General features: G+C 38.7%; 2 protein-coding genes across 3 annotated transcripts; one reads left to right on the forward strand and one right to left on the reverse strand.

Annotated features, from left to right (window-relative positions):
- Positions 1-70,632: 70,632 nt before the first annotated feature.
- SEMA3C (semaphorin 3C) lies at positions 70,633-194,142 on the forward strand. The gene is made up of 18 exons (XM_068400638.1): positions 70,633-70,961; positions 74,060-74,200; positions 139,916-140,076; positions 142,546-142,608; positions 146,765-146,884; positions 150,994-151,084; positions 154,963-155,082; positions 157,084-157,226; positions 159,278-159,392; positions 160,217-160,286; positions 163,054-163,198; positions 167,950-168,172; positions 177,814-177,902; positions 180,477-180,518; positions 181,768-181,925; positions 184,920-184,987; positions 188,169-188,299; positions 190,238-194,142. The coding sequence occupies exons 2-18, from the start codon at positions 74,098-74,100 to the stop codon at positions 190,649-190,651; spliced, it is 2,256 nt and encodes a 751-aa protein (XP_068256739.1). The 5' UTR covers positions 70,633-70,961; positions 74,060-74,097; the 3' UTR covers positions 190,652-194,142.
- Positions 194,143-217,252: 23,110 nt separating this feature from the next.
- Positions 217,253-249,024, reverse strand: CD36 (CD36 molecule (CD36 blood group)). Of its 2 annotated transcripts, none has more exons than XM_068400404.1 (14): positions 248,821-249,024; positions 244,580-244,813; positions 235,790-235,950; positions 233,580-233,724; positions 230,998-231,177; positions 230,760-230,851; positions 230,278-230,324; positions 227,391-227,460; positions 225,554-225,741; positions 224,648-224,766; positions 223,256-223,329; positions 222,427-222,481; positions 222,067-222,231; positions 217,253-217,494 (listed from the first exon to the last, which is right to left on the reverse strand). In XM_068400404.1, exons 2-13 carry the CDS (start codon positions 244,697-244,699, stop codon positions 222,067-222,069), a joined length of 1,416 nt encoding a protein of 471 aa, XP_068256505.1. In that variant the 5' UTR covers positions 244,700-244,813; positions 248,821-249,024; the 3' UTR covers positions 217,253-217,494. The 2 variants fall into 2 exon arrangements, with proteins under 2 accessions (XP_068256505.1, XP_068256504.1); XM_068400403.1 differs by lacking the exon at positions 217,253-217,494 and adding an exon at positions 218,410-221,343 and having other exon boundaries at positions 248,821-249,023.
- Between the last annotated feature and the right edge of the window lie 39,334 nt (positions 249,025-288,358).

Here is a 288,358-nt window from a genome sequence, read left to right on the forward strand (position 1 = left end):
TAACTGTATTGTATTCTGAGTAACCAGAAAAAATCTTCTGTATAATGTAAACAATGGGCAAGAAATATGCAGGACCACACACATGAATAAAATGAACAGAATATTCCTTGATATTCTATATGGTATACCTTTGTTCTAGGCCACACAGATTGATCACTCATCTTTTTATAGGTGACTCTGATCATCCAAAGCAGCTTGCACCAACTACTTACATGCCTTATTGCAACCAAGGAGGAACGGTGGAAAGAAAGGCATGTAAGGAACGCTGGTCCTGAAATGTCACGTGACTCATTCAGGGTTTGCATATACTCTTACAGCCAAACACAATTCAGGAGTCAAAGCTATAGACTCTATCCAACTGAGCAGCAAGACTGGACTGTGTCTTTCAGCATTTCATTACTTTTTACCAACAGGTGAAAATTGGGAAGCCATGAGAAACCCAGAAAAAAAATACACAAATGCAAAATGAGAATTTAAAACATTAAGAAGGGTTCTTTCATTTTCCTGTATGTAAAATTCTCCAGAAAACAGACTTTTAAAACTGTACTTTAACTAGTAAAAATGTTATGTATCTATTGCATCTATAATTGTTATATTGATGGCTAAAGTTTATCTTACCCTGAGGATAACAAGGTTTTGGGGAAGTTTTGAAAAGTGCAGGACATTCAGTGGATCTCATTGGCCTTACCAAAGATTATGCATATATTTATAGTTCTATTTACATGTCATTGCAGAGCTCTACTATGTCTTCCAAATGTTCAATGACAAAGCAAAAAACTGTATGTACTGCCTTCTTTATACAGACAATTTCTATCAGTATTTTGCAGGCAAATGAGGACAATATATATCTATGAGAAACTATATATATGAGAAAAAAAGTTTTTTCTCATTGGCTGACATATACTGGAGGTTATAATTTGATCCAGAATTAGAAATCATCAGTTCTGTTAAAATCTTTAATTAATTCTTTCTTTATTGGAATTCCTGGCTCTTACCTTAACTAGTTTCCTTTCTGATATATTCTAGCATAAAAAATTAATCTCCTTTCAATTTATAGACTCAGTCTCTACCATGAATAGGTCCATTTTCCTTAAACATTCAGCAGGCTCATAGTTGAGGAAGGAACAAATTACTTTCTGTGCTTTGCTTCTCAACATGGAGGCTGAGAGGGCCATACTCTGACCTCTTACTAAACTATTAGTTAAGAAATGAATGAGCTATTTTCCAGGGCTTTCAGGTCCAAGGTCTTTCTAACATGAAAGGAAGCTGAGTAGGGAGCTGTATTTGGACCATATACTGTGTGTGATCGAGCACAGTCTTAATCTGAAACACTCTAATTTACAGTGGCATTATACATGAATACAACCCAAGAGGCATTTAGCCCTGCATCTCACCTTTACAGCCACTGCACACTAAAGCACAGAGATTACCCTGGCAAACATCTGAAAACGGGCAGAAAATTGTGGGATAGGCATGACTGCAGGTAGAGCATCAGGCCCATTAGAAAAGTTAAACCAGGCTGCACTGAATAAGGAAAGATGTCAGCAAAGTTCATGCACTGACCTTGAAACTGCAGGAGTTCTTTTGCCCCTTTTCCACTAACCATGCTACATTTTTTCCTGGTAAGTAATGATACCTGTTTTAATAAATGCCACAGTCAATTGCCACAACACCAAGAAGATCAATAGGTACATTGTAACTTTCTGTATCTTCTACAGATGTGTTCATAACCACTTGCAATACATTGCTTGCACTGTATCACAGATAATAATCAGCTGTTAACCTTTCATAAACAACGTAGGAAAATAATATAAAGCATGAGGGATTTTTTAATAATAAACATAATCTAAAACAGAATAAGATCAGAATGCAACTGTGGAGATATGGGTTTTTTCCCATTCAGGGTAAGGGTTCAGGGGTATCTCTGAAGTTTTCAGAGAGCCAAGCGCTCCAAAATGAACCACCAACAGAAGCAAACCAAGCACCACTGGTTTAGACGGTTGCTTTGATCCCACCCGTCTCTGTTATTTTACCATCCTGAGATTATCCCTCATCCTGAGCTTCATTTGAAGTAATTGGTTGAGGCTTATTGATTTCTTGATATAAATTCTTTAATTTAGGTACTGCAGATCTCAGCATATCAGTTGTCTGACCCGCTTAGATAAAACTCACACATCGTACTAAATCGGGGGTTGAGACCAGGGTTTGCTTTGGCACAGTGGTTCAGAGTCAGCATTGCCATGCATGTGGTGAACCACAAAGCTGAGCTGTGTTACTCTTGTCTTCTCTTCAATGTTTGATTACACAGTGCAGGACACGTTGTAGGTCTATGTGAGGAAGACTGGCAATGTGGAAAGTATGAAAAAACCCCATCTTTACCCATGGTTCAGGATGTGTTCAGAAACCATTCCTAGGCATAACAGAGTGTAATCCAAAGGGATACTGCTACTATCAAGGAAAAAGAAAGAGCATTTAAAAAGCAGTTAGAATCCCTAAAACCACTGCATTCCAGTCCCTGGACCCCAGTCATGTCAGTTGAGTCCTAGGGACTTTTGGCCTTAGCCCAGGGGGTGAGGCTCCCGGAGTGGTGGTGAAGCACACAGAGTCCTTGCTACCTTTGTAGCCCTGGAGCTCAGATATGACTGTGAGGGAGATGGTCAAGTCTCATACACTGCCTGTTCAAGCCTTTCCTCATGCTTCCTGGCAGTATGATACACTTTCGTGGCAGGGTTAATCACTTTTCTGTCACTCGAACCCAAATCTTATATATGCTCTTAGGCTAACAATCTCCCAGTCATGTAGATCATAGAATCCTAGAATCATGGAATGGTTTGGGTTGGAAAGGACCTTAAAGATCATCTAGTTCTAACCCCCCTGCCACGGGCAGGGACACCTTTCCACTAGATCAGGTTGCTCAGAGCCCCATCCAAACTGGCCTTGAACACTGCCAGGGAGAGGGCAGCCACAGCTTCTCTGGGCAACCTGTGCCAGTGTCTCACCACCCTCACAGTCAAGAATTTCTTCCTAATTAGATTTAGATTTCTAATTAGATTTAGATTTCTTCCTAATTAGATTTAGATTAGATTATGAAATCTCTTTCATTTTAAAACCGCTCCCCCTTGCCCTATATCAACTTGTCCTTGTAAAAAGTCCCTCTCCTGCCTTCCTGTAGGCCCCCTTCAGGTACTGGGAGGCTGCTAGAAGGTCTTCCCGGAGCCTTCTCTTCTCCAGGCTGAACAGCCCCAACTCTCAGCCTGTCTTCATAGGAGAGGTGCTTCAGCCCTCTGATCATCTTCATGGCCTTCCTCTGGACTCGCTCCAACAAATGAGATATATGAGGTCAGAAGTAAAATGGGGATGTAGCTTCCTCCAGCAAAGGCTGTGCAGAAGCTGGTCTCCATATCCAGTTCTTCTGTGTCTATGGCTCCCAGCTGTAACCATCACATGAAGAGTCAAATCGCAAGTGTTGACCAATTTATGGCCTTTTTACTGGGAAAGTAGATAACCTGTGAAGACATGTGTTGTGCCTGAGTTTTCCCAAAACACTGAAACTCAAGAGACAAAAATGCATCTGTCCTCTGGTGACTGCACAACCAGCTGAATATGAGGGTACAGCTTCAGGAGTGATGCCAGCTAGGACCACACACTCCAAAGCATCATAGGCATGGGAGGGAGGGAGAAGCTTTGCAGGAGCTTTGAAGAGGCATCCCCTGAAGGTTTGACCAGAGGGTGAAAGCAGGTCTTTGGAAGCACAGCTCCTGTAAAAAAAAAAAACGCAGATTTGGGGCTGGAGTGTGGAGGGAAAAAAGTCTTCTTGAAGATAGATCTCATTCTGGTTCTGGAAAGCGGTGAATTCTTTAGGCGAGTTACACCTTTAAAGTCTGTATTGGGAGAACAGGCAGAAAAAAAATTTACACTGAGAATGAAAAATTATCTGGAGGAAGAAAAGAACAGACAATCAGTAGTGAAGGAATCCTTATGAAAGGTCATTTATTAGAAAGAGAGGGAAGGGCTGAGATCAGAATCACGATCTTAAAAAAATCCAGTCCAGGGTGGTATTTCTTAATGGAAAACTTCTGACAGATCGCAAGGGGAAACAGCCTGAAAACTCGGCTTCCCAAAGGCCCTCATGTGATTTTGATTTGAGAGCATGAATAGTGCTGAACCCAAATGGCAGGACATCTGCTGACTAAGGCGTAAGAAAGTGCTTTCAATTTCCAGTCATTTCTCAGTTGCAATGAATTTATCCATAGTTTATAATATTTCTGTTAACTGCTTCTCCTCCATAACATACATGTTAATGTAAAGTTTTAGGAAAAAGTTTCCCTTATACAGGTGTCTATTTTTTACTAGATAATTGCAGTTTTTCCACTACCTTGTATCCAGGTTAGCAGTGTTGTGAAGCAATGTCTAGGTCTTGTTAACTTACACACAACATGCTTCACATTTCTGTGACAAAATACGATATTTCCTTAAATTACATACAGCATATAAATATCTGCTGACAGGTGACGAGGCAGTTAAATTCTATTCTGTATTGTGGTTCTGAAAGTGATGAAATGAAGTAGGCTTTCACATTCATTTCAGCATTTAACTTGTGCCTTAGCCCAGGCATATGCATCTGCATACATTATATGCTGATGGGTTTTGTGCTGTAGATGACATATGCATATGTCAAAATTTGTAACAAAATTGTGAAGCATGCTGGCTATATGTGCTAGCAGCATCTATAAGTTACTAGATGCATCTGTTATCAGCAACATGCTCATGTGCAACAGTTTCTGTTGCATAGGATGGTGGTAGTTGTGACTTAAATGAAAGAAATCCAGCATTAATCTTCACTTTTGGTATCTTCTGATGAGCTTAAAACTGAACAACTGCAGCACTCCAGCTCACTGCAAACTTGGGCAGATCTGAGACCTCTACCAACAGGTGGTTTTGCTCTTCAGACCCCTGGTACTTGTACAGACCCCCTCCTCTGTCCCTGTCCTGTCCCTCCCTGCCACTGCACCCCCTGCTTTCATTACTTTGGAACCGGGTGCCTACAGAAATGACATTTCACAAAGGTATCATTTAACAAGAGAAACAACTAGTGTGTGTGAAGCCAACAGATGGGTCTTATTTGCACTGGTGTAAATCAGTGATATGCCACCAGGTGAGTGGAGAAAGTGGGAATACAGGAAGCCACAGGAGAATCCAGCTCAGTGTATCCATGGCTGTGTTTGCTTAACAGCCGACTGGTGACTATCAGGGAATGTAAATTTTCTGAGACAATCTAATTAAGGCCAAGCTTGAATAAGGTCCGTGAAAAAAACAAAACAAAACAAAAAACCCAAACACTCCCCCTCAACCTCCCCACTCAACTTCCCTCCCACCCCCAAACAGGGAAAAGGAAAGGGAATGAAAAAGAATAAGAATTGCTGCCCATCCATCTCTAGGGAAATTCCAGACATGTACAGCTTCACCATCTTCCTGAAACAGAGTTTGGTACAAGGAGTTAAGCACCTTCTGAACTAAACCTTGAGGCTGATTCTGAGTGATAGGAGCCCATCCCATCTTTCCAGAAGGGCAAAAGCAGCTTTTACAGTAGACATTGTGATTTCCTTGCGAAAATTGCAAAAGTGTGTCTGAAAAGAAAAAAAAAAATTTGCAAAAGTAGTCAGATACATATAACACCTGGTAGGAAGGAGTACCCCCAGGATCTGCTTGGTGCCTCAGGGAATTACTGCACATAAATCAAAAAGGGCACTTTTGCCACACGGTTCTTACAAAGACCCACAAAAATGCCTACAGCAGCTATAGTGGGATGGTGTAACTCAGACAAATCTTTTGCACGTTTTCAGTTCATGATTTTTATATGTTGTCAACTTACTTGTAAATATAATATTATATTTTTGCTGCCTAAATATTCCAAACAGAAAAAAAAATACAAGGCTGCATTTATCAGATTTCTTGCATCAACCACAATCAGAGCATTTGGCCTAATTTATTCTAAACCATCAACTTATAAGAAAGCATCTGCTTACCAGCTGGCTCAGTAGCTGCCCAAACTAATCAGAATGACCTCAGCTGGAACAGGCTGACCTCCATCAAGTTGAAGAGTCGATTCCTCCCGTGCATACAGATTCTGCAGTGATTTTGAACTACAGCCTAGAAACCCATCTTCTGCCTTCTGCACCATATTAGTTCCATACATCACTTAGAAATGTTGGTACTTGTCTTTCCTTTTAAACCTGTCTTTTTAGGTACAATAAATTTGGCCAATTTTCTCGTTGGGAAAGTCATGTTCCTCCAACATGTTCGTCTGTGGAGGGGAAAAAAATAACATCTAACCTTATCCTTCACTTAATATTGCCACAGTACATAGATCTTTTAATTATAGTAATAAACACGATACTAGTGGCAAGAGAGAGAGAAGATTTCATAGCATCTGCCTTGGGATTTATAACAGTTGTGTTTTGTTCTAACTGCTTTTTGAGTAGCAGGGGAGGTTTGCATTCCAGGTGCAGGTTATTTCCTCCTTGACAGAGAAATGAATGGTAATGAAAACAGGACAATGTCCACCTTTGTGCTAATGTATAAGTCCTTACTTTCTTACACAGCGATAATAAATAGGAAAGTAGTGACTGGTAAATTTAGAGTTTTAAGTATGCCTAAGACTCTAACTTCAGCTCCTATTCAGGCACCTTCTTCATGGTGGCTGCTTCCGGACACTAATCCAATTACTCACAGTTGTGAAAACTTTCAGTCTTAAAGACGTGTTAGCACAGGGCCCTTTATCCTGAAAATGCTGCCCAAATATTTAATTAGGTTCTGGGGGCTGATCCAGTTATGAGTAACCTCATAACTCCCTCTCTCTCCCCACTGCACATGTTTTGCAATGGTAAATGACCTCAAAAGTCACAGTCACAATTGCCCTTCATACACGTGAAGAGTACATGAGCTTAAAAAAATTGCAGATTTGCCTTCCAGTTTCTTTAGACACTTGTCTCAGTGGAAAAAAATTGCAAAAGTGATTGCAAAAAAAACCCCTGAAAATCAGAATTAGAATATTTCTAACCCATTTTAGACAGGCAAGTCTTATTATACAAGGTGTAAAAGAGAGAAGGGGCCCCCCATGTGCTCATTTCAGTAGCCACCATGATGTGGGAATTGCTGCAATATGTAAGACTGTCATGTGCAGACCACTTGGGTTTGTTTTGTGGTGGTTTTTTTTTATTTTTCTTTTGGGTTTTGTTGGGTTTATATTTTACATGGAAGAGTTAGAAGGGAGGGAGGGAGGGAGGGAGGAAAGAAAGGTGAGAAGGGAGGAAGAGAAGGGAAAGAAAGAAAGGGCGAGGGAGGGAAGGAGAGAGGCAGGGAAGGAGAGAAGGAGAGAAGGAAAGGCAAGACAAAGCTGGTTTCAAGGAATATATCTTGTTTCAAACAATGCCTACTTTTTTTAACTGGAAACACACTGCAACAGTTAAAAGGACCCTGCAATAGGAGATTCAAACAAGATAAGTAACTCAAAATGCAGAAAATTAAAACCAGAAGAAAGTTCAGTATTAAAACCTTTGTTGGCTTTAGCTGGACATGAAGTGATCTCTTATATTTGTTCTTTCAGCTAATCCTGACTCCCCAAAGATTCAGTAGGCTTCGCTGAATAGAGGTTCAGCCACTCAACGACTTAATACTGAATCCTGCAGCATGTTGTCATGGTTAGAAAATCTCCACTAGTGGCAAATGCTTCTAAACAAGGGCAACTCCTTTTTTATTTATTGTTTGAATCTAATCATATGGTTTCCTGCCTTGCACATCTGGTCTTAGATAGTCAGATCTGGAAACGATAGTTTTTTACATTGTTAACTCCACCCTGTACTGTTAGTAAGGACTTGATCCAAATCCCAGTCCGAGTCTTTTCTACTGTTTACAGTGGAACTGGATCAGGCCCCCACTGAATTGCTGCCTCCAGTCAACTGGATATTAAGAAGGAAATATTTGAGGAAAAAATCTGTGCTTTCTTGTGATGGTAAGAAAATGGGCATTCTTTAATGGAGGCACTAGTACTACTTCTGTGTCACAGAAATCTTCATTTGTCCCTTGGTATTCATTAACCTATCTCGATCTACTGAGGTTCTCAGTTGCTGTTGAAATATGATTAATTTAGGATATAAATAACAAAACTGATGCTTTTATTATGTGTCATTCCATCTTTAACATGTTTGTCTCATACACAGATTTATCTTACCAATGTATTGCCCTTTAAAATACTCCCAAGCCTCATCATAGTTAAGTAAAGTGAGTTTCTTGAAAGGAAAAAAAATAAGAACCATATTTCTTGATGCTACTAGTTGTTTAACATGACCCCAATAATGCATTATTAATTCAGGATACATTTAGATTGAAACCCTAAGTGAGTTATGTTCACTCAGAAGAGTGAGAGGTGGAGGGAGTGCTACAGTTTCCATTTGTTCCTCTATCATAACATCACTTTTTAGAAGTAAGTGGTAGTCTGCTTTTAGGAACAAGGAGAGCAGTATGAACAGTGTCCCACTGTGGATAAGGACTCAGGTTTGATTGGGTTTCTGAATAATTTCTTTTCCTAGGACCAGTATTCAGGGTCGAGGAAAGGAACAGGGAGAGCAAGTGCTTCATCCATCTGGAATTTTGCCCATGAAGAACAGATACACGCAATGTCCCTGCGTGAATATAATCATGGGGTATAAGACAACAAACATGAGGTTAGCATTATTCCCCAGTCACCTAAACAAAAAGAAAAAAAGAGGGAAAAAAAGTCCAATTTTCTTGTGCAACAATTTGACCCTGTTTTAAAGAAAAATTCTATGTGTCTATATTACAGAGACCACATATGTCGCATTTGTAAACCATTCAGCATGGCAGTATCTGGTACTATGGAATAAAAATTATTTTCATGTTTACCTGGGCTATGGTTCAAGAATATACAAAATTTGGCTTTGGGGCTCTTTCTATCAGATCCAAAACTCCATGGCCACATGCCACAAAGCACTGATACAGTATAAACCCATTCTGCTGGTTCAGATTTGTTCAAAACATTTTGAAGGATTAACCAGGGGGCTGTGTGCTGGACCAGAGAGCATCTGTTCTCACATAGCCAGTAAAAATCTGCCATAAAAGCACAAAATGCCAGCTAATGCAGTTCTAGCTAGTTTGGTTCACACATGTTCTGGATTACATTTGTGTGTGGAGTGCACTAGAATTGTCCCGCAGTGCAATCAGGGATTGCGGCATTATAATAGTGAACAGGCTTCTCACTATCACAGCATGCTTATCTCTGAACAGCTTTGCTTATGCACCACCACAACCAAGTTATTTTCTTTATTCCCTCCTCAGAAAACACCCCATGCCGACAAAGTGTTTCAGAAGTGGGACAGGCAGTTCATAATGTCATTTGACCAAGCGCTCCTCAAAGCGTTACACAAAGAGCTATAGTGAGGCAAATGACAGCCTTAAGGCTTCTGAGATTTGTGACTTCATGAATTTGCTTACTTTCAACTTTAAGAGTGTCTATCACTTGATCCCAATAACTGAACTATAAATATTTGAAACAATTCATCTACTTCTTTATCCCGGTCCATATTAAAAAAATTTAGTCACATAATTTACCACATATACACCCTCCTGTTATCTCTGGCTTGAATGAAGAGGTACAATTTTCTTCTACATTAAGAAGATCAGAAACACGGGATACTTTCCAAAACTCACTTAAATCATCAAACATCTTCCTGCTGATGTCACTGAGCCTATAGACTTCAGCAGCCAGTGAACAGAGTGGAGAACCAAATGTTTTTCACATACAGATCTCAAATAGAAGGACTGTTAGCAAATGTAACCTCAGCCGACTGTGCCTGTGAGGGTACAGTACAGGGAGAAATGGGTCTAGTTGCATGAGTTTTGTTTGTTTTGCTGAACTTTTTTTTTTCTTCTTTTTTTAAACTCTTCAGCTTGAAACTCCTTCTTGGGAACCCAGAAAGAATGTTCAGCTGTTTTTGCAACTGTACTCAAGACTTCACAGAAACTACTGACTCACATTTATACTAGTAAAATGTTTTTAAATATTTCACCAGGGGCTAAGCAGGAAAAATATGTTGTAGTTCTGGTGATTCAACCTCGGATTTCATAGCTACACATCATTAACACTATAAAATGATCTGTTTCATTTATTTTTTCATTTATATTTCTCTCACGTTTCCTTTGTCAGATCTCCAGAGATTTTTCTTACTATTACCTTGTATTCTTATAGCTGGAAAAAGATTATTTTTGTAATTATTACTTATTCACTTGAATGCAAGTTTTAGTACTTTGAAAAGTGAAAAAGCTTAAGTGAGATTTTTGTCCCTCATGCTTATCTCAGTCTATTCTCTGACAAATTTTTCACAGTTATTTAAAAAAAAAAAATTATGATAATTCCTGTGCTGAAAACAAGGTGACTGCTGTGGAGGAAAACTAACCAATTCGGAAGAAACATAGAAACATCACAAGTAATGCATAAAATAGGTTGAAAATTATAAGGTTTGTGTAACATGCCAAAATTTTATTTCAATACTCAGGTCTTGATATTTTACTGGATTTCCTTTATTCTTACAATTCATATACATATTTACAACATAAAGTGGTGTGTTACAGAGAAAATAATCCAGAAATTATTATGGCAGCTCTCAAACAAGGAGTAATATACACATGACACTGTTTCTATGATAACAAGAGTCATCATTTATTAATTCAAGAAGAGCATTGCTCTCATGTGGTACTACTATTTTGGGAGAAGCTGATACTGTTCTAGGATGCACAGTGTGGTGCTCTTTGCCTTCTGCCCTACTGACTTGATTTGCTTGTGTGTCTCTGGAGCACACTACATGTGTCCACAGCAGAAATTACAAGTTATATTAGCAGGTAAACTGAGGTTCTTCAGTGTGTTTTATCCAGAAAAAAAAAAAACACATGTGGTACACAAAGTCCCCATGTAAACAGTTGCCCTAGATTCTTATTCTCTTTCAAGAGAATAAATTAGTTTTCCACATAATCTTTCCTGTGTAGGTCACACAAGTTCCCATTTCCTCATCTGCTTTCATGTTCTATTACAGTTTTCCCTTTACCATTTCCTTTGTGTTCTTCTCCAAGGAAATTATTGGAAATTGAGTGATTCCAAGTGCTTCCTTTAGGGTCACAGCTCTACTGAAGATGCAGAAGTCTGTACATTGTTGAATATCCGAAGTGCAAAGAAGACCCATGAAACACCACTGTCTGTGCAAACCAAATTTTTTTACTATTCTAATGTTAGATACTATTGTCTCCTCTCTGAATATTTGTCCATTTGAGCATTGATCTTAAGGCAATAAGCACCTCTTGTGTGTAAGTTGCACTATGTAAATAGGAGTTGCAGGACAGTCTTATAACAAAATCACACAGTGTGGTCAAATCTGCTCAAAAGTAATTTCCAAAAGCCTGAACTATAACTTCTTTACAGTTTGGGAACCAGGCACTTTCTTTGAAGAGACTATTGGAGGTCTTGCATACTTAGTTGGAACACGTCTGTCTTGCTCATTTTAGGCAAATAGAGATCCACTTAATAATCTCTGATTATTGTTTCATGATGGCTTTGGAGCTAAAATCAGTGTAAGCCCCTCTCTTTCCCACCTCCAGATGCTTGTTCCCATTTTCATATCATACCCTTCCAGTTGATGCAACCAGTGCAACTCTTTGTATGGCTGTGCTGCAATTGGGATTACTGAAATGATTGAGATTAAAAATAACTTCAGCCTGAATAAAGAACTGTTTTAAACTTGCTTTGCTGCTGAAGCCAAACTATTATGAAAATACATCTTTTGTGAGCAGCAGCTTGACCTCTATGCTTTCCATAGAGGCCACATGAATTCCAGCATGTTTCTGAATGACTTTTTTCTGGTTAAAGAAATATATTAATAACTCACTTTTTCAAGACTCTGAACTTTAATTTCCTCAGAGTTTTGGAATAAAAAAAAAAACAACCTTGTGGAGAAACAATTTGGTTCGCATTGATATCAGTGACCACATCAAAGTCAGGAGAATCAGGAAGAATAAGCATGTATCCATAGTCCACCTTTCTTGAAAGGGTTGCTCATTGACTACAAGCCCTTCATAAATCATGATCAGAAAAAGAACCATTAGTGAGTAGATGGCAAAACAAATATGTAGTGTAGGCTGTCTTTCAATACATGCCAGAGTGAACATGCTCTTTCGGGGGCAGATAGTGCTGAAGCTTCAATCACTGCACATGGTACTGTGAGGCTGGTAACCAGCATCTTAGTAAGCATGGCTGACACTGCACAGGCCAAGAAGGGAGACCACAGACCTGTTACCCAGCACCTGGGATGTTCGAAGCATCATGAGGGATGGTATGCTGTTGTTGTGGCTGTTGAAAAGATTAAAGTTGAAAAAATCAGCGCTAGAAACCTTTGCACTTCTACACTGGCTGCCAAACGGAGAGCAATGGGTCCTGATCACTGTGTTCCTCGAGTCTGCAATCTGCTGCTTGGATCCTACCATATGACTGATTTTGTTCATGTTATATGCAGCACCTGCTGCTCTGTGTAGCAATTTGGAGAAAGTCAAGCAAATTGAATACACATTTTTTCCTTATGACTTCATATTAACTAAAAGCCTGTGACATACAAAACTTAACGTTGTTACTAGTGCTGCTTCTGAGTAATGACCGCTCCCTCTCTCAAGGGAGAATATAAGTTTGAGCTGGAAACCTGGGCTCCAAATATCTCCTAATCTGATTTTTTTTCACAGACCCGTACAGAAAATTATGTCTGTTTGCAATATATCAGAATTGTTACGTAAATGCATGGGGATTTTTTTCATATCAGCAACTGTACGTTGCTCAACACTTAGGGTGGGATCTAGAAATAGTGGCTGGAAATACTCCTCATAGCAGCAAACATTTTGACAGTCCCTAAGTGTTTTGCAGATAATAATTATGTTTAATTTTTATTTTGTTTATACTGACAAAAATTGATAGTAACAGGAAATAGATAAAGTAATAAATCACGCCTTTGTTACATAGACAAGAAAGAACATTATAGTTTTATTATCTGGTGTTTCAAAGACAAGCCTAATACTGTTTGCAATCAGAAACATGTGTCTCATCAGCATCTTTGCAGTCTGATTAGAAAAGTTGTGATACCCAAATTGTAAGGCAACAAATAAGCATGCATAAAAGTTCTAGTGCAAAAAAAACAGCTGCAGTAGTAAAGCCTAAGGAAAAATTATCCTCTTGGAGTCAAAAAGCCTATGTCGACTTTTATTTTTCTTCCTTTTCTTATACGTACATAAAAACTAGTTTTCATGAATAGAGGTTAAACAAATTGTCAGAAGGCTAAGCTGCTACAGTCTCATGGATAAAGAGAAAAAAGATTTTATTCCACTTCTCTGCCTTGCTGGCCTGAGTGTATGGCTACTCCTGCTGATCTCTGCAGCTGTGTACGTATAGTTTTATACACATGATCTCAAGTCTTGAAGTTATGGAGTTTAAAATTAATGTATGGGTGTGATGAGGGAGAAATATAGATGATTAATCATCAAGTCACTACAAGTTCAACGTAAGAACCTGATGTAAGAGCATGCAATAAAACTACTAATTTGGGAACCAGAAAAACACACGGATTTGCCTTTTTGACAAAGAGTAAATGTATTAAGTGACTAATTTATAGTTATGAGAAATGATGAAAGCCCTGTTACCTTTAAACGAGACACAACACAGTAAACAACTTTCTAAACCCATATTGCCAAGAAAATAGGTTCAATAATCCAGCTAGCCTTTTATATAACCTGAAATGACTATGGAAGATCAACTGTATAATATGGAGCCAAAGGTTCATTTAACAAACAGTGGACTCCTATAAGGGTATAAGAAAGGGGCATTCATTTAACAGCACTCCAATACATTGCCATAGACTGTAAATTCATGCTTAATAATAAAAATATCATTGTATACCTAATCATTTTGAACTCATATGTAGTTTTGTGTTCCTCTGCACCTTGCCTGCTAACATTAAACTATGTAATATATAGAAAAGTAGCTCTTATGGATTGCACCTCCGTTTTAGCCTTCATAAATTATGCCAATGACCCAGCTACAGGTTGAGTCCATTTCTCTCATGAAAAGTTTTGCTAAAATGCCCTTCTGTCAGTGAACCTGGAGCATGGCTGGAGCAGGGGCACGATGGGGCTGCTGTCTAGCTAACAGCAGTAGTCCATCCCCTCCCCTCCTTTGGGGCCCGGAGCCTGAGCTCTTCCACTGCCAGAGTCCCAGTAAAGCTGTATCTACTAGATATTGGCAGGTAGGCCACTGACTCTGCCCCAGGCAACCTGCATGCAGCGTCACTGAAATGAGGCAGTACCCCTTCGGTCTGCATTAGTAACGTTATTTCTTCTCACAACAGAATTAGTAAGAAGTCTGAGTCTGGATTAACAGCATGGTACGTCTCATAAATTGCAATACTTGACTCCGAGAGATTACAACCAAATGTATAACAAAATGCAACAGGAGGGTACAACAGATGTTCAGGTATCACTAAGTAGTGCCTCCAGATAACAGATCTAGTGGCCAGAATGTCCTGCCTGGCTGTCAGCTTCTTCTCCCTCTTCTTAAACTCCGCACAGCATTTCTAATTGTACTCCCTTACATCTCTGCATGCACAACAGTCACCATTACAAAGTCAGCGTTTCTCAGCAATGCCACCCAAGAGAATCTGATATATCATCTTGCTGTCTCTGAGAAGGATAAAATTGCTGGATCTCTACACTAAAGTTTTTTTATGGCAGCTACTATAATTTTAGCTCTATCCTTGATGTGGTTTAAAAGGCCTAGTACAGAGAGATATTTTATGTGTTTAACTTATTTTTTAATTTACTAAGTTAATATTAAATATAATTTATAGGAGAGATAAATGAAGTATTGCCTCCAAGAGACTACTAAAATCTATTAATTTGTTTTCCAAATGGCAAAACACCCTTCAATGGAAACAGATGACTGTAGATAAAAATGTGTTTCTGTGCGTAAAGATACCCAGCACCTTCCTTTGGAGTGCTGCTCCACACTGAACTGGCAATGATGCAGGTTCTCTGTGCCTTCCATGAAAATACTTGTCTCATAAAGACTTCACCATACAGTTTCAAGCCTAGGCAGTTTCACTTTTGAAAAGACAGTTCCTCTAACACAAAAGTTTAATGCTTTGGAGTGAACAATCACATCCAAAACTACATTCAAAGCTTATGTCTTGTAAAAGGCTGTGTGAAAAAGTTGGAAATTCAGGCATTATGTGCAAACACAGTTTTCAAAAGTTCCTGTATTTTAACAATAGATTTGGACTTCAAAATATTTAAGGAAGTAATATCTGATTGGAAAACCTTTTCTTTCTAGACCCTCCCGTCCTCCTCTGGTTATACAGTCCACATAAACAAGAAAACAACCTTTTTTAAAAGTTTTTAATACATAGGCTGTGGTTTTGGTTTGCAAGAATAGATAACTTTAAAAATACAGAAGCTGAAACCTGCAAGATATCCTTTGTCCACCTCTGTGTAACAAGCAAGGTTTAGCTCTTAATGTGGTGTCAACATCAGGAGAAGAAAAAAACCCAAGATGGTTATATGAAATCTACACAGAAACCCTACACTTGCATGAAAAGGCCTCACAAATTGGTGTAGATGCCTCAGGATGAAATGATTAATTGCAGAATCACATGCAAAAATAGATTACAGGCAAATATCCTGATGGTTTACCCAAAAAGGCCTGCTCCCCAGGGAAATAATTTTCTCTGTTCATTGTCACTTTATATTACCCATCCATCATTCGGTCGTCAATTTCAGCTATTCACGCGGTGCCAAGTCTATTTTCAAGTTTCCGCATTCCTTCTGTGTCATTGCATCTTCCCTTTCTCCTGCAATGTGCTGGCTCTCCAGGCTGGGTCAAATGTAAAGTGTGTTTGGGGTCTTGAAAAGATGTTTTGGTTTCTTGGGGTTTTTTAACCCATATTTTTTGCCTTTTGTGCTTGCACAGCTGTTCCATTAGTTCACCCAAGAAAAGCTGGTGTTATTGAACAAGAGTGTGGAGAAGAATCTTTGCAGAAGTATCTGTGCAGTCCTTATGGCCCCTTGAGTGGGATGGTACTAACTAACGTTACCTTCCTGGGGTGCTAATTCATCCCCATTTATTTGCTTACAGTATGATACAAGTATTGTTTCTTTTTTCCATTAAAACAGAATAATTTCTGTCTTACAGTTTCTGAGAACCTCTGGCCAAAATTCTGTTCCAGTTTACTGTCATATGAATCTGGAATTTTTCCACCGAGTTAAAACAAAATGTAACTTTCTGCTCTGCTCTCCTTAGGAAGCTCCTTTGCAAAATCCTGTGAAATATTGTTATGGCTGGGGCACCATTTTCTGGGAGAGTAATTTGTGTTGTGTTAATTGCAGTAGTAGCAATGTAAAGTTACTTTTTAAAGGGAGCATCCAGAACGGAGCTTACATCTACTTCCCTGACCAGCTATACCCATTTCACAGAGTTCTTCAAGGGTTTTTTCTTGTGAAATTGGGGAATACACAGCACACTTTCCTTTTACTTAGTGCTGCCTTGACTGTTTCTGTGCTCTTCTTTCCACTTTCTTATGGTTTGGTACTCTAATAAAACAGGTCTAGCCCAACCAAAAATGGCAGTATTAAAAATAATATCAAAAAGTTGTCCCAATCCAGTTGCACTTGAAAAAGAGATTTTCCATAGCTCAGATAAGTGCTAGGGCATGCATCTAAATTTTGCATTCTTACCCCAGCTGAGGCCGCAGTACATATCTTTATAGGTTCAGTCATCACTTTCAATAATCTTGGTTGACAAAAGGTACATAGGTAAATAAAACATAGGTAAATAAAAGACTGCTGGAGGGGAGAAGAGCTTTATTTTGATTGGCTTTATTTGTTTGTTTGAACTCTCGCAAATCCAGCTCCTTATTAGCCTTATTCAGTGTAGTGATCAATCTTTTAAAAACAGAATTATCCCCCGTTAAGTAATGCTCCTTTTAAAGGAACATTATCAAAAGGAACTGAGGCCCAGGGCATAGTAAGTCATTAAGACTGAGTAAGAAAACTGTGGTTGTGCCAGAAAATTAACTGTTAAAAGTTAGAAAAAATAAAATCAATTGGTGCTTTATCACTTCTACACCCATACCCAAGTCATTGTCAGCAGGATGACCTTCAGCCACGAGAAAAGCCATCTTCTCTGCACTGCTCATCTAGGATCCCTATTCTGGTGATTCTCATCACTAAACCAAATGAAAATAAAGATTATTCTGACTTCATTTAGTAGAATTATTTTAGTAAGAAAGCACAGCTCAGTGGTATCATCATCTGTATTACTGAATTATTAGTATTATCCCTGACTTGGTTTCGGCCTGGACCAACTAGCATGATGACTTACACTGTAAGGGCAAGCCTTGGTGATTAATTCATACCAATGACCATGTCCAAAAGGCAGTTTTGATGAAGCCACCATGGCTTTGGTAATAAGATTTTAGCACATAAACGCAGTCTGTGTCATGACAATTGGTCTCAGAGCAAGAACAGACATTCAACCATTTGATTTATTAGTAGAGGAACTGCCAAAACCAACTAGAATTCACCAGAAAATAACCGAGACTGCTCCATTTCTTGCCACAGAATTTGGACATTTTTTCTTCAGACTTTGATTACACAAAGAATATGCCGTATCTTAGGAAAAGTTGTCTCTCAGATGCAGTTGGTGTCCTCCAAAAATTCTGAAAATAAAACCCAAGCTTCAAACTCTTCTGGATACAGAGTCAGGCAGGAGCAGGGAGTGGGCATCAGCAGTGCACATTAGAGAAGTAAATTTATCTGTGTGAATGCATGTAGCACATGTGTATATATATATGTGGTTGGTGGGAGATGGGCAAACTCTTTGATTTCTGGTTAAAACCAATATGACATCACAGTCCTCAGTGTTATTTGCTGGCCCAGAAAGATGTGTCCTTTTGCTTGATCATTGTTTTGCTAACTCATTTCTTCTAATGTCTTAGTTCTTCCATATTATTATATATATTTTATAATATACAGCAAATATTCAATAATAACACTTGAATGTTACTCTTCTAATAATACTATTGATACCTGTGTTTTAGTAAAACAGACTTCTCTCAGGTCTTTTGTACCCAGAAAGAAGAAATCCTTTCAGTTTTAGTTGGCTAACTAGAATTTTTACTGGCTTTGTTCCCTGCAATGCTCCCTATAAACTCTGCTTCCAGATATAAATTCTTACTTCCCTTCTTTTATCTTGGGCAAAAAAATAAATCAGACATAACAAAGAACCCACAAAAGAAACATATACCAGAAGGTCTCACAGAACTGGAAACACTGGAAGGCTTGATTGCTTCCCAGGCAAAGACCAGTCATCTTCACTTCTTAAAAGCTGGATAATTGTCTTCTGGAGGTAGAGTCAATAAGTGAAAAATGCCTGCATTATCTAATTTCACTATATTTATATATAGTGAAAAGATCAGATATATACTGAATACCTCAACAGGGCGGGTCTCTGAAATGGAATGCTGCTTCTTTATCCGTTCAGGGGAAAAATGAATCCACAACTTTTCCTATTTGCCAAGACAGTCTTACACAGATCTTGACAGACATTTTTTTGCTCTGTTCTGCACCAGTTGGGTGGATTTTTTTTTTAAATCACATAGCAATTTATTTCTGAGCCCACTTCCTGCTGGCTTTTTAAAAGATATACACTTGGCAATTGTGTTGTGACATTTTGTTATTATTAGCATTTGGAGGAAAAGAAACAAAATTCATGTACTTCCCTCAATGAAACTTCAGCAATGACAATGTTTTCATTATTGTTTCCACTCATGGCAGTAACATAAAATTTTAACTGTAAGACACAGTCCTGGCTCAGTGTTTCTCACCAGCATCAGTAAAAATGTACTACTGTCCCACAGGATTTTGTTTTAATCCTTATGGCATTAACATTCAATTTTGTGGCTTGGGGAAATGACCAAGAGAAGGTGTTGGCTGCAGTAACAAGCAGCTGAGATCATGCTGCCCGTGTGCCTGGCTAAGCTCAGTGCTTGCCTTTGCCTCTTCCCTTCTGGCCAGAGCTGAAGGGAAGCAATCAAATCTGTTATGATAACATAGTCATAGCTATACAAGCATAGCTCTAGCTTCAGCACTCAGGAGAAATGTGCTGAAAAGAAAACAGATTGCCTGCACTTTACCCACAACTCTTTCCTTATACTTGGGGTAATCCCAGCCTCTTCTCCCAGAAACTAGGGAAACATAAAGCCTTGCTTTTCCCACCTTTACCTGTCTAAGGAACTGCCTGCTTTCTCTCTGCCTGAAGGCTTTCCTGGAAATATATATCTGTTAAGACTATGAATCCATAAAAACATGCAAAAACAACTGGTTTTGGTTTTTGAATTTCCTTAAACTGAAGAAAAGTAACATGGCCTCCTGTTAACTGTGCTGTTGATTTTTTTCCTGTGGCAATTATACTTCTGTCAATAAGTTGCCTTAATTGCTCTGTTACCAGCTTTCACACTCGCCCTTTTGCTTTACAACTTGTCTTCATTTAGACCACAACTGGCTCTAGTCTCCGGGCTATATCCTAAACTAGCTGATTTCAGTAAAAAAAACTTTCTGTTTTCACAAGTAAATAATCAGAAGCAACAAACTAAGAAATCCAGTTGCTTGGGCTCGTTCTCTCAATTCCAGTCCTTGCTACCACCATTTGTTTTTTCCCTTGACTTCTCTGATCCGTGTGTCTTTCTCTATGGGGCGCTTGTTTCCTGACTTTCTTTTTTGTCGTCTTCACTCACCACCTTTTGCCTACTGCCTATTGCTACTTCTATGTTCAGAGCATTGCAACCATTTATTTCAATTTCTAGCGATAATAAAACCTGTCCACCCAAATTAATCTGGATGTTTTTAAACAACTGCAACCCACAATGACAGTTAACATTAATTAAACCATCAAGCTACCCGAGAAACCTACTATCCAAAGAAATTAAGCTGCTATGAACATTGACTTCCACGTCCCTAAATGTCAAAGCAATATTTCTTTTTTTTCCTCTTTTTTAATGAAGAGGATATTAAATACAAAATACACATTTATTTGTCGTGTTCTACATGAGACATTGTACAAAGACATTTCACCTGTTTGATATGTTCCATCCATCATTTGGACAGTGAGGAATAACCGCTCAGCTCCTAAAGTGGTTGCTCCACACAACTGGAATTCACAATGTAGGGTATGTTCATTGTCTCAACTGGCCCTGATCTGGTTTACAATATGTCAACACTTTCTGCTATATTTATCAAGTGCATGTCAGAAGCAATTGATGGTCAACAAGAGGGAAAAGGAATATGCAAGTTTTTACAGCTGATTCATTAAATCATACGATCCAGCAAAAAGAATCAGTCCCAACAGCTGAGTATTACTCAGCCCATGTTGCATATGGGCTGATTCAACCCTCACTGACCTTGGAGGAGAGAGAACTTGTACTCTGTAGTCCCTTTTCCCTAACTGCACTTAATACAACCACACTCCTCAACTGCACTAATTTAGGCAAATGTGAAGTTTAAAGTAGAGCTTTAGTAATGCTCTGTAGCTTGAATAAAACTCATTTTTGTTCTGGCAGTCAAATTAAGAAAGCTGCAGTTCGAGCAGTGAGTTTTCAAGGTTTGTTCTTTCAAATGTCAAGAAACACACACGTCAGGATAGGCTGAATACTAATTTGAAATTTGTGGCCTATATAAATTCAGAGCTGAGCTTATGTCACTTATTTTAATGCCCAAATACAAAGTCAGGTTTGGCAGGAACGAGAGAAAACACCACTAGGGTAAGCTTGATGGAAATGGAGGAGTGACCCAACATTAATTTCAGACTTTACTTTCTATCTTTCATTTTTGTCAGGTATTAATTTTCTTTGTAACTTCTTCATGTGTATCTCCTGAATGCCTTTATTGTCTTCTCCTTCCCATCTCTATTTCTCTAAGATTTGAAGATGAAAGAATCGCATAAAGTGATTTAAATGTATCCTTTTCTTTATTTTTGCCATGCAGGTCCAGAATTCATGTTGTGACCCTAGGAATTTGTGTTGACATTTCACAATCATTTTTTATTCATTTTTTACAAACTGCGAACACAATTTTTCCTCGGATTTCTGGAATAAAAACTGAAAATTATGTATGTAAATATGTCTTTACAAGACAATTTACATTAGAACTATTTTTTGAGACATCCTGGAGAAAAATAATGGAGCAGAGGAGAGTATGTTTTTGAAACATGGACCACTGCATCAGCACAGAGAAGAGTGAGGCAACAGTGAAAGCAGATAGCATACAGTCCACGGGCCAAAATCATGATATGTTAACCTATAATTCAGGAAGAAGACAAAGAAAGGAACTAATTACGTGGTTTATAACTAGCAGTCTACCCAGGTCAAGAGGTAACTGAGTATGTGCTTTTGCAATAAATGTTATATTTACCAATTCTGTGCAGGTAGAAGACTTTTTTCTCCTTTATGTTTTCCCTCCAGCAGGAAAATTGAATAAGCACAAGCAGATCATTGCTAGTGAGTCTATTACCTCTTCTGTATATCTGTAAAGCTGCTATTCTAATCTTCACAGTTGTATTTATTGTCTAGTATAACATGATCCATATGCAGGGAAATATCACTTTTTCATATGTACATCACTGGCAAACCTCATCCACCTAAAGCTGTTTCCAATGTAAATAAGGAAAATATTATATTAGAGATGCATTTGTTTTTAGTTTCATTCAAAAGTATCTGAAGATTAAATTTGAAATCACACTGTTTATTTTCTATTTGTTGGTTTATAACAAATGATATTTTCAAATACTTTTGCAATGAAAAAATCACCCTGGAGATAAGAGATTCTACACGCCACAGCAGAAAGGATAGTGAAATGAATTTTAACTGCAGGCTTAGGAGTGGAACTTTAAAACACCACTTTTTTTTTAAAGTATGTTAATATATCAAAGATGTAATGGCATGCAAATGTATCATATGAATTAGTTCCACTACCTGGGAAAAATGTCAAAAGGCTTATGAGGAAAGCAAATTCATTCCTGGAACAACCCACACCTGGGGGGAAACGGTACTCAGAGATCATCAGCCTAAATACCATCTCTAGTGCTCCTTGAATCCTCTCTGTATAAAGGCATTTTTCTGTGGCATTCATCCACCTCTGAAAAATCAATATTGTAACCAGATCATCTACTACCAAGAGTAAAAATAATGGCTTTTACCTATTTTCTGACTAAATCAGAGAAACTCAGCCAGTCAAGGAGCAAAAATCAATAATCACCTTAACAACAGACCCTTCAAATCAGGCAATAGAAAAGTACTAAAAAGAAGCTCCAAGAAAAGGAACTTTCTATATGCAAAAAGAAATATATAATAAAATCATAGTGAACTGATAAAATTTTCACTGAAGACTGAGCAAATATGTTAATGCCTGTGATGTTCTTTTTGCATTTCCAAGCTCAAAAAATTGAATCTCTATTTCTCTGTTTTATAATTTGCTCTTTTGATGCTTATATTTTTATGTGGCAATGACAATAACAATTCTATGTTTAAGATGACTCAAGATATTTTCCTTGGTGCCTCAATTTTTTGAAATAACTGATTACATTAGGATGACTTCTTCAATTTCATTTCTTAAAAAATCTTTCAATTTTTCCTGATCATGAAAAGCACAGACATATAAAAATAAAATTTAACACTTGTAGATAAATAAAAGTATTTCAGAAGGGTGTTTTGGGTGTTGTTGTTGTTGTTTTGTGCATGTATTTATGGACTAATGGGCCAATCTTATGATTTTAGAAGAGGAACATGATTTTTTTACAAATGAAAATTATAATGCTGGTTAAATTCATAAGCATGAAATTGGGTCAGTCTGTGCGAATCTTATTTCAGGATTATGACCTAGGGTTTGTCTACAGAGAGAAGTTAAAGTAGAATACCCACTCCTTATTAACCCCCTTGTTTAGACACACACTGATTCTGTCATAAAACTTGGACTAGTTTAATCCACTGAGATGGACATTACAAGGAAACCTATAAACAAATCTCTTTTCCAGGACTATGAGATGGAGCTTTCTTGAATCCCTTGCCCTCAGTGGCCATCCAGTTTTCTGGGCATAACATAAGCTAATGGAATTAATTTAGGTTTTGATTATTTGTTTGAATAAATGTTTTTTCTGGCCAGTAAACCATCAAAAGAATTAACAATGACAGTTGTCATTACTTTTACTATTCACTACGGTCATATTGTATATGAAATCTGTTTCTAATTCATTCTTAGGGATCTGGGAGACATACTGAGGAGTGCTTAAGAAAATTATTTATAAATAAGCATTCTCATTCTTCCAAGCAAATTCAGTGGTCATAGAAAAATAAACAAACCAATGCAGCAGGCAACCAAAAGAAAACTGCTGAAACTGGCTTTTTCAAAAATGTTTGGGCTTTGTTGCCTTGAGAATTCTTTGTACAATACTATTGACTAAACATTCAGTAATGTAAATCAATAATATTAAATATTTGAATTTTAAATGCCTATATGAACAAAACTGTACCATCTTTTAACAAAGTCAATGTAAATAATTTAAAAATTACAGGACAAAACCCATATTTCAGCATTTCTCTGCTTTAAATCTAGCATTTAAGCAAGACAGTTTACATACTAAAGCTCTTCTTATTAAGCATATATTTCAGATAATGAAATCAGAAATTTAGTTTTCAAGATTCCAGAATACAGCAAGTATTAACATCTGATTTCTCACTTTTTCTATTAATATTACGCATATTTTGTCACTGAAGAAAACAGGCATTGGTGGGCCTAGGAGCATTACAGCTGTATCATGAGTGTGCCACAGAACAAAAAATGTGAGTCATTCCAAAGACTCTCCCAACATTACCTCCAAATATCAATGGGTCCCTGCTTGAGAAGTCAGAGGAAGCCAGACATGATGCTCTCTTCACCTCAGGAACTAGCCCACTGGTGGAGTTCATCTTGCGTCGCTCCTTGGTCCTTGCTTTGACGGGCTAGAAGCAGACCAAAGATCAGACTGCTACCATCACATAGCTGTTTCATATCCTTCTATTCACTGAGCAAATTTAATTAGCTTATTCCAGATCACAAGCAGGCAGGCAGACTTGCTCTTGAAGATAGTGCTAACCTGTTGTAAAATCATGCAAGAGGAGTTTTGACCTTAGTTCATATGGGTGTCCCCTGCTGAACTGGGTCAGGCTGCACTCGCTGTCCAATGTTCACTTCAAGTACATATTTTGCTTGCTACAGGGTGTATTACATTATAGCTGTTACAGCTGTTCAATGTTTTCCTACTGGTTATTATAACGGAAGAAAATATTTTCACTGAAAATACCTCTTTGCCTTTTAAAAACATTTTAAACAAGGAAACAATGTGGCAGTTTAAAGATAAAAAAACCTTCTCATTTATAGTTCAATTTTCCTTCCTTCATTCCCTCCTTCCTTCCTTCCTATATTTTACTAAGCTTTTTTTTTTTTTTGATATAAAAACCAATTATCACTACAGTCTGTGTAATTTTTCCTTTCCCTAATCAATTAACCTTGGAAGTCCCTATGGAGAAACTGTTACAGGTCCTTTCCCTACTGAACTGCCTTGCTTGCCCCTGCCTTCTGTGCACCTGTGATGCCATAAATTAGTCACAGACACCCTGCTAAAATATAATCACTGCCATTTGTCAGGAAGATGATAGCTGTATCACCTTCTCTTGCTCTGCAGAATCTACTTCTTGACAGGTCAAAATTTCCACATCTCTAAATTCTATTAGAAAAAAAAAAAAAAAAGAAGAAAAAGATCAAAGGGTCAAGCCTAGATAGGACTTCAGCTCCTTGAAATGGAGTAACAGACCTCATACTAGATGCCCAGAATCCCTCTGTGCTGGGTGTAGAGACTATGGTGCTGGACAGTGAGAGCCAAAACAGTGAGCACCATGAGATTTCCAACTTAACACTGTCTTTTAGTTACCCAGAGCAAGATAAAACACAAAAAATGGAGGCAGATGAGTATTTTTTAAATCCTAGAGCCACAATGAAGTGTCTATATCCCTGTACTCTCCCTACTGGACTGGCAGATGTCTTTCCTTTCTCTTTTTTTTTTTCTTTTCACTGAAGTACTGGCCCAGGAACACATCAAGAGAAAAGGATTTCTTTGTCCTTGTAAACATCTATTGGTTATAGCATTTTCCCAGGAAGTCAATAAGATTGGTGGTGTGTTTTCTTTTTTCTTCTCTTGCTAACTTACAGGAGTGTCTCTTTGCTTTTCCAGGAGGCCCTATTTAACTTTCCAGGAAAGGGCCACGAGTAGCCACCTGCCCTCCAAAGTGCTGGTGGGTGCTGCTGTGCTGCCATGTGGGAAACAGCTCAAGACGAAGAGGAGAAAAGGCAGCCTGACTGTACGGCCGGCGGTGGGGATGCTAACCTCAGAGACCCAGCCTTCTGTACCGTTTCCTTTCATTGGCATCACCTTGCCATTCAGACCAGACCATCACTGGCCTCTGGAGCAGGACAGGCAGGAACTGAAACCTGAGACTAGATCTTAAAAAGTCTGAGTGTGAAACAGGCTTCGTCTGTCTGTCCTGAGGCACTGCAAGACTTGTACAAGACCATCAAATAGGATTCCTGGCTACGGTGGTTCTTTGTTCTTGGATCTTCTTGCAGGTGTTCCTGTTTCACAGTAAGCCTATATTTTTTATATCAGCCTAATTTTAATATCAATTTTTAAAGTAGATAAACTATTAAGTTTGGTAGTTTGCTTCTACAGAAAGTGCCATAGTAAAAGAAACATTTTGTAAATAGCAGTTCTCTAAGGGTTTTTTGACCCACTTCAGTAATTTGCATTGGAGAAGAGAAGTAGCAAATGACCTGGTTTTTGAATTAAACTTTAACAGCAGTCAGATGAAGCTTGGAACCAGAAACCAGGCACAGGTCTAGCTGTCAGGAGTGTGACAAATAACTTTTGGGTGCTCACCTTGGAATATTTCCCAGGGAGGAATGTCTGAAAATCTTAAACCTTTAAAATATGAGCCTAGATGCCCTGGTTTTCAGCCTTTCACTGCCAGATCATGCTTGTGCTATTACCTTTGCCTCTCAATACTGAATTTCAAATGCTTTAGAAAAAAAGTTGTGAAAGATTGATGTTATGAACCCAGTCAAATGGACTGCATCCAAATAAACCAGAACTTGACCTGAGACCAGCACAAAATTGACAGAACAAGATTTTGGGACCTGACAATGTCACACTTTGTCCTTATAAAGTTTATAATTAATGTAAAAGAACAGATAGCAGCTGGTGCTTATTTACAGGGCAGCCCGTTCTATGGGTGATACTGTGCGTTACGTAGCTGAAGAACAGTCACTTCATGATTCTCCTACAGTAACCTCTACTGAAACTTTTTTTTTTTTTTCAGGAAAATTTTCATTGATTGAAAATGGTTTCCTTTGCTACAGTTATACTTTGTGCAAACACACACATTTCCCTAAACTAAAGGAAGGAAGCCAGATTCCTACGCACTGTATTAGTGTCCAAACCACCATCAAGTAACAAAATCATTATGTTACATAGTTCTGTGTTCTGCTGAATAATTAAATACTCAATACAAAAAAAAGAAAAATGCCATCAGCTCCACTGCTGTATACACTGTAACATGGTGAATAGAGACCTTCCTGAGAAAACAGAAGTTATCTATCCATGGAAATATTTTCAGACAAATTTAGAAACACTGTGACCATTTTGAAGTCTGACTTACAGAATAAAGGGGATTTTCTTCCTTTCCTAGCCCTTCCTTTCCCTTTTCTCCTTCTCTCCATCTTTTACTATACAAAACTATTTGGAAATGTTAGACTGTGAATAGAGCTGAACTGATTTAAATCATATTTTACAGCAAATCACCTTCAGGGTAATTCACACAACTCTTAAGAATAATCTTGTTGCACTTCAGTTTGTTGGTAACAAATTAAAATTCTGTCCCAGCACATGGATTCAATATCAGTCCAGTGTTGTACTCCTCTTAGATTCTACCTTCATTTTGCATGTAGAAAGATTCTCGTCATTTATTTATATCTCATTGTAGCCTTGTTTTCTTAGTTTATTGGCATGTTCCCGGAGCCACAACTTCAAATAAAATAGTGATGATTCATTTTGATTAGGTTCCAAGTAGGTGAATTTAAATGTCATATTTTTGGTTAACATAAACTAAAGCAGGACAGAGAGAAATCTGAACGTATTTAATCACAGAGCGCTGTCATGCTGCTGAGGAAAGTCATAAACAGTTGATTCCAAGCTGGGAACACTGTGCCAAACATTCGTATCTGGGACAGGACTGTATGTTCCATCAGTGTGCTGCAACAGGGAGAATATTAACATAGGGAGTTCAGTACAAGTAGAAAAACCTTTCAAAAATGAAGGAGGTCAAGGCAGGGGGGTGGAAAGTGCCTGGAGGGTGTTGTGCATCCAGAAAAGAAGAAAGGATTATGACTCCTAATCTGGTACAACACTGCATAAAGTTATTTCCTATAAAATCCATTCAGAAAAAAAGAAAGGCAAAGAATTCCCAAGAGACAATTTTTTTTCCCATCATACTCAAAATAATACATTCTGAGCGACAAACAACTGAATTTGCTACAATTAGCATACATCTTCCACACTGGCAACACGATCACACTGAGGGCTGTATAAGCACTGTATACCTGTCATGTTACTAAAAGTTTTGCTAAGCATAGGAAGGAAATGATACTGCTTTGATGTTACTTTTGGCTTTCAATCCCAGGACTTGACTGAAAAAGGACTGTAATAATATTTTAACGTGCTTATAGGGATTCAAACCCATGTCTCTCAGCAGAGTGCCCTAATCACTCTGTGGTTCAGGGAAGGAAGCACACTCCGCATGCCTACCACTGAAATTGCTCCAGGATTCACTGGTGGAGGGAGAAGAGGTCAGAGAGGCAGACGAGAAACAGATTGTATTCCCGTGGTAAGGCATTAACCTCGGAGAAACACAGTTCCTCTGCTAATGTTTGCGCTATCGCTGGGTGCGGGTGGAATGCACGTCTCCTTCCAGGCTGCAGTCCCAACATCTGGGATCACAGCCCAGATCAGCTCAGTACCATAACCACGAAAATTTTGTACTGAGTTAAACTACCAAGTTCAGCACCTTAAACTCCAAGTACAGATTCACACTTTCTTGTAGGCTGTCTGGCTTTGGCTACATTTTGATCTTTCACTTTCAGCAGGTAGGATGAAGTCTGTTCTAACCATTGCCTTTACCATATAAACTATCAGAGGATTTGGGCCCCTGTGCGCTGAGCAGACAGAGAAGTCTGGATCTGGACCTTCCGAAGATGAAGCAAGAGTGCAAATGCAGCTCTGTGCTAAATACACTTCTACTTAAGTGCAAGTTTTGGGTCATCTCTCTAATATTTCTAATTTTCTCCATGCAGTGACTGAAGAGTCAGTGAGCTTCATGCAGGATTTTGGCTTGTTTTGGGGCCAGGCTGACACTCTTCAGGGCACCGTGCTACCTTACTCATAGATGCCTGCATCGCGCCCTATGCCTTATGCTTTAATTCAGCACAGCACTTTTGTATAATTCCTGATTAAACAGTTCCTGTGTCATGAACTTAATTTTTCTTAGTCTGCAGGTCTTCATGGGTTCATTTGTACTGCAAAAGTTCATCTTATTTCTAGCTCTACAACAGGACTTTCCCTCTCTTGAGCTGCTTCTGCTGCTATTCTGGTCTTTGGCCAACTTTTAGTCAAATATGCTCAAATTTATGCAGGTGGCTTAAAATCTATTTAAATTAGTAGATGAATGAAAAGTAAAGCAAAATCAACAGACACTTCCCATTAGCATACGGTATGTTTTCTGTTACCAGACTGTTTAAATTATAGAATGTCTGGTCTATGTCTTCTTCTATTTCTTGAGCAGCACTTAGGTTCAAGTAAACAGGGGCATTCAGCAAAAAAACTAATCTAAACAGAGCACTCCTTGATTTACTCCAAAACTACAAATTAGAATAAAGACAAGTCTATACTTTCTTAAATCTCTGTTTCGACTGGTAAACAATGACTCTGTGGGCCAAATTCCCCTTCCTTCAATTAAGGCTGCATATTGTTTTTGCATTCAGATGACCACACAAAAATTGGTCTGGTCTAGTGCCCAGATTGTACATAGATTTCTCATAGCAATTCCTTTAAGAAATTTGAGTTCTGCATTTTCTATCTTGCTTCTTATTTGAGAAATTAGCTATGCATTTTTTCTATGTAAACTGCATTTTTCTGCTCCAGACTTCTATGTAAAAAGATCTTTCTTTTGCTTTTGTCTCCCTTAAGGGCTATTTAATATAATCCTATCCTTTCAATGCCTCAGATGAAGGTTTTTGGTTGTTGGATATTTTTTCACCAAAACTCTGTCCTCTTATGAGACCAAACCTCGAGGCAGCTGAAAACCATCATTCATCAACATGAGCAGGAAGAGGAATCCTAAAATTAATGTCAAATCAGGTATCTTTTGTGATTGTTTCAAATTTGCCCAGTCAGAAAACTGCCTGCTAAATACCTGTCAGTACATTCAAAATCCCATTTATTTTAACTTCAGCCAACCTATGTTGTTTTAATTGAAAAGTCTAATAGTTTTGCTTTGGAAAAAATGGCACCATTTCACAGGTAATGTATAGGTCAATGTACAGTAGTATAAGACTTCAGTTTCTGTGTATGTTAACATCTACATATGCTCTAGGACAACACCCTTAATCCTCAGCACTGGTTCTGTTTTGTCCCTGACTGTCTGTATGATGCTGACCTAGACACCCCATGACTTTTAGCCACATTGCTTTGTCTCTGTTTCCTCCTTCTTTGCTTGGTTATTCCCTAGCTGGTTCGGCAGCCAACACAGTTAGAATCTCCATTCTACTTTAGTGCTAATGATAATGTAAATGGTAATTTATCCATCCAAATAAATGAGAAAAAAAAATCCTTACAACTTTTTGGTACATGTTTATAATAAATGTTTACATGTCTTCTTGCTGTTGTTTGATTTTCATCTTGTTAGTTCTGAGAAATCCTGTATCACTCACATATAACTCTAAAAATGGGGGCTGTTGCCTAGGATTTGCAGGGTAAACAGTTCTTAATCTACACAGTGTTTTTCCCTGCTGTACACACCCTGTAACTTAACTATATCCCAAAGATGCTGCAGCCAATTAAAGAACACGTGTCTTGGCTCTCATTCAACAACTTTTTGGGCTTGAAAACTATACTTCTGTAAATCTGAGTTAGAACGATTTTTTACCTATTTTATTAAGACAATAGGGAAGACAGCATAGTGACAATTATCTAACATTACCCTTCCTGACCCCAGCGGAGTCAGTGGGAGTTTTCTCACTGACTTCATGAAGCCAAAATTTTGACCTAGGTTAAGTCCAACCTTTGAAGAGAACAGGGAAAGCAGCAGCTGCAGTCTCTTTTACATGACTGAGTTTATTAGGATACGGGGAAAAGAAGTATTTTTACCCAAAATAAAAGCTCATCTCTGACATCTTTCTTTAGGCATCCTTATGATTCAGCTAGAAAAAGATACTAGAATTATCCCCAAAACAATGGAAGGAACTAGATACAGAAATAGTCATATCAGTCTGGTATGTTTTACTTCATTTCATGTCACTCACAACTGAACCACAATGAGAAATGTCACTCATCTTCCTGTGGAATTATGAGCTCCCAAAACAAAGTGATGCAGAGCACCTTTTCTGCAAGATTTTCTGTGTCTTTCTTTCTTTCTTTCTGAAAGAAGTTACCATGTTGTAGACAAAAAAATGATATAATTGTGCCAATAAAGCCCACTGAAATCGGTGGCTGTGATTTCAGCTCAGTCTCACAGGGTGTAGCACACACTGCTATGAATGGCAGTTAATGACCAAGAACAAATTTTAGAGGAGTACTGAATTTTTAAATATACTTTCTCCTCCCTTGCCCTTTCTCCTCTCTTTCTGTACCACAAGACAAGTCTAATGGCTTTGTTATCTTTCCCTTCTGCTCCACAGGTACCAGCTGCCTTTTTATCCCATTGAATAAAATAATTACATAAAAGCCAGAGCAATCATTCTCAGCCTCCCCCCTCCACAGTGATGACACCTTCTCAAGCAAAAAATTATCTTGGACTGCAAACATTGCCATGCTTAGCAGCATCTTTGTATGTATTCAAAGGCAACTCATTTCACACAAGCATTAGAACTTGACTTTAAGTTTGTAAGTTAGGTAGGTGTTTAAAGATGCAAGTGTTTCTCTCAGTTGCAGTATTTTATTACTGCTCTCTTCTCTGCAAGAAATCTTGGCGTAATAAAAAATTATTTTATACCATTGATGTATTTCAGCTATTGTGAAAGCAATGATCTGCAAATTACTGAAACATCAAGTTGCCTTTCACACAGAATCACACACAGAATGTTAGGGATTGGAAGAGACCTCGAAAGATCATCTAGTCCAATCTTCTTTGTAGTGTTTCACTCTTCTTGTCATGCTAGAATGAGTATGTCCAAAGCAAATCTCCACACGTTCTAACCACTTGACTATGTAACACCATGGTTATTTGCATATGCTAATACAGGATATTTATTGTCTCAGTTCATCAAACTGTTTTAATACAATGACTGAAGGCTACTAAAGTAGCCTGATTTACCTAAAAGGAAAATAATTCATCACCAGATATAGAGTTAAATTCTATAATTTATAGAGTTTAACTGCAGTTATTGGCATAACCTGATAGTTTTGTAAGAAAGGACCTAAAGTGTTTAATTCAACACCTAAGACAGAGTTTCAGTAAAAGGTATGCTTGCTAGCACAGAAGCATCCTGGGCTATGGAGCTCTTGCTTAAAGTCCAGCTGCTGTTCAGGGCCAAGGGAAAGAAATATCCAAATCTGCATGTCCCTGAAGAAATATGGCTCATTATGAATGCCTCCAAATACAGGTTTAAGCACAAACTATTGCCTTCACTTTGTTTCACTGTGACAGTGACCTTCCTCCCACTATTTGCATAATAGCAATGTAGTAAGTAAATTAATTTTAAAAAGTGAGAAATCTGAGTTCAATTCCCTCTCCAACCTGAATCCAAACCCATCCTGATATTTTACGAAAAGTGTTCTAACAGACATGCTTTGAAAATATTTGAGATTTGATGATAATAGAGATTGAAGGTGTATAGAAATTTTGGGAAGAATCCTTTTCTGATTTGTTGGAGCTGGGCCACTACACAACCAGTGATGCAGGAATTAGGGATCCAGAAGAATGACAGCATCGTGACAACTGCCTGCAGGAAAATAACTCTGTGGACCAATACCTGATCTTCAAACTATTTCTATTTTTTTCCTATAGCTTTTTAAAGTGAAATGGACTTCCCATGTAAGACCTGACCTGAATAAATATGTTTAAGCTAAAAGGGGAAGGGGAAGTTCAGAAAAATTTTTGCTCTTAGTACGTCGTGTTGGGTAGCTGAGGATGATGTCTTGCTCAGTAAGTAGCTTTCAGAGATGCCTTAGTCTCAGCCACATTGGTTATTCTTAATTTCCTTCCTGGTTTACAACCTAGGTGCCTAGTTTCAAGTATTGTAGCTATTAGTTTTGCTACTTGGGCAATTACTCTAGACCTTGACCTCAGAGTTTGCCATTGAAATTATTTTAAAAGCCTAGCTTTCAACATTGGGTGATATTTTATAGCTACAGCTCTAGTAAATAGCAAGTGATTTCTAATGCCTTGCATTCCTTTTATAATAAAACAGCCTTTTCTTCTTGCAAGGGGGTGAAGACAGATTGCTCTTCTCTTGTTCTCTTAAATGACACATATGCCTCATTTTAATAATTTGTTTATATCTATCATCTCAGTGATTTGTAGAAAATGGTGGCATTGAAACCTTTACAGACTGAGAGTTTTTCCCAGACAGAGATGGAAGATAGACAATAAGGATTTGCTCTTTTGAAGCTGTTGTATGTGGGACTGCCTCTAGATTTGTTGAGCATATATTTAATAAAAAAGCTGCTTGTACTAGTTAACATGATGTATGTCAGGTACCATAATTATAAACCACTATATCAGATAAAAACTAGTAGTCAAACTGTAGAGCCTTGTTCAGAAATAAACTGAGACATTTGTCAAACTCTTTGGGAGAGAACACATTCCCTTAATAAAATACTCATTAGATTTTACAATTATGACATAAGAAAATGAAGAGCAAGGGAATGCAGCCTTGTGTAAAAAGTTATGGTTCTGATACAAATTGCAGTTTAACTAGTAATTGATGCAAACATTTACCACACACATTAATCAGTAACGTAAAAATTAACAGAATTTATGAAAAACCTATTTGAGAAAAGACATGCTTCAACATATTGCCACTAATAGGTAATTTCAAAGGAATCTAATAGAACTGAATATGCACTAGGACCAAATTTTGGCAGTAATTATATTTATTTGACAATTCCTACAAAATTTCTCATTTAATTAAAGCAGGAATAATAATGTTAATAATAATAACAATAAAAATAAGAAAAACAACAAGTACTACAATAATAATCATAATCATAAACTACTGCCTCAAACTCAGACAATAAAACCTAGCTGCCTACTTGAAAGTTGTGAAATAATGAAAATAAAGCTATTTTTGAATAATTTCCAAACTGGATTGAGCAGCAGTCTTGGAAAGCTCAAGAGAGCCTGTTCTCATAAGATTTGCAGTTCAACTTTTAGATGTAAGTGATTCAAATAAACATGAATATAAGCCATCAAAACCTTTGGTTTTCTGACTTCTCAAGTTGAGAATTACAGTTAAGTCATAAATGTATTGGCCTCGGAAAGTTCATTATCAAATGCTTACTGGTGCTGAAAAAAAGCACTGGGGCTAGTCTGAATCAGTATAGTTATAATACTCGAACTAAAAAAATGTCATGTTGCTGAAGCCAAAATATGAGAATGATAGCAATGTGTTTTAGTTTTAATGCATTCTGGCAAATGCTAAACACATAAGAATTTAGCAACATCAATTTAGCACTACCAAGTTCAAGCACCAAATATTTCAGATCAGTGGGATATTCTATCTATATGTAATTCCTAAGTCAATTATGCTGCTGAACTATGACCAGTTTTTAATAATGTGGATGGATCTGTTTAAAAAATAAATAAAGCCACAAACATTGAAAAATTCTGATATTTCTTAGCTAATTTCAAAATGGCAGTTTGTTCTGATATATACAAGAACAAATTTGAAAAATACCTGCCAGTAAAACTATCATTTACTGCATCTCTTCTCATTGATTAATTCTGATCATTTTATTCTAACTAGAATAATTGTTTGGAACAGCTGTTCTGCCCTCCACCTCTGTCTGAAGTCAGAAGTTTAAAAAATCTCAACCATTTCATCCTTTGTGAAGCTCCAAAAGTAAAGTTGACGACTGAAAATTTTCAAGACTTGTGTCTCTCTAAGAATTACAACATAAACAACAGTTACAGATAAATTCTGAGAAACAGACCAAGGGCATCAAATCCAATCTACTATTACCACTTGCAACCATATCATATAATCTCCTTAGTAATTTTGTCTGATACCATCCTAAAACCACTTATAATACTAATTTTTCTATGTACTGGATGCTCCAAAACATATTTTTAGTGGATAGAAACCTTTTGCTTTATAGACTATTTGAATTCATTTGCAGTTTATAGCCATTTATTTTTGCATCAAGATTGTCCTTGTATTAAAGTAACTTTCATTTACTTCTAGTAACTCAACTTGTTTAGTAATGACATGTCCATTCATGCCCATCTAATGCAACAAAAATATATTGCAATTGATTTTCATCAGTTTCATTGGAACTTCAATGAGACCTTCGTGTCTGCTCTTGTCACTCACAAAGTCAGTGGCAAAAGGGAATCAATAGGAAAAGGACTGGATCTCCAAATAAATAAATAAATAAATGGTAATCCTAAAGAATTAGCTGAGTTACAGCAACCTGTTTTCTCCCAATATAGTAGTTTCATACACTGTGAAATAGATTTCTCAATATGGAAATGAAAAAGAACAGCAAAAACCAGTTTAAATGTGTGTCTGTGCATGCATGTATACATATATAACAATATACTTGTATATGTGTATGTGTGTGTATGTACATACATATATACATGTATACATTCACATACATATATATCTGCACATATATACATACGTGTATATATATATACACATACATATTTGAAATTATTTTTACATATATCTATGCATGTTTATGCAGAAAACTATGCCACTACTGTTGTATAAAACAATATAGAAGTACTCTGTTGTTGATCAGGAAAACTTGTTTTCTGCAAAGGAGAAAACAAAGGCCTGGACACATTGTCTTTCTTCCATTAGCACACATTACATGCAAGTGAATCTGTTTACAAATGCAATTTTGTGGCTTGAACTCAGAATGTCATTGAAAGTTTGACAAACTAGGCAAACTACAGGCTGGAGATGGAATATTGTTTTCTAAGCACACTTCTACAATACCAAGTAATTTCATTTGTTAATTTATTTAAATTCCCCTCTTCAGTGTTAAACACCTTGAGTTATCTGTACTCTGACCTATGAAGCTCTCTATCTTTTAGTTTTGCAGTGTGAATGAGACAGAAGCTCCAAGAACTCACTTGAAATTTCACATTCAAATAACCCATGGTACAAAACCACTTCAACAGTATTGGCAACACTTTATTTCTCCCTTATGTTCTTAAAGACATAGTATGCATGTCCATCACCTAACATCATTAAAAGGAGGCTGTAGCCAACCTTGTCTATATTCTGTCTCTGTGAACCAACCACCTTTCTACTCCCTGGACTTTTACAGCTCTGCTATTGTGGAAAGCATTTCCTCTTCTCTTCACACTTACAGTGTCCATTCTTGTGTTATTTCCACACTTTTCTATACAGGGAAAAACATGAAATATATCATTTGTGTCGGTATTGCAGATTTGTTTCTCAAGTGGACAATGAAACTCTTCACAAAAGGTGTCTGTATGGTTTACAATAATCTACTGTGGATGTGAATTACATTATTCTGCCAAAAAGCATTCTTGCTGTGAAACTGCAGTGTATATACATGGCAGGCTGGAAAAGAGCTGCTGTTTCACTATAACATCCCATATAATCTTGAAAACAATGAACCCTTAAAGTCTGTTCCAGTGATGAGGTCTTCCAGCCTGAGGTCATGATTGAGCAGAGTTTCAAATAGGCTTTCCCTATCACACTGGCATGGATTAAAACCCTGTTACTCTTCTTCAGCTGTAACAAATATTTTTTACTTCACATCCTGGCACTTGGCTATTTGGAGAAATTTTTTATTTCTAATGTCTCTATTGTTTTCTCTCCTCTGAGCATAACATAGAAATTGCATTAGTCTCCCCCTTCACTGCCAAGTCTATAGGCAGCTTCTGCAGTGTTTTACGGACCACTGAACAAAGAATGTGTAGTGTAAAATGATCATTTTCTTCCTGTAATAACTGATTGTTTTACTCCTCTTCACCTTCTTAACTCTGTTATCCCCTGATACATAAATACACATTTTGAGGTCTGGAAATCCCATATCTGTCTCAAACTCTAGTTGCTCAGACAGAATTTGGAAGATCTTTCAGCTGGCATTGAGCCGATAGGCTTCCCAACTGCATTCATATTCAGCTCAGTATGAATACTCTTCTCCTTTAACATATTTTCATGTGTCTTTCATTAATTTTATTGGAAGACTAAAATCTAAGAATTTGGAAGTGAGGTTCACTTTAAAAAATAGAGTTTGGGTTCAGTTTGGTTTTATATCCAAAGTTCTCTGTATTTGAATCTAAACTGAGAATGACAATCTACCACAGCTTTTAGTTATAATAGTAAAATCAGTATATCCATTCAAATGAATTCCTGTATTTAAGGGGGGAAAGGAAAATTAGGTTTTGCTTCCTGAACTCTTTGAATAAAGCAGATGTTCTGTAATTATGCTCAGACCAAAGAAACTGAAAATCTATAACTCAGACTTCAAGGTTTTATTCTTTATTCCACCACTGAAACACAAAACTCATAGTCCTAATCTTTAACTGCTTCAGAGATTTAGGAAGCCCCAGGAGTAAAGTATTTTACATTAGAATCTTCAAGCTGGAGTATGAGACACAGTCTAGCTTGGATTCACTACACCAACTAGTTCTGGGATACTGCTCATCACGTGTCAGGTTTTTCAGGAGACAACCTCACAACTACGTTTTCCATTTTTTGTACCAAGTAAAAGTACTTCAGACTCCTCTTATGTAGGATATTCTCAAGTCTGGATTAAAATTTGGATCTAAACTTGAACTGTATGGGAATCACTGATGCAAGGGAACACAGTTATTATTTTTAAAATCCCAAATACAGTAAATACCTTCAGACAAGTGAAAGTAAAAAATAGTCACTGGAAATCCAACAACATAATAAACAGAGTAATGGAAAATTAATAATTTAAAATTACATTCATCTTATTGGCCAAGCTAACCCCAAACTAAATTTTTAAAAATTAATGTATTTTTTATTTTTTATTTTAACGTATTTTTTATTGCTAGCCAGAAGTTGCAGTACAGTTAACATTTCTAAGTCTGGGAAACTACGTGATACAGTCCTCTCTTGGGAAATTTCTAAGAGGTTTTTGCAGATGCAAAAGGTCCAAAGAGTTCTATAAAGTGCTAAAAGCCATCTTAACTTTGAGATTTTTTTTTAAATTTAAAAAACTTTAAAGTACTTTTTCCTACCACTCATACTGGAAAGAACTGTACCAACTTCAAGGAAACCCTCTTAATCTTCTTGTTTCTTTTAAAGAAGGAAGATGCAATCAGATATTAAATCCTTTCCCTTTTGGCATTGCACTGCCTTTCTTGCAGTCTCCCAGTTATTAAAATTAATGAAGGTTTGCAGCCTTGTGATTTCTAATAACACGTACAGAGAGGTATGTCACTTTGCTGAACTGACACTGCTGTTCTGCAGCCCAGTTCGTTCAGAGTGGTGAAGCATCTAGAAAAAAAAATTAAAGTCCATTTATCAACCATTACCCTTCCTTCTCTATTTCCAAGCCAAACCCACGAAACTTTATAAAAGCTTGGAATGTTCTTAATTTCCTTTAAAATAGATATCATTTTGCCTATTATTTCCACCTCTGAAAGATCCATAAGAAACAAATTGTGAAAACAGCCTGAAGAAAGACATGCTCGAGGTATTTTTTGGCTCAGCTGTAAGCAACAAAGAGCTAAAAATCTCACAGATGCATGGGAACCAAGGACAAGGTCAAGGACAAGGACAGTGATATTCATTCCACGTATCTTTGCAGGTATATCATGGTTTTCTACATCTGATCTAGTCACCGTTTCTACACAGTCAATAGAAATAAACAGGTAGGGTGCAAGTCATCCGACTTACATTAGCTTTTTACTTTACAAGGAGATTAATTGTTCCCTAAATTTCTGTTCTTCAGAGATTACAAACAGACCTTAGTTAACTATCTCGAGTGTTGTGTAGGAAGGTGCAGCTGTTAAGATAAATCCCATTCAGGCTATCTGCATCACTTGCTCAGACACCAACGTATGTGTTGACTTCTGTGTCGCTGTAGCAAGACCGAGCCTACTAACTTAATGACAGCTTTGAAATCTCCACGTTGCTCTGCAATGTATAGTATGTACAAACAATTTCCAAACAAGCTGTATAGTTTAAATCAGCTTCAGTTTGAGTATACTGTCTTTATGCGATGAAACTTGATCCCAATGATATATTTTCTCTGACCTTAGTGAAGTGAGGATGCCACCCATAGCTCTCCTGAGTTTTTTTTTAAGTATATTCCAATTGAACAATAGCTTGCAAATGTAATTAAGAAAAAAATATTAGTAAGTTGCAGCAGACTATGACCAAGTATAAAAATCAATCATCCCAATTTTTAGGTGGGTTAAATCTAAACAGAACAATGTTTATATTTCCACCCTCTCTCAATAAGGTCTTTCCCTTCAGATGGACTGTGCATTTGTTGCTTTTTTCTGTCAGCTGACAAGCCAATCCTCTCCCTCCTTTAAAATTAAGTCTGAAACAGGATTACTTTTGTTTGTTTAAAAGGGGAGAGGGGAAGGGAAAGCTTGGGCTGAAATAAATATTTCACTTGGATCTCCATTACATTTACAAGGGTTACTCAGACTAATTTTTTCTTTTGAGTGTTGAGCTACGTTTCCTACCTTCAAGGAAAGTGCCACAACTGCTAAATCACACGGATTCTGTCATCCAGTGTTATTAATGTCTTCTTCTGACACGTTTTATCTTGTACAAATGATGAAATATTTAGAAAGATAAACCATTCTGAGGGAATGTAGTAATGTTTAAGTCAACAAACAATTCTCCTTGGCTTTGCATTCTATTCAAAATGAAACAGTTGAAACGTGAGAAGCAGAAGAAGAAACAGCTCAAGAAAGTCAGCAGCATAAAGGATCAGGGAATTTTCCTTAAAGACTGAAAATCCCTGTTCAAATTTCTGTAGGAGAGTGGAAATACTTGGGAGTGGTGGATGAATGGCTTGTCCAGACTATAAAAGAGAAAGCATGCAACGAACTGCCTCCATCACCCCACTTCCAAATCTGGTCCTGACTTTTCCCAGAAGAAAACAGTCAGTAAACTCAAGGTCTGAATAGCTTTGGGACTAATGACATTACATTTTTCAAGGAATAAAGTATTTACAGATCCACAGATGTATGTTCACACTTCTACATACTGTTTCCAGCTTTCATTTGACATTCAGTTGCTGAAATGTGCTACTTCTTAGGCAGATGCTTGACATTCAAAGCTTCCCCTGAGACCTATATTTCATAGTACATCAGTTTTTGGTTGGGCCAAATGAGATTTCAGAGATTCAGTTCTTCTGAAGATTAGAGTTCCCTTTCTAAATACAGGTAGCCAGAATGGAGTAACCTGAATTAAAGGTGTTTTTTACAACACCATCTTAAATATTACTGCTGTACTTATTGTGCTAAATGCTTCTGCCAGGCAGCGATCCCTGATTCCCCAAGCCAACTGATGCAGAGTGGCTTGTGAACAAGCTAATACTTTCCTTAAAGCACAGTGGTGAAACCACCCTACAGAGCACTGGAGAGACACTCGCATCTCTGGCTCCATATGTTCCTTCTGTTCTCTTAATACATAGTTACTATTATGTGTGGGTTTTTTCAGTAAAGAGTGTGTGAAGTGACATTAGAGCTGTGTTGCTGGAAGCATGTAGGGATGGAGGTTTGCTGGTGTAGTATGAAAATGCTATATAGCATAAAGGGAGCTGAATCTGGTGCAGTTTGATCTATGTTGCTTATTGGAGCAGGCCTGGAGCATTTCCTCATCAGAATAAAGGAGGAAAAATTAACTGACAGCTTTACAGACTTACCTAATTTTCCTGTCCCAAATCATAACTTTGGGGGAATTACTTTGGTTTTGTCTGGTACTGTGGATCAAGATAGTTCATTCTTTCAACTTAACTTTATTTAGGATGATATATAGCTGATGTACATTTTTATTGGGGTTTTTTATAACACAAAATTACTTCACAAATCTTATACAAATTCACATTCTTCCCTGTATTATGTCTTTGAACAAGATGTCGTCTGACTATTATCTGGCACTCCCAGGCACTATTGATATAATTACAGTACAATTAGTTCCCCTTTCTAACAGTATGTTTTTGTCTGAAATTTATCCTTTAGAAGTTTAGTAATCTCAGAAGGAGAGGAGCTTAATTACAGCATCAGATGCCACAGTGTAGGCACCCACCTAAAGCATAGCTGTTGACAACTGCATTAAATATCTAAACTGCCATATATATCCACAAGACACATCCTGAATAATCTAAAGGAGCTTGATTAAATTTGTCTATTCTAATTTATTATTAATTAAAGACAAAACCAATGCCAAATGAAGTCAAACACAGATAGTTTTCCATTGTTTCAATAAGCACAAATGGTCCTTTATTTCTCTTATAGCTATTTTAGGGCTAGCTTGACCCCTTACCACTTGAAGTTTAAATAGCAAGGAAATAAAAGTATGCATAGGAGTCTTCCCTTAATTTCCATTTTTTTTCCCTTTGTGCAACAGTGGGATAAAGATGTAGACGCAGATTGGAAGTACATCCATACACCCTCTATGGAGATTTTGATTTGGCCAGACCAAACCCTCGTCCAGTCTCTTAAACTATGCAGATGCATGAATGTGTCATTGCACCTCAGCGATAACTGCGGAGTCTCAGCAGAGCTCAGCAGCTTCAGTACAGCGCTGTGCTAACAGAGCCAGCTCACTGACAGATTGGAGCTGGCTCACATCCACCTACCCTGGAGTACAGACAAAACAAGTTCAAGTCTATCTGCACGTGTTCATAAAAGTCAACGCACAGCTGCACGGCCTAAAAGAGGAAGGGAGTGGCGCAGGCTAGAAGCTCACCCCACTTCCTACACATTCACTGCCTAAAAAAGGAAAGGAAGCTGAATATTCTGGAGGGGGGGAAAAAAAAAGAGTTCTGGCTTGGCTTGTTTGATGACACAATACACAGAGAGTTGTGCAAGAAATTTGCCTTTCAGAGAGGTATGGAGCTGCACTTCCCCGTGCAGAGAGCCAGGGTTAAATGGCACAGCTAATCCTTCAGGGTACGATTCCTGCATTAGCCTTTGAGCCTCCATTAGGTCAGCCAGCTGTGAAAAGAAGGAGAAAATACTTGGCAGGAGGGGAAAGAAAAGCAAGGCAATGTGCATATGGGTTTGGCTCCATATTTCTCTCACATGAACGCTACAATTTTATTTCTTTCAGGTAGGAAGGAAAGTCTGTTAACAATTTAGCCTTGTGTCTCTCAACTTTGTGAATTCATTTTCATTCCCTGCAATGGCAGAATTTATAATAAATAGATTATATATATATTTTTAATGAATTCCAGGTCAACTTCTTGGTTTCAGCTTTAAATTTTCCACGCATTTTAAACTAAATTCACAGAAAAAAAATGTTATCAATAATATCAAGCCAAAACCAAAATCATATCTTTGGAAGAAACACATACTAATTTATTCTTGCTTGGCTCGTGTAAAAGCTATGCTAGATTTAGTAAGTGTGAATGCACAGAAATTTTATTAAGATCATCTTCTGAAGGACAGAAAATGACTAGAAGACCCTAATGTTTATCAAAGCATCTAAAAGTTTGTCATACACCTTTGCAGTTAAAAAAATAATCACATAGGAAGATAGAACTATTAGAATAGTAGACAGATGATACGGAGCAAATCTTTATGTTTTCACTCTGATTTTCATATTTAGCATTTCTTACCTTATGTTCTCATAACATTGGTACACAGGAACAGTAATCCCCTCCAAAACTTGCCTGAGCCAAATGCCAAACCCATGCTAGGAACCACATGCTGTTCTAATGGTATAGTAACTCTCTTGAAGTCAGCTGAGATATATGGTACATGTATGGGATAAGAGAAACAAGACTTATCTTACTGGAAAGATTAACGCAAACTGTTTATCATCTAGGCAAATGTATTAAAATGCACATGATGTTATTAGCTGCCCCTTGCCTTACTTATCGTGTTATTTTACAACACTAAAATTATCTTTTTGGAGAATAAAAATTGTATTTAGCAACAGAACTAAGGACTAATTTCTTCTGCATGTGCATTTATAACTTTTCAGTAATAAAATTAGATTTGCATTAGTCTGCTAGATTAAAATTAGTCAAATTTAAAATTACAGGAATTCCTTCTTCCTCAGATTTTTCTTTTAACATAGAAACGTGACCATAGTCAAATCCATTTAATCTGTTTTTAAGTGAAGTATTTTATGGAAAAAATTATCTTGAAACTGATGTGTCATTGTTTCACAAAGACTAAAAAAAAAACCAAAATACCACTAAACATCCTGTAACTGAGAACAGTAGCATGGTCCATAAAATTGTAAGTAAAATCATCTCACCTTTTTTCCAAGTTGAGAACTTAACAAAGCTGTGTGAAAATGCCAGGCCTGGCAAAGTCAGAAGTCACCTGCAGTTGCTCAGAGAAAGCACCTGTTTTCAAAGGTAGGGAGGCTAAATATAAAACTGATGTTTCCCTTCTGCTCTGAATGGTGGAGGCAAGATGAAAAATCTATTCTTGCCTAAAACAGGAATTTAAAACTCTCCTGAATTAAGTAATCAGTTTTCCATTACTTTTTGGAAGTGCCACTGAACAAAAATGCCACATGGGCTGATTGAAAAAGATGGATTCATCTCTGCATTGAGCCAGCAGGTTTGGAAAACATTTGGGAGAGAATTTGCTATTTAGCTCAGAGGCAGATGTAACTTTATCTATTACTTCAAAAAGGTAATAAGGAGGACCCTGGGAACTACCAACCAGTCAGCCTTACCTCAGTGCCTTGCAAGATCATGGAACAGATCCTCCTGGAAGTTATACTGAAGCATATGGAACACAGGGAGGTGATCAGAGGCAGCCAACACGGATTCATAAAAGGCAAATCATGCCTGACTAATCTAGTGGCTTTCTACAATGGTCTGACTGTATCAGTGGACAAGGGAAGAGCAACTGATGTCTGTCTGGACTTCTCTAAGGCTTTTGATATGGTCCCCGCAACATTCTTCTAAACTGGGGAGATATGGGTTTGATGAATGGACTATATTAGATGGATAAGGCATTGGCTGGATGGCCGCATCCAAAGAGTTGCAGTCAATGGCTCTATGTCCAAATGGAGACCAGTAACAAGTGGTGTCCCTCAAGGGTCTGTATTGGGACCAAAACTACTTAATATCTTCATCAGTGACATAGAGATTGGGATCGAGTGCACCTTCAGCAAATTTGCAGATGATGCAGAGATAAGTGATGCAGTTGATATGCTTTAGGGAAGGGATGCCATCCAGAGGGACCTTGACAGGCTGGTGGACTGGGCCCGTGAGAACCTCATGAAGATCAACAAGGCCAAGAGCAAGGTCCTGCACCTGGGTCAGGGCAATCCCCAATATCAGTACAGAATGGGGGATGAAGAGGTTGAGAACAGCACTGCAGGGAAGGACTTGGGGATACTGGTGGATGCAAAAATTGGACATGAGCCGGCAATGTGCACTTGCAGGCCAGAAAGCCAGTTGTATCCTGGGCTGCATAAAAAAAAACATGGCCAGCAATTCAAGTGAGGTGATTCTCCCCCTGTAGTCTGTTCTTATGAGACCCCACCTGCAGTACCGCATCTAGTTCTGGGGTTTCCAGTACAAAAAAGACATGGACCTATTAGAGCAGGTCCAGAGAAGGGACACAAAAAATGATCAGAGGGCTGGAACACCTCTCCTATGAAGAAAGGCTGAGAGAGGTGGGGTTGTTCAGCCTGGAGAAGAGAAGGCCCTGGGGAGACCTTATTGTGGCCTTTCAATATGTAAAGGGGGCTTATAGGAAAGATGGAGAGAGACTTTTTATCAGGGTCTGTGGTGGCAGGACAAGGCACAATGGTTTTAAACTGAAAGAGGGTAGATTTAGACTGGACGTAAGGAAGAAATTTTTTATGATGAGAGCGGTGAGACATTGGCACAGGTTGCCCAGAGAAATTGTGGATGTCCCCTCCCTGGAAGACTTCAAGGTCAGGTTGGATGAGGTTTTGAACAGCCTGATCTGGTGAAAGATGTCCCTGCCCATGGCAGGGGGATTAGACTAGATGATCTTTAATGGTCTCTTTCACCTAAACCTTTGTATGATAAATGTAGCTCATTGGGCTATTGTTCGTCAGTGCAGGTTTTGCTCTCAGGTACAGGCAATTAAAATCAGTGCAAAAGCTGAGTACAAAAGATCTACTGCAAGAATTGGTCATTATACTCTCTCTGTTCTTGCATCAATTAAAAAGGTTATTGTGGGTTCAAAAGTTAGTAATTTGTTTGGTTCATAAGACAATAAAGTTGTTTAATATAGCAGTTTGGTATCAAATAATAAGGGTTCTATTTTCTGATCAAGTTGAAAGGGTTTGAAGTTGTAATACCTTACAAACAACCTTTCCAAATTTTCTAGAAATTATATCAAGATTTATCACTAATAGTTCCAAGCAAAATAGAATTCCGTCCACTTCTGGGCACAATTTATTATCCATAGAGATCTACAAATACTGAAGAAAAATCTTGAAAATAAAAATGTACTTTTTAAACCTCAGGAATTACCACGAGTAGGGCAAAACCAAAAAAAAACAGTGGGATTTAAAATGTTTTATCAACTTTCTTTAGCCATACTTTCTTAAATTGTCCTCTCTCACAGTTTCTGTGAAAAATTATTTTTAACTTTTTTTTCTTTTTTAAATAAACCTGAGATTTTGGACCGTGTTTTATAAGTATGTTGTCTTAGTTATCTTTCAAGATTTGCAAGTACGCATCATTAGAACTATATATACTACACATTGTATAAAGAAACTTTTGTAAAAAGTGGAATCAACACTATTTCTCTTTTGTCACTCCTGGAGTAAAAGCTTAAATATCCATCAAAGGCACAGAGTGTATCTGAAAGACTTCTTTGTCAGAACAGTGACTGTTTCTAATGGCAATTTCTTAAGAAAAAAAAAATAGCAACTCACAACCCTGTGTAAAAGGGTAATGATAAATCTAAAAAGTCATTTTCAAAGATACTGGTTACACAAAGAGTTGCCTGTTATTTCTTTTTATGTCTGTGATCATCAAGGCGGTTTTTGCTTCTTGTTTTTGGTTAAGATTTCAATCAGCTATTTTTTATTGTATATATCTTACACACAATTATAATAAGCTCCAGATTTCTGATTTAGCAATAGTTTTCTAAACAGCACAAACAAAAGACAACACCATTGCAAGACACTTAGTAAGTCTGGAATGATTTAGATCCAGCTACTCTACTGAACTATTATGGGTTGTCTTTATAACCTAGCTGGAGAGTAACTACTCTATTTTCTAACGTGAACTCTTCATAATCAGGAATCCTTGCTTAGACACTTCTGTGCTTTTACACTAGCTGTCCTCTGTAACAGATCCTAACAATAATTCTACATGTTAATGTTCAGAGGCTTTGATTAGTGCTTTTCTTAGAAATTAGGCCAACTTGTACTTCATCTTAATGCTAAAGAAAATCAGCATATCATCGAAAAATCACATTGATGTAAATACTAACAGAAGAATGCTGAAGAGTATTTGCATTGCTGCTAAAAGGTAAAAACCATCCAGGAATCAAATTAAGAAAAGAACTATCAGGTCAAAAAGAAAAGACTTGAACTTTTTGTTTTCATTTTCACAAGTAAGTGTTTTTCCCTTCTGCCAGCGTGCATTAAAACTTGCATACATCTCAGTGCTATATTTTTATTCTTGTTGTGGCTTCCTCCACTTGAATAATAACACACAAAGTCAGCCAGCTAGACTTATGGTTTAATCCTATAAATACTGAGCTTGCTACTGAAGATGTTGGGAGGCAGACACACCTTTTCTAGTATTTATCAACAATGAGCTGAGGGAGGACTTTAGATATTGAACGCCCATGAAAAATCATGGTCCTGGGCATGTCAGTAAAGGTATGGAGAATCTTCAGGATTGAGTCCCAAACTTATATTTTGAAACTGCTTCCTGTAATAAAGCATGAATTGCAGCAGAGGGCTTTTTTTTTTCTTCTTTTTTTTCCTTTCTGTGGTACATTGGTGCCACTAAGTAGCTCAAAGATGCCTAGCAACAGTTAGCACACATTTTATGTGTGACAGAAACACCACATTCCAGTTCTTACCATTTCTGGGATATGGCCATGAGAAAGAAAATATGCCCAGGTCACTGCTGAGTGAATCTGAACTGGCTGCTCACAGCTGGGTATTTCAAAAGAGCCAGAAGAACCTCTGTTGTCTTGTCAGCTGCTTTACAATAAGAGAAAAAATTCTGTATCAACACCCTTTCCTCACCCTTAACCATGTTACCATCATCTTCTATGAAGAAGGCAGCACAGTAATTCAAGCAAACTTTGTAGACTTTAGCATATATTTGCATATGATGAATTAGAAATTGAGAAGATTAAGGATTAGCTTTGATTGGAGCAATCGGTATGGTTGCAGGAACAAAACTGCAAGGGCAAATAAAAAGAAAATTCCTCTACAACAAGAATGGTAGCACTATGGTAGCACTTCCCCAGTAAAGCTGCAGATAGTGGGAAGCATAGCATACCTCCATGGCAGAAGAAGCCCTCGAACCGGCTTTGAGAGGGAAGACGCATTCAAAGTTTCTGAGCACATCCCCAACTAGCAGAACTCTAGGGAGGGGAGGAGGTAGAAGACCATGCCTCTCCTTTTAAGAAGACTCTTTCTCTTTTACAATCTGCTCAGAGGTGGATATATTAGTGTGAAGTAGGTGGAGGGGGTATGTGGGCAGAGAGGCAGGAAGACCTGATCTTTGTTACTTACACTGTAATCACCAGATGTAGGTGCAATTCCTCAGATGCCAGAGCATTTCTTGACTTGGTCCTCTGAAAAATGCCCAGATGAGCTCTTCTGACTACTTCTTGATGAGGTTAAGGTGACTTAACACATTAGCTTTTGGTCTTCCTCTGCTGGAAAGGGCCAGAGGGATCGCTCTTATCACCTTCCCCTATCACTTATCTGGAAAGGGTAAAGCAAAAGGGCAATTAGAGTTGGAAAGAGAAAGAAGATACCTTTATGAGATTTGACATAGACTTGCTAGCAGGCTCAGTAGTCACTAATGACCCAGGAAAAAGCACACGGAGGAAAAATACAGAAATATGAAGAATAAATTAAATAAAAGGTTCCCAAGAGAGAAATTTGATCCAGAGTCCATATGCAATAGTGTATAAATATAATGAGATTAAATACTTACAGTAGTAAGGATCAAAGGCCAGGTTTATAACACATTTTTGGCAGGGTTATGCAGAAACAAATCAATGCCTGGTGGCTGACAGATGCCTAGTAGGATAGACCTATCTACCAGTGAAATCAGGGTAGGTCAGAAACTTCTGAAAATCCCATTAAGTGCCTTAGTGGCAGCTCTGCATGTCTACATATTTTTTGAAAAAATCTAAGTCTCGGCTAAATCATCTATCCAAAAGTAGAAGATACCAGTCGACAAAGAATTACAGTTCTCATCACAGTTTCTGTCTCGCACAGGAAACAGGAAAAAGCAGAAATATGAAACATAAAACACCACAATTTAAAGAGTTTGTAATGATACTAAGAATTTCACATTTGTGTTTTGATTACAAATTGATGCACTATATCCCAAAAGCATATAAAATCCGAAACATTGAAGCACTTCTAATATTTTTACAAGTCTGATTAATATTCGTTAAACTTAGCTGACATGAGACAAAGTTCAACACAGTAACCAACCTATTGTGATCCTATATACTATTACAAAAAGCAGCATGGCGTTTTTCCAGTTTGGATTATCAGTGAAAAGTTCCATCATAGGTGTCACTGGTCTTTCCTATGTGTGTCATGGCCAGTATCCTCATGCGTTTACTGGATACACAGTTTGACGATGTGCTCACTGATTTCCCCTTCAAAATTCCCAGGCCTAACAAAAAGACAACACTTGCATCATAAGCTCAGTGACTCATAACATAAAATCAGGCTTCCTCTTTATTTGGACCTTGAACAACTGGCTTGACCCAAGATGTAACAACTGTTTGCAGAGGAAAAAAAGCAGAAATTTCCCTTAAGCATAAGCAGAGCTGGTAATAACAGACGCCAGCTGAAGCGGGTTAACCAGGTCACGGAACCATTTACGTTCTGTTTGGCGTGTGAGTTTTTGAAGTTCTGTGTAGCTTTTAAACAAATGCAATTATTGTACTAGGAAAGGAGGAGAGACAACCCCAGCAACCTTTAGACAAATAATAGGTCTGCTAGCTAAGAGAGTTCAAAAATATCACTCATTCATGTTGGAAACTGTGTTACTGACTACAAATAAATATCCTGTCAAAAGCATAGGGAGCAAACAATTCAGAATACATTTCAGACATAACAATCAGTACTTTTTAACCTGAGCAGGTACCAATGCTTCAGATATTCAATTTGTTTTTTAATTTCTCTTTTTACTTTAAAGTTCCATTTTCTTTTAACTTGTGAAGGTCTTCATTGTTGCCAAATCAAATTTCCCAGTTATTTCTCCCTCTCTTGTCCCCAGACTCAGCTAATGCCCTGCATGTTCAATCTGTACTCTTCAACATTTGTGCATTACCAATATTCATAAATATTCTGCAGTCACGTTTCTCTTCCTCTATTACCCTTATATTTTTCCTTTGATTACACCTGTACAACCCCATTGCCTTCATAGTACATCCTCAGGTACACCTGTGCAATGTTACTGAGAATAATGGCCATGCTATGCCAACTTACTAAAAACAAAACATTTTATTTATAAAAAAGCAGAAACGTAAGTCACTCTCTTTGGGCAATACTGAAATTACCATCTCAAAGACACAAGAACATAAAAATCTAATGCAAACAAAAGAACATCAAGTATTACATAGTTTATTCATATCAACCCAACGTAATCAAACGATGCGTACAATCACAAAATGCTGCAGAAGTATAGTATAAAGAGATAACCTTTTGTTCTCTATTAATCAGAGATAAGCACAGGTTACCTAGGTGAGGTTTCACTAGAATTACTAATCAATTTCTGGAACAGAAGGGCATTCAGTGAGAATTAAAACCTTAGCAAAATAAAACACAGGAACTATCGATAGCATTTATGCTTCAAGATATTATTGTGATTTGTCACAGTGAACCAAACACAACCACCAAGCAGAAACAGGGTTTAGGAAATCCACAGCTTGCTGCCAAACATTTTGGAGGATTCATGTGGTCAAGCACAGACTATATGAAAAAACATCTTGAAATCTTTTGCCTCTCTGCCAGACAGGTGGGAACTGACTATGTAGAATTATATTTTTTCTTTTTTTTTTTTCCCCACCCTAAGAGCTGCCTGGTACAGAGAACTCTGTTAATAAAAAAACCCTCAAGCTTGAAAGTTCAAATCTATATCAATACTTGCTGCCAACAAACCGAAGTGAGGAATGTAAAAGTTAGTCACAGCAGTGGAGTAAGGGGGTAATGCAAAACCTCTCCTTTTTGTTCACCCCCCAGCATTCCCTGCACTGAAGCCCAGACTGCCATGGAAATATGTGCTGAGTCAGACAGGGGAAAGCTGCTGGGCTGCTCTCCAGCCCACACCGGCAAGCTCTCTTCTCCTGCACCAGCAGAAATCCACATTCATCCTTCTGTCTTTGATGCAATGATTAGACCCATATCTGGGCTTGCTAAGAGATTTTGGCCTGAAAGATCTTAGACCTTATGTCGGTAGTCAAAAAAATCCAGAGATGGCTTCTAAAAAAGGGTACATTTTTTTAATAGCTGCATCCACCTCCTAATATTTTACTATATCACAGCAGTACTTCATCCAGAAGAGCTTTTTAAGATACCCAGAGGTCATGTGAAATATATGTCTGTGACCATGGTCCAGACAGATTACAAAGTCTCTAAAAAGCATGCCTAGACTTCATCAGCAGTAAACTGACATCATCCTACTGAACTTGCTGACTGCACTGTCTACAGTCAAGATGCTCAGAGCTGCCAATATGGGAGATATATCCTATCATCTGCAAATTTTATACATCCTTTTATAAGCATATAGGAAAAATGTGCCAGTACATAGGAAAAAAAAAAAAGTTATTTAATTCTTTTTCTCCCTGAATTATAGGAAAGTTCAATAAGTGATCTTTATTATGCTGTGAGGATTCCCACCCCTTCATAAATGCTCTTTGTTCCAACATTCCCTCACCAAAAGCTCATGAAGAATTTTTATGAGCTGTATAAGAAAAGGTTGTTCTTACTCTTCCATACTCAAAACACACAATATCTATTGTCACAGGCTATAATATTAAGCCATTCAGTGGAGCCTGTTTATCTGACTGTATATTTGATATGTGAGCAAAAATTACTTTATGTTTGGATCCCTTATACAAGGCCAGTGAATTACACTTAATAGTTATCTAGCAGAGCTCAGTTCTGCAGTACTGCAATGATTCTCAGGATTTCTGTTTTATTGGAATACATCCACATATAGGTTGTGAAACATGAATCATTCTGACTTAGTCAGCACACTGCTTTTCTGGGAGGAGGCCTGAAAAGCCTTGTATCCATATAAAACCAGAGGGAAAGTGTAAGCACCACTATAAACAGTACTTTCACTTAGTTGCAATTTGCCAAGGACCATAGGGCTAACATCTCTGTACTTGCTAAGTACCTATTCAGCTAAGTGCTAAGCCCTGCAGTTTTGCAAGTCTTCAGATATTACAGGAGTGTTTTCACGTCTCAAGCTCAGACCTTCAATAAATAATAGGATACTTAATAATGGCTAATAATCAGTTTTATGTCTCATCCAGTTTTATGGATCATCATTAAACTACCAGGGGAGAGTAAGATCAATTTAATTACAAAGTTTGAAGAAGACTTACTTATTATTCCTCATTTTCAGAGCTCCTATATGTCTGTCTGCTGTATGACTCAGTATCCCCAAGCATATTATGCTAGACTTCTGCATTAAATTCATCCTCGTAAGACAACAAAATGAAATGCAAGAAAAGTGATCCCCTTACAGGATTTCCTCTTTTTTTACAAATTCCAGACAACTGGGAAACCCACATTCTTTGATGGCAGCACCAGGTAAGTACTTCTAAGACGCATCTTTTGTGATAGTTTTCATCACATATAAAACCAGCCACACTGCTTGGAGAGTCCATCTATCCCAGTAATGTCTCCAGAAGTGTCCATCTGTGGACATACAAGGAAAAAGAGGATCAGAGCAAGCATGTATGATATTTCACCCATAATATTCTGTGTGCCTCCAGCTACTTTCAGATTTATTTTCTGAGTGCTCGTCCAATCTGTCTGTTAACCCATATAAATGCTTTGCAAACAAAGCATCTTTTGGCAAAGAATTCCACAGTCATAAAACCTGTTTCATGAAGAATCACTTTTTTTTGTTTATTTCGAAATTCTCTACTTCCAGATGACAGTAGAGGGGGACCATCTGATAGATCTTGTACTGGAAAAAAACATGACTAGGTCCCTATCTGCCCTCTCTATGGCACTCATTATTTTGCAGATCTTTATCATACTTCTAAACTTTCTCTTTTGTAGACTGAGGAGGTCCAACCTCAGTTGTTGCTTGTATGAAAGCTGCTCTGTATCTTCGTTAAACCTTATTGCCCATGTTCCTTTCTTTTGAGATAGCAAAATGCACAGATTATGAAACAAGAAACCATACACTAGCTTAATTATGTTTTCTTTTCTTTCTCTTTCTATTCCTTTCCTAACAATTCCTCATAATTTATTTGCTTTTTTCACCCCTGGCACACTCTGAGCTTGTTTCCACAGAATCATTGTATCAGTGAGGTTAAAAGAATTACAGAACTAGTTCAGTGTATTTTAAACCTGTAGTGGTGTGCTAAGTAGTTACGATAATAGCTATATGACTATATAGTAGAGCTTTCATTGTTGAGCTTAGCTGTTGTGTTTCAGTGATGGGAGAGACATTCATCTGACAAAGAAGTTACCATCTACAGGAGCTCTGATACCAGTATCATCACCAGTAATCATGCCAGGCTATATTCAGGTGTGGTATTATGAAGAGGATAAGGCAGCATTAGACTTCCTTATAAATAACGGCTGGTAAATGGTACGTTTCTGTGACACATTTGTACAGTTATGTGGCATCTGCATTTACAACTGCCCTAGCTGTATTTTCTACAAAAAGTCCCAAGAGCTAATTTCTGCCTGTTTATCTTGAGACATTTGAGCAAAACTACCGCACTCTTAGCAGTTCAAAATTCTTGCAGGTTCACCGTCTGTTGAAAAAAAAAAAAGCCCAGTCCAAAATTGGGACAGAGGCTTAGGAAATCAATCAAAAAGTTTCAAGTGCCTGCTTTTGTGCTGAAAAACTGTAGTAAAACAGCCACGTCGCCACATCAACAAGGCACGGGATGTTTTGATAGGACTAATTTTCTGGGTGTTGCAGAACCACTTTGGTAGTCACTGGCTTCCTATGTGCTGCAAATATTGGTTTCTTTGTTAGTTAAAACACATACTTATTCCAGAAACTTTCTAACCCACCAATGAAACACTATACCTGAATTCAGCACTACATTGCACCAAACTGCAGCCACAGTGCCAGTATCTCCCATTTTGTGCTCACATCATTTTTTTTAGATAATGGAGGTGTAATTTTATGCTGCTTCCCAGAGGCATTGGTCTTGTTCTTTCTTATATGAATTAGAATTGAGGAGAAAGGGTAAATGCTTGCTCTTGCTGTAAGAGAGAACGGAGATAAGAACTGTACTATCTGAATATTTCACTACTCTGCTTTTAGTTCCTCTTGATGTAGCTCCTCCAAAGCCCCAATAAGAGCTTTTGGCAGGGATTCCTGTTCCCATGCACAGTGTATGCAATGTTATCACTCCTCATTAGGTCCTGTTGATTCACTTTGGTTTTAAAGGAACCTAGGATGGATACCTAACCACTTAAAGGGAGGTCAGCGATATATTTTTCACTTTTACAAGCAATTGTGTAACTATTCTAATACATAGTATAAAGACTTTTATTCAGCGACAGAGAATATAGTCCTGAGAACATGAAATGTTGTCACGGTTTAAAGCTGGGCCAGTTATTAAACCTGTGGCAGATGCCCTCTGTTATCCCCCCCCCTCCCCCCAAAGGGAAAGGGAAAGGGAAAAGGGAGAGAGACTTCCGGGTTGGAAAGTTAAAACAGTTTTAATAAACTATAATAATGAAAAAGAGTATAATAATAATAATAGAAATAATCAAATATATACAAATATATATACAAAACCAAGATTGAGCTCCCCTGAAGTCAGCCACGTCACCACCGGCACTGCAGGGCAGGCTCCGGGAAGGCCCAGGCTGGGCCTAGCAACGGTCGAGAGCTGTATTCAGGGATGCACGGATCGGGATCGGGGGCAGCAGGAAAACAGACGGAGTCCTCCTTGGACACCGGCCATAGCAGAAAGGGGCGAGACCCTCGTGATCCCCCCACTTTATACCGAGAATGACGTGTGTGGGATGGAATACCCTCGTTGGTCAATTTTGGGTCACCTGCCCTGTCTGCTCCCCACTGCAGCTGCAACCCCCCTTCGGCTCTTCACTTGTAAGCAGTGAGGAATTCAGCAGTGACCTTGGTTTCTCTAAGAATAAGTACAGCAAGAGCCTTACTGCACAACATCCCTACGGGTGCCTCAGCGATAACTACAAACTTCGGGCGTTATCAGTCTTGGAGGCAGACACTGTCTGCAAACATGCAGTTAGTTTCAGAAAGTGCAGTTACTTAGAGGAGACTTAGCTGAAAGCAAAAATCACTGAAAGGAAAATCGGCCTGGTTTAGGCCAAACCAGGACAAATGTGAAGAGGCAAAATATAGATGAAGGAGGAAAAGGTTCAGAGTACTGTAAAAATAAAATATCTGCAAAGAGCAGATGACATGTTCCTTGTTAAAGCCAGCATTTCAGTTGGGGGATGACTGTTTTTAAGGTACTGCAAGAAAGAGCAAGGATGCCAGGTTGGATAGCTAGCTTTAGATGGAAAGTCAGAATAAGGTGTAGTTTGAGTAGAAGATCAAAGAGAGGGACTTATACCAATTGCATGGTGTGCTGGCTACCAGCACAGGAAGCTACAGTCAAGGCAACCAAGTCAAAGACACAGTGCAATTATTTAAAAACACAAATGAATACAGCATGTCCCTTCTTGGCATTCAGATCTGTCTGTAACTCTGTAACTCAGGCTGGAAATGAACTTCTATTAGCAGGAAAAGTAGAGAGCAGAGAAACTATAAAATGCTTTGCAGATCTGGCTGTCTTTATCTTCATTATAGAATCTCGCCAACCCAGTGAATTTATTCCAGTGTGTAAATGGTTGAGCAAACCTTACAGAAAACGGAGGAGAAAGCGGGAAGAGAAGCACGTGACATTGTGGAAAAATCTGTTGACTGCTTAAGAGACTTTTTTTTTCCCCAGTCGTGTTAGCATGTCAGTGGCAAGGTCTCTTACATTGTGGAATAATTATTTTCTCCACAATAAACTTTTAGATCAGTACATTCAAGGAACAACAGGCCTGGAGGATTCACCCTGCCAAGCTTCTCTAACCTCCTGCAGGATACGGGCCTTAGGATTTTTCTAAACTGACTTTAATTTAATCACTGTATGCAGACTCATAAAGCCAGGACTACAATTTTAATCTCACAATATATTGAAACAAAACTGGATTTCGATTCTTTATGAACTTTATGATTGAGTTGATTGCATGTACAGGTGTTCCTGATAAACAAACATGAGAAACAGCAAACAAACAGCAGAGAATGAGTCATACAATCTTCAAGCAATGATACTATCCTGATCAGCATATACATGATAGTAAAGACACAGGCTATATATTAATCTACTTTCTCCTGAAGTTACAATGAGCCTTGGGGTCCTGATTCATCAGTCATTCAAGCTGGCACACAATCAGACACACACTATCTGCCTTTTATGCCACGTACCAACTTTCCTTTGCATGGAAATAGGAAACCATTTGTGGGTGCTACGGTATAGATGTAGCAACAGCAAATCTTGTATCTGTTAGTTTGCACCAAAAGACATTTGCCTGGTTAGATTGTTGTGAGCAGTATCATTCATTTTCTGTTTATCCCAGACGATTTGTTTGCAAACACTGCTGAAAAAGTCAGCCAAGTTTAGTACACTGTATATTCTCCTAATGAAATAAAATATATCATCACGACAACTATTTCTCTCATGCCTAATTAGCCTGCCCTCATGGGCTTTAAAATCTTGCCAGTGCTGTTAAGTAACTAAAGGTTTGGTCCTTACAACTCTTTCCTTGCTGCACAGCTCTTAGAATCATAGAATCGTTTTGGTTGGAAAAGACCTTTATGATGATCAAATCCAACCGTTAACCCTCCCATTGACTTCAGGGAGGTTGCTGGAGTCATTCATCACAAATCATGATTTTATCATGGGCATCTGTCATTGGATAATGTCAGTATCTGCAGGAAGCCCAGTATTTTCCACAATGGGTGTAAATACACTGAACACAAACCTGAAGAATACTCATCTTTCTTTTGGTAAACTAGTGCATCCTTAAGGTACCAGTGCTGTAGGTGGTGCAGTTACTCGTGTATGTTGACAAAAGGCAAGTGTGCAGGGGTTGAGGTTTCAGGTACTGACATTATCCTGTCATATTTCACTGTTTCAGGTTCCGTATATCCTCCTTTCATTTCTTTATTTTCTCTGCATCGGAAGACTTCTTGTACATTAGGATATATGAACATTTGTTTTTCCCAAAGGCTCAAAAATGCCACGTTCACTTCCAAACCTATGTCTCTTCGCAGACACCAGTGCTGTGCAATGCTGCCAAATCCAAACTTGTGGGCTAGATGCCTTGTTTAACAAAAGTAACCTGAAACTCTGTAAGCTTTGTATAGTGCTAACATCTGCATTTATTCAGCTGCAAATTATATGCACGAGGCTTGCTCCTAGCTGGTGTAAACAAGGACAGCTTCTCTGAAGTCACTGAGGATTGCCTCTACTTACACAATCTAAACATATGGTATATATTCATCAGTTCAATTCCCTTACACAAAGCTGGTCAGATTGCCAGTGAGGTATTCATTGATGTACTACTCATACATACTCTTCTGTTATAAATTACAGCCCTCGATTGTAAATTCAAATATATATCATTGCTCAGATCAATGATGTGCTGAGGCAGTTTCGTCTGGTACAAACAGCTCTTGAAACCAACACTGATTCTTAAATTTTCCATTCAAAAATGAATCTCAGAAAGTTTAACTCTCTGCTGCAGCTGTCCTTTTGTGCACAGACTGGGCAACTGTGTTGGCTCTTTCTCTCCTGCTCCATGTTCACTTAGTCATGGATGCAAAAATACCCACTTGCTGTGTGTATATGGAAGAGAAAACCTTGTTTCCCACTGCCCCACAGCCTGTACATAGCTTCACCTCATGGCCAGTAGTCCATGCCCAGAATCAACTGGTTTGACATCCAACTCCTGGCTTAAAGGCAAGGAAGAGTAAACAGAACTAGAAAACAGGACAGACAAAGGGGGATCAAATAGCAGTATTGACTACATAAAAGGGAGTTGCAAAGACAGAGGCAGATTCTTGCAGGAGCACAGTGAAAGGACAGGGGGTGATCAAGGAAAAGATTGGCCAAAACTGATGTAAGGAAACTCCGCTTAGACGGGAGGAAAAATTCTTTGCTATGAGAGTGCCTAAGCGCTGGAGCAGGCTCCTCTGGGATGAGGTAGAACATCAGGCCTTGGAGATTTTCAAGACCTAAGGAGCAATCTGATCTCACTTTGAGGCTGGATTTAACTTCAGAGTTAGTCTTGCTTTGAGAGGGGATTGAATGCGATTAAATCCCTGCAAACCTAAATAATTACGGGATTCTGTGGTTTAGTTCAATTCACTTTTCAGGTGACAAAAGTGTCAACAGGAGACAGTTTCAGTGACTGCAGGTGAGTAACACTGTGCTAACATGAATATAATTTACAACGAAACCCATGCACTCCTTTATGACTGGGATTATACTACATATTATAAATTTTAATATGCTATGATGATATAATATATAGTATAATTCTTTCATTTAAGAACCCTCATCCTCAACAGATGATAGCCTAATCTTTCTGAGATGCTTTGATAAAAATCTACAGTTTAGGCAGTCATGAAGAATTAGAAAATACTTTCAGCTATTTGCTATAGAATACAGGTTTCCTGACCTTGTGCACCAGCTTTGATAGCTTGGAAAAATTTGTTTCACCCTCAGAGAGAAATTTCTAAAGAAATGTAGACTTTAAAGAACAGGGACATGAAACAGTAATATAAGAATGGAACATTTTAGTGTCTGGGATTTTCTGTATGTGTTAAATACCAAAGAATTTCAATTTCTTTTGATAATAAAGATTAAAAAATAAAGGTTTTATTGGTCATTTTATCTTGATGTGTTTTTTAAATCTGTAAATGCTAGTAAAACATACTTTATTTCTAAGTTCTCCAGAGCTTATGATGATAAGAGAGAGTTGATGATAAGTTGATAAGAGTGGCTGAGAGAGTTGGGGCTCTTCAGCCTGGAGAAGAGAAGGCTCTGGGGAGACCACATAGCAGCCTTCCAGTACCTGAAGGGGGCCTACAGGAAAGCGGGAGAGGGGCTTTTTACAAGGGCGTGTAGTGATAGGACGAGGGGGAATGGTTTTAAACTGAAAGAGGGTAGATTTAGATTAGATATTAGGAAGAAATTCTTTACTGTGAGGGTGGTGAGACACTGGCACAGATTGCCCAGAGAAGCTGTGGATGCCCCCTCCCTGGCTGTGTTCAAGACCAGGTTGGATGAGGTTTTGAGCAACTTGGTCTAGAGGAAAGATGTCCCTGCCTATGGCAGGGGAGTTGGAACTAGATGATCTTTGGGGTCCTTTCCAACCCAAACCATTCTATGATTTTATGATTCTATAACTAGATGTTATGTTTGCAATTTTTTGCAGAAATGGACTTTTTACTCTGAATTCAGAGAATCATAGAATCATGGAATGCTATTCATTCCCTTCAATGCTATTATCTGCAGGTTATTTTTTACTAATACCAGCTAAGATGCTATAACCCCAAAAAAGGAATCTCAGTGATAAAAAAATATTCAAAATGAATTTTTGTTTGTTTCCTTCCTATTAGTACATCCTATATAAAAAATTATTTTTATTTAGACTGTGTGCAGGGGGGCGTCTGCTCACTGAAAGCAGCTGATCTGTGTGCAAATTCTGTGTTCCTGTGTCATCAGAAATTACTAGCTCCATATATGGAAATCACATGTTTTTCACTTATTGCAGTTGTGCAAAGGGAACATAAAAATAAAATTAAAAATTAAATCATTCTCTTTTGATTGCAATTTACATCACCTCACACCTGTGTAAACCACCAAACAAGGTGTGAAGCAGTCAGCAGCGAATGCCAAAATACCTCTTCACTAACAAAGATGCTTTAAAAAGATTATTGTCAAAAATAAGTTTCCGTGATAGGAAAAGAAAATTAGCATATTTAAATATTTACAAAGTGAATGTGTATTTTAAAACCAACTAGGAAATCAACATCCTCTCTAAGATGTAAATAGAGTCTGACAAACTATTCAGAATGAAAAATGTATTCAACAACTTGAGCCCCATTTTCTTTTCATGCATCTTTTGTGAATAGACTTGATTTTTGATAAAGCCCTCATTATTCAAAAATATTTTAACCAGTCATTACCCAAAGATGAATATAAGCAGGAGTAAGTCCTGAGGCTGTTTGAGGTGGCTCACAAATATTCATTTGCACTTTAAAAGATTTTTTTTTCTGCATATCAGAATTGTTCTTTGAATGCTCACAGACAGAGTTTGAAAGATGATAGAAAATACTCTTGGTAAATGTTCTTTTTTCTGCAGTGACTCCTTTCAGATTTAGCTAAGTTGCTAACTTCATGTCTTTTCTTGATTTGAAAGGATGTCTCATACAAATACAGAAAATGTGTGACGCTATCTCAGACAAAACAGATTTGTACATCAAAAACACAGGTATGTTCTGGCATTACTTCTTAAAAGCTCTTCAGTGTTTGCTCTGAGTCATAATGGATCAGTTTTAAGAGTCCACCTGAAGGCAATTTAGCATTAGGTGAAGAACGCTTTGAGAAACAGATTCTTTCTGAAAAGTTTCCTATACAAATAGAGGAGCTAGAGAAAGAATGTGGTGAGGCAGTCGTCTTGCCTCCTTTTCTGTTGTAGATGAAGTAAAGGCACATAGGAATGGAAGTGAAGTCGTGACGCACAGGAATTAACCATCAAGGTCACAGAAGAAACTTAAAGTTCTGCATTTATTTCAGGTTTTAGCTGGGGAAAAAAAAAAGTTTGGTTGGTCAGTTGGTTTTAATCCAAAACCTACAGCAGTGAATAGAAAATACTTCTTTAAATCTCATTTGTTTTTTGACCAGGCCCAACCTGAATAAATATTGTCCCAAAAACCAGGCAGAAATAAGGGAATGGGACACCTGAATACAAGTTTGAAGCATGTAGAAGGCTGTAGCTTTCCTTCAGAGTGATGCCACAGAAGAGACGGAAGGAAAGTGTATCTGCTAGCCTATGGAAGCCAATGACTCTTGAAGTGATAACAGATATTTTCTTCTAAGAGAGGAAAAGTAATAGCTCTTTCATACCTGACTACCCTGCCTGTTTTCAAAACAGTTCTAATGAACTGCGTAAAATAACATCTCATGAAGCAGTTGTGTGTTTAAAGGTACTGGAAAAATACTGAAAAACTTGAAACTTGTACCTGTGTGTTCCCAGTGTTTGTTCCAGTGTTTGTGCTAAAGAAAGAACTAAAACAACAGAGAAGGTACACTGTCTTTTTATTATTACTGTTATTATTAAAAGATAACCTAAGTCTCCTTGTAATATAAAGGAGAAAATTGCCTGGCAGAAAGCTCCTTGCTCCCAAATAGGTACAGACACTATTGCACACCCATCTCCAGCTGAATCTTAAGGATGTGTTGGATGCTCTGGATGGAAGTGCCTGCCTTCCCAGCAGTCATAAGACTTTGCTGCACCTAAAAGGCCCAACAGTCATCAGTATAATTCCCTGTTAGTGACTATAATTTTCCAATTATTTACATGTCGCTGCAAACTTCTATTGCTTCAGATCACCAAGTATGTACATAATAATCACAATCACAACAATAACGCAAAGGCCAAAAAAAATTACAAAAAACAGGAAGAATTTTGGAATGATTTTGTTCAGGCATATGTGTGAATCCATACCAGTGGTTCCACAAGTCATTCCACAAGTGGAGCAAATGCAGCTCTCCTGAAAGTTGTCTGTCATGGAGATGTCTGATTTTAACCTGTTCCAAATAATTTTGCCAATTTGTATGTTGGAATTCAGGTGGGTTGTAGAGTCCAGCATTTCAAATATTTTTTACCTGATGAATTTAACAAAAATCCTGGCATTCTGCCTAAAGCAGAAGGAAGGTGAAAAATCTGAGGTTGCAGATGCAGAATTTCATTGATATGATTTCCATTTTTAATGGCAAGGATTCCAGTACAGATACTGAGATATCATTGCCTTGGGGAATGTATCTAGTTCTTATAAAGACATGCAGGTGTCAACATAAATTATTTGTCAGTGGAATTACTGGCTTTACCAGAACAGTATTTTTTTTTGTGCCAACTGCAGCATTGACTTTTCAACTCTTAATACAATGTTCATGCAATGATGAAGTGGGTTGAAATTCAAAGACTATAAATCTTTCCCCTACAGAATTCATTTAATATTAATTAATAATTCTTCATAAAACTACCCAGATGACAAAGTGACCAAATTCAGCTCTTCATTTCAACTATCAATTTCTGCAAATAACAGATTACTGCTGGATCTCTGTGCTTTTCTGGTATACGCCAATGGAAAAAAAAAAAATCTGACAAGCTGGAGAATATCCAAAACGTATCTGAAAGCAATTTGTATTCTGCTTGTCAAACTGTTTTTCCCTATAGTTGTTAGTGAAAGTGATTTAGAGGTAGAAATCATGTGTTAAGTTACATAATTCTGGGAAACAGGACAATGAAATACATTCTTGTTATATGCTAAATAATATTGTCAGAAAATGATGTTCTGAGAGACTCAGAATTCAAAGTATCCATTACTTGTTGTGGTGGACAAGAATGATGGAACTAAATACCTTTTCTAGAGTCATTAGCAATACCTGATAGAACAGGCACACAGGGTAAGACATAGACAATCACTGCCCAAGACATCCAGTATGTGTGGTCCTGTCTCTGCCTCTGTTCATGAAAAGCAGAACTGCAGCTTACATGGCAACAGCCTTTCAGGGCTCTGAAAGCCCCACGTAGCGCATATTTTTTTGTTAACAACTTTTCTTGTTCCAGAATGAAGAATTTTCTATCTTTCTGGGAAACAATCCAACATTCACCGACATGAGCAGAAGTCATTACAGTATGTTTTGGGATCTAACTTCTACTATGAATTTTTTGGTAGGGAGAGGAGAAGAGACAACTCTTTTCCATCCCAAAGGTTTCTCGGGTCCATATTTTGACATGGCACATCCTTGTATTCCTCCCGTTCTCGCAACCTACATCACTCAAAAAATATTAGAGGCTCAGGATTAAGCTCTTTTTTTTTTGTATTTTTTTGATTTGCAACATGAACTTAAGAAGTCACGTCCTTTCTCTCATACATGTTCTAAATTTTCTTCAGTCCTTTTTTCATAATAAAGCTTCAAGGGTCTCATTTTTCTGTCTTGCTCCTTGTTTCAAGGGAAGCACTTGAATGTATCTTTAACTTCTATTTGCACGGAGAGGAAAAATGAGTGCTTAATGTTAACTCTGCCTAGGCATATTTTCTGAATTGTACCCATAGGTCAAACCACCAGCTTCTGGCTTTGTCTTCTTCTGTGGTATTTTCTAAATGCAAAAGTACTACTTTGCCTCTTCTTTGGTCTTCCCTTGTATTTTCAGACCATCCAGTAAGAAAACCCAAGAAAACTATGCCTGTCCCATTAACTCATTTAAGGTATTCCTAATTACAGAAGTATTCGTCTTTTTTACTGCTTTGGTGCATGAGTGTAGAGAATAGCCATTTCTTAAAACATAAGTGCTGATGTTGAGATGCATTTTCTATTCTAAGTGCATGAATAATGCCCTCTTATGGCAAAATTTAGGGATTCCCCAAAATTCATTTGGTCTAATACAATTTAAATTATGCATTTATGTTCAGAAGAAAACACTTATCCTGGAAGGAAAAAATAAGGAAAAAGAAAAATATGCTGTGCATGATATTATAGTCATAACGAGTTATACTAACTTTGTTTTCTTTATATTTCTTCTACTTCTGGGATATTTGAGAGGAAAATATAGTCTTGGAAGCATTTTTTTTAACAATTAGGATAAGGAACTCACTTTTAGAATATTTTGATGAATGTTCTTTCCCAATTGTTAAATTAAAATGAGTGTATATAAAGCAAAGAGCAAGCATATGTTATGCATATATTTATTGATATTGACAATAAAGGATTTAGCTGATTTCTGTAAGTGTTTGTAATATAAGTAAACTGTAAGGAATAAACAGGCAAGACTGGTGAAATATTACTGAAAATGTTTATCTCCAATTTCACAATACTTTGTAAGCACATTAAAATAAACTTGTATGAAGTAGTACAAGTTAAGTCTTTTAAATGTTAGCGATAGCAAAACAGCAAATAATAAAGTTCTTAAGAAATATTTTGTATCTACTCTGTGTTTTTCTTTTCCCTTTTCTTCCTCCTAATTGACTTTGAATAATTGACAATGACTAAATTGATTTTAAGTTATAAAGGTGTAATTGCGGAGAAGATACTGTGCTCTGGCTGCCACTCAAACTATAGTGTTTTTTTTCCTTTTTGGTTTAAAACAAACTATTGCTAATAGATTGAAATAAAGTTTCAATAACGGGTGTTCCGGAGAGAGTCAGATTAAAAAAAAAAGATAAATATTTTGTGGAATGTTTATGTTTGTTTGAGAAAAAATTAGATGTAGACTCACTTTAAATTGTGATTCTTTCAACAAGAAGCCAAGAAGCAAGTTAAAGCAACAGAAACTTTTCGGTATGATAGAAAATTCTGAGACTTAATTATCCGATGCTGTATTTCTCATGCATCAGGTGCTTCCATGAAGCCTGCGCTAAATTTGAGTGGGCAATTAATAAAATAATAGGCAGAAAGCATATTTTTAATGCATAATAGCCAATAAATAGCTAGGTCACATTCTATGACTGCTTCTCAGTCCTTCTTTTTTAACTAATAAAATTTGATTTTAAGCTGATGACTTAATGTTATTTTAAATTAACCCATATCCTGATTGTCTTGAGGCCCAAAAAATGTACAAAGAAGTCAGCAGACTCTCTTAAACCCCACTGAACACACATTGACTTCATAGGCTTTCACTATCCAGGCCAAGTGTTTGCTCATGCTTTTTTACGCAACACGTTCTAATGAATACAGTGGGGTGGCTTTCAAGAAGGGTTTTGATGATTGAAATACAATAACTTAATATACTGCAAAAAGCACTTTTAAGAGCCTTTCAAAACATCTGTTGCACTGACAGTGAAAAAAGGAAAGCAGAGGCTCCTGTGCCCATGAATAACGAGCATTCGGAGGCACTGTGTGAATACCTGTGACAAAGGAAGACGAGAGTTTACACGATCAAGAATACAGCACAAAACACAATAAAGACCAGAGCTTCAATTTCATCTTCTTTAAGACCTTAGAAGAATGCAGTGGTATCTATACAACAAAGCAGTAAAATGATCGGTATTACAGCTAAGACATCAGTACAACACCATCTTTACCATGCTGATTCCAGAGACAAACCTTGGTTCATAGAAGTGGGCATTATTCAGATTATTTCAGTCAACACTCTGCTTGGCATGCATAGTTTAAATCACAACCTTTTTCATTAGTTTTTTTCTTCTTTCATCTGGAGACACAAGTTCTTTAACTGTTATTTCTTCTGCATGAGAAAAACTTCCTTAGGGAAAGCAATAGGGACACTGGCCAACAGGACATGTTTAGGGAAGGACAAGGCATATGCAGACTGGGCCTTCTGCTCCCCATCTAAAGTAATAGCTTGCAGACTGCAAACAATATGCAGTGAGCAATTAGCTGACAAATACCATCAGTGAAGCTTAGTCCATACTTACAGAGAACAAAACAAATGAAAGACTGCAAGGTATGCAGACATTACACTTCAATTGAAGATGAAGGATGGTGGGAAATGGGACTGTGCTGGTTATCTGGGACGGGACTGGGGGTGAATAGTTTTACATAACCAGGTTTCCAGGAGTGTGTTTCAAACCTAAGGTGAATAGGAAAAAATCATAAGCCACTGCCTTTTTTTTTTCCCAAATCAGTGATTCACATAATGCTCTATAAATACTGAAACAGTTGAATAAATGGCAGAAAGTTACCTTTCCAAAACCTCCTTCCAACAGAGTGAGAGGACTCCCTTGAGTGATGTGAGCCCTGTAGCATGTAGCAATGGATCATGTATCAGGCTGGAGAGTGGTATGTCAGGCTGGAAACTGCCATGATGCCCAGGGATATGTCGCTACCCCCCTCTATGCTGCAGTAATCTTCTTCCCTCCCCTCCTATCTCTATTTGCCTGTTTGGCTAAAAAGCTTCTCCATAACTGCTCCTGCTTTACTTCCCTGTGTGTTTGTAGAGCTCCTCGCACCATAGGGCCTTCATTCCAAGTACTTCCAATACACAGATCACACATTGTTGCATCCTCTATGCACTTGTGCTTGTATTTATAGCTTGCTTGGCCTGAAGCCATCCTTGGTTCATCAACAACCCATCCCTTTTCATTCAAGTCTTCCTAGTACACATTCTTACTAATCAGCTTGCAAAATAATGATGACTTGTTTGATTTGTTAAAAACTCAAACCCAGCTTTGCGCAAGCACAGTGACTCTGGTTATATCACCGACCTCATTTAGTCATAGTGGCTAAAAGGTGGAAAATCTGACCAAAACACTGTTATTTCTCCTAGAAACAGCAATAATGTGGTTGCCTCGCTGAAAAGGGAAGGCATGAAGGCCTGGTAGCATACCAGGAATCAGCTTACATCTTTTGTACAGACACAGAAGTACTTCTTTGATGATGACCTTACAGAAATCAGTCTGTTCAATGACAGAGGTCACTATGAAGTGGTGGCTCACTGAGTTCCAGGGAACCCATTCAGAGCTGGGTCTATTTGACTGGAGACAACTGGAGTTTTATCAAACTAAGAGCATAATGTTTTCCTCTCTTCCCATACAGGTAATAGTGCATCATTAATGTGGTTACACTCGTCCTGTTCCTATGCACCTAATTTTTCTTAAGCTGTGAAAAGACAAGTTGTCTCCTGCAAATGGACATTCACAGAACCTTAAGTAGTAAAAAGCAAACTGATTAATTCAGTTTGACAACTCATTGTCAGTTACATGCCAGCAGTTTTATAAGGCTTTGACCCTGGTGATGAAGCCTCACTCTTCATGAGCAGTCCTTATTTGCCCCACCTGAATAAGACCACTGACAAGTTAGGGCACTCTACGTCCAAGGACCTTATGCCGTCTCTGATCACACAGTGTTATCACCAGTAGCTTTATCTTTACTGTCTCTTGAATCTTTGGACTATTTGTTGTGAAAAAGAATATAAATTGCTATTCATATTAGCACACCTTCAAAGCAAACACCTAATAGCTTTCCCACAATAAACTGCTGATATATTTCACACTTTCCCCAGTTCTTTTAACTGTAGGAAAGAAAATAAACAACAATGAACTAATTGGATTACCTAATGACCTTGCATTTCTGTAAGGTGATTTGACACTCATAAATGAAGACAGAGGAAATAGAAGTTGATAGCATTTTCTCTCATCACTTGGTATCTGGACACTTACCGTATACACAGTTCCTTTGATTTTTAAGGAAGGAATGGATTACACAGGATTTGATGGTCACTTCATCATGCCTTTACTACATTTTTCTTTATAAGAGCTAGCATTTGATCTTGTCTGAATTGTAAGTCTGTGCTTGTGTTCAAAGTAGAAACTGATTATTGAGCCTGTTGATCTTCTTAACGGCTAGCTGTTTCCAATCCAGTGAAATTATTTGATTCTCTCCCACTAGGCTGTCTTTACCATCCAACTGTGTCTCAGGAGGTTCCTGTCTTCCTTCTCTGCCATCTTCATCCATCTTAGTTTCTTTTCTCTATCTTCCCTCTGTCTTCCCAGCATTCCTTCTGGTCCTACTGCCTCCTATAATCTGTTCACTTTTACAGGAGCTTAACATCTAAGTGGGGAGAAACAAAACAAAACAATACAAAACAATACAAAAAAGCCAAAACAAAATGTTAAGTAAATGCCCAAATCCACTCTTGTCTTTCTTGTTCCTGGCTTCAGTTAGTGTTTAGGTCTAAAGCTAGGCCTGGACCCATTAGGATGATTTATTTGGGTAAGAAGCAAACACCATGCACAGATACAACAAAATCAGCATCTGTTTGTTTTGGCCATGAGGGTTTGCCTGCTCAGATCACACTGCAAGAGTCAGAACTGCTCCGACTCCAAAGCCGAGAGCCAGAGCCTGACTGTCCTGACAAATGCGATAAAACCTGGAGTAACTGCACTAGTTATAAATCTCACATGTGTCAAATGAGAACTAGAAGCAAATTGTACAACACCTTGTATGCTTTGAGTAATACAGGAACGATTAAAAATCAGCTGCAAAGCAGACTCCAGCTTATTTGTCCTCATCTCTGTGTTAGCCTGTAAAACACACAGCCTGGAAAGCAAGTGTCTTGCATACTTTTCATTTCACTCACAGGGCTGATTCATGCCAGTAAATATTGAAACCCCACCTCATAGTTTGGAGAAGTAATTTCCATTCCACGAGTTTTGCTTGAAGCTAGTACAGGCTATTACAAAACATCTAAAGTAAAACTTTAACCATTTCGCTCAGCCCAGCTGTGAAGTTCAAACTGCTTTTTAAAGTTAATTATCATGCTCTGACCTGCACATATGCACATTTTAAATACAAATAAATCAATATGGCATGCTTACTCTTGTTTCAATTTGCTTTTTGTTTTTAAAATTAGCATACTCTTGCTTTGCCTAACAGATATACAAGTGTGATGGTATCTCACAGATTAAAGTTTTGCGTTTGTCTTTGTAGTTCATTTGCTATTTTATAAACCCAAAGTCCTTGAGGGAGTGTCGGAAAGCCCCATAATTTTCCTCAATGTTCCATTTTACCTTTTTATCTCTGATGTAGCTAGCACATGTGAAAAAGAAATGCAGATAGCCAGATGGCTCCCCAGTGTCCATACATACAAAAGCACTGACAAACAAAAGTGACTTTAACTAATCCTGATGTTGATTCATGCTTGAGCATATTCTTTTTGTTGTCTGTTTCTAACTATATTATCAGGAGTATGTGTTTGTGACCTTACCTAGAAGATTATTATTCTGAATTTTAAGACGAAAAAGTAGAATCATCATACTTTTTTTTTTTAAAGTCAAAAAATATTTGGGGAGGACAGTTAGAATCACTATAATTTTTAGTCTTAGTATTTCATGGTAACATTCTCCTTTTTCTTTGACTGGCATCGCCACCTACTACACATCTCCCAAAAATCTCCTAAAAGAGAGGTTATTTCGTATTTACTTTGTGGTTTTCTGTGCACTCTCCTCTGAATCACCCTGCACAGACCACACCAAGAGGGAGAATACTGAATTAGCTGATTCACTTCTGTTGCTTGGTGTGGCGATCTCTAATTGCACTCAGTTGTGGGGATTTTCCAAAGCAGACAAGCGACTTCTCCTTTTGCCAGGGTGCTGCTGTCAGACTGAGGCGTTTGAACATCACCACATTTCAAGGATGAGCAGCATCATGTCCACAGCCACACTGCCTGCCCATTGAGAAAACAAGCTCTCTGATGGCTTAGTTTAACTGCTCTCTAGGACAGCAAATGTTCATGCATTTCTGCATAGTTTATTTGCGTTAAGGAGGAGAACTGGAAGAGCATCAATATTTTTAAGGACTCATGATCTGGAGAGTTTAGTTCATCTGACAGCATCAGTTAATTCATCCTCAAGATATGATCTGGCACGGGTCAAGTTTTTCAAAGTTCTGGGCCCATTTCTTTTCTGGCATCAGCTGCATATCTGCTGTTTCATTTCAGAGGAAGGAACATCCCATACTTTTGTGTTCTCTGGGATTATAAGTGCCTTATAACACCGGAATTTCTTGCTTGAAGAAAGCAGTAACTTTGCTAGGCTGGCACTGAAGTCTGGGGGAGAAACTGTCTTTGAAAAAGGTGTGACCCTAACTCATGCAGATGAGCTTTTACACAAAGTAGCCTATAGACACAGGCCATAAAGACATCCACATGTATAGACAAAATCTGTTTAGTAAGGGCACTGTATTCAGGCTACTCCCTGCTCTCTGGCTATAATGCATTAGTATTATTGACCGTTTTGGTTAGTATGGCCAGTGTGTAATAGTTGGAAACAAAATTGTAACTTGAGCATGTCCACTGATTCATTGTGGGTACTTGTTTACTTGTTAACATAGTTCTGCCTGTGGGACACAGCTGCAAGAGTACCATGAGATGTGCTCCTTCGAAGTATTGCCTTGATGGTACCCTGCGGTGTAACGTGCACTGCCACAGCTGCATCAGAGACCACCTCTCCCTGCAAAAGTGGAAATCTTGATTCAAAAGAAGCCTGCACCTAGCAAGCCAGACTAAAACAGAACATGCTTGCAAGACAACTTAGGAAAACCTAACCCAGAACCCAAATACTGTTGTTTGGAAAATTCCAGTGGCTTTAACAGAGCTATGCTGTAGTTCACATTTTCAAGACACCTTGGGTAAAATTTTCAAAGCTGGCTGCCATGAGAGCACAAATCTCACCAAAACCAGAAAGTCGGCAACAACTAACAGCTCAGTATCTTGGGGAAAAAAAGAGCTTTGGCAAATGCAGCTCCCAGTCTCCTGAGCTGCAAAAGAGCTTCCAAAAGCTTGTGGTAAAACTGGATCAATCAGGAGGCTTAACTACAAATCTTAACTACTGCTCTAATGCTCCTTTCTTAGTCTTCTTCACTCATTTGCTTTTAAAATCGACGACATAATTCCGGGAAGAAGAAAGAAAAAGCAAAACCCCTCTGACGGGGCTGGATGTGACCCGGCCTCCTCCTCCCCACAACCCTCGTCTTTGCCTCTCTTCACACTGACACCTACCGGCCTCCCCCGAAAGCTCCCCGGATCCCTCCGGCCGCTGCCCGGGGGCTCGGCTCGGCTCGGGCCCGCTCCCGCTCCCAGCCCGGGGCCGCTCTCCCCCGGGACCCCGCTCCCCTCCCGCGGGGCTTGGCCGGCGGCCCCGGCGCTGCCGTCGGGGCGCGCCCGGAGCCCCGGCACGGCGCGCACGGACGGGCAGAAACTTTCCTGGCCAGTTTCCCGCCCTCCCCTCAGGGAGCCCCTGGGCGCGCAAACTGCGCGGAGGGGGTCGGACGCTACCTGCCGCTAAACCCCCCTCGGGGCGAAGCCGGGGGGCTGTTCCCCTAAAAAGTCTTTGATTGCGTTGTGCCCCCCTACCCCGCGCAGCGAAGCGCGGTGCGAGTAGAGGCTGCTCCCTGCACGCCCGCGGGCGCTCCGCGCTGCCTGGGGCGGGCCGTGCCGTGCCGGGCGGCCGCCGCGCCGGGCGGGGTGTGGCCTCGCCATTATTTATGAGCTCCAGCCCCTATTTGCTCAGCTAATGATGCACCGGGGGCCGCGGTGCCTCGCCTCGGTAGCGCGGCGGCGGGGAGGGCAGGGCAGCGCCGGTAACTGGAAACCGGAGCCTTCGCCGTCACCGCGCCGCCACTTTCCGTTCACTCCTGGGCGCTTAACCGAGGGCTCGGGAGAAGCGCTCCTGGTGCCTTAGGAGCCCAGCGACAAGGATTATTTTCCAAAGGAGCCGGGAATACCTTTGCAACCTCCGCGAAGAGAGACTTTTTTTTTTTTTTTTTTTTTTTAATTGCCCCCCTCCACAATGAGCCAGGTTCGGAATTAAAATGTTCTGGTAACAGGAGTGGAGTCTATAGACTGATAGAAACCAGATAGAAATCTGTATTACTGGTTCCTCCAATAGCTGGGTAAGCATAATTGAAAGTTCTCTTTCTTTGCTGTAATAGATGTGAAATGTGTTTGATGGTTGAATTTTCCTACTGTTCACAGATAGTTAAAGCAATATTTTCCAGATTAGCATAGTCTGTGTTTGGCAGGGTATTTTTTCCCCCCCTTTCTTTCTTTCTTTCCTTTCTTCTGCTGAATGATTTTCCTTACAGGATTAAAGCGTAGGACTCAGCCTGTAGTGGATGACACCTGCACAGCACTTTACAGCAAAGCTGTATAATACTTTCTGAAAGCTGAAAGCAACCTCCGTGGCAGGAAAACTTCACCACTTCACTTTAGTAGCGGTTTGCCGGCTTGTTTGCAGTTAGAATAGGGTATAAGAGCAGAAATGTAATTAGACATTGCTTTTTGTGTGTCCTAAAAGATTCTTTAACAGTGCTTGCAAGGTTTTAGGTCTGTGGGTTGTCAGCAGGGATCCTGTGCGCAGGACATGCTGAATATAGTATCATGACTTACTGAGATAAATTCAGAACTGGGATATAAGCCCAAACTGAGATTCAAACCTGCAATGAGTTTGTGTTCACTTACCAGGTATGTAAATCTCTGAAATTAAGCCTATTTCCATTAGGTAACTCCCATGTCAGACACCCTGAGGTACCTTTTTGGCACCATATGCATTTATTATTTATGTGTCTAACAGCTGGGTAGGAACCATGCAGCTCAGAATTTGAATCTTGTATTTGCCTGTCACTTCTGTGTTAACGGTGAAGATCTGCAATTTGAGCAATGAAATGTAGCAATGTTTCACTCCTGTAACTGATTGCACTAGAATTGGCAGGAGGCATGAGAGTGGGAGGGAAAGAGTGCTGAAAGGGTTTTTTTTATTATTATTTCCTACAATGTCATTTAAGGGAAGAGAGAAAGCCACACACTTGTTCCTCTTTGACTTTTTATCTCTATTGCAAAGAAAGTATAGTGCTACTACTGTAAAATACTAATCCCATTGCATCTGTTAAATCACATGTTCAGTATGATTGGCTGTTTGTTTTGGCCTGACAAAGAAATTTTATCAGGATTTAATGGCATTTCTCTCTTAGAAGAGGGGTAAGTTAAAGGATATCCCGTGGGCTAGTCACAAGGTTTTAAATTTAAAGCCCACAAAGCAGCATTAATACTAGAGTTTGTGCAGCCTGTTTAAAAATTATTCTTGGCGAAAACTCTGCAACTATCATTTTATTAGTTAACAGACCCTTAGAGATAATTTGGAACTGGGCCAGAATGGATATGTTTCTCCTGTAGACCAGATCTGTAGCTGGCAAATTTCTGACACTGGTGTTTTAGTCAATTAGCAGAGTTGTAGCATTACCTGATTTTCATGTGTTTCTCAGTACTCCAGAGCAAATTGTGAAGGAGAGTTTAGAGTGTGGGCTACAGAGCTGTGCACTTGCTCGCATGCTCTCCATCCCACCCCCAACTTAGTATGAAGTTCTCATGCACAGAAGAAGGCTTTCAAAACGATTTACAGTGAGTGGTTAGGGAATGACAGAGGTAGTAATGAGATACGGGGCTTTCACTGCTAAGTCAGTGGTGTGGATCCAGCCCAAATTGGTGTTGACCTAAAGTCATCCCTGCCTGACAGCTGGTTCCTGCCATGCTGTGGTGGTTACAGCCGGTCCTTTTAGGACAGGTGTGACTCTCAGAGGGACTGAATGAACAAGCATGTAGAAATACTGGCTTCCACTGGAGGGACTGTAGTGCTAGAGCAGAGCTGAGGTGAAGAAGTGTAAGATGATTGCACAGGCAACAAAACTCTTCATGAAATAAATGTATAGCCTTTAATGCTATCTTCTGGCTGTAGGGGTTGTATCCTTCAAAGTGCTTCCAGTTACCATAGAATGAAATATATCACCTGCTTGACCAGCAAGTGGTGTCTAGTAGAAGGGCTGTCGATGCCAAAAAGAAAAAATATACAAGCAGGGAATTAGAATGGGCCTAAAATGAGGGTGTGTTTTATTCTCACTTTTGCAGCTGAGCTGAAGAACAAAGTTGTTATCATAGGTGAAATGAAATTTGGACTTCACAATTTTTGGAGAGGTGCAGTTTAGGAGCATTATAGACATTCAATACTCAGCTTCCAATGTCTGCTGGGTTTTATGGGTCTGGTCCAACATCCATTGGAATTGATAGGGAAATGCCACTGACTCCAGTGAGCTCAAGCCCTTCCTGAGCTGAGAAAAGATGCAGTTTTGTTTTGGGATGTTTTCTGATTCTCTGAGGAGCTCACTCTTCTCAGCAGCTAAACCCTATAAAACGAATGTAGATTCAGCAGATGTGCAGGAGGAGTAGCAGAAGTATCAAGTATAATGCACTGTCCAACACTGGCTATTCTTAGTGCTCTGTAGAAGTCTGTGAGAGCAGGTAAGTATCTCAAAAGGAGCTAGCCCAAAAAGCAAATGTTGACTAACAGTTTCAAGCATGTTGAAATACTTTTGGTTTCGTTGGTTTTGAAATTAGTGATGTACATAGTCAGGATTTCGTCTTAAAAGGAGATCTAGAGGGCCATTAGAGAACTCAACTTGCTAAAACTTAAAGCTATTGCCAACTACTTTTGATTTCAAATGTTAAAAGAAAAAAAAAGGCAAACAACAACCCAAACCTGCCTTTCCCCCCTCCTCCCCCCAAAACATGAGAGGGAGATCAAATATGATGTAAAGTAAGGAGAGACATCATCTAAAAATATCAGCCAGCTTTTTATTTGTGAAACTTTATCTCCTGTCCTTGCTTTGCTCTGCCTTGACATTTAGTATAATTATTTTTCCAGCAGGTGGAATTGTCCTTATTTAAATAAACTGAATCTAATGCTGTAGTCAGCCTTAGCCAAAACTCAGGCTCTGTTGGTTCATACTAACAGGCAGAGAGCTCCTTTTGTGCCAGCACAGAAGACTGCTGGGGAAAACTATTTTCAGATGTACAAAGGAAAAACAGAAGTGCTGAACCTCCTTCACATTATCGTATATTATGGCTTCAGCTGGAAGAGCTTTCTAACATACATCTTTCTTTAGTGTTGTTTTTACTCCACACAATTGTATAACAGTAATGAGATATCTCTGTCTTTCAGGTTTCATTTCTTGGATATTGAGTTGCAAATCTGAAGAGATGGCATTTCTTGTGCTGCACGTGTTGATTGGGATATTTAGTTACTTTAGCAGTGTAAAAGGATCTTCCCAGCCTCAAGCGAGGGTGTTTTTAACATTCAATGGTAAGAAAGAAGATAAACATTCTTAAGCAAATGTTATGATTGAACATTTTCTTCTTCCTCTGAAATTCAATAACTGAGTAGAAATTGGCTTTTTGATCTGCGTCCACAATTATTATTTTGGGTTTGTGTTGCTGAGGTACCTGTCAGCCTAAACTGATTTTCACTTGAAGTTTGTGCTACTATAGCTATAGGTACATAATTAATAACACCTTCTCTTTATTTTGCGAGTTATTATGGCTTACTAACAACTAAACCTTTTATTTCTTATCCTTAATTTTCTTTGGGAAAGATGACAGCACATGGCATGTAGTGGAAGTTATTCATGACTTGAGTTGCTTTCATTCAGTGCCCAACTGAGACACTTTATACTCTGAAAATCAGGCTGCCTGAAGGTTTACCAAGACAGTTAGCAAGGCACAGAGTCCTTTGGCAAAGGATCATTCCTTGTGCACTTTGTACAATGTATCGGATGTACGTAGCATGTGGCAATCACTGATGCCTGCATACTGTTAACAAGTAATCAAAACTATTATTTCCAAAAGAAAGGTGCTTTTACTTCTGAAGTGATGAGCAGTACCTTGTTGCTGCAGTTTTCCCCAGTATTACTTTAATAGTAAGGTCACTTATTCTTCTGGTACTAATCCCTGTCTTAAATGCTGATTTTTAGCCACCTCTTCAGAATGTGTATGTTCTTCAGGCTCACAGTTTCTGTTAAATTTTTGCAGAAATCTTCTGTCACTAACTGTAGGAAATCAGTTTTCTTCAGCCCTCTGCCTTTTCTGCGAATGTCTTTGAGGCATGAGGGGTTGCTACTCCCCGCACCAGTACTGTCTGCGGTAGGATGGTTTGTATGGTTCCTGAGTGCAGAGATGCTCTGCAACTGCCATGTCCTGCCATGAGAATATCCTGTGTGCTCTGAATAGTCTTTAAAGAATCACTTTGAAAATAATCATAGCTAGTAAGTACCTCGAACTGCTATTTGCTGCAATGATCACAACTACATACTCTTGAGTCTGAGAGACAACTGGAAGGACACCTGCCAAGATCTTCAGCAAATAACAACCAGCAGACTGAACAATTACAAGATATTGTAGAGTATAGGGCCCTAAACTTATGAGCATGATACTTAATAGGTGTAAATTGATATGGTTCCAGTAAAAGCAATAGTAGAAATTGCATTTCAAGAGGGAACTGCGAGATGAAGCAATAGGTGGGAATTTCTTTTCCTTGCTTAAGTAACGCTGACTCAATGTAGATGGTACTGATTCAGCACAACTCAACACAGAAGCAAGTTCGGCTGCGGTTGTGTGTTACACCTGAAGGTTTGTCACAGTTACGTAGAACAGGCTGGTTCAGATTTCCACATCGTGTCCATGGAGACCTTGAAAGTAATCTAGGCTTCACCTGATCTCTGGTATGAGCATGAAGTAGGAATTGTTCAGGTGTTGTGATATTCAACCTTGTGAATGGGAAGGAATCATAATAAGGGGCAAATGATTTTAACGTGGACTCAAGAGATTTGTGTTTCGTTCCTTGGCTCATCACAGGTATCCTGCAAGTCTGAAACACAGAACCACCCATAGGAAAAAAAATCCCAAACCCAGGGATTTAGAAAAAATAATGTCTGGGTGAATTGAAACCTTAGTTTCTCTGTCCCTCTCTGAAAGGAGTTTGACCTTCCTTCCTTTGAAAGGGGTTATGACAGCTTTATGTCACAGCAACCCCATCGTCTGGTGAGGTTCTTGGGCCCCAAGAGCTCTGCCACCCCACGCCAGCACTGGGGACACAGCCTCATGACTGTAACCCTGCTGGGCTGCCTCGATTGCAGCTCGCTTCTGCAATATCACGTACAGTAGTTGCATGTCCTGTGTCCTCTCCTTGATTTTTTTAAAGTGATGCTTTGCATGGGTAACACTGAGTCTCTAGCCTCAGTGAAAGTTAGAGGAAAGTGTCACCAGAGCCTTGCAATACTATCTGATTATCTTAAAATGGACATTTTACTTTCTCTAATACTTATCTCAACATCCAAACTTTTTTTTAAAAAAAGGTACATTTTAAAGTCCTTGATTTTTAATGGGTCTTTCAAAGTCATAAAAGTAAGGAATTAATTATGCACTTTATAATATGGCAAATAATGTCTGAAATAAAGGGCTGAGTTTTTTGTATAATATAAAACCAGTAATTTTATTTTTAAGTCTATTTCCAGATGGTAAGAAACAGCTTTCATTATGTGAAAACAGTTTGCAGGTTGTTGTGTATAACAAGGTAATGGCCCCACATGTAGTATGAACTACTGTTCTATAAATCTTCATTTATATATGTAGGTAATGATATAAGAGAGAAAGTTGAAACTTTGTACTGTTCTCTAGCCAGGTGTGATAACATACTCTTTCTACATAAGCTGCTTCATAGCTTTTTGTTTTTGAATCATGTAGAAATATCAAGTTATTGTCTGTCTCCATACCCTGAGAAGTTGTCAGTTTTTATGGAGAATTGTCACTCTTTTAAAGTGCATCATTTGAAAATAAAACTATAATTAGGACTCCTTATGTTTTAAATGACATTAGACAATAAAGACAAGTCATTCAAGCTTAGGATACTTACATGATATTTTTCATGTTCTGAAATGGATTTGGCTTGGTGTCTGTAATGACATTGCACAAGTTTTGGGGGCAGTATGTATACAGGAGGAGAAAATGAGTGATGCTTTTCAAAGTTAACCTGCTCCTTCAGGATCAAGTCAATTGAGCTTATTCACATCACAGCATTTCTCATGGGAAAATCCAGCAAGTATCTTGACCTATTCTGTTGTTCATCAGGAAAGATAAAAATGTGAATCGTTTGAATCGTGGGCTGCTTTTCTCTTTGCCATCTACTTCATTAAGAATCAAATGTAATTAAAAAGTAAGCCTGGGTAATACCTCAAGAGCCTGATAATAGGGATTTTGCAATTAACTTCAATGGATGAAGGACTGCAACCCTAATTTCTATTTTTGAAATCAAAAGCCCGGCCCCTGGTCTAATTAAAATGTAGTTCATGAATTAGCTGAGATTGTTAAATGTGCGTCTGATGCGAGTGTGGAACTTACTGCTGTCTGCACCCTGACTGTTGAAAATTGCAGTGCTGTACAGAACCCCGAGGCCTGATTTCTGTTGCTTTGCACCTTGTATAGCTGTTTACTTGGATGAAAGAAAAGGCCAGGCTGGAGCTGAACTGTGTGCTTTGCCCAGGTGTACAGGGCTATACATGGCACTAGGCTTACGGAGAATCAGGCAAAGGGGTTTTCAGTTTGCTTGGAATGATTTGTCGTGACCTAATTGACCTGTTCAACTGTGATGGCTCAAACCATCAATATTAGTACAATGTCTGCACTTGAAGAGCCACTGCAGTTGAAGAAAGATGGCTTCAACTTTTTCTGATTCTGAAATTACAAAGATGTGAAGCCTGAGGTGCAGCAGCTGCAGTAGTGTTGGGGAATCATCTGCTGTGTTACCATGGAGCGTGCAAGAGCCAGGGAACCTGGAATGGACTCAACACATCTCCCTACACTATTAGTATACCATCCCCCCTCCTCTTACCTCTTCTGGCTCCTTGTCCCCAGAATAGATCTTCCTTAATCTATTTAAATCTCCCATCATAATTTAAAGCACCATAGTTTATTTACTCCCCATAGCAAAAGACTTACCTTATCTGTTTATGAACTATCAAGTGCAGTGCCTGCTGTTTTTCAAGCTACGTGCATTCCTTCTTGTTATTGCACGTTCCTGAACAGATAATTGGGAGCTGTATCCTTCAGTCTTTCCAGGGGGCAAAACCTTTCTCAAATCAGTGGAGTATTATCAAAATAAGAAAGGAGTTATTAGACTCCAGGATGGTGTCAGACTTTCATTTCATTCCAACACACATTTATATTTTGGGTTTTATTGCAACACTGAAATTTTGGGCCATACCATTTTAGTATCAGATTCTGAATCAGTCAAAGCAGTTCCGGTACTTATTTTTGAAAATACACTCAAACAAATCTTCTTTTAGCTTTGAATTTATATGGATATGCATAACCAAGTGATAATTTCACAATTTGCTGGGAACACTTCATGCATTCCTATCTAAAATGTCTGGTCAAGCAGATATTTCCCATGCAGATTCTCCCATTGTCCACAGTGAAAATTCCATATGACAAGTGGATCAAGGCTAATTTGCAGACAGTTTTGTTCCTCTTTTTGTCATAAAATTACTAGAACACGTATAGCACTTTTAAGAAAGTATCAGTCAGCTTCATTAATGACAATTAAAAAGCATAAAATGTCACCAGAGCAACAGCAGCACTTATTCAACTGTCAACATATTTTAAAAGATTTAATGCAACCCCTGTGGTTACCCTCAAGGAAAAATAAAGGAACTGAGAACCATTTTCTTTGAGCTCTTGAGCAACAGCAGTACAACTTGTTTTTAAACAATCCCTCATTGTAATGTTAATGTTACCACAGTTAATAAAAAGTTCATTTATTATTTGGGGGACTTTGTGCTGATGACAGTCTAGTAGGCAATGGTTTATGCTCAAATAGTTGATTGGATCTTTGGTGGTGTCCATGGAATGAAATGAAAGCTACTTGCAAAATGAAAGAGAGGTAAAGCATTTAGAAAAAAAAAAAAAAAAAAAGAAAAAAAAAAAGAGAACCACGGTTTTATTTTTGTTTCTCTGCAGAACTCATACAGAAATCTCTTGAGTGTTTATATAGTTGCATAATTTTCAGCAAATTGTGGGTCATATTTTCTCAAAAGTAACTGATTTGTGGCTTTCACAGCTTCACGGATCTTAAATAATACTAATTTATAAAGCATTGAATACCAACCATGTGAAAATTCTTCCCCTTCAATTATCTCTCACTGGAGATCTAAAAACTTCACTTACTTTTCAATAGTCAACTAAAAATTCCTTCGTACCTTTAGTAGTGAAGTTGGTATTTTTACATTTGGTTGAATTGACAACTTTGGTTGTTCTTGAAGACAAATACCTAATTTACAAATTGAAGTCTTTGGAGGTCATTTTTAGACTTTATCTTCTCTGGATATAGATTTTTTTTCTTGCTTTGTCTTTTTTTTTTCCTCTGCTGTTAAAATAAACAGAGACGTAGTGCAATAAATCTTACTTGTATAGAAATTGAATTACTTGAATAAGCTATGAGTTAAATGTCAAAAAAAATTTCAAACAGATATTAAAGGAAGCATTATGTAAAAAGCTCAGTATTCTTTCCAGAGTTCCAAGGGTAGAGGTCCCACATGCCCAATGACATTGAATCTGCTTATTTTCATATTCACTCTTGTTCAATGGCAGTGTCACTGACTTGGCTTCACTGTCATTGTTGTTGACATGAGTGTACAGGAGAGGAGAATTTCATGTATTGTTTCTGTATTTAAAGTTAGATTGTGCCATGTGCTGTGACTTCAGTTATGAAAACGATCATGCAATAAAGCTGAAGTCACAGTCAGTGTTTGGTCCATTTCTTTTTTTGTTCTCTGAAGTTACTGCAAGAGGTACCCTTGTAGGAAAGCACAAATAAGCACATGGTCTTCAAGGCAGTTAATTATCAGGCCCCCAATTTAGGAGAAAAGCTTACAAATTTAATACTACTCTTGGATGAAGGACTCATCCAAATTTTACAAAGTTTGAGAAGACTTGAGTGTTTCTTGCATGATAAAAAGTAGATGTTATCTGAGAGATACCTTACTTCCTTTAATCTTTCTGTTCTCCAATTCAGTCAATTTGAACCTTCTCTTTTTTTTTTTTTTAATTTTGGTATGGAAAAATCAAGCTTTATCTTAGAACGTTTTGACACATTCGACACATCTTAGCTCTCTCTACTTATCATAGAACAAAGCAGCTTATCTTGGTCAGTTCCACTGCTCTCTCATTACAATTCTCCCTTGTGTTGCCTGTCCAAGGCAAATGCTGAAGTCCCTATATAGGCAGTTGTATTGCCATTATTGTACAACACATCTTTTATGTTTAAAAAAATGTGATGAGAGAAAAATGGCATGGACATTTCTAATACCCTGTCTTTTTCAGGACTGTTCAAGTACCAGTAACAAGAGCTCCTCTGTGAGCCATTTCCATACTGGATGAGTTCACAGTGCACTTTGATACGTGGTGCTGCACAAGCCTTTTTGTGTATCAGATGTAATTGGTGACGTGACTCACAATAATTACTCATTTTATTGAAGTGCGTTGACTGAGATCCTGCCACGAATGAATACATAGACCAAGACCTTATCCTGTCACTTGAACCAGCCATTTCCTCAACATGTGTGTTTTGTTCTTTCTCGTGCTGACTTTTCAGCATTCTCAATAACACTCCTTAATAAAAAGACTAGGCACTCTTTCTCGGGGAAGGGTCTTTGTCATAGGAACACAGTTTGCTGATTCACAGTGTGCCTTCTCATCTCATCTTACATTCAGATGGCAATGGCTGTAGCAGACAGCAGGTTAGAAGGCAGCTGTGTGTTTTCCCCTGTTCACTCGATTACAGCGTTGGGGTCTCAGGGATGCAACTGAGGAGTGAAAAATACTCCGTTACCTGTGTGAATCGGTGTGAAGTTGGATCTTCTCTCTTACTGTGAGGTGTGCAAATCAAGATAAGCGTGTGTTTCCAGTAATTAAGTGGACAGTGGTGATTAATGGAGGGTTTACACCATCTGTCCTTCCTCCCTTCTCTTCATATCTCCATCCTTATTTAATGCAAACTTGGTACCGTTGCATTTGCATCATTACTTCATCTGCCACTGATATCGCTTCTTCCTGGAACCCTCATCAAACCATCTTAATCGGAAAAATCTCTGGAACAGCATTTGACCAGTACACGACTCCAGTGAGTTCAATCAGGAAGTGCCAAGACATGCAGGATCTATTTATTACGGAGTCTGTGTGTTGTTAGAGAGAGAAAGTGAATTTCAGACTTGATGTGTGAATGCCCACGAATCACCATGAGCTTAGAGTTTGGTCTATGAGCACCTTTCAGGAATGAGCTCTTAATTCTTAGTTTGGCCACTATCTCAGGAGTGTGATATGACATTTTTAATGACATTGGTAACCCTGGGGAAGGAAGAATGGTTTTGTTTTGTTTTTTAATTTTATTGGGGGGCTGTAAGTAAATAACTTCATATAAAACACACCCTATTTTTATGAGAAGTTTTTACTTCTAGTACAAATTTCAAATGCAAATATGATTTTGTGCAATGCAACGTTTAGAAATATTTTGGAATAAATACCCAGACTTTTGAACTGTTCTGCTTAATCTTACTCACTGCTCTGGGATAAATGATTGCCTCACCAAAGTTATCTTCTAGAATGTAGATGAGGAGACATCACAATCACCCTGGATTGCCAAGTTGCTTGATGGAAAAAAATGTGTCTTGGCAGTTAATTGTATTAAAAAAAAAAAACCGAAACCAAAATTAAGCTGAAGCCAAATTCTTTAATTAAAGGCATCACTTTCAGCTATTAAGAGGGTCAGGCTGGCATTCTGAAATGAAGAAAAAGGAATTTGCTTTAGAGTTACATGGTAAATGTGTGGCATATTAAAATTCACCTTCAACTACCTGTTGTCTTAACGTCTCCTTTTAGTATTTCCTTTGCAATTTCATAGTTCCTATATTGCTTTGCAAATGCCACTGAAAAAAACAAGGTCTTGTAAATCCTTCCCTTTCGCAGTCACTTGTTTTTCTGATCATAATTTCTTGTTTCTTAGATTTTTTCTTTTGCTTAATACCATTTCCCTTTACCATTCTTAATGAAAAATACATTCGCTTTTAAAAGCTTCAAGTTATACAGAATAAATCAATTTCTGTCAGCTCAGAATCAATTAAATTTGGCACATATTTGGCTTCTTTTAACATCTGTATAAATCAGGCTATATCTCTCAGTCTCCCAGCTCAAAGGAGTTAGATTTACAGGGATAAGGGAAATATGTGAGGCAAGTGTCTGATCGCTCATTCAGTTCAATGGCTGGGAAAGATGAGGTTTGTTTTCTTTCCTTCTCATGTAACAGACCAAGAATGCAAAGTTTTGAATGGCAGAAGGAGAAGATAAATGTCATGGTATATATGCACACAAAAATTAATAGTGTAATAGGAAACAAAGAGGGAAAGATAGTAGGATAGATATATTCATAATCCTGCAGTAATTTATTTTTAATGCAAAAAGGCATTTGTATTCAAAACACTGTGTCATACAAGCATCAGTATGTGCACCTGTGTTTTCTGCTTTTTGATCCCAAACATTTTACTAGGTGTGAACTTAAAACTCATACAGAAACTCGTTGAAAACAACTACTGATCTCAGACGGCAAGAAGAGTGGAGTTTCTTACCCTCTACAGAGCCACAGCCAGCCGGGGAATGAAACACGGTGTTTTCCTTGGGGCAAAGTGTCACACACTGGCCTTTCTGGTGCATTTCAGTGGCACAGGATAGTTCGTAACATGTTTAGTTTCTACAGTTCTTAGAAATTCCTCCTTGTCTGAAATAACCAGCCTGCATGCCTGTCATTGCCGTTTTCTGAGATAGTCTCTGTGTTAATATGTTGAGTGCTCTCACAAGGCACAATATCAAATTAGTATACAAAAATGTGAGCACTTGCATCTTCAGAATAGCACTTTCTGATTTTTTAATATCAGCCAATTAAGATGTTATTTTCAAGGATAGGCTTGGCATTTTTTCAAAAATTTACTTTTTGAGGTCTGAGAAGGATTTAGTTGGCATGGAGAGCTGATCCTGGGCTCAGACTTTTCGATGGCTTCAACATGAACACAGCTGGAATTTTTAAAGCTGATTCGGCTAAAAACCTTCTTCCTGCCACTGTTGAAAATAATGCACCATTATTTTATATTTTTTTTCTCCTAAAGCAGGCAAACCTACAGCAAAGACAAAAGAGTTTAAAGCCCTCATGAGGTGTTTTATGGTGGTTTGCATTAGGGAAATAAAGCTGTGCATACATGGCTATAAAATATGAAAATTAATATGCCTGTAAAGCCATTACTTCTGGTTTAATAACTCATCTTTATAGCTTTGATAAGTCCCTTTAAAATGAGAAGGGTGTCAACCATTCATTTCTCCAGTAGAAACCTTGTTTTTCTTATGGATACTTGCAAACATAAAACTTTTTCAGACATAATTTTCAAAAGTAGAGTAGGAGAAGGATCAAATGTTAGTGATTTTTATTTCATTGGATGTTTCTTCAAACTCCCTCTCTACTATTTCCTGATCTCAGGCAAACGCGTTCTTCTAAGCTCACACAAGCAGCTGAAAAAGTCTGTTCCTAAAGTGGCAAAACTGCATAAAATTGCAAAAATAATTTGAAACTTTCAGATGTGGTCAGGTATACCTCTGTTTGTACTAACAGTGTTCAGAAAGTGAAGCAAGGAGAAGACTTACAAACTTGACCAGCATGGTTTGGCCCACCAGCCAGGTCCACCAAAGAACAGGCTTTATCTGGTCCCATCTTTTCCTTTGAGACATGGGAGAATCTTTGCACGATATGTGCTTTGTTAGCTGGTGAATTCTTCCTCCTGCCCCAGCACCCTGAAGACGAGCAGTGAGTTCATGAAGCACTAGCATGGCGCTTATAGAAGAGAAAGAACGTGAGTCTTGCTGCATTTGTGCGTATATGTGCGACTGGACTAGTTAGAGCTGCTTCTGTGTTCACTTCAATAAAAGCAGGCACTGGGGGAGAGGGGCAAGCACAGGAATTCAGCATCTCCCCAGCAGCTGGAGAGAGCAGACCACCCTGATGCAGGAGCTCTGAAGAGGGTTTTATAGAGGAAGGTTGTGCCAGCTGAATCAATACTAGAGCAGGTTTCATACCTACTGTGGTAATTTACATGGATGTGTTGGGGGGGTGATATAATAGAATTAAATATTTTTTTTAAAAAAAAAGCCTTTCTTGAGTTGGACTTGTTTGCAGATACAGGAATCTGCCACAAACGATGACTTAATTTCCACTTGCTATTTCAAAAAAGAAAAAAACATTTCATTCCAGATTCTCAGGGTGTCGTTGCCAAAGAACTTTCTCTTGTAAGAGCACTCCAGATACATCCAGCACCGCGGTACAGTGATGAGATCCCTCTCCATTATTATTATTATTATTATTATTATTATTATTATTATTATTATTATTCTATTGAGTGCCTTCTTATTGGTATTGGTATTTTGGTATTGGTGTTGGTATTAGTATTGGTATTGGAGTCAAGCATTGAATGCTGGTTATGAGGCAGCCTGTCCTCCTCCTTGTATACTCAGTTCCTCTCTTACCTTGTCCTTAAAGAGGTGAAAGAAGTCTGCCTGGACTTGTTCAAAAGGAAAGCAGCTAAGTTTTTTCTTTTCACTGCATGGTGACTGTGAAGGACCTTTGCTTTAAGGTTATTCTCTTTCTACACATGAGGGGACAATGGCATTGGGAGAGGTTTATGGCTTTGCTGCTGAAAGCTTCCCTAGGCAGCTGGAGAAAACTCCCTTTCAGATCAGGTTAGATGTGAGAGAAAACATCTAACATCTAAGATCAACTAAACTTGAGATTGTGTGTAACATCAATAAACCACAGCACTCTGAATAAACAAGGTGGCCACTCACTGTTTACTGTTCCCTTTGCTTATTTTTCCTGCTCTGTGTCTGTGATAGCCCCAACCTGTTTGCTGAGCAGCTGAAAATGAGTTTTGTTCAAAGTGTGTCTAATTCTTGGTTGATAGGTATGAGTCCTATGTGAAAATGTGTGAGAGAGAAATAGCAGATTATGGGACATTTTTTCTCTAAAAGGCCCTTTCAAGAAAGCAACTATTTCTCTGTGGAGAATGGGGGGGTGATGTAGCAGTCACCAAGAGGTGAAAGGGTCTTGGGGAGATTACTCATAGGCATAAGGAGTTGGGATGAAGTTACTGCACCCCAGCTCATGTTGTATGAGAACATTCAGCCATAACATCTGCTCTAGAGGTAATCTCCATCTCCTTTGAAGCTGACTTCAGATCTGATACCAGATCTTTTCATGTTGAAGAAAGTACACGTGTGTATTCTCTTTAGGGTCAGTTAGGAGGCAAAATACTGATTTTCTACAGAGAAATTGAGCATGGTTCTGGCCTACTGTGTCATTTATAAGTTAAAGTTTTCTACAATCGTGCCAATTAATTTGTTTTGATTTGTGGAGAAGAGAGATCAGGGAAAGAGATTGCTGTGTCCAGTTTTGGGCCCTCCCAGCATAAGAGGTGCTGGCGAAATGGAAGAAGCCCAGAGAGTGGTCGGGAAGCTGTTATGGGTGCTGGAGCACTTGGTGGACAAGGAGAGGCTGAGACAGCTGAGTTTCTTCATCCTGGAGGAGAGAAGGCTAAGGGGCATCTTGTAGCTGCCTTCAGCTGTTTGATGGGGAGAGTATAGAGAGGACAGAGCCAGACTCGTCTCAGAAGTGCGCAGTGACAGGATAAAAGGCAAAAGTGTCACATTTGGAGTTTTTTTCACCATAAGCATAGTGAGTAAATTTGCAGATGACACCAAGCTGGGTGGGAGTGTCGATCTACTGGAGGGTAGGAAGGCCCTACAGAGGGATCTGGACAGGTTAGATAGATGGGCCGAGACCAATGGCATGAGGTTCAACAAGAACAAGTGCTGGGTCTTACACTTCAGCCACAATAACCCCCTGCAGTGCTGCAGGCTGGGGGAAGAGTGGTTAGAAAGCGGCCTGGCGGAAAGAGACCTGGGGGTGCTGATCAACAGCTGGCTAAACATGAGCCAGCAGTGTGCCCAGGTGGCCAAGAAGGCCAATGGCATCCTGGCCTCCATTAGGAATAGTGTAGCCAGCTGGTCTAGGGAAGTGATCGTCCCTCTGTACTTGGCACTGGTGAGGCTGCATCTTGAGTACTGTGTTCAGTTCTGGGCCCCGCACTTCAAGAAAGATGTTGTGGTGTTGGAGCGAGTCCAGAGGAGGGCAACCAAGCTGGTGAAGGGTCTGGAGGGTCTGACCTACGAGGAACGGCTGAGGGAGCTGGGGTTGTTTAGCCTGGAGAAGAGGAGGCTTCGAGGTGACCTTATTGCAGTCTACAACTACCTGAAGGGAGGTTGTAGTGAAGTGGGAGTCAGCCTCTTCTCCCTGGCAACTAGCGATAGGACAAGAGGACGTAGCCTCGAGCTTCGCCAGGGGAGGTTCAGGTTGGACATTAGGAAGAATTTCTTTTCAGAAAGGGTTATTAGACATTGGAATGGGCTGCCCAGGGAGGTGGTGGAGTCACCATCTCTGGAGGTGTTTAAGAAAAGACTGGACATGGCACTTAGTGCCATGGTCTAGTGGACAGGGTGGTGTCAGGGCAACGGTTGGACTCGATGATCCCTGAGGTCTCTTCCAACCTGGTTGCTTCTGTGATTCTGTGAGACATTGAAACAGGTGGTATAGGGAAGCAATGGGCTCTCCATCACTCCAGGTATTTGAAACTCAGCTAAACGAGGTACAAACCCATCTCACTTCAGTAGCTAGCCCTGTTTTGAGCAGGATTTTGGCTGACATAACCTTCAGATATCCTTACCAACCTGTGTGCTTTGTGGTTCTGTGATTTTATCAGCTATCAGCAGGTGTGAGTATTAAGACATTGGTATCTATTTTGGCAGTTTTTCCAGCACAGCTTATCTGCTAAAGCAGTTCTGAAGAAGAAAGTTATCTTTTCTCAGAAAGGTCAGAAATCTGACCCAAATGACCTGGCAGCCTGTGTCCACAATGGAAGCTATAAACACTCAACATCAGGAATTTTTATTTAGATGCCTACTGCAAATTATTGAGCCTAAAGTGTGGATTTCCAAGTTTGAAACCTTGCATGTTGCGTAAATTGTTTTCTTACAGTTTAGTACAATAGATTTCCCTGGTGTGGAAGGCAAAAACATGGATCTGTCTGTAGCTGCACAGTAAAATATAAAAATTCCTGTTCAAAGGAATGCCAGAAATCCTAGATATGCAGCATTCCATGAAATGATATGAAAGCAATGTCAGATGATTCTACCTGTGTTTTCTGTACATAATCTCATTTGTTCTCTTGTTTAAGAACAAGAGATTGCCCTCTTGTTGTTAAACTGAGCTGATTCGTTATATGATGAGTAAATCACTACATGTTATAATGGAGTGTGCAGAATGTAACTAAATTTACAGGTGCAGAATTTATTTATTTATTTTTAAAATACTGTGGAACACTTTTAATACCAAATTAAAGTTAAGGTTAAATTAAATAAGTGACATTTCTGACAAAATTTCACAGTATACATTTGGTCTCAGAAGAGATATTAGATCTTTGCTTACCGTGACATCTGGTTCTAGTTTGTTTTCAAAGTTTGTATCTGTACATGTGTATAATGTTACATAGAACAGATAAAGCAGACTTCTACAGTACATACTGTGTTTATGGAGGTATATGTGTCTACTTCTGGGCAAGTTTTATGTTACCTGATGTATAGCAGATGTATAGCAAAAAGAGTTTGCAAAAAATGATATTAAAATGGCAAAGTCCAGAGTAAAAATTTCTAAACTACCTGGCCACATCCTGTTTCATATACATATCATGCTAAATTTGCCCGCACTGTGGTTTTTCTTTCTTTTTGGTGCCTGAGTTTGCGAGCTTGAGCTCTGTTCTTGTATGGTAAATGTGCACACATAACACACGCATGCATGCGCAACCAGCATAAAAAACCTACTAATGTGATATGTGCTTCTGAGCTTATTCTTTTCAGGCATGTGATTGATACTGTATTATTTTAAATATTTGAAAAAGTCATTAGAAGTGTGTTGATCGTTAGACTATACAGACTTAGGGACACTTTCTTTAGCCGCTCTAAAAGGCTGTAATGGTCTCTTACTGACATTATTTAAGAAAAACACGGCATTTTTCCTGTCTTCCATAGAATCACAGAATCATGTGGGTTGAAAAGGACCTCCAGCCAACATCCTGCTCAAAGCAGGTCTGATTAGATCGGGTTGCTCTGAGACATGTCCACGTCAGTCTTGAATAACTCCAAGGGTAGAAATCCCACCCTTTAATGTCAATGTTCTAGTAGCCTCCCAGTACATAGTACATAGCGATAAGATTTCCCCTTTTCCTTTGCTTCTTAAAGCTGAACAAGCCCAGTTCTCTCATCTCTCCATTTGTGCCATGTACTCCAGAATCTTTATTTGTTCTTTGGCTTATTTTTAGTCTTGGAAGGTGATTCTTCCATTCTAACAGTGAGCTGCTCCCTTCAGTAACTGCTTACCATCTCTTCACCCCTCTCCAGGCTCATCTCCGCATATAATATGAATAGAGTCTGACTCTATTCGTATTACAATAGTTCAAAATTCAGCCACTTTAAAACTGAGCAAGATCAGAAGCAGGACCATATATCTGTCTGTGTATGTACTTAATGACTATTCAGTTGTTTCAGTGTCCAGCTGGGGAAGAAAAAGGAGGATTTCGTTGGCTCTGGTGGGGTTAGAGTCAACTATTGAGGTTTTTTTCCCCAGAGAGTATGAACAAATGTGTTTTGTGTCCCATGGCAGTTGTTGAGTATTTCTTGAGGCTGGATATCATAATATGATGAGGAACTCACCTGCCAGCCATTTTTTGGAGAAGTTTCTCTGTAACTTTCTGAGGATATCTTTTGATTCCTGCCCGTAACTCAGTTCATGTAAGCATATAAGTTTATATGAGTTTAAAAGGAAAAGCCTGAGCATCCATTACCAGTTCTCTATTAATTTACATTTTGGGCATTAATTCTTGTCACTGGGGGAAGCCAAAGCACTGTGTCGTTTTGGTAATACCAAAATAGGAGCAAAATAGCTTGTATATGAATAATAAAATAGAAAAGATCTCAGTTCACTTCTTTAGATTCTACTTTGTACAGACAAATCCATTCTCTGTGTGTAAAGGATAGGTGGATTTTGTCTGTAAAGAGGTATTCATTTTCATTTGATCTGCCTTAATCCTGAGGATATGGGTTCAGATCCCAGAGCCATTGAAAATATTAGCTTGATGCTTCCATCAGCCTTAAAAATCTGTGTGACTGAAGGCTCTCAGCAGCTGTTATGTACTATAATAAATGCCAATGATAAAAAAAGACTAGATGAGATGAAGATATTTTTTGAAGAACAAGTAAAACTATTTTCTTTCTAAATTAAGTTAGGGAAAAATATCCTTTGATTCTTTCTTTATTGATAGAAAATACCGACAAGATTGTTCTTGGATAAAGCAATTGTTCTTTTTCACAAATATTGCTTAGGATTTGGAGGTCACAGTTCATAGCAAAATATGCCGCCTATGTTTGCCCAGCTGCCACACCTTTGCCTTGTCTCCTCCTGCACGTGAAAAAAGGGGCTGAAAGCAAGGTAGAGGGAATAACAGATTTAGTGTTGCTCTGTTTGGAGACCATAATTAATGTAAAGGGTGTTACAGGATTAAGACTTTTTGCTTCCATGTACATATACTACCTGACAGGATTTCTACTCTAGTATTTAGCACAGGGAAGAGGGCGTAGTCTCCCAGTGTGATTTTGGCTAGATAGCAACATGCAATGGTGAACCAGAATGCAAGAATAAGTCTTGCAAGTTTTTTTATTATGGACTGGTGGGGGTTTTATATTGTTAAATCAGGTTGGCAACAATTGAAAATTGCTCCTTCAGCATAACCTGAGCATGCCGGATAGAATGGGCCCTCAGAAAGAAGCAAGCCACAATGTCAAAACCAAAAGAAACTCTTAAGGAGAAAAATAACATGGAAAGGCTGTTTCTTCCAGCTTTCATTCTGAGTTCAATTTTATGGATGTTACACAGAAATTAAAGTAAGATTGTGTTACAGAACTTTGTGTTACTAAACCTTATGGTACAAAACTTTAAAAAAATATCCATGTTCATGTCTGTGTCTCCGTACACTTCGAATAGATGCATTTTAATTTCAAAATGGTCCACAGAGGTTTATCCACAGCATATAGCTTGCATTGCAGCAGTCTTTCTCTGCCTTATGTGTTTCCATTTGGTTTTGGCAAAACAAAAGGAAACGGCAACTAAAAAGAAATTTCATTTTTGGGTGGAAGAAAACCCAAAACAAAGCCTAAATCCTTCTGAAGTCCAATGATGTTACTGAACTTTGGATCATGATCGTGTGTTCTAATGGGTTCAGTATTTCAAAGAGAAAGATGCATTTAACCCTTTCCACCCTAAAAGAAGGTGATGAGTCATTATGACCACAGTGATACCTGACAGTGTTCAATGATTTTTTTTCACTGTAAGAGAATATTCAATTTTCTAAGAAAAGTTAGAATGAAAGCAAAAAAGATGAGAATCAGTTTCTATGTTTTCACCATTTTTTTCTTATGTCCCAACTTCAGCATGAAGCATTTATGCAGTTCAGAGGTTTCAGAGCCCGTGGAAGTATGGATGCATTAACAGGGTGGCACTTAGACATCTCAGGACAGGCCTGACTGCTCCCTTGGCAATGATGAAAAGGGTACACATTTGCTGCTGTCCCTTCTTCACTGCCCGTGCCAGTAATTGGCGCTTTGTATTATTTACAGAGACAGAGTTGGTTTGCAGGTTTGTTTTTCCCTTCTTTTCTCTTTAGCCACTTCCCCACACGACTGCACCCAAGCTTTTGTGTTGAGGTTTGTCTGGTGGAAGCAGAATTAAAGATTTCTATGTATTTTGCCATCTTATGGCAACTGGCAGCAACTGAAATGAGGCATGTCAAGCAACTACCACAAAAAGAAATCAGTAATTTACAAGTTCAGACAAAGGTTAAAGAAACAGACTTTCTCTGTAATTGTGGTGTCTCATACAGTTAGTTAATATTTTCACATTTGAGAATATTTAATTTTCCTAATTGAGGGACTGTTACACTACAGTTCAGAAGAGAAGGTGAAATCAAAAGCAAAATACTCTCTTTTTCAGCAGGGCAGTGCTAACGCTTGTGTTAGTCAGTGGGAATAATATGGGGGTGGATGGGAAGCAATAATTCATTACTGTCTCTCCTGCAGTCAATGAAATATGTCTCATACTTAACTGATTAAAGCAGCCTTTTTTCCATTATGATAATAATAATAAGATTCTTCTGAAACAGACCGAGAGTAGGACCACTTCTCCCAGCATCTCAAATCTTTAGATGAAGGGAAAAAGTAAACCCCAAATGCCAGCATTACCAGTTGGAGTTTGATTATGCAGAGTCAAAAACAAATAAAGATTTTTCAAAATGAAAAGAAGAACAAAATGCTCAGCTACAGTGTCTTTAATGATAACAGTCTCAACAAGGTTTCATTAAGAAACATGAGATACCTAGAAATGTTCATAAACTTTTTAATACTGCTAGCGCATATGTGGCCATTTGTGCTAATGCTGCCTCTTTATTCACAGAGGTGTTGGAAAAATAACATTTGTTAGTGACTCTGAAACTTGGGGAGTGTCAAAGTCACTAATGGTCCATATAAATAGTGAGGGGGTAACTGTATTCTCTACAAATACATATTCGAATTTCTATATCTGCAAAGTTTTTCTTCCTACTCTGATGTTGACTCCTGTTAATATCTAGACCTGCTGAATCTTAAACAGTGCAACACGTTTCAAAACGATGGGTCAAGAAAGCTGATGATCCGCTGTGTAGATAGAAGTTTAATAGATGAAGATCCTATGTGAAATCATAGATTGTCTTGCACAGCGAAGGAGTTCCTGCTTTCTGCACCCTTCCTCCATCCCCAATTTGTCTGCTTTTCAAATAATATAATTATAGAGGATTTCATAGAGCTGATCTCTTTAATGTCCATCTCTTTCTGTAAAATCTATTGTTATTTATTTCTAAGCTCCTTAAGAGACTGCATACTATTTTGCCAGGCTAAAATGTGCATTGCCCTGACAATTCTTCACACTTACTGTCTCCTCCAATTTTATTGACATTTGCTCCCTTCTGTATCTAGTCCCCTGTCCAAGTTAAAAAGTAAAATAAAATCAAAGAGATGTTTGGGCCTCTGAACACATTGCTGAAAGGTCCCTTTTTATACACACAAGTGTTCAGAGTATTTCTCACAGAAGAATAGCATAAATTATGGAGATTGTGTTCACAGAACAGTGAATGGTATTGTCAGTTTGCTTAGGAAAAATTAATGGGGTTGTAAAGAAATACTATCTACTTTATTAGAGTAAAATTTGACAGCTGGAAAAACAAGGGCAATAGGCTGGCTTCCATTTTCCATTGATTTTAGCCCCCAACATTCAGAAGACTTCCTTTTCTGCAAAACCACATTCACACTGGCTACACACGAACACACAATACTCTTTTGCTTCAGGCAGATTAAACTTCATTAGAAGAGTAAAGCTTAAGGAAAGTTCAAACTGTAATAGATAGTAATTTGACAAATAAAGGATTAGGGTTTGTTTTATTAAAGCCAAAAATAAAGGCTAGAGAGAGGTTCCCATGTTTCTTTTGTGCCTTTAACCACTGCATAGGAATACAGTCACCTTTCACAGTCTGGTTTACATATCATATAAGCCTGGTAGCCACATACCATGGCTTTTGTAATACACTTAAGCACACAGCGGAAGCACACATATCTCTCATTAAATGAACAAAAATATGCCTATAAAGTATTTACCTTAGAGCAACAAATAAGAACTGGAACAAGAATATGTGTTCAAAGTATTCTTAGGTAGATGCACTAGTAGGTCAGCTTAAAAACAAGAATGAATGCGTTTTATGTCTGGATAGATTGGATTAGCTTTCTGTAGCAACATTAAATTCTCACCCGAGCATCCTCATAGTTACACACTTTCCCAGGCCTTGCTGGCTCTAGGATAAAGGATGGATCATTGCAGTTGAGTGACAGATACCTGTGGTAACTGACGAGCTGTGATTTGAGAACTTAAGGTATTCTCACTCCATTAGCAAACTGTATAATGGCTAACATGCAGTGGCACAATCCTGTACAAAGGTCTCTAACATCAATACCTGAAACTTTCTATTAATATATATTAGATGAACTTCAACAGACAATTTACCAATGAATGATGCTATTCGCTATATGTTATATGCTGGAGTACACAACATACTAGATAGTGACTTCATGCAAACAGTGCTACAAAGTGAGGGCTGGTATAAGTAATAACGTGCTGAAATATCTCACAAAAACATTATGTGACTGGCTCCTGGAGTGGAATTCAAAGCCTGTGTTTGGTGTCTTGTGCTTGCTCTTGAGCCCATGGGGAGAGTTAGGCACCTCAGATTGGGAGCTGAAGCAACCCTGTCAAATAAACAAATGCTGCCAAAATCATCGTGCTTCTTTAAACATTACCTGTAAGTAACTAGGGGAGAATCATTGAGGACAGGAGTAGGACACAAATCTTGGTATTTAGTTGTCTTATTCAGGTCTGCAGGGAGGTATCTCCATCAGCCTGGAATCCATATGAAGTGTCATTGCTGAAGAGAAATGTTTGCATAGTTTACATTCAAAGAACTGAGCAGAGATTACTTTTTTTTCTGCATTGTATATAATAGAGAGAGAAAAAAATGTTTTAATTTCCATCTTAATTTGGAAGCAAAGAAGCAGAAGTACTTGGCACTGGTGAGGCTATGCCTCGAATACTGTGTTCAGTTTTGGGCCCCCCACTATAAGAAAGACATTGAGGTGCTGGAGAGAGTCCGAAGAAGGGCAACGAAGCTGGTGAAGGGTCTGGAGAACAAGTCTTGTGAGGAGGGTTGTTTAGTCTGGAGAAAATGAAGCTCAGGGGAGACCTTATCGCTCTCTAGGACTACCTGTAAGGAGGCTGTAGTGAGGAGGGTGTTGGTCTCTTCTCCCAGGTAACAAATGACAGGACAAGAGGAAATGGCCTCAAGTTGTGCCAGAAGAGGTTTAGATTGGATATTAGGAAAAATTTCTCCACAGAAAGAATTAATCAAACACTGGAACAGGCTGCCCAGGGAAGTGGTGGAATCACCATCCCAGGAGGTATTTAAAAGATGAGTAGATGTGGTGCTTGGGGACATGGTTTAGTGGTGGACTTGGCAGTGCTAGGTTTACAGTTGGACTTGATCATCTTAAAGCTCCTTTCCAACGAAAATGATTCTATGATTCTAAGTTTCAAGTCCAGCCCATGTTTCTTAAATAACTGTTGTAAGTAGGAGCCATAAGGTAAGATAATCAAAGAAGTGTGCTCTTCACTCCTCTCTTTAAGCTCTGCCACTATACACAAAAAATAACTCAGAATGAACTGAACTAGACTGAGAAGCATAAAGGGCAGTAGATTAGATCTGAGTCCTAGCTGCAGTTTCTTGTTTTCCTAATTGCAGCTTTATTTTATTATTTTATTGCAGAGCAACTGATAGCTCTGTAAAACAGAGGAACTGTCCATTAGGAGCAGCCTTTGGGATGGTGGACGGCCGGAGCTGTGGTCAGCCGCTGTTCCATTCTTCACATCCACCAGATGATTCCTGTAGCCTACTGAAGGGGGACATTAGCCATTTGGCCCCAAAATTTTCTCTTTGACTGTCTTCTGCCCAGATTAGGCCTCATAGATTAGCTGTTGTGTTCCATCTCCAAGGCTGGATGTTGGGAAACATCTAATTTTGGAAGGCTGCTAACACAGTGGCCTGGCTTTAGGCTGGCTCACAGATGCCAAAACTGAGTTAAATTTGTGTATGTTGCCAGAGGATACTGCTGTGCTTGGAGGTTTTAAGTTCTTACTGCTATGAGTGAAGAAATCTGTCAATTCTATATGCTAGTGTTCTCCAAATGCTGCATACAGACATACAGAAATGCCTGTTTTGGAATAGATTTAAGTCCTGGTGAATATCTCCTTTAAAACTTTGATAAGGTTAATTAACTTGTTTTTTGGTGCTTTGTAAGAACAATTTACTTTATGACTTGAAGGAAACTGCTGCACCGAAAGCAACTATAAAATGATGAAGACTGCAAATTTAGTTTTATAAATTGTTTTTACTGAAGTAAAGGAAAAAAAGAGATAAAGCAAGAGTCAGGATGAAAATGATACATTTCTTCGATATAAGACATACTTTGTAGTCAATGCGTGTATCAGAACAATCCTGAAGATACTCATTTAAAAACCATGAAATACAGGGCAGTACATACTTATAAGCTAATTCTGAAGTGTGTAATTAATAGAAATTGCACTATGTTGCAATTACAATTTGTGCTGACAGTGAAAAATACAGTTTGAAACCACACATTTAGGCTGACTCCCTCTTCTCTCCTCGTCATTCAAGTAAGCTTCTCAGCTATGTGTGTGGGGGCAGCTGCATTCACCTCTAATGAAATTACGCCAGCAGAGAGTTTGGCACGGTTTCATTAACTTTGCTTATTTCTTGGAGCTTTTATGTCTCATTCCCTCAAGCAACAGGATAGATATATATTCAAGATACTTGTGAATTCAGAACACTTTATAATTTTCTCCTAAGGTAAGAAAGATATCTAAATATCTCTTTTTTTCCTGATATGTACACATGTACACACAATTCTCTATACCTTTGTCTATGTGTGCACACATATACACACAGGCACAAAATGTCACTGTGAGACCTCTGTCTTAAGATATAGAATCAATCAGTATTTAAATCCAGTCCTAATGAAAAGGCATGCCTTATAAATGTAGGAATCATGAAAATCAGAAATATTAGAAATCTTTAACTCCTCTAATCCACCTCATTTTAGTGAAAAAGTGTTTGCTCCAGCACATTTTTGTAGTGCTTTCTCTTGCTTAGTAATGAATGTCCTGAGCACAGAAACTTTTTTCTGAGCTGTTGTTTCAGGAAGAATTATTTTCTAACTATGAGCCTTTGTTTTGTGTTTTGTAACTCTTTGTAACAGTGAATTATACTTTTGTGCACCATCCTAATCCTATCCCGTCTGAGCACAGAGCACTCACACAGAACTGTTGTTATATTGCTTTACAATCATTTTTTGGCCTTGCTGGCCATGCTTTGCTTTGTTTGTTTGTTCATGTTTTCTTGATCTTCCTTCATAATTTGGTCTCTTCAGTCTCTTGAATACTTAGAGCGTTCCAAACTTGTGCCAGTTTCACTTCACATTACCAATACTGAAGAGCTTAGCACGGGAGTTCATTATTCCATGGATAATCTCAGGGTGGTAAAGGACTGTTCTATGATGGGATTCCTCCAGGTAGGGTTCAAAGTAATGCTAAATACAATTCAGTGCATTTTAAATCTATTTCTTGCAGGTGCATACACTTCCATTGTTCTGATGGTAATTTAACGTGTGCAAATCCAGACTAACTCCCTTGAAGTCAGTGAATATGCATCACCTTCCTAACTGTGTAGTAAGGTATTAGATTTGAAACAGTAAAAATATAGTGAGCCAAGTCTGTAGGCACCCTAACATATCACCAGTGACACAGTACTAGTGAAGTAATAGAGCCAAGACTTTGGGCAACTCTATTTACATGGTTATGTGCACGATGTTTCCTGAAGCTTGTCATTTTGCCATTGACTCACCAGCTGTACCAATGCAGAGGGCTGCACTCTCAGCTTTTTAATATATGCAGGCACATGTCTATTCCTGCCCTCTAAAGACCACATGTGCAGTAGGACAGAAGTGTGAATTAAGAGCCTATGTTGTTCCAGAGGTTTTCAGACTAATTCATCCTAGATTTTGCCATTCAGTTTGACTGGAGATGGAAATCTTGGGTTTTACCTGCAGAAGGAAATGATACCTGAAGTCACACACCTGAAGGTCACTCAACTAATTTTGTTACTGATGCCTGAGACAGGATTACCTTGGCAGGTGTAATGACAGAGACCCATACTAAGATCTTAAATGTCCTTTCCAAGCAAAATGATTCTATGATTCTAAGAGCAGGCAGCGATACTGCATTAGGCTGCTTTCCTCTTGGGTATTTGTCTCCCCACTTTTCCCCACAGCACTTTGTGACTCCGCTTTTAGGCATCAAGGCAATCTGCTGTGCTTGGTGTACGCAGACAAGAAGCAGATAAGTCCGGATATGGTGCTGTAATACTGGAATAGGGGCCTCATGATGTAGGAACCAGTTATCTGTTTCTCACTCCGTGATTGATGTTGTCAGTATTGTTACCAGTGTTGGAATATCCCAGTGAAATCAGATTTCATCAGATTTGTTCATAACAGAGACTTGCTGCCAACTCTGAACCCTTTTTCTATATATTCTTCATGTGTATGGGTACGTCTTTTCTGCTGAGGGCTTCCTTCAAAAGCAGGGTTTTGACTTGGCCCTATAGACTTGTGCTCTGAACATCCTCATACTAAACTGACAAGGATATTTAAGCCTGAAGTTTGGTGTGATCCTCAGACTTGGTGTAATATTGTTTCCTCAGACAATTGTCACCAGTGCTAGCACTCCTTATTACACTGCATAGAAATCTGCTGCGTCCTTGGCCATTCTTACGCATCAAGGCATATTCCGCAGAAAGCAGCCTACGCACTTACTCATCCTCTCCTCATGCCCCGAAAGAAGATAGTGATGGAAAGGAGATAAAAATGTAGCTCAGCAGTGGAATCTTTACTGCTGTTGTGTGACATGCATGTAAAATCATCTCCTTATGCCTGTTGTTTACTGTGTAACCAAAAAGAAGTTGCACTGCTGAGGAATTTGCACTCTTTAGAAGAAAAAGTTTAGCTGATCCATCAGTTCTTTGAGCTGGAGTTAAAAGGCGTAGAGAGAAACAAGCGCTTGGGGGGAGTGAATGGGCTTTTGTTAAAGAACAATAGAAACCAAGATAGACTCACCATGATTCTCAGGAAAAGCTTGTGTTTTCTCTAACGCTTAAGATATGTTTTTCTAGCAAATGTATCCTTGCAAAATAGGACTCAGGTCCTATCAAACTAACAAACAAATTAGACTTATGTGGTTGTTTTTTGTTTGTTTGTTGTTTCATTTTAGGTGCATAAGATGCCTGAAGGCAGTTTTAGCTTGCATAGGCTTCAAAGAACTGTAAAATCAGTTATATGCAAAATAAGAAGAATTTCTGGTTTGTTCATTTGTTTTCTTTATGGTTAAATGTCTGTGTGCCATGCAGCAGGCAGGCTTAAAGTGCAGAAGTGTTTAGGTATGCAACAGAGAATGGTGTTTAATTAATGGTGTTTAATTAATTTGATGCTGCTGTTCTTTAAGTAGAGTAAATTAATGTAGGCTGTACCTTTTGAGCCCATTATCTTTATCACTTCCTTGAAGGTATGAAAAAATTTGGAAGAAGCCTTAGAACAAGTATGAAATAAAATCCAAAATGCTTACATTTTCATTGGAATCTTTAGAATTTGTCCTTGGATTTTAAAGCAGTTTTCCATTACCTACTGTGAAGAGATTTTGCATAAAAGCCAATAAACGTGGATGAGAACATTGTGCAATATTAAGCATATCAGGAGGCTCTATATGGGAGAGCCACTGAGCAAGCTACAGAAATGGCATCAAGATCTGTAAGACTTGTAGGAAAACAAGACTGCTATCACTTTGCAATGTGGATTAGACATCAGAAATGAAAATAAGATGGGGAAATCAATCCTACTAATCTTCAGTTACATTTTATGTAATTTATTGTCCTGCCTCTCTCCCTTATTACTTTCCAAAATTAAATACAGTTTTGTGTAATAATGCTACAGCAACTGTAATGATCATTCTTCCTGAGGATGGTTTGATCCTGTGCTTCTCACACTTTACACATACTTGTGTGTGAACAGGGAATTGGATTTTACTGGGGCGGTGAATGTGTGGGTAAATGTGACTGTCGCTGCCCACTTGCCGTGTCCCCATGAGAGCAGCACAGCATCTCGCCAGCTGCCACAGCAGGGCAGGACTCCTGGCGCTGCTCTGCGGTGCCACTGCCTGTGCCAGGACTGAGCTCTCTTGACTTTTTGCCCAGATGGCAGAGCTGCCCTGCGAGCCGGTCCAGGGTCACGGCCGTCCCCCTGTGCCCATGGTGCAGTGCAAGGCAGCCTTCCCGGTCGGAGATGCCACTGCCTGCGGGCAGCTGCGTCTCACGCGGTGTATTTTTGGAAGTCTCTGAGCTTTACAGTTAAAGATGTGCCAGAAGTAGTCAGGAAAAGTTCAGGAGGCACTGAGCACGTGAGTGCTTGCTTTCTAACCTGCTGGTCTGACAGTGTTAACAAAACCTAGTTTGACAGTCCTTAACTGAATCAAGTGGATCGAGCAGGTTAGTTTGATTCAGTTGCCTCATGTCCAAAAATTACTTCTGCTCATTAGAAACTCTCACCATTGGTTAAAAGTGATTGAAATACATTTTTAAGTTTCTACTAAAAGAGAGCTTTTAAGAATATAATTTTTCCAGGGATTAGAGACTTGTGATACATCCTGGAACAATGCAGGCTGAGCAAGCATTTAGGACCATGGGTGAGTGTGCTGCAGGGGCAGGCTGTGCTCAGCAGCGGTGACGGAGGGATGAGAGGAGGCTGGAGAGGAAGAGTGGGGAATGATGGTGGGAGGAAGGCAGAAGTGGACTCTGCTTCAGAATGAGCAGACCAGCCAGGAAAGTGCTGAGCTGAATTAAAGTGGGAAAGAATTTTATTTTTTTTTTGGTTAGTCTGTCATGGAGTCTAATCTAGTTAATCTCAGTGGGCCACTTATTGGCTTCCAAGGAAGGAAGAACTGTATCTGTGAAATCATGTTCAAGATTAATAAAAATTTCCTGTTTCTTCAAATGTTCCACCTTTTCCTTCTGTAATGCTCCTAAATATTTCGCATGAGGGACTCATTTGCTTCTCAGGGGATTTAGCATTCACGTAACAGTCCAGAAATATAATTGTCTTATGATTTGGTATTACAGGAGTATTTTGAAGAGATTTATGGGGAAGAGAGAGTTGTGAGGAACAACGCAGTGCCTGATGTCTTCTCACAACAGGTTTTTGCCTCTCTTCCCATGCCCTTTGGCACCTGCAAAGGGCTCTGTGTGCTACTCTTTCACTGTACCTGCTCCTGCTCTACCTCCCACCTTTGTGCCTGCCCTCTAGTACTGGGTACTGCTTTTGCTGCCTTTGCTTCTCTGTGCCCATGAAGTGGAAGCTCAGAAATCATTAAATCACTAAAATCACTGAAACAATGTAATGCAATGTTTTGCTTCTGCAACTGTCGAACACCTGTAATGAACGCTGCCTGGAGCAGAACTTCTGAAGCATCTTGGAGTAGTGATTTGTGATCTGTCCACCCGTACATATGCACATCCGATGTATATATTTTTGTTTTGTAGCTAATATTTGGCTCTCTAAACATAAATGACTGGAGTTTTTCTTTTGTTAATATATTGTTTTCCAATATAAGCACGTCTTTGTCTAGAACAGACAAGTAAAAAGGTTTAGGGGAGTCTTTGGGTAAAAATGGTTTTCAGTATAAATATTAAAAGTATTAATGGGACCGGATTGGATTGCAGCTGGTCCAGGCTGCTACTAGGCCAATTCCTGAAAAAAGGTTGAGTATGGAAGCAAAGCAGTTTGCTGTAAGAATCTCCTGTGCTGCAAATCTAAATTGAGGGAGGAAAAAGAAACACATCCCTACAGTGGTCATACGTAAGCTCCTGTTCCTTTCAGGGGTCACTTTACCCATTTAACTGACCTTAATCATTGCTAAAATGGAACTACTTAATAAATTTGAAATGTTTTTCTGATCATGTGATCTTTTGAACTGGGACTATGTGGCACTTTAACCACTACAGACTACAGCCTAGTCCGTGGATGTGTACCATATAGGAAAAGGCTCTTCACATTTTCTGCCTGATAACTGTATTTTTGCTTTCTCTCTTTGTATTGATTTTAAAGTTGCCCAAAGTGCTTTGAACCTGTCGTGAGCACTGTTTTCACTGGGTAGTAAAGCTCTAATACACTTATAGCTTAGAAGACTAGAGCTTGCATCCATGGAGCCAATGCATGACTTGACAGCTTCAATGATGAAATCTTTCCCTGTGGGCTACAATTTGTAAATACTGTTTCCTGAGCATTCACCTAATTCTTTTAAGTTTTTATTTTCTTTATATATTTTGGGTATCTGCCATGAACAGGACACTCCTTACTGTTCAGCATATAGCAAAGTTTGTGAGTGTATTCAGGGAGGGAGTTGTGTCTCATCAGTGTGTCAAAAGTTGGGTGGTTAAAAGAGTTTGACACAGCTCTTCTGAGCGCCTCAGTTAAAATGTTTGACATGTTTAACTTTGCACATCTTTAATTTATTTTACATATCCAGCCTAAAACGTTTCAATAAATCTGACTTGTTATACTGCTAAACATAGAAATTTATGTACACCAAATAATGAACTATACATGTGTGGAGGCATTTTATGAGGAAAAGATGGAATCTCATTTAAAAAATCATTTCCATTATATTCTACCCCTATAGCTATTTTGAGGTGGACACTGTGTAGACCTTTGGTGTGATCTAAAACAGCTTGCTTTATGTTCTAACATAAAGCCCATTAAGTATTTCACAGAAAGATTCCTACAGATTGCATGGCTGTCTGGCTGTCTGGCCAGGCTCTGTACAACAGGTGTTTAATTATGATCTCAGTCACATATATACCAATAGTCCCTGGTGCTGCCTTTCCGTACTTCGTTTTAGCTCAAAATCTAGCAGTTTCAACTTGATATCAGTACTGATTGTAACTACAGTGCTCATGAATTTTTATCTGTGTAAAAACACAGCAGAAGACCCAGTCTGAAGTTCATTTGGTCTAAAAAAAGGCAGTTACTAAGACCAAATTATTTTTATTTTAAAAATTGTAATAATTAAAAAAAAATCACACAGACTCACACCTACTTTTTCCATCTTTTTCCTTTTAGCCATCGACATGTTTTACCCAGCAGGTCTAACAAACAGCCATATGCTCTCTAGTCTCAAGGGAAGTAGTTCCAGCTTGAAAATCAATATGTCGCTACCAGGCTGTGGTAATGGATGCTTACAGCAGCAGATTTATATAAGCTAATGGTACACCGTGCAACAGCAACTCATTTAGATGAAAGGGTTGCCTAGTCTCATTCAAATGTTTGAGGCAGCAAAAGATGAATGTTTGTAAAAGCTGATCAAAACGGTGATTTGTTCACTGAAGAGCAGGCTGTCTGTAGTTGCTACACTGGAGATCCTACCAAGGAATACATTCAGTACACTAGTCTGAGTTTTTTTTTCTGCAAGATATTTTCATATTTGTGGAGTAGACTGGCACTGCCCTATGAGCCGGCATAAAACAGCATAGCTTAAACTGGGGCACTTTTTTTTGCACAAGCATCAACCCCTCTGGACATGGATAAACTGGAAGAAATCTGCAGAAAACCATGGCTGTAAATATGTGTGTGAAATTTGGACAGATTTTTACAAAAATACCCACAAATCATCAAGACCTGCATTTACATATGCTTTGAAAAGAGAAAGCCTAAGTAAAAGACCTAACATAAAGGGGATTTTAAAAATAATCCTACCTTGATTTTTTTGTGGTTTGCTGTGGAGAACAACGATGACATATCATATGGATTGAAATCTGTTGAAACAAGCTGGTTTTATGCTGTGTGCCATTGGAAAGCCATTCACAGTGCTGCTAGTAACATCCTGCTTGCTTCCAATGAAGGGTTTTTTCAACTACTGCTGCTAAGACATTGTACCCTAATGTCTTTCAGAGGAGTTAAAAAAACTCTTCCAGTACAGTGTATCACTACCTCTTTCAGAGCAGTGGAAAGCAGTCTTCGGTGCCAAGTACAAAAGAAGTTGCAGACATGTACGTTGTTAAAGATGAGTACAGTTTTCCTTTATTTTCCTTTTACTTATGCTATATGGTAATGCTCAGAGTCTCGTTGTTTCTTTCTGTTGCTTGGGACAACCATAATGTGTTTTTTCACCTAAAGTATGTGTTCTAGTTAGCAAGGACAAGAGCAGACTTTTGGCTAGAAAATCCATATTCATCAAGTCAAGCAAGATTTCTGTCATAGAATCATGAATGGTGACCAACAAGATATCCAGACTTCCAGGTTAAGCTGGCATCTGTTTAGATTCTCGCTTCGTGTGTGGTACATAGCCCATTTTACAGGACCTACTTCTCACTTCCATCACTACCTTTTCAAGATAAGTTCCTCTCTAGATTTTCTTCCATCTGTTGCAACAAGAGGTCTCAAGACAGTCCTTTCCAGTACTTTTCCATTATTTAGGATAAAATAACATGTCAGATCCACACATTAGATTTTGTTTGAGTCCAGCTCTAGAAAAGAGTGAAATGGCATGCAAGAGAAAGGACCATCCTTCCTAATTCTGTCTGTTTAATTCTAATGTGCATAGCTTCTGGGGATTTGTTTAAAAAGTGCTGAAACACATAGCCAGTGTATATCTTAATCTGCTGTTCAGACATGGTGTTCTTAGTTTAAATAACTAGTTAAAAAGAGCTATTTAAACAACACTTTGTAACTTGTGGAAGCCAAACCTTGGCTTGTTGAGCTTTTTAAATGTAACTAAGCAGTGTTTTGGTGAGGTATGTGTAACTCTTTCTGTTTGTTTATTTCAAACTCTTCCAAACTCTCCAGCAGCTTGTTTTACATATATTTACAACTGAAGTTTCATCGAAAGGATGTGTGGCCTCTTGTTTGCAAATTTACAGGGAGCATCAAAGGACACTATAAATACACTGAAAATTTCCTCTAGCAAGAAACAAAACCACCAGGTTATTTGTGCACTACGTATGTTTATAGCCTACTTCAAAGGTTTTGGTTACCTTAGCTCTGAGCTGTAGAATCTCTCTTGCAATGTATGTGTAGGTCAAGAACTCCTACATACACACATCAGCCTAGCAGGTGAAGTCCTGTGTTGTCACGATTCAGTGTACGCACTTGTGTGTTGCCTGTTGTCTGAACAGTGATCCGAAGCATTCATAGCCCTGTGAAATGCAGAGAAACACTCGTTTTTGGCATCTTTTTAAAATCTGATCCACTGTCTGTTGAAGTCGGTTGAAAGATTCCCATGACCTAGCAGTTGCTGTGGAGGCTCTCATCCAGGGGGAGCCTGTTGGCATTTTCTGATAGGATCCCAGGTTGGATAAAAAACGAAAAACTGACAAACTGCATTATCAACTTTCAGAAAGCATAAGCACTTGTGAAATGTGAAGCCTTTCAGTATATTAGGTCGGCTATTCACAGAGCTCCCCCTTCACATCAGCCTGGAAATAGAACTGATGAGTGAGCATGGGTGAGAATTAGACTCATTACAAAACTCTTCCCAAACACAGCCATGGGAAGAGAGTGTTACTGAAGGATCAAGTCAGTCACTAGAAGGCTAGAAAATAGCCAGCCTAAAAGTTTAACTCAGCTGGTTTGTGATCATGTATTGTGAAATTATCATGCCATTTTTTTGTAGGCTACGTCCATCTTTGGAATTAATCAGGGCCTGAGCTAGACTGTGGGTCTCTATTGTCATTTATTTGCAGAAGATACAAAGTAGAAGAGAAAAATTTCAACTCAACATTTCTGAGGGAATTGACAATGCTAGACCAGTCAATTAAGTAGTGTTTTCAGCTGGTCACAAAGTGCTGAGATGGGATGAGATTCCTGTTTGATTGCAGAAGTGACAAATATTTAAACTTGAGGCTTGATAATAAGCAACATACGGCTGGACATATGAAGTGCTATGCAATATTAAATTCTACAAAGAAAAATGTGTTGATGTAATTAAGAAACATGTTATAATTCATAGTATTATAATTCACAATAACATAGAGGTCAAATTAGATTTTATTCAGGCAGTTTCCATCTTCTGAGTGCTTGAATTTACAGCGTTTTCTTTCAAAATGAAGCTGAATGAATGAATAAAAAACTTCACAGCAGTGTTTTAAAAAGCACTCTGAGTGCCTCCTTTCTCTTCTGCTGAAATTCTACGATCATCCTAATGCTCATAAAAATCATAATCTATATTTGATTTTTGAGGTCATTCAATCCTCTGCCACTTAAGCTGCAAAAACAGTTAGATGACCCTTGTTGACCAAACCTAGAGGACAAGTCACTTGTGACCATAGGACAGCCTTCCTCCTGGTGTTACCCATTGTATTTTGTTGAAGGGGTTACCTCCATATCCTGCCTGACTTCTTGCTGGAAGGGCAGAAAGGGTGTAAAACTGAGGTTGTGGAAAGGGTTCATCTGAGACAAGTTTCTTTCTCTTCAGTCTGGCATCTTGGCCTGACATGCAGCAGTCAGTCCAGGCTGGAACGTGTCTCTGCTGGGCACAGGCAAGGTGTCATTTCTCAGAAGTGCACATTTTGGGCACATGTGGATACTTTTTCCACAAGACAGAAAAGGACACTTGTAAAATTTCAGAACACTCATTGAAGGGATGCTCAAACCTCTTATATGAAAAGTTATTTACACTAGCATGATCAAGATGATATATTATCCCCAGCCTCCTTTTTTTTTAGAAGAACAGAAATGTGGAGCTGAAAATTTCCAGGGCTTCAGCCCAAGGCAGACAGCCAAAATGGAAAAATTTAGCCCAAACACTTTCAGTTAAGCAATTGAAAACAAAAGTGTTGGGTAACCTTTGTAAAATCTACAAACCGTATAAGACTCTGATAGAGTGGTCATTTCTGGCTACTAAACTACTAGAAAAATCTGATTAATCACATAATTTAGGAAAGTTCGACAAATAAATTGACCGAGAGTGCAAATGAATGCTAGTATTAGAGATCTTTGCTTTTTGTGTTGCAGTGCTTTTAAGCAAACTGAAATGGAAGTTTCTATAATCATACAAAACTATTTTGAAATGTGTGTTTTAATAATAAATCCACTAAAACCTAACTTTGGCCTAGAAACACTGCTTGTTAATTGACTAGTCAGTGAAGAATGGGGGAACTGCTCTTATTCAAAAGTGTTACTTTAGAGCAGGTTGACAGTTTACTGTAAGCCTGATTCTGAATTATGCAAGTACTGCAAATATTTTTTTATCTTGCAGGTCTTGATATGAGTAGGAAATGCAAAAGAAAAGTACAAATCTGTAGCTGACTGAAAAGAGAGCAAATAAACATATTGTGACTACAAATTTAACAGTTTGTTTTAGTGGGGAGGAAAAGAGAAACACTGATCATAATACAAGAACAACAAGTTAAAGGATATTTAGACCAGCTAGATATTTTCAGCTGTGAGAGGCTGATTAAGTTTATCCTAGATAAATTTAAGGAAAGCATAAGGAATCCTTCAGTTCCAAGGCTAGGCTTTTAACAGTAAATATGACTTTCTAGGAACTTTCCTGGGTACTGATGTCATGGGGCATGAAACAGCCCAGGTCTCCACTAAAAATTGTATTCGCCTCCAAAAGAGGTCATCTGCATCCAAAGCATTTGCTGGGAATCATCCCTGGCTATTTCCATACTGCACCAAACCTCAACATTTGGTTGGGAAAGTGCTACCTGGCACCAGCCCAAACAATGCCAGGCTCCTGTTATAACACTATAGACTCGTGTCTTCGTTTTTAATCACATAATAGGTGACTCTCATTCTTACTTGCTAAGTGCAGCATTAGTGAGTCTTTTCAAGAGTCCTTGGAGGATGGTAATGTCCAAGTGGGTCAGAGCATGGTGCATCAGCGAAGATGAGGCTGCTCTTTGTGAAGATGTAAACAGAGGGTTTAAAAAAGTACAGACCTGTCAATAATTCTGGAACCAAAAAAACTCCCAAATTAACCAAAATACTGTAATAGTTTAAGTACATTGGAAGGATAGTGAGGTGAATAGAATCAACGTAGATTTATAAGGACTAAAGTAGATTTTAGTCTGATCCAAATTCCTTCTTTGATAGAGTGTCTGCTTTTATGGATGTGAAGAAGTGCATCTGTTACAGCTTCATTTAACATTGCCCCATTTCAAATTCATTAAGGCAAACTATGGAGTTAAGGTCTAGATTAATTTAATATATGCTCAGTGGGTGGAAGATAATTTAAGAATACTGTTTTGCTGTCAAACCAGAAAGACTTCTCTAGAGTGATTGTAAAGTGTCTGTCTGGAATCTATTTCTATTACACATTTCCAGCAGCAGCTTGCATGATGGAATAGAATTTCCACATTTGAACATGACACCAAGCTGAGAGGAGTTTCAGGATTTTTAGAGGATAAGGTCAGAGCTCAAAATAATCTCACTGAATTGAAAAATGGTCTGAAATCAATAAATTGAAAGTCAATAAGGAGAACTGCAAAGTCTGTGTGTGCAGTTAGGGAGAAGAAATTAAATGGTCAAATGAAAAATGGAAGAAAATTGGACAGCATCATCACAGAACTGGAGTTAGGCATACTACCTTGCAAACTGAGTAAGTAATAACAGAAATGTGTCAGATAAGTTCATGGAAATGTGCATTTCAGGCTTGCACAGGAGGCAATTATTCTACTGCACACTGATGAGTGCAGTTTTGGTCACCACACTCAACAGAGACATAGGCAAAGCAAAGGGAGTCTGGAGGACACGAACAGGACTGATAAGAGGTATAAAAGATATGACCTGCAAGGAAAGCTTGAAATAACTGGGTTTGTTTAGTCTGGAAAGGAGAAGACTCATAGTGTGGGAGAAGGGAACTTATCAGTCTTCAAAACTGTTACAGCCATGGGGGTTATCAGTTGTTCCCCACATCCACAGAGGACAAGGCAGGGAGTTACTGACTTAATTTGCAGTAGGATTCACAGGAGAAACTTTAATTGAGTGGACTTAAACAGGCTGTGTTGGCAGAATGGGAGTGATGGTCCCCAAAGAGTCACACATTTATCAGGAAAAAACATTGTAAGCATATCTACATATATTGATCCTTCTTCAACTTATCAGGGTGGTATAATAACATTGTGATCCTTTCTAACTCTGCTACTCCATTTTGATTTGGTCCATTACAGTAGCTTCCATGTGAGTGGTATAATAAATAAAACAGGCATTTCTTGCCTTTGCTGACATGTAAATTAGTCAAGTAGTTGGCAGCAATCCATAACCTCTAACATTTTTTAATGAAAACTGTAAATTCTGTGGTAGTTTTGTAAGAGCACAAGATGTTGGTGTTTGATGCTGATGAATTATATATTTTCCATATATCGAAAATAAATAATAGCACTATATTCCATACATTTCCATATATTCCATGTATTCCATATGTTTCCATAATATATGTGTTATAAAAGTTATCTCATTTTCATGGTCTCTCCACCACAGTCCGTGCTAGAGCTGTATGGGCTGCTTATTAAAAAATGTCTAGAAGTAAGCATCTACACAAACTTAAAAATGAAACCTTTCCTCAAAAAATGTATTAGTGGCCATAATTTTTGGCTCTAATATGGATCCCTTTTCAAAGTGAAAATGAGCAAATGTAAACCTACTATCTCAGATCCATAAAATCAGACAATATTTCGCCACCAACTTCAGTGGAAGTAAGACAGAGATTTTTAATCAGCTAAAGGTGGCTCCAAAATTCACTTTTCAGTTGCTTTTGCAAAATTGCATATTTCCTGATACAGGTCTGGGATGACTGCCATCTATGAGTGATGCCATGGTTTGTGTTGTGGTGCATAGTATTGTAAGCCTGGCATTTCCCACATTTTTCATTCAGTTTTCATAATTTTTCCCCCCCCCTTTTTTTTTTTTTTTTTCATATCATACTGTGCTGAGTTGAGTTTCCTGTACTGAAGATGTCTATTAACATTTCTGGAATCCCTCTAGGGATGTCCCATGTTCTTACCCTGACTTTAACTGAGCCAGAAATTTAAACAGAGCAGTACAGTTTGCCCAAAGAAAATACAGCTTGAGCTGTTAGAATGAACCATATATACCAGGAAGGAAAAATGTAAATTTTGTTACTGCCAGCAAGTTTTACCATGGCAATTGTATTGGTTTTGTGGTTTAGTAACGTGATTTTTTGTGTCAGAGCATTCTTTGTGATCTCAAGTGTTTGCTCACCTTTAATAGCTGCTTGCTGCTTCTTGAGTGGCTTTAATCATCAATATTAAATGAATATGAATATTGAACTCCTGCACACATATTTGTAAAAGTGTGCCAGTCCACCTTCAGTATTGGAAGTGAGGCATAGTGTGGAGCAGAGTCCAACCTTGTAAGCTCTTTGGGCACATTATGCAAAGGCTTTGGTGCGGCTGCAGCAGACACCAGTACCCCGAGGGAAAAGGAAGAAAGCAAAGGCTGGTGAGGACGCAGCAGCAAGGCTTTGAGGGTGACTAAAGATGCAGTGACACAAGACAGGAGAGGAAGAGAGAGCAGTATATTTAAAGAACAGCTGCTAGAAGGTTAAAAAGCAACGTACTAAAGGAAGAAATAGAAATTTTGCACCCTGGCTTAAGCTGAAGTTCATGAAATCCTGTGGATTCTACCATCCTTCCTAAACTGAGTAAGATTAACAGACTTTGGATCCTATCCAGTGTACTTTCGGTATTCTGCAAATTGAGTAAATAAGTAGCCTCACTTTCCTTCATAACAAATATGCTCTTCTGTAAAGAGTACAATAAGTCAAGCAGGTTTATCACATTTTCAGTCTGGGAAGTGCAAAGAGAAATAGCTTAATTTTGTGTTATTTGTCCCTTCCAAGCTTAAATGTTGTTATTGTAATAGTTAGTTAGCTAGAACTACACCAGAAGACTCTTCTGCTGCTGGTGTGGTCTACATATGTGAAATTAAGTCTTCGCCTCCATGTACTAGGTCCTCAAACAAACAAACAAACAAATTATGAACAATGAAATCCAGGAAAATAATTCTTTCTTACTGTAACAGGTATAGTGGCATTTTGGTAGAATCTCAAAGGGTTTTACCTCTACAAAATATTGGTAATAACTGTAAGCAATGTTACTATACAACAAGTTCCTGGAATAAGCTGTATATCTAGTATTTACCATTTGTGAAATTGGAGTAAACATTTGCATTAAACTTATGGACATACAATAAAAAGATAATTACTTGATTCAGTGAATTTGTCTTGAAAGGGCATAGAAGTTGGGCTGGTATTTACCAACTGCTTGAGTATGATTTCTTTAAGTCTGCAAATGGTGCCTAAGTGACCTCCCGGCCAAGAATTGAGCCAGCCTAGATCTACTTAGATTTGAAGATAAATACTACAAGAGGCATTTAGCCAACCTAATTCACACACACACAAAATATATTTGTGTGGAAGGAAGTATTACTGCACCTGTACGCAATTTTTTTGGCCAAGATTGGTCTGAATTAGTGATATCACACACAGAGATGCAGAGGAGTGAATAAATGACTGATGACACTGACTTTGGAAGAATGAGCCAAGATGAGCCACCATCCCTCATTGAGCAGCAATAGTTTTTTTCAAGGATGGACAGGAAGGATGTGAGAGCTTCTTGCTGAGGTCAGGACTTGGTCTTTTGATGGTTTGTAGTTGGGTTTTATTTTTTATTTGAGGTTCAACACGAATGTTTTACTTGAACTGACCCCTCCATGATGCCACACCTGAGGTAAGCACAGCAGAACTGGAAGCTAGATGCGTTTGTCGTGTTGGGTTGATGTGATTCATTATGCTGATAAAGAATAATAAAGGCCACAGGGAACTAATAATAATGAGGTGTGTTTGGCTGGTAGAAGTGTAAGGTAAATGCTGTGTCTGGTTAAAACATTAGTGATGTAAAAACACTGCTGGATCTGCAGAAAGGGGAGGTATCCCCAATGTAAGCTGTAAATGCATGAGGTTGGTTTTTTTTTCCATCAATCACATTTTTGTGAAGGTCAGCCTTTCCCTTACACGTATGCCAAATTCACTTGCCTGTCAGCATTTCTTATCAGCTGCTCCCACAAGGAATGATGAATACTTAATGTGCTGAATGTATACAGTATCTACTTTCTGGGGGGATTCCAGCTGTAAAACCACTTAATATTTTCATGATTAAATATTAGGGACCTAGGGGGAACATATTTATTTGACTGTCTGAAACTGCTATAGCTACTCTAAAAGCCTTAGTTCAGATAACATTACGAGTCTTACGTAGTTTGGTTCCAGGATGGAAAAGGGAGAGACTTAATCTAGGGGCTTCTGTATTGAGAGTGTTCAGCTATTTAAGCAGCATCATTTTTGATATCTCAGCCCTCTCCTGTGCTCCAGGAAAACACCAGTTTTTTCCATCAATAATTAAAGGCTTCTAGATGGTATCAGCAATGATTGTTGCACCAGGGTACAGGCCTTGCACTTTTGGATGGGTTAATGCTTTTAAAGACAGCATAAGCATCAAAACATAATGACCTACTGCACACTATACTCTTAGGGACAGGATAGGAGATGTCTTCTATCTTGTTGACTTCTAAGTGCAGAGATATGTACAAAAGTCTATCAACATAGTATTTAGGATATCAACATAATATTTTGGAAGGGAAAATTACTTGGCAGTCAGACAGAGTCGGGAAGGAGATGGTACTACGGGCACGTACTGACATAGAGCTGATCTTCTGGTTGTGCAGGTACTTGAAGCTGATTTACTGGATGGCAGCAATGGCCTTAAGGATTCATAATTGTTTTAATTACAGTGGGTTTGAATCAAATATGTCTACAACATTTGTGTGCATAACTGTTCGTGTTCTATAGCTCTAGGAGGAAATCTTTCTAAGATAGAACTGTGACTGTAGATGTGCTCCTGGTCTGCCACACTACTCCCTTTGCTATCTAAATGACTTGATATAGCTCTGTAACTGTACAGAATGCTTTCCATAGCATTTAACAGAAAATTTTCCCTTTAAAAAAAACAATGCATGGTGTTTGGATTGTAATTGAAAACGTTGGTATCTGTGAGGTACGTAAGCCCCACCTGCTGAGACAATAAAATCTTCGATGACACAATGTCTCAGTAGACTGTGTGGTGGGGGAGAAATGTTTGCTGCACTTGAGAGACTATGGTTTTCTTCACAGCCTGCTGGTTTGGATTAGAATCAGAGATGAGTTTCCAAGTCGGCGTGTACAGCACCCTGCCAGAGAGTTGTTCTTGGAGCTGCTGCTTCTTTGTAAAATGCAGGGGGGGGGGGAGGGGAAGGAATGGCTACTGGCAGCTTTTCATTACTGTGTTTCGAATACTGTAGAGACAACAACCAATACTGTCTGGACTTTACTGCAGCAAATGCTGGGTGGGCAGTGTGGTTTCTCACTCCTGGTAGATTTTGTTGTTAGTACAGCAGCATCAGAAAAGAAAGGAGAGCTTTCACTGAGACTAGCAGCACTAGCAGCATGCATTTAATATTTGAACGAAGCAATAGTTCTAGCTTTTATGAAAAACATAGTGGAAAGTTTATTATATGTTTTACAATTTCACATTTACCCTCAAAGGAAAACACTGTTTTGGAAAATATAAAATGTATTTTCCCCCAAGTAGCTGAATATTTTCCAGTTTCTATAAAGAAAGGTGAACCAAACCATTATATTTACAGGGATTTATCCAGTCTACACTACAAAAGTATGTAAAGATTTTCAACACAGTGGTTGGTTGTAAGATATTCAGACCTGTTCTGCTGACTCAAAAACTGGAATGGTAGCAACAATAATGATATTTGGCATTTTATTAATGTTTTTAGAGCAAGAAGCATCAAAACCTTTGCTGGGGACATTATTCAATAGGTAAACTGAAGCACAGAGAAGTCATCTCAATTGTCCAAGTCCAAGAGAGCCTACGTGACTCATTTAGACACAGGCACGAGCATGATACAGCACCCTCTCTGCTTCTCTGAATGTCTTGCATACCCTCATCAAGGTTGTAAGTTTATGGAAGCGAAGTTGCATTTCTGCCAATTTTGCCTGGATATGTTTTGGCAGAAGGCTGACCAAGCAGTTGGGGTGCCTTCTGCAGATGGAGGTTCACCTCCCTCCCGCTTAACAGCTTTGCTGTGGTGCTTTGAGCAAGTACCTTAGTCCTCTGTAATTTTCCATCAGTGGATCAGTATTGATGCTACATCACAGATATACTATGAGAATAAAGACACTTACAAATTTGACAGGTGTTATGGTAACTATAGGCACGTAAGACAGAACACAAACAGCATTTATTATTGTGCATGCGTGGACTCAGTCTAAGTCACCTCAACAGGGATTCGGTAATGGAAAGTCTGGGTCAACACAGTCCACGGAGAGTTCATAATCGAGACTGAATTTCCATTATTTACTTTCATCTTAAGGTGTATCTAGTTATGCTTTACATAAACATCTAAAGGTAATTCCAGCTCCTAAACCTGCACTTTGCTGATCACTAATCATGCAAGTTCTTGCATGACTTGTTTAGAGTTCCACAGAGTGTGTTGGAAGAGAGGGACAGTTTACAGTTTATTTAATTAGTATTTCATATAATCCTACCAAAATAGCATGTAGAGAAAGCATTCGAAAAAGTACTAATTGTAGAGCAACTGTTTTGATACTGCATTCCTTGTTATTTAAAACCTCTTCTTTGAAAAATTAAAAAGCATGAAAAGAAGACATTACTCATCCAGCTTCTTTACTAGCTGCACTCTTTATGAGTTCTGCATCCTCAGTTTGTAACCTTAAATGGAATTACTGCGTGTGCTAATTGTAAACTAACTGCATGATTAAGACAAAGTTCCTTTTCCACATTTGGCTTCTTATCTTTTTTTTTATTTTATGAATTTTGGCAGAGACTACAGGACCATAGATATTTGTGAAATACAGTATGCTGTATGCCTGTATTATGAAATTACATTTTCTTTTTTCCTAAAACTTAGTAGAGGGTGGGGCGCTCAGAAGCAATTACGGCCTGACAGGGCAAATCTTCCTGAAAGTGAGTTGTATTGCTAAACCTTTTAGATGGAAAATTCCTCTCATACTTTTCACGTTACAGCAATGAAATCTGTATAATTTATTCCAATCAGCAGACATGCAGTGTGAATCACAAAGAAAACAAGATCATAGTAATGTAAAGATATAAACATATTGAAGGGGTACTTTAGCATCTTTTTGCTTACAGCAAACATTTTTTCTTGGAAGCAACAGAAAGAAAATCAGTGGGCTTTTTAACATCAGCTAACTGTGCTCTTTGAAGTCCTTGGAGGTGCTACCAATTTCCTTAATAGGCAAAGCGATGAAGAAAATGAAATCCAATTCAACAGTAAGAGGGAGAAAGCTGATGTTCCAGAAAACAAAAACCTTTTCCTTGCTCACCTGGGTGACAAAGCTACCTGTGGTGGGAATGTTCTCTCTTGCATTTTGGGTGAGATCTGTTCTCTCACAGAATTAACTTTGCTTTGTGGGCCAAAGCTGGAGGCACCTGCTGGCAGCTACCTGGACAGAGGGACATGATGGTTTCCTTGCTGAGAGGTCCACGGCACGCCCCTCTGTCGTGGGGGGCTTAGAGGAGGATAAACTTAGAGGACAGACGTGATTTGTCTATAAAAACAAATGATCCTGGAAGACCGTGTTAGCAGCCTTACAGAGGAGGCTGTCAGATCTTTTACTACCTTGTTAGCTTTCATCTTCTGTCTGGTGGATTGCAGTGCCTTCTGCTGCGCCATGGCGTGAACACCATTTTCTGCAGGCCTCATTGTTACAGCTGCAGAAAGGCTTTTGCTGTTGCAACATTGGATTTTTTTGACTTGGTTAACTAACCTGGTAATGAAGCTTTTCATGCCATGTGCATCATGTCAGCAAAGTAATCTTCAGATTAGACAGCAGCTGGGCATGGCTTTTCCTGACAGATGGTATCCTGTCATCTCTTTAGCAGCTGTTTGGACATGGCTGCATGTCAACGCCACCATGATATAATCATTGTAGTCCTGTGAAGCAAGCCCAGTGTGACCCTTCAGGCACTTGGCATCATGCTGTTGGTGGCATATTTTGCAGGAATATTTTGAAGAAACGGTACGGAAACAAGAAATCTGAGCACGTGTCACATATGTCCTTCCTTTGCACACTTTTATGGGGAGCGACAAATGTGTTCAAGCATTTTAACAGTAAGTCTTTTGCTGGTTGCAAACCTAAATTTTGGATTTAGAAAGGTATATAGAGTTACTATGAAACCGTGCCAGTTTTGCAGTAATGTTATATTTTTCTGGCTTTGTTCCACTGATATTGAAGACATAGTCTTTTATATTTAGCATTTAATTAAAGTTCTAGGCCTTGTCAACCAGCAAATTTTAAAATCAGTGAGAGAATATTAGTGTAAATGGTGGAAAGCTGCTTTGAGAACATACTTAAATCTTTTCTCTCACGTGATGTATGCGGTCCTGGCAATTCTAACTGAGTCAGAATGGGGATACAGGAGTTAACAGAAGTCAAAGCTCTGAAGAAAACTAGCAACAGAATAATTTTCCATCTTGGAATTTAAATGTTTAACCTGGCTGGTATAATGAGATTCTTTACATTTTTAGGCTCTTGTATTGTAAATTACAAGCCTTAGCCATGTGTTTTACATCTGAAAGCTCAGTACTCTTCACTGTTTAATGTGCCCTCAAAGATGACAGTATGCTTTTTTCCTTTTTTTTTCCACGTATACATCTTCCACTTAATCACGTTATGCGCTTTTTCTCTGCCTGTGGTTGAAGTACCAAGTGTAACATTAACAGATGTGGCACAGTTTCTCATATGTCTTGGTGACTGGCCCTACAGAAAACTTGGTTGGCAGTCTTTTTGGGTCGTGTGCGTCTGTGTTTATATATACATGCATACATATATTTGCATCCAAGCCACTTTGGCCACTATCTCAGAGTTCAAAGAATCTGCAGTATGAGTGTTAATTTTGTCCAGATGTAAGTTGTTTTGGTCAAACCGAGTTGTATGTAGGACCTCACCACAGGAATCTCATTTCTGATGCCTCCTTCCATGACCTTTTCTGTGTAGTTAATTAGCAAGTATTGTGACTATCAGTGAGGATTGGCAGGTGATGATTAGAGTCTCTATTTCTATGGGGGATATTATACTTCATTTTACCACCAGACAGTACAGCTTTGGTCAGCAATATGCACATGACAGAAAAGAACTCATATGGCCATTAAATCATTCAGTATTCTTCAGTGTTGGTTAGGTTTTAAAGAAGTTCAACAAATGCAGAACATATTCACAATGCAGTCAAGTGTAGAACAATAGATTTCTTAGCTTCTTTGGGGAGTTTTCTCTTTGTTTGTTTGCTTGTCTTTTTTTGCTGACACTGAGAAATAACAAAAATATTCCCAAGATTATTGTTGGTTGTCTGTGCTCGCTAGCTATGGAGTTTTAACATGCTATTTTTGGTCGAATTCTCCCTTACAAAGGAGCAGTGAATAATAACAAATAAGCTACTTCTCTGTCATCATTGTTTCCAAAGGATGGTTTAAAAAGGTTTTCAAGGACATGACATTTTTCAAGGGTGATGAGTGGGCTTTGTTTTACTGGACTACAACGTTAAAAGACCAAAAAACTTTTTCCAAATATCCAGGCCTCTGACTTTCTGAGGACTCCACTTTTATTTTGAGTGTGAGAAGCAGCAGATATTTGTTAATGGTTACAGATCATGCCAATGAAATAGAAATCTGTGTCCACATGCCCAAGTTATACCATTTAAAACTCTTCTGCCCAGAGTTGTCCTTGTTGGTAATCTGCAGCACTGTCAGCACATAAATATACATTTTGGCCTGAATGCTACGCAGCCAATGTACTTTTTACAAATCCAAGCAGTAGAAAAGACCAAATGAGGAAAAATCTGAATGTCCAGAGCATTAGCATGTTAAAATTGATCCATTGGCACGGAAAGCATTTTCCTTGTAACTTGTTGTTTGTTTTGTTTTGTTTTTTTTCTGGGGGAAAAAAAAGAAGCTCCTTTTGGTTACTTGTAGTATACACGTTTTCCTAAGTATTTTGCCATCTAATTAGTGTTCATCATGAAGACTGATCTCTGTAATGCTTATTTTCAGCCCTTGGCAAACATGGTTGAGAGCACTAGCCAAGGTTTTCCAGATCTTTATACCTGGGTAGCTTTATGTATCTAGATCTGGATAGGTAGAGGATGACATGAACTATAAACCAGTATTACCGACAAGTTTCCAAGTAGATACTCAAAAGCCACAGAACTTTGTATTCAATGTCAAAACATAGCTTTGTTAGATTTTTAACTGTAAATATTGCACAGTGTATTTTTCCACACTTAGCAAATTAATGTGCATTACAGACAGCTTGAGACATCACTCCACCTAGATTTTGCAGCTGCTCTGGTTCGCACAAGGATCCTGCCTGCTCTCGAGGCTGTGGAGTTAATTGGAGCTGGATCTGCACCCAGGCACACCCAGCTGCTGCTGCAGTTTGGCTGGTGATTCAGGGGTTGACCAGCTCCTAAATCAGAAGAGCCAGAATAAAGTTTGATGACTTTATGCTGTCGGAGGTGCTATCCTTTAGGTGAAATGTTAAACAGAAGTCAGGTTACTAGAGTTTGAAGACATAGAATATGAGCCCATATATAGCTGTGTAAAATCTAAGCCTCTGACTTTTGTGTTTGACCTACCATCTGCATCTTTGTTTGGCTTTGGCTTCATACTCACTTTTATTCTTATCCCCAAGCTTGAGTGTTGTTTGTTATATGGTGTGAAACAGCTATTCCCTTTAACCTGCAGCTGGTTGTTGAAAGATGTGTTCTCTGTACCGTGTTCATTCTTCTCTGGGCTATGTTTTAAGACTTAATTAAAGGGGTTTGGGATCCTTGGGGCAGTGTTACTGCATGTTACTGTTTTATTACCTGCTGCAGCATAAATATTGGTTACTATTTTTTAAATTCCTTTGTATACATGACCTAAATTTGTAAATCAAATACGCAAAATGGCATGTAAGAAGGTTGAGAGCACTAACCTGATTCTTTGAAGACAGTGGTCCAATTTCTTGCCTTCCACCAGATTTCCTTATGGAACCTACTGAAAAGAAATGAATAGTATCCATATGAATAGTTTGCATCCTATTCTCCTCCTCAGTGAAATTCAAAAGGATACTAAGTTTCATGCTGAAGCAGCTGATCTGGTCACAGAAAGGTACTTTAGTCTGGTCAAGTAGGCCATTCCTACTCAAGATAAAAATCTCGGAAAAGTAAGCAAGTCAATTCCATTGCTTTTTCCCTGGACGTATGTAGCAAGCAGGATTAGAGTTCTTCCTGGACACCAACTGTAAGGCTGCGTGCTTCCCTGGAGAGAGAAGGAAATAATTTTGAGAGACAAAATATTTATTTACCAAGTGCATCAATACGTTCATTTTACTATTTTTATGTACTATTTTCTATCACTTTTTTGCGCTATGAACACTTGCTTTATTAGTTTTGCCATGTTAACTAATTGCTAGATGTAATTTTTGCTATTTGAATGCTTGCATTGTCTCATAGCTAGATTTGCTCTTGGGCAATTATTGGTATTCAGTAAGCCTGGATGAATGGCATTGTTGTACTTAGAAAGCTGAATACTTTATGTGGCTTTAACAAATTAATTAAACCTGCTATTATTTAGCCTGCAGGTCTAGCTGTATACAGCTTAATCCTAGTTGTAACAGAAACAAATATATTATGAGTCCATAAAGACCTATATATTTCGAATGAGTATTTATGATTTCCCTATGCAGTGTTAGGCAACAAATGAAGCTTCTGTGAAACATTTGTACTGGGAAACATTACCAAAAATCTCAACATTATGTGGCCCATTTTTGCAGCTCAGTGAGTTACACTGATGGGGAGAGCCTCAATAAAGTCAAGATTTAGTTTGCTGCTGATAAACACAAGAAGTTTGAAGACCAACTTTCATTCCATCCTGTACTCAGTCCTTTCTCAGACTTACTTCTGCCTGGCTTTATAGTAACCTTGTTTGACAAAGGGTGCATTGGTTCACTGTCTCTCAGACCTATTGAAAACAACGTTTGCTATTGCAGTTCTATTTTATGTATAAAGTTTTTCTATTGACACTAATACTATACCTGATAAGTCATGTGCTTTATACAGAAGATTCACTCACATGGTCGCCCTCACATAAATTCCTTCCATGTCATGGCTTTCTTCCACCTCTAGAGCTACGTGTGTGCCAGGACCTGCTAACTGTTCTATTGCACCAGGAAAATGAACTTGCAGATCAGAGAGACCAGGGTATTGCACCCCAGGAAGAGCTAAGGAGCACTTTCTGGAAAGCACACTCCCTTGCAGAAGTCATTGGCTTCAGCCTCTGGCCGGCATGCCCTGTCCGCCCTCTGCAAGTGCCCTGATGTGGGGGATGTAACCGTTCACATGACCCCGCATCTGGAGCCTGGTGTGTTCAGGAACAAAAACTTGGGAGGTCTCTAACAGGCTTGGAGCAAGCCCTGTGTAAGACTCGGCGTTGATAATTGACTATCTCTTTGTCTGAAATCATGCTTCAGTTCGTGTCAGAGGAAAGTCTCTGAAAAAGTAACTCTGAAAGTTACAGAACTTGAGGAAATATCAGACCACTCCTGTTCCAAACAAACTGGAGGTGCTACCACATTTCCCGTGAGAGTTCAGCTCTTCTTCTTCTAGCTGAACCATAGAAGAATAGTGGGAATCAACATTCACAATAAGATTTCAAGGAAGAAATTACCAAATTTCTTTTAATCTTAGTAACTGGCCTCATTTTGGAGGAATAGAGAAAGTTTTATTGTTTGATTTCACAGAGATTGAGTCATCATCTTCTGTTCTCATTGCAAGACACAAATAATTTGCTAGTTTCCATGATTACTTTATGATCTTTGCAGTACCAGTAACTTTATTTTCTTAAATCTTCAACTCCTGATCTCCTTTAGCAGAATTAGATTTAGTCACGCTTCTGCTCATTCCTATGAGTGTAGGCCAATGTTTGGCAAAAAATGGTTGTATTTGTCTCGCTATTCAGATTGCTCCGAACGCTTCTCTTTCTCTGCCAAGTGTATTTGTTTGTTTGTTAAAAAAAAAAAAAGATTTCTCTGAACTTTTGACTTCTGTAATATTCCTCAAGGCAGTGATATTTATAAGAGTAGTGAAAATTTACACCTTTCTTTGATACTGTGAAAGAGGGTGGCAGGGTTAACTGGAGACCAGTGTATCTTGCTGCTTCGTTCTGAGCACATAGGGGCAAACATACATTCTTCTTCACTCTCCGAATTTTCTTTGAAGCACATCTCTGCTCTTGGACATGTCAGTGGCTGTTTCAAAAATTCTTCTACTTTTTGGGCCAAAGCCCTTACATTTTGCATTTGGGACACTGTCTCGCCAAGATATACATATGTGGCCAATATATATATTTTTTTAGGGAACTTTTTTTTATCCGGATGTGCGTCTGGGTTTTCTTTTTCTTTTCTTCTTATTCTCCCTCTTGTTTTTGTTTTCAGGGTGGTGATGAGTTTATTCATTATAATCGCATTCTAATGCAGTGACATAAATCCTCTGCTAACAGGAAACAGAAATAACAAATAGCTTCATATACATTCAGTGCAAAGCACATTAAGTGTAGCAAGAGTAACAAATGTCAAATAAGACAAGTCAGAAAACCTACGAGTTGTCAGTGGACTTTGATGTCAGTGACAAGGTGTGGAAGTAACAAGCCTTTGCCATTTCACATGCTGTACTTGGAGGCTGTTGTGTACTGAAAATTGGGTTGCTAGACTGCATGCTTATTTCTCTCTAGAATATCTGTGTTTGGGCTGGGTTTTTTTCATTACGTTTACGAGAGAAAAGATACTTCTTTTTGCCCACATCAAACTTTCCCTTGTTCCTCAAACATTATTATTAGTATCTGTTAACTGAGTGAAATATATACCATTAAAACACAAGGGAAGCATGTTTAGGAGGTAGGACAGGCAGATGGGCTGAGTGACGTCTTAGCTCAATTTTCTGTAATGTGGGAGGCTGGGAGTGACGTGTATCAGCGTGGGCTTTATGAAAGCCAACTTCATTCTGACAGGTTTCCCGTGGATATACAACTAACCTATCCTCCCAGGACAGTAAAATTTGAACCTCTTTGGACTGAGTCTCATGAAATGTCTTGGTCACTGCACAGCATAATTTGAACCCATAAAGAAAAAACAAATTCCGATTGTGTTTCCAGCCATTGTTATTTTTAGTTAAACCACAAACCATTAATGGCTGTTTAAAGTAGGGGGTTCCGCATTTTCCTCCTCAAGCATGTGCTGTTTATTTACTGCACATACAAGTACGCAGCCAGAGTACTTGGTCCCTCCAAGGACATTGGAAAGGCTTCAGAGGAGTCAACTTGCAGCAGGGCTCTGAGAAGGGATCCTGGCTCTGCCACATACAGCCTCCTTGGCCATGACTGTTCCCAAATGATTTCTCCCTTCGCTTAAGGAGAGGCCAAGATGCTACCCTTGATCTTACAGGACACGAAAGTTGGCCTTGGCAGTAAGTGCTCCTCTCAGTTATGGTCTTAGATGACTTTTGGCAGGTCACTTTCACAGCATGCAAACCAATTTTCAGCTGTATTGGCAGTCTTATTTCTAGAATGGTATTTTCTCCTCTTTTTACCCTTCTTTTTTTCCCATAACCCTCTTATTTCTTGTTGATTATTTCCTCTGCTGGGATAGCAGTACATAATTGTGGCAGCCCAGTGTTTATTTACAACTTCCAGCAAAAATTTAGCTTCCTATCTTTCAGTAAGACACTGCTGTGTATTTTAAAACACTGACATCACTATTCCCATTTGTAATAACTAATGCAATATTTTAATTTCCTTGCTTGTTTTCTTTCTTTTCCCCCATATGTGAATGTCTTTCTTCACTTTCTTTTTTACCTGAAATTAAACACTGGTCCAACAGAGCATTTAAAGAGGCTTAGCTTGCATTCCTGAGAAGTCTTAGCAGAACTTATTGTATGTTTTCAGTTAGATATTAAGTGCTTAAATACTTCACGGGAGTAGACTATATTATAACTGTAGCAGATGAAAATCTGCCCCTTTTTTCTTCTTGTACCCTGTTTGAAATATTTAAAATGTCATGGTTTATTTCAACCTTCTAAAATACAGCCGCCAATCTCGCAGTGGAATCTTGTGAATCCCATTGATTGAGAAAGGAGCGAGCGCAGGGGTAAAGATCTACAAAGGCTGGATCAGCTCTGAAAGTGTAATCTCTTTGGAAGGACATAAAAGGAAGATGGAAGTTTTATTAATTTAAGTTACAATTTGTTCCTCTCATGTTGCTAATGAGTCCTGTAAGAGATGCATGACATTGAAGCATTTTAAAATACTTGCAAGAAAAAATACATAACCGCTGACCTATGGGCCTAGTGCTTTGAAAAATGTCCATGATCTTTTATTCAAGAAGGTATACTTTCCACCTGTTTTGAGAACTCATGGGGGATTGACACCATTAGATGTGCGTTTATGCAGATCAAGTAAACTGAGAATTCTTCGTAAATTGGAGTTAGAGCCTCATGTCTAGATTCTGTTTCAACTCAATAAACCAAGGCAGGTTCCTTCAAAAGGAGCTTCAGGGAATCTAAGCTACTCCACTACTCTCTTTAGCCCTCTGATTTTTCTCTCTTAGTGAGAATATACAGAGCTTCTAGAAACTGGGCTTCTAAATTCAGTGCTTCAAACTAGGTGCCTGAAGCAGACTGTATGACTTTCTACAGCCTGCCCAATCAGTGTATGGACAAACTCACATCTTCTTGGGATTTGACTTTATTAATGGAAAAGAAAGACTAGTGCAAGCCATGTCCCTACCCTCAGATAACCTGGAATTCTTAAAATGGACCTGCTGAGCCCCCTCTTAATTGCTTATGTATTCACTGAGTCAGAAAAGCTGATGGAGCTATTGGTTTTTGGAAGAATGCCTTTGCTTTTCCTTCTCCTATAATGTTAGAAGGTCTGTTGTAACTTAATGGCAATCCTGACTTTGGATCTGTGGTTTGTGCTGCCATACAAAATATTTTTGACCTTCTATTGACCTGCCTTGCTTAATATTCAAAGGCATTGTTACATATCACTTTCCCGTGTATTTCTTGCCTGTTTATTTGCTCCAGAAGATGATGCTTAGATTGTTTGTAATCCTAACAGCCACAGAGGATTTGGCTTTGGTTTGAGTTGTTAATGTGGTTGAATGACTCAATAGCAATGATAATGTATTTATCCTGGATCTTCCAGCAGAGTGAAGGAGACAGAAGGAAACCTGAAGGAAAGTTTCCAATGAGAATGTTGCTCTGACACTATTCAAAATGCAAATTAGGAACCTAAAATCTTTCAGTCGAAAGCACTGTTTAAAAAACAACTAAAAAAGAACAGGTGTTTGTATGAACTCCCTTCCAAATTATTTAAGCTGCTGTAAAACTTTTTTTGCATTGATATTTCAATAAACTGGAATTATGTAATATGCTGTCCCTGCCCTTCTGCATAGAGATTCAGAAACTGTCTGTGGCTCCATCTTGAGGAGTTTATAATCTAAATAAACAAGACAGACCAAAGCAAGAAGGAGAAACAGACAAATAAAATGATGCACCCACAGTAGCAGAGCTCAAGTTAATCTAAAAGGTCTTTGTCACCAGAAATATGTGTTTTTTCAATAAGAAAAGCCTGGGTAATGCCAGCTAAAAGCCAAGTCAATTGGCTTTCAGCAACGACTCGCTGTATTTTAGAGGCAAGATGTAGGCAAAAATGCGTCAACTTAATGAATTCACAATACAAGACAAAAGATGTAAGAGAATCGTCTCCCGTGTCATGAAATGGAATCAGAAATAACACATCCCTTATCACAGTGTAGTATTCTGACATACACACCCACAATAATTAGGTGCTTTCTACCTTGACATATAGCAAAAGAGATGAATTTCTGGGAAAATTTTAGTACTTTGTCTGTTTCAGAATGGTAATGCTTTTTATGTCCTCATATCTTAATCATCACCAGTTATTTTATGCCTTTAATATTTGATTTTTTTTTCTGTAAAGAGACAAGCTTGTTTAAAGCTTCCTCATTTCTGATTAGAATGTTTTTCCCAAGGCTATTGACATAGTTTCCTTTGGTCAATTAAATCTAGCCAAGTACTGATGTCTCCTGAGTAACAGTATCATTACAGCAGAAAAAACATTTCAAACAAATAACACTCTATATTCACTTGTTAGACACACATCCACACACTACCACTATTAATTAATGTAATTGATAGTTTTTATTTTAATTAAAATAATACAATAGTTATAAACAACCTTGTCAGATGCTCAAAATATCATATTTGAACAACTGAATGGATTTTTGGTGTCAGCTACTTACAGCAGAATTTTTGCAGGATATGAATAATTTGGGGGCCAAGGCACAGCACAAGAATTGTCAATTTTTGCAATTGTATTTTATTATTTAAAAAAAAAAAAATTGTTAACCAGTGTTTGTAAGCGTACTATAGTTCCCACTTGGACCTGGACTATCTGTCATCTCAGTTGATGCTCACAAGCTCATACCAGCTAAAAGCACAGTCCTTTGCCTTATTAGAGAGCTGGAGAAAGAAAAGCAGAACTGAAGGAGAAAAACTGTGTTAATTATATGATCTGCAGAGTGCTCTTTGTGAATGACATCTAAATATCGGTAACATGCAGCCTGACTGAACTTTCTAACATTTATTCACGTGATTTACTTTTTGCATCTATGAAAAGTCACATTCTGATTGCTTCTATAAATAGTGTTTTCAGGACCTTTGGTTTCCATTTGCTTAGTGTGTGAGGGACAGGGGGTTATTAGCTGGCGTTTAATGTTATCAGGAAATGAATGTAAATGTATTCAAATTGCAGATATTTTGTTTTCTTCCCTTCCTTCCTCTCCTCATTTGTCACTTGCTTTCTAAGATGATAAATCCAACAAGTTAAGTTACCACACTCCTGTCTGTGTGATTTTTGTCCTGCACGGAGGTTTTTGGTATGATTGCATTTGAGTTACAGAATCATAGAATCGTAGAATTGGTTTGGTCGGAAAAGACCTTTAAGAACATCGAGTCCAACCATTAACCCAGCACTGCCAAGTCCACCACTAAACCATGTCCCTAAGCACCACATCTACGCGTCTTTTAATACCTCCAGGGATGGTGACTCCACCACAGCCCTGGGCAGCCTGTTCCAGTGATTGACAACCCTTTCGGTGAAGAAATTTTTCCTAATAACCAATCTAAAAAAGTTCCATATAAATCAATCTAAAAGTGCAATATATTTATAAAGAATTAGATCTTTTTTGTTTCAATGGCCCAAAGTCAGCCATTGAAACAAACAAACAAAACCCTTAATTAACTGTTTTCAGATTTTTTTTTTTGCTCTCACTGTTACACTTGTCCCTTGAGATACCAGGTGAGCCAAGGTTGTATTTTTATCATATTGAGGAAATTCACTACTTCTAGTGTTGTCGTCTAAATGTTAGATATCTAGTCTGAGTTAATCATCCAGGCTTTTTTTCTAATCTTTAGAGGAAAAATATGAAAACAAACACAAACAAACAAACAAAAAAAACCCCCAACAAAACACACCAAGCAGAAACCTGGAAAAGAATGTTGAAATCAGTGATGAAAGACAAAATTATGTCAATGTGGATGAATTAGGTTCTTGTGTAATTGTCCTTCTTTTCAGAAAACGCCTGAAAATTACTTTTTTTCTCCCTCCTTCACCAGAATGTTCTCCCCAGATGGTCATTGATTGTTAAGATTTCTGTTTTCTCATATCAAGCCTGAAATACACTGCCCTCATTGTCTTGTCATGTTTTAAGTATTTAAGTCTGAAAAAATCACGTATTTTCTGGCAGTGCAGGGTTTGTGACCATTTCATTCAGTATGAGGAACACTGATGGACGAAATTCTGTATACTTTATCTGACAAGTTGTAAATCATTAATTATTCTATTTCCAGACTACCATGCATTGGTTTGATGTGATAAAGGGACAGACCATCTGACAGGCAGTGACAAGTCCAGGACATCCCACTTTGCCTCCTGTGGCTTGGCTCAGCAGTTAGACTTCTGAGCACAGGAATATTGTATCTGAATTATCATTTCAGTATGGCGCATGTAAAATAGAATGAAATACAAGAGGGAAAACCTATTTTGCCAGACTCCAGAAGGTTTTCTTTGTTATGAAATCAGCAGGTATTGGTGAATTCTTTTGGTAGTCATATTTTGGAATATAAAGTGGCATTTCTGTACTGAGTTTACTTGTAGAAGAGATGACAGTAGTTGCAACATGCCCAAAGGGAAGTGCAGTCTAGCAAGGACGTATATTCAGGAACATATTCAATACACCAGTTAGGCACCTAAGCTGACATCTAGGTGGGAATTAAGAGCCTAAATTCAGAATATTAATTCAGGAAAATCCAGCCTAGCTCATAATCAGAAATTTTCACAGATGAAAGCTGTACTACTGGGCATATGCAGCACAGTGTTTCTCATTGCATTGGGTTGGCGAAGGAGGTGGCTGTGTAAGGTTTATTGGCATGCAGAACAAAATCTTATCTCTGCCTAAATCCTTTGGTGAGCCTGATGTGCATGGCCAGGCCTTACCAACCTGCACCAGGTGGTCGGTGGTAGCCATAAAAAAGCAGAAGGCTAAAGCCTGAAATATTCCTTCAAGAAGATGGGTACTTGTGCTCTCCTCAGTTCTGCCTCAAGGTTACTGTACAAGAAGAAGAGTCTGACAGGCATTGCAAAGCTGAGAATCACATTTCCGAGAATGATTGTCTTCACTCTAGCTTAGTAGTAGTACCAGGAGTAGAGCCAAAACATCTGAACTTCTAGGTCATTTCTGACCATGAGCTCATATTTCAACAATTTTTGAAATTTTACTTGCAGACAACTGGTAAATTTGATAAATTTAGAGACTGCATTTCTGATGGTTGGAGGGCTAAGAATTAATTCCTAAAGCTTTAACCATATTTTCTGTCGGTGGTTCTCATTAATTTTATTGGTGTTGAGAGTGGAACATTTGGAGCAATGCAGTGGAAAATCAGGTCAGCAAAGGACTAGTCAGTGACAATAAACCCCAGGGTTGTGTGTAGTGTTGTAATCCTCAGGCTAATGATATTCCCATAGAAACAGCAGATTTGATAACTTTTGTAGCACAAATGAGAAAGATATGTATCTCTAGATTGTAGTGTCTTCAGTGATTAATATTTAGGCTTTACAATAGATTGCTACCAAAAATACACAAAAAAATAAGTTGAAATTATTTATTTTACACTCAATATGTATCTGATGCAAGAGACCCCTGCTTTGAGAAACTTTCAGTGCCAGTAAACCACCCAATAATCCAGTGTTGAATAGTAAACAGAGCCAAGAAAGAGGAGCAGCTATGAGAGATCAGTTCAACAAAGTTAAAAGTTATTAGAATTGCTTTTAGTTTTTCATAACTGATAAACAGTTGGAGTATACAGTGAACTGCTATGAAGGTGAAGCTGTTTAAGGGAACTAGTCAAAATATGTCTTCTATAATAGTGAAAGCCCTATTAAATAAACACCAGCTAAAAGACTTAAACCTGTTAAAAATATTTTGCATTCAAGCTAAGAGTTCAAAAGGTCGCTGTTTGGAATTCCTCCTCATGGGCAAATCTAGAGAAGTTAACATGCCTTTAGTAAACAAATTCTGATTAAAAGCTATTCAGAACTGTCTCTATTTACTCTGTCACAATCATATGGTAGAGATTTCCTTTCTACTAAATAGAATTCATGGTATTATCTATTTAATGGAGCTGAAATTGATGGTGCATTAAGCGGCATTACTTTATATGACACAGAAACGCTGAAGCATGTGTACCTGTACAATGGAGTGATTTAAATGTATTGTGCAATGAGCCTAAATGGTTAGCAGGAACATGAATTAGAATAATACCTTGAACATAAAAATGCCTTTCAGTTTGTTGTTTTTTTTTTTTTTAGCAAACAAACATTAGTTGAACTTGATAGTAATTCTGAAAGACAGGTAAGCGTTGTTATAAACATATAGCAGATGGTTAAACTGACATAAATGGAGGGTGAGAGATTTGTTCAAGGTCAGAGAGCAAGTGCCCAGGAGTTCTGACTTATAGTTCCCTGTTCTGATCATGAAACACATCTCCCTTGTTCTAGATATTTGTACATTACGGTTTAAATGAATAGCCACTTTATTTTGCTTATGCTTCCAAAATGAGAGTACAGGGCATAAACAAAGGACACAATCTATGAATTTTGCCTTTAAAGTTAGTGCAATTTTAATTTTGTTTCACAATCAAGTACACAGAGTCAGATACTGAGGGCACCTGCATCATCTGCTGCTACAATTAGTATTTTGCTAGAGAGATAAGTGGTTGACTGTTGTTGACTTCTACCCCATACTGTCCACTACTACTTCCTATCCTATACCTGCAGTGTGCCAATTTTAATCTGTCAGGAATCTAAATACCCTTCAGTTTTGGATTACTGTTCGAGTCCTTCCTTCCTTGAACCTACTATTTCTATGCTGAACCTGTAAGAGGTCCATGTAGTACTTCAGCAGTGTACGTTACTCTTCTTGACTCTTCTGCCTTTTACCTGGAAGCAAGGATTTCTCTTCCTTTTTCTCTTTGCTGATGTTCAGCACATCCAAATTAGCTAATAGCTCACTCCTGTTAGAGCCTATCATTATTTAAAAGTGGTACTGTTGTAATCATGAGATGCTTCGTAACTGGGAGTTGAATATAAACAAGTAGGCTTTATCTAAATTTTTTTTGTATCTGTGGACATGCAAGAGGGGGAATTCTTGTACTTTTTTTTCCTTCTTTTGGCCAAATACTAGATGGACATCCTGCTGAATAAATACAGCAAGTCTAGTTTAAACACGGAGTGAGTGACTGCAGAAGATTTATTTATTTAAATGGCTTCCCATTCAGATGAAGTCTAAACAGAAAAGCATAAAAGTTATCTCTTAAATCCAAACCAGAGTTTTGGCTGAGCTTATTAAGTCTGAAGAGTCTGGACTTAAAACAAACAAACAAACAAAATACCTCTTTTTGCATGTGAAACACTCTTGAAATAACTTCCTCCAGCTATTTCGTTTTAATTTCAAAGGCTTTTTTGTACATTATCAAGTGCAACCCAAAAACAACCCAGTCAAATACCAAACTGTTACCTCCACTTAACATATGTAACTCAGAGAGTTTATGTGACATGTCTTAAGTCAAAAAGCAAAATACCAGCAGAATAGGATTTAGAGTTGAGTGGACTCTAATCCACCAGACTATGCTGAGCCCACTAAACATGACTTTTATTGTGCACCCAAATACCAGCTGGTGATCACTTGAAGATTGATGGTAGCATGCAGCTCTGGAATGTGTCTCTAAATTCAGTCTTTGTGTCAGTTTTCATGGTGTGAAAAAGAGTGAAATACGGTTACGTTCTGTGTGTTTAAACAGCAAGCATGCTACCCACTGAACACATCTCCCTGCGGGGCTCGAGCACAGCACCCCTACTCCCACTGAGCCACATCTCAAAAATGACACCTAACAGTGTCAGACCCACTTCCAGCTTCCAAATCCATACAGAAATACAGTAAGCTTAAATCAAATAATATTCTATGCACACATGCTTGGAAGTATTTTGATTTTGAAGTTGGCAATAAAAAAAAAAGTAAGTCAATTAATTTAATATTGAAAATACTCATAACAATCCTCAGTGTTCACCAACACAAACAGTGAACATTAATGATGAAATTAATAATTTCCAGTTGTGTCCAACCTCTGAAGTCCTCTGGGGGACATGATCAAACCCTGTGTCCAGTGAAGCAGGTTGTGGCACTATAGTAATTAAAAAAAAAAAAAATCTTAATGTGCAATCTGATGAAACCACATGACTATTCCTCTGATGGGAGTGAATGCTTTTAATATACCAAAAAATGTATCTCAACGGAAAAAAAAAACCAAACCAACAGGAAAACATTTAGGGATAGGCTTGACCTTTGCTTTTCTCACAAACCAAACTTTTCTTGGCTTCAGGAGGCATCCCAAACACCCACGTCCAGAAAGCAGCTTGCTTCCTGTTAATGCAAAAGGCTGGGTGGCCTCTTGGATGCAAAATCAAATTTAATCAAAGAGCCCAAATTAGGCTACAAGGGGTAATTTAACCATACAGAACAACAAAGAAATATAGGAAAAGGAATGAAGAATATTGTGGAGATGTATTCTACTATTCTAATATTTCTATTCTGGCAGTAGAAATATCAAGAGGAGATTTGGATAAATACAGTTGCAAAAGAACTGTGGAATCAAGTGTGGCTGTCTCTTTTGGTAAAGTGTGTTATATCCGATATAATGACCCTTCTGGCATCATGTTGGACTTGGGGTTCGTTGAAGGTTCACTGAAGGGGGAATGCCATTTGTTGACCTCCAGAGGCTTTGTTTTCTCATGTAGCAGAGCGAGAATAAGTGTTTCTTTTATCCTTCCCAGATGTAAAGCAGAGCTTGCTAACTTTCTAGACTTGGTATATAGAGATGATTATCTGATATATACACAAGAGTATATAGACACCAGGTATATGCATACTATCGACTGACATACTGATACTGATAGGAAACAAGAAAACCCACTGAAAAAGGCAGCAGTAGTTTACCTAGTCGTATGTCATACCCACAATCCCACATACCTGTTTCCTTATTTTTGCTATAGACAGCTTGGCTTCTTTTACGAGCATCTCTCTGTATTCAGAATTGTCTGTGTGTAAAAATACCACTCCCTAATTCAGTAATCCATTGATATGAATTTATTAATGAAATTCTTTTGAATGTGAAATACTGCCCTCCAAGCCTTCTTCAGCTCATGACTGAGTAAATTTTACATTATTTTACTGAAGAATGAATAAAAGCTAAGCACTTGGGATTTAGCTTGATCACTTTATTCCTGATGTTTGCCTGATAGTTAATCCTAATTTGATTAAAATGATAATAATAATAATGAAACTGTAACTGAGCCTGCATATACTAAGTTGCCCTTTTTTATACAGAGTAGAGGTGAGAAGTGACTGCCGAAGAAAGGACCAATATGTTTTAAGGAGATCTGTGGATAAAGTGGCATGGCTAAAATTGCAGCTAAAGTTGGTAACACCAATAAAGGCAAGGATTACTGCAGCAAGGGATGTAATGCCAATCCTAGATATAGAGAAATTGACTGAACCTCTGGGGAGGTTGCTCTTTGAAGGAGAGAAAAGAATGTAATGAAAAGGGTTCCTCTGCCGCACCACAGTGAAGCAGGTTCTTTATTACAGAAACCATAATGAAACATTTCAGTGGTTGAGCTGTGTTTTGTCAATGAGTTTTTATTAGCTCTGGCAACAAGAGTAATTCTGCAGATGAGCAATAATATGCTCAGAGAGAAAAAGACAGACTAAGTATGTGAGTGGATGTGAAGAGCTTTTTGGTCAGAAAAGAAGTTAAGATACTACTATGATACTTTTGTTATTTAAGGTGTTGATTATTTTGCAACATTTGATAGTTCACTACAATTCAGAGGCACAGTTGTTGGTACATCAATGAAAATGTATTAAGATCTCAAAACTGCACATTGGGGGAGTAGCTGCAAAGGGCAAATTATGTCTTCACCATCTGCAGGCTACCTCAGTAATCTGCAAAGTACACTCTTACACTGAAACAGAAAGGTAAACTTACAAAGAAAGACAATTCTAGCGATAAAAAAAACTACCTTCCACTCAGCCTTATTTACAGTCTCCCTGCTCCACTCTCTCCCTCCTCAATATTCAAAAACATCTCAGCTGACATCATCTGCCACATCAGTTTGTGGGGAGTAAATAGTCAGATAGTCAAACCTAAGCCAAAAAAGGTTTGCTTTAATCACAAAAATAAAAGCCTGAATGAGATGCGAAACTAATGAGAAGTCCACTCAAACCTCGTTTAATTCATTTTTCAGACAGACAATTACAATATTTCGTTTTCTTCCATTTCTCATATCTTCCTTTAAATTTGGATCAAAGAGTTTTGGTGTCTGCATACAGTCAAGGCTTCAGCTTGCCAGTTAGTCTGATAGCTTCTTGGAACATTTCTTTGGAGGAAGCACAGAGCCCTTCCTCCAATGACGTGATTGCTGGTCCACTAGAAAAACGAGCAAGACAGAAAACACAAGAGATTACAATGAAAAAGATGTATTGCTCCCAGAAGAAGTAAAATAACGTGGAATTTGTCCGACTTCTCCATGGGTGTGGCTTTTTTTCTTGCTTCATCTCAAAAATAATGTCATACTTGGCAACCAAAAGCTGCTCACTCCTGCATCTGGAATACAAAAACATCTTGAGCACCAATGGCAAAGCCGCTGTGTGCACCCAGGCTAGTGAGACAGGTTGAACACGTGCAGCCTTAGGCAATGTGGCACGAACCCTCTCCATGTCTGTTGGAAAGAAACAAAAGGGGTAAACTCTGTATAACTGTGGAGACTCTGAAGTATGCAGCTTACAACTCTTGGAGAGCAGTTTGCACACTGCAGAGCTGTTGCACACAAGCCCTTTATACACGAGACACAGAGAAGATTGGCTCCCACCTGACATGACTAACTCAGCTGCAGTAATCTTAAACCTAGTTGGCCTGTCTTTATGGCTCTCCATGTTTGCCAAAGTTGTCTCTTTAGTTTTGGGACCAAAAATGAGAATAAAGCATGGACAGGTTAATAATGGGCAGAAATGAGCAAGGTATTATTTGAAAAATCAGATATCTTATTCTGGAAAGTTCTGTAGAGTGGCAGTATTTGTGACATCTTCTGAAATAAAACCCACAAATTGCAATTATATAAAGGGATAAAGTTGATGACCGGTAAAATTATAACTGCACACTACTTATTAAAAAGTAAGAAGCCCACTTTTCAATGTTTTTATTGAAATACCTGTACAGGCTTCAGAGGAGTTATTCCAGGTTTACAGGAAGGTAAGTGGAGGAATAATCTGAAAATTATGGCTAGAAGTGTCTACAGCCTAGGGAGACTGGCTGGCTGGAGGGTGTGGGTGGTCTTGCATAATTCGCAGTGAAGGAATCTCAATACTGGAATATTTGGCAAGACTTGGAATAGCTACGCAACTGCAGTTTGGAAAAGTTGACATTTTTCCTCTTTATTTCGGAGTGGGGCTTCTATTGTGGAATGTGGAATGATTTCATCATGGCAATATCTGTGTAAGTCAAAAAAAAAATCAATATTTTAATAGTGTATCTTCTTCATAATGTAAAGCTTCAGTAAAAATGCACTTAAGCTTGTGGGGTACGCTGGGTTGATGAATGTGCCACAGAGCCATGTTAATACATTTTGCTACACACAAGTAAGTGACTATCTCTTGTCGTGTGTTTGCCTTTGCTTAGAAAACACATTCCTTCTACACAAAACCGGCAGTTGCCCACAGCTCAGTGGATCTGCCCCTCCTTCTTCATTATTCAAAGTAACAAGTCAAAGATGAAAAATTCTCTGATAGATTTTGATAGTTTTAATAAAACAGCACTCCGTTATGAGTGATTCCCCATTCAGTATAATTTTTAAAAAAAACCACAAGATCCAAAGCCAGTTAATACTCCATCATGATCTTTTTAAAGTCTATGAGTTACCAGAATTTTAGAACTTCCATGTATCTAAAAAAAGGACTCATCTACTGACATATGTGAACGCTCTGCTTAAGGTCAACTATTAACTGGTATGTCTTTTCCTATCAACACATGGTCCCCTTCACAAAGAACTATTGAGTGTTTTACTGCTCCTAATGTGTATGTTGAGCTGCCCAAGGTGACAGATTGTTCTTCAGACATGGTAAAGCTACCTCTTGGCCTGATTCTCCAAAGACTGCACCTTGGAGCTATTATGTCGATTTATAAAAGACTTCACTATCTCAATCAGTCATGTTTAAATTCCGTTTTCAACTCATTTAGCAAATATAACAAGTATTCAAGGTGTATATTTAAACTGATCATATTTAGATATCATTGACATTTCCATGTTATTTAGCCTCATTCCAAATACAGTAATTAAGTTTCCTTCTAGCAAATCATACATTTTAGCTCTGGGCAAAGAGGGCTCCTGTTTCAGCCTGTACTGTGTGGACTCCCTCCCTGTCCTCCAAGTGATCTTGTTAATTAGTTAGCCCGTGATTTTATGAGCACTTGTAAATCTATTTTCTCCCCTCTCACTTGCTCTTTTTCTTTTTAATAAAAATGTAATTAAAACCCTTTCAGGCAGATTCAGAAGCTAGAAAGTGTGCACATCTGTGATTTCCAGTCCTTATAAAGCTATTACCACCTTGTACGAACCCCCAAATTTAATTCTAACAGCATTTTAAAAAAGCGAAAAGACTTCTCATGCATGAAGAAGAGATAAAGCGATAAAGAAAAGGTCAAAGGTTCACCTGAGCTTTTTGGGCCCCGTGTGGTTAAGGCACACAAGGGACTGACTGGTAGCACATCTGGCTGCTTATGGCTCTTTGGCCACATGACTGCATGCCCATTTATAATGAGCTTCACTTGAGAGCTGGCTGAGGTTTGGGGTTTAGTCTCAACACTGCATGAGCAGCGGCGAAATGCTTTAACAGCTCTCTTATCTCACCCCCTTAAGTAGAAGGAATCAATACAGGTTTCTTAAAAAAAAAGGAATATCGACAGTGCAAAGGTGACTTGTTCTGAAGTTTTGAAAGGAAATAGTCAGACTCTCCTTGTTCTCTTTCCATACATAAAATTAAACAAATAGTCACACTGTATCCTCACATGGTTGAAAAGCAGTGTTATAAATAGCATACTTTTTCCACAGGTACTATGTAAACTATAAAAATAATACATTTATTTCTTCCATGTATTTACATTAAAAAATCAGAAATAAGGCCAAGAAAACAATAGTTAAAATTATTAGAATCTTATGAAAACTGATACCTTTTAACTAGATCTTTTCCAGTTATTTCTACTAATAAGGTACAAAACAGAGAAGTTAGTCAATACAAAGTAGAAAGGAAAATGTTTAAACTAAAGTAAATCAGAGCTTTTCTTCTTGCTGAAGCATTTTTTGAAATGATTTTTGTAACTTTACAGATACCTGTGATTCCACTCATGTTTTTAAAATGCATAATCTTTCCTTTCAATGCTAGCAATATTATACACTCTCTCTCTAAATTTATATGTGATTACTTTCTCACCTATTCAAAAGTGACCGGTGAGTAAAAGGGTGCCACTTCCATTTGATGCTATAAGCAAAAATATCATTCTACTTCAATATTCATTTCTAGAGGGGTGGGGGGGAGAGGAAAAAAAAAAAGAAAGGTGATTTCATTCCAGTTCCTAGAAGGTGAGATTTTACAGTGCAGTTTCACATTTGGCATGGGCTGGCATATTTTTTGGCACAGACTGAAGGTTTAATGAGGCTTAAGAGAGTCTTACAGCCTCCTTAACTAGAAGCTGATGTCAAGCCCACTGCTAGATGTATACAAGGCCTGTCATTTGTGCACCCCATACCCCATGAGGGAATAAAAGAGAACAGCATTATATTGCTGACTTACAAATCACTACAGCTACATAAAATCCATGCCAATTTCGGCAGCAGAGGTTCCCTGGGGAGCTGTAGCCCATCTTTCTGGAAAGCTATGTTAGTCCCCTTCGTTGTGGTGCTGTGTGTGGAACTGGATTGCTGTGCTTTACTCCCTGCTTTTTTTGAGGCACGTACACCAAATCTCTGCTTCTCCTCTGAACTTCCCCATAAACAACCTTCTGAGACTGAATCCTTATGCCAGCAGGAAAGAGGAGGAAAACATATTATTTCCTGTACTTTACCACAGGGGATCCTGAATTAAAAGCTTGACCGATCATCCTAGATTTGCTCAAAGAAGCCCTGCCAGGCTGGAAACCCAGGGATGGTATAATGCAGAGATGACTGCGTGCGCTCTCACGTATCGTAGTTTATCCACAGCTTATCTGTGGATAAACTCAGTGCTTTGAACTTGGGCTGGGGATGCTTGCATACCACGGCTGTAGCTTATAAAGCTCTGCAATGTAAAGATATTTCTTGATTATATTGAACTTTTCAGTAACAAGTGGTTATGTGGGTCTGCTAATAGGAAATAATCAGATTTTGGGATGGTCCTGCTAAAAATTGGATTAGTTTCAGTAACGTATGTATCAAACATCCATATTAATATAACATGTCTACCGAGGAAGTCACTTATATTAAGGTCTTATTTTACATATTAGGTATTATTATATCCCTTATGTTCAGAAAGTCAGGCTGTGTTTTCAGCATTGTGACACCAGTGAATTTGAATTAAGGAGTGATGAAAGCTTGGTGTTGAGTGATTAAATAAGATGTTCAGAGGACAACCTGATGAATGGATCTAACTCATATACCCATAGGCAGGTTGGACAATTTGTGTATAACAAATCCCCCCCTGTGTTTGTCAGCAGGGGGGATATCTCCACCTTCCTGGATTTCCAGTCTCTGATAGCTGCAGTTTGTTTTGTTCTGGACAACGCAATGAGTTTTGAGTGTTACAAAGGCTTTTGTGATGTTAATAATAGATATTGCACAAATATTTTGTTATTTCTTCTGTGAGAAGGCAACTTTTTAAAAAACAATACTTGCATTAACTTTTTTGTAGTGGACTAGAAGGATAATTAATGAGTAGGTGTCAAACTGCCTAATTGTCAGTGAGCTATACACTGTGTACGAAGAAAAATCCCTGTCACTGGGATCTCCAAACTGTGCAGTTCAATTATAATAATAATAGTTCTGGGGAGACAGTTCACAAGCTTTTGTTTTTCGTTAGAAGGGACAAGAGCTATATAACTTGTCCTCTAAGATCAGATTTCTAACACTAGGGATCAAGTTGGTATTGGCTTTATCATTGAGGAAAGCCAAAACTAAATTCACTGTCTAATGAAAAAAGGGCAAACAAAGATTATTCTTGTATCATTAACGATGACAGTTATTTGCATATGGAATATATTATAATCTTTTTTTTTTTGTATTGCCAAACAAAATTGTTAATATTCACAGAGAGCTGTCTGCAACATCATGCTCCATACAGGCTTTGCTGCCTTGAATGTTTGGTTAAATTCCCAAAGCACGAAGTAGAATTTGCATTGAAAGTCAGTAAATGTTTACATCATTTTTTTCCAAAACCTTTTGGAGATGAAAAGGAATGTGAAGGACCTTACAGCATCTTTCCAGCCACCGCTTTTTCCAAGTAACAACACCCAGATAGTAAATCTTTGAACAATCAAATTTTGTTGGGTGAGTGTGTGGTAAATTTTGTTAAATGAAAAGAAAATTTGATCAATTATAAATTCCCTCCCCACTCGCTTGAGTAGCCCTAAGAGGCTAATAAACTGTAAGCTTCAGTATTGAAAGAAATAAAAACTACTGAAGCTGCATGAGCGTATTTGTCTCAGGGCTTCCCTTCCCTCTTATGAATGGCATTGAGTTTCCGTAGTCTAGTGGCATGTCGTGAGGTATTCTCGTCATCAGCAGCTGGGTGGAGTCGGATTACCATTTGGGTGCCTTAGAAAGAATAATACCATTGCAAAGAGGTTAAAAAATCCAGGAAAATAATGGATTTTAATAACTGAAAGTTGTGGAAATCAAATATCTGTTGCTATTTTTGTCTCTTGCTTAAAAACAATCATCATGATCTTGATCATCTTTTATGTCAGTCATGGTTTATTCATTGTCAGTCGTTGTCAGTCACTGAAGCAATAAGGAGGGGCATTATATTGCACAATCACTGTGCACACTTACGCAGTGTTGTGCGGGAAACTGCTGCCTCTCCCAGTTTATATGTGCTTCCCTAGGATATCAAATATACAGTTATGAGAAGATTAAGTTCCACCTTACAGCTGCCAGATATTACAGTAAAGTTAATAAGGCCACCAGGAAAAGGGATGAGCACTAGCTTCTCAGGCTTGCTATGAAAGGTCAGTCTGAGAATTTCAGAGAGAGCAAAGGGACTGCATTTTAATGACACTATTCTAGTGAGTCTCCCAGGTGCCTTTGAAAATCCTAGCAAAAAGCTTACTTTTTTTTTAAATAAAGTAAAACAATTGGTTTTTCAAGCACTGAAGAAAGTCTTCTGAAAATGTTGCACAAAATTTTCATATATATTTAATGAGTATTGTTTCAGTTTAAGCTTTTAGGCGCAGACTGTAAATCTTGATTTTATATTTATCTTTTGTTGAGGGACATATGAAATAGAAATATTATTTGTAATTTTTTTAATATTACCGTAAATAAATGCATGTAGGCATCCCTTAGCTCCTTAAATCTGTCACACATCTACATGAATCAAAACGTTGTATCTTTCAGTAACTGAAGATATTTTTCATCTTCCTTTGAAACTGTTTAGCAATCATTGCTAAAATTAAGTGGAGTTATGTATCGTATTTATCAATGCAAATCATGTTCTGTTAAATGTTCTTTCAATCATTAGATTTCTAGTAGACAGATATAAGTCCCAAGACTGCAGCCTTTGCCTGTATGTTGTCTACAGCTTGTCAAAAATTGCCCCCCAAGTAATTTTCAAAGAAAAAATTATGCCTCCAGCTAAATATGTTTTACAGAAAGTGCATACTTTAGGCACACTTTTTTTTTTTTTTTTTTTAACAGTGCAAACAGCCAGAAATATTTTTGGTTTGAGAGTTTTGTTTTCCAAAATATCATTAGCCCTCATTAATCTAGTCATCTAAAAGGCATAGATGACTAATTTTGGATAAGACATCTACTGTTTTCTATAGGGAACTAATGAGCAAAAACTGCTTTTAGTAAAAACTAGGCTTTAGCAACAGTGACAAGCCATATTGTTGCAGACAAACAGTTTGCAAAAGGGATGTGGACTCAGTTCTTAGATTTATGAATAAACGTTATAGCAGGGCTTCATTTTTGTATGTACCATGTATTATTTGCCACCCTTTTAGACTCGCAGGGAACACAATCCAGTAATAATGCCCATGAGGTAAGAAAGCATAATTATATGTTAAATATTTGAATAAGGAGAAATTGATTATTAAAGTTTTATTTTTCCATTCTCAGCTCTTGAGAAATGTCCCTTCTGTTGTTACTGAAAAGAAAAATAATCTGAGTGGGGACCAAAACATATTGGCCAAGCAAAGACAGGAAGGCTGAGCTTTCTCAAGGGCAGCAAGTAATACTTATATTGCAGACGCTTGTGCTATTCCTGTAACAAGCCTGATCCTGTACTATTGAGATCAAAGGATGTTTTTCACTTCACTTAATTGAAGAAAGTTTTATGTGGAAAAACAGAGCTAGTTCTACAGTTCTGATAGTTTGGTCCACATTCCATAAACAAACAACTGAATAAATGGACTCATTTAGTCTTGACTGAATACATATTTTTTTTTCTTTTAAATAAACCGTACATGGTGATGAAGAACTAAAAAAAAAATTTGATCTTGAAAACAGTAAAATCCTAGTCTTCGTGAAGCCCCCTGTTAGGAAAAGAAAGCAAATTCTTATGTAGCTTTCATTGATCTTGTGGATTTTTTGCCGTCATAAACTTCAAAATGTATTGAACACATTGATTAATTTATGATCTTCCTTAAAAGCCAAAACTGTAAATAATCATATCCATTAAAATCAGAATTAATTAGATGAATGAACAACAGCAATGCCTGATTTTTATGAGATATGTCTAACTACTTAATGTACAAAAAAATTGCGTTTAAACTGGGAAACGAAAATTTGTTTTAACTCAACCATTGCATTATTACCAAGTGTCTGATGAGGGTTTTTCTTCTCTTATTGACCCCACTTGTGTTCAAAGATGCCTTTATTTAGAAAGAAATGCAGAGAAAGGCATTTGAACCACTTTACTAAGTTGTTGTCTTTACTATTTCAGAGCTGCAAGAAACTAAGACCGCTGAATATCACAGAATATCCCACAGTCCCCTGGATTACAGGATATTATTAATGGATGAAGATCAGGATCGGATCTACGTGGGCAGCAAAGATCATATTCTGTCTTTGAATATTAATAATATAAGCCAGGACCCTCTCAGTGTAAGTTCAAGATTTATTTTGAGAATCCAAGGTTGCTTTACTCTATGCCTTTCATTTTAAGACAATAAATGTGTATTTCATTATTTTAGAGCAGACAAAAGTCCAGGCCTGCATCCTATTGAACTGTTCGTCCTTGTTTTATGTGTAATGCAAGATGAACAAGCTATTAACATGGCTGCTCCTCAAACACTGTTTAAAAACTGACCTGTATGCTCATTTTGAAATGACATTCAGCATGGCTTGGCCTCATAAGGAAAATTTATATGGGTTGATGGTTTCCACTCATCTCCAGGATTTAACATAATTCAGAGATACACTTTTTAAAGAAGCCTGTAAGGACGAACAAGATACATGCAATAATCATCAGGCCATAAGGAAAAAAACAACAGGGACAGAGTTGCCTTTAACCTTCATCTATATTTATTTTTGTTTTGTACTCTGAAGCCTAATCACCAAACTGAAAAATATTGCAATCTTTGTTATGTCTGTGTCAGCCCTCAACCTTCAGTTGGGTATCTGGGACACCTCCTGTTTGGGTTTTTTTGGACACTATGACCCTCATCTCCCTCTTGACGCCACCTCTTTTCTGGCTTCTCTCACTTATCGAGATGCCATTTTCTAAGGACTCTCTGTGTCCTATCTCTCCAAAATGTGGTAGGCAGCCTGTATATGAAAAGAATCAAATTATCAAATGTTTAAACCACTTTCACAGATTCCTCTTTTGTTTCCAGAGCCAGTTCAAATCCAGCTTCTTTGCTTTTAAAATAGGTGGTCTGCAGAAGTACTTGTGTGCCCAGAAGCCTTACTGTTAAGATATTACTTCTCTACAGACTTTGCCTTGCCTATCTTTAGATTATCATAGCTACAATACTACCTTAAAGTGTACTGTAAAGGCCTTGTTCTGCCAAATTCATACGGTCCTATAATCTATGGGCTTTATTACTGTACCTCAGGAGTATTGAGGGGCAGAGATATCCAGCTTGCAGAAGAGAAGTTAAATGCTTTCCTTAAGAGACAAGGCTTTTAATGTGTCAGGAGAGAGAGAGAGAGGCCCCACTGGAGGGTGATTAAGAGCAGTTAAATTAGGCTTTGCTCTGAATCACCCTCTGGACATGCCTGTCTACCTGAATTGATTGTGCAGGGAGTCCAGGGAGGCTAACTCTAACTTATACATTTAAATTAAATGCCTCTCGTGTGACGGCGTGAACGCACCCTTCCTTCTCCTAATGGTACAGAAATCTTCCTCTGAAATGGGGTCACCTTCTCTGATCTAAAATAGCTCGTGTGACCTTTTTTGTTAATTCTCGTCTCAGCAGCCACCCTTGTCTGGGAGCTGCTGAGCTCCCGCACGTCATGCTTCAGCCTTCCCTTAGCAGGTCACTTTTTATTCTATGCAGAGCTCGGTTAGATAGGAAGGCTTCTGTTGCATTAAATTTATTCTACAGTATAAAACGTTGAGGCATTTCAACAGTCTATCCAGGCCTGGAAAAATAAGAATAAAAAAAAAATCAAGAGAAAGCAAAAACACACGAAATTTTCTGGCAGCAAATATGATCACTCAGTATTAGGCTCAGAATTAATCTCTGCAATTCCACATGTTCTTTAGTTTGTTTATTTATTTTTATAACATATTCACTTTCCTAATCTCATGCATCTATAGAAACCCTATATGCATACATACCTGGAAATCTCTGCATATATGTGTATGTGTATATATAGTCAGAGATCTTTTAATGCTATTATTTATGTTATCTTGAGGCTAAATGTTATCTTGAGGCTAAATGTTATCAGGCTCTGTCACCTACTAAATTTCTAGGGAGAGATTTCTAATGGATGTCTTTTCTATTTCAAAATCAAAATAAATAATGGAAGAAGCTCAATAATTTTAGAGTTTGAGTATAGATCAGATAAACATTCATACATTGAGATGTTTGTTGGAAAATTGTAGTGCAAGATATCTTGGAAAGAAATCAAGATATCAGCCTGAAATCTTAAGATTTTAGGCAGGCTTTATCATAAGATGTCCAAACCTTTACTGTTAAAACCGAAAATTTTTTACATGAACCATTCTTTCAATATTTTAGTCTTCTGGTTTCTAGTGTGAACAATTTCTAGAAGTTCAGTAAAAGCAAAAAAGTAAACATGGACAGTAATTTAGACGATGATGAAAATACCTCATCTTTAGAAGAAAGAAGTTTAAATAAATTAATGAACTTATCTTAAAAATATTTAATAAAATTAATTTATATCAGCCAAAGACCTGGGTCTTTATTTTGTTTACTGCATGCTGAGACAGTAAGTTGTTTTCATTTATCAATGAAAATCCTTTTTTGCCGTATGATCAAGGTGTAAAAGGTGTCAAAATGTTAACTTATTAGTGTAAGTTAGGCAGTGAAATGCTTTTTGGTTGTCATTAAAAATAAATTATGTAATAGATATATTACTTAAAAGATATTTCTTTCCTTACAGATTTTCTGGCCAGCATCAGCCAACAAGGTTGAAGAGTGCAAAATGGCTGGCAAAGATCCTACCGTAAGCTGTAATCCACATGCACACATACACAAATTACATACTTGGCAATAAAGCAAGAGCACCTTGAGTGCAGCCAAAAACAAAATGAAAGAAGTGTTTGTTTTGCTTTTTAAATGCTCTGCAGGCCAAACGATAAAGTGAAATTATGAAAAGACAAGCTATGTAAATATAATGCACCTTCAGACTTTGACAGGTGGAAAAAAGATATGCATTGTCCACTTCCTTGCTTTTTTTTCTTGTTACTAGTCAAATTAGTACTTTTCCAGCTATGTCCTGAGGATGATGCTGAGCAGCCTGCTGAGCTGTTGTTCGGGGTAGGGAAACGCTCTGGCTGTCTGCTCATCCCAGGAACAGACTCTACAGGAGGGTGGTACCCACTGTGTGCAGCCTGAAGACCCCACACTCAGGAGCACCTCTTTCCACTACTTCCACACAACAATGCCCAAATAAGTATCTGGAAACCAGTATGCTTTCCTAGAAATAGGTAAAGATGATCCCTGGAATCACGGGAAACACAGGCCATGGAGAGGTTATGTTGAGTCATTTTGCACCACAGCTGATAATTCTCCCATCTAAATGCCGACACCTTCCAAATAACCTACATCAGATGGTAATTTTCCTATACGCTCTTTATAGATAATAGATAGAAATAAGGTATTTCCAAAGACGCAGTGAGTGGTACGATATAGCAGAACCTGTCTTTGGCAGAGTTGTATATTAATATGAATATCTTCCTAAATAATTTTAACTTGCAGACTGTATATGCCTAGATTTTATTAACAGAAGATTGCTAAATTGTAAAACAAAAAGCAGAAAGTCACATTTCAATTCCATTCAGTTACCTTTTTACTTTTTACCAGTACAGCAGCACCTAAAGGTCTCTATCCTGGTTTTCTTTTTAGCTCTTTAAATATGGCTGTTTTCAAACTGATATTTTAGTATCAGATTTCAGAATCTAAGCTGAGTTAGAAAATTGCAATTTGTCACTACTAAATTTATAAAAAAAAAAAATAATGAAATTTTGCTTATATTTTTATTTGAGAAAAAAACTATGGAAATCAGAAGGTTTCACATTAGGTATAATCATCTGTGGGACATACTCCTTAGCGTGTATCTAACATCATAAATAATGAAGTGATTGAAGGACATAAGTGGGTGCATGTAAATAGAGTTTTTAATTTCAGAAACAACAGAATTAATACAAAAGTCCACTGAATTTAGTATAAAAACTATTATTTATTTCAAAGGTCTCTATATCATGCCTAATATTTCTATTTCTTTTAAGTAGGCATTTTGTATTGTTAACTAAGCCTATGGATGACATGCAATTCAGTTATTAGAATGTTACAATAATTCACCTGAGTCCATTTTGTAAGAAAAGTACACGTGAGCTTTATTTTGAAAATCTATTGCAAATGCTGATGAATGTAAGGAAAACAGAAGGTTGGCCTACTGGAGTGTTGCTGTAATATTACTTTTTCAAAACTGTGGAGAATAATTCACTATATTGCTGCAGAGCAACAGAATGATTCTTTATGAATAACCGTATTATTATTGGTATGGCAGCTTATCTGCTTTCTTTCCTGATAGCTATAGTAGTGAAAAACAAGTATTTTTTTTCCTATTTAATATCCTATTTTTCTATACATCTTCACATTGTTCTGGTTACTGCAGTGTGCAGTAAATTCTACAGCTAGTGGCCTATTAAGTTGCACTAAATGTGAAAATAAAACATAGCTTTGTTAATGGTGATTAATGTTGACCCTAGTTACTATGTCAACTGCATCATCAACTTGTGACAGACTGGTTAAGATATATTCTTTTCTTTGAAATACAAAAGTTTGTTAGTCCTAGTCATGGTTCCAACATATCATGACACTCTTCTAGGGCAAAAATAGGGAAAAAGGTAGATGATACTCTAAGCAGAAAGTAGTATGCAAAATATGTGATCCATAGCAAAAAAAAAAACCCTAAGACGCTAGTAAGTACTGGACTCTCCAGAGAACTTTTAATCTTTGATATGTAGTGATAAGACTTTCCTAGCTTTTAATCATATTGAAGTACACAAATGGTGCTGCATTAGTGGACAGATTTCTGGATAGAACCTCTGTTTTTACAACAGTTTAATTGTGGGTACAGCTAGTATCCTGTAACATAGTTAATTAAGAATGTCCATGTGCATCAACTTTAACTGATTTTTTTTAATCCCAGCTGTGCATTGCAGAAGAAAAATTAAGTTCCAAAAGTGTAAAATTCACATAAAGTTTCTTAGTATTTGTCCTCAAGAGTTTAAAAGAGAAAAATAAAGGTACTGAAGAGCAGCTGCTGCTCCCTCTAAAATCAATGATGTGTCTTACTGAAAGCTCACTGAAATAATGAGAAAAAGAGAATCCGATGCTAAATCACTGTTTGCAACCTAAAATTTATAGTTCTAGTTTACTAACATTCTTGTGAGTTTCATTCCTGGTAATAATGGGAGAATCAGAGAATTAATTCAGAATTAAGAATTTCAAATGAAAAAAAAAAGCAGGGGGGAGTGAAGGCATGATAACATTTGGCCTGTCAGAGAATAGTGATTATCACAAGGTAAAGGAGGAATAGATAGACTTGGAGCAGCTACTAGAGGACTTTATGCAATCAACAAATTCTTTTCCAAGGAGGTTCATCTAACCAGCCCTGTGTTTTTGCCATAGACACTTTGGAAAGTACATGGCGTGGTACTGAAGCAGAGTAGCAAGTGCCACATACCAGTACTGTTCATGTAGACATTGTTTCCTGGTCCTGATCCCTGAAGACTTTCATTCTGGGATTTCTCAGCATGTAATCCTTTATCTAGGAGCCTTCTAGAAAAGTTTTCTGCAAACAGCAAGAAAAGAAAGCATCGGTTTACACTCTGGCATATGCAAGCTAGTGGTATACCTTCACCTTTCCTTCTTCCCTTTCCACAGTCGTGATGTGGGTTGGTAGTACTACTGAGAAAAACCCGACTTTGATAGCAAGACATTACTAAAGCATCTTTGAGCCAAACTAAGATAGCTGGATATGAGAAAATGGAAACATTTAGGAACAGCCCTTAGCTTTAGAGAAGCAATATATTTTGACTGGGTTAAAGGATTTGTCTGATATAGCTAACTAACACTTAACTGAAGACATGCAGTGTTCCCTGTAGAGAAACTCCTTCTGTGAACTCTGAACTACTTACAATTATGCACCAGTTTTCAGATGTTGTAGTACAATACCAGCTCCTGCTGAACCAAAATGTGAATGCCTTTAAATATAAATAAACTGTTCAATCTGCTGAACAAGGATTAACTCCGCTGATTTTCATGAAGATGACTGATGACACAGTTTCCAATCCTGTGCTCACAAAACACATGCAGTTCTCACTGTCTTCAGTGAAGGTTTGTATGATTGAATATGAAGGCAGTTTTGGGATCTCAGTAAGAAAAATATTCAGAAAAAAATCTATTTTCAACCTAAACTGCATTAACAGTTGATCATAGTAAAAAAAGGAAAGAGCAGGAGAAGAAAGGGGTATGCCAGAAGGAGAAAACTGTAAATCCGATAGTGTGAAACTGTGGCACTTAACAATCTGTTTCTATTTTCATGCTGATTTGAAGATGTTACCATTGGTCTTAAATATGAAGCAACAATTCACTGTAAACTTGCTTTGTGTTGTTCAAAGTTTTAATGTTTTGAAAAGAAATTTTGACCTGAGATTTGGACTTCGGATTTGGTTTTTAATTATCTCCAGCTATGATGAAAAAATTAGGGGGAAAAAAGAGACTGTTTTGAAGATGTCCTTAAGGAAACTTTATAAAGTTATTTCTAGTTTTCCTGCAGAGGCCTTTCTTCTTCCTGTGCAAGGTATACAGAATTCTGTGGATGAAAATTAGATTGCTGTGTGGAAATGGGAAAGTTATATGCACTCCTCTGTAACTCCTCTATAGTGCTCTATCAATGCCCAGTTCCCAGACTAGGCAAAATGGCATGAAAAGAAAACAGAAGTCCACAGCCATTCAAATCCAGAGACTACCAAACTCAGCAGCTGTTTTCATGATACTAGTAAAATTATAAACTGTGTATATTACCTGGAGTTCCCAACATCTAATAACATTTGCCAATGTGAAATTATTTTCTTCTCTATTCCCTGCAGCATGGCTGTGGAAATTTTGTGCGTGTGATACAGTCGTACAATCGCACACACCTGTATGTCTGCGGCAGTGGTGCCTTCAGCCCTGTGTGTGTGTATGTCAACAGAGGACGCAGGTCTGAGGTAAGTCTCTTTCCATTTTATCCACTCATTTTGTAGTGGATCTTACTTATGTTACACAAAACTCAACATACAGGTGAAAATGCAAAAATCAATGATCCGAATAGGTTCTTTCACGCATGTTAAATAGAAAAAGAACAAAGATCCATAGTTTTCTGACCTGTTACCAGCAAGAAACAAAGCCATGATCAAAAGCCATGCCTCAAATATGATGGTTGTCCAAAATCCCACAGCCATACCAAATGCTGGGCTACATTTGACACTACTTTCTATTTGACGTTGTCTGGTGAATTCATTCCTACTATTTGTTGGAAAAAAATGCCAATAAATACTTGAAAGGAAATAGCTACTTAGATAAAAAGTAAAATATGCAGTCCACTTTTTATAACTTCCATGTGTTACTGATTCCTTGGAGAAGCCCTTAAGTGGGCTAACAATTCAGGTATGTGAAGGTTTGCTGGACTTCAGCTTAATACCCACTAGATGCAGTCCCAGTACAGGTAACTTTCATCTACTGCACAAGTTTTGCCCCAGGCAATCGATTCTGCCAGGATGAAGTCAGTAAGTTTTCTCATCCCTGCGGGATCTTCCAGGGTGTAAATCTTATTTTCTCCAAATAAGTCTCCAGTTTTTCTATATTCAGTTTCACTGTATATTTTCAATATACAAAGTACCAGATGTTTCATAAGTATATTGTCCAAGTTTCCTGATTTGAAAGTGAAATATTTGTTTATGTGTAAATGTTAATAGGTAATAAATTAAGCAACCAGAAGGAGAAAGAAAAGCACTTAACCGAGACCCAGCACCTCAGTAGCTTTTGGGTCAGATTCATGTCTGCGGGCGCACGGGTGTGCAGTATATTTTCCTGTGCAATGTGGAAGCAGATGTGTCGGGAAGGAAGATCAGAATGTGCTACCTGGAGTTTTGCCATGTGAGGGCAGCTTTAAAAGCTGGTCTGGCTCCTAGGGAAGAGACTGGGAAATTCATCACTAATTTCATTGGGAGTGGGATGGGAATTCTGGCCAAGACCCAAGACTACTGCAGAGGTTGCCAGGGAGGTGATAAATTATTGTTTCTCCAGGTAGGTTTGCATGGGGTGATCTCAGTGACTTTTGGTAGATCCCTACCTGGCTCCAGCCTTCTTAACAGATTATGCAGTCTGAATCACTGCACCTTCAGTCCTAATGAATTATCTGAAAGGGGAGGTTCATAGGCCTGGATTTAAAAGTACAAGCAAGCAGAACTGAATAAGTACATCCATCCTCCTCGTTAATGGAGTCTGCATTAACTTATTTTGATGTATTTTGAAACTGAGGTCAACTTTCATCAGCATTATCCTATTTCTTGACAAATTATTTAAAACATGGAAAGTGATCTCATTTGTCTCTAATTAATACAATATTCCTTTATCAGCTTAAGTAGTAGTACTATAGCCCAGGGAACTCCAAATCTCATTATTTTATGTTATTTGTAAATGAGGTTGGGGGGAGGAGGGGTAGGGCAGGAAATGACATCTCCAGATGATGCAAGATGTTAAATTTCTTAGGTTAAAAATAAAGATACATGTCTTGGAAGAGCAGAACTGACTTCACTTAGCCTCTCTGTATAGCTACATGCCTATGATCAATTGATTAAATAAACTGCTGTTTCAGACGTCTGGAGTCTGTCAGAGACTTGACTGTAGGCATCGTATGCTCAAAGCCATTACTGTACAGGCCAACAATACCATAACAGTTTAAAAACAAGCATTTCCTTCTGAACTCATTGCATATATCAGTGCATGACTAATTAATAGAGCAGAATGAAGAACTACGTAGTGCTGATGGGACTGGTGAGAACTCATCTTTTTCTCTGCTTTTATCATTTCACCTTGAATTTAGTACAGTTTTCCATGCACAGAAGGCTGTTTTTGCACGTGCGAAATGGATATTGTAGAAAGCACATCTGTTTTTCTCTAGAAGCTACAAAGCCTGACAGTAAGAGTCATATCCAACAATCATAAGAACTGGGCCTGTTTTGCTCTTTTGTCTCTAGGATTCCACAAAATCTCACAAAAAAAAAAAAAAGCAGTTTCATTGATGAGGCAGAATGTTGCCCTTTTCCCTGAAACAGAGGTTAAAAAATAATTAGTTTTCTTCCTTGGCACACCTGATAATTTGGTCTTTGGTCATGACTCTCTTAGTCACCCAAATGTATTCTGATGTCAAAGTAAGTGCAAACAGAAGGAAATGTAACCACTGTGTGAACTAATTATAGACTAAAAAGTAGTTTAATATATATGAAAATCACGTGTAATCCTGGAACTAGTTTAATAGTGCAGTAATGGGCATTTTGAATTGGTAAATAGTGGTATCGTAGTAAATACGGATTAACATCAAGCTCAATATTAATCTAGAAGTAAAACAACAAAAAACCCCAAGATCATATTAGAAACTTCATACTTATGTTTTGACATTGTTTAGAGAGCTTATTACTGAAACAGTAGATAAGATCTCTGTGATTAAATTACGCAAAACAGAAGAGGGGGAAAGGAGATGGGGAATAATGGATATGAAAACTTCCTGCTGTATCTGAGCGTTTCAGGTTGGTGGAGTCTCCAATTTGCTGTTGCCAAACGGCTGCTCAGTGATCTGTGTGGCAACCCCACTCCCCTGTGATTTACATTAATTGTTAAAGGGATTATAGTGTTGCTGCCCTTAGTCGAATAACTAATACATTGGCATTACATCACACAAACCTTTCTTTGGAATTTTTGTCAACTACCTTTTTCTGTTGAAACAGAAATGTTTCAAGTTTGGGTGCTTTTTTCCTTGCAGTTGTGTTTTTGGCCTTTTATTAAAGATTTTAAGTTTGTTATAGGAGGTTAGGAACAAGTTGTTTGGTGTACAATGGTATGCAAGCCGATGTGCTATGGATCGATGTCTCTGCCATTACTGACTGCAGTTTTTAAGGAACAGACTTGGACCCAAGAGTCCCTTCTTGCTCAGCATGCTGTGCTCCTCAGTATTGCTGGGACTGAAGAAGTGAAGAGGTGCACCAAGATAGGTAAATTTTCATCATAGAATCATAGAATGGTTTGGGTTGGAAGCGACCTTAAAGATCATCTAGTTCCAACCCCCCTGCCATGGGCAGGGACACCTTTCCACTAGACCACGTTGCTCAAAGCCTCATCCAACCTGGCCTTGAACACTTCCAGGGAAGGGACATCCACAGCTTCTCTGGGCAACCTGTGCCAGTGTCTCACCATCCTCACAGTAAAGAATTTCTTCCTAATATCCAATCTAAATCTACCCTCTTTCAGTTTAAAACCATTACTCCTCATACTATCACTATTTCCTGTTTATAAATCACATAAATATAAACAAAGCCCCATACCAAGATTCCTAAATAGCAAAAAATTTTGAAGATATTTCAGGCCATGGCAAGAGATATTGATAAATCATCTATCACTATGGAATTGGAGCTCTACACATAATCCAAGAGATGACATTGAAGAAAATAAGTATGATTTAGGGGATTTTTGGAGGTCTGATAGCTCAGTAAAGAGCAAGTGATTTATGCTATCACCAAATAATGGATGTCATAAGATACTTTTATTTAATATGTATTATTGTTCTAGTAGCTTTATTATAATGTCCTAGACTAGTATAAGTATCACCATGTATTCAACAAATAAAGGATAAATAACTTCAAAAACACAGAAATAATCTCCACAGATGTTATTGCAGAGATCAGTCAACCTCTCCAAAGCACAGCTGAGCTAGAGGGAAAAGTTCTTTATTTCACAGAATCACAGAATCACAGAATGTTAGGGATTGGAAGGGACCTCGAAAGAACATCTAGTCCAATCCCCCTGCCGGAGCAGGATTACCTAGACCAATTTTAGTGTCTGGAATTTATAACAAGAGTCTTGAAAATAACTGGGTGCCGATGAAAAAGTTGTCTAAAAAGATGATCAAATTCTGAATAGGAAAGCTAAACTGCTGCTGATACTACAGCAAAAATGCCCAGCAATGCTGAGCATTGTTAATGCTGGAAACGGCCAATCATAAAAATCACTTTACGTCTGATGGTTTCTGAAATGAGAAATGACACACAAATCTACGTTGCAGGAACAAGTCTTCAAGATCGACTCCAAGTGTGAATCAGGAAAGGGACGCTGTTCTTTCAACCCTAATGTGAACACAGTGTCTGTTATGATCAGTAAGTAAAAATATTCCATGTTGCTGAGGTCTAAAGCCATATGATCATGTGTGGTGTGGATTGACGGAATGCCTGAAATGAGCTGGACACAGAATTCAGCCTCCAAGGAGCAGTACCTTGTGTCTGGCTGATGGGTACAAGGGTTGAGTCCATCCTTGTTTCAAGATTTACATGAAGCTAAAGGTGGGTGTACAAATGAAATGCAGAAATAAGCTGTTGAAAGGGGGAGAGAAACAGAAAACAAAAGATTGTCCCTTTTCCAGCTTACGCATTGTTTCCCAGGGTTAGTTTCAACTTTGCATTACCCTGTCTATGTCTGTTTCAACAGTTTCTGATCTTGTTCATCATAGACAGCACTTGTGTCTCATTTAATTATTTGTAAAATCTCAGAGTAGCCAGGGAAAGAAAGCCTGAAGACTTTAGTTACTTTGAATTTCATTTTTGTTGTCATCTCTGCTGTAGAGCCCACCAGTTACTGCAAGGCTCTTCATTCTTCAATTGGCTTTATACCCAACCAATTTTGCAATTGTCTTCGTTTTGAAAGGCCAGAAAGTGATACAACTGACACACCTCAAATATTCATGTGAATCAGTGGCGACTGTACTCAGTGACTGTGAGATATACCACATACAAAGAATTATTGCAGTGCCTATTGTACACCTAACTGAAAATTGAAAGGGTACACATGCTTTGTGCAACCTAAGTCATCAGTAAAGGAAACTCTTTTTTTTTTCCAACCAGGAGGCATGTTATATATACTTAGTGTAACCCGACCTTTCAGGTTTGCAGCAAGTTCAGAGAGTTCTAGTGCCAAAGCCTTGATTTTTCAACATGTACCTACTCCTTGCTATATTTTTTGGCTATGAAGGGAACAGCAGTTGCACAGATTTTTCAGGCTTTCTTAGCAAATAAAATTTAGTGCTCACAGGTACTGTGTATTTCACCCAACATTTACAAGGGAACAATGTGCAGTGTTTCTGCCATTCAGCTTCCACTGAAATCAATGGCAATTACATATGTGCCAGATATTTCCTTTAAAGTTTGAGTCTCATGGAGCTTAAGAGAGGTGTCATATAGTCTATCCTACATGGTCTGTTCAAAATAGAAAGTAACTTTTTTTTTTTGATTCCTCATTGCAAATATATTTAGTATAAAGGACAAATAATTTCATTCACAGAGGTATGAACTGAAGCACCTTTAAAAGACAGGCAAATGGTACCTAGATACCTCCCTGAACCTTGGCTGCACTTATATCTTTATCTCATCAGTGATCTATGGTCAGTGTTTACAGACACTGTGTAAAGAAAATGTTTGTTCAAAGTCAGTGATGGATTAATCCACTGCTACTCATTGCTGTTCTGGTATTATTAAGTGAATCAACTGTCATTAAAAAAACAAAGTTTCCTTTCCTTGTTCCTTCTGGATTTTATGAAACACCATTAAAGTACATTGTTTCTGAGTTACTGAATATACAGTAAGCTAATTTTTTTCTGGAATAGATCTATGGCAGCTTTGTTCATCTTAGTAGACTTTACGTTATCTTCCTTGATCTCTCAGTTATGTGACTGAAGAGACCTTCCCTAGTGTTTGACTTATCTTTCATGACATAATTAATCTACAAAGTTTAAATTATTCTGCAAAGGTCACATTCTTTTTCAAAAGAGTCCCACAGATTGAGTTTTATACTTTCTCCTTGTTACTACAAAGTCCAGTCACTTCAAAAACATTAGACTTGAACGAATTTAGCCTCAATATCCGTGCCAGAAAAGGAAAGATTTTGTAAATCACAGCTTGAGTTAAAAAGCAAGGACTGAGCCCATGTACTGGGCTCTCATTTGAGCATTCTTCTGCAGGAGAAATTCCTTTCCCTTGCTTCAGAAGATAGGAAATACTGCCAGAGCGGGTAACTCTTCCACAACAAAGGAACCATTCTTAAATATAGCTGCAATTTCTTGACAATTTTGGACGTCACCAGCCTAGAATACAGCAGGAAAGCTGATTCACCCTTCAGAGGAAAGTGATGCTATAAAAACAAATTTGAACTTGGTACAATTTGCCATTGTACAAAGACACATTTGCATCAAAGCAATAAAAAATGTCCTTTTGAAGAAGCTTGGCCTAACTAAAGTGCAGGATGCATATCTCTCTCCCCACCAAGACTCTGAGATATTTATAAAAGCAGACATACCTCATCAATTCAGTAATTCCCCCAATAACAAAAAGAAGTAGTGTGAACTAGTTGTGCTGAGCAGACCAAGTGGTGTGCGGAATTTAAGAATTTAACCAAAAGGAAGTGGAGCTGACAGATATCATCTGATACAGGATTAGCAAGCAGACACTAGGAATGCTTAAGACATAACTAATAGCGTTGATATGTAATAGGATTAAAATTACATAGTGTAGTATTATTGTTAGAGTGTGTGTGTATGTGTATATGCATAGGACTGTACATAACGTTTAGTGAGAACCATAAGCCTGATCCCTTTCAGCCAATTTATTTCATAATAAGAATAAAGCTCTGATGAATTGAGGTAATGAGCCCAATCTACAAAATCATTTATAAATCAGTATTGATCTAACATCATGCTGTCAAGACATGCTGAGGAAGTAAATGCTTCACAAACATGCAGCAAATGCATTGTTTAAATCCCCCGTGTAGGAATGTTGTCATCACTGGGAGAGAACAGAGCAGAAGAGCAGCTGCTGGCTGCTCTGCAGGGGTTCACTTCAGGCTCTAGCCAGCAGCAGAAGAACAAAATCTCCAGAGTTTTAATTCTCTCATGAGCCAATAGTCTTCCATATTGATGCGCGCACACACACACACACAGAGAGCATAAAAATAGCCTCAAGCGCTTCTGAACCTGTGACTCTTGCCAACTTGACCACACTCTCTGGGTAGTCCAGGAATTCACACAAATACATCAATCAAAGGACCCAGCTGTACTGGAATGTGTTCAGCCACCACTCCCACTCTGAGAGTTAGAGTTTATTTTAGCTACTGTTTTCTACTCTGGGGTTTCATTGTCATTAGTCAGTGGAAATTGCTTGGTTATTCATGGAGTAGAAAATGATAGTATATGTAATTATAATTATAATTATATATATATGTATATTTATGCACACACACAGACTCACACAAACAGATATACATCCTGACTCACGGACTGAGTTTTCAGCCCTGCACAGGGAGCAGAAGTTCATAGTTCTGTTAATGTAAGAGTTGCGTGTCTAATTCTGTTCAAGCATAATGACCCTATACTTAGAATCAAGTACATAAAAGGGGACAACTGTTGCTCCATATTACTCTGTGTCAAGTTCAATAATATGGTTGTCTGGCCTCTGCAGTACTGAAGTCAGCTTGGGGCTGCCTGAGGCAGCCTTGACAATACTGTTGGTAAAAATTGGCACTGATCCATTGACTGCAATAGATGTTGTGCCAGCTTACACCAGCAATAAATTCAGCCCAGTCATTTTGTCTACTCCCATAAAAAAAGCTTTTTGAAGTACGTACTTAAAAAATTGAATGTGATTCTTTTTGATGACACTAGCCTGATTTTCCAGTGATCCTTAGCAGTGAAAGTTGAGCAACTAAACTTCATATCAAAGAAAGGTTCACCACATATGCAGTTCTGCTGTTGCATTTAATTATGCAGTTCCATAAAGGCTTTAAGAAAAATCTGATGATTCTCGTGCATTCTAGACCGTGTTTTTGTAAATCGGAGGGAAATCCCATTCCCATGACCGAATATTTATCTGTATAGACTCCTGTGTAAATAAAGAGCTGACGAGTTTAAAATAAAAATAGATTAGTAAATACGAATTTCCGAAAAGCTATAACAATGCATTTCCTTTTTCCCCTCCATTTCAATTCTTTGCAGATGAAGAGCTTTTTTCAGGAATGTATATTGATTTCATGGGGACAGATGCGGCCATTTTTCGGAGTCTGACCAGGAGGAATGCAGTGCGAACCGACCAGCACAACTCCAAGTGGCTGAGTGGTGAGATGCCTTTGTTTTACCAGAGCTTTTAATGGGTTTCACAGAGATTCTGCTTTGTTTTGTTTAAAATAAAGAGCTTGTCTTTTAAAGAGCTTTTCCTTTAATTTAATTTATGAAGTTAAACCGTGAATAAATGTGTGTAAATACATATTGTATACAATGCACAGATATAAAGAGTTCACTTAGGCCACCCCACCTGATGGCCTTTTTTGCATTAAGACTGAACCAAACTGTTCAAGGGAAAGTGTATGAAAACCTTTCAAATGGCAAGTGGTCAGATAATCTGACTTCTAAGGAAGTGCCTTCTCCACCTCTAATGCATCAGACATTGCCTTAAATTAGAGTGCTTCATTCTAAGTTTTTTCTAACGAATTACCAACTTCAGTTAATTCAGGCTGATCCACCTCTGTACAGAAGACTCACCACCACTTGCATTCAAAATGTGTGCAGAAGAGAGTCCCATTATCAGAGAAGTCAGTGACAAGTATTGCCATTTATTTCAGTGGTAAGAAATTGATTATCAAAACACAGTAGGAAAACTAATTTCTGAGTGCAAACACTTAACTCTTGGCTTCACTGAAATCAATGTGAAAATTCTGCCTGACTTTACTGATAAGACGACTCCTTCCAATTAAACTATTTTGAATTAAAATGGTGGTCAACCCTCTGAGCAGAGATACATGTCAAAGGTTATAGAGCAACTAACATAGCAGTTCCAATTTAAAAAATCCTTCAGTTATGTTGAAATAAAGTTACTGTGGTTTTGGCTTGACTATTTTTAGGGTGACTCTTGTTATTCCTGAGTGGCTGTGACTACAGGGATTTTTCACAGGATTGCAATCACAATAAATTCAATTCACTGTGAACGGGAAACTATGTCTGCTTTCTAGATTTTTTTTCTTCTGTTTGCTATACATTCTTACACTTATCTGCACACCCTGAAGACTGCACCCTAAAGTGAATTAGGGAAAAAGAAACATTAAACTGCATAATTTCTGGAAAATCTACCTGCTTGACAAGCACAATTTATTTCCTTGTTCTGTTAGAGCCAGTCGTGACACTTGTTATATTGATTGAGAACGGGCTCATGTGAATAGAAAAGTGCTGCAGTCTAAAATGAGTTTTCTGTCAGAGGTCCAACCTTTTTATCAGATTGTTTCAAGATTTGTACTGGATTTCAACCGATCAAGCAATCTTTCATGATCATTGAAAAGATATAGCCTTCATGCTGGAAGCTTCTTCCTTCAGACAAAGGAGATCTTCTGAGGACTCCCTCCGCTGTCGATTATATTTTAGCGTAGGGAATTGCCAAAAACATACGTTCTGCAGATACCAACACCCAATAGAGGTGGTTGCCTAATAAGGGATTGCAAGAAACTAGTGCACAGACACCTGCATGTTGTAATATACATGTTAAATTACATTACAATTTACATTACACTAGTGCTCCTTTACAGTATTTTGTATGTTTATCAACCTCTGATATGAACTCAAATGCTGTTCAAGCGTTTGCATATTCTGCTTTCCTTTTTCAGTGTCCCAACAGCTATTTTCCTTTCTTATTTATGTATTTTTAAAGTATCTTACTTGTTCTTTTCCTAAAGAGTCTTTTATCAGCTTACTTTTATGTTTTACCTCAATGAGTCTTTCCTTAAGTGCCCCTGATAACACACTGATTCTTCCCTCTCCTTCTCCAAGTCTTTGAATCTCTGCAGTAATCTAATACTATTGCTTCTGTATTTGAATCGCTTTTCTAAAAATCTGCTGTGGGATAAAATGTGAGGACACAGAAACTTAAGGCTGCCAACAAGAAGCCATTTTCCTGGTGATATCTTGTATATCCACACATGAGGCTGGAGCATATAGCCTAACCTGCCACAGCAGTACTTCTGTATGCGTTATATAGCATTTCCTTGAAGCAGTCAGTAACTGTCAAATCATTATTTGCTTATACTGATACATCTTTTGGTTTCACCTTTTTGGTATACTGTTTCATTTCAGAGCCTATTTTTGTGGATGCTCATGTTATCCCAGATGGCACTGACCCCAACGATGCCAAAATCTACTTCTTCTTCAAAGAGAGACTCACAGACAACAGTGGCAGCACAAAGCAAATTCATTCAATGATTGCAAGAATATGCCCAGTAAGAACTATTTCGTTTGCCAGGTTGTTGGGACAAGCTGCTAGTGTGACATGATAAGCTAAAAGACTAAATGATTGAAAATCCTTTGATTTATAATTGAAACAAATTTCCTGTTTCAGCTTCCACATTCATAATTAAGAAGAGAAGCTACTGAACACAGAGCTAGGGTCTGAACATGTTATGTATATCTGGCTATACCTATAATGATATGGAAATTTAGAGATTCAGGAATTTATGTATTTCTCTGACTAACTCAGAATATTTACCAGTGTTGAATTTCCAACTGCTGTCCTTTGCACGAATGAGGTACATTCTTTGTTTAGAAAAACTGAATTATAAGACAGTGAAGTCTTTTACACACACACACACACACAAAACCACACTCAAAATCTTTAAAACACATCAGAAATACCACAGCCAAGCTTCTAAATGGGTTGACTTAACTTTCAAATATTGTTTTCATTTTTACAATATCTGTCCTTTCTGAGTTCTTGCACTGATGTATGTGTGAGCCTAACTTTAAAAACGTGCACAGGATAATTAAATTCAGGAGTTACGGCTCCTCCTGTGCAGTAATTAATTTATGATCATAGTGCTCCTCATTGTCTCTATTTCCTTTTTCATATCTGTAATCAACTGTAGATGAAAAATGATTGAAGCAGCTATTAATATCTCTGGTGAAATGGATTTTTTTAAATGAGATCAAAATTATAAATGCACAATTACTGCTGGCCTTTTCATTCCCTCTTTTGGAAAGGTTCAGGAAGAGAATTGTGAGTGTTTGTGTATTCCTTGTCTTTAATCTGTGTCTTCTTTAGAATTTGATGCTTTGTGATGTTGTTGTGCATCGGTGTGAGGGCGTGTTTGGGATTGTGTTAAACTCCTTCTCTAGCAATATGATGAGGCATGTGATCTCTTTTATAATCTCCATTTTCTATATTTTTGTGAGGGTGCCCAAAGGCCTTTTTGGGTATTTTGCAAGAAGACATTTCACACAATTGTAGCTGTATTTGTTATTGTTAATGTTTTAATGAAGCCCAGATTATTTCTGAAAGGCCTCAGCCTGTTTAGACTTACACTGAAGTAAGTGGCAGAATCCCAAAGCCAGTGAAAATTTGGCTTTGGCCAAATTTTGGCCAGTCATATTTGTTTACTTCTATACCATCATATCCATATATCAACGCCTTTGAGACTGGACAAATATATTAGTACAATGATGCCAAGAGAGACTCCCGCAAAAAACCTTTTATGGGTCGCCCAAAAAGTCTGATTACCAGTTCCAGGAGCACCAGCGAAACATGCACAGCATTTCATAGAAATCACATTCGCCTAGCTTCTACATTTCCTTTTTCCCTTTCCTTGGGTGACATTGTGCTATGCAGTTGGGAAGACAGTGCTCTTACCTAAGGCGTTCACCAGCAGAATGAGGCAGGAGCTGCACCATCTGATTTAACAGTTACTGTTTCCACCTTGCACTGGAGAGAGATGGAGAGTTCCTTGAGCAAGCTGTGATCAAGCCAGCTCTGGACCAAGCTAGCAGGATTTGCAACAGAGCAAAACTATCTTGACCCAGGCTAGCCATCATTTCTGAATTTAGTTCAGAGCACCCATCTCATGGGCCAGCATGGCTTACTAGGTCAGATGCAGCTATACTGCTGTCAAGATTAGAAGAAACATCCCTCCATAGGACTATTAGACCTTTTAGAGGCAGCATGGACCTCTCCGCACTAGGTATCGGTGAGTGATACAGACCTCCACACTCCTTTACAATCATACCTACATACACTGCTGCTCCACAGAATCTACTGCCCAACACTCCCAAGCCTGCTAGCTCAGCACAGGACGTCTGCTCACAAAACTAGCTCTTGTTTTTCCTGTGTCTGGAGTGTTTAGATGATGAGATTTGGTTTAGGCTTGTCTATTTTTTATATTGAATATAACAGCATAATTGTCTACACGATGAGTCAAATTAACCTGAGGAAAATGTGGGAAAGCCCAGTAAAAAGTTAGCAGTGTTCTATTTTTTTTCTGAAAATAATATTCCTTTCCAGAATGACACAGGTGGTCAGCGTAGTCTCGTGAACAAGTGGACAACATTTTTGAAAGCAAGACTTGTGTGCTCAGTAATGGATGAAGATGGAACAGAAACGTACTTTGATGAATTAGGTATGGCAAGAAAATCCCTTAAAAGTTTTATCTAAATGCTGCACCCTGTGCATATTTAATTATTGATGTTCATACAGCTCCTTAGTCAAGCTTTTGACAGTAAAATCTTGGCTCTGTAGAAATTCATGACAAAATTCCCCTTGCAGTTTTATGACAGGAAATGAAAATATTCTTCATAATTCTCTCTGGGTAATTATCATCTTTGAAATAAAGGTAATTAATCTTGACTATGTAAAGGAATTATATATGTAAAGAATTAGTATTTGGAAGGGAATATGTAAGTGAAGTCTATTGTTTTGCTCCTAGTTAGGATTATGATAGAGGTTTTTTAACATACATCTCTGAAACTGTTTTTATACTACTGTGTAACATACAACTATTCCAGAATACAGTTTTTCTTTTTTTGATCACTGAGTAGAGGCCTCAATTTGATAGTTCTAGATAATACTAACAAATCCTGTTTCTATGGGAAAACTTTATTTGACCTACTGCAACTTAAATGTTTGCCTACAAAATAGAACAACCTGCTGAAATGAGATCCAGCTGAGAGAAATGTGGGACATGGATCCTGCACATATTGGAAAATCTTTACCTTCTGTCTTCATAAGGCTGGATGGCATGGAGTTAATTTCCAAATCTCTTTCTGAATGTTCAAATGCTAGATTTATGCATATGGTCCATTCATATGATGTCTGCTATTTCCCATTCAGTCTGAAACAAAACTACTGTTGACTTCAGCAGGAATAAAGTCATAACTTAAACTGGAAAATAAAGTTTTTCTTAGTATTCAAAATGTTTTTTCTTATTCCTTTTCTTTCTTACAGAGGATGTGTTTCTTTTAGAGACAGATAACCCCAGAACAACACTTGTGTATGGAATTTTTACAACATCAAGGTAAATGGGGAGATTTGAAAAAAATTACCTATCTGAACCACAAAATTTTCTTTATGAAAACTAAAAGTGATGATTTGTGGTCAAGGCTGTTCTGAGCAATTTTGTATGTCTCCTGTGACCGTTGTTTGCATGCAGGAGTAACAGTCTCAGTATCATCACTGTTGGTATCGTGTTAGAGCTATGCTGCATGGAGCAAACTGCTTCCTGATATACTGTCAGCTGGCACTGGGAAAACATTTCCATGGAGGGCCACTTGTTACCGTTCAGCAGCGGAAAGCTAAATGACTTCAATGCAGTGAACTCATGTGGCATCTGAGAGCACTTAACACCTCCTGAAGGACATCCAGCACCCTGAAGGATCAAACCCAGAATTCGTACATGAACTCATACAAATCATTTCCAGTTTCTCAGCTGGCAGATGATCGCACAGATGGCAAATAACCCATGTCAGCTTCAGTTGGCTATGAAAAGACAAGCTTATATGGCATTTGATCATCTCCTTACAGCCTTAAGTTCCCCGTTACCAGTCAGTAGTATTTACTTACAGTCCAGTTTAGAAAGCATTGAGAGAGCTCCCAAGGGCAGTGGAAGTACTGCATATGGCTTACCATGCTGAAACTCTCCACAAAGATAGACCGACAGGTGGGCCAACAGATTCTGCCATCTCTACCTTTATTTTTTTCACTTTTCTCTTGCCCTCGCCACATAGTGCTAGTATACAGAGTAGCAATAGTTACTGCTTACTGATTTCTGATCCACTATTTATCTAGCTGTTCTTACTTAACTTCAAAGAGATTTTTTGCTTTTTTTTTTCATTTCATTTAATTTATTTGATCAAATTAGCAAATTATTTAACTTATTACTAATAATTCCTTTAATGGCACTTTCTAGTAAAAAAGTCCTTGCATGAAAAAATATTTTTTCACAATACACTTTTCTGTCTTTTTTTCATGTGGATCCAGGGATCTTCTTTCTCAAATGTGTGAACCAGCCAGGAAAATATGATTTTATGATATTTAATTGGGAAAAAAAGAATCCTATAACTTGTAAACATCTGGTGCTGTCTACATTTTATGATTCCTACTGCACAAAAAGAGAAAATGCTGAGGTTATGTTTAGCAGTAAAACCACACGTATGATTAGGTTGTGGATGCAACATGCCTGAACTGGTTACACTTTTACCTAATTCTCCTGGTATTCCTGCAGTGGAAATGAGGTTTGAATCACAGGACCGTATAAGGTGACAGCAAAGAGAAAACTTCACTTTTTCCTGGCTTTCAAGCTGTTTTCTCTCTCTCTATTGAAGTTGTTCCACTCATGTGTTTCTGTTATCATGAACCACATGTTCTATACTTGCTTTATCTTTGTTTGACTATAGATTGGATGTGTTACCTAGTTAAATACAGCGATCACAATGATTTTTACTTCTTAGCAGTTCCTTTTTCTTCACCTCTCTAGACTTCTAGCTCATAACAGGAGCAAGAGAGAAACATCCCACTAAATAATAACTATTAGTACTTTTATGTAAACCATACAGAAGGAAACCAAGTAATATCAAAGCAAATTATTTTGGTGGCATAATCTGCTGTAAATCTAACATAAAACATCTGGAAAGATTAAATACATTTCTTAAAACCTATTAATACCTACTAAAATTTCCACAAATACCATAATCCATCTAAAAGGTTCCTCCTGCTAATCCATATACAGCTGAGAACAATGTGGATTGCACTTTCCTTGTTTAGAAACTGTGTAATGTTTTCATTTTTTTTTCTGCAGTGTTTTTTTTTCTTTTTCGATTGAAAGCAGAGGGTTACTTGGGCTGTCTTCATCCTGTAGTTAGCATCAGGCAGATTTCAGACTGTCTGAAGTTTCCACTTTGTTACATCTCAAACCATACATGCGGTGAGAGAAAAAAAAAAAAGAGGAGTTAATTCACTCCAGTGAGCCTTAGCATCACTCTGGAGATTGTTCCCCTAGTGCCCTCCATCATCACGGGGTGATGAAGGCCATTCAGGTCTTGTGCTGGCTGAGGAAACATCTGAGACCACTGCTGAACCCAGAGCAGTGGAAAAACATGCCCTTCTCATAGGTGACCCCCCAGGTTCTCCTCAGGAAGCATCAAACTTCAACCCTTTTGAAGGGGTCTTTGTAAGACCAATTTTGTGGGTGGATTTGAGGACTGTGTAGGAGTAATTCCTTTACAGCCACAACCTGTCCCCATTTTGCTTAGAAAAGCTGGCAACTGATTGTAATAATCTAACCAATTGTAATTGCACTGGATGTTTTGATTAATATTTTAGCCTTGTATTTTAGGAGGCTTATGGAGGTCTTGTGGTTAATATATTGGTAGGGAGTTCTGGAAACCTGTGCTGAGGTTGGCAGTATAAAGTTTGTAAAACTCTTGTCTCACTCAAGTCAGCAGCAATACTGTTGCCATTGATTTAACTGGGGCCAGATTATGTATCTTTTATATTCAACATTAGGAAATTTTCTTATTCCACCGGTAGGGTAGTACTTTCCTCCCTCTTGTTTCAATTCACTGTTCAGAAAGGTGCTAGGTCTTAAGGAGTAATCATGTATATTGAAAAGCTAAATTAATTGATTTTAAATGTATTAAACTCATGGTATGGAAGCATTAAATTGCATCAAATATATTCTTTTAGAGGTCTCTTTCATTACTGGACCATGCAAAAAGATGGAAAAGCTATACAAAAGTTGGTAGATTGTAATACTGTCTTTTTCCTACTGTCTTTCTGTCTTCCAGCTCTATATTCAAAGGCTCAGCTGTGTGTGTGTATCATCTATCTGACATCCAGACTGTGTTCAATGGGCCATTTGCACACAAGGAGGGCCCAAACCACCAGCTGATTCCATATCAGGGCAGAATTCCATACCCGCGACCTGGCACTGTAAGTACAGAGATGTTTATGCAGGCTTGCCAATTACTTGTCTTTGTTTAATACATAAATAAATATTATTTATTCTAGGATAATGGACTGTATGTGACTATGACACTTAGTTACAGTTCAGAACAGTTTTATTTGCTTCTTAGCTTGCTATGCAAATCTTGTAGTATCTGGAAATCTTCTAGAGAATTAAAAGTCATGCAAAATGTTAATCGCTCTTGCTCTTTCTGCTCAAAAGGTGGTAAGAATTACTTCATTAGATGGCAGTCATATTGTTTACAAGTACGTTTACATTTTGTGTGTCTATTTGAGTGAAAGATATCTAAATAAATAAGCATACAAAGACAGCATTATGACTGTGTCCTAGTCTAGATCCAAATGTCTGTAAGTTCTTCAGTCTGTATGAATTTTCCATAGTTCTCTAAAGTTTTGCAGCTCTACTGGGATGCTTTGGAGATGTAGTAGTAGAACAAGACAAAATTTTTCAGGACTTTCTTTCACTGTATCAGGGGTAGTAATAATCTTTCAATAAATTCTGTACACCATTAGAGCTAGCTCTGTTTCCAAGTTTTACAAAAATGTCCCATGAAAGATTTTAAGCAAAATTGTTATTTTTTTTCTTTTCACCTTTATGGTGTATAAAAATTGCTGTTGATGCAGTTTTGTCTTTATTTACTTATTTACTTATTTGCACTATTCTTAATTTAGATTTAGCAGAAGTATGAAGTCTAATATTCCCAGCTTTAATGAAGATTATATGAACTTTCTCTAGGATCTTCTCTAAATCCCTATTTGCTAAATTAAGTATGGTAGTGTGGACTTTTGTTGACTCCTATGAAGTCTTCCTACAGTTTAAGTACCAGAATTAAATAAGTATGCACAGAATCATAAATCGTCTCTCAACTATGTAGTTATAATTTATTTTTAGATGAACACCTTGTTGCTTTTCCATTTATCACGGGAAATTAAATTTTATTTTAATTTTGCAAGTCACTGCAAGAACCTTTAACTATATTGCTGTTTCATTGATATTCATCTTTGTGCTGTAGATCTTGTTCTTTTTCTTTCTCTCCCGTACACTAATGCACAGATACATGGAATAACTCTCCCTGTTCACACAATTCTTCATGACATTTTAGTGCAGTTATTACTGGCTGTAAGATTTAGGACTTCATGTTCCCAGATCTCTAGAATTATCTAATCAGTACCTGATATTCCACTAAAGTCTAATGCTACCATTATTCTTTCTTTGCAATTAGTTCATACAGCTCTAATCTCATGAGTTCACTGAAGCCTTAAGCTTAAACTTTACAAAAAAAAGAAATTAAATGGCTCATTTAAACAGGAAGTTTCACACTCTTGTGTTTAGTCACATTTCTGAGTTTCTTGCTGCTTCAGAATATTGTATTTGTATTGTTTCCTCGACTACTGCCATGTTATTCTTGGTTCGCCTCACAGAGGCTTATGAGGTATTCCAGATGGGCCTAAAGAAATTGGGCACCACAATGGAAAGGGAAAAAGAAAATTCAGATTTGGATTTAACATGGTGGCAGAAATTATCTACATTTTTCAGATGTGCTGATGAGCTCTGAATTTGAAGATGAATTCTTAGATCATAGCTCACACAACAATAAAGCCAAAAGAGATTCTTTTAAGATTGTCATTGCTGTTTTTCTGATCACTGGCTTTCTGTGCTTCCTCACAATTCATCCACAACACAATATCTTAAAGGTGTATTTTCTAAGCTGGGACATGTTTGGCTTTGCTTTTATGTTACTGCCAAAAAGTTTCACTTTTAAATGCATGCCACAAACTCTATTTTTCACTTATGTCAAAGCATATGTAAAAATCAGGACATGGGGATTTTTTTGCTGCTCAGAATTTGTGTTCAAAGGGTTAACTTTGAATAGCCACACTTGCAGACTATGGGGCATGAGACTCTTTCATCTGGATGTAGGTTTTTTGTGACTTCTGGGGTGCTGGACTAGACAGGGATGCCTTTTTATATGACATGGAAAATCCTACTTTGCAGTTGCCTAAAGAGATCTTCATAATAAACCTCTGGACATAAATTAATATTCATTGTGTCGCAATACATTGGATAAACAATGAAAAGGCTTTGGTATAGCTTCAGTAGGATTAAATAAAGCAATACTTTCATTTGGCCATAATCAACTCCGCAGTGTTTGGCTGCCCTTCACTAAATACCAATGGTTTCTTTTTCCGCCACAAGCAAAACTTACTTATGGAAAAAGAAAGGAAAAAAAATTACATAATTGGCATCTTGCTACTAAATTCAATGATGTTTGAGGATAGTTTCCATTTTTCAGAGTTTACAGAAATAGTTTTTGTACCTACAGCATGTTGGGGAACATGCTGTAAGTTAAAGAATTCTGTTTCTCTCTGCAATCTAACTACATGGTGATCAACTGTGAACATAATTATCATGTAGCCAAGTCGTTGAATGAAGTGTGAAGGATACACTTTCAATCCCTTCAGGAAAGGGAGAGCTTATATGGTTGTTCAGTAACATCTTTTGCTTGTCATTGGTTTATAAGGGGGATAGCAAAAGAATTAATTGATTAAAGATGTTGGTTACGGCTTTGCTCAGAACAATGATATAATGCAAGTTTTTAGGGTCATACTGGAGTGAACCATAGCACAGACATTTTTGCAGGAAGTCACAGACAAAGGTCTTATGATCTCTAAGTCAGGAATGGAAGGACAGAAAGTATCAAAGTAGTCTTTTAACTGAGCTGTACGGGACAGGAAAGTTTAATTTGAACTGATCGTGAAATACTGATTGTTTGAACTGATCGTTTCTCTGCAGAGAAACTAGGATCTGGCAGGTCACTACCAAGTAGAATAATCTTGCTAATAGCCTTCATATTTATGAAGACAGTTCTTTTTTCAGCATTTTTTGCTAATCTTAGCAGATAGCTCCGTACATTGCCTGTGGATGACTGTGGATGGAAGTGCTACAGACGGAAAGAGCAGAGCAAACAAGATAATCAGAATTCAGTTTTGTGAGGACTTAGAGGGCTAGCATGTAGTGTCATTTCTATTGAGAAGTAAACCAAAACCCTCAGGATAAATAAGAGTCCAGAATAATCAGTTGTCAAGGATGTCAGATGGGAAAAGAGACTCATATCTGCTCTGAGTTCTGGTTCTTCTTCTTGAAGGTAACTGATGCCAGAGCAGTTTCTTTTAAAGAATTCCTACCAGAGCTGTTCTACTTTGTATAAATAACGAAATCCTAATTGAACCAGAAGTTGATTCTAAAGCCTGTGATTAGGCTGCAGTCCGCTCTCTACTTTGTTTCTGGTATTGCCCAATGGATGGTTTGTTAAGTGCAAAAGATGGAACAGCTTTTAGCAGCAAGGGTAGAACGGGCACTTCTGACTGGTGGTTAGAGGGATCCCCTGGGAGGTGAAAACACAGATTCTAATGTTTGCTCACATCAGGTAGGTTGGACACATGACTCATATATCCCCAGCGCGTTTCCTAGTCTCCCACCGTATGATTCATTTTATGTAATTTTAGCCCTGTAAAAGCAGGGCGTCTAGTCTGAATTACTGACTACAGAGGAAACCTAGATGGCTAACTAAGAATAAATGCCTGACTTTGAGACAGTAGAAGTCAGGTGAGGTAAATCTCTCCCTAAGCTACTAGCTATTTTTGTGTCTGTGGTTTTGACCAGAAAGTCCATCCTAGATGTAAGAATGGTCCTCATCAAAATAAACAAGTTTCCATGAAATGCTTCATATTGAACAAATCAACATTTTCCAACTGGAAAAATATTGTGTTGAAATATTTCTGACTAGCTGCAGTACTCCGAGGAGAGTTTCACAGCTCAGAAATCTGGTAAGGGATAAAATGAAAGCTCAGGAGCAGCAATAAGAAGTGCAGTAATGGTGGGTGAAAAAAAATCATGTAAATTAACATAGGTACCTCCAGAACATCATACCAGTTACTGACATAGCTTCTGATTTCTTCCCACAGTCTTCTTTTAGTTTCATTCTCAGTAAACACTTGAGATTTCTACAATTGCTTTTATTTCCTCATGAGGTCCAGAATGCCTCAGGGCTGATTATTTGGATGGTTCTTCATTGCATGTAAAGAAGCATCCAGAGTATTCATGGACCTGTTATTTCTTGGGCATAGGGAATGTACAGACAAGATCCTGTGAATGGCCAGCCTTCTCAGATGTAAATGAGTTGTCATGGGACCCCCTCATCAACTCCATATTATTGTTTTTTCAAATGAAGATGAATCACAGGCCCTTTCGCTATCTCATAATCAATATAATGACTAGAGGGATATTGATCAAATTACAGCTAATATCAGATTTTACTTTTTGCCTTTGTACTAAATCTATAACAAACCAGCTGTGGAAGTTTGGTATCTTCCCATACCAATCACTTGGATTTTTTTTTTTTTTCAACAGGCAATTTGAAAGCATAAAGAATGTGGAAATAGGTCCAGAAGTATGGATCTTTGCCATCAAGCTGGGCTTTGAAAGTTCAAAAATATGTTTGTGTTTGCTTTATCTGAATTGATGGGAGTTCAAAGCATAGCTATTCAAGCACTTCATTCCCGTTACTGGAACATAATTACTTTCAGTCAGGCTCTGAAGTGTTCTTTCGGGAACTTACTTTGTCAACTATCTGTCAATATTTGTAAATGACTTGGAGATGAAAACCCTCTGAAAGATGGTGAGAATTGTTAAGCATTGCTGCACATGTTTCTTACAGTGTCCAGGAGGAGCCTTCACACCTAATATGCGGACAACCAAAGAGTTTCCAGACGATGTTGTGACCTTCATCAGGAATCACCCTTTGATGTTTAATCCCATTTACCCAATACACAAGAGGCCATTAATCATTCGGATAGGAGCCGACTACAAGTATACAAAGATTGCTGTGGATCGAGTGAATGCTGCTGACGGAAGATATCACGTCTTATTTCTTGGAACAGGTAAGACAAACTTAGCAACAGTCATTTTCCTCCATTGTATTACAATTTGCAACCAACTCAAATCTGTATAACTTATAGCTTTCAGAAATATTTGCTATCTACAAAAATACCTATAGAAATCCATAAATTATGCTCTTTTTACTTTCTGTGCATTTTTATGTTTCCTATAGACATTAATTATGTGCAAGAGATACAACGTATTGATATGAATTTTATTTGAGACAGAAATCAACACTGGTGTATATTGTATTTGATCTAAATTATAATACTTCTCTTTAATAAGGTTTGCTGCAACATGATTCCACATTAGAATTTGATGCTCTCCAACATGAGTAAAAATACCAAAATCTGGCTTTGTATTGTTTTGTATACTCTCATCATCATTGTTTAATATATGCTGTGTAAGCTATTTCTGAAGAAAAACACAATCTGATTAGGAGGTTGCAAAGGCAAAAGTAGCAACTCCACAAAAAGAAGTAAAAATATGGAAGTATTTAGCAGACAAAAAGAAACAAATGGTTGGAGTCCTAGCAGTAGTGGACACAGAGAATTTGATCCAAGTATTCTAAAATAATTTCCGTCTAATATAACCTACATTTTGTTTTTAGTTACATCAAATTTGAATCTGGTGTTATGCTTCTGAAGTCTGCAGGGAACAGGTCAAGTGATTCTCGTACTGATCCATTTTGATTTTTTAAAATATTCAGATATGAATCACAGTCTTCTGATTGAAGCAGACAAGCGGAGTGGTACTCTGGCTAGACCCTGGTTTCACATCTGAAACTCCCACTGGCTTAACAGGGCATTATAGATTGATAGGCACAAAGGCTAATCTTTTTTACTACAGATGGTTTCAAGCAGAACAAAGGAAAAGAACTCGAGGAGAACAAATACATCTCTGAACATCAGAAAATAATTATAGAGATGGCTTGCATTGCTTTTATGGTTCACATATTATTGAGGTCCTGGTTGTTTTCTGCTTGTAGAATAACTGTGTCTGCCAGCAAACTCACAAGGGGCTGGGAATAACCATCCTGTTATAATAGATTTAGGAAGCTGGTGCTAAAAAATCTCTCAGGAATGTCAGGCTTCTATAGGGGCAGGATTAAAAGGAACTCTCTTCACTCTTCTTAGAAAAACCTCCCCGACTATCAAAATCAGCAGGATGCCCCTGTGCTGAAGGAGGCCAGCTGCATACTGTGCTGTATTAGCAGAAATGTATCCAGACAGTGGGTGGCTGGAAGAGATTCTTCCCCTGTATTTGGCTTCTGTCAGGAGTACCATCTCCAGTTGTGGGCTCCCCAGTACAAGGAAAACATTGACATAATGGAACAAGATCAGTTGAGAGACTGTAGCGTGTGATGTATGAGAAGAAGCTGAGAGAGTTGGGTTTATTCAGAAAAAGCTAAGGGGAGACCTTATTGCTGTTGACAGCTATCTAATGGGAGGGTACCACTATCTAATGGGAAAAACCAGATCTGGACTCTTCTCAAGGTACTTGGTGTCAGGGTGAGAGGTAATGGACACAAGTTGCAATGTGGGGGATCGCAATTAGATATAAGGGAAAAGGTTTGCACTGTCAGTGTGGTCAAATATTGGAACAAGGGCACAGAGAGGTGGTGAATTGTCCTTCCTTGAAGACTCGAAGGATTCAAAACCGAACCTGGCACAGCCCCAAGCAACCTCCTCTAATTGGACCTGCTTTGAGTGGGGGACTGGACCAGATGACTTCTAGAGGCCCTCTTCCAGCCTACAGGCTTCTGCATTTCAATGAAAGGAAACAGGAAAACAGAAACACTTCATTCATGTTCTTGTGTCAAACATTTACCAGGTCACCATCTACTGTACTGTGAATGCTTAGTATGCTGTAAGGTGTAGTCAGGGTAGAAGAAGCTCTGGGTAATGAATTACATTAGGAATTTCATCAGTTTTTCATCTGGATGTTTTTGTTTACTTGGTTGGCAGTTGATAATGAGTTTAAGGTGTTCTTGAAGATCTCTTTATTCCTACTTGCAGAGTCATTGAAAACTACCAAATTAAGCTCATTAGGACAGGGCTTTCTTCTTGAAGTGAGTATCCCCGCCCCCCCCTTCCTAACATGTAACACATCTTCTTTTTAGTTTAATTAATTGTAGCTACAGTTCTTGACTTTGGGGCCCTTTAGGGTCATTTTGCCTCCTTTTCCGACAGAAGTAAATAAAAGAGTCTTTGTACACTACTGTAGAAATATTAGGAGTGTTAATAGATATTGTCCCTATTACTGTTACACAAGTAACTCTTAGTAAAAGAGAAGGTTTGGGTTTCTATTAGCTTTATTCCTTGCCAAATCACTATGTTTAGCCAGAGTAATAGCTTCATAGGCTAGTACAGATCTTTCAAATGAACTTTTTATGCATTTTTTTAATGTAGTATTGCCATTGTTTTAAAATGCTCTGTAAACACCTAATGTTAATTGGAGGAAAATTCTACTAAAAATTAGTGGAAAAGACAAGACATATAAGTTTCCAACCAATACAGGATTCTCAATGTAGCAGTGATAGTACTGGAAATGTATTAAAAATTTGAAATGTGCATGAAAATGCACAATATGGTATTTAGCATTTCCATAATTCTGCAAGAGATAAATGCAGTTAATTTCATTTTTTACTTTGATTAGCTTCTGTCTGGTTCTAGGTGATTGGTAGCCTCACACATACACCTGTGATTCATTAAAAAACATCAACATACCTCAGTTTGTTCTTACATTTTGTTAATCCTCTTCTGTGTATCAGCACAGGGTCCATCATGGGACAAATACGTAAACTGCAGCTCTTGATACTTTATATTCATTGCTTTATCTTCTGCATTACACTGGAGATGAGGATCATTGCCTGCTTTCTAGTTAGTTGGAAGGGAGGCATTATTCTTCCTAAGTAGGGCACAGGACGCTAATAGCTTCCAAGGTCTTCCTCAGAAGAAACTGGTGCAATGTAAGTTATTGCGTTTCTCAGCCCTTTCAAATAAAAGTGATCAAGTTTCAGTCACTGAGAGGAGAAACTTGTTTTCTTTATTCACTTCTTTCTGTGAGACTCAGGAGGATTCAATGGAGATATTAACTGTCAAAAGGAATGCAGAGGGGATTTCCTTTGGTGTCAGTTCATCCCAGCAAATGCAAAAAACACGTTGTATAGGAGAATTTCATGTGATAATTTCCTTGGGAGCCTGGAGCCCCACAGCCAGAGGCAATGGGACTTGACACCTGGTGACAATTACACTCAGCTTGGATGATGAGTTACTGCTGCTGAACTGAGATGTTGCCAGCCATGTCTGTCACTGTCAGTGACCTGTCTCATGCTTGAAATTGGAGTGTTTTATGTCTTGCCAGATGCAGAGCACACAAAATGTTTAGCTTTTCCTCTCTTCCTCCTCTATAGCCTCAATAATAAATCAGTTCCTGGATGCAAGTGAAGAATAACAGAAGTATAAAGCTCCAAGAACCCCAGTGGTTTTCATCATGCAGCCATGGCATGGGAGGGTATAGGCAGCTGTGTCATTTTTTTCACTAATGGGAACTAAATGTAGTGTTTCCTTTGCACCCCCAGACAAAAGTGCGGAGCTCACAGAGGCTGGTCCATGCCCAGAGTTAATACATTGCTTTTCTCCCTCGCTCGCCTACATAGCTAACAAAATAAATCCCAGGGACAGACATTGTTCCGGCAGCATTCCACCCGCTTTTCAAATGATAACGATCTCCTATTTTCCTTGTGCTTTTCAACCTGAAGACTCCCAAAGCACTTAAAAAAAACTTGCTAGTTTTGTTAAGTCCACCCAAAGGGATCTCCACCTCCCTCTGTAATGAATTGATTTAGAGTAAGAACCAAGTCTTTAACGGTAGAGAGCAGTGCTACAAGAGATGAGTGCTGTATACCTCGTCTTCCCAAACAGAAGCCCAAGGGACAATTTACTTGGATATAATGTAATCACTCATTTGCATATTTGGCAAGGGCGATGCTGATGGTACTTTTTCCCTATGCAGTAAGTAATAACATAAGCACTTCAGGAATTTGGGGTCAGAGTTCTGCTTCGATTATCCCATTTCTGTGGTAGGCCGGGACTCAGTCCTGAAGTTTTTTGATTCATTCTAGAGTCTTACTGTAATTACTTTACTCGTTTCACTTACATCTGAAGAACCCAGGCTTTCAACATTTTCCATTTATCCTTTGGTAGATTGTTTTCCATCTGAGTTTTAACAGCAGTAAAACAGCATGAGAACATTTTCCTGAGATTAATATTTATTTTTTAAGCATGCCACCTACTGCTTGCAGTACGAAAGCCTTCGGTCAAAGTACACACAGATTGAACAACCGAAAGATTGTGCATGGGGTTTTTTTATTGCTCTTGGCGTTATGAAAATATTTAAATGTCTGGGTCAAACTTGGGTACATTAAACAGCCATGGGCACCAATAGGATTTTTTTCAGCTCCTTGCTATCAAGATAAGATTTTTTTTGTGGAAAGAGATCTAAGTTACTGTCATAAAAAGGCACTTCAGACTTCAATGTGGCTTATTCAGATTATTAATGTGCGCCACATGCATCTGATGTGGCATGAGGTTGATCAGTGGTTCTTATTATCTTCTCTGATGCAACACTTGTTTTCAAAGTCTGGATGCAGTAAGTGCCTTCAGAGCATAAGGTTGTATTACTCATTTTCATGGTGTTACATGATGCCTGTCTTTTTGGAAAACTAACCCTTGCTGACAACAGTAGCCTTGAGTAATGCAATAGCCAAAATTGCATAATGAGCTACAGATTCTAACAGGGAGAGATAATCTGGTCAGAAGAGCAAGCTTGCCTCCCGTAGATTTGCTGGCTACATCTTCGTGACTGTGAGCTTGGGAAGATGATGTTGCACAACAGTGGCACAACAGGCAGAGTTTCCTTCTTCCTCTTGGTCATGCTGCCTGAGTCATTCAAAACCTTTCGTTGACCAACTCATCCAAAGCTTTTTCACAGCCTTTTAAGAAGATAGGTAAGTTAAGAGGGCGTTCCTCCACCTGTTTCATTTCCCCTCTTCCGTTTTTGTTAAAACAAGCTCCCAGTGTGTCCCAAAAGTTTGACCAAACTGGGGCTATGTGAAAGTTTTGCCCTCAAGTGTGAGCTCATTAACATTTGTATCTTCCTTTTTGTTCTTTGATGCAGCTTGAAATGACTTTACAAAGTTTCACAGCAATACAGTGAGCTGGAAAAAAATTACACCCATTTGACAGATAAGTGAACTAAAGCACAGAGAGGTTAGGTGGCTGCGGTGGGAACATGACTTACAGCAGACACCTAAGGACAGCAGAGAGCGCGGGGACCTGGCTCTCAACCTGACTGCTAACTTGCCACCATATCAGGTGCTCTGCTGAGCCTCAACATTTTCTCAGGCAGAGAGATTTTAAGCATTCTACAAACTCTTTGCTTTCTTTTTTGTTTGCAATTTTATTTGTTTGCATCAGGTTCAACTCAGATTAGAGACCAAGAATAATTAAAGTTCTATCAGGCTGACAGGTACAACATGGATAAAGGTTTTCAGAGGGTCTCCAGCAATGTCTGACACATCAGGGAGGGGGATTACTGCAGGAGGCCTCCCTGTGAAACTCCTGGCAGGGTAGCAGTTGATGTCCATTGCAGTTGGTTTTTTTATGGTGTGGAAAAATCAGGTTTTTTATTTGTTGTTCAGTTTGTGCATGTGATGTGGCTCAGGGGTGGATGGGTCTTGAATCCCTTTGAGGCTCACAATATTGACGACTGCAGTGTTCACTTAGGGCTGGTGAAAGAAAAGCTAGTAGAAATTCAGAGAATGAGATTTAAACTCAGACCTGCAGATTCAGCTTCTGGAATACCGATTCCAGCCAAATACCTGTCTATTTTTCATTGCTGTTCATTAAGCATTGCGTTTTCCATTGCCCGTAGTCAGCCAGACGAGGAATTAGTATAATCAGGCATAGTCCAACTGGTATCAGTGAAGCTTAGCTGATTAACACCAGTCCAGAATCATGCCCTGCATTTCAAGGAAGTTTTTTCATAATTATTTTTATTATTGTTATTATTATTATTTGTCTCTCCTTCCTTGGACCATTTATTGGACTGCCCTCCTTCTCCATTTATTTCCCACTCTGCATGCTCTCTACACCATTTTTTAGCTAACAGGATGTTAGCACTTTCCTCCCCTCTTTCTTGGTCCTCTCAGAGGAAACATGATCTCAGTAACATTGTCTTCCATGTCAAGCTGGGAGACTGCAGTTATTCAAGCAGGTTTGAAACAGAAAACCAGTTATTATGAATCGCCCTTGTCCTCTTGATGTCAGCTTGAGGGAGATTCCTTCTCGTTTGTCTGTCTGCCCTTGACTCACAGGCTGCTGGGCTGATGCGAGGCCGCAAACAGCTCCTGGTGAAAAGTCAGGGAAGTGGTGAGCATAAATCTGCCTCTTCACTTCATACATTCTAGTGGTGGACTGATATTCTGGAGACACAATAGCTTTTGTCATGACTGTGAAATCATAACAGTGTAGAACTGTTTGCAAGTGGATTTCTGGAGCTAACAAGTAAACAGCGAAAGAAAGTATCCTGGTCACTTTTATGATTTTTACAGAATTAGGTTATAATTTTATATGTTGGCCTAAGCATGAAAACATTTGACTTATACTTGTTTTATGATCTCTTATGTCTGGCTTAGAGCACAAAAGATTATCTATTATGAAATACACTGGGAAACAGCTCAGTCACTGCTGCTTTGCATATATCTCCTGCAGTGCACACTGCTGCATCCTTTCCAACCTTCCTTCTGACCCAGGGAATTTAGTTTGCTGCCTTGCTATTGAAGGAAATAAGAAAAACTCAGATGTGCCATAACCTTTCTGACATGAACACATGTAAGTGCTTGATTTGTCATCTACTGTGCTTATAGTGGAGACCTCAGTACTACTGAGAAAGGAATAGGAAGTGTTTTCTGGACATTTTCATTTATTAAGGAATAGGCTGAGAAACAGTAGAAAAATTATCTTTAGAAGGGGTGAAGGGCTGTGTACTGCTACATACAAGCCATGTACTGTTGGAATTATGTATATATGTATGTACAGACTATTGGAATTCCTTGCTTTACGTGGTTTCATTTAATGAATAGCTTTTTATTGCCTACTTTCCCTAATATGTATATTTGTTTTAAATCTTGTATTAAGTTTACTAATCCCTTTAAAACAATGGAACATTCCTTTCTGCACGATCTGTCCCTCATGGTACAATACCAAGTCAAAGTGAATGGTAAAATATTGAGTCAAAGGGAATGAATACCAAAGTAAACAGTCCTTAACTCTGTGTATTTTGCTGGGGTGTGACAAAAAGGCAGATAGGAACCTAGTTTTCAAATAGGAGAGTTTATTAGGACACAAGGACTTGGCGTCAGGCACTATCAGTATTTTCTGTCCAGGATAAGATCTCCCCTCAGGTTCTGATTTCAGTTTAGCGCAATGTTTGAAGACAAAAGACAATTTAGGAATTTTAAATGTGTGGCATGTGCTAATGGATCATTGAAATAAACCGGTTCTTAAGAGGCCCAGCAGCCTCACATTCCTTTGCAGGTAAAGTCACTGTCAACATCCTTAGTGCCCTGTATGTCAGGGTTACAGGTAGGTGACACTACAGGCAGCTGAAGAAAACCACAAAAGGCTGCAACTCTTTCCTGCGCTTCTGATACAGTATTTAGTATGGTATAGTTTAATGTTAGAGGGAGGACATTGATAAAAGGATGCAAAGAGGCAGAGGTAGACTGGACTTAAGCCGTGTATATTTGTGAGTGGGTTGTTCCCTTTAGTAGGAGCAGAAATACACACACACATGCACATGCACACACACACGCTTCTCCCTAGCTCTGATGAGGGATGCATCTGCAGCAGTTTAAAGCTTTGGTGGGTCCTGGCAGTTAGTAAATCTCTCTCAGGTTCTCATAGCTTTGCTAATACTGGCACCCAGTCTAGACCACAGCTGTGCTATCACAAGATTTAGTTTCAGTAAAGTTTCTTCGGAAGGAACTGATTTATCGTGCCATTGTATAATGAGAATAAATGTTCTCCATAGAAAATTCTCATGAAAAATTCATGCCTAACGTGTCCTGAGCATGTACAATTGATAGCTGCACATTTTTAAGTCTTGTCAGCTTTCACTTTCTCTTTTCCTTTTTTTCAAATAACAAAATACTGTAATGTGCTCTCTGTGTGTGGTCAGGTCATTACATATCAATATTCTGGCTTTAAACCTCATTTTTTTTTAAATAAAATATGTTGTTATTTGCTGGCTTCCTCCAAGGAAATAAGAAGATGTAAATTATTTACTGCAACCAACTTGCCTTGCAGCTCCAGCTATGGAATTTAGTCACTGACCTTAAAAGCAAAAGCAAAATTACCTTTTTTCAGTTTATGTTGTCTACATCATGAATTGCCAAACAGGAAGCTGAGATTTCCTTTCCTCAGTCACAAATTCTTAAAAATACACATAGATACTTACCTGTATAGTGCTATACTAATGTTTTACTAACCGCACAACTCTGTATTGCTCATAAAACTTTTGAGGGCCGAACAGAATCTGTACCATGTGGTCTCATTCCTCAGAATCAATATTGAGCAAATAAATTTATTCTACTCAGACTAATTTCCAGGCCTTTCAGGCAAGAGGAATTCTACATGCTGTACTTTTTCCAAGTAAAAATGCTTGTCCTTGTGATTGTCCCACAGTCTGCCTTTTCTGCCACATCAGAAATACTTCAGTGGCTGTCTCAGCCTTTCAGAGCCTTCACAGATGGACCCCCCATCTCATATATTCTTTCCACATAACAAATTTGGAAAACTAATCACAAATATCCCTTTGGTCTCACTCATCACATCAACCCTGCAAAAACACTGCCATTGCCCCATCCTTCTTACTTCTTTTTCCTTTGATCTGAGTGTATTTGGGAGGCTTGGAACTGTATTTTGAGAGGGCAACCATGACAGAGTAGCTACAATATCTTCACCTTGCTTTTCCTTTTTTCCTTATGGGCCAAAATATTAACTCCTACCAATATGTAACAGAATTCATTACTGTTTGACTTTCCTAAAAAAAAAGCTTTCATCTCACTTTGTTTAGGTGTTGATAGAGTTATTCTTTAGAAGATTTACCTTTTATGTCATCAGTTGTCGTTACGTTTTATTAATGAATATGAATATATATTAAGTTATTCTGTAGCTTCCTTTTACCTGTTTATGTTGCTGTGTTTTTACTTTAAGATCATTAGGATAGATACTGCCTCTGTCTGTGTGTCTGTACAGCAACTAGTACAGAAGATACTAATTCTGATTGATCTTTTTGGGTAGAATGGTAACAGTGATGGTAGTAACTCCAATCTTACCATGACTTCTTCATGTTCATATATGAGAATAATACTATATATAGTATTCCTATATAAGGAATCATCTTGTGGTTCTTTCTGACCCCAAACCCTAGAAATTACTGAACTTTTCTTACCGTTCTCTATGTCATAGTGCTTGCTTTGATGGTTTCTTTTCATAATTGATAATGGTTCATTTAACTTTTTATTTCTCTCTCTCTCTCTCTGTCACATAGCCTCACTTTTTCTCATCTTTTTCAGATCAAGGAACAGTACAAAAAGTTGTTGTCCTACCCACCAACTTCTCTGCCAGTGGAGAACTCATTTTAGAAGAGATGGAGGTTTTTCAGGTTTGGCTTGCTCCTACATTTACTCTTCCAATGTGTATGTTCACACAAACACTTTGTTCTAAGAGACTTTGGCAAGGGCAACTGTGACTTGATAAAAGATCATGTGCGTACTGTCAACTTGATACCCACCCAAAGAGGAATATAAAATGTCCACTGTTATGAAGGCTGTAGCTAGATTAAGTCCTTTTTTTCCCCCTATATTTAAGTTGCTTGTTTTTTATGTTGTTATACTGGCTAGAAGGATTTTGATAATCACATTTTCATGAGGTCATGTTATAGTGGCTGCCAGAAAGCAACTTTTATCATTGGCATCAGGTGTTGAGACTGTCACTATTTACAGATAGAATCTAAGATTTTTGTACTTCTTTGATTATCTGATAATCTTCCTGATTCTGAGCTGCAGAATGGAAGCAAACTACTGTTGTTTTTGCTTAACTCCAGTTCTTCAAAGCCACATGCCTCCGGAGTCAAGAAAGCTACAAGCTTAACACAACATGAGCTGAAAAGAAACACAAACAGCTACAGGGAGAAATAAGGGAATAGCCTCTGTCAGTCACTCTGGCATGTAGCAGCTTGTAAGAACCTAAAGAAAATGTTCACCCTCATGTTGAAAACCCCTTTCAAATTTTTGAATGGGCTATTCTTTAAAACATGTAGTCTTGGGACAAATGGTAGTGTGCACTTATAAACTTAGTTAAGAGTTTTGCCATGGGCTTTTGTCTATTTCGTTGAGGGGATACAAAAAGGAAAATTTAAGCTTTTTTATCTAGATGGACAGCATTAACAATTTCCTTAAGAAAAGGAATACACTCTGTTTTAACCCTCATAAAGGCATAATTAGTCTTCCTAGGCTTTTGTTGAAGACTTCTCTTTAAAAAAGATATATGTGAGTAATATTACCTAAAGAATACCCTTCACCTAAGTATTACTAATTCCATTTACTGAAAGGTAAATTAATACAGCAAGCAGATAAGTGGGCTGAGAGGAATCCTGACCCTAAACCTAGTTTCTGGGCCTCTGTGCACAGACTTTTTTTATCCTGAACCCTCAAAATCATGATATTGTAACCTCTGCTATTGAAATCTGTATAGGCAGCATGGCAGTATTTTGATGAGTCTCTCCAAGAGAAAGGGAATGAGATCACTAGCTGTGTGCTAGTGAATATCGAGAGTAAGCAAAGCACTGATTCCTTTCCAGAGTATAAGCAAGGAAAGGAGAATGTGGCATCAGATCCAATGTTGCATTTGACCTTGAGTCTCCAGACAGTTCACTAAATACTAGAGCAGTTCTAAACTCCTTCAAACCTTTGCCAATTCACCTGATTTGCAGCCAGATTTCCTAGTCCTGGCCTCCTTGCTCCTTTTGTTGTCCACTGCAATTAATCCTGGCCCACCGTTATGCTTTTCCTTTGTGACTGAGCAAATGCTAAATCTTCAAAAAATGCTGAACATTTTTATTATTATCAATTTTATCATTTGTTTAGATGAGAATAATGAATTGCTTCATTTGCTTAAGACAATGAATGTGATAATTCCTTTTCCATCTCTTTAACGTTTGGACACAGACGATAATAGACTGCAGTGATGACACACAGTAGTATAGAGTACTGTCTCTGGGAAAGAAACATTCAATAACACACATGCCATTTTTAATATTCTAGTCATTGATAATCTGAAAGTATATGTTGGATGGTAACCAAACTGTTTGCACTGTAGATAATGTGTAGGAGAAATATGACATATTCTTATCTGGATCATGTGGTAAATATGCATGAGCTATTGTATTATTTTTCTTTATCATCATCACCAAAGAACGAACATTGTTTCTTATTACCAAGTGAGAGTAATGGCTTCAGAACCACCATGTCAACTAGACCATGGCACTAAGTGCCACATCTAATCTTTTCTTAAACACCTCCAGAGATGGTGACTCCACCACCTCCCTGGGTAGCCCTTTCCAATCCCTAATAACCCTTTCTGTGAAGAATTTTTCCTAATGTCTAACCTGAACCTCCCCTGGCGCAGCTTGAGGCTACGACCTCTAGTCCTGTTGCTAGTTGTGGGAGAAGAGAACGACCCCCATCTCACTACAACCTCCTTTCAGGTAGTTGTAGAGACCAATAAGGTCTCCCCGAGCCTTCTTTTCTCCAGGCTAAACAATCCCAGTTCCCTCAGCCGCTCCTCACAGGGCATACCCTCCAGACCCTTCACCAGCCTTCTTGCCCTCCTCTGGACTCGCTCCAGCACCTCAATGTCTTCAAAACACATTGCTCCTATGCTGCTGAGGTAACACAGATGCAGGTTAATTAGAAGTATACAAGAACTTGTTGATGCACATGAGTAATAATAATGCCGTTGAGTTTAGCCAATGCATTTAGTGAGACATTACTTGTATTTATGTCATTGTTTTATTTCCGAATGTAGCAGAAATTAGTAGGAGTGGTGCCTTTCCAAGATATGAAAAGTCGTAGTTTTCTTAGATATGACTTAGGTTTTATTGAATTTTAGACTTTAATGTTGGGACAGTATTAACAAGAGAGTCCTTGTAAATGTGGTTTGGAATTTTGTCTTTCAGAGTAATTCTCCTGTAACAACAATGAAGATTTCATCTAAAAAGGTAAAGTGGAATGCTTACTTAGTGCTTATTAATTGAGAAATAAATTGACTTGAATATGTTAGAATACCAACTGTTGTGCAGCATACTAAATATAGGCAGGAGATTTTCCATAATGAATATGGAGAAACTTGACTGAAGTTTGCATGAGCTGTTTACATGCCCCAGAGCCACTAAGATAAAACAATTCCTATTCATTATGTATCATTTCTAGTTCACTGAAACTGTAAATTTTTTTGTTGTTTTGTTTGACAAGGAAAAAAGTATTAAAAGAGGAAATTTGCCCTCCCCTTTTTTTCTATAAGTCCTAAATAGAAGTTTTCCCTTGGAAGCCTGGTCAATGCAAAAAGGCAATGCTGGGACTGTTGGGTCCATGGTGCAGTTGTGTGTGTTTGTTTGTTACTAATAACAATGGCAATAAGAACGATGAAAACAGATGAGAGGATTTCTGATGAAATGTTAAACACCCAAACTAAAAATTTGTATTCCATGATTTTGCAAGCAACACGTTGCTCAACATTTTACAAAACTACTAATAAGTAAACATTATTCACTAAATTGCATTCAGTGTAATTTTTTAGTTTTATGACAAAAAGATCAGGGGAGTTTCAATGGTTTTGTTCAATATTAATTTATATTTTAAGAATAATTGATTGTTTCTGAGTAAAACAGTCGCTTTGGCACAGATTTTGGGGATGACCTATTCACTTTGAACTTCTTTTGCAAAAGAAATTCTAAAAGTTCTGTTGGCTTATTTTTCTAGGTATATAAGGCTATCAGAATCTGGCCCTAAGCCTCAACATAATCTCTAGGTTTTATGTCTTGGAACTCTATGCGCTGGAGAATCCAACTAGGAAGTCTGCATAATATTTATGAAAGTGACTATATGCAGAGAAAATAACTTAGTTCAAAGGCTTGAGCCAATAATCCTTACTGAATAAGAACCAAGTTCTCAAACCTGAGCAATATTAACTCAGCCTGTCTGCCCCAGAACAGAACAATGACACTCAATGTCCAAAAAACATTAACATTCCCCAGTGTTTCTAAGTGTTTTCTAACAGGAAGGTGGAAATATTATAGGCCTGTTCACCTGGGAGATCTCTGTTTATGCTGGCTTTATATATATATTAGTGGCTCCCCTCTTGGTCTTGAGTTAATTCCAAAATTAATTGGAAGATTTTTAAGTGTGTGAGCTGAGTCTTGGGTGAAGCTCCTCCACATCTGAAATAAATCTTTCCATTTCCTTCTACAGCAACAGTTGTACGTGAGCTCAGATGAAGGGGTCACCCAGGTATCCCTGCATCGCTGCCACATCTACGGCACTGCCTGCGCTGACTGCTGCCTGGCCCGAGATCCGTACTGCGCCTGGGACGGCAACTCCTGCTCCAGGTTTTATCCCACAGGGAAAAGGTGAGCAGCGTTTAGCAGCCCAGTGAAGTCTGGAAGGAAAGAAGGCTTTTGTTCTGAGATGTAGCCTGGGGTGTTACAATGAGATGGAGAAGTGGGATGTCATTCCTTTCAAGAGCATGTACAAACAGTTCCTCTGTAGCTATCGTGCTTGGCATTGTTCATCACCTAGGAGCGTATGCTGCAAGAGCGTATGCTAAAGAGCTTGCCTTTTCATATTTAAAGTAATGGACTGAAAAAATAAAAATAAAAAAAAACCCGTTCCTAATCATAAATATTAATCCCTCTATCTCACGCACACAAAATCAGTGAAACGCTTGTTCCCTTTGCTTAAAATCAGTTGCTCACTATGGATGTAATTATGATAGCCCTGAATACAGCAGGGCTGTCTGAGGAATAAAAGCCATTTATTTTTTTTTGTTCCTCATTTGCTACTAAGTGAGAAGAATTACTTCCAGGGAAATTTTAGGCAAATGTGATTTCCATGTAATGCCTGCAGATTTGGGGTTTTTGACATGAGATTTATTAAAGCAGACAAGGAAAGCAATTTCTCTTTAATTTACAACAGAGCTAATAGTCCATCTCATAATTCTTATGCAAAATAGGAGCCTCTTTCCTCCTCCCAAGGGAAATATTTAATAACATGAGGCTGTAGTGAGCTCTTGCATTACTAAGATTTTGTTTCATATACAAACAAAGCTACAGAATACACAATGAGGTCTGACTGCAGAGGAGACAAACCTTTCAGCTATATGCCAGAGCTTTACCCCCTCACTGTGTGCTCACTGCCTGCACCTGAGCTGCAGATTCAGAAGACAAGATACAGTTCATGGGCTTTACTCCTTTACCTACATGGAAGGAGATGGCAGACAGAAACGGGCAAAGCTTGGCTCTGCTCCAGTGACCCAACCAGCTGATGACAATGTCACCCCCTGGGATTAAAGACAGTTACTTTTGTTATTGCAAAGTTTTCTTGATTCATTCCTTATTTCAGGCTAAAAGGTAAAACCCAACCTGGCCATGTAGCAATTGATAAAGTACCTGGGGTTTTTACTGCTTTCACTCGTCATATTCAGCCTCCAGTCTGCAAACTGATTGTTTTGTTCCATGGAACAAAGGTCAAAAGACGGGGCCAAGGTGGGGAGGAAAGAACAGAAAAATCCCTGAGTCTCAGGCCACCTAACTCCTACACTAACATAGCTGCCGAAAGATATAATGAGCAGTCAGGTATACCCAGTCAGTGCGGTTTCCAGTGGATTCCTTGCCATCCCCGTTATGTACGCCCAGGGTTGTTTCCACTGGGGTTTCCTTTCGTGCTGACTTTTTGTTTGCAATTTGCTTTTTATATCAAACCGAAATAAACACCTAAAACTGTATGGAAAAGAATCTGGTTTTCATATATAAAGAAAATGAGTTGTTCCCTTATCTAACATGAGAGATAATGAAGGAGAAAACACTGGTAATTAGAGCCAAATCCCATAGTCTAGACAGTAGTATCTGCTGGACACATTCGCTTGTTTGCTTCTTTTGACACTTTTGTCTCCCATGGATTACTGCGGTTCCTCATCCAACGTTGATTTACCTCAAAACACCTGACAGTATTATCGTTATTTTCTAAACACCACATTCTCAACGTTTTTTTTAATAAATATCAAACTGTAAGTTTACATTCTCAGAACTGCTTAATGCAAGCAGCGTGCCATTTCTGACAGCGTGGAGCAGCTCACGGTAGCACAGGAATCCTGAAATTCACTCAGAAATTCTTCATTGTCTCCTTTGACTCACATATGTAGTTCACAAAGGTTAAGACCCCACAGTATAAGATGAAATATTTTTGATGGTAAACATCAAAAATATACTTGGAATGTCAGAAATTACTCCTTTGAAACATCACCTTTCAAATGTTTCCTTTTAAAACAATGCAGTGAAGGATCAGGTGACATGGGATTGTAAACACTGTCTCTGGGTGTTTGTGCAGTACCTGGTATAATGTGGCCACAGAGGCATCACCCTTCACTCAGCGGTACTGGAGCTGAAGGGGCTTTTTTATGGTTTCTGATCTCACAAGTAGTTAGTGCATAGTTCCCAGTACAACTGTTACATATCCCAGCAGCATCCATTTGCAACAGTTTATCACCAGTATATTTTTTGTTGCTCTTGATAAATATTGAACTAACTTACAAAATATTTAGCAAACAAATTAATATATCTTAAGAATAAAAAAATCCAAGTACCAGATTTTCATGCACTGAATTGTGAGTGATGACCTCCTAGATGAGGAGGATTGAAATGCCAGTATTCCAAATCCCAGCAAACTCCCTACCTAATTTGCTACAGAATTGTGATTTTGCATCTGTCATCCAAATAATATAACAAAGTCCCATTTAGAAGTATTCTGAGACTTGGTGAGTTTGAGTATCTTTTGGAAATAGTCACATATCCTCAAGTAGAGGACAGAACTGAATCTTAAGTCTCCAGCATTCTGGATGAATGCTTCAGTCAGTCTGCTGCCAAGGTGGCTACAGGCACCAAAAATAAGGTGCCTGCCAAAATCAAGGAGGTAACATGGCCTATATAATAATTTTGTGTTGGTGCGTTAGATATGAGCACTGTGACTCTTACGCATCTCATTTTTAGGTGCTTGCCTTTATGAAGAGTTCCAACTAGGGGTTCTGGCTTTGAACGTTAAGTCTTGCAACAATGAACCTATGCCTATTTCATGCATCAACTCTAACCCTTCCATCTCTATACCTCCATTGCAAAACTACTTTACCTACCAAAAGTACAACCATTTTATAAACTTCAGGAAACTGATTATTCACTTAAACAGTATCTTCACTCTAGCAAGCCTGCCAAGAGTAAAGCACACTCACAGTAGGTCATGAACTATCCCTAACAGCTGATCTAGTAAAAAAAATCCAAACCCACAAATAAAAAAGTGTTTATTTGCAGTGTAGCTATCTTGGAATAACATTTTGGTTTTACAAAATATTTCAGGAGGAGTCGTAGGCAAGACGTGAGACATGGAAACCCTCTGACTCAGTGCCGAGGTTTCAACCTGAAAGGTACTATAATTTAGAGATCCTCATGCTATATAAAGAACGCATGGCTTTCCTTTATGTGATTCATCATAACTCACATTATCTATGTGGCTTACTGGTAAAGCATAATTATTTTCCAAGTCTGAGTTTTGTTTTGATTTTATTTTAACATATTTCCTTGCAATTACATGAAACCTGTGTATGTATGATAAAAAGATGAACCATGAAATACATAGTTCAGCAGGCATGAAATGAGAAGCTGACAGTGTTGACTAGAAATAGGTACAGTGAATTTGAGGGCTGTTCTACTTCTAAATCCCTTCAGTCTTTATTAACTCCTCTTCATGCATTTAAGTCTTGGACCTCAGAATTATTCTGAATATTAGATGCCATATTGAGTTTTGGAGCACATCTTTCAGCAAACAGCAGGTTCTAGGCCTGTCTTTTGAGTTATGATTATTCCTTTCTCCCTTTACGTGGAAAAATAAACCGTTCCAAATGTCTTTATGAAGTCTCTTATTTCCAGCTGTGCAACTGTTTAGTCACCCTGGCATGGCGCAGGTGGACAGGAGAGCCAATGCTTTGCCCTCCCAGCGACTACTTTCTCCAGATTGATGGACACCAGTCAAATATGGTCAAAGTCATAGTAAGACTAGACACATACATATAGGCAGCTTAATCCTCTTCAACCCCATGCAAGTCTGAGCTAGGCAGAGGCAATGTACGCCATCAAACCAAGGACACATGTTAGAGAATTACGCTCCTTTCACCTCTGTTTCTGAGCCTGCATTTTGAAGTGCATTCTCATCTGTACCATCTGGAGATCAAATAATAGGCCTGACTGTAAATTTTTGATTGAATTTTTTCAATAAAAGAGCAGCGCTTTAAGAGTTACACATGAAAGGTTCAGTTAATAATAATTCAACTGAAATGGTCTCCGCTGGGTCTCAGAAGAATCTCCTGCATCGAAACAAACCACAATAGTCAGTTGGGTGTAGATCCCTCAGCCCAAATGTGGCTAATCCTGCTCTAGCTGCCAATCTACAGCGCCAGCGGGTCTATCCCCATGGCTCAGTATTAGGTCATTTATATGAAGCTGAATATCTTGAACAGGTAATTACAAAAGATGACCCCACCATTAGAGTATGCACCTGAGCTCTGAGAGATCCATCTTAAAGCTTAGGCTCTGAATCATGAAGTAACTTGAGCTGCGTGTCCTACCTTGCAGGCATGTGCTGTGACCACCCAGCCATTGTCTGTCCCAAGGGTGTGTGTCTCCTCTTTCGATGTGGAAAATGTGAGAATGTCAACTGTCTGCTTTCTGGGCTGAGGGGAAACAAATGTTTAAACCTTGACAGTCCTGTGAAGCAGGTTTCTTGTTTTCCAACCATTTTTTTCATGTGGGTGTATTTATAGGTTTATGTCTTTTAGCAACTTCAAAGGATGTTTTGGTGGCAGCAGTGAGATATAGCATAGGTAGATGGCAGGTTTTTCCCTAGTGGAAAAAATGATAAAAAGAAACAGCAACCTAGGCTCTTTCAAAATATAATTAAAACCATTTATAGCCAAACTACTATGTTTGGGAAAAAAAATGAAATCTGCCTAAAGGACAAAAGAGCAGAAAGTCAGGCAATAGCAAGAAATCTTCCAGGTTCATAGGGAACCATAATCCTGAAACAAAGTCTTTAAACATGATAAGTTGCATGCCTTAGATCTCTCAGCATGTATAAACTCAACATTTTTGGCATATTGCAATTTTTGAATAGATCATCAAGAACTGAGAAGCTTGTGTGATTGCTTTTCAAATGTTCTGTTTAATATGTTATGCTTGTGTTAGCCCTTATGGCCATTAGAGAAATGCATTTGCATTCTTTCAGTCTTTTTCTTAGCATGTGTAAGTAGTAGTAGTAGTATGGAGTAGGTAAGAAATCAGATATATATTGATCAATTAAAAGACAAAAATGCCTTTCTGTGGTACACCTAGTTCCAGTGTACATAAAAACAATAATGTGTTGCAGCTCTGATTCTCACTGCTCCACAGCTTCAGATAGGTCAGCCCACATATAAACTCTTTGCTAGCTTTTGGGCTTTGAATGCAAAATATTTCCACATTATTCTCCTAAAAGTTACAATTTATTTTTGTTCAACCTCATAAATGTGCTAAAAACTTTGAAGGACCAGAACCAAGCAAAGTCTCCTTCCTTTAGTAGAATAGATTCAAATTTCCCATATCAGTTGATGAAAGAAAAAAAGAATGGGAGATAAAGTAGAGCCTGAGGAAAACCAGTCTTAGGAGTGTGCAAAAACAGAGTCTGATTTTAGACATGTCGACCTCTGGGTATTTGCATTTCTGATACTATTTTGTATCCATTGGTCCTTTTAAAAAAAAAAAAAAAAGAAATAAAAAAATATTGTATTTTATATATGATGTAAGCTTTTAAATCTGGAAGTGGATTGTTTTCTGAACAAATATTACGATTTGGGCCAAGCAATGAGCATCTAATAGTTCCTACCAGTAACTGCCAATTTTTCATCTATCAAGACTACAAAGGGGCACAAGTCTAAGTGATGACATATGCCCAGCACTTGCCCAGGTGTTGCTGGAGTGCTATAAATCTGTCCTGCTCTCTGTTGCTGGCCTGTCTACGTATTCATTGCCTTTCAGATTTAGAGCCAAGTCCCTTCCTTGCTTTGTAGGAGAAGCGGAGGAGTGAGAGCCGAGCCTGCCCTCTCTCGCCTCCCTGTGATACCGCATGCAGCCTTCGTTAGGGCGTGCTGCTGTATTTTGAGTCATACAGCCATATTCCCCCAACTCATAAACTGTGAAGTGTGAAGAAATACATTAAACGCTTCATTCTCCTTTGGATCATTCTATACAGGTGGTGTTGTAGTAGTAGAGAATGAGATCATTTCAGGGAACAATATCCCTGAGGTCAGTTATCCCATCAGAGGAGCTTAACCAGCCCACAGGTATCCTACTTTCTCAGAACAAACCATGTTGGATTGAAAACACTGGTATTTGGAACTGGATGTGCTTCTTCACATTTCATTTCGTTTCTTTGAAAATTTTGTGCCCTAAATTACTTATTATTGGCCAATATCAGGATCAGATATACTTCATTTTACCTGTATTGCAAACAGTTACTTGCTTTCTATATCGAATCACCATTCGCAGTAGCCTCACCTGTTCTCTTTTTCTTTCTAGCATACAGAAATGCTGCAGAAATAGTTCAGTATGGAGTAAAAAACAACACCACCTTTCTTGAGTGCACACCCAAGTCTCCTCAAGCTTCTATTAAATGGCTGCTACAGAAAGACAATGACAGGAGGAAAGAGGTGAGTAATGTGAGCAGTAGCTCTGGAAGGGACCTCAGTCAGCATCTAATCCACTCCCCAGAGCAGGCGAGGGAGCGTTTGTGTTTTCATCAGGCAGCCTGGCTACAGTGAAGCTGGAGAATTTGAGTGGATGCAGGACAGTGACCAGCATTTTACTCATATAAATAAAGGCAAACTCTTCAGTATAGCTGGGACTTCACTCCTCAGCCCCAGGGATTTCTATCGGACTAGAACACCTTTCAGAAAATTCCTGTCAGCCCCTAAAGTCAGGGAAACTAGTTAACGAATTTTCCCTTAGCACCTTACTAATTGCAAACTGAAGGTTTGCAGCACTCAGGACTTCTTGATCTGAGGAAATATGCATAAAAGCAATAACCTGTATGAAGTTCAGGAAGAAGTCAGCACGCAGTAGCCCTTCTGTGCTATTGAAGAGATAAAAGGCAAAAGTGGGAGAAATGTTAAAGGTTTCTTTAGCAAGAGACTAGTCCAGGCTAAGAACACGTATTGACAAAAGCATTTCCCCACCGTGGTGCAATCACATTTTCCATTACTGCACTCTCTAAGGCTCTCAAGTTTCAGCACTGTAATATACAGTATGATTGTTTATGGGGAATGTGCCTTCCTTAAGTAATATAAAAGGGGAAAAAATCCATTTCAAATCCAAGGCAGTTACTATATGAATAAAAAGGAATATATTTCGAAAGGAAATATTGAGTAATATGGTGTCTCTTGATAGATTATAAATACTGAAAAGCATTATTCTCATATCAGGCCATTTTCCAAAATCAGAGAGGACTTATAAGCCTTTCACAGAGTCTTTCATGCTGTTTTTCTCATGTACTCTTCAAAGACTCAAACCGTCTCCTAGCAATCTAGGTGCAATTCTTTAACCCTTTGCTTCAGTGGAATATCTCCCTTTTTTGTTCTTAACTGTATTAGAATCATGCAATTTTAAATAACAACAGACAAACTAAAGCAATCAAAGGGTTAACTACATTTCCAGCTCTCAGCTCTCTGAAAATCTTAGTCCCACAGTGTCTACAAAAGTTTGCAATAGCAGAATACCGTAATAAATAAATGAATAACCGTGAGAACCAGGTATAATGTGAAGTGCAGTGGCAAAATAGAAAAATCATTCATAAAAATACCAGCACTGGTATTCTTTCGTAATGGGTTAAATCAGCGATTTTTACTTCACAGCTGATATGCAAAGGGACAAGTGCACAGTCATTTATAATCAGATGATAACTCAGCAAGCTGTGGTAACTTGCTTCCTTCAGATGATGTGACCATCTCCTGAGACTGTCCAGAGTCTGAAGCCAGAAAGGAAACAGGAGAGTAGTAAATTGCTCTTGGTTTCCAATGAGACAAGTCCCAGCTGAGGCCACTGCAATGAAAACTTTTACGCCAGGCTATAGACTCTGCAGTGTAGACAGAGTTCTTCAGAAGTTAGCCTCAGGAACCTGCTCAAAGTCAAAATATTTAACGAGAAGCCACCTTGTGTTCCATGACAGATCAACCCCCAGTTCTGCACCTTTCTTCCATCTAGTCTCAGAGTCAATCTCTGATGTTGGAAAAGACATTCTCTGGGGTGTAACTCTGGGAAATAAAAGTTCATTTCCTCAGCTCTGCTGTTTGAACATTATGAAAACTCTTCTTTCATGTAGTCTCCAGATTTGCATCTTTGCCTTCATCCTGATCAAATCTATTGTAACATAATGAATATTGAAGTCATTTTCTTTAGCGACACTTACCTACCTTGAGGTAAATTCTCTCCTAATGGTAGCAATAACAGTGGTCTCTGGGACCTTTAATAAAGCAAAATATAGTGCCTTTAAGAAAGAAGGAGGTGTTTGAAGTGAGACTCACCAAGAGGTCCACTACTGTGTTGTTCCATAACATTCCCTAAAAAGTGCCTTATGCCTTTCTGCCCTTTAGGTCAAGCTAAATGAGAGGATCATAGCTACTGAGCAAGGACTCCTCATTCGCTCTGTCCAAGACAGCGACCGGGGGCTTTACCACTGCATTGCAACAGAGAACAGCTTCAAGCAGACCTTAGCAAAGATCAATTTCAAAGTGTTGGATCCAGAGATGGTGGCCTACATGACTGACAAGTGGTCCCCTTGGACCTGGGCCAGCTCGGTGCGAGCACTGCAGTTCCACCCAAAGGACTTTGTGGGAGCTTTCAGCCACTCAGAAATGCAGATGATTAACCAGTACTGCAAAGACAGTAGACAGCAAGGTCAGCAGAGGGAAGAATCCCAGAAGATGAGAGGGGACTACAGCAAACTAAAGGCCCTTATCAATAGCAGGAAAAGTAGAAATAGAAGGAATCAATTACCTGGGTCTTAATTTTATTTTGTATTAACACCTATCTTTGTCCTCACTGTAGGGGGCTTATATTTGTCTATTGAGAACAAATTTGAGCAAATCTGATAAAAAATTAAATGAAAATCCAACAAGCCTCATAAAAGATCCTTCTCCCAATAAAATGCAGTGTAACTTAACTAAAGAAAATAATTCAGAGCATTTTCTTTCCTAGATGCTTACTGACACTAGGTTGGGCTCTGTCCTAGAAGCAGAACTGGGTATTCATCTTAAACCAGATTCACCTTTAATATCTCAGTATTTAATTACAGTTGAATAGCAAGCTTTACAAAATCAATACATTATCTTGCAACTCTGGAACTGTACCACCCAGACTGGTGGTGAAAGAATCTGGGTTAAGATGCATGCTCAAAGCAGGATGGTACTAAGATTTCCTTGCACTGCAGAACATGAGTTTCTTGTTTACGGTTCAATATTGGGTTTACAGCTTTCACTCATTGTTCAAATCATGTGGATGCATGCTGATAGGAAGCAAGTAAAGTATAGTAGAAATGTTTCATTCATTCACAGGTCAAATGAAGGAACAAGTAGAAGAAAAACAAAAAAGATTTATACTTTATGAGAGGAAACACTGATTATTGTGCATAGTATGAGTTGTAATAAATTCATGAGTTCTGGAATGTAACTTAAAATATCTCTGCTCATATTGATTTTTATTAAATAAGGTGTCCTATAACACTACATAGCTTTATAAGTGGCACAAAACTAACATGAGAATGTTCATTATACAATTTTGAAAAACACCTAAGTGACTTAGGTTTTTTAGCTATTTTTCAAAGAATTATACTCCAATTTTTTTCAAAGGACAGAATGTAGGTATCCTGTATACTGTTTACTCAGAAATGAAAAACATAGATTATCTTTAATCTGTTCCATGATTAAAATGGAGCTGCTCTGCAATATGGAAACAAGTCATGAGTGTCTCTGAAAATTCAAAAAAAATTTTTTTTCAACTCTTTTCTCCAAGTTGCAAATATTTTAAGTAGAATTTTAAATTACACCATTTCCATTTTCCAGTCTTTGTACCCTTTTTCTTTTCAATGTTATTTTCATTATTTCCTCTTATTTTCAGTTTGCTGCTGAAAAGATCAGGAAAAGAAAAAAAAAAGCATGAGGGAAAAATAAAACTGAAAAATGGGTTTGGGTCAAAAACCAAAATGTGTAACAACTTGAGAGGCATGTTTAAACAGAAATATTTTTCTTTAAGAAGCAGCAAGTCTAATGAAATATGTTTAGTTGAAAATTGGGTTAATGTGCATCAAGCCATGCTGGGAAAAACTATCACGGGTGGTTTTTTTGAGCAACGTTAATGCCAAAAAATATGGACAAATCTTCCTCATTTTACTATGTAAGAGTGTTTTGGAAGCCACTGGGTCTGTTCAAAAGAGAGAGATAACAGGGATTAAAAATGTATGAGTACCTTAGAAAAAACTGTGGTCTATTCCATGATATTTTATGATAGTATACAAAACTAACGTTCAGCTCAAAATTGAGCTGTGTTCAGATGAAAAAAAAAAAAGAGGAGGTAGATTTCTGGAAAAAAAATTGAATTAAAATAATTTCTGAACCCAGAGAAGATAAGAAAAAATATTTTTTAAAAGTTGTTAGTTCCAGCCAGTAACAGATGGGTATGATATTTTAAAACATAGTTTTAAACATTTTAGTGGGTCTTTGTTGAAACTCTTTGGGCATTATTTTAATTTTGTTTCTATTAGAATACTCTGGGAGTAACTCTACAGGGCGTAGGAGAAGATCTCTGGGTTTGTGCCAGTGTGAATGAAGATCTAGTGCAATGGAGGTAACTCTGGTATTTACCTGGTATCAGTTAGATGTGTCACTTTATCACCACCTGATGCAGAATAGCTGGGAAACTGGCCCTGATTGATCAAACCACTTAAACACTAAGTCCCTTTGATACTGGTGGGAGCTCTTTGAATTTAATTTGTGTACTTACTGCTTGCTTCAGAGGGGATGGCAATGCCAGGCTGCTCATATATTGCCATCTGGTTAAGTGCTTTCCTTAATCAAGGCCTAAATGCATATTTATGCAATATGTAGCCACTAGTATCTAAGGTCCTTCTTATGGAAACCATTGGGAAGCTTTCTCTTTGACTTCCGTGAGCCTGGATCTGACCCCAAGAGCTGGCAAAGCAGACTCTGGAGAAAAAAAAAAAAAAAGAAAAAGAAAATCAGATGGGTAGGGGAAAATTTTTTATTTTTTTTTCCCCAGATGACTTTCAGTGCAGCAAACTACTTTTTTTTTCTGAGGATGACTGACTTCTAAAGTGTGTAAGTGACAAACCAAAAATTGAGTGCCACAGAATAGAACTACCTCCTGGAATGACATTAGTGCATATACTCGTTATGCTGCCATGCTCTTCTTATTTCCCCAGCAGATTCACTGCAGAGTTAGTGTGATGTTAATGTCTATTGTGAGGATCATAATTGCTTCCAGATGGAATACAGTGATTAATAGGTATTTAAGGGTACAATTTACCCTTTAAGTGGTTAGGTACAGTGATATTTTAATAGGCCACCATTAGGCCACAGAAATTATAGTTACACTGTTTTCTAATAGAATATTGGCAATAAGGGATTCCGTTAAAACAATCAGCATAGCTCAGAGTTTCATATGATTATAAAATAATATTTTTAAAGCTGCTTCGTATACCATTATTATGGTATGACTGTTTAAGGGATTATACTTAAACTAACATTTTTCCTGCTGCATGAAAACTTCAGCATATATATAATAAGCTTCTGTCAGTGCATAACCGGTCCAAGCTTCCACGCTTTAGTAGCCTTCCCCCATGTACAGAGTAGTCAGGAGCCAGATGCTCAGCTGATATAAACTAATGTAACTTCCTTGATGCCCATTTAGCTACTGTGGTTTATACCAGCTGGGTGTTTGGCCCTGAATGTACAGACTAGACAAACTGCAATTTTTATTTGTTTAAAGTAGTCCCTCTACTGTAGGTAACACCAAAACTTAAGACTGTAATATTGTTTGTGCTATTTAATACTTCCTATTTTGAGGATTACTAAATAATGTATATAATTTTATTCCTTAAAAAATACAAAAGCAAAATGACTTCTAGGCATAACTTCACCAACTGTAAAGATATGTTCTCTGCTAAGAACTTCACCGTGTACTGATATTTTTTTTGGCTATTTTTATTTTGTGTAGTTTGTAAAGTTTGCTGAAATCTTGACCTAACAATGTGTTCTTTGCAATTGTTGTTACTGTAGATATGCGTGTTTTATTAAGAAAATCTTGTTTTTAAAAGTGTAGGTATGTGTATAAGTTCCTAGCATGATGAAACTGTCATTACAGTGAATATGCATTACATAGTGTGTAAGAAAGAACAAAATGTAGTTTAACATAGTGCTATTTAATTGAATATCTAAAATACTATTTGCCTGACAAAATAAAGTGTGTTGCAACAACTTAAAAATTTTATGGTTTTCTCCTTTATAGATGTGTGTTAAAAATAAGGAACTTTATTTTTGATCTGAAAAGCAATCCCATAGATTTTCTTAAAGAAGTCCAAGAAAATACTCGGGAGCATCAGGTATTGCAGCTGATCAGCTTTGAACCCTGCTCTAGGCTGAACACCCAGTCACAGAGATTTCCAGGAATTCATAAGGAGTCAGAGACTAATTCTTTCAGAAATTATCCCATGTAAAGACCTTGCATATAAGCAGGTTAACATTTATTCATTGTCAAAAAAAAAAAAAAAAAAAAAAAGAAGAAAAATTAGTTTCCTACTAGAAGTACAAAGTCAATCAGAAATGTCTGACTGAAAAAGGGGAGTGAAGTGTAAATGCTTTCTGCTTTTATTCCTCTGAGAAAAGAAAAAAACACTAAAAAAAAACCCAAACAAAAAACCAAGCACATTCTGTGAAATCCTGCCTATGAAACGAATTGTGTTGTTCAGGTTTTTCTTTCAGCTGGGACTCAAGACAGTCTCCAAGCAGCTCTGCAGGGGAGACAGCTCTCTCCCATTTCTTGGCTTGTCCTTGGAGTGAAATAACCTGCCTGACACCTACAGTATGCTCCTTTTTCTGGCATCTATCATCCAAGCAGTGTTGTTATTGCTCTTCTTATCATCTGTTTTTCCAGATGGGTCTTAGCAAGAAAGCATAGGGCCTCCTCAGTTCTTTGGGATAATAATTAAAAATTAAATGTTACAAATACTGACCTTCACAACAAGGTTCTGGATCGTTAAACTCGGATTTTGATTTCCCAGATAGATAGGCTCCTGCAAGGCTTTGTGAGGTGTGAGTGGATAAGATTACCTCACTCCAGGATTTCCGTACTGGCTGGTTCCTAGATGTGCTGACACTGGATAGTTACCTGCTCAGCACTCAGGACAATTTGGGTCGGAAGCTGAGGTTTCAAGCACTCCCACATGCTGTAGGAAATGTTTGGATTAGGCTCCAAAAGAAGCTGGGCTTTTATAGAGTTTTACACTCTGAGAAACCTTTCCCAGATCTCATCCTCTGTCTTGATATCCTACTCAGTTGTCTTTTGCTGATCTTCTCCCCCTTCTCTTTTTTTTTCCCCCTTCTGCAGGGTTACAGCATGGTTCAACACCTATTGCTTTGATTCCTTAGCTCTGAGCAGTGGCAAAACAAGACATGGGACTCCTCAGGACGTCAAATACGAGATCTTCAAAGACCTGAGCTTTCTCCTTTGTCTTTCAAATGTCAGTTGGAATTTTACTTTATTCTTTCCATCTGGGAGCTACTGCTTTTTCTGAGGTGATAAGACCTTTCTAACATCTCTCTTCAGCAGAAAGCAGGATGCAAAACTCCCACACCTACAGTCTGTTGCAATGCATGTGCCCATGCAGGGTCCCTACAGGACAGAGCAGTGTCAAGTGCAGCCTCCTCTATATATTGCTAATGGGATGGCTCCTGGTGCTGTAGGTGCTTGTTGCCCCTGGAATTAATTGTTGCCCCCAGAATTAAGTCATCAGCTGTAATTCTGTGGGGCAGGCCATAAAAGCTGGTTGAGGCATTGTGACTTTTGCCTAAAGCAATAGTCTAGGTCTCAGGAGACCAATCCTTCTTTACCCTTTGCACTGCAGCTGGCTTGCTAAGCCCTTTTCCTGCACCCCAAGGTGGTCTGGGGAGAAGTGACTTCATGTGATATGAGCCCAAGTAAAACTACGCACAGATACTCACCAGCAGGTTCCAGATAGATACATGCTTACATACAACTACCTGCATACAGAGGAGTTTTTCTTTTCATACAGTATTTGCTGATCCATTTAGCTTCCTTTAACATTAATGTATGTCTTTTTCCTGTTTCAACATGGGCAGAATCAGACCTCAGGGTCCCAAGACATCAACAGTTTGTGGGTAGAGCAGTTACCATCTCTGAGAGCATTTTAAAAGACAAATAATTTGTTGACAAAATCCCTTTCTTCTAATTGCTTGCCTTTCTAACTTACCTTCTGCACTATCTTAACAAGAATTCCCTTTTAGTATCAGGAGACTAGCACAGTGTAAGAAAGAAAAAATGTGCTGTCATTTAACACATCTAAATGTAAACTAAAGGCCAAGATTTAAAGATGCTTTGGCATTCTGAACGCTCCAAGATGCAAGTTCAACACAGCTGGCTCAGCAGCCAACGAATAATTACTTTACAGTGATACCATCCTGTATCCCAGGACTCATTATTGGATTCTATATACAGCTTTACAGAGCAAACAGCGTTTTTGTATTCTTAGCACTGTATCAGCTTCATTACTCCTGATTTGAATGCCAGCCTTATAAACGAACACAAATGTTTGCTGAGCTCCACACTCAAGACAGTTTAAGCCAAAGGATTTCAAAATATCCAACATTTTAAAAAGCCCAAAAACTTTTTCAAAGGATTTTAGGAAAAACAAATTAAAAAATGGCCAGTATTGTTGTCCGTGGGAAATGAGAGTCAATAAGAAAGACTGTTTCCTAGCTGAGCAACTTGTACAGCAACATGTAGCATGGGGAAAGCATAAGAAAAATACATTTACTTAACCTTAGGTTCACAGCTCTTTTGGATAGTTGTTGTTCCTTGGCTCGTTGCGGTAGTTCTTTTTCCAGTATCTGCTCCCTGCCTCCGTTTCAAAGGTCCCTAAGAGACGTAGGATTTATACTTGCTTTCAAGGTGACATCTTATGACATGATGTCCGGGGCATCCTTTCAGGCCTTTTGTCTAATAAGACCTCAGTAAAAATAGTGTTACACGTAGTATTATCTATGATATCTGCCTAAATTGTTTCAGAAATTGATAGAATATTTGGAAAAAAACCTTACAACATTGTAAAGACTTTGCTCAAAATGACAGACAGAAAGGAACAGGACTCCAGAAAAAAACAGAGCAATGCAACACACCATGGTCCTTACATGAACACTGTGAACAGTGACTTGTTACTGCATGTTGTTATATGATGGAAAAATATGATTCTTTCAGCCTTGAAGGTCCAATTCTTCCACAAATCAAAGCTCACCAAGATTAATGTCCTTTCACTGCTCACAACAAGGATTCAGTTGGGCCCCTTCAAGAGCTTTTACGCTCCCTTCAATTTTTGTTAAAAATTCAATCATTTCCTCTTTCAAAAGCTCTTCTTCCTTTAGGGTTCTACTCCTTTTCTGTATGGACTCTTCTTTATTCCCTTTCCTTTCCTCAGCTGAACTCAGCCTAGTAGTCCCAGAGGGGCTACTGTAATTTAGCTGTTTTAATTAGAAACCCCATTCACTCCAATACTCTGAAATATATTACCTATTATAATCCTCAATGCCACACATTATTGGCTTCATCAAGCTTATCTGCTTCATAGTTAACAAACAAAATATAAAGAAGTACTTCTGAGATGCTTGCAGCCTTTTAAGCTTAAGAACAAACATCAGAACCAGACTACTTAGTTGAATGTATATGTTCACACTCAGAAGACATTTGGGTAATATTTTGTTCTGTTTTTTTCAGCACTCTATTCATATTGCAGACTATTCTTTATTTCATGCCTGACAATACAGGTACCCTACCTCAAGGATTTTGTTTTGAGGAATTTGAGGTAAAGGAAGGAAAGAAAAAATATCAATAGATTATATTATACAGATCTATTTTGAAAGATTGCCAGTCACAAATATATTCAGTTAAATTACCTGTAGGAGAAATTATTTTGTAACTCAGAAAGGTAAATAAAAGATTTAGTCCAAGCTCTCCAAAACAATGAGTACAAAAATATGTTCCTAAGACTGTTTTCTTTGGGGGGAAAGATAAAAGGCCGTGGCCATGGAAGGGAAAGATCACCTTTATTATCACAGCAACAAATCCAGATGACTCCTTCACATATATGGAACAAAAGGAGCTCGCAAATTTTCTTCCCTTTCTAAGATTTCTAAGGATTAGAAAGATTTATGATATTTACCTATTATTACGGATTTGTCCTAGGTATGAATCTGTTCTGTGCTGTGTCCTCCACCTAATGATGTCTGGAGCTGTCTACCAGAAAATGGTTAAAGCAGAGAATAGCATGCCTGGTGGATTATCCAGGGCTCCAGAAGCAGGCAATAATGCTTGCTGCCATTTGGTAACCACCTGGCCCTCTGGAGCATGCTAGTCGTCTCCCAACAAGGGGGCTGTTGTGGTGTGGTACACGCTGGCCAAGGAGCCCTAAATGGAGTTAGAGACAGTTCATTTTCTAGTGTTGCTGGAGATCAGTTAGAGATTAACAAAGAAAGAATTGCCTTGCCAGTTTATTCGTTCCTGTCAAGAAGGCAAGCTGTTATTTTGAAAGGAACTAATGACACGATGGCGAAAACCATTTAAGCTGAACAGAAACTTCCCCTGCATCCTCCAGCCAACTGTAAAGTCAGCCAGGAGAAATCTTGGAAAGGGCACAAGTCTTCCTGCGTTGAGAGCACTCAGGTTTGGATGCCAAGAATAAATCTCACTCTGAGGGAAACCTCTGAAGTAACTGCTGCTGACTGAGCTGTTGCTGGCTGTGAAGGCAGAGCTGAGTGTGGCAGGCAGTGTTATGCCATACCAGATGCTGCATCCCCCCGGCCCCATTTACACCAGATTTTGCCTTGTCAGTGTGGGAAGAGAAGGAGATGGTGCAGCCCCCCTTCCTTTGCCTCAGACTGGCAACTCTGGGCTGCTCCTTTGGTTCACTCCAGCTACTCTATGCTGTCCTAGAAAGCTGAAACAGTCATAAACGCCATTTAACTGGTTGATTAAGTCAGTTTACAGCTGCTTTTCATCACCAGAAGTTTGCAAAGCAACCATTGGGTCTAGGCCATTATTTTAAGTCCCTTTACCAGAACAAAGCACTACGTTGCACAAAGACAGCTTTGGGGCTTATCAGCATCCTGAAGAAGGACTCAGTGCTGGGAAGGTTGGTGCAATAACCAGAAAAGTTCTGATTTGCAAATAATGCTTGGTAGTGACCTCTTTCAGCTGTAAGATGGGAGAATAGTTTCTGTAATGCTTTCTGCATGCTGCACACCTGTATTTCACTAAACAAGACAGTCCTTAGGATGCATCATAGCTTGAACTTGAAATTTAGCTACTGGAAAAGAGCAGGAAATATATAATTCATGAAAGAACCAGAATTCAAGTCAAGACAGTTCACGCTAGATTATCCTGAGTCTTGAGCAATGTCATAAATTCCTTGGCTAACTCACGCATCATCTAGCAATTCCCATCCCCAGCTCCTAGGAAAGATCCAGCAAGTATTTCCTTGAAGACATATTAAATTGCAGCCCAGTCCAATGTACTCCCTTTCTCGTTTTCTTAAGCCAGGTTCCTAGTGAAAACTCCTACTGACATTAGTTACTCAGCTTAGATGACTGAGGGCTGAATAAGGCCTGAGGGATTTGGCTTTCTGAGAATCATGCTCAGACTCCTTTTTCCTGTGTCCAGGGTCTTCTGCATTTGGAATCTTTCTCACCACCTGAGCATGGGTGCTCTACATCCTCTCTTCATCAATTCATTCCAAGTCACTGAGAACACTTTATTTTCTGTGTTATTTATTTTAGGTTACTACGGCCATAGTAACCGTATACAAAGTCAAGATATCACAAACACAAAGTAATGAGAAATTGTTCAGAAGGTATATTTAAAAGAAATAAGTAACCAAAGAAAAATGGGCTTAGTAGTATTTAAAAAAAATCAAAACCAAAATCAGCATTAAATAATCCCCTACAGATTCTTACATTATGCAGTAAAATAGAAATTAAAATGCACCCTGCTGTAGATTTTATTTGACAAATCTCAGTCATAACTGTGACAATTTTACTCCTCTCCATCATCTCCGTACCCCGAACCACTCGTGCCCCCAAATAAGTGGATTATTTCCTCACACTGAGTGATAAGTAAGATGGCTAAACAGTTTCTTCACTGAAGGTTCTCTCATCTAAAGAACCACATTTTTTCCACCAACTGTACCGACACAGTTAATTGCAGGTTTGATGATATGTGACAGTCAGAGCCTGTTTGCTGACTTGAAGTTGCCTTTGAAGTTGGCTAGATGGTGCTAGAATACACTTCTCTGTTGCATTAATGAGCATATGGCTCATATTCTCCTTACTGTTGATCAGAGAATACTTAAAACTTGGCCTTGCAGTGTGTCTCCCCACTTAAAAATTGTAAAATTAGTCAGTTTCTGGACAAGAAACTATTAACAGTGCCTCATTAACTAAGTATTGAGTTGATTTTAAGGATAGAAATTTTTAAAAAAATAGATTTTAAAAATCTTTTCCACTGCCGTAGGGTACAGCTGCTTGGCAATATACCAGTGCTTTGTATCTCTGAAGGTTATTTTGTCTTCCTTGATATACGAATTTGTACCGGTTGTGCAGTTTAATTTTCCTCACTGCCACAAATCTTGGCCCTTGGTCTCCCTAGCTGTCTTTGCAGGGTGGTTCTGTGTTTTTCTTTGTTTGTTTCTTTTTTTTGTAACTCGCTTGGGTCCACCGACTCGAAGAAACATGTGATGTAATTAATATGGGAGAGGTGCAGAGACAGTTGAGCACAGCCTGAATTTATATTTTCATTTGGCTGGTCAGAAAATTGGTTGCGATTCAAAATGAATGTGTCATCCCAGATCTCACACTCTATTCTGTGGACAGCTACACATGCACAGCAACAGCTGAAATGAAAATTAAGTCTCAGAGGATGTTTAACCTCCAATATTTTCAACTTCTCTTATCACCACTGACTCCAATTTGCATGCCGGCCTTTTCACAAAGACGAAAAAAAAAAAGGGTTTTGAACAGCTGAAAAATGAGTTATAACAAATAAATGCAATGTGTACTAATACAGTCCTCATATTCTGTTCATAAGCAAACACTTGCTGGTATTTTATAACTAATGTTGGGAAGATGAGTTGGACCTTTGCTGATATGTGCTAGCTGACTGCTGTAAAGCCTGCAGGAGCAGCAGCGACTTCCAGCAACACAAGAAAGCTGATCACAGCTCAGCCATTGCCCTGAATGTGGTTGCATGTTTGTAAAATAGCAGGAAGTTCCCTTTTCCCTCCAATCTGAAAACTGAAGAAACAAAAAGATTTTTTTTTTTGCAGCCCGTGGGGTGGAGAAAACACAAAAATAAGAGAACTGATAGAGAGAAAACACTTTTCTGTTAAGGTAAATATTGGTGCAGCTGTTTATTGCCCTGTCTACTGAGGCAAACAATAGCTCTATCAGATCAAAGGGTTTTCAAATAAACATGAACACACTTTCTGGAGGAGTAAGTTTCAAAGTATTGCAGAAGGACCTGTCACGTGAATGCAGAACTTGTTGATTCATTCATGTAGGATTTGCTTATGTTAGTCCTCCCTCTTGAGCAAGAGAGATGTTGAGCAAGTCTCAGGCCACAACTTTGGACTGTTCCATGTAGTAGGAATTAGAGAGAGGCTCTGGGCTGGATTTTCAGTGCAATCTGTACAAAAGTGAGGTTTCAGTGCTCAAAGAGAATGAGTGTTAATTCCTCTGCCAGGTGACAGTCCTGAGCACTGTGTTAATTAGGCTTGTGAGATTTCTTTTTTCCTTTCTTCTTTATTCCATGCAAAGCCAACAGCAAGAGAGATTTAGATACCCCTGCCCAAGGTGCAATGAGGGACCTAGCCTCAGGTTGGTTGAGAGAAGCAGATTAAAATCTATTCTGATTGGGAAAGGATTGGCATTTGAGTTAGCCTCATAACCTGTGACTGAAAAGGGAGGAGAGCAGGGGTCTTTCTCCGGATGTGTTTAACCGGAGTTGCACATAGTCTGAGAATAACTACAGGCTCATGCTTTGTAATCAGAATAATATCTGCTGTGGAAATCCTCAAAACACCCAAGATCTTAGGTAACTGATGTGCTCATATGTGGGCAGATGAAGCTTAGATGATTGTGGCCAGGAAGTGTCACTTAGGTTGGGTGGGAGTTTTGATTTAGGCATCTAAAGCCAGATGCAACATATTGAAGAAACAGTCCTCCTGAAGATAGATCCCATGACACACATAGCAACTTGAAAGTTTAATTCCAAAATAAAACCCAAAACCTTATCTCTAGTTCTGGACAGCCCTAAACACACCAAATATCATGAAGGAAGATATTCATATGATCTACTTCTTTCAATTTCTTGCTCAAAGTGTTAGAAATAAGCCTTTGTCATTTGTGGAATGTCTCATCATAAGCCTTAAGCTTAGAGGAATCACAGAATCACAGAATGGTTAGGGTTGGAAGGGACCTCTAGGGATCATCTAGTCCAACCCCCTGCCGAAGCAGGTTCCCATAGAGCACATTGCACAGGGTTGTGTTCAGGTGGGTTTTGAATATCTCCAGAGAAGGAGACTCCACAACCTCCCTGGGCGGCCTGTTCCAGTGCTCTGTCACCCTCACAGTAAAGAAGTTTTTCCTCATATTCAGATGGAACTTCCCATGTTTCACTTTGTGCCCATTGCCCCTTGTCCTGTCGCTGGGCACCACTGAGAAGAGTCTGGCCCCATCCTCTTGACACCCGCCCCTAAGGTATTTGTAAGTATTGATAAGATCCCCCCTCAGTCTTCTCCAGACTAAACAGATCCAGCTCCCTCATAAGAGAGGTGCTCCAGTCCTCTGATCATCTTTGTAGCCCTCCGCTGGACTCTCTTCAGTAGTTCCTTAATCATGACTTCCAAGTGCCTCTTTTTGTCCATTAACTAGAAAGAGGCTGTAATGTGCTGGTACAACACCTATGGTAAGGACACATAACACTAGGTGAGATAAGCCTCAGCATAGCTGCCTCCTGCGATGACTGAAGAGTCAGGCACTGGAAGGGAGGAAGAGCAGTGACACCAACACCATGGATCAGCTGAAAGACTTAATAACGTGCCAGCTCACTCAGGGGCATGCGCTGGGACATGTGCACAGTGAGTCCCCTGGGTTCATTCCTCTCTTCCCTCCACTTTGGGTGAAAGGCAACATACTCTAGCTGCAGAGTATCACCCTCCTCCATATTGCACTGTAACAGTGCTTAGAGGCCTCAGGCCAGAGCAGCGGTCCTTTGCTTTTGGCCCTGTTCAAATAAACAAGTGACGGCTTCCATCTAGGTCAGCAAGGCAGATAAGAGGCAGAAGGAGTCAAAGGGCAAGATGGTTGAAAGGCTGCCTTGAGGACCGAACTGCTTGACTCTGGTGGATATACCTGGGTGATCATCGACCTCTCTATGCTGCTGGAGAGCTGCTCCCAGGACCTGCCTCCTCCACCGTTTACATCTTCCAGACCACTACAAGCAGAAGAGATGTATAACTGTAATGTTCTTTCTGACAGAGTAACTCAGACTGCCCTGCACACCACTATAACCAGAGCAACCCACCTGATCCAACTTGCTTTTAAATTATCTAATTTAATTGTAGGAAATGGCCTTTGGCCTTATGCTTCTGCTTTTAAAAGGATTACTTAAGCTCCATTCATTATATTTATGCATGAACCACCCACCTGGATATGGAAATTATTGCAGCCAAAGGGGATTTCATTAAGTAATTAGGGAGGAGGGCATAAAATGTCATTTACCGTAACTGAATCTACAGAGTCAATCAATAAGTGACCATATGTGCATGAGCCAGGAGCATTTCAATACCCTCAGCATCCCTGTGAAAAAAACAATGCAATTGGGAGCTCCTTTATCTGTGACACAATCTTGTGGTCTCAGGCATACTTTCATTGCTTAAAAGAATCGCACGAGCCATGCTGTCACATCAAACTGCACAAAGCAGGCGCATTTATTGTCTACCTGGAAAAGCATGGCAACCAAAGAGCTTTGCAGTTCCAAGCCAAGGGCTTGACAAGCACTGTAAGAATAAAACCTGCTTTATATCAGAGCTTTCATAATCAGGGCATGTTTTGCATTTATATTCCAAGTTTGCTACTCTTAAAGGTCAGTTTTTTTCTGAGTCTGAAAGAAATTCATGGTATTAAGTGCTAATGCAGCTGTAAATACAGCTTTCTAGCTTTTTTTATTTTATTTTTTTCCTCCTGTTCTGTTGGCTAAAACCCTAAACAGCTGGTGTTTGCTAGATTGCATTCTTAGGGTGAAGAGTTTGTCCTACACACACAGAATGTGTTCATTCCTCAGGAATCAAGTGACCACACCAGAGCTAAACAATATGTAAAGTATATAATTTATTTTGGACTCTCATTTCTCCAGATGCTGAAAGCTGGTACATTTATTAACATTTGACTACAAACCACTGATTTTCAGTAGAAAAATGAATACAAGAAAGAGCAAAAACTTTTAATGGGAGGCATTATTTGGAACTTTGCAAAATGCTTGCTGCTTTCCTACCTTCTATTTTGCGACACTCAGTCTCCGAGCACAGAAACAAGACAAAGCAGATGAGTTTTTATTTGCAAGAAACCTTTCATTAAGGCAAAATGTCTCGAACCGACACAGACTGCTCTAATAGAAAGATTTCCATTGAATTTGTGGAAGCTGGAGTGAACCACCTATTTGAAGGCAGACCAGGTCATCATTTGCAGTAGCTCATGCATGGTTTGCAATCCAAACCTGTACTATTTAAATGGTATCCATTATAGTCTGGCTGTGGGTTATATATATATATCAGTTGCTCTTTTTGGTTAGATGGGTATCGTTACGCCTCATGATCGATCATTCTGGGGTCACATTTTCAGGGCTCTTTACAACCAGAGCAACCTGACCCTTGGGCCCGAGATTCAGGGGTAGCTGACTAATTGTTATTTAAGACCCACTGAAATTAATAGGAGTCATAGAAGTAAGCAGTACTTCAGTGATCAGATCTCTTTGAACATTTGGGTTTTAAATGCATGTGAAGGTTTAAGCTCTGGAAGACAGGACTGCTGCCTGAGGGAAGCGCAGGTCTGAGGCCCTCCTGCAACCACCAAGAGCTGGGACCGTGGCCTGGAAATAAGTAAAAGGTTTTTACCCTGTGATATTACCCTGTGATATTTACCCTGTGATATTTGTTCTCCTCCCCCTCTACTCTGCCCTGGTGAGGCCGCCTCTGGAATATTGTGTCCAGTTCTGGGCCCCTCAGTTCAAGAAGGACAGGGAACGGCTAGAGAGAGTCCAGCGCAGAGCCACGAAGATGATTAAGGGGGTGGAACATCTCCCTTCTGAGGAGAGGCTGAGGGAGCTGGGTCTCTTTAGCTTGGAGAAGAGGAGACTGAGGGGTGACCTCATTAATGTTTATAAATATGTAAAGGGCAAGTGTCAAGAGGATGAAGCCAGGCTCTTCTCAGTGACATCCCTTGACAGGACAAGGGGCAATGGGTGCAAGCTGGAACACAGGAGGTTCCACTTAAATATGAGGAAAAACTTCTTTACAGTGAGGGTAACTGAACACTGGCACAGGCTGCCCAGAGAGGTTGTGGAGTCTCCTTCTCTGGAGACATTCAAAACCCACCTGGACGCGTTCCTGTGCGATATGGTCTAGGCAATCCTGCCCCGGCAGGGGGATTGGACTAGATGATCTTTCGAGGTCCCTTCCAATCCCTAACATTCTGTGATTCTGTGATTCTGTGATTACAGTTATTAAAATGCCTCAATCCTGTCAAGAAATCCGTGACTCTCTTCAAATCCTTTTCCTAATCCTGTAAATTTCAGAAACTGATGGCGCCTGGAAATGCCTGTGTCCTTCCCCGATGGAGGCTGGGCCCTGTCAGGCTACCAGCGCATCGAGGCTGCCCAGCCTCAGGCTTTGCAGCTCTCTGCACCGACACGCTGACCCGTGCTTTGAGCAAACTGTTGGCACACACTGAGTAAATTGCTAATACTCCGTGTGGAAAAGCCCTGAATGTGCATTTTTTTGCACTGAAGCATAGAGTTCTTCAAGCAAAAGGGCTCGTGGGTACTTAGAGACATTATCAGTCTCGTATACAGGGATGAGTTATGCAGAAAAAAAAGAGTATGTCCAACACATGTTTGTACGCCTTTTCCCGTATTGCGCTCACTTTCACTTTGTGGAGTTATGATGGGAAAGTTGGTCAAGAGTGTGGGGCTGCGCCTAGCTGAACGGCCATGGAACGTGTTATCTTCTCAAATGCATTTCTGTTGCCTCACTGTCAGTTGTCTGACTTTACCACCCTGAGTAGTTGGGGGTTACAGGTACGGTTGTGTATGGAGTTGGAAAACAGTTGTTATCAAAACAATGGGTGGTTATCAAAGCAGAAGAAATGGGTGAGGAGGATGTGATGAATTATACAATGTAATGGGTGTTTTTGCAGATGATGTAATGGAGAGTTCCAGCCTTATCAGGTGGTGCAATTTTACTTTTTGTTCTTATTTGTGTAGGTATGCATTAATGATGTTGTGTGCAGCAACTGTCTGCTTCACAACATGGCTTTTTGTATGTTTGCTAGTTGACAAAGCCTCTCTGGAGGAACCATCAGCAGCCACTGCTGGGGGCTGGAGGAAGCAGACCGACAGGGCCAGAAGTAGCGAAAGGCAGTATTTTATATATCAGCAGCTGCATGTGCTCCCTGGTGAATCAGCAGCTGGAGATGAATTCATACAATGGCAGCTGCCTATGAAATCTTCTTTAGCAAAGCCAGTAATGGAGAAACTTTAACACACGTTGCATATCTGTCATTTTTAACACACTTCCACCACCTCCTCAGACCTGGAAATGCTCTTCCTGCCCTTCAGGCATTCAGTATGAAAGTTTAGTCTTCAGCAGGGACACCAAGCTACCATGTGCCAAGCTTCTATCAGGCAAGACTTGATGCAAAGTTCATTTGTAGAGCTATTTTGAATATTGGATACAAGTTTCTAAATCAACATTTAAAACACAACAACACAAAAGCCTTCATTACTGTACCAGCTCCCCACAAGTTCATCTCCATGCCAACTTCAGTTTGCATGTGTAAAGCAATTTAAAACTCATTTTCTCCAGCGAAAGGCAAGTGTGCCAAAAAATAATTGCAGTCAGTAGTCAAAGGTAGAGATTTATTATTTAAAATATATGAAAAGAACAATTTGGTATTTACATATATGGAAAGGCCATAAGAGAAATTTTATACCAAATGACTGTAAAATTTAGGATGAAAGCCTTCTCCTAAAATTGTTACCACAAACTTCCCTAACATACAGTGATGACTGGACACACTTACATCCAATATCCTCCTCATACCAGATGTAGGCCAGTCAACAGAAACTGTATCTTCAGGACATCCACATATGCATGTTGGAAATGGAAACAGAGAGGGAAACTTGTTCAAGTCCAGCAGTTGGCACCTTGTCTGTTTAGCAACACAGATAACTTCTGATGTAATATCTTGGTCTTTATTTCTCTGAGGAATAACTTAGAGTCTAGTTCTGACTTTCTGTCCATATAATCCAAACTGTTTGATTTTGAAAAATAAACTGATTATCCATCATTGTAAAGGGTCTCTTGAGTGTTACAAGAAGTGCTTTCATCTAGGTATTAGGACGTCATCTCACTGGGATGAGAGATCATAGACTCATCAGGCACAGACTCCAACATGTCTCTTTTGGTCAGTAATTGTACATAAAAACATACATTTATATATATATATATACACATATCACTCCTACAGCACATCCACAAATAATCAGTTCTAGAAAAAGACAAGATCAAACCCAACAAAAACCTTATTTTTTCTTCTTTGATGATATCTTTAATTTTAATGTGATTGAATTTCAGAGGGGACTCAAAATTTCTCATCTCTTCTCTGAATTATAGCAATACTAAAATGGTATTTCGAATTATCATTCAAAAAATATTTTGAGGGAAACCTATTTTGATAAACCATTTCAATAGTCTTCTCAAATACCTTTTATATTTTTAGTACTTTTAGCTTTAAAAACATGATCATGCAAGGAAAAACATAGCACTTTTTTTTAGTAAGTTCAATTTTCTAAATAAAAGACTGCTATCCAATCTGCATAACTCCATGAAGTATACATATTGAAGACTATAAATACACACAGTTGGATAAATATTTTATTTCCATAAATAATGGCCAGAGGTGAATAGTGGCCTAGCCATAATTTCAGCTAGACCTGACCTACCTGTCTTCTAACTTTCAAAACCGTCTTGCTGAGGTGCTGGTCCTCAGCAGGGCTTGCATTATTAGCTTGACAATGGGGATCAGTAATGGCTCATGTCCTTGCTCGGTAAACCCTACAGAGCACCCTGTAGACACATTTTTGAAGATAGTTTACAAAGTCAAGTTTACATTTTGCAGTTTACCTTTTTTTTTTAGTTCCTGTCATTCAGGGCTGCTATCATGGGCGCCCTATTAATTAGATAGATAGTTATTACTGGTGCAAATATGTTATCTCAGCATACAACTGTCCATCTAGCCACTTTCATTGTAATATGTGCCTTCTTCCCAGATACAAACAACAGAATAATAACCTCCTTTCTCTACATCCAAAACATGTCCTGCAATAAAGGCAATAGATCAGTTAATGGTTAGAGCCTTGATTTACAACAGAAAATCTGGGAGGGATGCTGTAACCATATTTAAGCAAACATTTTAAAAACTAAATTAAACAAATACATACAGAGCCATTTCTAGACGTGTCAGCATTGTAAGTAAAACTGAGCTCAAATGCTCAAGCAGGTCATGGTCAGACATCCTCATAGCCACAGGAAGTGGAGAGAATCAGAGAAAGTGAATTTTCTGGATGAAGAATGGGGATATTAAAAAGGAGTAGTCTTGGAAACTGGGAGTTGTTGCTCTGCTGGTATGGTAAGGGGCAGCCATTGGGTTTGCTGAACGTGAAGGTCTTGCATATTTTCTCATGTCCTTCATGGCTCTCTGAGCAGGCACCAGGGTCTGCAGCAGCTGGCAGACAGCAAGCAGAGCATCTTTTACATTGTTCGCAGCCTGAGAGTATGTGGTCTGAGTTCAAATATTCCACCCTTTCTTCACAAGCTGAAATGCAACTTTGTAATAAAAAACCATTCTCTATAATATCTATGTCATGTGGAAGCCCTACACTAACATATACGAACGAATTAGGTAACTCTTGCAACACTACCAAGCTGTGTGAGGACATAATGCAATGCTTATTTTATGCTCCGGATTAATGCGAAAAAAGGAGCCTCAGCTGAAGTCTCACTACATCCAACTGTATCCACCCAAACCCTGGTGCAGGGTGAACTGCCCTGGACAGGAAATCTGGAGAACTTGGGACTGTCAGCCTAGATATTGCATTGCCATCTAGTGCACATCGCAGAAACTGCGTGGCGAGACCAGAAGTTGGGATGCACAGCACTAAACGTGTATAAAAGTAAGGAGGGTTTTCAAAAATGTCCAGTTGGAGGGTTATTATGTAATGGCAGCAGAAAATTCTTGATAAAAATCTCCAGTCTCATCCCTCCTCTTCTACGGAAGCAAGAATCAATGTTGTGAGGGAACAGCAAGAGAAGTTTGAAGCTCTCACAACTTTAATTTTCCTGTCCTGGGTGTAGGAGAACCCAGGGAAGAGCTCTGTGTGCCCCCTGTAAATAAAGAAAGGACAAGCTGCAGGTAAGCCTTGCACAGTGTTTCCTCTTTCAGCTCAGTATTTGCTTGCAAATAGAATGCAAATATGTAACTCATTTCTCATTTAAAATTATTCAGTGTTTGCCTTTGGGATTGCTCCACAGTTTGCACATTACTTCTACACTGCGAACAGTGTCTCAATGAGTTGTAAAGCATTGATCTCTGCCACCTCTGGCAGATGTATTGCATTCCCAAGTTTTGCTGCATGGGTGCATGTGGACCAAAAAATTCAGCATTGTCAAAACTGTAAAATATACTTTTTTATATCTAAACATTCCATTCAGGGTTTCAGGCTGCAAGAGAGCATTTCTTCCTAAACACTACTTTGAAACATCCAACAAGTGGCTGTAAAAAAAAAGCTTAGACGAGATTAGCAAGAGGAGTGAATAGAAATCTGCTCCTGAATTATTTAGCTGGGTATTCTTTTCATTCATTTCTCTCTTCTGCCTACAAAGAGGTTTAGGGGAGATTCCATAAAAGGGCTCAGGTGTGAAGCAAGAATAGCAAAGGATTTAAGTTTTCAGTATCAGTCCCATATCTATGAACAAGGTAACTCAGCTGCTCAGCAAGCGAGGATTGAGTACCTGAGATGAGGATATGTAAGGGCCAGCTGTCTCAGAGGCCCTCTGCCAAAGCTAGCCAAAGAGTCCTTGTGACTAGCCTCCTACATGACTTTTGTGGCCTCCTGTGCTCATTACCTGTCTTTCTGCCTTGTTCTCAGCCCAGCAACTGTGTTAAAGAGCCTAGTCCTGAAAAATGCAGCTATGGAAAGAGGTCATAGAATCATAGAATCATAGAATGTCCTGAGTTGGAAGGGACCCACAAGGAGCATCGAGTCCAACTCCTGTCCCAGCATAGGATAGCCCCAGAATTCACACCATGTGTCTGAGGGCATTGTCCGAATGCTTCTTGAATGCTGTCAGGCTTGGCGCCATGACTGCTTCCCTGGGGAGCCAGTTCCAGTGCTCCACCACTCTCTGTTTGAAGAACCTTTTCCTAACATCCATCCCAAACCTCCCCTGGCATTTCTTCCTGCCATTCCCTTGAGTTCTGTCACTGGTCGCCAGGGTGAAGAGGTCAACCCCTGCTCCTCCACTTCCCCTTGTGAAGAAGTTATAGATGGAAATGAGGTCTCCCCTCACTCTTCTCCAAGCTGAACAGACCTGGTGACTTCAGCTGCTCCTCATACAGCTTCCCCTCTAAACCCTTCACCATGTTTGTGGCTCTCTTCTGGACACTCTCTAGTATCTTCATATCCGTTTTATACTGTGGCGCCCAAAACTGCACAGAGTACTCAAGATTATAGAATGATCTAGCAAGTCTTCTCACATGACATGTTCTAGGGCATTTGACATATCCTTGAGGAACGAGTGGTATGATATGGACTCTATGGGAGACCCAGGCTTCCCTAAACTAGCTGCTAACAAAAAAATTAGGTGTGGTGAGATATCTTGCATTTATACAGTTAGGCAACTGAGACTGTTCACAGCATTCCTGCTTTCCCTGGTTTGCTTGCATGTGTGTATGGCACACACCTACACTTGGTAGGGTATCAGCAATGAAGAGTTTGGGGGCTGGTGGGCAACAAACTCACTAGTGAGATCATGTTCCTGGTGTCTCAACCTGTGCAATGCCCAGAGCTTGCTATTTTCAGCCCAGTAGTCGTTCCTGCGGAGCACTGCAGCCTGCCTTTCACTTTATAGCCATCTGCTTGCACACTCCTACATGCGTCTGCAGCTGTTCTCCCTGTCCTGGTCTTCCAGAGTGCTCTTATCTTCATTGCCTTGCATGGAGGCACTCAGAAATTGCTGCTACGGCTGTTCAGTTTAGTTTCATCGAAAGTCACAGAATCACAGAATCAACCAGGTTGGAAGAGACCTCAGGGATCATCGAGTCCAACCGTTGCCCTGACACCACCCTGTCGACTAGACCATGGCACTAAGTGCCATGTCCAGTCTTTTCTTAAACACATCCAGAGATGGTGACTCCACCACCTCCCTGGGCAGCCCATTCCAATGTCTAATAACCCTTTCTGAAAAGAAATTCTTCCTAATGTCCAACCTGAACCTCCACTGGCAAAGCCTGAGGCTATGTCCTCTTGTCCTATCGCTAGTTGCCCGGGAGAAGTCATTGCCATCTCCATGTGAGTTGCCCTTTCTTCTTCCCTCTGCATTTCATTCCCCATTTCATAATTTTTACTTTAAATCACAGAATCACAGAATGTTAGGGATTGGAAGGGACCTCGAAAGATCATCTAGTCCAATCCCCCTGCCAGGGCAGGATTGCCTAGACCATATCACACAGGAACGCGTCCAGGTGGGTTTTGAATGTCTCCAGAGAAGGAGACTCCACAACCTCTCTGGGCAGCCTGTGCCAGTGTTCAGTCACCCTCACCGTAAAGAAGTTTTTCCTCATATTTCTGTGGAACCTCCTGTGTTCCAGCTTGCACCCATTGCCCCTTGTCCTGTCAAGGGATGTCACTGAGAAGAGCCTGGCTCCATCCTCTTGACACTTGCCCTTTACATATTTATAAACATTAATGAGGTCACCCCTCAGTCTCCTCTTCTCTAAGCTAAAGAGACCCAGCTCCCTCAGCCTCTCCTCAGAAGGGAGATGTTCCACTCCCTTAATCATCTTCGTGGCTCTGCACTGGACTCTCTCTAGCAGTTCCCTGTCATTCTTGAACTGAGGGGCCCAGAACTGGACACAATATTCCAGATGCGGCCTCACCAGGGCAGAGTAGAGGGGGAGGAGAACCTCTCTTGGCTTACTAATCACACCCCTTCTAATACACCCCAGGATGCCATTGGCCTTCTTGGCCACAAGGGCACACTGCTGGCTCATGGTCATCCTGCTGTCCACTAGGACCCCCAAAGCCACATATTAGGGAGCGAGTAGAGCATAGTAGATAAGAGTTGTTCAGATAGATAGACAATTAACATTTCCCAGTAGTGTACACACACAAGGCTCAGCAGCCAATTAGAGCCACAAAATCTGTTCCTGATTGAAGCATGTGTCAGTCAATTCTCTTAGCGTAATGAGGGAGGGAAAGCAATGGTGAGATCAAGATGTACTGCAGTTAATTTGAAAACGGTATTTGCAGGCAATGCTTCACTGGAGAGGATGCCCTGAAGAAGATGCTCATCTGGAGGGACCCCGTCACTTCTCATCCAGGTTGGCCACTTGGGAGCGCATTCCTTTTTTTTTTTCCTTCTCTCTTTTTCCCTTCCTTCCCTTGTATATTTGTTTGGTTTTTGTTTTGCCCAAATGGAAGTGTTACTGTTACAGTTGCTGTATACCATGACTTACAGACCCCACAAATAATTCTTTGTACCTGTAAACTTATTTCATCATTCTTTATGCAGTAGTGAGAACTTCTGGTGTCTTTCAGATGAAGAACAAATAGGTGAATTTAACCACTTGTCAAAGATTTAAACATTCATAAACCCATTTAACAGGTCTCAGCTCAGATCTAATTCATCAGAGAGAGTTGCTTAAACTGTCTCCTATGTGTGCTACATCAGAGAGGTTGAAATGCAAAGTCAAATGTATTAGTTTAAGGTAGTACGACCACGGTTGTTTAAACTCATCTGTTTGCCTTGTTCTGTCTCAGTCAAATGAAAGAATTTTAATAGGATTCAATTTTCAACTAGTAGTGAATAACAAGATATTAGATATTACTGTATAACAGCCTTTACTTGCTATCTGGGAGGCTTTGATGTGGTGTGATCTGCCCTCCACCACTGCAGCCAGGGCCACAAACCACTCTCAAATTCGTGAAGCTGTGGAGAAAAGATTGAAGGATTGGCACTCTTTGCATACGACTTTAGGCTACATACACTCTTGAAAGTTTTCCACAGGGTTATGAGACGTTGCCATGCTAAACTATTTGTGCAGAGTTGCCTTTCTTTATCCTTGCGTGAAACTTGACCAGACTTCAGGGACCTCCAGCCTCTTCACTTAGGTATTCCAGACAGAGAAGCCCCTTCAGGGTCAAAGCAGCATTAAACAGAAGTACTTAAATGCTTTGATAGTTGGTGCTGCAACACCTAAGGGGTGCCTGGCCCCAGGAAGGAATTCAGGTGAAACACATGGTAAAATCTGGCTCTTCATCTGGATTCATAAAAGCTGGTATGCTAAGAAACAGATCATCCAAACTCCAAAAAGTGATCCATCTTTCTTCTTCTTTAAGGAGAAGATGCATTTAGCACTTGTGTTACTGTTCCTGCACCTGGCTAGAAAGGGAGATCCAGAGTTTCTGGTCCTTGATTTTTTAACTACTTCTGCTTTTGACCTAGTAAAAATTAAAACCAGCATAAAAAGAGTCCTTTGTCTCTCAACCAGTACCCAAAGCAGAGCCAAGATCCCCTCCATCTTTTTGGATTAACAATCATCTTCCTCTAGGAATTCAGCTTCATTTGAATGAATAACCTGAAACGTAGCATAATCTCTTCATCTGAATTAGTGTAATCTAAATGCATTCACATAAAAATAGGAGCTTTTGAAACCCACATATTCCACATTCTGGCTGATACCACTAGTCATTAATTTATTTTTACTGCTAGAAACATTGTGTACATCTATCAGATATGGCTCCTTCAGGATTGTACTAAGTGCCAAATGATCTTATGCAGGAGGCACGTATGTGCATCCATTCAGCAAAGCAGGTGGTGCTGCTGGGTGCTTAGGGAAGTCTCTGTCTGCTGCCTGGAAGATTAGATGGCGGCTGGAATAGATTTCCTGAATTAACCTCTTAACTGCACTGACTTGTCATAGAGACATAGAATCATAGAATTGTTTTTGTTGGAAAAGACCTTTAAGATCATCAAGTTCAACCGTTAACCTAACACTGCCAAGTCCACCACTAAACCGTGTCCCTAAGCACCACATCTACACGTCTTCTAAATCCCTCCAGGGATGGTGACTCAACCACTCCCCTGGGCAGCCTGTTCCAATGCTTGATAACCCTTTCTGTGAAGAAATTTTTCCTAACATCCAATCTAAACCTTCCCTGGCACAACCTGAGTCTGTTTCCTATTGTCCTGTCATTTGTTACTTGGGAGAAGAGACCGACATTCACCTCACTACAACCTCCTTTCAGGTAGTTGTACAGAGTGATAAGGTCTCCCTTCAGCTTCTCTTTCTCCAGACTAAACAACCCCAGTTCCCTCAGCCGCTCCTCATAAGACTTGTGCTCTAGACCCTTCACCAGCTTCGTTGCCCTTCTTTGGACTTGCTCCAGCATCTCAATGTCTTTCTTGTAGTGAGGGGCCCAAAACTGAACACAGTATTCAAGGCTTAGCCTCACCAGTGCCGAGTACAGGGGGACGATCACTTCCCTAGTCTTGCTGGCCACACTATTTCTGATACAAGCCAGGATGCAGTTGGCCTTCTTGGCCACCTGGGCACACTGCTGGCTCATATTCAACCAGCCATCAATTAACACCCTCAGGTCCTTTTCCACCAGGCAGCTTTCCAGCCACTCTTCCCCAGGCCTGTAGCGGTGCATGGGGTTGTTGTGCCCCAAGTGCAGGACCTGACACTTGGCATTGTTGAACCTCATACAGTTGGCCTCGGCCCGTCAATCCAACCTGTCCAGATCCCGCTGCAGAGCCTTCCTACCCTCAAGTAGGTTAACACTCCCGCCCAACTTGGTGTCATCTGCGAACTTACTGAGAGTGCACTCGATCCCCTCATCCAGATCATTGATGAAGATATTAAAGAGAACTGACCCCAGTACTGAGCCCTGGGGAACACCACTTGTGACTGGCCGCCAACTGAATTTAACACCATTCACCACAACTCTTTGGGCTAGACTATCCATCCAGTTCTTTACCCAGCAAAGCGTACGCCCATCCAAGCCACAAACAGTCAGTTTCTCCAGGAGAGTTCTGTGGGAGATGGTGTCAAAGGCTTTACTAAAGTCCAGGTAGACAATATCCACAGCCTTTCCCTCAACCACTAAGCAGGTCACCTTGTCATAGAAGGAGATCAGGTTGGTCAGGAAGGACCTGCCTTTCCTAAATCCATGTTGACTGGGCCTGATCACCTTCTTGTCCTGTACATGCTGCATGATGGCACTCAAGATGATCTGCTCCATAACCTTCACTGGCACCGAGGCCAGACTAACAGGCCTGTAGATCCTCAGATCCTCCTTCCGGCACTTCTTGCAGATGAGCATCACATTTGCTAATTTCCAGTCACCTTGGACCTCCCCCGTTAGCCAGGGCTGCTGATAAGTGATGGAAAGTGGCTTGGTGAGCACTTCTGCCAGCTCTCTCAGTACGCTTAGGTAGATCCCATCTGGCCCCATAGACTTGTGTGTGTCTAAGTGGTGTAGCAGGTCACTAAGCATTTACCCGTGGGTTTTGGGGCCTTCATTCTGCTCCCTATCCCTGTCTTCCAGCTCAGGGGACTAGGTACCCAGAGAACAACTGGTCTTACTACTAAAGACTGAGACAAAGAAGGCATTAAACACCTCAGCCTTTTCCTCATCCTTTGTCATTGAATTAAAGTACATGTTTTGCCAAAAGTTCTTTCTTAGTGCTTTTTCCCATTGCTTACAGGAAAAATAGAAAGAGTTAGAGGGTCCCGGTTTCCCTTTTGTCTTTGTTTTCTGTCAGTGTGAGTCCATGAATGTCAACAGTGTTCTCCAATTTATCCTGCTGAAGACAACCAGGCTGAGGTTGTCAACACTGCAGAACAAAATTCAGCTGCTGCCACATAGAATCATAGAACAGTTCGGATTGGAAGGGACCTTTAAAAGTCGCCTAGTCCATCAGTCATAGTGTGTGTGTGTGTGCATCCATGTGCATTTATTGTAGTGATAATTTCTGATTTTGCAAAGCAGGCCCAGTATTTGACCAGTGCAAAGATAAACAGTTACACCTGTAGAGCGAATGCACGGAGAAGGATATGCTTCCACATTTGTGGTAAAAACACAGGAAACGTCTGGATTTATATGTCAGTACCCAAAAGTACCTACACTTTCAGCAGGGTTTTACCTTCTGCTGATGGTTTGAGGTGCCAATCATGTTTCAGTTAATATGAAAGAACGTATATCAGTGGAGAAATTTACCTTTAGAAGTATTCACATATGTGGGCTTTCCATTTGGAAAAATCATGAGGGAAAATGTAAGGGCAAAAATCTGCTTTCCCAGTCCTACCTGCAAATATTCTAGTGGTGCTGGAATTGCAGATGTATTTAAGGTACATCCAAAACCTAAGTCGCATAAAAGAGCACACACATGGCTATATGTAAGTCCTGATTTTTCCACAAATCCTTGGTGTTACACAGGCTATGCTGGGCAATAAAGAGAATCCTGAAAAATGTGGGTGCGCCTGGTTACATCAAGCACTTATTTCATAAAATACCAATTCACAGAACTCAAAGGAAACCCTGGCCTTAGCAAAACACTCCAGAACATTAATGGGCATCAAAATTTCTGTCTTAGTGCTGCATCCGACAATCTGTCACTCAGCAGACATTTAGCATGTGTTTTTTTTCACACTGCTTATGAAGTGATGTAATTATTTCTGGTGATATCAACTGGCAGAGGAAGCAACAATGAATTTTAGCCAGCAGTATTTTTGACTGCCTATGCTGAAATGAAGCAGAACTTGTGAAAAACTGTATGCCCTTTGGGTGGCGCCTATTGCAAAGCATTTGGTTTCTTTTTTTACACAGTAGAGCTGAGAAAGGTCCCAGCTGGGTGCTGGCTGGTTGGGCTTTAAGTCCGTGTCTCCTTCAGGTACTGCTGGGAGAGGGTGCGGCCACAGAGCATCAGGGGTATCTGGTATGCAAAGAGGGGACAGAGAACAGAAAATGAGTAGCATCTATTTATAAATGCAGTTTGCATATGGTAAGTGTGAGTCATTTGCCTCTTTAGTTTTTGGTTTTATATAGCTACAGAAAAAAAGCTGCAAACATATTTTATTAGTTATTAAATTTATTATTTTTTTAAATACTGTTGATGTGTACACCCATGAATAAAACAAGTCCTTGCCTAATCTCACAGTTAAAAGAACAGAGAAAACATCAATTATTTTCTTTTTTTTTCAGGGTGTAGTAGCACATTTACATTACCTTAATAGACACTGGTAGGTTAGGTGGGAAGAACAGGTTTTAAGAAAGGCTTTGAAAGCATAATTACAGTTAGAGATCAAAAGCTGGCACACCTGCTCTGTGGTGTAAGTATGTGGGCTGTTAGATCCTGGGTCAGATCTGATTTTCACCAGTGATTTTCACCCATAAGGACCTGGGGTGGATGGGGAACGTGAGGCACAAGCATAGCTGGGCTCCCCTCCTACCCGACCTGCTGGGCCAGCAGAGCCAGCAAAGGATGTTGTAATGTGCTGCTGGATGTGCTAACACCATCCTGCCAACACCTCCAGCTCAAGTGATTTGAAAGCAGGTCTCTCTCTGAGCTTGGTTTCCTGGGATTGTTTTAGAATTGCTTCAGTTTAGACGTGCTGGTGCTCAGCTCTGCTCTTTTTGTAATCCACAGCATAAATGTTGTATGTCACTAGTATTTTTAATATGTCATGCAGCAACATGAAACATGATATGCACTTCTAAGCAGCAGTGATGTGCCAGAATACAATGACATAACAAGGTTAGCCATAAGCTCACTTATTCCTCAATTTATAAAATCAATTTATAGGAAAAGAAAAGACACCCAAAATACCAAGAAAAGAAACACAAGGAGTTCTTTTTCCAGCAAAGACAACTTTATTTACAATTAGACGTAAGGATCTCAGAAAGAAGAGTTTTGAGCTTTATTTTATTTGTACTGAGTTCATTAACATTTCTAATAAATGTTTATCCTGCACTGTTTGAACAAATGTAAATACTTAACATTAGCCTTAATAACATGAATTAACAATAACTGTAACCAAAGCTTTGGACAAAATAACCACTAATGATAATTCAAGTGCCGCCTAGGTGCTGAACTTAGTTTAAAATTCCCAACCTGCATTGAAATCAATGAGATTTTACATACGAACAAACGTTATTTGTGTTCATGCAAAACTGGGCCCTGAGACATTTAAAATCATGGTCTGACTTGCTGGATCATTGCTGCTGGCGCACCACATAGCGCTAAACAACAGTAGCTGAGCAAACTCTAACTTGCGGACAATGGACTTGAAGCCAAAGAAAATGAAGCTGAAATGCTGACGTATCAAAAACAGCAGGAGCATCACTGTTGTTCCTTTGGTGAAAAGATCTCGCTTTTAGATTCTGGCACAAAAGACAAGTTTTATTATAAAAACTTGGTGTCAGACCTTGAACCACAGTAGAGCTGTGCATGTTTCGGAGGAGAAGGTGACTTAATGATGTTAGTGGTCCTCATACTTTTTTGACCAGCCCATAGTACTCTAGGGATGCCTTCAATTGTGTCAAACTGTCCCCAGACTAATATTGACCTGTTAAAGCAAGTCCAGAGGAGGGCCACAAAGATGGTCAGAGGGCTGGAGCACTTCTTCTATGAAGACAGGCTGAGAGAGTTGGGGTTGTTCAGCCTGGAGAAGGCTCCAGGGAGACCTTAGAGCAGCCTTCTAGTACCTGAAGGGGACCTACAGGAAAGCGGGAGAGGGACTTTTTACAAGGACATGTAGTGATAGAACAAGGGGGAGTGGTTTTAGGCTGAAAGAGGGTAGATTTAGATGATAGGAAGAAATTCTTTACCGTGAGGGTGGTGAGACACTGGAACCAGTTGCCCAGAGACGTTGTGGCAGTGTTCAAGCTCAGGTTGGATGGGGCTTTGAGCAATCTGGTCTAGTGGAAAGGTGTCACTGTCCATGACAGTGGGGGTTGGAACTGAATGATTTTCAAGGTCCCTTCCAACCCAAACCATTCTACGATTCTACGATTCTATGAGAACAACGCATCACATATGACACCAGCAATAATGTAGAGATGAGAGGAAGGTCTTATTTTTCATTGACTAGCAAGCACTGTGAGTAATCAAATGCATTGGCTAAGTGAGAGCAGGACTTCCCTTGAGTGCCATGCCTCCTTCACATCTCCTGCCCTGTTACTTTTGCATAAAAAGAGAGTGTAGCCATATACCACATAGACCTTGCCTTCAAGAACAACGTCTTGGGATTTCTGTGATTCGTCTGCTCTATTGATAGCTACACAACTTCTTCCACAAGGAATATGGGATTAAAACCCCAGCATTTTAGTCTGTTGAGTTTTTCCCTTTATTTCCAAAGGGTGAAAACACCTTATTAAAGATACCTGGCGAAAGATATCATCCTTTACTAGCAAGATAAATCTTTCTGGTTTGAAGTCCATTGTAGGACTATTTCCAAACACCAGGCTACGAGAGGCCAGCCATTTTTGATATTCCTTTTTCTTTGCGGCTCTTATTTAAAGGGACAAAAGATCCAAGAAGAAATCTCCAAAAATGCTGAACTTAGGCTATTGTGAATTCAGTGAGTCCATGGGAAAAGAAAAGACCCCACAACACTCAGTATCTGCCCCATTGACTCTCATTTCTAAGATATGGCATTCAGATTAAATGAAAAAGTAAACCATTTATGCAGATGGCAGTGTTTGCTACCTGTCTACAGGCTGATTCACCTCATTAAACAAATGGTTGCACAAATTTCCTTGTGGCAGATGGTTTATCAGTAAAGAATTGAGGTACCTGTTTTCATTTATATTCTTCTGTAGCAAGGAAGGGGAACCCTCTGATGTCTGATCAAAATCATGACCTTAATCCTTCCTCTCTGGAAGCATTCTGGAATATTTCCTCTTGACCCTAAGGGTGACATATGAGATAATTCCCTAAGGGAGGCCTTGGGTGAAGTGGGGTTAGAACAGAGCAGAGGCTGGTGTTCAAGCAACAGCCAGGAAGAAAAGCACACAGGAGGCAACAGTGAGAGCAGTGGAGCAGGATGGGAGTTATGGAGTAGCTCAGATTGCTAAACAGCTGTGGAGCCAAATGCTGATGAGCTCCACCAACAAATGAATGACTGTGGTGTATCTATAAACCACCTCCATATAAAATGTATAAACCACATATTTTAGTAAGTCTTTTATTAACTTCATGTATTACAGTTAGTAACTTTACATAATAAACTTCACATTCAACGCAATTCACATCCCTGAATAGAGGACAGAGAGCAGTTCTATTGCAGCAGCTTCCATTCCTTGAAGGAACAGAAAGAAACATTGCAATGACAGCATCTAGAGCACAGCATGAGCTCAAAGCTGTTGTCATTCCCAGCCTGTGCTCAGAGACAGAACATCAGAAAATGTCTTTCCTTTGTCTTGCAAATCCCAGAAGAAAAAAAGTAGCAAGTTGCATAAACGGCAGAAGGTGGACTAAAATCCAACTGCACCTCAACATCAGTCTGCTTGAATGTAATTTAAAAGTTGTAACAAGGTTCAAATAATCAAAGTTATGTGAAAGCATAGTTTCCATGGTGGCTTCTTTAGTGATGTCAGAAGTGTGGACCTTTGGAAACATCATCTTATTTGGGTTAGTGAGTTGGTCTTCTCAAAATGGAAATGCATGTTGAATTGCATAGCATGTGCACTGAGTGAATCATACCTTTTGTCTCTGAATTTTAACATGCTGCTTGGCTGAAATTTCAATTAAACATTGACTACCTATGAAGTCTTTTGTTACCTGTAGTGAAATAAAACCAGAATTCAGCATGTGATGAGGTAACTGTTCATCTTAAAAATCTCTTTTCTACAGCATGCTTTTCACCATAACATTCATGTCTCTGCACTTCTTTTAAATCACTCCAAAACTATGTTTGTTTCGCTGGATGTCAGTGCACTAATTCACCACTTGTTTATTTTACCCACGATGGGAGTACATTGTCTTAGTGTGCTAGGTATGCTCAGGAGATGTTTAGACTAACATGACAGAGATGCACGACTGAGAAAGAAGTGAGAAACCCTATCCAACGCTCAATAAAAAATGTCATTTACAGTGGGTTCTCTGAACCCCGGACAGGGGTATGTCCTGGAAGAGCACAGGAATCTGCAGCTGTCCCAGAGAAGTGCTAGAGGCAACATCTGAACAGTTTAGCAGTCTTGGATAAAATGTCTATTTTCATAAACTCACAACAATCATGTAGTATTTTGGCATTAAAAAAATGCTGGTCTTCTGATATAGTTCCCAATACCCTCACCTGAGTGTGTTAAGAGCATCCTGAAATATTAAGGCTGGGAAGAGAATTTGAAAACATTAGCCAAATTATCTGGATGATTTCCCACAGAGCAACTGCTAAATTTACTAGCACTTAAAAAATAAAAACAGCTAAATAGGTAATGATTCTGAACTTCTTGAAACCCTGAGGAAAAGTTACTGCTGAGGAATAAGTCATTAGTGCTTACTTACTTATTTTAATTTCTTTGATCTGCATATGAAGTAGGAACCCATGAATGCGAGGAACAGCACAGCACCTGCGATCATTAACACCATCTGCAGTATGCCCAGCATCCGGACGGGACCGGTGACTTTATTTCTGAACATTTCTGCTTTCTCATCCCCAATAACAGCAGACTGAAACAGTGCAAGAAAAATGTCAGTGAAAGGTAAGTACGCAAGCCCTCACTTGCTGAATATATTCTTGGTGTGTGCAAATCAAAGTATGAGTTTAATTGCTCAGTTTCAGGGCACCAAGACTGAAAAAGCTAGGTAATTTTTTTTTCTTTTTTTTTTAAACAGTGAAGGTTAATAGATGGAAAATATACTAACCTCATTTAGCCAAAGAAGAGGAAAAACGTAAGGGCTTTTAACTTTTGATAAAGCTCTGAAATGAGAAAATAAGTACAGCATGTTACCTTTAGTTTGCTGCATAAGCCCAGTCTCTACTAAATATTTTTCTTCTCCTCTAACTACATTTCTACCTTCCAGATGTACTTTTTTAGTATAGTTTTGAACTGAAAAAAAAAATAAGCCTACAATAAATAACAGCCATTTTACATATCGGGCAACCATGTCTTTCTGTCTAGTCTTCCATATGTGGGTAGTCACAAAGAAGAAAGGTTGGACACAGCTAGGTGTTGGTGGGAGGGTCTGAAGGTCTGTGTGGTGTTCACCTGCCAGATGTACAGGATCCTGAAATGCACATCTGTACATGTACATTTGGGCCAATGAAGAGAAAAGAAACAGCTAGAGACCTGTCAACCCTTGTGATAAAATCCATGTAGTGATGGAGCACACATAAATTCTTTCATTGGATTTATTACAGAAAATACATTTGCCTTCTAGTTCATCCTCATGGCCCCCATTTGGGTTTTGTAAAAAAGTTATTTTTAAGAGCATGTTGCCTTGTAAGCTTCTGTGGGGAAATCAAATGTGTGTTAAAATACTTGGGCACTGCCTTGCTCAAGAAGGCTTGATCTTTTGCTGAAATTTATGTTCTCTGAAAAGTCATGACTGAAATTTTTGCAAGAAAGATGAAAAGGCTTTGGGAAAGTATTTTTATTTCTTCTTCTCCCAGCCATTTCTATTGACACTCTCACAGACCAATCAGCCCTCTTGAATAAAGTCTTTAAAAACAAAATAATGAAGTAGTACTTACTCAATTTTTGGTGCGGGCCTTACAAGGAGGTTTACTTGCAGCCTTTTCGCAAATTGTAGTGTAAAACCAGTGATCTACAACCAGGAAAAAAAAAAATATTAATTTAAATTTTTGAATTGGATGCCTAAGCCTAGAATATGGACTATGCCAAAAAGCACTTTGGTATTATTTTATCCTTATGTTCTGAAGGATTCAATTTTTATGAAATTTTAATGTTTCTAAGGGTGTCTCATTTCTCATAGAAATTCTGTTTTTGTGGCTTTACCATAGTTACTTTTGTAATTTGCAATTAGAACTGAAGGGAAAAAAATGTTAAAAATACTAAAACAGTCACAAAATGTTTCATGTAAAAATATGTATTAGGGTTTTTTCGACCAGAAATTAGCTGAATTTCTTTTTCAATAAGAAGGATGTTTAACTTGCACAGAGTCAAAAACAAACATTTCATAGCAGAACAAATATATTAAAACTAAGGTGAGATCTTTTCTTCATCTCCTTCTATTCCCCTCTGTCCTCCACAAAAACAAGACAGGGTGTGATTCTTGAAAATTTCATATCAGATTTAGGAAATTCTGGTTGATGTCTCTATTTCAAATAAGGTGAAACAAAGATTTAACTTTAGATCTCCTTATTGAAGAAACATAGTTTAACTGTCAAATTATGTGACTAAAAATATTTTAGTGAGAAATCCTGAATTTTACCTTTTCAGCCAAATTCAGAGTAAAATAAAATTTTGGAACTTTATAATTCATCACACCATTCAGAAAACTTTGGTAAATACACTTAAATTTAAGAATCTGAATCACTGGAACAGAAGTAGAGGTAAAATTGGAGGCAAACAGAATCAGAGCTGTCAGAAATTCATTCACTTTGGGAGCTCTGTTGGACAATCTGAGTCACAAAGACTACCTTAGGTCTGCTCTAGACTAGTCTGTTCAAACTTCCAGCAGTTTTCTTGGAAATAAATGATCCATATTTATTTAATTTTAATTGAGCTAGTAACTATACAAAAATGGTTCATTATAGAAAACAAAAAAAATTAAGTATAGAGGGAACAGAAGAACTTCCATAGAAAAGAATTTTCTCAAAGTACTTGAAGGTCATAGAAAACCTGTAGCATACTTCAAAGTTTGCAGAATCTATTTAATCCCACATTCCCATTAAGGAAAAATCAAAACTTATTTTCCAAACTTTGAAGGTCAGAATGAGACAAAGTTCTGCTCTAAATTTCCCCTGCTAAAACGGTAATACTTTTGCAAGCAGATCTTGCAAAAGCAAGCATGAAAATATTGTATATTCTGCTCGTCCCTCTGGTAAAAGGCCTACTCTACTACAATTAAATTTAAACATTGCAACTTTACTGAGTTCCAATTATTAAATATTTGGACTTACAGGCTCTACATCTAGAAACGTCTCATGCTCCTTCTCATCTGGGCTCAGGCCTTCAACACCATGCAATATAGAATCACTTGCGTGAAGAAAATGCGGGAGAGAGATAAATACCGGTCTTCCTATTTGAAAAAAACAAACTCATTTGAATCATTAGGCTTTTTTTCAGTGCTCATCCTCTGAGGTAATTTTCCATGCAACCATAATTTTCTATATAGATAGATAATCCTGATAAAAATGTCAATAGTCCCACCTCCTAAGAAAATTTGAGCATTTCTGTGATTCTGCCGTGATGAGGAAAATTTGCAAGGTGAAATAAATTCCAGTTACAAATCCTGCTTGTCTGTGTCTGCGCTGCGGAGCTGGCAGCGCTCCCAGTTTCACACTGAGGTGAGGACCTGACTGTCACTGTTTCCCCCAACCTTCATCATCTTGTTTTGGCAGAAAGCAAGCCTGAAGAGAACACATTCTGTCCACTCTGCACCAAATGCAGACTGTATATATTTATTGTGTTATACCAATGCTAAACTAAGCCAGTAGTGCCTCTCTGCATGTGTATAGAGTTGTGTACACACAGTGTGTGTGAATTATCACAAATACAAGACTGTGACTATCTCTGGCTTTTATACAGTGTCCCCTCTTTTTCTTTCCATACATGCATTCCTGCAGTTTCAGTATACAGTCTGTAGCATCATGATTTTGCATAGCACTATGCAAAATACAGAAATGTTATAGCCCTCATTTTGGAAAATGAGGCCGCGGAAACGTGAAAGGTCTCACGGGCAATCTGTGGAAGAATTTACAGAAAAACACGAATGTCTTGGATCTTAGAGTAACACCTCAGCTACAGGACACGTGCTTTCTCCCCAGTTAAATGGCTTGTTTGGCAGCACCGTGTCACTGCTATACCTGCTTTGCAGGCACTAATGTCTAGGACTCCAGCCAGTGTGCAGTTCTGTGATATGACTTCATCTGTACAGAAGCAATAATTATCTCCGACTTCAGTAGGCGACGCAAATGCTTCACGAGGAACTGTGAAACGATAGAGTGAGATTCCCTTCACATCCTGCTCACTGTGGAAAACTCCATAGATCGATCTGAATATAAAAGAGGGGAAATGTTTCAGTCATTTGGATTAAAAACCTGAATTCATGGCAATACTCCTTAAGGATCCCCCAGCTGTATCTCTCTTAAAAAAAGTAAGTACTCCAGGGATCCAATGTCCAGGCTCCTTTCACACTGTTCAGCAGTGTGTAGGGGTGTTCCTCTGTAATGGCAAATATTCCACACTTTCACAAAAGGATGTACAAGCTCAGAGGTGAGCACAACAATACACAAAAAGACAGACAAAAATACTAATAGTACTAATAAACAATAAACACAAAAATAACAAATTAGTTAAAAGCTCTTTTCCCTATACACTTCTACACTCACTGTTATTATGAAGGTTTTGAAAGTATTTGGGCTACAGTAGAGATACTTATCAATATAAATCAGCTCTGCTATTGGTTTTTGCTGACCTGATTATACTAATGTAAGCTTTATGATGCAGGCAACATTCTGCATATAACCTTATTACATTGCACATGAATCAGAATACCAGTTAAGCTTTTTGCTGCTACATTATCAGCTGATATGGAGATATGATTGTTACACAGTAATGTAACCAGGGCAGCAAGATTTTGTATTGCAGCCAAACAAAAGAAGGGTTCTGGGTTTTGCAACATAGACAGAACCATTTTCCATGACCCCGTTTCAGCACAACCTTTGGACGACTGTTACTGTCCTTCATTGTTCATTAATTGTGAGAATTAAATGGCCAGAGGGGATCTCCCAAACTTTGTGCAATCGATCCAAAGAATTTTATAATTTCTCCTCTGCATGACTTGTGAAATGTTTTCTAGCTTGGAGATACAATTAATTCAAAAAATAAAGAACTTTAACTTCATGTAAAAACACTGGTCCTTAAAAACAAACAGTCCGCAAAGTAAATGGCCCACTTTAAACCTAGTTAAAAGGAAGCAGCTGTTTCCAGGCAGCAAAATAAATAAAGGGGTCGAGCGTCCCAAAGTAAATATACTGTGATGCACTTTAAATCTTTTAACACTGCTTTCAGTGATCCCACTGGAGAACTCAGGGACACTGGATAGCCACAGAAGAAGCAGCAGGCTGAAAAGCCATCAGTAGGGATGTATTAAGCAGGTTTGTTTGTTTGTAAATACATAAAAATAAAATATGTAAAAATATCCTGTGAGAAAAGAATTTTGAGTATCTAGTGGATGACAGTAAATCCTGCTCTGAATAGATGATGTTCTGCAGAAATGCCAAAGATGAGCCTAACTGGCCCCTGCTGTACCTATTGCCTTCGCAGACCAGACAAGGCAGGTTATAGGCTGGGTCCTGACCTTAGAAGAAGTTCAAGACTTTGAATGCTGTGGCCCTCAATGTCTTTCATAGATCTGTAACAGCTCACAACAGCATCAGATGTTCCTGAATTATACATCTGTAACTTGCTGAAATAGAATACACTGTAAATAGCTTACTACTTGACATAAATAAAAGTGGTAGAATCAGGTTCTGAATCATGAGCACAGCTCACAAATTTACTTGTGTTTTGGTGAAACATTTATATTGAACTGCCTCGGCGACCTGAGCCCAAGCAGAGCCACTGCAGCTATCCTCTGAAACAAAAGAGCATTCGGGTGGCACATGCGAGTGTGCACACACCAGGAAGGGACCAGCCTACCTGCAAATATCGGAGGAGAAGAAGCGCAGTACCTGATCCTTCTTAACAAACGGTGGGAATGATGCCCCATCTGCGAATAAAATGAAAAAACAGCTTGAAAGCAATTCCACTTAGAAGACGTGATTTAATTTCTATCTCAATACTCAGCTGTTACTTTCCTATAAAGCTCTGAAAAAGGTAAACAAAATGAGTCATTTATGGGGAAAATATTTATGTAAGTTATAGCACAGTGACAGGCACTCCACAGATAAGATTGTGTTGTTTTTGAAAGTGAGCCAAATTATGGCAGCTTTTTTTTCTCACACATGTGAAGCTGTATGTTTAAGCCCATTAAAAATAGAGGATACAAAAAACAACTCTGCTTAATATGAATCTCAATACCTGTTGCCACTTGTGGGAATGTAACGGAAGAATGGCAAGGAGGATTGTAAACACGCTCAAGTGACTTGCACCTGGGGTGTTGAGAAACACATATATCATACTAGTAACTGTTGTTTAGTCTTGTGTGCTGGACAAGTAGAACATCTGCATTCAGATAACATAGGCCTGTGATAAGACTCAGGGGCACTTAATTGTTCATGCCTGAGAGTCCTGCCCTGCTGTGAGAAAGATCAAAGCACAGTGGAAAACTACTGCCTGCAAGAAACCCCTAATATACAGGTGAAAGCAGCAGGCCCGGAATCTCTCTCTCTCTCTCTAGCAGGAACCGAGCTCCGTGGTGCCTGCGTCCCCGCTTGCGTGCCTTTGCCCCGGGTGCTGCTTCAGAGGTCCCCCAGTTTGCGAGGTAACAAGAATAAATTTGCTCTTTGCATTTTATACGTGGTCTTGTGGCTGTTCCTGCGTCCTGCCTGCGTCGGCTCACACACCACTGCTTCAAGGTGTATGCAGTCTAAAGACCTAAACCTTTCTAGAGATGCTTGGTTCGCCTGCAGTTATGACACTCTGTGCTTACAAGAATCAAAGATTTAGACTTCAAAACTGCCTATTTAATAATCAGTGCTAAACCTTTTTCCACCAAAGATTGCTCAACAGACCTCTTCTTTGCAAGCTGATAGCTAATGAAGAGAAGGAAGCACTTCTAGGGCACAACCCATCTCACCCCATGGTAGACATGCAAAATAAGTCAGAGGAATAGAACTTTGGTGATGTCTTTTTCTCCACTTGTTATAAAAAGAACACGGACAGCCAGTTCAGATGCGTATGTCTACACTGCCAGCATCCAGAGTTAAGTAAGAGGACTTTCTGCCATTTTCCCAAACAAGGTGTTGTAACAAACCTTTAACCAGTACATTTGTTACTTCTTGCTACAATTTCTGTTTAGTTGCTTAGTCAGCAGCCATAACCAAGGGATTGAAAACAGCTGTGATATATTTGAATCCAGCTGGCAAGAGCAAGAAAGCTAAATTACATACTGCCACTTGCCCACTGCTGACAGAAGTACTTTTTCTTAAGATCATCCTAGACCCATACTCTATTTCTAAATCTTGGCAGTCTTGGAGAGAGTTTGCAAACATGGACTCATTTCAAGCCCTGTACAAGAATACTGCTTAATATAAAAATATTTTATATTTATATTAGATATTTTAATATCTAATATCTAGATATTACTTATACTATATATGCACTTTGGTGTGAAAGCTTACAAGATAAGAAGGAATTCCCACACTTACTTACAAGACTTTTTAAACCTGCTGCTTCTCTAAACACATGGTCTCTCCTGAGCAGTTGCACTGAATGCTCTTGTAAACTGTGTGATAACCTTTGCTAAGAAGCAAAAGCTCCACATTTTCACTGTACTGGAATACTTAGTCTAGTTAGCTGAGTATGTTTATTCCATCAGCTGTGGAAGAAGAAAAAACAAAAATCTGACCCTGGGAAAAAAGGGTTCAGGCTCCATAAGAAAGAAGGAAAGTCCCAGAACTTAAGAAAATATTGCCTCTTGTAAAATTAATTACATAGTCTAAAAAGGAAGTAATCCTTCCTGATTCACAGACTTTTGGAAAGTCACATTCTTGTGATGTATTTGAAATGCTTCAAAACAACTTGTCATGTGCTCTGGGTTATAATGAAAATGATCTACGCCAGGTAAAGCAGAACAGAAAAGGGAAAAAAAACCCCTCAACCCAAAAACCTTCTTGTTTTGATACCTGCTCACTGAAGGCCTACAGCTGTTTGCAAAAGCTTCCACCATGACATCTGCCAGCCTCAGCTCAACAAATTCTGGTGTCCTCACAGTGACGTTTTCACTCATCAAGAAGCAAAATGTCACCTTGAACAAAAGTATCCTTAAACAGCTCAACTGTTTTCATATGCATTCTAAAAGCAAATTCAAAAATATTCCTCTCTAATTTATTCATCCCAACTAAACTACTTCTCTTCTTCATCCCTTTTCATCTGCTAGGGACTTCCAAACCACTTGTCTGAGAGCCTTCTCTCTTGCCACCTCAATTTCTTTTCATATATCAGTAAAAAACTTTTCTGCATTTAATTTTATTTTTCAACACTGTAAATGACTGTACGTCATTAGAACGCAAAGATAATTTTCAACAGCTATACCAAAGAAAAAAAATCTTAGTTATATTGTACCATAATTAGTAGAAAGAGAGAGCTGGATCTTTTCTTGTGTCTCTTCCATATCTACGCTAGCTGAAGAGGATGTGTGTACATGTATATATAAAAAAAGTACAATAATGTATATGTATTATAATAGATACACACATATGCATGTATAGTAGTAGTATGTGTACATTCATATTTATATAGACATTTAATATACAGAATACAGAACTTTCAAAGCCCAGGGGAATTAACTTAAATATTGTATCTCATTATTCCCTTGCAATATCAAGAAATGTATTGAAGTTTTAAAAAGCTTTAATAGGCTTACCTGTGCCATTAACCAAATCGCAGTAACCTTCCCAGTATGAAAGATTCCTTTAAGATAAAAAAAAGTCATGCTGCATGTAGTATATTATAACACACAATCCACTTCATTGCCTGTATTGCTAAATACTACTGCTCCAGTATAAGCCTGATTCATTAGCAAAGTCAGAGGATAGAGATGTTCGTTCATTTATTCAGATAAACTATATGATGCATTAGAATGGGATGAAAGGGATCTAACTACTTAAGCACGTAAAACAGAAGTAACTACTTGTATCAAAGAATCAATAACTGTCTTAAATCCAGGCTCCCAACAAAATCATGAATAGGTGAAAGAGAGAGGTGGTTTTGCTAAGCCCAGGGCTTGATCCAGCTTTCCTCGAATTGTTGAAGACTTTCCATTTATCTATAGCTCTTAGTGAATCAAGCCTTAAAAGCCATACCTTGAAAATATGTACGGTTTTTAATACTACAATGCTATCATACCTTTTGTTTTTATAGCTTTCAATTATTGCTGTTTTTTTAATATCTTCTTTCCCAGTATAGACTTTGTAAAGTCCGTCGGAAGTCCCATTATACTGTAACAGACACAAGAAGGAATAACAGTTAGAAGTACTGAACCAGATCGTAGCATTGTCACATTTTTCTTCCTCACAGCAGCTGCCTTAATTTCTATTCACATAATGATAACTGAAGGCTTTGCCTCCTCATCGGTTTCACTTACCGGGTAGAAGACTCCCAGAACTGGGTCCAAGGGGAAGGGGACTCTGTTTAAGAAGGGATCCTTGTATCCCCACAGTATTTCTTTCACTGTTCTGTTCTGCAGCATGGATGACTTAGAAGCTTTAATCCAAGTATTTAATAGTAGTTGTATAAAAGTGTTTGTATACAAGGCAGGTGCAGCCTACAACAGCAATAAAACTAATGTTTAGCATAAAATTCTGGATGTGCTTTGTATCAAAAACACAGAGACTGACTCCAAGAAATCTCTGGCAAAGCCAGTTTCCAGAGTTGCAGCTCACTGTAAGTTAAGTTTCTAGTTAAAACTGACACTCCTTAACAAAACAATTACTGGGCATAACTTACACAAAGGCAGACAATTTGTCTGTACTGCTTACTTGAGTTCACTAGATCATCCCTAATCACAGAATCACAGAACAGCTGAAGTTGTCAGGGACCTCTGAAGGTCATCTGGTCCAATTCCCCTACTCAAGCAGAGCCAGCAAGAGCCAGTTGCCCAAGACCATGGCTAGACGGCTTTTGAATATCTTCGAGTAATAATCTCAAGTCCCTATCTGTGTAACATGGGTTGTACCACTTTCAGTTTTCTACCTCTTTTCTGTCATCTCCATATGTCACATACTTCAGATTCACTCACACTATAAACATGTAAGTAAAAATATACAAGCCTTGTTACTTATTGGCTTAGGCAAGTGGTTTAGATTTGCTGTTAGGCTAGCAGCAATACAATTGTATCCTGCATAAAACTGACCAAGTGCTGAATCTCCATTATTTCTTTACTCAGAAAGAATATATATTTGCAACTAACAAGTCCTTCTTTCTGAACAGCTTTAATTCTAAATAATGGATAACATTTCCTAATTCAATGAAGAATAATGTAGATTTACTAGCAGTAACCGTAATGAATGTTCCCAGAGGCATAAGCACAAAGTCTAGTCCCTAAAGGCATTGAATAGCTTGTGGAAAGCAAACAGAAATGATCTACGTTGGCCTGTCTGATGGAGCAGTAAATTGTAACAATTTTTATAAGTAAATCTGTGTAAAACCAAGTCATTCTCTTAGAGCAAGTGCTCAGCCCTTTAGTAGACCATTTCTTTGTACAGAGTGCTATGGGGATCGCAATGGAAGAGTCTCGTTTGCTCTCATTTCCTGCCCTCCTCAGCCCCGTGAATCTTGTCTGAACTTGAACACAGAGTAGGCAGAAAGCATGGATATGACAAGATTATGAGACAGAGGAGATGTGGGTTCGATGCCCTTAGGGTTAAGAAAGTGTGAAAAACATCTCAAGTCCCTTGTGAGTATTTTGAGAAAAGGGTTATGATATAAAAGGTGGGCTCTGCTGGATTGAAGACAGTGCTGTCAAACAAGATAGGCAGAACCTCACTGGGAATCTGGGCTTGCATCATTTTGTTTCTGAACAGTAAAATAGGGCTTGGATCCTCTGTTTCCATCTCCCCTGACATGGATGCTTCCAGTCATGAGCCTATGCTCACACCCATTAAGAGCTACGTGGTCCAAAGTGTGGGAGCTGAGCAGTGTTAGTTCATACCATGACATGAAGGATTCTGAGTACAGGAAACAAGAACACCTTTCCAAAAGAGAGGTGCTGGCCTAAATTAGGACACAGGCAGAATATATGTGGTCTGAATAAGGCCATTTGCATTTATTTATTATATCTTTTCTCCCTAGAGAAAGGAAGGCTCAGGTGGACTTCATCACAATATACCAGTACTTAAAGGGTGGCTAGGAAGAGGATGAAGGCTCTTTCTTCACAAGGGGCAACAGGTACAAGTTGTACCAGGAAAGGTTTCATCTTGATAGAAGAAAGACTTTTTTTACAGTGAGACCAATCACCGGAATGTCGTAGAGTCTCCATCACTGAATGTTTCAAGGTGCAATTGGACAGGGTTCTAGAAAATCTCATCTGAGCTCCCTTTGTCAGAAAAGATCAGATGAGATGATCTTTTGAGGTTCCTTCCAACATGGGCTCTTCTATGATTCTGTGATTGATTCTATGATTCTATATCATGTTAACACCAAGCATCTCTTCAATGCTCTTAGCACTGAGCCTCTCACAGTGAACCTGAACACTCACACGCAGACACCGCAAAGTTAGTGCAAGACAATCAGGCAGCACAACCAGGGCTGAATATAAATATGAAAACTGTAAATGTCAGTCAAGAGCAAACATTCTCAGCCTGTGACAACACAGAAATCCATCCACAAACTCTTGAGTCATTCCCACACTAAAATTGAGTAGGAGGATGCTTTTTGATACATCCTATCCAAACTGATGACTTTGCTTCCATTGACAGGAACAAGTCAATTTTCATTTACTGTTAAGATTACTTAATATATATGTAATATGTCTTCAGAATTATTTTTTTTTTATTTAAAGGCAGTAATACAGCTACCTAAGTGTAGCTGACACTCATGTGACCTGAGTTCATAGAGAAGAAACCTACCCTATGGCAGTATCAGTGTTGCTGATGCTAACTTCTTCTCTATTTCCTCCAGTATCTCAACATTTGAATGTGGACATAATGGTTTTGTTTCTTTACTTACAACAACAGCAAGGTTGAGGCAGGTGATGGTATCATTTTCTGTCCCAACAGACATATCAGGTTCAAAACGAGCAACATTAGGTAACATGTAGGATATTGTGCCATCAGAGTTTTCCGTGATATTTTCTTTTGGTAAATATCGCACCCTTGAAATACAAAATAAAACCACAGAATATTTTTAACATTTGATTTTTGAGACAACATGTAACCATGCCTGACTGAAGTTTTCTGAAATGTTGATGAACATTTTTGTAGATGAATGTTGAACACTTTATAACCACTGAAAGCATTCTAAACTTCTCATGGGAATATATGTAAAAATTCAGTTTTCTGTAAAATATCTTTCTTTTGGAAATATTTCCTTAGTGCCTAATGGAACTTTTTTTTCTTGATAATAAACTGAAAACAAATATTTCTTTTTTATTTTTATTTTTATTTCAATAACAGACCTTGTATCTTTTTATATTTTGTTTTAAAGTAATTATGTTTTGTCACATTTTTGCATAAGCTTTCTCATGGTTGCATGTAATTAGAAGGGGATGACTCAAAATGGTTAATAAATATTCTTGAGGCTTGATTTGATAGGCCTGTGTTGCAATAAAACAGATTACAGGTTAAATCCGTAATGGGAGTCACTTTGATAATTTTGCATATGCATGTAGGGATTTAGAAGCAGTCTTTCAGCTCTACTGAGATTCTCATAAGCCTCTCAAGCATGTCCTGACAGCAGATCACTAAGGTACAAATCCCTGAGCTGGTGCAGTTCTAGCTTTAGCTCAACTCTTCAAGTCCTCATGCTCTTGCTGAACCCTCTGTGGAGGCAGCATCCAGCAGGCATCATATGACTTAGTCTATGCAGTAGGTCCACAAAGCTTGTCCCAGCTCCATCCCAGAAGGGATCTTCAGGGTACTTCATCAGATCTTCCAGCCTGGGTGTGGGGGGATCAAAAGGTTCAGAGAGCATTTCCCAATGGTACAGGTGGGCCTTACCCCAAAAGCAGATGGATCTTGGCTTCTCAAGATTGGTTTGTGTACATGCTGTTTTAATTAATAGCCTAAAGTGTAGAGCACCTCCCTGAAAGTTGGGAGATTTATTTTCTAATTAATGTTACTTCTAACAGGAAAAAAAAAGACTTAAAACAAGGTTTCCCACTTCCCAACAGAATCCTGCGGTCAGTCACGTTTTCAAGGCCAAAGGCAGGGGAGAGAGAGAGAGAGAGACCCAGTGTCACAGTGATTCCGGTATACCCAACATCCCAGGTGAGAATGACTGCAGAAGTGAGAAGAGCAATAGTCATAATTTCTTACAGAATCTCATCTAGGCTTCTGGCAGAGATTTGTTCCTGAGAAAACAGGCTGTTTCCTGATCCCCGTGTAACCATTTCCTATGTCTTCCCAGGTACTTTATGAACGAAGGTATTCCAATAAGAAAGAAATAACCTTTTTGGCATCAAAGCATCTCAGGTTTAGATGCTGCAATCCAAAACTACCTTGCAAATATAATACACATCCCCAAAGATATCAAGAAAGAAATATCTTATAATTTTCGGAAAGCAGTTTCATAACAAGGGTGCCAGTGATAGCTGCGTATTGGGCTTAATGACTCAGGAAGCATCAACTAGTCCTATGTCAACATCACATTTAAAATTAAGCAAATTATTAAAAGCTTCCCGGAATGGGGATGGACTGCTGCATCTAGGCCCTAGCTGGTACATTCAGAAAAAGGAATGCTTTTCAGAGGAAAAATTGAAAAAGGAAAAGGTATAGATTAAAAATAAGTCATAAAAGAGCAAAGAAACGAAATGCATTATTAAAATAAATATGATTGATACATGGGTGACAAGATAATCTCTTGGTTTTAGGGCATCTGGCATATTTTCTTCTATGTAAAAAAGCTGGCAAACACTGAACAGCAACAAATGGAACACAGTGCCTCTGTGTTGTTGTGGCAAACACCTTGCTAATGAGCAATCATTGTTCACAAGAGCTTCACACCAATTACTTATTGCTGTTGTCTGTTTTCCCAATGTCAGACCCAATACATAAAGTGTTTGTGATTGCTGTGTGTAGCTGCAATTTAGGCATTTTTGTCAAGTCTGACTAAAACATGATGCTGGAATTTCAAAACCAAATTTTAACTCAGCAGAACTTTCTCTGACTTTAACAAAACTTCTGATATGACATGTCACATATGCAGGGGGCTTTGCTTACCTGTATGTGTAAGGTCCTCTTTGTTCAAGTTTTGGACGTGCTCCTTCTTGTAATACCTCTGAAGGATTTTGCACATGGAAAATCCAAAATTCCCTGTAAACGGAACTTCCTGGCACAAGCCAATTTTCAAAAGCAATGGTACCATTTGCAATGACAGCTTCCTAAAAGGACAAAAATCAAAGCTAAAATTAACCACAAAAAAATGAGTGACAAGCTGCATTTACTTCCCAGATGATTGTATAAGATTCCCAAACAAGCAGAAAATAAAGGTATTTTATCATCAGTATGAGGCATACAGCCCACAATTTTGGCCAACATTTGAAGGCAGCCTGATATTCCTGCTCAGTGAGAGCAAAAGTGAGTTCCCCTAAAACAAGTGACCACAAAGCTGATATAATTGCTACTGTAGCCAGTTGCAAAGCTTTCCTATTGCTGTGGTCAGGCATTGCCTTAGTTCCCAAATGCTCGCCAAATCCACTGATTATTTGTAAAAAGAAAATCTTTGAATGACTGAATGATACCCAGAAGTTTTCAGAACCCATAATCTACTTTTCATACATTTGCTAATATGCCAGAGGAGGAAAGAAGAGTTATCTCTCAGCATTACTCATGCACTAAGTCATTTTGCACTCAGAGAAAGTAAATAGTGTTCTTGCAGGACTGTTTTTTGTCAGAAAACTCTTGTCACCAAAACTGAGACTTTCTAAGAAATCTCTCTAGTTTTGATAGCATTTTGTTAGTCAGGTTTCCCAGGTCCAGGGAAAGAGGGCAAAATATGGCTATAAGACAACCACTCTAGAGTAACCAAAAGCTTTATGCCTGTGGCATTCAGATATGACATGGTAAACGCCTAGTCAGTCCTTGGGACTGTACAGTGAAGAGTTTGAAGATATGTTTCCTGTATTGTCAGAGGAATGCCTGCTTTGCCTGGTCTACACCAGGCCTCTGGCTATATGATTTTCCCAAAGCCCTGGGATAATGTAGTTTTTCCCCTTGGTAGTAAAAATCTATAAAAGTTTTTTCAATAAGAAGAAAAATCCAGGCTGCCTGGCTCTAACATATAAAATGCTTTTTTTGTTAGAGTTGTGCATATTAATTGGTTAATTTGCTCAGCTCACAGAGCCTCAGGAAGCAAAAGGCTGGAATCCCTCCAGGTGGCAAGAAAAGATATTTTAAGTTACAAGTTGCTAGATTTTCTTTCTACCTTAATTTTCTGCCTCTAGAGTTTGCTTAGCAAGCACCATCAAAAAAAAGACACTACCAATTAAGAACCCCTGCAGTTAGAAATACCATGTCTTGGAAAACTTGTAACACGGGCAGGGCTTTGTCTGTGGAAAGCCTGTTTGTATGGTGGAGTTGCAAATATCTTGCTGGTGGCGCAAAGGGCTGGGCTTGCTGTCTGAATATCTGCTATAAGTTATGTGCATTTGTGTGAGAGCAGAAGGAAACCTTGCCGCAGCAAATGTGTTACCACCTTGAGGTCTTACACTCAGCACCTGCACTGACAGCCAAAATTCTCTTCAGCCTTGTTTTGCAAACCTCAGGAGACCAAAGACTGTCACAGCTGTGGTGATCCAGCGTGGGGCAAACCATCTCCTTGGTGAAGAGAGAAAAGCTTGCATGATTTGGAAATCAGTTTTTCAGTTTCCACAGAGAATTGCTCAAAGGATCTGGGAGAAGCGGGCTGATAGAAAGAAAGGTGCAACTCAGTCTGCTCAGAGTCTGCCTGTGATCTGTACTCATCAGGGCCCTGGGATGGGGGCAGATGCCAGGATTTGACCTCCTGCCTCTGTGTAACTGGGTAGGAAAATGGTTAAGGATTCCTGGCAGCTATATGGTCAAGAGGACAAATTAATCTCTCTAGAAGTCAACAGCACACAGGCACAGAGGTGAATAGAGAAGTTTCAGCCTCATGACAACAGATTTCAAACTAGTGTTACTTACTTCTTAAAAGAAGTTTTCCCCTCCACCCATTCCTCCCTCCCCTTATAACCCTTTGCTAGGGGTTATAAAAGCACAGAATGGTATCTTCACTCCTCTGCCACTGCAGAGTTTGCTCAGAGTGCCTGAGCTATAGGACCTCTCCTCCCATCCTGGAGAGGCACAGAAATAGTCCCCAACCTGCTTCCATCTTTAGACATTTTGGGAACTTTGAAAAATGTTTATTCTGCAATGATCACATCTTATGACTTTGTGTTGACTTGGAAGAATATAAGGAACATGCTGCCTCATGGCCTTCTTCATGTAAATGATCGTATTTTTTCCAAAGGGTGTATCTTTGCTTCTAATCCTCTCTCTGCTATTGCAGGGAAAGCTAAGAGTGTGTAGGACTTTATACTGGCTTTTTAGTACAACTGGGGCAACTTTCCTTGTAAACTGAACCTGTAGGCTACGTGACGAGCCTTTTCATTTACTTTCTGTACTGCCCCTTACTATACTATGTACTTATCAATCTAGAACAAATTTGCGGTCCACCTAAAGAGATGGTGTAACTCTCCTTTATTTTTCATGCAAGAATATCTAGTATGTCCATATTATACCCCTAGGAAATGCCATCAGAGAAAAATTACTTTTGGCATTGTACCAAGAGGTCCCTGGAAACTGACTACATGGGTCAGCCAGGTCACAACGAGTTACTGTGTGGATTTGCAGCCCACCATTTTCTCTGTGCTAATGCCACCATGGACACTCTTGGGGGATGCTTCAAGGGGACAGCTGATCCAACCTGACAGTGCCGCAGCCAAAGGGGCAAGCCGTCTCCTGCAGCCCCCGGTACCTGATCCACACACCTCCCCCTCCCTTTGTGCCAGCTCTCATTCCTCAGGGAGCTGTTTCTGCCTGCCGGACTGGAGGAAGATTATTTCCTCTTTTTATTTTGCTGGGTTACCTTTCTACCAGTGAGCCACTTGGCTCCCTAGTGTGAGCAGGGGGAAGGATCAGATGAGAACCAGAGTTAAAACAAGGGAAGCAGCAAGACAAAAGAGGGAGGGAGAGGAAGGGAGCAAGACCATTATTTTCAGTGGCATTCAGCCATTATTGTTAATAACATTTCTCCCACAAAGGAGGTGTGTATGATTCTCTGTTACATACTTCAAGAGTACAAATGGTGGGTTAAAGCGGAAGAAAATCTAGAGCTCTGTATTTATTCATGTCTTCATTTAATAAAACTAATATCCTCACACCAGCAAGCCCTTGTGTTTTGGCTGTCTGATCACTGGTAAGGCCAGCCCTAAATATTACCCCTCTCTATGGCTGGTCATTTGTATATTCCCCTAGAAACACTGCCATGCTCTGTGATATTATGAAAGGTAGGGTAATTTGGGAAACAATTTGCGATTGATAATATGAAACACTTCTCAGCTCCCTAGTCAACCTACATCAGCTCTAATATCTTATGCAATAGTTAACTATTGTTAGCAAAAGTAGCTATACAATATACAATTGCTACACAGCCAAGTTCATCTCATGACCTAACTGTGCAAGGTCCGACACAAATTGTTTCCCACACAATTTTTCCCCCACTTGTGTTTGTCAACAGGCAATACATAAACTCAAGAAATGCTGAGCAGTCAGCAATAGAAGCTTGCTGTACTTTGTTGCTTTACGCTAAATTCAGCTATCATGATTTCTGAAGAAATACAAAATGTAAGACAAAGTTGCTGTCTTGACAAAAGATTTGGCCAGATGGACAAAAGATGCCATTTTCTGGGAACTGGGAGATGCCATGAATACTTTAGGCTGTAACAAAATTGTTACTAGTTTATGTCTAGTGTTGTATGTGTTGAGCTGCATGTGCAAGCTGGAGGAAACAAACAATACAATCCTGTGAAACTGAATAAGTTAAGTTCCAGGAAAGCAAAAAATCTTCTTCCATTTTGCAGCTGAAAGTAAGAATAGCCATTTATTGCTTTTTAAGTGATGATTATTAGCTTATTAGCCTTTCTATTCAAGCTTTGTTGGATCAAAACTTTTAGTCCTTTTTAAGTCCTTGATCACAAAAAAATATGGAAGCCAATCAAGTTTATCATCGATAATGCTGGAATAAGTGTGATTAGATCACTTACACTCTGCTGAGAGCCAGTAGTTGCTTTAGCTTCATTAGTTTAGTTGAAGAAGTGGCATATGAATGTCACAAACACAATTTTAAATTAGAAGTGTTTCCTATACCTCCAGTAGCTGAGGAGATACAATCTGGCCAATCAGAGATAACAGATATGCAGACAGACAGATGGATAAACATAGCAATAGCTAAAATTGATAGCTTTATTTCTAAAAATAGCAGAGACTAACCCTGAGGACTCTACAGAAAGCCTGCAGCACTGGGGCATTGTGGCAAATCATACACCATTCTATATTATCAGTTCATCAGGAATTCAATATACTAAGTAACATTATGTGGCTTCTGTTAATGTCTGGAGCTCCCGCGCTCAGGTAGGAAGCAAAAGCTCTTAGGGAAGTAGTGATAAGGATTTTTCTGGCAAATGAATCAGCTACCAGTGGGTTTGCCTGGTTAGACCTAGCTGGAAAAAAAAAGCTGATCAGCTGAAAAACGATAAGTTTTATCATAACTGAAATGACGAGAATTTTGCCTAAATAAATAATATTGTTGTAAGAGAGGGAAAGGCAAAAAGCAGTAATTGAGCCATGTCAAAATATTTCTTTTCAACGATATCTGATGCAAGCTTTCTGATTTGTTGTTTTGAATCACAGAATCACAGAATCACAGAATGTTAGGGATTGGAAGGGACCTCGAAAGATCATCTAGTCCAATCCCCCTGCCGGGGCAGGATTGCCTAGACCATATCACACAGGAACGCGTCCAGGCGGGTTTTGAATGTCTCCAGAGAAGGAGACTCCACAACCTCTCTGGGCAGCCTGTTCCAGTGTTCAGTCACCCTTACAGTAAAGAAGTTTTTCCTCAAATTTAAGTGGAACCTCCTGTGCTCCAGCTTGCACCCATTGCCCCTTGTCCTGTCAAGGGATGTCACTGAGAAGACCTTTCTTTTTGATTTTTTTAATGTTAGACATGATAATGTCTAATAATAATGATAGCAGACATGATAATGCACAACCGAAATGTGTGGAGTCAATTAAAAAGGTACATTTTGATAGCCTCAAAAAAAATTTTTTTGTAAAGAACTCCAAAACTTTCAAGTTTCACTCCTAACTTACCAAGGACAGTTTTCTAAAACCCTAAGGCCTTCATGGAAAGGCATCTCTACCCTCTGGATAGATTCAGTGTTTGGGGAAACTAGGATTTTTGCCCTTTGGTACTGAAATCAAAGGCACCATTTAAGGGGGAAGCCTCCTTTCCCTGAATAGTATCAGAGCTGAAATAACTTAGTACTAATCTCATTCAGTGGATCCCTGCCAAGATGCTGCTGGTGGTGTCATTTTGAGTGTGCTCTTCAAGTGGCAGTTTCTTCAAAGAGGCTCTAAAAAGATTCAGAAAATGTATGTAATGTTGAAATTCTTTAAACCTGCTGGAGGCAGGAGTGGAAACAGCTTATCCCAAAAAGATCTGAGACACAGGTAGAGCAGTCTGGGGTTAGAGAAGATCACAATGTGTTTTGTGTTGAACCACAGATGTACGTTAATAAACTGGAACACATGAAGAGATGACACCTTGGTGTTAAATGTTGCATGTTACATGGACTTTGGGTTGTTCGCCTATGGACTGTTCATGGGTGGAGAAGAGCACCTGCCTGCTGGGAGATAACAGCCTATACTCTGAGAGTGTCTGTCTTTTCTAAGGGCACCTGAGATTGTCTATGCACTTGCAGATACTTTCTCTTTGCTGCAACAACAGTACACAGCCTTCCAGCAAAATATGTTCTGCAGTGGTTACTCAGGCTAATCTCTCAATGACTGCAATAAAGAAGAAATGAGGCTGGTAGGGTTTGGTAAGCTGCAAAGATGTGTGCTTAAGGGAAGCCTACTCAGGCTTCCGCTGCTAGCAGAACAAGAATGGTAAGAATTATTGATTGCATTGATTTTTGAAACTAAAGTTGTCCCTATTTATGAGGAGATGCCAAGAAGCTCAACTGGACTTGCTTGAGAGTAAGTTGATGACAATGTGATTTGACTAAATCTTGATAACATGTTAATTTATGACAATTTGACTTGTTATAGTATGAAGTGTCCTAAAACTATTCATTCAGGAGAAAAAAAATTCATTCAACATTTGTTTCTCTAATTCAGCAATAACATTTTATATCAAAATTCATTTCCCCTAGAAATGCAGATTTGGTCTTACTGTGTTGCTGTCAACTAGTGCAAAGAACTAGGATTTACTCTGAGATAGGATAGGCAGAGGAACAACTAAGGGGTCTTTTTTCAAGGTTTGAACTGTGCAGAATTAAAGACATGGTTTTGCTTATAATGGTGATATCTGGAACAGTTTCTCCCTTTTATTAAAAATATGTCATTTTGACATTTGTTTTCACCTAGTGGATGAGGACTCAAGTTCAGGCTTTGCCTCGTATGAGTCCAAATGGAAATATAAATGCTTACAGGCCATATCTGAGAGAACACCTCACTCATTAGTTTTTTTCCTGTCCTAGACATTCTTGAGAAATTCCAAAGAAAATTGTCATTGAAACTGATCTGTTTCTACCAAAAATTCCCTTAAAAAATGACATTTCCAAAAGTGAAAGATTTCAGAAATAAATGTGTTTTCAGTATGCTCTGCCCAGCAGACCTGTTTCCTTTGCAGTCAGTTATTTATCTCAAATATAACTGCAGTGAATAACAAATATTTGTTTTCCTTACTAGCTCTTTCACCAACACAAGTAAATCAGAATTAGTTAGAGTCAAGTCCCTCTTGAGCATGTGCTGAACTGATGACATATTGCAGTTGTTGCACCTTGGCATAACTTTTCTGAAAAGGAATTGTCTTAGAGTCTCATGGTCTCACTAAATAGTCAACATGATAAATAGGAAAAAAAAATCTAGTATGACTTATGCTTAGGAAAAAAGGTATCCGTTTACTTAAAGAAATAAATCCCCTACATATCTATCCTTTTATTTTTTATATGAATACTGGTACAAATTTTCCTTTTTGTATATACCAAACAAGCTGCCTTGAAATAGGTACAAGCACAGAATCACAGAATGGTTTGGGTTGGAAGGCACCTTAAAGATCATGTAGTTCCAGCCCCCCTGCCATGGACAGGGACACCTTTCACTAGATCAGGTTGCTCAAAGCCCCATCCAGCCTGGCCTTGAACACTTCCAGGGAGGAAGGATCTGAAAGCATCACAGCTGAAACATGATCACAATGCAGAAAATTATAAAGAGGTTGAGGAAAAAAGTACTCTGTCTAATACTTTACCACTAAGAACTCATGCAGGTATAATTTCATACATAGATATTTGCAAACCATGCTGTATAACTGGTTCATTATTATAAGTAAACAGATGAACACATAACATTGCTAAGATGTGTAATTTGCTTTGAAAATACTTAGTGGCATAAGACAACACTTTGGATTAACTCGAAGTAAACATTTAATGTAAGGAGATACACATTTTTAAAACATGCTTTCTAGAAAACTTGCTATCCTCAATATGTCGATCAATTAAAATTGTTTGCAAATATAGAGAGCATGACATTTTTGTAAAATGTTGAAAGTGGGTGAGATGTTATCTAGTGAAAATTACTTTTTTATTCTCTATAATTTTTAGAATTCCATTAAAAATACAATAAGAATTGGAAAATTTCTCTACAGTTAGGTTTCACTGAGTTTGCTGACAAAATTAAAATGTTATGTAGAAGCCATTTTTTTCAATGTTTTAAAAAAGTGATAGTAGAAGCTAGGTAAGGCCTTAACAGACAGTTTAACATTTCCTGACAGTTCATATATCCACCTCCTCAATTGATTTCAATAGGTGTTAAGGGCAGTCTTCCAGAAGGGGTCTTTGAATAAGTACCTCCAAGATCTCCACAGTCTTCTGCGACACAGCAGATCACTGGGAGGACTAACCAACAGCCAAAACCCTTGAGGCTTCTAGATTCTCAGCTGTAGGAGAGCCCACCTTGGCTGCAGTGACCCGAAGGAGACTCCATGTCTCCATGGTAGACACCCCAGGGCTTCCATGGTCTTTCACTCCAGATTACTCCATGATTTAGACCCTCATTTATACACCCTTTTCACCAAAGATTTAACAAATTAACTTTTAATTTTTCTTTAAAGACAAAACTAGATTTTAAAGAAATAAAATCATCTAAAAAACAGAAAAAAAATGTGTCTGCCAGGTCTACCACACTCTACGATTACTCTTCACATTCCTTGAATGTGGAGCACATTGGCTTGGATCATAGTCACAGAATGTGAGCTGAACGCATGTAGGTGTAGGATTAGATTCTGCATCAGAAGTTTGTTCAGAGTACTTGCAGTACATAAATATAAGTGCATGGAGTGAGTACCAAAATAAGAAGAAAATGCAGAAAAATAAAGAAACTAGAAACAAACATCATTAAAATAAAAATGAAAAACATTTACTGCTAAATTACATTACTGAAAATACATCTTGAAACCAATATTTTGGCTTCTCATGTAATGCATGAAAGACAGCAAGCAAGTAAACATGGCAATATAATTAATATATGAAAAAAATATTGCTGCAGCATCTATTCCCAGGAAAGTGTGGATTGCATATATTACAAAAACTAGGTTTAGTAAAGAAAAGGAAAAAAGCAGAAACAGAACACAAGATTTAGCAATAATAACTAGTCAATAACCACAAACCATATAGATTGAAAAAAAAAAAAAGAAGGAAAATTTTGTACCTTTTTTATTGCTTTGCCTATAAGGTTATCTCCAAGTGGTATCAAAACTCCTCCGAAGATAGCCAGCACAGCACCGATGACGGCCCCAGTGAGGAGCCCACAGTTTCTGTTACAGCCCATTCCTCTCCTTTTTCAGGGTGCAGACAGACAATGTAAAAATATCCTTGCTGTAAGGCTTGATGCTTTTTTCTCACTTGTTAGTCCCAATAGACTCACTGATCTTCCTGAGAGAAGCTGCCAATATAAGGAGAGAGTGAACAAAAATCACATTCCAAAGGTCAAAGTACAAAGTGCATGAGGTGAAGCAGGTAGGAAGATAAGATGTCAAAATCAGACAGACAGTGGCAGCCAGTGACAGGAAAAAAAAATGTTGCACATACCTTTGGCAAGCTAGTCGCTTGTTATAACATTATCTTTTTTTGATTCCAGAAGACCGATAAGTTCTTCCATCAGGGTTTGTTTTTTTTTTTGGTTCTCTTGCATCAAGGCAAACTGACATCATTATTAGTCAGTTGACACCCTTCCTGAGGCAAGTACCTTCTCTAAAATCTCTCTGTGCCAAAGGAGGAGGCTACAGCCTTCTGCTTTTATCAGAGCCTGCAATGCCCATGGCTCCCACTTCAGGCAGAACCAGGAGTTTACACCACTAGTGCGAGCTACCCAGGCTGTTTCTGCATTATGCCAGTAAGGAAGCCCTCCGTGTCCATCAGCACCTTGGGGTGAACGGCAGCCTCTAATGGGATGCACCTACGAGAAGCCTGTCTTTCCAGATCTCTGCCAGCCCACAGTCTACTACTGAAGGGATAAAACTTTGTTTCAGCAACTTCATGACAAAGTCATGACTGGATTTTCTTTTAGAGCTGCATTCTTACCATCACCTAGTTTTGTCAATCCCAGTTGCCTTATGGAAAGGCAGACTTCTTAAATCAAGTCCAGATTTTGATCTTTGAGAGATGTAACACCTTATATTTCAAGATCATTCCGTCTCAGGAAAAAAAAAGTTTGCAATTACTCATTGGAAAATAACAGTTGCTGGTAATATGCACTAACATGTCTTAAGATCTGTCCCCCAGTGAAAGATATTGTAAAGAAAATTAGAATGATACCAGTGCTGAGAGATATGGTAAAACATAAGCTCCCAGTGATATTTTTTCCTGTTTGTTACTGATTATGAATAACTGAGACAAAGAGCTGCCTAATTTGCAATTTATTCTTGCTCAGGAATTAATCACATTCACAGAATTTGCAAGTTTGTTATTTGCTGTAGACCTCCAGCTAACAGAAATTCTGTTTTCTATTTTAGACGTCATTATTCATATCTTTTTTATTCTTACCAATTTCTGTTTGTTAACATGTTGTGATCATCTCTAAATCAATTTTAAAGCAGATATTAGTTGCACAGTTAATTACACATTCAAGGCCAAACACAGAGAGCAAAGGAAAACAGAAAGATGGAGTGGAAGAACAACTCAGCCTGAATTCCCAGTTTACTCATGAGAATTAAAGGGCTAAAAAATCTTCATGGATTTCTAAATAGTAAAGCATGTGTAGGAATAGCATGTGTTTTATTTTTGTAAATGCAGTTATGAGGTCCTTTTATTAAACAAAGACACATACAGCATGCACTGACATATAAGGTACCATGGTGAGCAGGATAATGATGTGTCCTCCCATGTCCTACTAAGCTCACGATCATATCATGTCTGTACCTGAGCCCAGACTGCTCCTTTTATCTGCATTGGAAACACCTTTTGCCTGCTCTTGCACTAGCAGCAGTTTGTGGCTTCCTTGCCATTAACAGTGACTATTTCTCTACATTTGAGCTCGTTTGGTATTTTAATGATTTCTCCTTGGATACTTGCAAGGAGAATGATCAAAAGACTACTTGCAATCTCAGAAAAATGCCCTTCCTATAAAAGTCAGCCAGTTCATCCACCTGCCACCACGTCATTCCTTGTGGCTCCCCCATCAAAACTTTACCCTTTGATTGCTTTACTTGCATATAGAAGGGACCAAGAAAGAAACCAGATTTTGACTTTCACTAGGGACTGAGAAGAGTCTCCTTACAGCTGTAACCCTGGCTTTTCTGCTGGAGGAGGTACATCTTATTTGAACCGCAGGTTTACTTAATTGCTTTCCTCTCTACCACCTCTGTTACTCTATGCCTTTGCACAGAACAGCAATAGAAACTCATCAAAGGAGCAACATTGAGAATAAAATCAATTTTCCCAAACTTTTCATGGAACTTGTTGCACTTTTCACAAAGATAATTGAAAGACGACTTGGCTGAATTATAAAAACACCAAGATATTAAAGGCTCTTAGATATAGTGGATAGATGCATACTGTGGCTAACAGAAAACTTCAAAGCAAACAGAAGTTAGAAATTCATTAGACCTGAAGAACTTTAAGTGAAAGTCACCAGGACCAACTCCCATATCTTTGTAGACATGTTCAGATCAGGATCTTTAGTCTGGCATAAACCAGAACTGTAATACAGCTATCAACTCATTGGTTAAGTGGTGTGGGGATTTAAAAATCTGACTGCTGTTACATATTGTAGCAAACCTAAGGAGTAGCAGAAATTCTCAATTAAATCAAATTCTGAAAAGTACATATATCAAGTTGATTTTTTCCCCTATGCTATATATTCTAGCAGATTTTTTAAAAATAGTGGAAATACACATTTTAAAACTTAAAATGGAAATTATCTCTTCCATAAGTGTTTAAAGAGGACTTTTAGATATTGTCTGACTTTTTTTCTTGGCTTACACACTGAAGCTTTCAAACTCAACAGAAGTACACCTTCTACCAAAATACATGTCCATCTAAGTTTCTACATGCTCTTCCAATTGATTTTTTTTGTGTTAGGCAGACTAGGTAGCTCTCATGAGTACTAGCAATAAACAGCTAGAAAGCAACCCGCTGCTAATAACTTCTGTCTATTCCAAGATTTTGCAAATTGTAAAATATTCACCCTTCTCCCACCAAACACAATGCAATAGCAGTCTAGACATATCTCAATTTATGCAATTCAAATTATCCATTACACAATCCAATGAAGAGCACTCACAACATAACACTCGATTTCACATAGAAGTCAACAAGCTATTACAATGTGTTATAACTGAATGTAAAATATGAAGATTAAAATAGAAATTTCTAATAAGAACGCAGTTGTGTTTGGGAATTCATATTCAAGTGAAAATAATTTACCTTAAGCAGAATAGAAAGTACCAGAACAAAATCAGATATTGTCTATGAGACTATAGTATCATTCAAACTTAGATTTGACTAGAGGATTAATACGACTATTCACCCCATTCTAGAGTGTTTGGTATGTACTTTTTAATATTGTTTCAAAAGTCCTTAATAGAATAATGACAATGGAAATGGTCCATTCAAATCTCTGAAAAGACAATTTATAAGCAACTGAATAGAAGGAAAGATGCAAAATGTTATTAAACTTTTTCTTCCCTACTTAACTTATACTTCTGTACATGTCAGTTTAAAGCAAGCCCTTATAAAAATCAAAGAATATTATCTGTATTTTCTTAATGATTTCTCCAGCTCTAATAGTAATTTTTAAACATTGCTTGACATGACATTACTTCAGTTCTCACAGAGAATCAGATTTATTGCCCCAAATGAGAGCAACTACATAGGGAAGAAGCAGTGTGTAAAGTGAAAATTAAAATGGGTTTTGAAAATTCCTATTAAGAGTTTCAACTCAAAACCATAGTATTTCTTTAAATATAATTCCAGTTTCTCTAAGGTCAAATGGTGGGATTAAAAATCCTGAAATTATTAATAGATATATTTGCAGGGAAGAGGTTATCTCTACTTCTTTTTTATTTTTTTTAGGTCTTTGACGTACTTTGAAATTATAGTTTGAAGATAAAAATATGCAATAGTAAATGCTACAAATATTACTTTAAACAGATGCATTTCTTATGAACTCGCATGACTCCAGAACTGTAGTTTCAAGAATATTAAATATCAAAAGACAGAATGCAATTGTGAAAGCCAGCAATACTGAACATAAAATACCGTTGCTAACATAGTAATGAAGCATTTCACTAATACATGCAAAATTTCACTGCTTCTTGCAAACAGCTTTGCAAAATCCTCTCGTTTTATTTTATATTACAAATAAATATTTTCAAGAGCTTTCCACCAACTGATCTTAAAAGTATTCTGTAGAAAACCCTCTGATTTTAAACATTGTACCATACGACTCACCTTGAATAAGGGCAACTGACTTTTCAGCTGAACGTAGAAGTACTTAACACATGACTTGCATCAAGTTACGAGAAGACAAGCAGCTAAATCTTCCCACCAAGCACACAGCCTCTAAACTCCGGGGGAGTGTTTATATATTCCAAGAGACGTCAGTTCCCTCTCTATCTTTTTGCCAGAAGAAAAAGTTAAGTTGTATCGGTGCTGGGGTAGGGGGTGTTATTTTTACAGTCTGACTAAAAGCCACTACCTACATCTCGTGGTAATATACTCAGCAGCTGCAATCTTTGTCAAATTTTGATCCAAGTGAGTCAAAGGTCAAGGAGACAAAAGGGTAAATTACTTATTTGGTTCCTGGTCACTTCTCTAATATCCATTTGTTTTAAAACTGCTCATATTAGCAAGTTATGACTAACCAGTTCCTGAAAGCTTCTTTAAGATACGGAGTATTTTCAAAAATTCTTTTCTATATAGCATACTTTTCTCTATAAACAAAGCCTTATTACTGCAGTAATTCTCTGTTCAAATACAGGCTAAACACCTTTGCAGCTTAATCATCGTGATAGTTTATTTTCAAGTAATAAAAATCAGGAAATGTCAGAATATTTTTAAAAGGCTATTTTTTTTCACACGTTAGATTACAGCATTTCCCCACAAAGTGCTAAGGCTCTTCCTCTTTTACTGCAAGTTCAATGAACTTCATCCCAGAAGCTTCTTTTTCTTAATGTTTCTAAAAATCAGTTATTTTTACACTGACATCTGTGTAGACTGAAGTGTCACCCCAGCACAGTTTCTACGAATAATTAACATTATTCAGTTTGGCAAGCTTTTGCACAAATATTTTTTAAATACCTCCTCACCCTGGGTGAATTAAATGAACAGATTCTTCTAAAAGATTCCTCTGGCAGCAGCAAGACGAAGTGATTTGTATTTGGCTTATTTAATTCTAAGAGAGAAAATATTCCTAAAAATAGATTCTTAGGTCCAGAGTTTCAGGGTATAGCACTGAATAGTTTGTGATCCACATGTTTAGTATTTGCTACGTGTTTTGACACATTGTTTACTGTTCTGTTTTTGAAATTGCCTTATTGAAAGTTAAGCTTTTGTGGAAGAAGCTCCTTTCTTCTAATCTACTTCTGCTAAGTAAATCTAAGTGGATGAAGATTAATGAATTTGAGGTTTTATCTCCTAGCAGTGAAAGCAAGAGTGAAAGTGAGCCTGGTCCTTTGAAAGTAACCTACAGGACAGTCTTTGTACAAGGCTCGCTGCCAGGGAAAGTTGGTGACCCTGACCAACTCCAGTTTCACATCCTTGAAAAGTGGAATAAATTTGCGTCCCTCTATTCTCTAATTAAAGAGTTTAACTGCTGAAACAAGCAGTGCTCCACACTGTGGTTCCCATGCATTACGTTTACGAATATTATAATTAACTATTTCTATTGGACTTCTCCTCATATAACGCTCTCCTGAGGATGCTCTTGTTCGGGATCCCCCAGCTTTCCTCCAAGGCTGCACTGCCTTCTTCACTGCTGATTTGTCTCCCGTGGATATGTTCCCTCCTACCACGCTCATTTTCTCCATTTGCAGTGTACAGGATTCAGCGTGCACCATTCATAAGGGAGGAAAATATCTACTGCTGTCTTTTTATTGCAGTCTTAAAGACACTAACGCAGATGTAAGGAAGCTCCGTTTTCAACATATACATGCTGAGTTGTATCAGCGAGTTCTGTGACTTATGATAGCCTATTACCATCCTATATAAGCAAAATCTCTTCTAGCAGGTAGTGCTTGGCAGTGAAATGAGGACCGCCAGGTTCAACAGCAGAAATCAGCTACAAGGGCTTGAGGCTAAGAGAGAAGATGTGCATTTTTGGATATCAGTCATTTCTATTTCTTAAAACAAAACAAACCATAAGTACCTAATGGTCCTTCTGTGTTCTCTGGCTTCATATCAGAGTTCAGAGGTTATAGGGGAGAAAATACAGAGACACACAGCAACAGAGGGATGACAGAAAAAGAAAAAAAATATGTACTTGATCGGAGTCCCCCATGGTACGACAACAGACAAACTACCCCACAAGGAGGAACTGTCAAGAAAGAGAATTAGTGTAAATGACACTCACATGCTTGATGAAGACACAGAAAACTGCAGGAAGCAGAAAAAGACAAATGCAGTTGTTAACTCCAAATGAAGTCCACCCACATTTTCTGGAATAGACATACTACTGACAAGAAAATGCTGAAGAGATGAGCATGATTCCTGGCTTTTCTAGACATCTCATAGCGGTGCCTTTTGGAAATCACTTTCTTTGAGGTGCTTTCTAAACACAGAGGGAACAAATGAGGAGAGTTATCATCTTTCTGTATGCCCTGAGATTCCTAAACACTAATGCCTTCCTTTTTTTTTAAAAAAAAAACGTTAAGATCCCTTTCATCAGGGAATGACATACCTTTATGGTACATATAATCTGAATTTTGAGGATGCCCACATAAGTGTTTACACATTCCTGTGGGAATTCTCTGATGTGCAGTACAGCACAGCAAGACTTTATATTCCCGTGTTTCCACAGTCATGGCACTCGCAGCGTTTTTCTTCACCTGCCTATTATGAAACTTGTAAAACTTAATTTTAACATTAATCCCTTGTCAGATGTGGTGATGTTAGCAGATGTTAGCTGAGGTTAGCAAGAAAATTAGAAAACTCCAGGAAACTCCTGTCTATACTTTTGCATCCTCTAAATTTTTCAGAAGACACTAACCTTTTTAAAAAAAAAAAACAAAAAAAACCAAAACCAACCTTCTAGTTGTTAGGTTAAGTGCCAAGCCCTGGGGCAGAAGATGATGTTAATGTTCTCAGCATTCAAAACAGGATTTTCTATAATCTTTTGGGTACTCTGTCACAGATGGAGTGAGAGATGCCCTTCACTGGTAAGAAAGAAGAAACAATGTACTTTATTGATACAAAACAGTGAGTTAACACAGTTCAATAGTAAATGTGACAGTGGTTTAACAAGATTCAATGGCAAGACACACTTGATTATTTCCTGCATAGAGGACAGGGTGAGGCAAAACTGTCAGGGAGACCCTCCCGTTGAGTCACAAGGTTCACAAAGGACCCCCTTGCTTTCTAAACTCCTTCTCAGAGAGGAGTCTAGGTGCAGCTGGATCAAATTCTAGTCCCAGACTTGGTCAATGGTTTATGTCTAAAGGATTACATATGCACAATCCTTTACATCACTTAGCTAAGATTTCAAAGTTTCAGTGCTTATTCCCAATTCACTTACCAAGTATCTGATGTGATAAGGATTCTCTCAACCTTGAGGACTAACCTTGAGAGGGGTCCCTGATCAAGGGGATATACTGGCGTGGGCATGCAGCCTAGTGTCGTTTCAGGACAACTCAATGGGCTCTGCTCTGTCCACTGTTTATTGAGTAAGATGATTGACTTGTAGTCATATTTGCATACCAGTGAGACATCTGGGTAGCTGTTCCAGACAGCTCTTGGCTACCATGTTGCCATCCGTCCCCCAAAATCCAGTGTAAGCTGGATACAGCCATCACAACCACCCCCACTGGTGGTTATGGCGTGAGCAGGGTGAGGGAGGAACACACCACCAGATTGTGTTTACCTCCTTTCTATGGTAAGTAAAAGCACAGATTTATTGTTTATCTGGCTTATTCTATTAACATCATTTTATGTGGCTTCTACACTCCCCACCCATAATCCTGTTGCCATCATTCTGTTGTCCTCTGGCTTCTCCACAGTTATTAAGTCACACAAGAAGAGTTGTGTCTTGCTCAGTAGTGAAAGATTTAAAGCATCAAAAAAAAACACACAAAAAAAGAACATGGCTCCTGTCCCCAGATGAGCTCTTTCTGATTCAACACACTCATGTTCACTCGTGTGCACTTAGTTCTACTGAGGAGGAGAACAATGAAGATGCATCACCTACAGAAGAAAATGTGCAATATGCCACCAGATGGATGAGATTTCTGCCCCTCTGCATGTATTGGAGGTACTAGGAGGTGTTCCTTCACAGGGAATGGAATTTTTTTATTGATGAAAGCTAGTTTGATTTCCTATGAAAATGAAAAACTTCTGTGTATCATGTCATCACATAATACATAAGAAGCAGCACATGAGCTATCCATCCAGACCACCCTCAGCAATTTACTTCACTTCCATTGCATAAGAGCCTCCCCTAGAGTGAACATGGCCTATCTTCAAGTACTACCTATAAAGAACTTGAATATATAACACTCAAATTATAAAAATAATAATATAGAACTAATATTTTTTTCCTAAATTATATGTTCACTGTCTTTGTCTCAGCTACTCTCTACTGTGACTGCTATTTTGTACCACCTCATTTTCCAAAAGCCATGGGATAGAACAGAATTATATGGCAGGAGTAGTCACTTCACTGTAAAAGAAGGAAATATCAAGATATTTCAGTTGTTTCAGTTTTGCTTTTAATATCTTATCTCTAAGGACCTAAAAGAAAAGAAAGACATAGTTTCATAGAAATAATTATTTTCTTGTTTACAGTTAATTACAAATATTTGTTGCAAATAACTATATCCAGGTAAAAAATAAGCATCTGGCCTAAGGAAGATAAATTGGTTTCCTCTCCTCTCAGTGGAGAGGTATGAGCACATCCACAGACCCATCCCATCTACCTCAAATGCAAAGGATGTATCGTATTCTTTGGAGGTACTGTCTCTCCTATAACTGCAGGGGATCTAAATGACTCACTTAAATTAGACCTAACTTTTAGAAGGTAATGTTAGAACAACTCCACTCAAACTCCCCAAAAAGGTCTTTCAGTTTCTCCCCTCATCAGTGCACCATACCAACAATCCCAGGACAGCTACACAAGGTTCTGGTAAGTGCAAACAAGTTGTGAAGCAAGAAGAACATGCAGTGAGAAAACTTCAAAATGTTTACCACCTGACATTAATGGAAAGTTTGGCCAAAGATTGAAGGCTTGGCATAACATTTTTTTGCCCACCTTGCATCACAGACTTTTACTGCAGATGTGTTGGTCTTCAAGGCTTTTCAGTGTATGCCCTGAGGCATACTCCATCCACTCATATCAAGCAGTCTTCAGCCCCCTGAAAAATGATCCTCCCAAACATGCATTAATATCTGATTTCTCATCACAAGAACTTGGAAGACTCATTCCAAACTTCTGTGTAGCTCCTTCGTTACCCACTAAACACTCCCAGTTGTAGTTCCCAGCTCTGTGAAGTGTTAGGACCTAAGGTTCTGTCCCTTGTGATTCTCAATGTGTTCTGATGATATGGAAAACATCCTGAAATATCATTGGCTCAAGCCAACTTGGCAGCAGTACAGTGGAAACAGCGTGATATATTTGGCTCCTGCCAGTGATGAGTTTCTCCGTCAAACTGTAATTAGGTTCTTTCAGGGAAAAATGGGTGATGGAAGACCCAGCAGCTGCTTCAGTTCATTTTTTTCCCTGGAAATACTGATTCTGAGCTCTTCTTCCCTGACTGTTGCATGCATAAACTGCTGCCTTTCTCAATCATCAAAATCACTTTTAAAATTTATTTTCAAGTGATTTTAGCAGGGGAATCAGGTGAAGAAAGCACAAGAGAGGCAGGGATAGAGCAGACTTTGATTCTTCCACTCCTGTGGGTTCATGTGAGAGTCACTCAGAACTTAGATAGGAAAGTACTTTGTAGAACTGAAGCCAATACAGAAACTGTAGTATAATAATTTAGGCTTCTGGGTGAGTCTGAAGCAGCAAAGGGCTATAAAAATATGTTACCTAAAGGGCTGGGTCAGTCTATTAATGCTAGAGACGTTTCTCACTGAAACCTAAGGAGGGCACAGAGAGGAGGCTCCAATGGCAGGGGAGAAATTTTCAAAGCAGATGTCTTTTGAAAGTCAAGAGAAATTTAATAAATCTTGACCCTACTTGGATATATTCCCCTTCTTGCAAAACTCTTCTCCTTGGCTCAGAAGTCACAGAATAATGGAATAATTCAAAACTCCTTCACTTGTGCAATACCTGGTTGAGAAATAGTCACCATAATGAATCATCCGAGACAATGGCAGTGGCTTTGATGAATGGCTGTGTAGTCCTTATGTTAGCTTTTTCCTACCCGCTACACCATAATTTTGTCTGTGCAATAATTAAGAACGACGTACGTACAGGGGATTTTTCCAATTAATGAAGAGGTAAGTTTAAGGTCAACTTTTTGTTGACTTCTCAAGAGTTGAAGACCTGTCAAATAATTGACACCTGTTTCTTTCAGGTCACGTGTTCCAGACATGTCCTTGGTCTGAGCAACATGCAGAAGATCTTCCCCAGGACTTCAGTTCAGCCTCAAACACAACGTATTAAAGCCAAACCATGACCCTACTGACAGAAAAACCCCTGCTCTTCATCAGGGCAGCACAAGAAGAAAGCTTTACTTAACCAACTCCATGTCCTGAGACAGTTCCCCAGCTCACTTTGAGAATCAGAATCGGTAGTTGGGATAGTACCAGGGGATCCAGGCCTCTGCCAGCGAGATGTGTTTTCTTCCAAAAGAAAGGGTGACATAGAAAATCATCTGGAGAATTAATACAGGCCAAAGTCCTTCCTGATTAAACTTTCTCCCTCGAGGGGAAATCTCAGAGCCTACAGCAGCCGCAGCACAGAGCTAATGGAACCACTGAGAAAAGCAGACTTTCCCCTCCAGCTGGCAGTGGAGGTACCGACCATGTGGGTCTTGCCTACCAGCCTGGGTAAGGAAGCAATACTCAGACAGTTTCAAGAAAATATGTGCCTACTGCCGTGGAGTTTTTCACTTTCTATAGCTTTTCCCTATGGATCTGGTGAGCTAGGCTTTATTTAAACTACTTTATTATACAAAAGTTTATTATACAAATTTTCTTATACCAAAGGATGCTTTTTCTCTTCTTTATTCTAAATGCAAATGTGCTACTCTTCTGTGCGTGACAAAAAAGTAATTATTCCTTTTCATATTTTTCTCAAAAAGATAGTTAATTACTACAATGAAAGTATAAAACATAGAACACACACACACTAAAAAAAACACAAAACTGAAAAATAAAATCACCCTTGCCACAAGTGATACATTGGCAGCAGCTGAAGATCTAAAGAGATCAGGAAAATTTGTGTAGCATTATTGCATATGAAGAAACATTAACAACTACGAAGAACAGAGCAGTAGAAAATGTACTAACGGTGATTTCTGTGCACAAGCAGTGAATGAAGTAGGCAACTCATAGATACCCTGAACTTCTCAGATCATGTAATTTTCTGATGCTAAGATACGGTATTACTCTTTCAGATGAAAACATGTTACAGAAATATGCATATAACTACCAGTTACACAAAAAGTAGTTCCAAAATATAATAATTTAACTGAAAAAAACTATATTTCTGATCATTTTCCTGGTTGTGCCAATTATACAAAAGCTTCTGAAGTTTCACTTGAGCACAGAAAAAAATCCCCATAACTAGACAACTACAGACTACACATCTTTTATGAATAGAACATTTTTGCCAACTTAAAAAAAAATAAATCACTGAGTTAATATCATAGTTATTGTATCAGTTGTTAAAAAGAATCAGTTCACTAAAATAGTACAAGTTATTAGGATTTATATGACTGTGCTATGTTTACTGAGCTGATCTCAGGACTTCCATATCAAAATTAATTTAAGATATGTTACATCAGCATCTTTCTCGGACATGAACTATAATTTTAAATCTACACAGAGATGCACATATATGTCTTTTCCTATAATTAATAATTATTACAGTATTTTCAGATGTTCACTATAATTAATAATTATTACAATATCTTCAGATGTTCATTTATAACACACTTATAAAACATATGTATTTTATTATCAGCCATATGCTTGATATTTCTCTTCATTCATATTTATTTTTGATAATAAATGTATATAATCTGTTATATGATAGACTTTTATATAGAAGATAATAATACACAAATGATTATATACACTTGTTTCAGTTTAAAATATTAATACATTAATTTTTAATTGCAATGTACAGTGAAATATTAGCAATATATTAAATATTATCAAGATATTAATATGCAAGTTAAATAATTTGATTATCAGTATATTTACTCTTTCTAAATTTTAGTGAATGGGCTCTTCTTAGAGTTATAAACAGTCAGAAATAGAGGCTGAATGGCATCTGTCTTTGCTTTTAATAGTTCTAGCACATAAGGGCATTTTGCTAGCAATAGGATGCAATAGTACGCTCACAAGAAATGAAAACAACGTCCAACTGTGTGCTGAGAAACTGCATTTAGTCGAGCAGGGTTACATACCTGTATGGAGGGAGAGTTGCTATCACTACTCTTGCCACTGGAGAGCTGCAGAAGAGCCTAAGTTAGCTCCTTACAGAAAAATCAAGTTGCTGTAGCAACCCTACAGCAACCCTGGCTGCCCAGTGCCCTACGAGTCAGTTGATATTTCATCAGCCACAAAGAGAAACAGAAAGTTGCACAGACCTTTTTAAACTCCTTGGTAGCTAAGCTGTCTCAAGTGATAAGGAATTCTAAGACCTCTGAGCCAAAGATAATACTCTTTCACACTTAGGCTTTGCAAGAGCAGGTCTAAGAAATCCTTTCAACACCAGGCACTGCTTCTGATCTGTTTGCCCTCTGCAATAGCCCAGCACTTGGAGGCAATGTATCAGGTCCCTGTTGCCAGTCCAGAACAAGCTTAATTGACTTTGCTCTTTGTGGTAACTCTTTGTAAACACAGTCTAATCCCAGTTAAACCTCACAACACACTGGAAGCCAGGTAAAGAGTTTCATACTAGAGATAGGTCAGAATGAGGGATCACAGCTGTGAATACAGCTGTTCAAATTCATGGGACTCTTTCTAGTGATTTCCACAGACTTTGGTTCAGAACTTTGTTGGCTAAATGAACATCTGAACCAAGTGACAGTGCTATTGCTTCTTCTGCCTGTCCTTTTGGATCTTTGCTAGATCCTTTTATCATAGCAGTGATGAACCATTTAAAATACTTTTCAAAAACTATTAAAGTATTAAAATTTTAAGCACTGTATTAATTTTTTTTATTTGGACAGCAGATTAAGGCACTTCCTTCCAGACAGTTACAGCAAATAGCAACAGTGAGCAGCCTGTCTGCCAAGGCCTTTCATAATAAAGATAAAAGCTGTCATAGAGGGTTAACAGGACCCTGAGGTGAGTCAATATGACAGGAGCTATAAAGCTACATCCCACACATACTAACTAAAGAGGCATCCCATGGCATAAGCCTCTTTGACTGGCTTTCTATGAGGTGTCTCCTTCTCTAAAGTCAGTCACAAAATGAAGCAACAATGGAAAGGAAGGAAACAAAAATATTCCTGAAATTTCCATTAATCTGGATATTTTCTGACCTATCCTCTTATGTAAATGCTGTTGTTCTACCTTTGGTCTTCTTGGAGTCCCGTTGATTGCTTCCTGTGTGGCTTTCGCAGCTGAAGCCTCCAGCTTCTTGCCAGACTTCCCTTCTGCCTTCCCTTCTACATGTGCTTCCTTTTACTCCTGCTTCCTTCCCCAAGAACCTCCTCCCTCCTCCAGCACTCTGTATATCTCTCCCACCTTCCACCCTACTGTCTCAGCAGTTACTCCTCCATCAACCATCTCCTCTGGTCTCCCTCATTGAATTATCCTCCAGGTTTTTTCCCCACTTCCAGAATTTACAGCTTTACATCAATTCTTTCCTTGTCCCCTGCCATAAACATTTATATTTCTCAAAATCTCCCATGATACTTTTTCCTTTCTTCTCCTACTTCCCTTCTTCTCCCTCTGCCTGAAGTCCTGGTATATAACCTTCTTGCACTATCAGTTAATCACAAAGCTGATTGCAACTGAAAGCCAGATTTATCAGTGCTCTTTGGCACACAGACAAATCTTACCTGAAAAGGTTAATTATAAATAATAGTTTAAGTTTGGTACCTTAATCCTGTAATGTGTTCTTGTTTGTGTTCCTTCCTAAAGCCTCAGAACTGTAAAGCCCACGGTACTCCTGCCCTTTATCTTTTCCCTACCCAGCCATCATTCAGCAGTCTTTCTGAAGTCCTCCCACTGCTAAGAAAATGAATATTGAACAGCTTCACCCATACACAAAGAAGCAGATATACCAGGTAAGTAAAAGTAAACCTCGTCCTCGACTTACCTGCACCAGAACTGAGAGGAGGATCTGAGATGAGGCTGGGAACAACTCAGACTTCTCTGAATTCAGGGTCAGACAGTTTCCATGGTAGAGTAGGCATATTGGACTACCAAAACCAGTGCTGTGCCCTTCCCTCCACCTCACAACAGCTAGAAAGGAAATGGGATGTATCCTTCACCTCTTTCTTATGCTTTGAGAAGTCAGGGCACTCGTTAATGTTTAGCATTTAAAAACAATCCTTAAAATTACATAGGATAAAGATTACAGAATTGTAAACATGCCATCACAACATGAAACACCCCAGGCATGTTTGTGGCGGAGCGCACACCCTGCATATAATTATACTCAGGCTTCTCTGTTTTAGGCAAAAATTTAACAATAGTCACTTATCAGATTCCCAAAATGCTGTTGGAGAGGATTCAGAAGGACACTCCCAAGACTCTCTGGGTAGTAACAGCCACAGGATTACAGACATATAAATGCTCAGTCCCTCCAGCTTTTGGCAAACATTTCTTCCATGCTGCGCTCTGCTCTGTTAGTGGTTTTCTAGTTATTCACGTCTTTCTTTCACAATTTCTATTCTCAGCTGACAGATTCTAACATGGACTTCTTGTCCTTAGTGCCACACTTAGTGTACTGCTTAAACTGAGGTGATTTCTGAGGTGCTACAGCCCTCTTTAGTGTGGCTAATATATTTCTATGTAGCTTTCCTTTTCTTATGGTGAAATTCATCCAGGAACAGACTCCCAATTTTAGCATTATGTCTCATCTAAATACCATTTCAATACTTCATGTTTAATTAACATTATACACTGGGCATGTGCCCAGTGCACATTCTATAGATGGGACAAGACCAACTTCCAAAGTATAGAGCCAATGCAAATGTGTTGACTCAATATGTCACCTGATTTCACTTCCAGATCTTTCTAGATCACCTGAAAACATACCTTGTTTGGATCTTACAACTCTAAGGATTAAAATCCAGCATAAACCTGTCTAACTATATATGTGACATCTTCCACCTTACTGCAGGAACTCTTCATGCTGTTGTCGTCTGTTATTAAGGTGATGTGCAGCCCTCAAGCATCCTAGAACTGAGCTACTGCATTGTTTCCTGTGTGTGAACTTCAGTAAATTAATTCAGGACCAGAAGTTAAAAAATCTTAATTTAAAAAAAAAAAACAAAAAACACAAACCAACAAAAATCATGCAGCAGACCATAGTATTTTTTTTCTGAAGAATCTTTAGTGCATTCTGAATCAATACACATTTTGTGGAGCAAAAGAAATTAACAGCCATTCAGGGTAGGATTGATTTTTCCACATTTAGTTGTCTACGTTGTAGACATCTGAATGTCTACCCAGAAACCCTTCATTGCCTACCCAGACAAATATGCTTTTCTAGGACTTGAGTCCACTCATCCTTACTATATGATAAAATAAAAGTAGTTCTCATGAACTGCCTGCTGTGTCTATTGCTCTGCAAAACTTTAGCTCATAATTTTTCTCACTGTGAGATGAAGTTTCTCCTTTTTCCCTAAGCAAAAAAAAGGAGTATTATTCAATATAATACCCGCAAAAAGGCGTGCAAAGTTGCACTCCAAAGATCTTGAAGGATTTTCAGGATTTCAGGAATAATTGGTGTTCAACTTCATGAGGCATTAGAACAGAGCAGAAACAAATAAAACAATAATATAATATTTATCTGACCTGATTTCATTCTCATTCTGTAATTCGGACTTAGTTGATTCTGGAATTTACTTGCTATGGGAAGAGTTTCATCCCGAAAATGTGGCTGTAGTTAGTGAGACTTGATACAGTGATGTAACTTGAATTTAAACAGCCTATGGGCATTGTTCCTGGGTTTTGCTCAGGGTGAATTTCATCATTCAGGGTGAATTTCATCACAGTTCAAAGAGCTCATATAAGTATTAAATAAATACAACATGAAATTGTCCTATTCTGTCTGATTCATTAAGTTTTTATTCTCATTTATTCTTATATTCTTTATTTCATCATATTGTAATTAGTAAAAATTAATTTAATACACAATTAATTAACAATTAAAAGTTGTCAAACACTCTGTGCTTGCAATGCATGAAGCCTATGTTTCATGAAGTGCTGATGAGATCCCAATCAGTGGTTTTCTTCAAGCAGTTTTAGAGGAACATAAAGAAGTCATCATATGAATTAAATAATTATGGCTCTTAATTAATTAGATATTAAGATATAAATTAGTTGCATATTAAGGTCTAGCAAGGAGCCCACTAATCTAGACACACCATGCAACGCTGAGTGATATTAATTAAAAAGTATTACACTGACAATTATTTGACACCTATGTCTTTCTGTATGACATCTCTAATAACAAGAAAACATGGGAGATATTGCAGTATGTTGCATTTCTATTCAGAAACTACAACAGCACTGAGCTTGTCTTAGCTGTACGTTGCATGAGTAATTGACACTTCAAATGCAATAATACGATAACAAAATTATTTTTTTTAAATGAAAAATCAAAATAGATCCTGAAGAGTTCAGGAACTGACATGAGAAATGGACTTTTATAGGGTTTAAAAAGATTCAGAGCCCTTGAAAGTAGTGTTCTACCTGCTTGTTTAATAGCCTAACCTTCTCTAAAGTCAAGAATAAAGATGTAAAGATATTTATACAGTGTTAATACTTTCCGTGCATGTTCAAGAGTTAAAAGTTAGCCTGAATTTGGAAACTACAAAGTGGCATAACTCCTTGTTTAATGACAACCCATCCTTGCCAGATTTACTCAGGTAATTGAGCGTTCACAGCGAATCCCTGCAGAGCCTGAAGGGAAGCTGGGAGAGCTGGCACCAGTGCCTAGTCTAGGCGGTGAGACTGGAAGCTCCTGTGTCTCAAAGCAAAATGTCAGAGAAGGAATTTTTCCTAGGCCAGTTGCCTAGGCCTGCTGCCTACACGCCCAGAACTGGTGACAGCAATTGTCCTCTTCTCCGACTGAGTCTGGATGTGTTCAGAGCCATTCAGAAACAGAAGCCAGACCAAGTGGCAGATCACAGGAATCCAAAGGAATTTATATCTGCAAAGTAATGAAGTTACATAAATATAAGGCAGTGGAAAATCAGTAGTTCTGTGGTATTATTCAATTTTTCAGAGATAAAGCCCATTTATTTCCATACATTTTCTTTAATTCTCCACATGGCTGAAAACAGCATCTCAGCTTTATTTCTGTAAACCAAAAACTGCAATATCCTAAAGTACATGAATCCTAAAAATGTTGTTTTCAGAAGTCACAAATTATACTGGATGCTTTCAAATTTTCATAGCTGATTTATGAAGACTGCTATTTGTCCTTTGTAAAATCAGATCCTTTTTAGTTAAAATTGCCATGTTGCCCAAAATGGAGAGATTAGCCTTGCCAAAAAACTTTTTTTTTAAAAAAAGTGCTGGTTACTTAAAAAATGAAGTGGTGTGGTTTTTTATATAGTGTCTACACAGTGAAAAGTAAAGTTGTTGTTTTAGATTATTTTACTCCTGCCAAATAGCAATTGTTTTTAAACATCAAAAAATATAAATCTCAGATCTAGATTGCTCAGGTGGGTAGTTCTCTGCTGTCTCTTAAAACAGAAATGAAAAGACTTTCTGTCATTTTTTTAGCCACATAACCCCGAATTTTGCCCGCCAGAGACAGCTGGAGTGTTCCCAGCAGGACGCTCACAGTGCTTAGCTCCTCTCCTACTGGAAAGATCTTTAACATTTGTTTTTTATCTCAGCAGACTTTAATTAGCTTTCATTTCTTTGTCCTCTCATTTGTATTTTCCAAACACAAGTGCCATACCTGTAAAACACCTTTTGATGGAAATGTAAGGTTGAGCACGCCTTATGTCTTTTGAACGAGCATTGACTTCCAGTATACCCCATGTGTGTTTCAGCACATCCTTTCTTGGAACATCTCTGTCTTGGAGTTCTTCATTTACAAAATATATCTTTAAGGGCACAGGAATGTGCAGCAAGCAAAGCCATAGGCTTTACAAAGGACTGACAAAGAGTTCCTTTATACTTTATCAAGTACAAGTCATGTACACTGCTAGATGAAAGAAGGCACGATATCACAATTCAGGCAACAGGCTGCTGTCCCAAAGAACTGGCAAAAATGAGAAAGTAACATCAAATTCAGGAAAACTGAATTTTTCATAGAGATCTCATTGAATAGCTCAGGCCCAGCTCCCCAGCCTTTGCGTTTGAAGCTAAACTCACTAGAAGACATACTCTAAACAAATAAAGCCACTCAAAATACATTATTTCAAAAATCAAGCCACAGGTATATCACAAGAGGGTAGCATTAATGTTAACATCTTAATATGTGAATTTACTATTTACAGCTTTTACCTTTTAAGCTTTTATACACAAGCTGTAAGCTTCACTGATCTGGTTGTTACATTTCTGAAATAAAGGTTCCTTTAACAAGGTACAGGAATACCTGGACTGTTCTTGCTTCCTTGAAGCAGCGTTCCCCTGCGAATTGACCAGCATTAAGAATTTGATCTATTTATATTTTGAATAAACAAGCTTTTATTTCAACATTTGCAAACTTAAACAGCTAAATAAACTTTTCGTTTATGGAATATGCAGACTTTCTAATTAATGAGAAGCCCAAACAACAACTTGCGTTCAAAATCCTCTGATGTTTGCATTATTATCAGGATCAGAATGACGAATCTAGTGTGAAGAATGAAAATGTCTGTATCTTGTGCTCAAAGACTGTCTGCCTTACTGGGAAGCTGTAATGGACACTGATCCTTGTTAAATTGGGAAGACACTGAACCACAAGAATTCTTGTATCACAAGAATGCTTCTTGCACTTTACGAGGACTTGGAACCACACGTGCACTTTGGGTCTCTAAGGGCTCTGGCAGTAGTTGTGGGAAGAACAGCAGCAATGCCGGAAAGTAAGGAGTCAAGAGCAAGAAACATATTGGGATTGAGACAGATCTTGACGTTGCACAAGTCATACTTAAATAAATGCCAAGAATGACTATACAGAGGCCAGTAGCCCAAAGATACTTGGCTTCTCTTTTCATTTTTAATCATTTTGTTCCAGTCACATATAAACAATACCTAATTGTCGGAAAGCTGGGAAGTAATTTTCAACTCCAAAGAGTATGTAAAAGGGTAAAGGAAACTCTGATGCTAATAAGGGAGAACGAGACTTTAAAAGTACTGTCTGAACAGCCTCAAGGGAGTTGACAGCAAATAGACTAACAATCCTCAAGCATGACTATGTTGTGGAATGAAATTAGGAGAAAAGTAAAGATTCAAAAGAGATACTAAAAATAACAAAACAGAAAACTAAGCAAGTGTGGTGGGTTGACCTTGGTTAGCTGCCAAATGCACACCAAGCTGCTCTATCACTCCCTTCCTTCAGGGGAAGAAAATACGATGAAAGCTCATGGGTTGAGACAGGGACATGGAGATTACTTACCAATATTGTCACGGGCAAAACAGACTGGTCTTAGGGAAATTAATTTAATTTATTGCCAATTAAACAGAGTGGGATAATGAGAAATAAGAACAAATCTAAACCCAACTTCCCCTCCACCTTCTTCCCAGGCTCAATTTCACTCCCAACTCTTCTACCTCCTCCCCCACAGTGGCACAGGGGACGGGGAATGGGATTGTGGTCTGTTCAGAGCACTTGATCTCTGCCACTCCTTCCTCCTCACACTCTTTCCCTGTATGCAGGGACAGCCTGCCTCACCATGGTCTTCACCACGGGCTGCAGGGGAATCTCTGCTCCGGCACCTGGAGCACCTCCTCTACCTCCTTCTTCACTGACCTTGGTGTCTGCAGAGTTGTTTCTCTCACATATTCTCACTCCTCTCTCTCACAGCTGTTGCACAGCTTTTTTTTGCTCTTTCTTAAATATGTTATCACAGAGGCATGACCAATGTCACTGATTGGCTCAGCTTTGGCCAGTGACGGGTCCATCTTGGAGCCAGCTGCTACTGGCTCTATCGGACATGGGGACAGCTTCTGGCATCTTCTCACAGAAGCTGCCCCTGGAGCCTCCACCCCAAGCTACTGAAACCTTGCCACGTAAACCCAATAAAGCAAGGAAAAAAAAACAAACCATTGTGGACACACGAAACAGTAAACCAACAGAAATACTTCACGTAACTTTGACTTTTATGAAATCAGCATTACCCAATAGGTTCATCATTTTACTGTGGATCTTACAATGTTTGTCATGGTTCAACTCCTAGTTGTAGAGTCAAATGTTAGCAGTTTCATTTCTGAAAAAAAGTTTCTAGCTATTATAGCTGTAGTAAAAAAATGGAGAAAAAAAATATGCAGTGAAACCAGTCTCTTGATTCTAGGGAGGTAACTTACCATTCATGCAGTGTGTGGTGCGCTTGTGTGTGTTGAAAATTTCCAATTTTTGCAAAAGGTTATCATCATTTGGGTTATCATCATTATATCATCTAGTGACTACATTTTAAATATTGCAATATATTATTATTACATAATTCTTGAGAGCAAATCATCATTTCAAACTAGATTTCTTCTTTTCTGTAACTCTAGCAAAGCGGTAATAATTTGAGAACTATACACAGAAAGGAATCCAACCTTTACAGTTTGTTTGTAAAGAAATGAAAAAGAAATTACAAGAGTCAGTGCTGTCTTAGCAGTTCTTAAATAAGGCATACATAATTACTTAAAATACATTATTACGGGCTTCCATAAAGTTCCTGGAGAGGCAGATTCCCTCCTTTGGTTTCACTGAAGAACTGTTACGTTTCAGTGGGGAGTTCTGTGTTTCAACTTCTTTTCTTTTCTTTACTCAGAAACCTTTTGGACACCACTTCTGAATGTCCTTGAAAATGAACTCCTTTTCCTACAGATTTCTAATCACACAAATGCAGGAAACTGTTATAATAAATGTTCTATAAACAGCCTTTTTTTATGGATAAGCATTTCTGATTCTTCCAACCTTGCACTGATTTTCTGGCAATAATCCAACTGAAAAAGTAAGAAAATGTTCTTGAGTTTGCAGCTATTTCAATAGCATCTAAGGAACCGGTTATTCTTTTAAAATGTTCTGAATAAAGTAAGTGAATTTAATCCAATTAAAAAACATTGCTTATGAGGACAATGTTCTGTTGGTGATTCCCCAGTGTCACAGGGTTTCTCTGCACAGAGAAGTACATGAACAAAACGAGGAAGACAGCCCTTAATCACGAAGCAGACAGGCCTGACCTTGTCTCAGTCATTAAGATGAGATAAAGTGTGAGGGAGGATTTCTCAATTGTTTTTTTGTGCATTGCCTGTTTCTAGCATCTTGTCATCCATCTAGCAATTAGAAATTGTCACAGTTGCTGCCTAAATCAGTAATTACTTCAAACCACATAGGTGATTTAACATAGTCCTATTTAAAACCAATAATTCAACAGCAGCTGAAGGCTTGATGGAAAAACAAACCTATAAATGCCGTAGCTGAAATAGAACATCTTCAGTGTAGGCTGTGTTTGTATGTGGAAAAAGCCCTTCTAATAGCAATAAAACTGCTTTCAAGAAGTATTTACTTATACTTCAATTAAGCAGGTGTATTTATAGATGTATTTTCACAAGGCTGTTCATACTAATTTTGATTATAATACAGCTGTTTCCAACTGTCTTGAAAAGATTAGTTTGCATCCATGTGTGATGAATAGGTAAGTGCATGTTTTCATTGTAAATCCTGGTGTTTTGCTAAACGACAATGGAATAAACAGGATTTTGAAGTCATATTCATAACTCCCTCTTTCAAAATTATATTCATGAGAGCTTCCAGGAGTATCTGTTTTTCATGGCATGCCACTGTCATTATTGCTTTTTCAAACTCTCCTGTTGTGTTTGTTTAATTAAAATAAGGCTTATCTGAACTGTTCAACAGCATTAAATATCTTCTTACCCTCAGAGGTTTCCACATTGTGGAAACCATTTCTCCTCATATCCCAAGTCATGCCTTCAACTAAATAGAAAAGTTGGGCTGAACTGACAGCTCTGACTGATGACTGCAAATCCTGTCCTCCTTTCCCTCCCACTTTAGCACACCTGCTTTAAATGATTGCTTTCCTGATAGCTGTGATGAAGAAGTCACAGGAGTAAGGCTGAGCAGATAGGAACAAAAACTGACTTAGTATTTCTCTCTCATAGTCAGCATGAGAAGTTGATGCTAATCGGGTGCTCCAGCACAGTTTGGATTTTGTTTATCTGCAGCTGGGGTCACCTCTGAATACATATGAGTTAGGGAGATTGGAGGTGGAGGTGAGAAATGGCATTTTGTTGTTCTCTGTACTTTATTTATGTTTGAAGAAAGCTGAAAGCTCAGTTACACGGCCTATGGTTGAAGAGTCTATTCTATATTCAGGTGTGACTGGTAAAGAGAAGCTAGGCGCTTTTTTGCTTCAGCAAGAGCTGTGGGCAATTGCTGAAATTAAAATTTTTTATTTGGAGTGTCTAAGTTGCAATTTCTATGCTAAATTATACAAACCAAAATCCAAGTAAGCCCATAAGTGCTGTTTGTATAGACCAAAACTGGTGCAATAAATGCGATCACTTTCTGAGAAATATACCAATATGTCCTTGTGTCCCTTGTGTGTATGAAAATATCTTATTTTTTGTTGGGGCAGAAGCTTCAATCCACAATAGTAAGTCCAGCACCTAGTGCAGTGAGTAACTGATTGGGATTTCTCCAATTCAGTCAGAATATCAAATTAATACACTTAAACAAATCCTCACATTATTTATTTAAAAGATCAATTGTAAGGCAAAGTCCTGAAATCCTCTCTGGCAATAGGAGTTTACCTGAGAAGAGATACAATAAAAAGTTTTCAAAGTCTCTCAGAATTGAAACATAGTCTGGAAAAACAAGATCACAAATGAGTAACATATCTGAAACAGGACAGGTAGGTGTTGTCCTACAGAATTCCATGTCATTGTAAACAGCTTTTAGCTTATTCTGCTTTATGTGGAGTGGAAGGTGTTAAAAATGCAGGGCAGAAAAGCTCTGGAACATTTATTCTTTACAGCTTTGGTCTTAGAAATAAATCGAAACAGTAGAAGATTAATCCATTGTTTAAAATTCAGTTCAAATTATACAGGTAGAGGATTAAGATAATATTGTTCTATTTTAAATTAGTGAGATACAATGATTATATTAATTTTACCAACAACTGAAAGCATGTGGAAAAAAAAAGAATCATAACTTTAGAGCTGCAATTATAAACACTGAGCAGAGCTCTTCTGGTTGGTGGCGTCTGCCAGGTTCACAGTTTCCGTGTGGGGATGAGTAATTTTCTGGGAAAGTGCATCAGCACCTCTGGAAATCCAGGGCACGTTTCAAACCGTAGTAACTGCTGCTGGGCACAGTTCAGACAGGCAGGTAGGAGGGAGGAAGGAAAGAGGAAAAGGTGCAGAGGAGAGGCCCAGCTACAAAGCAAGATATAATAAATTCAACTGGAAATTACTGCACTTTTCCCCTATTAGAGTAGCATAGACACACAAGCATGGACCTTAATAAAACTTTCATCAAAACAATACAAGAATCCTCAACCTTTACACATAAGCACAGTGGTTTTACAGCCAAAGAAGACAGCTGCAATGAGCAGAGAACTGAAAGGGAAGGGCTGCACAGAAAACTTAAGAGGAAAACTTAAGAGGGAAACTTAAGAGGGAAACTTAAGAGGGAAACTTAAGAGGAAAACTTAAGAGGAAAACTTAAGAGGGAAACTTAAGAGGAAAACTTAGGAGGGAAACTTAAGATGGAAGGAAACCCACAGCAATGTGAAACTGGGAAAGGTTTGATAAGGTAGTAAAAACAAGCGGTCATCTCCTGTTAGTAACCATGTCTTCTGCCAAGGTGAACTTCTTCACAGTTATTCTAAAATCTTGGATTCTTGTCTTGGGAATATTTTGACTTCGCAGTATGACGGTTAAGTCCCAGCTTCCCCTCTGCTGTTCTACAGCGTGGTGTTTTGGACAGCAAAGGAGAGAAATGGGACAGGCTGAGAAAGAACCTGAACTTGATCTCCAATCTCTAACATTGCATCCTTAACCACCAGACTCCTACACAAAAGGAAGTACTTTTGCCAAGAGCACAACCACCTGGTACTTGAGCTTAGGTTCAACCCGTTCACTAAGGTATATATCCCAGCTTAATGAATCCCACTCCTACCACTGCAAGCATCAAAATTTTAATTTATAATCCTATGTCAGAGTAACAACTGCCTCTGGGACTACTTATGTTTGTTCTTCTTAGCTTCTTACCTAAAATTTAAGTAGCTGAAGTTGAGAGGAACTTTATTTCAATTGTTAAATAGTTTGAATTTTTTTTAGAAGGCTGACCATGTTTTTAACTATCCAGTCTTTCAGGTCCATATGCAAGTATCTAACACAGTAGTCTGATACCAATCTTACTTAGTACTCAAAAAATTTCTTTGTTAATTTGAAGCAGGGAGGTGATGTGAACTCTGTCCTAACATAACTCAAGGAAATAGGCAAATATCAGGGAAGACTTAATAAAGGCCTCCCCTTTGTCAAGGAAAGTCAACCCTCAGAGTTTTCTTTGAAGAAGTGAGCAAAAGTGGACACAGGAAATCCTGTGTATACAGTCACTTCAGTTTGAAAAAATTGTTCAACACAATCATCCATCAAATGCTCCTGAAGAAAGCAAAGTGGCAAAGCATGAGAAGGAAAAAATCCTTAAATTGATGAAGAGCTGCACAAAAGATAGATAGGCAACAGACAGCAAGAGACAGTAATCCAATTTTTTAATGATTTTAACAAAGCTGGGAGATTAGGGGGGAGTTCGCAGAGACTTGTGCTAGGGCTTGTGGAGGTCAGCAAAATTTTAAAGAATAGGCAAAGAGGAGGAATAATGAACTGACAAATTTAGTTATATTAGAAACTTATTCAGGTAAGAAAGGTGAAAACTGAGTGTGAAACATCCCAGAAAAGTCTCATGACATTAAATGACTATGCAATAACTTATCTGAAAATACAAATGAAGTGATGTACATCAAAGACAACAGTCCTAAAATTGCTGGAATTCTGAGCTGGTTTCAGTCAGGACTCTGAGTGATGAGAGATTTTGGACAGAATAGGCAGTTCCATGAGAATGTCTTCTGAATAACAGTCAGAATAGCAACTGTACTGTTTGTTAGGAACTGTATTGAATTCTTTATCCTGCAAGAGAGACTGCTGAGGTAAGACATGAGAGAGTTCTCTGAGTAGATATTAAAAGTGAATTGTTCTTTCTTCCATTACAGGAATTAAATCTATTACCTCTTAGAGTGGAATAAAAAAACAAAACAAAACAAAACAAAACAAAACAAAAAAACAAAAACCAAAACAAAACAAAACAAAAAGAGGTAAAACCAGATGTGACACAAAAGGAGGTGTGCCTTTACACAGTTAAGCTATAGAATTACTTGGTGCTATTAATTTACTTGGTTTCAGATAGTAAAACAAAAAGGATTCTTGAAAAAAAATCTTTTTAAAGCTATTTAGTACAAAAAGCTTTTTGTCAGTAAAGTACACCCTGCTATAGGCTGGGGGATTACTCAAGAGTAATTTTCTCTCTTGTTATACTCTTCTGTAAGCATTTCCTATTTGCATAGCATTCAGAATACTAAGCTAGAAGGACTTCTAGTTTGAACTCACTCTTTTGAAAATCTCATCCATATGAAAATTAGACCTTTCGTGTAATACCAAGGAGTCTGACTTTACATCTGATTGATTTAATCTTGGCCACTGAAATTAAACTGAATAAAATGAGCTTTCTGTTTCTCAGGTATGATCCTCTCCCAGCTATGACGAGTAAAATGTCACAGTTCAGCAGAACAGAGCAGTAGTTCTAGGGGTAAACAGGAGAAAGTTGATAGCAAGATGGTCTTTATGAATTTTTTTTGTCTCTTGCTCCCTTGCCCCACTGTAGAGGATTTGTTTCTTCTGCAGGCATCCTTTGGTCATTTCAACTCATTTCACTTTGGGGTAGTCTGAAGAGTAGTTTGACTAAAGAAAATTATGAGATTCAAATATTTGGCAGAGTGTATTGGGTTTGTGTGGCAAGGTTTTGGTAGCAGGGGGACTACATGTGCAGCTTCTGTGAGAAGCTGCTAGAAGCTTCCCCTATGTTTGACAGAGCCAATGCCAGTCAGCTCCAAGTTGGACCTGCCGCTGGGCAAGGCTGAGCCGATCAGCAGCGGTGGTAGCACCTCTGGGATAACATAGTTAAGAAGAGGAAAAAGTTGCTGTGCAACACCAGCTGCAGCCGGAGAGAGGAGTGAGAATATGTGAGAGAAACAACTCTGCAGACACCAAGGACGGTGAAGAAGGAGGGGGAAGCGGTGCTCCAGGCACTGGAGCAGAGATTCCCCTGCAGCCTGTGGTGAAGACCACGGTGAGGCAGGCTGCCCCCCTGCAGCTCATGGAGGTTAACGGTGGAGCAGATATCCACCTGCAGCCTGTAAAGGACCCCACACTGGAGCAGGTGGATGCTCCTGAAGGAGGCTGTGACCCTGTGCTGGAGCAGGCTCCTGGCAGGACCTGTGGACCCATGGAAAGAGGAGCCCACGCTGGAACAGGTCTGCTGGCAAGACTTGTGAACCTGTGGAGGACCCATGCTGGAGCAGTCTGTTCCTGAAGGACTGCACCCCACAGGAGGGACCCATGCTGGAGCAGTTCATGAAGAACTGTAGCCTGTGGGAAGGACTCATATTGGAGAACTTCAGGGAGAACCATCTTCCGTGGGAGGGACTCCACACTGGAGCAGGGGGAGTGTGTGAGGAGTCCTCCTCCTGAGGAGGAAAGAGCAGCAGAGACAACGTTTGACAGACTGACCACAACCTCTATTCCCCATCTCCCTGCACCACTGGCGGGGAGGAGGTAGAGAAAATTGTGAGTAAAGTTAAGCCTGGGAAGAAGGTAGGGGTGAGGAGAAGGCGTTTTAAGATTTGGTTTTATTTCTCATTATCCTACTGTGATTTGATTGGTAATAAATCAAACTAATTTCCCAAAGTCAAGTCTGTTTTGCCCGTGATGGTAATTGCTGAGTGATCTCCCTGTCCTTATCTCGACCCACAAGCCTTTCATTATATTTTCTCTCCCTTGTCCAGCTGAGGAGGGAAGAGATAGAGCGGCTTTGGTGGACACCAGTGTCCAGCCAGGGTCAGCCCACATAGAATCATAGAATAGAAAGGTTTGGGTTGGAAGGGACCTTATAGATCATCTAGTTCTAGCCCCCCTGCCATGGACTGGGACACCTTCCACTAGACCAGGTTGCTCAAAGTACCATCCAACCTGGCTTAAAAGCTTTTGAATAATCTTCTGTGAGATCGTTAGAAAGAGCATGTTCAATTAATTACTATTATCATCATATAGTCACCCGAAGGGTCAGTGAAGAAATTGTAAGTGCTTTTAAAAACAACCAGTTTCGTTGAAGGGAATAAATTAAGAATGTTGTCTTCTAAATACAAAGTCTAAGGGACGATAGATGTAAAGAGGCCCCAACACAAAGGATCTGTCTAAGAGGCAAGTGCTTATATGCATTGCACCCGTGTGTTACAAGGGTTCAGATGGTGATGGCCACACATTTGTTTTAATTAAATGGTGAGACAATTTACATCAGATGGTCAGCTTGAACACCATTCCTGAGTGATGAGAGTGTCCCTTTAGCAGATGTACGGCTTACTGACTGCTGCAATTCTGAAGTGACACATGAGCTTCTCCTGGGCAGCAAAGGGTTTCTGCACAGGGAGGAGGACATTGAAGTTGTTAAACAGGACCGGTCCCAATGCCGACCCCTGAGGAATGCCACTCATCACTGGTCTCCACTTGGACATTGAGCTGTTGACTGCAACTCTTTGAGTGTGACCATCCAGCCAATTCCTTATCCATGTCTCTCCAATTTAGAGACAAGGATGTCATGTGGGACAGTATCAAATGATCTGCACAAGTCCAGGTAGATGACATCAGTCGCTCTTCCCCTATCCACCAGCACTGTAACCCTGTCATAGAAGGCCGCTAAATTTGTCAGGCATGATTTGCCCTTAGTGAAGCCATGTTACCTGTCACCAATCACCTCTTTGATTTCCGTGTGCCTTAGCATAGTTTCCAGGAGGATCTGCTCCATGATCAGATCATTTTACAGGGGTTTTTTTCAGAGGGACTCACAATTAGTCAAGAGTGTCAGGGCTCTAAGAGTGTGGCTTTTGTGATGAATTTTAAATTTTATTTGCTATTTAGATTTTCTTAGGAGAGGAATAGAAAAATCCTACAAAAATGTGTGAAGTATTCAGGAAACAGTCTGGTAACCTTCAAATGAGACATTAATATTTACAATTAATCCCCATCAACTTTTCTTCCTACTTGTTGTTCTCTTTTCTACCATTTTTTAACCCTTTGAAATAAAAAGAATTTTTATCTTTTTTAAAATAGATCCTTCTATATGACAAATTGTTCTCTTTCTGTACCCCTCTATTCATGTTTTCTCTCTTACTTATAGCCATTAATATTGTCTTTACCTATCATCCCCCAATTTTTAAGCTTCTTTCTACATAGAAATCTGGCTATTTTTTCTGCACAACAGCATATTTTCCTAATATTTTCCTTATTCTCTTCTGTATTGCAGTAATAATCTTGTCCTCTTTGCCTCCTTACTGGAACGATGTTTTGTTACTTATTTTCAGTGACCTCATATTTACTATGACCTCAGTGAATCGCTCTGAGTTCACATAGTCATGTTTCCTTTAGTTTTAATTCCTGAAAAGGATCTCGGGATTTCTGGCCAAGATAACTGCCTGCTATATCAGTCCTGATGGGAAGAATGCTATAAAAGTAATACGGACGTTAATAATGAAATGTGGTGACAGGATCACCAGAAGCTCCTTATCCACTATATGACCCTGGTTACACAAAATACCCTCTGGACTTTTCCCATTAGAACATCTTCCCCAACTTGCCATCCTCTTGCCTTTGAGCTCCCTGATCCCCAGTACTTCGATTCTTACTCTGATCCCAGAAGTAACAAGCATCTGAAGGGTCAAAGACTGGAAGAAGCACTAAAGAAGGAAGAGAGTGCCAGTATGAGGTATGTAAGAATGTACAGAATTGGCTCAGTTTGAGGAAGAAAGGGAAGAGGGCGTTGGGCTTTCCTATACTGTGGAAAACCCGATTAAATTCCAGCTTTTCCACATATCTCCTGAGTGACATTTGCAAGTTGCTCAACTCCACACCTTCAAAGGCACTTAAGTGTTGCAGTCCTACAAATTCACATTTAACATCTCACGTAGTTCCTAGAATGAACTGTGTATCTCTTGTATAAAGCACAGACAAGGGAACAGCTACATAAGCTATCCAAGCAAGGCAGGCAGAAGAAAAGGAGCGTAAGTTAGATACAAGCCTCATTCAACACAGGATGTTAACCACGAACTCTCAGCTATGGAGATGGACTCCTCCATGGGCAGTTGTCCCTCATAAGTGGGATTGTAGTCAAAATCACCCCCCTTTTAAGATTTGAATCAATTTACACATCCCCACCTACGTCTGAATAACAGATGGTCTTTTGTCATTGTGTTGCTCAGGGGATGCTGAAATGCTCAGGTATTGGTTTTCCATCTAAATATGAGGAAAAACTTCTTTACATTGAAGGTAGCAGAGCACTGGAACAGGATGCCCAGGAAGGTTGTGGAGTCTCCTTCTCTGGAGATATTCAACACCCGCCTGGACGCGACCCTGTGCAACATGCTCTAGGTGAACCTGCTTTGGCAGGGGGTTGGACTAGATGATCCCTAGAGGTCCCTTCCAACCCTAACCATTCTGTGATTCTGTGTTCTCCTACCTGAGTCACCAAGTTTAAGACTCCACCTTAGATCTCAGCAGCTTTAAGTATATACACTCTGACAGAAGAAATTCGGGGACTAAGACCATAGACCAGTATGTCTATGTAGATAAGTAAGGGAAGTCTGAATAGTGAGTGTGAGCACTGACTGTCTATGTTTAGCACTTCTCAGTGCAGCAGTTCCTTGACTGTTTTGAACTGCTCCAACTAGCTCTAGCACTAAGCGCTGTGGATATACGACCAACCAGTGCCACTTGGCCTCAGTGGTCCTCACTTGGTTCTGATTCCTTTTTATTTGGCAGTATCAGTAGATTCCTAGAGGCCTTAAGTGAATGTATTTTATTAGGATGCTTGTGATGTCTACATAGTGGTTAAAGGTACCCCAGGCATCATTAGCTTAGCTAAATTAATCTCCCTCTCTGCTCTTTGGAGAAAGTTAGGAATCTGGAGAAGCAATTCAGATCTCTGGGACTTTAGTCCTCTTCTGCTTTCTATAAACTGTGTGGAGGAGCTGAAGTGACTAACCTCCTAACCTCACTGAATCCACTGAATGCCTGGATTTGGGCCCCAGATCCTCTCGGGGGTAATTTCCTTCCTCACACTAGCACTAAGGATAGATGTATATGTAGGTATATGAAGCAGAGTAACTGGGACTAGAGCAGAGAATTAATACTGTGCATGTATTTAAGGATGACATATCGTAACATTTAGTAATGAGGCCAAGGCTCTTACTCTGTATCTTCAGCTAGGAGAAAAGCCACTAGGATCTTTTTGTCTATATGAGGACCTCATCATATTATTCCCTTTTAGCATTTTTCACTTCATTTACTCAAGTGCTGGAATGTGCTTGTTTTCCTTCAGAAAGCTAGAACACAAGATCCATGTTTTTTCTTAAAATATGCATGAACTAAACTGTTGTTACAAAATGTACTAGTAATAGTTAAAAAAAATAAAAAGCAGTGTAATCCAAGTAACTAAGTACTCATTATAATAATTCATTAAGAAAAATACCCATAAATGTTCTGAGTAAGAACATTGCACAAAATATGGTTTAATTAACACAATACTCCCTAATCCAAAATTGCAGGGTGTGGACCAAATATTTCACATTACCCAGGCTGCATGTTCTGGACCTTCACCGCATTCAAAGCATCATCTTTGCAAATGGTACATAATCTGCAATCCTGATTCAGCTCTTTTTGAGGACAATGGTGAAAACACCCACTGTTTTGCTGGGTTTTTTTTGGTCTTATTTTAATTTGTGTGGGTGATCTTTTGCATATTTCATAAGCTGTGCCAATACCTACAGTTAAAGGTAGAAATGTCAGCCTACAACCTGGCACCTTCTGAGGCAGTGCTTAACTCTGAAAGCCTGGGAAGAATGCAATAATCACCTGTGTTACTTTTTACAAGGAACTGGCATCCCTAAACCCTCTTGTATGCAATGACTCTTTCATAAAGTTCCAGCTATGAAAAGTATGCAGATTCAAAAGAGACAAAGAAAATAAATGAAATATTGCAGCAGTGAAGGTCAATAGCACCTCATGGGCTGGAGCAGCGGCTGACAGTGCCAGACTGGGCTGGAATGGGGACCTGGGCCATGGGCAGGGTGGGGGAAGCCCCAGGAGGGGGTAGACAGGGACAATAAGGCCTATTGGTGCCCTCAGAATCCTGACAAAGAAAACCACCCACAGGCCTCCACAGACTTCCTCCTGGTTTAGTTCCAGGATTTAGAGCAGCCCTCCATGCTCTGTCCTGCATCGACCTGCCTCTGTGCAAAGTGATACTCCACCGTTCCTCTCCCACCTCATGCCCTCATCTCCCTTGTGTTCAAATGGACAGGGAAAGGGAAACAAGACTGAAACGTCTTCTGGAATCTTCACAACCCCAACAACAAGCATGCGGTGCAAAGAAAAAGGAACAGAAATGAGTGCAAGGCTCTGAGTGATGAAGATGAAGGATCTTGCCCAGCCTGAAGAGCCTTTGTATTCAAACCCCAGTAAAATATCCAGCCTCATTTGACCCCTTTGCTTCAATGATAATTTAGTTGACAGAATGATGCTGTAACACACATGGAGTTTTACTGGCTGACTCCTGATATTCCCTAAAATATTTCACACTGGGAGACTTTACAGGTAGTATAATGATGCACATAATTATTAACCATTTCTGCCATATTTTGAGGAAGGTCAGAAAACTTGACTGGCTTGACATAGCCGCTGTGTAAAACTTTTGTGTTTCATAATTACTTATCTTCTATTACCCATATACATAAACTATCATATCTGTGGTCCCCTCAACTACTTCAAGTGACAACCAATGTAAGTTATTTTTCTCCACCTGTTTTAAAAAATACTTTGGGTGGTTGTGGATCATCCCATAGTTTCTGCTAGATCAAACAGACAAAACAAGTTAAATCCTGTGCACTGGTGACTTGAGTGCTTCTCCTGTGCTGTTAACAAATATGGGTTGAGTGCCAAAGTTAAAAAATAATAATTACAACATTTAAAGTACAGCAAGCATGCAGCATGGCTTAAGCTGCATCCAAGTCCTGTTTTCAGGACACATACGCTTTCTTCTAAGTCACTACAAAAGCCTGAATCTATCTGTGACTTTTCAAATTTGATTTACAACATCACAGAGACGGGAGAGAAGCTGTACCAACTACATCACGGGGAGCAGGGGATCCTCACGAGACAGATTTGAGGTTAAGCTTTACAAGCACGTATAAGGAAATCTGCTCCAACAAAATGATCTCTAGGGTAAACGAACAATGAACAAATTGTAAGAGGAACTATCAGAAAAGGCACAAAGATAGCTTATGCATTATGAGTAAGACTCGTGACAGGAAAGCCACCAGTGAATGGTCACTTACATACAAAACTACTTACAGACACAGTCAAGGAAATCCTTCACTCAGAGTTGATAATTTAGACATCCTGACTTAACCTCAAAATGAATATAAGCTGAAAATCAAGCAGGTAGGGATCAAGGTATGCCTAGTGTTGGCTTTCAGATGGGCCACACAGAAAGTACACAATGGTGTCTAGTAGTTGTATTTAACATTTATAGGCCCAGAGAAGAACAAACCCCCTTTGGCACTTGTACACGACAGCTAATTAGACACTGATGGACAAAGACAATAAAATTAATTACGCTGTTTTCACACCAGTGTCATCTAGAGAGACTCTGTACGTGGTCTGGATTACTACACAGGGAGGAACAAAACTACTGATGCAGTCACATATATGAGAATGTTTAGCAACCTACTACCCTGCTGGAATATGTTGGAATGCCAGAAGCTAAACTCCTTTACTCGCTTAGAAGCACAGTTGCCCTGCCCAAGATGAATATGTGCCTGTCTGTTGCACACTGAGATCCTGAAAAGTCTTGGATTTGTGTGAGCATCTACAGATCACCTAGAATTGATTCAACACTAATCCATCATAAGTACTTTTCCTCATAAATATGGGTGTAGGGGTGCCTATATATGCCATCTGGGTACCCAGGCAGGATGTGGTGATTGTAGATTTAGTTATCTCTGCAAGAAGAGTTGAAATTCCCGGCACCAAGAAAACCTTTACTATCAGTTTGAAACCAAATCACAAGTGTGATCATGCTTATCTCACTGTTCCCACCCACCCCATTATTTAAGAGGTTGCAAAGCAGTTATAATGCTCTTTTACTGTGATTCTTATCTCTCCTTCCCTTTAAGTGGTTTGTTATTATGCCTTGAAAACTGTCATTTGCTAATTACCAGTTTTTTCTATTATAGTATACCGTAAGACTAAATCCAGCAGTTTCCTGAGTTGGTGGAAAACTGAGTTTTAGTCTTCAATCTACACTCTGCTGTTCCAACTTCTTTCACAAATCAGGGATCTAAATTGTCTTACCTATCATTTTTAAGCTCCTGAAGTAATAAAATAGCAATAAGACAATGACTTCATTGAGTAAGCAGTACAATGTTTTGAGGAGTTGTTATGCTGACAGTGTTTTATCTCTGTGTTCTCAGGGAACACATTTTTCAACAGCAGTAAATTGTACTGTCCATTTAGTTATTTGCTCAGCTATTTGAAAAACTTGTTCCCAACGCACTCCAAAAACTTGCTAGGCTATGTCACGGTCTATTATTTTCAAACAGTTTTCTGGATAACTAACATTCCCTCAGGTTCTACCCTTAAAGATATAGATATACGGTGCCCTTCTGGAAAATACAGTCTGTAAAGAAAATAGTCTGTGTTAATATACAAAGACTGTATCTTTTGAAACAGATATTCTAGCTTTGCAGTTTTTCCAACCAAATATCTTGATGCCTCATTGAAGTCATAGTTTTGGAATTCAAACTTAAGTTTCTTCCTTCCTTTCTACATGGTCTTGATATTTGAGACTAGATATCTCAGATGTTCTGCATGAATGGACTCTAGTCTGCCTAATAAATAGATTTAAACTCAGGTAGACAGTCCCTTTTAGGTCATCTTCACTCCACACAGACACCTGTAAAGGACTGTTAGCAACAGCAGCCTAAAAACAGGCGTAGTGCAAGTGCTGAAGCTGGGAAGAACAGACTGTACCTTTGGTAGCGCCATCAATTTTTTGCCACTTCCAAAGCCCTGTGTTGGCTTCCAGCATTCAGCCCAATTTCTTTCTTTGAGATCAGTCCAAACTCAGTGTAAATTCTCTTCATTTTTTGGCAAATTGTTATTTTTTGATGTTCTTCCTCATCATGCTCAGGACAGCAGCCCATGACTGCAGAAAGCAAAGTCTTATCATTACTTTCTACTCCATCATCAATATCCCTCCTGTATTCAGTTCTTCCTTCCTGGACTTTTATTTTTGCTGAGGACTAAAAAAGAATAATCCCTGTCCTGTGGAAACCTTAGATTTTTTTCTTAGTGCCTTGCAATACCAATGAATTTTTGTAGCCTGACATGCTGCTTTTTCTTGCACATACTTTTTATTATTTATAAGTAAAGATTTTTTTTAAAAGAGCAATTTGTAAACTAGTAACAGATAGTAATTTATTTCCACTTCTATCCTCATTTTTCTAAATATTTTCTGTATATCAGTTACTTTTTAAATTGGAAATTGCCATTTTTTTAAACAGAAATGCATCATCAGACATTATTGCAAATATCCACCTTGGATCTCCTTTGCTAATAATTAGGCTTATTTCCTTTTTTTTTTTCCTTCGGTTGACATAGAGAAAACCTTATCACCATTCTCTTTACTACATTACATAGTACCATACTTTTATTACTTTCATAGTCTTCTTCACCAAATAAAGTGCATTCAGCCTTGCCATAGTGATCATCCATTCTCGTATCAGTCTTGGTCTCTCCTCTGGACTTTCTCCAGTTTGTCTGCATTCTTCTTATCCTGCTTACAGTCCTAACTTCATTAACACCACATAAAAAGCATATTACGTTCTTTGCAATACAACCTTGTTCTTAAAACATCCCAGCCTAAGGGTGATTTGGGGTTTGTTTGATTCTTTTTTTTACTTCTGTATAAAAGTATTATTGAGCCATATTGAGATACTTAAATTCTTCATAAATATTACAGTTTACTGACTTTTACAAATTTCATGTCATTTTTGTAGTTTAGTAGGATTTTGCATTGCCATCCTCTTTACTATAGTATTTATAGTCCTCTCGAAGGTGAAGTGCAGTTATTCTGTTGGACAAGATAGATAAAATTACGCTAGTTGTTTGCTGTGGTTTTAAGTTCACAGCCCTCTATCTCTAGTGAACTGACCAAACATCCTCTACTACTCATTTCTCCTTTATTCCTCCTTCCCCATACTCACACACACACGTATCGCTGCCTACCCCGTTGAACTTAGGGCCGTGCACTTTCATATCTGAACCTTGGCTGGATGAAATAAGGGTGAAGAAGAGGACTACAAGGCCCCTTCACCTTAGCTTAATGCCTCCTCCTTTCCTCAGTTGTTCAGTCTGCTCAATATTCTTGTTTAACCAAAGTCTTCTCACTTCAGGAGTCATTTAAGTGTTTGCAGGTCCAGAAACCTTGCACTACAGTACATTCCTGACAGTAGAGGAGGTCAAACCTTTCTAAATCCCTAAACTCACATTTGCAGATCACCTTGCAGTCAGCATCTTGTCATGAGGAACATGCTCCCCATATACTGTCAGACTCATTCAAAACTCACCTGAATTGATGGAAGGACCACCCTAAAATAGGATTACCTTTGTTGCCCTTTGCACAATCCTACAGTTTTGTGCATTGCACAATTCTACACCTTTCTGTACTCAAAGAGCAAAACTATAGCCTGCAGAGAGAGACTTGAATGCATCTTTCCAAGTCTTTATCTAAGGTTCTAGTTTTCTAAAAAGTTATGGTCAAATTATGAAGTCAGCCCAGCTGAAGTCTGGGTGAAATTTTTTCCATTGATATGAACACCAAATGGTTAAATTCATTGCTTCTGACGGAACTCCAAAACAGTACTCAGTCAGAATTTGTTTCTGGACCTTGGACAAGGGATTTATTCTACAAGTTTAATATTCTTAATCAGAAAAAAAAATAATAGATCTTCACCCAAATCACAGTGATGTTCTAAGGACTAATTTCTTAAAAGCTTTAGAAAAGATTCTAAAGATCTTCTGTGAGATCACTAGAAAGAGCATGTTTAATTAATTACTATTATCATCATATAGTCACCCAAAGGCTCAGTGGAGAAATTGTAAGTGCTTTTAAAAACAACCAGTTTCGTTGAAGGGAATAAATTAAGAATGTGTCTTCTAAATACAAAGTCTAAGGGACGATAGATGTAAAGAGGCCACAGCACAAAGGATCTGTCTAAGAGGCAAGTGCTTATACGCATTGCACCCGTGTGTTACAAGGGTTCAGATGGTGATGGCCACACATTTGTTTTAATTAAATGGTGAGACAATTTACGTCAGATGGTCAGCTTGAACACCATTCCTGAGTGATGAGAGTGTCCGTTTAGCAGATGTACGGCTTACTGACTGCTGCAATTCTGAAGTGACACATGAGCTTCTCCTGGGCAGCAAAGGGTTTCTGCACAGGGAGGAGGACATTGAAGTGTCTCTTCTGTAACAGAAGATCTCCTAGAAAACTAGTTCAGCAGGTACACACAAAAAGACTTCATAGAATCATAGAACGGTTTGGGTTAGAAGGGACCTTAAAGATCACCTAGTTCTAAACCCCCTGCCATAGGCAGGGACACCTTCCACTAGACCAGGATGCTTAAAGCCCCATCCAGCCTGGCCTTAAACACTGCCAGGGAGAGGGCATCCACAGCTTGTCTGGGCAACTTGTGCCAGTGTCTCACCATCCTCACAGCAAAGAATTTCTTCCTAATATCTAATCTAAATCTACCCTCTTTCAGTTTAAAACCATTACCCCTCATCCTATTTCTACATGCCTTTTCAAAAAGTCCCTCTCCAGCTTTCCTGTAGGCCCCCTTCAGATACTGCAAGGTTGCTAGAAGGTCTCCCCAGAGTCTTCTCTTCTCCAGGCTGAACAGCCCCAACTATCTCAGCCTGTCTTCATAGGAGAGGTGCTCCAGCCCTCTGATCATCTTTGTGGCCCTCCTCTGGACTTGTTCCTACAGCTCCATGTCCTTCTTATGCTGGGGGCCCCAGAGCTGAACGCAGTACTGCAGGTGGGGTCTCACAAGAGCGGAGTAGATGGGGAGAATCACCTCCCTCAACCTGCTGGCCACGCTGCTTTTGATGCAGCCCAGGATACAGCTGGCCTTCTTGGCTGCAAGCACACATTGCCGGCTCATGTTGAGCTTCTCATCAACCATCACCTCAAGTCCTTCTCCTCAGGGCTGCTCTAAATCCATTCTCCGCCCAGCCTGTATTTGTGCTTGGGATTGCCCCAACCCATGTGCAGGAGTTTGCACTTGGCTTTGTTGAACTTCATGCAGTTTGCACAGGCCCAACTCTCAAGCCTGTCAGGGTCCCTTTGGATGGTATCCCTTCCTTCCAGTGTGTCGACTGCACCACACAGCTTGGTGTCGTCGGCAAACTTGCTGAGGACGCACTCAATACCACTGTCCATGTCTCCAATAAAGATGTTAGACAGCATCGGTCCCAATACTGACCCCCGAGGAATGCCACTCGTCACTGGTGTCCACTTGGACATCATGTTGTTGACTGCAACTCTTTGAGTGTGACCATCCAGCCAGTTCTTTATCCACCAAGTGATCCATCCATCAAGTCCATGTCCCTTCAATTTAGAGACAAGGATGTCATGTGGGACAGCATCAAATGCTTTTCTCGAGTCCAGGTAGATGATGTCAGTTGCTCTTCCCTTATCCACCAGTGCTATAACCCTGTCATAGAAGGCCACCAAATTTGTCAGGCATGATTTGCCCTTCTGTCCCTTCTGCTGGATCATTAAAACCAAAACCCTTTTTTCCTGGCTTAGTTTCCATCCGGATATGTTCCCTAATACAGTGAACTTGAAGCAGTACAGAGGGAGCACATAGGATGGTAAGAGTGTTCGAGTTTCTTAATTACTTTAAATGCATATCTAATATTTATGACAAATATCTAAACATGGCCTCCGGCAGCTGGACAGGCAAGTTAATCCCATAGTCATAGTTAGGTTTGCAACATAATATGGATACTTGTAGGACTTCTTCAGAGTCAGACAGAATCAATAAGGAGCTTCTAGACACCTCCTGGAAGGATACACACATTGTGACAATTCATTTTAAACATGACTTCTTCACTCATTATTGATTAAACTGTAGTTTTATCACAGCTGACATAAAGGGCAACATTTTGTTGCAGAGGTAAGCATCAGATCTAGAAAGAGATTTGGATCCAAAGTATCACCACTTGTTTCCTATGTCCACCCAGAGAATAAAAAAAGACATATCTATATATGTTGCAGAAGATGAGTGTCTGAAGGATCATTTTCACAGGGCCAAACTCCTGTTTATGCTGCCGTGGTTAATCTACCAGCTCAAATTGCTCAGCCCATGTATGTTGGAATTCAGGATTGAACTGGATCAGCAATAATTTCTGTCAGGTGAAATACAGCTGCATGAGCCAGAGTCAAAGTTCGATATAGTAAAAATGACAGCCCCCCAAAACTGTTATCTGCACAGCAAGAGGATTTATAGCCAAAAAAAAACCCAAAAAAAACCCAAAAAACCACCACCATAAAATAAGTGAAAGTATAAAGCAGAGCAACTTACAAAAGTGCTCCAAAAAACAAAGACTGAAGTAGAGGATAGGATTGAATTGCTAATGGTATATATTACAGTGTCATTTAAGCTTAATTATTACCGGTGATACTCTCCATCTCCTTAACTACAGTGGCATGATACCAGATGAGGAATATTTTCTTCTTATTCATAACTTTGAAGGAACACACACGATTATGTAGACAAAAAGAGTTCTGGGCAACTAGTACTGCATAATCACACAACTGCATTGCTTGATCATGAAGTGTATGGCTTCATATTTGTTTGCTGGCAACACGCAGAAGAATTCGTAATCAGATCACACCGTATCTAGTGCACCTTGGACTTTTTTTTTCACAAGCAGTAGGCATGTGAAGCTGTCACATATTTAAACAGGGAGAGGTTCCCACTATGAACTTTTAGTACCTTCTCATTACTGTTTTGACTCCTGCATTTGTATGTAGTATAGTGTGTTCTCAGATCATGTTGCAAAGTACGTAAGACAGTGGCAAGCTGAAGTCAGATACAAGTCAGAGGACAATCTCCTGCTATCTGAAGTGAATTCCTACTTTTCTTCAGCATAACATCTTTAGATAGAGCAAGTAAATATACATTCACCTGAACTTGAACAGAATGCAGATCCACAACAGAAGCTAATTGCAGAAATGTTAGCTGGAAGGGACATGTACAGGTCCAACTTCCTGCTTAAACCAAGAGTTTCATCAATGCTATATTACATCAGCTGCAGCTTTGATTAGCTATGCCTTGAAATCCTCCAAGGACAGATTCTCCATAGAGTCTTCCAATGCTACATTATCCTGCCTCCACTAAGAAACTTTTCCTAATGTTCAACAATATTCAGCCTCGGGCTCTTTTCTCTTGTTTTACATCTGCCACTATTGAGAAGATTTTGGCTTTCACTTTACATTCCCTCTGAAGTAGTTTTAGACTGTGGGTACATTGCCCCTTAGCCCCCTTTTCACCAGATTAAATAAGCCCATCAGCCTCAAACTCTCCTCGTGAGTCATACTCTCTAGGCCCCTAATCATCTGAGTGGTTGGATGGATTCTCTCCAGTTTCTAGACTGAGTGAGATGGCCCAAAACTGTACAGAATATTTCATGTGCATCCACACCAGCACCATGGAGAGGGTAATAATGACTTTCTCAATTTGTTGGACATACTTTCCTATTCAATAAGCAGTTTGTCTTATCTACAATGAGAGCACACTCTTGGCTTATATTCAACTTGGTGTCCACCATAGCCTTCTCAGCAAGTTTGCAACTCAGTGGGTCGGTTTGAAACCTGTGATGATGCCTAGTGTTATCCTGCCCTAGGCACAGAACTTTAGGCTTCTTGTTGAACTTCATAAAGTTTCTGTTGACCTAGTCTTCAAGCTTCTCAAAATCCCTCTGGACTGAATCTTGACTGTCAACTTGTCAATCATCTTACCCAAATTTAAGGTCACCTATAAATTTTCTGAGGATATGGTCTGTCTCATCATTTTAGAAGCTGCTGATATTCAACAATATCGGTCCCAGTATTGATCCCTGGGGTACTTGTTATCAGCTGCCAACTATATATCAAGTCATTGATTACTATCATTTGAGCCCAATAGTCGATTAAGTTTTCAGCCCATCTAATGCACACTTCATCCAATGTATGCTTCCTCAGTTTACAGTTGTGAAGGCTGTGGAATAGGGTGTCAAAAGCCTTATGGAAGTTAAGGTATCTGATATCCACTGCTCTCCCCTTGTCCCCATAGCCAGCCATTTCATAATATAAGGCAGTCAAGTTGGTCAAGTATGACCCGTCCTTGGTAAATTTGTGCTTACTGTTCCTGAAGGACTTCCTTGTCTTTCCAGTGCTTGTAAATGGATTGCAGAAGTACATGATGTCCAGTCTGAGATGAGGTTGACCAACCTTTCTGGCCTGGAGCCTCCCTTTTGCTGCTCTTAAAGATGAACATAATATTAACCTCTTTCCAGTCAGGGACTTCCTACAATCACTATGACGTTTTTGTAGGTAGCAGACAGTAATCCTGCAGTCACACTTCTGTGAATACCATGTAGCCCATGGTTCTGAATACACTCAGCTTTTTTACAGTAGTTTTTAATTTGTTGCATCCCCACTGTTGGCTAGCCTCCTTCTCAGTTCCCTATGGGCAGTGATCTGGGATCAGTCTTTGTGGTGATGTGATGATTGGGGCAAAAAATTTAATGAATACTTCAGCCTTTTCAGAATAATCTGTCACCAAATTGACTCTCCCATTCGTCAGTGAAAACACATCTCTCAATGTTCTTTTGCTACTGCCATGCTTGTAGAATACCTTCTTGCTAAATCCCTGGCTAGGTTCAGCTTCAACTGAGATTTGATTTTTCTGATATTTTCACTAAATGCCTGAAGAACACTCAGATGTATTGCTGTCCTTGTTTCCACTTCTTCTATGCTTTGTACATACTAGCTCATTAAGAAGTTCCTTGCTTTGCTGAACTGGAATACTGTTAAAATTCTCCCTCTTCCTATAAAACGGTTATGTGTGGAGACGTTCTTGATCTTTCAGATCTCTGGAATGTGTTTCCCCCTCATGACATCCTCTGATTGAATTCTGCTTGGAAGTTCCCTACATAAGCTTAAGCGAACTGTCCTGAGGTCCACAATCTTAACTCTGCTGCTTCTCTACTTCACCTTCCTCTGGATCTTTAACTCAACTATCTCATGCTCACTACGGTGTAAATTGCCGTGTACAACCACATTCACCACTAGTTTTTTGTGGGCAGAAACTCAGATGTCATGAAAATTGCACAACTGGTCCGTGCCAACCAAGCAGAGAGGTTAGGATGCAAAGTCTAGAATTATAAGAGTAATACTTTATTCATGTGCATGAGACAGCGCATTCAAACTGAGGCACACCAAATGTGGTTTTACATGTGGTTCGTATACCTTACAAGCGTTCAGGTACAACATGATTTGACCAATCACTACTTAACACATAGCTACTAATATTTTCAAAAGCAACTATTAATCTATGGTGTCACCATCCATCTGATTCTTTCTTGATCTAGATGTCCCTGGAGTTGGTCTTGCTACCATTACTTATCTGATGCCAGATAATGGGAGGGTTTCACAGTGATGTTGGAGGGGTTGGCTTTAAGATTCCAAGAAATAAGGGTCCTTATCTTCAGGGTGGGGGCTGTCGTCCTTGCAATGAACTGGGGCCATTTAGTTATGCTGACTTAACCATGACCATGCAGTATTCAATGTAAACTACATATCTCTTAAGAAAGCTAATACAATTTCATACTATTAAGAATGATTATACACTTTCATACTATAAAGACTAATTGGTACAATAGTTAGGGACTGAGATTTTCCTAACATAGATCTGTCTGGCTTCTCTAACATTTATATCAGAAAATTTTCACCAGCAGGATCTAAAGGTTTCTTGGATTGTCTGCACAATACTCTCTTCCCCAAAAACATCCCACGGGGATATGAGTTTGTGATCAGGACTTCTGCACTAATTTTGGTGCCATTTGCCCACATTTCAATTCAAACTTTGAAGCCTACAGGGACTTTCACTTTAGGCACATCTAATTCTCTCAGGATTGTGTTAGAAAGGGCATAGATTATGCTGACAGACTAAAAACTTGCAGCTTGATGTTACCCCAACAGAAGCTCTTGCTGGTAAGCATCCAGCATACCCGGTCTGTCAACTGTACTACTGCCCATGATATGACGCTTGTAGGAAGGTCATGAAAACCAGTCAGAGCTTTGTGGAATCATTTCCCGTTTCTAGTGCTCTTCCTTTCTCTTACGGATTCAAGAATGCCACTGTTTTACAACATATTCTCTGCTTTATGGGTAGTGAAGTATGGCTACATATTTATTTCAGTTCAACTGAGTGGCATATAGCTGCTAGCTAAATTTACCTCCACATGTTTTCATAATTTCATCATCATTCATTCCTCTCTGTGTTTAATGTGCATGCCTTAGATAAAGCATCACCTCAGTCTTTAGCTGTAAACTAGCCCTATCTGAGAGCCAACCCTCAGCCAAAAACCTGGTTATCATACACTGGTGCACTTGCACTGGATTGCTTCAAAACTGGCTTCTAGCCAAAAACATGTCAACTCCAAATGCCACCAGACTTTCACTTCTGCTCTAATCCAGCAACCCACATTTGAAGATACCTACATTTTAGTGAAAACCAAATATGTTCTAGTGAAGCCCAAATTACTCTGCTGTCTTCAAGAATAATCACATTAAATTCATGGCTTGCAA

Source organism: Nyctibius grandis, chromosome 5 (genome assembly GCF_013368605.1).
Source record: "Nyctibius grandis isolate bNycGra1 chromosome 5, bNycGra1.pri, whole genome shotgun sequence".
In the NCBI taxonomy this organism is placed as follows: Eukaryota; Metazoa; Chordata; class Aves; order Nyctibiiformes; family Nyctibiidae; genus Nyctibius; species Nyctibius grandis.

Bases quoted from the DNA above. Each gene is read 5' to 3' on its own strand.
- CD36 (XM_068400404.1), bottom strand. From the start codon at position 244,699: ATGGGCTGTAACAGAAACTGTGGGCTCCTCACTGGGGCCGTCATCGGT. The intron at 233,725-235,789 runs GTAAGCAAAGCC...TTGTATTTCAAG, and splicing joins AGAGGACCTTACACATACAG to GGTGCGATATTTACCAAAAG. The intron at 230,325-230,759 runs GTATGATAGCAT...TTTATCTTAAAG, and splicing joins GAAAGCTATAAAAACAAAAG to GAATCTTTCATACTGGGAAG.
- SEMA3C (XM_068400638.1), top strand. From the start codon at position 74,098: ATGGCATTTCTTGTGCTGCACGTGTTGATTGGGATATTTAGTTACTTT. The intron at 74,201-139,915 runs GTAAGAAAGAAG...TTACTATTTCAG, and splicing joins GGTGTTTTTAACATTCAATG to AGCTGCAAGAAACTAAGACC. The intron at 180,519-181,767 runs GTAAAGTGGAAT...TTCCTTCTACAG, and splicing joins TGAAGATTTCATCTAAAAAG to CAACAGTTGTACGTGAGCTC.